At 45.8% G+C, this 288,358-nt stretch overlaps 5 protein-coding genes across 15 annotated transcripts in view; 2 read left to right on the forward strand and 3 right to left on the reverse strand.

Moving 5' to 3' along the window:
* Positions 1-17,290: 17,290 nt before the first annotated feature.
* On the reverse strand, positions 17,291-47,140 carry RARS1 (arginyl-tRNA synthetase 1). Its single transcript, XM_082724117.1, has 15 exons — positions 47,033-47,140; positions 45,391-45,525; positions 43,677-43,865; positions 42,007-42,115; positions 41,390-41,490; positions 40,697-40,818; positions 39,230-39,350; positions 37,182-37,311; positions 35,599-35,703; positions 32,141-32,319; positions 31,521-31,630; positions 25,641-25,746; positions 18,932-19,104; positions 18,547-18,794; positions 17,291-17,510 (listed from the first exon to the last, which is right to left on the reverse strand). Exons 1-15 carry the CDS (start codon positions 47,075-47,077, stop codon positions 17,401-17,403), a joined length of 1,983 nt encoding a protein of 660 aa, XP_082580243.1. The 5' UTR covers positions 47,078-47,140; the 3' UTR covers positions 17,291-17,400.
* On the forward strand, positions 23,338-25,099 carry LOC309861308 (heterogeneous nuclear ribonucleoprotein A1). Its single transcript, XM_082724121.1, has one exon. The coding sequence runs from the start codon at positions 23,403-23,405 to the stop codon at positions 24,363-24,365; it is 963 nt and encodes a 320-aa protein (XP_082580247.1). The 5' UTR covers positions 23,338-23,402; the 3' UTR covers positions 24,366-25,099.
* A 19,560-nt stretch (positions 47,141-66,700) lies between the features above and the next one.
* WWC1 (WW and C2 domain containing 1) lies at positions 66,701-218,253 on the reverse strand. 3 transcript variants are annotated; one of them, XM_082724115.1, is made up of 23 exons: positions 218,120-218,251; positions 146,363-146,472; positions 136,079-136,282; positions 124,843-124,919; positions 123,424-123,503; positions 118,304-118,433; positions 116,754-116,900; positions 115,494-115,567; positions 111,875-112,117; positions 106,234-106,323; positions 104,907-105,442; positions 101,748-101,856; positions 101,227-101,307; positions 100,492-100,578; positions 99,127-99,319; positions 89,782-89,934; positions 87,894-87,985; positions 81,384-81,510; positions 79,983-80,147; positions 74,429-74,521; positions 70,879-71,112; positions 68,706-68,827; positions 66,701-67,512 (listed from the first exon to the last, which is right to left on the reverse strand). In XM_082724115.1, exons 1-23 carry the CDS (start codon positions 218,236-218,238, stop codon positions 67,446-67,448), a joined length of 3,333 nt encoding a protein of 1,110 aa, XP_082580241.1. In that variant the 5' UTR covers positions 218,239-218,251; the 3' UTR covers positions 66,701-67,445. The 3 variants fall into 3 exon arrangements, with proteins under 3 accessions (XP_082580241.1, XP_082580240.1, XP_082580242.1); XM_082724114.1 differs by having other exon boundaries at positions 70,879-71,130; XM_082724116.1 differs by lacking the exon at positions 146,363-146,472 and having other exon boundaries at positions 70,879-71,130; positions 218,120-218,253.
* On the forward strand, positions 218,239-237,717 carry LOC309861311 (uncharacterized protein). The gene is made up of 4 exons (XM_082724122.1): positions 218,239-219,020; positions 220,311-220,464; positions 221,208-221,309; positions 236,847-237,717. The coding sequence occupies exon 1, from the start codon at positions 218,348-218,350 to the stop codon at positions 218,879-218,881; it is 534 nt and encodes a 177-aa protein (XP_082580248.1). The 5' UTR covers positions 218,239-218,347; the 3' UTR covers positions 218,882-219,020; positions 220,311-220,464; positions 221,208-221,309; positions 236,847-237,717.
* A 3,344-nt stretch (positions 237,718-241,061) lies between these two features.
* The window catches only part of TENM2 (teneurin transmembrane protein 2), a 1,882,184-nt gene continuing 1,834,887 nt past the window's right edge, over positions 241,062-288,358 (reverse strand). For all 9 annotated transcript variants that reach the window (XM_082724104.1, XM_082724103.1, XM_082724105.1 and 6 more), the window contains 4 exons: positions 258,066-258,362; positions 254,824-256,438; positions 244,879-245,009; positions 241,062-243,237 (listed from right to left, as the gene is read on the reverse strand). In XM_082724104.1, coding sequence (XP_082580230.1) covers positions 242,476-243,237; positions 244,879-245,009; positions 254,824-256,438; positions 258,066-258,362 — 2,805 coding nt within the window. In that variant the 3' untranslated portion in view covers positions 241,062-242,475. The remainder of the gene's footprint in view (positions 243,238-244,878; positions 245,010-254,823; positions 256,439-258,065; positions 258,363-288,358) is intronic.

Consider the following 288,358-nt stretch of genomic DNA (forward strand, 5'->3'; position numbering starts at 1 on the left):
TGCTTGAAATCTCCTAAGCATATAGGTATTTACTAAGCAAAATCATAAGAAAATATTTCTTCCTTTCTTTTCCAATCCCTACTCTTATTTCAGTCTCCTCAATTGGTGCTTCAGTCTTCTTAGATTTTTTCATTCAGTCAGGCAAGCCTGGTGACAGGAAACTCAACATCAGCCTAAAGGAATTGAAAGGATCATTTTTCCAAGAGAAAGGGGAAAGACTCTTGACAACGGTAAAGACTTAATTTGACCAAGTCTCACTGATTCAACCCTGATTTTAGAGTTCCTCAGAGAAGAAACTCTTTGGGTCGTTAATTTGTCAGGCATTGTACATTATTGCTCTAAATGCTTTTTAAAAAAAGTTTATTTATTTATTTTTAGTAACCTGTATACCCAACATGGGGCTCATGCCCAGGACTCTGAGACCAAGAGTCACACACTCTTCTGACTGAGCACCCCTACACATTATTTTTCTGACATCAATTTCTAAAACATTCTTAAGGGAAGAAATGTTCTGTCTGTGTTCCTGGTACTGAGCTAACAGTTTTATCTCTTACAGTCCTCAGAGGAACCTCGGGGAGAAGGTATTATTATCTCCATTGGACAGTTGGGAAAGCTCATAGTTGAAGAGAAGAAATAAGTTTCCTAAGCCAAGGTATATAACTTGTAAGTGGTAACTAACATTTGATGAATGTCTGCTCAGAGCTATCTCAATTATTAATACTGGTAGTAGTAGTACCAATTATCATTGTTGAACACTGTGCCTATAGTAACTATATGTACATAATTGTTAGCTCATATATAATATATAATATATAATTCTGCAATTCTGTCTAGGTGGGAAGAGTAAATAAGAATATACACATACACACACATCCTCATTTATCTTTCTCAACTAGACTCTGTATCCAGAGTCACACAGCTAATAATTGGTAGAACCAGGATTTAAAACCATCCATCCAATCTTATACATTCCACCCTTACCTGCAATGCTATCTGGCCACATCCCCACTGTGTTAGTCTATTTGAATTGCCATAACAAAATGCCACAGCCTGGGGGGCTTAAAAAACAGAAATTTCTTCTCTCATCATTCTCAACACTGAAAAGTGAGATCGAGATCCCAGAAGGGTTGGTTTCTGGTGCAAACTCTATCTTTGCCTTATAGGTGGCTGCCTTCTTTTGTGTCTTCATAAGGCCTTTCTTCTGTGCATGTGCAAGGGGGGAGAAAGAGAAATACTTCTGGTGTCTGTCTGTCTCTTCCTCTTCTTATAAGGACATCAGTCCTGTCAAAGTAGAACCCCCTTCATGTGACCTCATTTAACCTTAATTACCTCCTTAAAGGTCCTATCTTCAAGTACAATCACATTGAGGGTTAGGCTTCAGCATATGAATGGGTGTGGGAGGAAAAGGGAACAAAATTCAGTCCATAAACTCACCATCCTCAGAACCGATAAGCAAGATTAAGGTGAGGAGAGATTAAGCAATCAATAAGTGTTTGAACTGTGTAAAAATTCAGTCCATATTCTGTGAATTTCTTCAGAGCAAGGACATGTCCTTCTCTTGTATTTTACAGACTTAGGGTACAGTTTTTAGGCTGATTAAGTTTTCCAGTACTAACCCTGCATTACCAAACCTGTCAAATTCAATGCCCAGCATTGATGAAGGTACAAGGACATTGTTGCTGAGACTGTGACATGGGTACCCTCTCTCTGGAAATCGTTTGTTAATGTGTGCTGAATCCTGTAATATGAGTGTGCCCTTTGACGCAACAATTCCACTTCTTTGCTATTTATTAGGAGGTGATCATGGATATGTGCAAAAATTTAACTCCAGGAATCTTCACTGCAGTATTACCTGAAAAACGTAAGTTGAGAAATAAGCTCTATGCTCAACAATAAATAATATAAATTAGTCATTTATGTAGTATATACATAAAATTAAAAGGATTTCAGCTAATATTGATGTTTTGTAAGAATATGCAAAGCCATGGAACAATGACCATGACATATTAACTAAAAAAGGACTGGTTAAAATAGGACTCTATTCCATTATAAATGTAAACACGTGCAGATATTCAGACACAAAAAAGAATAAATGTAATAGGATTATTGATAACTTATGTTCTTCTTTTCTGGTTCATCCATAGTTTCTAAAATTAGTTTCGTTGCAAGAAAAAAAAACATTATTTTTTAAACGTGGGGCTTGAACTCACGACCCTGAGATCAAGAGCAGAGATGAAGATTCAGATGCTTAATCAACTGAGCCACCCAGGCACCCACCCCACAAACATTATTGTTTAAAAGAATAACTATAAAATTACCTCTGAATTGAATTTTAATTAAAACAATTTGAGTATCCATAGAAACAAAGAAAATTTAAGAAGGAAAATAATAAAAACTTTACATTCCAGCTTCAGAAAAATAAGCTGCATTTTTCTGTAATACACTAAGGGAGTGGTCTAGATCAGAAATACGTAAGGTTCATGTAGAATACAATGCTCAGACTCTGCTTTCCTAACCATAAGCCAATATTTATTTGGGGGAAAAAAAAACACCACTTTTTAAAATTAGGAGTTTCTTGAATAGTTGACTCAAACTCTCTATTGAATTTGCCCTTGAAATTCTCCAAATCTTTATACAAATCAAAGCAAGGAAAGTATGCTGGTCTAGAAGCTCCAGAGGTCAAAGTTAGCAAAGAGCCCTTACACAAACCCCATACCCTTTTATTTAAATAAACTATTTTTTAGAGAAGCTTTAGATTCACAGCAAATTTGAGTACAAAATACAGAATTCCCATATGATTCCAATCCTACACATGCACGGGCTCCCCCACGATCAACATCCTATGCCAGAGTAGTACATTGTTCCTATCAGTGAACCTACACTGATAAAGAATTATCAACCAAAGTCCATAGTTTATATTGGGGTTTATTCTTGGTGTTATATATTCTATGCGTTTTGTCAGACACAATTTATCTTCCTTAAAGAACTAATTTTATTAAAATTAGTTTCATAATTACAGCTAGTGTTTACTGGGGAGGGTGAAGCAGTGTTGAGAAAGCCAACTGGGATTGAGGGAAGATTGCATCATTGTCACCATTCCTTCTTACCTAGGGGAGGGGGCAAAGGTGGTGATCCCAGCAAAGCAGGGGTTTCCCTGAGGGTGGTCTAACACAGGCTCTACTCCCTCTACACACAGTCTGCAAAAGATATGTGGGATTTCTGGATTCCTCCTGTGTCGGGTGCCAAGAGAGGACACCCAGCCTGGCATTCTTTGTGGCATAGCACCCTCTCAGCTCCACTGAGGTCCCTACTGTGCATCTAAGCTCTATGTTCAGTTAAGAACTACCGGAGAATGGGGCCTGTCCTTCTCTTTCCTTTACAGAACACAGGGACCAATCCTGGATGGCCTTTGTTATGTCCCAAACCTCTTTTCCTTGCCAAACTAAACGACTCAAACTTTCTGAAAATCACGGTAATGCTTGTCTCTGGTTACTGTTTGCTGCCCCCCAGGTTAACTGTATAGACTATGTCCTATATATCTCTCTTCAAGCTGCTAGTCTCCAAAGATGCAAGCTCCTCCTGCTCCGTCCCACTTCACACCACTGTGCTGGAGGCTTTCTACTGCTTTCTAAAGTGAAGAATTCTTGTTCTGATCTATTTTGAAGAAAGTGGGTTGGGAGGAAGCCCTTCAGCCACACCCTAGACCTCAAAATTAGAGGCTTAAACTTTTTCAAGTAATTCAATTCACTATTTTAATATATTTATTCATATCTAATCTGGTTCTGGAAAGCATTTAAAGAAGTTTGAAAACATTCCTTTCAATAAGGAGGGGATTGCAATTAACAAGTCCACCCGGAGCTCTGGGATCTCCAGGTGATGAAGAGCAGATGCCACTGCGCCCATTTCAGAAATAAGAAAACTAAGGTTTTGTGAGCTTGGGTCTTTTGTCCAAGGTACACAGTAGAGCTGACAATAGACCAGTTTCTTGGCTTCTGGTCCCTGTTCTGGCCTCTGAGGGGTGTTACCCTGCCTCAGAAATGGACACATCTTTCCCAGGCTCAGCTGGACGGTGACCCAAGCCTGGAGGTTCAGTGGGACTTTGAGTAAAGGCTTCTTGCCCACAGAGCACATGGATAGGCAAGATTAGGTATGGTAGGCTGGTAAATGTCCCTAAAAGATAACAAGTTCTAATTCCTGGAACCTGTAATTTTACCATGTATGAAAAAAGGGGTCTCTGTACATACAGTTAAGGATCTTGAGGTGAGGAGACGGTCCTGAATTATCCAGGTAGGCTCTAAAGGCAGTCACAGGTTACTCCACAAGAGAAAGGCAATCGGAATTTTCACCAACAGAAGGAAAGATGATATGACAGAGGCAGAGACTGGAATGATGTGGCCACAAGTTAAGAAAAGCTGGAAGCCACCAGAAACTGCAAGGGGCAAGAAATAAATTTCCCCCAGAGCTTCTGGAGGAAGTGTGGCCCTGATAATACCTTGATTTTGTCCCAGTGATACTGATTTTGGACTTCTGGACTCCATAATGATGGAAGAATAAATCTCAATGATGTCAAAGTACCCAGTTAGTGGTAATTTATTACAACAGTGATTGGAAGTGTTATCCATTAGGATATGTTACAATTACAATCACTGTAAAAAAGGAACGTTTACTCCATAGGGCAGAAACTATGAGCTGGTGACCCGGCAGCATTCCCAATTCCCTTTTTATAAGCACTGCCTGCACATGCACACGTGTATGTGTATATGTGTGTAGGAATTTGAGGGCTGCACAGGTTCACGGAAGATAATATAGTCCAGAGGGACCTAACAAAATGACAGAAAATCATGTCACCAGCAAGATACAGCCCTCCTTATTCACGATTCGTATTTGTGAATCTACCATTTTGGTAACATTTATTTGTAACCCCAAAATCGATAGTTGATGAGTGAAGATTTTTTGCAATCATTCATGGACATTCACAGAGCAGTGAGAAGTTTGACTGATCCAATGAACACATTCCCAGCTGAATTACAAGGCAGTGTTCCGCCATCTTGTTTCAGCTATTGAACAATTGTCCTTTTTATGCCTACTTAGTGTCACACTTTCACATTTTTTGCTTTTTGTTGGTAATTTCACTGTTTAAAATGGCCCCCAGGCATAGTGCTGAGGTGTTTGTTCCTCAGTGCAAGAAAGTTGTGGTGCGCCTTACAGAAAGAACGGGTATTACATAAGCTTTTTCAAGCATGAGTTATACTGCTGTTGGCTGTGAATTCAATGTTGATGAATCAACTATATTAAATAATGTCTTACAACAGAAACACACATAAAACAAAGTTATGTATTGATCAGTTAATGAAAATGTGACCAGAGGCTCTAGGAAATCTAATCCTGTTATTTTTCAAGGAGTAATGGTTAAGTTTTCATGAATTAAATGCTCACAACAACTTTATAGAACATAACTACCACAAATAATAAGAAATGACTTCATAAAAATTTTACATTGTTATATATCAAATAACAGAACATTAAGATACACAAGGCAAAGTTTGACCAAATTAAAAGGAGAAATAGATGAATCTAAAAGCATAGTGGGGGGCACCTGGGTAGTGGATTAAAGCCTCTGCCTTTGGCTCAGGTCATAGTCCCAGGGTCGGGCTCTCTGCTCATCGGGGAGCCTGCTTCCTCCTCTTTCTCTCTGCCTGCCTCTCTGCCTATTTGTGATCTCTCTCTGTCAAATGAATAAATAAAATCTTCAAAAAAAAATAAATAAAAGCATAGTGGGAAACTTTAACAAACTTCTTTCAGCAACTGATAAAATATCAGATAAAAAAATAATCAGAACATAAAAGACTTTTAAATTGGGACAAAAATCACATAACACAATTCATCAATTTAACCACTTAAAAGCGTGCTATTTGTTGGTTTTTAATATATTCATAATGTTATACAACCATCACCACAACCTCATCCCAAAACATTATCATCTTAAAAAGAAACTCCATGTTTATTAAACAGCCATTTCTAATCCCCCCTTATTTTTAGCTCCTGCAGCCACTAATTCATTGTCTTTATGGATTTACCTATCCTGGACATTTCATTTAAATAGAATCGTACAATTTTGTCTGGCTTCCTTCACTTAGTGTGTTTTCAAGGCTTATCTATGTGGTAGTGTGTATCAGTACTTCACTGCCTTTTGCGGCTAGTACTTCATTGGATGGATTAACAACTTGGCTTATCCCTTCATCAGCGGGTGGGGGTTTGTCTTTTATGAATAATGCAATTAGCATTGCGTACAAATTCTTGAGTGAACATATGGTTTTGATTCACTTGGGTACACCTAGGACTGTTGTTGCTGGGTCAAACAGCAGCTCTATGCTTGACTATTCAAAAGCTGTTTTTCAGACTGTTTAACCAGACTGTTTCCCATAGCAGCTGCACATTCCCACCAGCTGTGTATAATGGTTCAGATTTCTCCACATCCTAATACTTCTACTTTTTTATTGCCAAACCAGTGGTTGTAAAATGTTGACACATTATGGTTTTGTATTTGCCTAAGGGCTAATGATGTTGAATATCTTTTCAAGTACTTATTGGTCATTATATATCTTCTTGGGAAAAATTTTTATTCAAGTTTTTTGTCCATCTTAAAATTGGGTTGTTTGTATTTTTGTTATTGAGTTCTTTATCCTGTAAGAGAGCATAGGAGATATATATTCTGGACAATACACTAATATTTGATTTGCAAATATTTTGTTCCATTATATTTCCAAAATATTATCTTTTGACTTTGATAGTGTCCCTTTGATGCACAGTGGTTTTTAATTTTGATGATATCCAAATTAGTTTTTCTTTTGTGGCTTTTGTGTTTGGTTGTCAGATTTAATAAACAGTTGCCTAATTCTAGGTCATGAAGATTTATACCTATATTTCCTTCCAAGTTTTTACTTTTAGCTCTTACATTTGACATTGAGTCTTTGATTCATTTTGTTAATTTTGGCATATGGTATGAGGTTGGGGTCTAAATTCACTCTTTTGCATGTGGATATCTAGTATTACAGCACCAATTGTTGAGAGGACTACTCTTCACTCAACTGAATAATCTTGGTAAACTGTTGAAAATCAACTGACAATAGGGATGCCTGGGTGGCTCAGTCAGTTAAGCATCAGGGCCCTGGGATCGAGTCCTGCATCAGGCTCCTTGCTCAGTGGGGAGCCTGCTTCTCCCTCTCCCCCGCAGCTCCCCCTGCTTGTGCTTGTTCTGTCAAATTAAAAAAAAAAAAAAAAACTTAAAAAAAAAAGAGAAGAAAATCAACTGACAATAGATTATGGGTTTATTTCTACTCCATTAATCCAGGTCTATCTTTAATGCCAGTTCCATACTTTTAAAAAATTAATTAATTAATCAATTAATTTTTAAAAATTAAAAAAAAATTTAAAATACTTAAAAACAGTATTCATTGTTTTTGCACCACACCCAGTGCTCCATGCAATCCGTGCCCTCTCCAATACCCACCACCTGGTTCCCCCAACCAGCACCCCCCGCCCCTTCAAAACCCTCAGATTGTTTTAGAGTCCATAGTCTCTCATGTTTCACCTCCCCTTCCAATTTCCCTCAACTCCCTTCTCCTCTCCATCTCCCCTTGTCCTCCATGTTATTTGTTATGCTCCACAAATAAGTGAAACCATATGATAATTGACTCTCTCTGCTTGACTTATTTCACTCAGCATAATCTCTTCCAGTCCCGTCCATGTTGCTACAAAAGTTGGGTATTCATCCTTTCTGATGGAGGCATAATACTCCATAGTGTATATGGACCACATCTTCCTTATCCACTCGTCCATTGAGGGGCATCTTGGTTCTTTCCACAGTTTGGCGACTGTGGCCATTGCTGCTATAAACATTGGGGTACAGATGGCCCTTCTTTTCACTACATCTGTATCTTTGGGGTAAATACCCAGTAGTGCAATTACAAGGTCATAGGGAAGCTCTATTTTTAATTTCTTGAGGAATCTCCACACTGTTCTCCAAAGTGGCTGCACCAACTTGCACTCCCATCAACAGTGTAAGAGGGTTCACCTTTCTCTACATCTCCTCCAACATATGTTGTTTCCTGTCTTGCTAATTTTGGCCATTCTAAGTGGTGTAAGGTGGTATCTCAATGTGGTTTTAATTTGACTCTCCCTGATTGCTAGTCATGATGAACATTTTTTCATGTGTCTGATAGCCATTTGTATGTCTTCATTGGAGAAGTGTCTGTTCATATCTTCTGCCCATTTTTTGATATGATTGTCTGTTTTGTGTGTGTTGAGTTTGAGAAGTTCTTTATAGATCCTGGATATCAACCTTTTGTCTGTACTGTCATTTGCAAATATTTTCTCCCATTCCGTGGGTTGCCTCTTTGTTTTGTTGACTGTTTACTTTGCTGTGCAGAAGCTTTTGATTTTGATGAACTCCCAACAGGACCCATCCATATGTTGTCTACAAGAGACCCATTTTGGACCTAAAGATACACCCAGACTGAAAGTGAAAGGATGGAGAAGCATCTTTCATGCCAGTGGGCCTCAAAAGAAGGCCGGGGTAGCGATTCTCATATCAGATAAATTAGATTTTAAGACTTTTTTTTTTTAATAGAGAGAGATCGCAAGTAGGCACAGAGGCAGGCAGAGAGAGAGGGGAAAGCAGGCTCCCCGCTGAGCAGAGAGCCCAATGCGGGGCTTGATCCCAGGACTCTGAGATCATGACCTGAGCCAAAGGCAGAGGCTTAAACCACTGAGCCACCCAGGCGTCCCGATAAATTAGATTTTAAACTAAAGACTGTAGTCAGAGATACAGAAGGACACTACATCATTCTTAAAGGGACTATCCACCAAGATGATCTAACAATTGTAAATATCTATGCCCCCAATATGGGAGCAGCCAATTACATAAGAAAACTGTTAATCAAGATAAAGAGTCATATTGATATGAATACATTAATAGTAGGAGATCTTAACATGCCTCTCTCGGAAATAGATCATCGAAGCAGAAAATCAATAAAGCAAGAGCATTGAATGACACATTGGACCAGATGGACCTCATATATATATACAGAACATTCCACCCTAAAACAACAGAATACTCATTCTTCCTAAGTGCACATGGAACCTTCTCAAGAATAGACCACATACTGGGTCACAAATCAGGACTCAATACCAAAAGACTTAGATTATTCCCAGCACATTCTCAGATCACAATGCTTTGAAACTGGAGCTCAAACACAAGGAAAAGTTCAGAAGGAACTCAAACACTTGGAAGCTAAAGACCACCTTGCTTAAGAATCCTTGGATCAACCAGGAGATCAAAGAAGAACTGAAGCAATTCATGAAAACCAATGAGAATGAAGACACTTCAGTCCAAAACCTATGGGATACAACAAAGGCGGTCCTAAGGGGGAAATACATAGCCATCCAAGCCTCCCTCAAAAAAATTGAAAAATCCAGAACAAACCAGCTATCTCTATACCTTAAAGAACTGGAGAATCAACAACAAATCAAACCAACTCCACACATAAGAAGGGAAATAATCAAGATTAGAGCTGAGATCAGTGAGGTAGAAACCAGAGATACAGTAGAATGTATCAATGAAACTAGAAGCTGGTTTTTTGAAAGAATCAATAAGATCAATAAACCATTGGCCACACTAATCCAAAAGAAAAGAGAGAAAGCCCAAATTAATAAAATTATGAATGAAAAGGGAGAGATCACAACTAACACCAAGGAAGTAGAAACAATCACCAGAAGTTATTATCAACAGTTATATGCCAATAAGCTAAGCAACTTAGATGAAATGGATGCATTCCTGGAAAACTATAAACTCCCAAAATTGAACCAGGAAAAAACTGACAACCTGAATAGACCAATATCTAGTAACAAGATTGAAGCAGTGATCAAAAACCTTCCAAAAAACAAGAGCCCAGGACCTGATGGATTCCCTGGGGAATTCTATCAAACTTTCAAAGAAGAAATAACACATATTCTCCTGAAGCTTTTTCAAAAAATTGAAGCAGAAGGAAAATTTCCAGACTTTTTCTATGAAGCCAGCATTACCATGATCCCCAATCCAGGCAAAGACCCTACCAAAAGGGAGAATTTCAGACCAATATCACTGATGAATATGGATGCTAAGATTCTCAACAAGATCCTAGCCAACAGGATCCAACAGCACATTAAAAAGATTATCCACCATGACCAGGTGGAATTCATTCCTAGGCTACAAGGATGGTTCAACATTCGCAAATCAATCAATGTGATAGAACAAATTAATAAGAGAAGAGAGAAGAACCACTAGGTCCTCTCAATTGATGCAGAAAAAGCATTTGACAAAATCCAGCATCCACTCCTGACTAAAACACTTCAAAGTATAGGGATAGAGGGAACATTCCTGAACTTCATAAAATCTATCTATGAAAGACCCACAGCAAATATCATCCTCAATGGGAAAAGGCTTGCAGCCTTCCATACTGTTTTGATTACTATCACTTTGAATTGTTTTGGAATTGGGAATTTTTAATTTTCTCATTTTGTTCTTTCTTTTCAAGATTTTTCTCTAATTGGGGTCTCCTGCAATTCCATATAAATTTTAGAATCAGTTTGTCAAGTTCTCCAGTCACCTGGGATTCTACTGAAAAGTTTAGGTAGAATCTGTAGTTTAATGTGGGGAGTATTTCCATTTAACAACATTAAGTCTTCCAGTCCATGAACACGGAATGTCATTCCATCATTTAGGTTTTCTTTAATTTCTTTCAACATGGTTCTGTAGTTTTTAGTGCACAAATCTTACACTCCCTTGGCTAAATGTATTTGTAAGTATTTTATTCCTTTTGATGCCATTATAAATGGAACTATTTTCTTAATTTCATTTTGTATTGTTCATTCCAAGTATGTAGAAATGCAAGTAGTATTTTTAAAATTACATCTGAAGTTGTGGCAGCCATCTTGCTATCCACTTGAGACTGAAGTCAGTGCTAAGAGATGGCAGAGAAGAGATAGGGAAACAACTAGGGCTCCAGATGATACCACAGAGTTAATGAGTCAACTCAGTTTGCAATCTCTACAAGTGGACTTTGTTTCCTCATTACTTAAGCCAGTTTGTTTCTTCAAGAAAAAAAACTTGATGTGGAAAACACTGCTGACCATCTGCCCAGTATTTCCCCCTTTATTTATTACTATGAGATATTATGAGAGAATCTCATGAGAAGTTCAATCCTCTCCTCCCCTGAGAGAGGGAAGGGCAATATACCCAGCTGAAAACTGCTTTCTCTTCAGATCTTTTCAGCTAGGAATGGCCATATGACCCATGCAGTAATTCCAGCAATTGAGAGACAAACATTTCAGAGTGGGGACACATGAAAAATCTTTTTAATGTGAATAGGTTTTTTCCCCCACCTTCTAAACTCTGTCATATTGGGGGTTATAGGTAATACTTGCTTAATTACAGAGTACATCTAGGTATAAATTGTATATAACTTCCAGAATTTGAAGTATGGCCTTGTTGCCACCATTTAGTTTCAGAATGTATACAGTTTACATAATTTGAGGTTGTTTTTCTTGAGTTTTGTTTTTGGTCACAAATTACTAGATAATAGTAAAACAGTCGCTGGTTAAGTAATGCACCATATTTATTTTCTATTTGCCTTTGACTCCCTTCACTCATATCTCCCACCCTCCACCGTATCTCTGGCAAACACCAATCTGTTCCCCATGAGAGTTTTTTCATTTTTTTAAAATTCCACATGTAAGGGAGATCATATGGTATTTTTTGTCTTTCTCTGACTTAACTTAGCATAATGCCCCTGAGATACCTCCTGGTTGTTGAAAATGGCAAGATTTCATTCCTTATAATTGAATTAATGTAACAATTTAGTATCAATAGCATACAAAATCTTTGCTATGTCTGCTCTTGTTGTTTTTGTCACGAATTACATCTTTATGCCCATAAACACAGATTTACAGTTACTGTTTTATGCAGCTATCTTTTAAATAAGGAAAAAATTACCAAAAAATACATTAATTCTGGGGACGCCTGGGTGGCTCAGTTGGTTAAGCGGCTGCCTTCGGCTCAGGTCATGATCCCAGCGTCCTGGGATCGAGTCCCGCATCGGGCTCCTTGCTTGGCAGGGAGCCTGCTTCTCCCTCTGCCTCTGCCTGCCTCTCTGTCTGCCTGTGCTCACTCGCTTGCTCTCCCTCTATGCCTGACAAGTAAATAAATAAAATATTTTAAAAAAATACATTAATTCTGCCTTTTATGCTTATCTATATAGTTACCTTTACTGGCATTCTTTCTTTGTGTGGATTTGCAATATTTTTTTTTAAAGATTGTATTTATTTATTTGTCAGAGAGAGAGCGAGAGCGAGCACAGGCAGACAGAATGGCAGGCAGAGTCAGAGGGAGAAGCAGGCTCCCTATGGAGCAAGGAGCCCGATGTGGGACTCAATCCCAGGACGCTGAGATCATGACCTGAGCTGAAGGCAGCTGCTTAACCAACTGAGCCACCCAGGCGTCCCTGGATTTGCAACATTATCTAGTGTCCTTTTATTTTAGTGTTTAGCATTTCTTGTAGGAAAGGTCTCCTTGTGACAAACTTTCAATTTCTGTTCATTAAGAATGTCGGTTTTGTCTTCATTGGGGGGCTATTTATTTATAGAAAATTTTAATTTCATTATGGTTAACATAGTATAGTATTAGTTTCAGGTGTACAATAGTGATTCAACAATTCCATACATTACCCAGTGCTCATCATAACAAGAGCACTCCTTAACCCTATCACCTATTTCACCCATTCCCCGCCCCCTTTAGTAACTAACTATCAGTTTGTTCTCTATAGTTGACTTGTTTCTTGGTTTGTGTTTTCCTTTTCCCTTGTATGTTTTGTTTCTTAAATTCCACGTAAGTGAAATCATACGGTATTTCTCTTTCTCTGACTTATTCTGTTTAACATTATATTCTCTAGGTCCATCCATGTTGTTGTAAATGGCAAGATTTCATTTGTTATGGCTAAATAATATTCCACTGTGTATCTTCATTTTTGAAGTAGTTTTTCCAGACATTGAAGTCATAGTTAACAGATTTTTTTCCTTTCACCTCTTTGAATATACCATTCCATTGTCTTCTGGTCCCCATGGATTCTATGGAGAAATTAGCTCTTATCCTGATAATCAATTGCACATGATGAGTAGTTTCTTTTGTTTTCAAAATTATCTTTGTCTTTCAACAGTTTGATCATGTGTCTAAGAATGGATCTGAATTTATTGAGCTTAGAGTTCATCAAGCTTCTTGTATGTGTAGATTTGTGTTTTTCATCAAATCTAGGAAGCTTTTGGGGATGCCTGGGTGGCTTAGTTGGTTAAGCATCTGCCTTTGGCTCAGGTAGTGATCCTTGGATTGAGTCTCATGGTGGGCTCTTTGCTTGGCAGGCAACCTGCTCCCTCTGTCTGCCACTCCCCCTGCTTGTGTGCTCTCTCACAAAAAAAATCTTTTTAAAAAATTTAGGAAGTTTTCAGCTATTATTTCTTGAACTTCTTTCTGCCTCTTTCTCTCCTCTGGGACTCCTATTATACACATGCTGATGTTTTTGATGATGTCCTACACATCTCTTACGCTCTGATCCCTCTTTAAAAAAAAAAAAAGTTACTTAGACTGGATAATTTCAGTTGGTTTATCTTTAGGTTCACTAGTTCTTCCTTCTATCTATTCAACTTTCCATTGGGCCCCTCTAGTGAATCTTTCATTCCAGTTATGCTTTTCAGCTCCATAATTCTACTTGACTTCTTATTCCTATCTCTTCATTCCTAGTCTCTTTTTGGAGAGATATTCTTATGGTTTCCTTCAACTCCTTAAATATATTTCAGGGGTGCCTGGGTGGCTCAGTGGGCTAAGCCTCTGCCTTCAGCTCAGGTCATGATCTCAGGGTCCTGAGATCAAGCCCCACACTGGGCTCTCTGCTCAGCGGGGAGCCTGCTTCCCCCACCTGCCCACTCTGCCTGCCTACTTGTGATCTATGTCAAATAAATATAAATAAATATAAATATTTATATATAAATATATATATAAAATAAGTATTTTATATATATATTTCAAATAGCTAATTAAGTCATTGTCCTGCATGTCCAATGTCAGGGTTTCCTGGGGAATAATTTCTATTATTTCCTTAGCTATGGGCTGTATTTTGTTTCTTTACATGCTCCTGTAACATTTTGGTTGTTGACTACTGGACATTTTAAATATTTGAATGTGGCAACTCTGTATAAATAAATCAGGTACTATCCTCCCCACCCCAGGGTTTGTTAGTGATGTTTGTTGTCATTGTTAACTTTTCCCCACTAATTGCTCTGTGCATGCTGGTACAACTTTCAACACTCAACCAGGAAGGTCATAATTCTGCCTCAGTATTTACTTCTTGCTTGCAGAGCCTTAAAAATCAGCTGCAGGTGGACCTTTTAAAGTTTTTGTTGAGTAGGTGCACAATCTTGGATATGAGCATGGCTTTCTAGATACCCAGTAGTATGTCAGCGCTTTTCTAAGTCCTTATTCATCAAAGCAGTCTCATTCCCCAGCCTCTTCCCAGGATCTTTGGTTATTCTATACCACCCCCCAAACTGTTATTCATTCCCCAGTCAGCAACAACTAATACATTTGCCCGTGAGTGTTTTTGATAAATGCCTCCTAGATAACTATTTCCGTACTGGAGAATTAGGAGTTAGGTAAGACAAAGGCAAATCCTTTGAAATTGTTCTCCAAGAAGCCACCAGATGGTTCAAAAGAAACAAGCACAATTTTTTTGCAAGTCAGTTCCATTAAACTCACTGTGGTACTGGTATACTCACAGGGGATGTGGCTGTTATCTTCAAGGCCACTGCTAAGCTAAGAAGAGGGGGAATGAGACCAGGCAAAGTTAAAATGCCACAAAGCTGTCTGCTCTTACCAAGATTCAGCTGTTTCTTCTTGATTACATTGCCCTGGTCTGTAAACTTTTAGTTAGTTTCCAGTTCTGAAAAAGTTGACTGTAACAATTTTTGCCAGCTTTTCATTCCTTTTATGGAAAGCACACTTATGAAGTTCCTCAATCCATTTTTGCAAACGTCGGGATATAAAAGACTTAAAGAACTATACAGGATAGTGTATCCAATAAACTGCAGACATCATATTCAGGTATATATGGCGCACTTGTAAAAACTGAACAACTCAGGGGCACCTGGGTGGCTCAGTTGTTAAGCATCTGCCTTCAGCTCAGGTCATGATCCCAGAGTCCTGGGATCGAGCCCCATATCAGGCTCTCTGCTCCGAGGGGAGCCTGCTTCTCCCTCTCCCCCACCCCGCCTGCCACTCCCCTGTTTGTGCTCTATCAAATAAATAAAGCTTAAAAAAAAAAAAAACAAAAAAAACTGAACAACTCCTAGGTTATAAAGCAAGCCTCAACAAATTTCAAATAATTGAAACAATGCATTTTGGAATAGAAATGTGTTTTCCAACAATGATGATTAAAATAGAACTCAATGACAAAAAGACAATTAGAACCTAGCAGCCAGTCAGTTACTAAAGGATGGTTATAGAGACCATGACAACATGGTTTTCTGGGGCTCTGGTCATATGCATGTCAGATCATCAGATGTCAGGGTTGAAATGCAGGAACATTAGACAGGTTCTAGTTTGATACCTCCCCTCCCCCTTCACCTTCCTAGGAGACAGAAAACCAAAACAAGGTCACACACAGAACTGTTGACTAAGAAATAGTTCTGTATCCCAGGACTTTCAACACAATGCTCTGACACAGAGCTGCCTCAAACCTTCCTTCATCCAAAGGTCTGGACTACCAATATTCACTTTCTCCCTCCAAAATCTCATACCCTTACTGGGAATTGTTTCCTGACAGTCTTCCCATTTTCTCCCAAAGACTAGCACCTTAAACATAGGCTAATTAGAACTCTATTATTTCCTAAGGACAACTTTCTGTTATTACCTATTACCTGATATTTATAATTTCTGATAAGACAATGTTTTAAAGATTAAATAAGCACAAAGTTACTTTATCAGGAAGCAGAAGACTGACTTGTCAGTATACGAACTAATTATGACCTTTGGTTAATTTTACATGCACCTCAGTCTTCCATTAGTTCCTCCTATATCTCACTGAATCCTGTTTTTCACCCATAAAACTCCTGGATCTCCTGACCAGTGGACTCAGTAGTAGATTCTCTCTTTGCAGTTACCAGGCTAAAAGGATAATTGTTTAGCTTCAATGTTTGCTATAGAGTAATGATCTTGTGTGAACATTTCAACCTTTTATATACCCATTTGTTTGTCAATTGTAGCTACTGTTATAATTCATTAAGATGATCTCTTAGGTTCCTTTGGGCTTGGAGATGCTTAAAAACAGCATGGTACAACACAGCTCATGTTTACATTTGTTTCCCAAGTATTGTTCTTTACATGAACTCTAATCTTATCTTTATATTGCCAAATTACATTAACTATTAACCCAACAATCACCCCCTTCCCCGACCACCTTCATTGTCAGCAGAAATCTTTACCTAGTCTTTCTGTAACTCCAGTTTCTTGGAGTGAAAAAACTCAACATGCCTAGGAGATGAATCTTGACTGATCTAAGCTAATAATGGCAATTCTGTGTTTTGTTTATTCAAGTTTTTCCAGCTTCCCTTGCAACTAAACTGGTACATGACCAATGACATGTGAAGAGTTAATCTATAGCTTCAGAAAGCTTCTGTAGCTTTCTGAAAAAGTTCCAGTCTGTTAATTTTCTTGACCTTCCCCTGAATCCAGGTTTGTTATATTCCCAATGCACCTTTTGCTAAAAAAGAAAGAGGTTAAATTGAGGAGTCAGACACACATAGATATGAATTTTGGTCTTCTATATGAGTACTCTAGGGCAAAATACTTACCTCTGTGAAGCCTCAGTTTTGTCACTTGCCAAACAGGGGTGAGTGTAACAAAAGAATAATGGAATGAGGACTATATGGGACAATGAAGACATGTGAAATTCCTGGGTCTATAGCAAAGCTCCATAAATGGGACTCCTTATCAAATTAAAATGAACAAGAACACATCCAACACAGCCTACCCAAAAAAACCTCTAACTGAAGTATACAATAAACCTTCTTACTCCATGACCCCACTACATAATTTTCGCTTAAATGGTCAGCAGAAATCAGCATATTAGTGAAAGTAATGTTTTTCTTTCCAGAGGCCTGGTTGTTAGAAGAATAAACAAAACAAAACAAAACAAAAAAACACATTACATAGATCGCTGACAAATTTCCTTTACTTATTTTTGTATCCGCATGATTGTAAAAAAGCAAATAGTGTTAAATGGCTATTTTTGGTAAAAACACACAGTGTTCAAAGAAGGATTACATTCTTTGGACAGGTTTTATTCCCAGGATATCAAACGCCTTGGCCATAACAGCAGCTACCGCTTCACAAAGCAGCATACGCCACATGTTTACCTTCAACACTTGTCCTGAGAAAATAAAAGAAGAATGGGATTAATGTGTCTTTTAAAAAATCATTACTGAAGAGTCTTTGTTACTTCTGTATTTTACTGAAAGATGAACAGCCTACTCCATCATGTTTTAGAGCTTTAACTAGAATTACCTCCATATTAAAAAATACAGATAGATAGGGGCGCCTGGGTGGCTCAGTGGGTTAAGCCTTGGTCTTAACCAAGATCTCAGAGTCCTGGGATCGAGCCCCACATTGGGCTCTCTGCTCAGCAGGGAGCCTGCTTCTCCTCCTCTCTCTGCCTGCCTCTCTGCCTACTTGTGATCTCTCTGTCAAATCAATAAATAAAATCTTAAAAAAAAAGATACAGATAGACAATCTAAAAAAGAAAGGTGTTCCTGTTCAAGACATCTGTTTCTAACTGATAAGGGGAAATAAGATCTGCAATGATTTATCTTTCTTTTTAAACTCTTCAAGACTTTTATCTTAGGCATCATGGTCTGATATAAACTATAAACCTTAATTCCAGGATAATAGTGACATTATTTTTTCATAATACAGTTTCAGTTCACAGGCATGACCCTCAAAAACACCTACTTGCTCTATAACAAATTATTCAGTCTACTTCAATAACTATGTAACCTTAAAGCCTAGATAAGAAAAGATACCAATTTTCTCCCAAGGGCAGTTTCCATTAACAAGAACTCCCAAAGACTCGTTCTGGGACCCTCAGTAATTCTGCTTCTGTTGGCAATGTCCTATTCCTAGTCCTCTTTCAACTGTTTTCTTTGGAGTCCTATGGTTCTATGCCATGTGCCTGAGGGTGGGAGAAACTACTCTGAGAATGAGAATTCCGTTTATGCTCTTATGAGATCTAGTTGAATTTTGTCTGTTATGTATGATATGGACTAGTATATAACTGTTTGTGAGGGAAAGCAGTGGGGGGTGGGGTGGGTTCCAGTAATAAAACAAATTGAAAACCATCTACACCCAATTCAAAGAAATGCCTTGCTGAAGCCCCACCCTCCAATATGACCACTGAATGAGACACTGACCAGTTTGCCGATCTTTTTCCACACAGTAACAGTTATCATAGAATTCTGTGAAAGTAGTTGCCAGCTCATAGATATAATCACAGAGAGTGTGGAGAAATAAGTCATCTAAAATCTTCTGAAGAATTTCAGGGAACCGTAAAATGCACCGCCCTAGTTTCCATTCCTTCTCATGGTCCAAAATGATCTTAGTCTCTTGAGCAGCCTTCTTGAGCATATCTTCATCAATATTGGCCAGACGTGCTATAGACCTAAGAAATCAGACAACAGCCATCAATTTCTATGGTCAGGCACATTCTTCACCACTTAAGAGACAACACAGTAAGAAATGACTGATATAGCAGGAAATCCTATCAACTAATTCAAAATAAAACAACAGTACAATTACCTGATTCTAGTGAAGGCATACAACAAGTAAGCAGCTGTGTTTCCTCTGTCATCCAGCATTTTGTCAAAGGAGAAGATGTAGTCATTCAACCGGTTATGAGAAAGATCTGCATATTTGATACAACCATAAGCAACAGATGTCTGAGCAGCCTTTAATTCCTCTACGGTTAAGACCTTTAGGGAAAAAACAAATACTTTATAGTTTACTGACCACTGCCTTTGTCCTGGTGTCTCAGACTCAAGACAGGGATTGGGAGCATCTAATGGTTTTCCTTTATCAGTAAACTAATAAATATTAACACTGAGGGAACATGGGCCAATGTACAAAGGGAAGAATAATGAAAATACAACTCATCAGCTCTGGATAACAAAGAATGTTTCTATGAGAAACCTGATCTATAAAATATGAAGTGTCGGCTTGAATACTTTCCTCAAAACATATTCAGTAGAGATGAAATAGAAAACACCAATTATCAGAGAAAGACAAATACCGTATGATTTTTCTCATGTGGGACTTAAGAAACAAAACAAATGAACAGATTAAAAAAACACAAAAAACAGACCCACATATATAGAGAACAACCTGGTGGTTACCAGAAGGGAGATGGGTTGGGGGGATGTGTGAAATAGGTGAAGGGGATTAAGAGTACACTTATCTCAATGAGCACTAAGTATGTACAGAATTGCTGAATCACTATACTCTACCTGCAACTAGTAACACTGTATGTTAATTACATTGGAACTTAAACAAAACATGGTGTCAGAAGTAGGAGAAAGAACTCATGCACTGTTTTGTCAATTTTGGCCATGTATTCTCAAGCACTATCAGGCCACAAGTGATTAAGGTGCTGTTCTGGACATGAGGGAGTAGCCTGTAGTATACCAACCCTTCTACTACCAAAGGCAGCTATTTAAAAGTTGGATAAATCATATGAAACAACTATATGAAGTCACTAGAGAACATCAACACAAGCTATGTTTGAGGGGCCATGTATAAGGGAAACACAGAAGTTGACTGAGTTCCACATTTATGTGACCTTTCCCCCTAGGACACTGTCCAAATCACTATGTGGTGGGCAAACATGGAACAAAAGCTGGGCAGAAAGAAGTGGTCTTACTGGATTAAGAGGACAGAGCTGAGTTTGGAGATGCCAAAGCAGTGAGGACAAAATCACTAAGTGGGAGCACAGAGGAGTGAAAAACCACCCAATGGCTGGCATTAACAAGGCAGGACTCCCCACAAATCCAGCAGGAAAGAGCAAGTGGGTGGCTGAGGAACTGACCAGATTTCAGCAGCTGTGTGAGGCTAGGGCATCCAGCAGGAGCAAGGGGAAGGGCACTAGTGAATACATTAGAAGGGTCCTATTTCATCAATAAGAACCTTACCCCAAGAGTAAAACTAAAATGTTTCATTCGGCCCTAAAAAAACCCAAGACCAAGACTGACAGAATTAAGATAGTGGCTGGTACACTATCTGCCAGAGGAAGATTGAAATGATTATTGGAAGATGACATTATAGAGAACTTTTATAATTTTTCATTCACAACACCTAGCATCTAGTTTAAAAAAAAAGGGCAGCTTAATAAAGCTAATAGATGTGACTGAAAATCAAGAGGGGGGGTTAGGTTGGGGGGAAGATGGACAAGAAAAGGAAACAAAAACAACAAAAGCAACTTTAAATTTGGAACTGCTTAGAATAAAGATATGAGGGGCACCTGCGTGGCTCAGTGGGTTAAAGCCTCTGCCTTTGACTCCGATGGAGCCCCACATCGGGCTCTCTGCTCAGCAGGGAGCCTGCCTCTCCCTCCTCCCAGATCCTGCCCTCTCTTGCTATTTCTCAAATAAATAAAATCTTAAAAAAAAAAAATGTGAGAGACATGGAGGACACATAGTCAAAAATTCCAATACAGTACTCAGCATTTTGGAAAGAACAGAATATGGCAAAGATACAATAATTTAACAGCTATGGCTGAGAATTTTTCTAAATGAATGAAAGGTTACAACCTACAGATTAAAGAAGCCCAGCTACTTCCCAAGCAGGATGAGTTCACCCCCACCCCCCACCCACAAAAACCTCAAACCACACTTTGGTCTTTCTTAGTCAAAGTACTAAAAGTCTAAGAAAAATAGTAAAAGTAGTATCAGAAAAAGTCACAGTATCTTCAAAGGAGAAACAATGAGACAAGTGATATTCAAAGAAAGTACAGAAGCTAGAAGACAATGGAACGCCACCTTTAAAATGCTGAAAGAACAACTACCAGGCTAGAATCCTATGCCTGATAAAAATACTGTTCAAAACTAAAGGCGACAAACCATGAAAGACTATGTATTCTGAAAAACAATCTGAGGGTTTTGGAGGGGTAGGGGGTGGGGGGTTGGGTGAGCCTGGTGATGCGTATTAAGGAGGGCATGTAATGCATGGAGCACTGGGTGTAGTACATAAACAATGAATTCTGGAACACTGAAAAGAAATTAAAAAAAAAAAATTAAAAAAAAAAACAATAAACAAAACCTAAAGGCACTACAAAGATGTTTTCAGAAAAACAAATGCCAACAGAATTTATCACCAGCAGACCTGCACAACAACCAAAAAAAGTACTAAATGGAGATCTTCAGACTGAAGGACAATAATCCCTAATGGAAGCAAAAATACTTCAGGAAGGAAGTGCATAGGAAAGGGTAAATACATACATAAATATAAATGAATATTGATGGTCTGCAACAAATAATGGTTAAAAGACTTGAAAAGATCCTTCATAAAAGAAAATATACAGCCAATTAAGCATTAAAAAATATAATCAACATCATGACTCATCAGGGAAATGCAATTTTTTGATAGAGCGAGCAAAAGAGCAAGCACGGATGTGTGCATATGAAGGGGAGGCGCAGAGGGAGAGAGAGAATCTTAATTAAGCAGGCTCCATGCTCTGCTCAGAGCCTGATCTCGTTTTCCTGAGATCATGACCTGAGCTGAAATCAAGAGTCAGAGGCTTAACCAACTGAGGCAGGCATCTATGCACCCTGAAAAACACAAATTTTAACCACAGTAAGATGCCACTGCCTTCACCAGAAGACTGACAAATCCAGTATTGGCAGACAGGGGCAACTGAAGTGGTCATATATTAGTGACAGGATTGCATAATGGTTATAGTACTCTCCTTGGGGGCATGTATTGCATGGAGCACTGGGTGTGGTGCATAAACAATGAATTTTGGAACACTGAAAAAAAAAATTAAAATAAAAACTAAAAAACAAAAAACTCCCCCCAAAACCCACAATACTCTCCATGGCAATTTTTAATAAAATTAAGCATAAGCCAACTCTAAACTTAAGTCCACCAATGATATTCCTAGATATATATCCCAAAGTGAAAGTGCATGTATCCATAAAAGGGCTATAATAATATTGAAATTAACATTTTATTAATATCAACCAAGAAATGGAAACAACTATAATGCCCATCAATAGAATGGATGAACAAAGTCTGGTATATTCATACAATAGAACACCATTCATAGCAATAAAAGGAAATGAACCTGATACATCTAGAAAACAGCACCATATTTTTTAAAAATATTTTTATTTATTTATTTGATAGAGAGAGATCACAAGTAGGCAGAGAGGCAGGCAGAGAGAGAGGGAGAAGCAGGCTCCCTGCTGAGCAGAGAGCCCGATGTGGGGCTCGATCCCAGGACCCTGAGATCATGACCCGAGCCGAAGGCAGAGGCTTAAACCACTGAGCCACCCAGGTGCCCCAACAGCACCATATTTTATGAAGTCCTAGAACAAATAAAAGTGACCCATGCTGACAGGAAGTTTTCTGGGGTGATGGCTGGAGTTACCAGGCATACATATGTGTAAGAGATAGATCATCATGTTTCACATTTTACTGTATGCAAGTTGGTCAAATAAATAAAAGAGCCAAAGCAGTTTTTACCATCACTCAGAATAAACAAATTGGTGTGATGACCAAAATTCCCAGCTTTCATCTGATTGTGCTAGATATGCCAAAGCCATGACTAAAAGGAAAAACTACTCAGGAGATACCAGCTGTGGAGGCTTGGCAACCACCTAGTAGAAGTAGAGAGAAAAGCTATTTTACATTTCATTTTGTTGGCAATGGAAAAGGAGCGGGGGGGGACAATGTAGTCTCATAGCCTGCTTTCATCCTCTCTAGATTGTCCGTGATCTATCTGAACCAAACAAAAGGGCTTTCCCTCAAAGGACCTTCTTTTGTGTTTGGCTCTTTCATGTCTGTGTTTCATCCTTCTCTATTTCTCTTTCTGTAATTGTACTGTTTATAGTAGTTATGTTCATTCCAAAATATCACTTGACTTACTGAAGAGTAAGAGACACAAGACCCTTTGAATCTCACTTTGACTTTCCTATCTTAAAAAATGTTTTCCTTGTCGCTTTCTGCCTGTGGACGCCGCCGAGTAAGCATCGTTAAAGTCTCCCCTCCCACCGCCGTCATGTCTAAGTCAGAGTCTCCCAAAGAGCCTGAACAGCTGCGGAAGCTCTTCATCGGAGGTCTGAGCTTTGAAACAACCGATGAGAGTCTGAGGAGCCATTTTGAGCAATGGGGAACACTTACGGACTGTGTGGTAATGAGAGATCCGAACACCAAGCGCTCCAGAGGCTTTGGGTTTGTCACCTATGCCACTGTGGAGGAGGTGGATGCAGCCATGAATGCAAGGCCACACAAGGTGGATGGAAGAGTTGTGGAACCAAAGAGGGCTGTCTCAAGAGAAGATTCTCAAAGACCTGGTGCCCACTTAACTGTGAAAAAGATTTTTGTTGGTGGCATTAAAGAAGACACTGAAGAACATCATCTAAGAGATTATTTCGAACAGTATGGGAAAATCGAAGTGATTGAGATCATGACTGACCGAGGCAGTGGCAAAAAGAGGGGTTTTGCTTTTGTAACATTTGATGACCATGATTCTGTAGACAAGATTGTCATTCAAAAATACCATACTGTGAATGGCCACAACTGTGAAGTAAGGAAAGCGCTCTCTAAGCAAGAGATGGCTAGTGCTTCATCCAGCCAAAGAGGTCGAAGTGGTTCTGGAAACTTTGGTGGTGGTCGTGGAGGTGGTTTTGGTGGGAATGACAACTTTGGTCGCGGAGGAAACTTCAGTGGTCGAGGTGGCTTTGGTGGCAGTCGAGGTGGTGGTGGATATGGTGGCAGTGGGGATGGCTATAACGGATTTGGTAATGATGGAAGCAACTTTGGAGGTGGTGGAAGCTATAATGATTTTGGCAATTACAACAATCAATCCTCAAATTTTGGACCCATGAAAGGAGGCAATTTTGGAGGCAGAAGCTCTGGCCCTTATGGTGGTGGAGGCCAATACTTCGCCAAACCACGAAACCAAGGTGGCTATGGTGGTTCCAGCAGCAGCAGCAGCTATGGCAGTGGCAGAAGGTTTTAATTACTGCCAGGAAACAAAGCTTAGCAGGAGAGGAGAGCCAGAGAAGTGACAGGGAAGCTACAGGTTACAACAGATTTGTGAACTCAGCCAAGCACAGTGGTGGCAGGGCCTAGCTGCTACAAAGAAGACATGTTTTAGACAATACTCATGTGTATGGGCAAAAAAACTCGAGGACTGTATTTGTGACTAATTGTATAACAGGTTATTTTAGTTTCTGTTCTGTGGAAAGTGTAAAGCATTCCAACAAAGGGTTTTAATGTAGATTTTTTTTTTTTTTGCACCCATGCTGTTGATTGCTAAATGTAATAGTCTGATCATGACGCTGAATAAATGTGTCTTTTTTTTAAATGTGCTGTGTAAAGTTAGTCTACTCTGAAGCCATCTTGGTATACTACCCCAACAGTGTGAAGTTAGAATTCCTTCAGGGTGATGCCAGGTTCCATTCGAAATTTATTTGCAACCTGCTTGGGCACAGAAGCCATTGTCTCCACAAACCTTGGTGTAGTTGAACTGACAGTTAATGTGTTGTGACCTGGAGTTCACCATTAAAAGGTCTCCCAAGCAAAGTCCTGGAGTTTATTTGGTTATTAATATGATTGTTGGCACATCCTATGCAATATATCTAAATTGAATTATGGTATCAGATAAAATTATAGATGGGATTAAAGCTTGTGTATCATCCTTTATCATGTGTAATCAATAAACGATTTAATATTCTCTTGAAAAAAAAAAAATGTTTTCCTTGTCAAATTTTCTTCACTTTGCTTTAATCACTCAAATTACACACAAATCTAACCACAGTCCTTTTTAAGGGTGCTATGAAAGCCCACTACATTGTTGCTACTCTGATGGCTGACCAATGGCCTTGGGTGGTAGGTGTTGACTGCCAGGACTACTACTTTCCAAGTGCTACCAGAAAAAGGATCTCAGTAGATGTAGCTCTTATGGTAAGCTGGAGAATCTAACCTCTTAAATAGAAATAGTTTTGAATCATTGGTTCAAAGTGGAAATAGGAAAATGCTAACAAGAAGCAGAAATACTATGCCACATTAACACAGGAGGAAACAGAGTCTTTTTAATAGCCATAAACTGTATTTTCAAACTAAATACTCAGTAAGGGAACAAACTTACTGTGGAATAATTTCTGAGCAATATAAGCTTGTCCTAAGTGGATTTGCTCCTCATAATATTCCCCAGTTCTCTTGATAAAAACAAAAATGAAAAAATCACAATACAACACACAGTACAAACTATGCAAATAAGGCTTTGGATTACCTTATCTCTTTCCTTCTCCTTCAATTTGTCCATGGATCGTTTTAGTCCTTCTTCTAGAAGGTCTATGAGGCGCACTGTTTCACCTGAACGCGTTTTAAACTTCTTCCTAAAAAAATTTCAGAGTCTCAATTATGTAGATTTTGAAACAGAACTTCTCACTTAGAAATCTTTGAAGATGAAGGTTTGACACTGCCTTGTTCCAGCTGGCAACCAGGTAAGATGCCAAAATAAAGAGTGGTACTTTGGGGAAGGGAGGGAAAAATGAAACAAGACGAAACCAGAGAGGGAGACAAACCATAGGAGACTCTTAATCTCAGGAAACAAACTGAGGGTTGCTCGAGTGGAGCGGGATGGGAGGGATGGGGTGGCTGGGTGATGGACATTGGGGAGGGTCTGTGCTATGGTGAGCACAGTGATGAATCACAGACCTGTACCCTTAAAACAAGTAATACATTATATGTTAATTTAAAAAATAATAATAATTTTAAAAAAGAGTGATACTTTAAAATTATCTTTCATCTATTGCCCTCAACTCAAAGCTTTCTAGTGTTAGGCTCCTAATAGCATTCTTTTTATGTTGACCTATAATACATTGCCCAAAAGGAAAACAAAGACATTTGTTAATTTGCTTGTTTTCATGAACAAAAAGCCTGGCTTATTTTGCCTTCTCTGAGAAGTTAATAAAATACATGTTTGCTCCTAGAATGGTTTAGGGACTATGCAAATTCCAAACTGGAATCTCCTTTGCATTTCTCTAGATAATAATCCCACCTGCTGACTGGCAACCAACTCTGGATGCACAATAGAAATCAACTTAAAAGCTTAAGAAAAGCAGGATGGGGGCACCTAGGTGGCTCAGTGGGTTGAGCCTCTGCCTTCAGCTTGGGTCATGATCCCAGGGTCCTGGGATTGAGCCCCACATGAGCTCTCTGCTGAGCGGGGAGTCTGCTTCCCCCTTTCTCTCTGCCTGCCTCTCTGCCTACTTGTGATCTCTCTCTCTGTCAAAAACATAAATAAAGTCTTTAAAAAAAAAAAGAAAAGAAAAAGAAAAAAGAAAAGCAGGATGCCAGGGCTCCATTCATACCCACTGAAATCAATCTGAGGATGCGGCAAAAGCACTGATAAGCACTGTCTTAGGCAACATTATCATTAAAACTATTTCACAGGGATTCCTTTCGCACATTGAGGTCCTTCATCCATTTTGAGTCTATTTTTGTGTGTGGTGTAAGGAAATGGTCCAGAATCTATAAAGAACTTAGCAAACTCAACACCCAAAGAACAAATAATCCAATCAAGAAATGGGCAGAGGACATGAACAGACATTTCTGCAAAGAAGACATCCAGATGGCCAACAGACACATGAAAAAGTGCTCCATATCACTCGGCATCAGGGAAATACAAATCAAAACCACAATGAGATATCACCTCACACCAGTCAGAATGGCTAAAATCAACAAGTCAGGAAATGACAGATGCTGGCGAGGATGTGGAGAAAGGGGAACCCTCCTACACTGTTGGTGGGAATGCAAGCTGGTGCAGCCACTCTGGAAAACAGCATGGAGGTTCCTCAGAATGTTGAAAATAGAACTGCCCTATGACCCAGCAATTGCACTATTGGGTATTTACCCTAAAGATACAAATGTAGTGATCCAAAGGGGCACATGCACCCGAATGTTTATAGCAGCAATGTCCACAATAGCCAAACTATGGAAAGAACCTAGATGTCCATCCACAGATGAATGGATCAAGAAGATGTGGTATATATACACAATGGAATACTATGCAGCCATCAAAAGAAATGAAATCTTGCCATTTGCGACAACATGGATGGAACTAGAGCGTATCATGCTTAGCGAAATAAGTCAAGCAGAGAAAGACAACTATCATATGATCTCCCTGATATGAGGAAGTGGTGATGCAACATGGAGGCTTAAGTGGGTAGGAGAAGAATAAATGAAACAAGATGGGATTGGGAGGGAGACAAACCATAAGTGACTCTTAATCTCACAAAACAAACTGAGGGTTGCTGGGGGGAGGGGGTTTGGGAGAAGGGGGTGGTATTATGGACATTGGGGAGGGTATGTGCTTTGGTGAGTGCTGTGAAGTGTGTAAACCTGGTGATTCACAGACCTGTACCCCTGGGGATAAAAATATATGTTTATAAAAAATAAAAAGTTAAAAAAAAAAAAAAAAAACTATTTCACAGGGGCGCCAGGGTTAAGCATCTGCCTTTAGCTCAGGTCATGATCCCGGGTTCTGGGATCAAGCCCCACACTGGGCTCCCTGCTCCCTACTGAGCAGGGAGCCTGCTTCTCCCTTCCACCCTGCTCATGCTCTTTCTCTCTCTCAATCTCTCTCAAATAAACAAAAAAAATTTTTTTTTAAAGATTTTATTTATTTATTTGACAGACAGAGATCACAAGTAGGCAGAGAGGCAGGCTGAGAGAGGAGGAAGCAGGCTCCCTGCAGAGCAGAGAGCCCGATGTAGGGCTCAATCCCAGGACCCTGAGACCATGACCTGAGCCGAAGGCAGAGGCTTAACCCACTGAGCCAGCCACCCAGGCGCTCCTCAAATAAACAAAATTTTAAAGTATTTCATAAACACTGGATTTTCCTGGGGCCCTGGCTGGCTCAGTTGGTAGAGCATATGATTCTTTTTTTTTAAAAAGGTTAATTTATTTATTATTTTTTTAGATTTTATTTATTTACTTAACAGGGGGAAAGAGAGAGAGCATGCACAAGCAGATGAAGTAGCAGACAGAGGGAGAGAGAGCAGCAGGATCCCCACAGAACAAGAAGCCTGATGCAGGGCTGGATCTCAGGACTCTGAGATCATGATCTGAGCTGAAGGCTTAACCCACTGAGCCACTCAGGTGCCCTCAGCATATGATTCTTGATTTTGGGGTCAGGTGAGCAGAGATTACTTTTTAAAAATTGGATTTTACCTATTAAACAGAAGTTTGCACAACAATGAGTTTATAACATTTTTTTTTAAGTTAAAAATTCTTTGGTGTGTCTGGCTAGCTCAGTCAGTAGTACAGTGTGTGACTCTTCATCTAAGGGTTGGGAATTCAAACCCCACACTGGGTACAGAGATTACTTAAAATTTTTTTAAAATTTTCAATGCAATAATGGTACAAATAAGCACGCTTTTCTATCCAACACAAAGCCTACCAAAATAATCAAGATACTTCCTATTAAAATAGTATTTTCAGAGTTACCTCAGGAAGGATCTTCTTGCCGTTTATCACAGAATTAAAATCCCTTTATTACCCATCCTCTGAATACATTAAATACTTCTGTGGCTTTCCTTATGATATCCCCTAAATAGTAGTGTTCGGCAACCTTCAAATCTTCCGCCTGATAAAATGTTACCCATCAAAAAGCTAGCCAAAATGCTAAGGGAGGTCTTCCCTTAATGTCTCTATAATAACTGGTCTCTTCTGTTAGTCCTTATCTGCACCTGTCTTGAATTTTTCTGCATTTTTGTGGGTTTATTCCTCAGCCCTGGTTCTAATACAAGGGATCCATATCTGAATACTGAAAGTTTTTTTTAAAAAGTACCTAACACCTATTTCAGAACCTAATATGTCAATAACTGCCCTGGTGTGTGGGGCCTGGCATGTATAGTTTAACAGTCTCTTCAGGAAATTGTTCCCTTTCATAAAATAAGTTCCTTCAAGAAGGTCATGTTCTATTATCTCTCTGTATACACTGGAGCACCCAGCCAATGCCATGCACAGGTGCTCAATAAACAGGGGTCAAAGGAATAAGAGGAAGATGACTAAAGGATTAACTACTGTAAAAACAAAACAAAACAAAACAAAACAAAAAAAAAAACAAACCACTTTAAAACAAAATTTAGGACATCTGGGCAGCTCAGTCAGTTAAGTATTTGACTCTTGATTTCAACTCAGGTTATGATCTCAAGGTTATGGGACAAAGCTCTGTTTCAGGTTCCACACTCAGTGGGGAGTCCGAGATGCTCTCCCTCTCCCCATGCCCTTCCCCGCACTCGTGCACTCTCTCTTCCTATATAGATAAATCTTTAAAAATAAATAAAACAAAATTTCACTAAGAAACAGCAGAATCTGACCATTTTAATGTACATATTTAAAATATGGTAAGCTGCCACTCGTTAGCTATCATTAAAATTCTTTTTCTTGAGCGCCTGGGTGGCTCAGTGGGTTAAGCCTCTGCTTTCAGCTCAGGTCATGATCTTAGGGTCCTGGGATCAAGCCCCACATCAGGCTCTCTGCTCGGCAGGGAGCCTGCTTCCTTCTCTCTCTCTCTGCCTGCCTCTCTGCCTTCTTGAGATCTCTGTCAAATAAATAAATAAATTCTTTTAAAAAAAAATTCATTTTCTTCTTTATGGTCTAGGATGCCACAACATGATGCTGAGTGCATAAATATGAAACAGCAAATAAAGGGAAAAAATCCCTTAGCATTATATGACCAACAAGTTAAATGCCAAGATATGAATACTAGTGATTAATATGGATATAAAAGTAAATCTGATAATTTCACCTAATTGTAAAAATAATCATCTAAACATTAGTCTAAAAAATGAACAGTTAAGAAACTAAGAAAATATAGGCCATACTCAACTCATTGGTTAGTTTTTAAGCACATTCTTTGGAGACCATGAATACCAAAATAAAGACTTTGTGTCTTTTCATTCTAAAAAGGTGCAACTCTATAGAGGAGTCCTATATTATAATATAGAAGTGTTTGATGTTGATTCCAATAAGGTCTGTGATGTCCACATAATCTGTATCTAAAATAATAATCTGACACACCTAGCCTGACTTTTACAATGCTTAATTAAGGCTTTTGTAACATTGGCTAAACAAGCATCTTGAGCAATTTCATGCAGTTGTGGTTTTTTTAGATTTTTTTTTTTTTTAATTTGACAGACAGAGATCACAAGTAGGCAGAGAGGCAGGCAGAGAGAGAGGAGGAAGCAGGCTCCCTGCTGAGCAGAGAGCCTGATGCCACCGGGCTCAATCCCAAAACCCTCAGATCAGGACCTGGGCCAAAGCAGAGGCTTTAACCCTCTGAGCCACCCAGGCGCCCCCTTCATGCAGTTTTTAAAACCATTACCACCTTTGTGTGATATTTGGGCTGTATCACTAACTCTAAAATGATTTTAAGAGACATGATAAGTAGCTAAGTGACCCTAAAACACAATCAAATGCAAGATGCTAAAAATTTTGTGCCTTTGAATTGATGAATACTATCTATCTATATATATTTGCTTGTATTTTTTTTTAAAGATTTTATTTATTTATTTGACAGACAGAGATCACAAGCAGGCAGAGAGAGAGGGGGAAGCAGGCTCCCCGCTGAGCAGAGAGCCCGACGCGGGGCTCGATCCCAGGTCCCTGGGATCATGACCCGAGCCGAAGGCAGAGGCCTTAACCCACTGAGCCAGCGAGGCACCCCTATATTTGCTTGTATTAACCTTTTAGTTCATGAACACGAAAAGAACATGGGGAGATGACTGGAAAATAGAAAAACTGGAAATATATTAATACGTAGGTCTCAGGGCACCTGGGTGGTTCAGTCAGTTAAATGACTGACCTTCGGCTCAGGTCATGATCTTGGGGTCCTGGGAGTGAGCCCTACACTGGGCTTCCTGTAAATCTGTTAAGTCTATTTTATTCAACTTTGTCCAAATCTCCCTAGAAGGCTACATTCTCTAGCAGTGATAAGATATAGGTATAAAAAGCCTCAGCTGGATTCACCACTACCACACATACAGACAATAGAAAATTGTACACGTTTTAATTCTAATATGGTATCAAATGAAATGTAGTCTCTTCCAAAGAAATCTGGGGGTCAGGTACATTACTAACACTCAAGACTCTCCAGACTTACTTGTCTTCTCCCAGCACCACACCAAATCCAGCATGAGACACTCGAGTTACTTTCGGGTCATACCAACCAGCCATCTGGGCAGCACCAAATACTGTCTGGAAGTGCACAGACTGCAAAGAAACAAATAGAAAGTGACGCACTCAGCTTTCTAATAACAAAAAAGTGACTTAAAACTCTGTGCTGAGGGATAAAGATTTGTAAAGTCCACTCACAAATCTTAGAAGGCAAGCATAATTGTAAAAACTCTTCTTTATACCCAAGAAGTAAGAGTGTAAATATGAGAGAGTAAGAGCAGAACTGTTGTACTTTCTAAGTCCAGAGGTTTTTAAAGTGGCTGAATTAAGAATAGCTTCCTGTGCAATAATCTCAATTGAATTTTAGGTCCACAACCACCTTTTCAGATAGGAAGGGTCACTGATTTTTATGGATATAAGCTGAAAAGCTGGAAAGTTCTAGAGTATGACCAAATCCAAACCCTGTTTTTCATCTTATGTTCCACTGCAGTTCTGAATTTTAGTCTTTGGGAAGACTTATAGTCTTCCAGTGCTAAATGTCATAAACCCCACCACAATGTCTCAGCTCCAAACAGATGATGTAAGAACATAAATCTACAAACTCACTTGTCCACTGTCCACCACATAGATAACCATATCTGCTTTTTCCTCAAATAGTCTTTGCTTAAGAGCAGCCAGGTCAGATGTATCATAGGTGTAACCTCCATCTGATTTTACTATGGTTAATGGTATAGAACATCCTGGGACAAAAACAATCTTTCTGCCATCATCCACTTGCACAAATCCTAGGAAAGAAATCTTTATTAATAATGTTAAAAGAACCCTAAAGGAATGTAAAAGATGGTGCCATTATAAGATATTTACTAAAGAGCTCAAGAAATCACATTTCCCCCCACATTATAACCTATTATGAGTTTTGGAAAATGGCTATTGTCAAGGTTGTATTGGCACCCACAATGTTCCCAGGACACAGCTGAAATATCCTGGTAGTTTTCTGGAGTCACACTATACTTGGCTCCAAATGCTTATAAAACACTTTACAGGGTGCCGGGTGGCTCAGTCAGTTGAGATTCTGACTCTTGGTTTCAGCTCATGTTATGATCTTGGGGTCTTAGGACTGTACCTTGCATTGGGTTCTGCACTCAGTGCAGAGTCTGCTTGTCCCTCTCCTTCTGCTCTCCCCTCTCTCTCATAAATAAAAATAAAATCTTAAAAACACCTTACTGGAGCCCACCTACTCAAAGACACAGAAATGGGAATCCATGCTCCGTTTTCAAGTTAGAGCCATATACTTTCTCTGGGGAAAAGATGCAATTTCTACGACTGCCTCCTGAAAGGAAGTGAAAACTGTACCAGGGTCCAGGAAACAAACATGGCAGGGCTTAGCATTTGGAATGATTAGTGGAAAGAAAAAATAAAGTCATGTTCATATATTCATGTTGAAAAAGGCAAAATTCTGGGGTACCAGGGTGGCTCAGTGGTTTAAGCCTCTGCCTTGGGCTCAGGTCATGATCTCAGGGTCCTGGGATTTAGCCCCACATCAGGCTCTCTGCTCAGCCTGCCTCTCTGCCTGCTTGTGATCTCTGTCTGTCAAATAAATAAATAAAAATCTTAAAAAAAAAAAAAAAAGAAAGAAAAAGGCAAAATTCTTTGATGCAGTAAGGGACAAGAAAGAACATGATGACAATAACAAAGCTATATTTGATTACTACTGTGTAGTAATTTCATTAAGTCTGAAATTCAACCTTCACAATAACTCTATGTAGCACATATACTATTAGTATTGATTTCTTACAGTTTAGGAATCTGAGGCTTGGTAAGGTAAAGGCAGTATAAGATTGTAGTTAAAAACAAGTTCTGAATGTGAAGAAAGGGGACCCTCTTGCACTGCTGGCAGGAATGTAACCTAGGGCAACCACGCTGGAGACTAGTACAGAGGTGCCTCAAAATGTTAAAAATACAGTGATTCTACAATCCAGCAACTGCATCATTAGGTATTTACCTAAAGAATAAAAAAACACAGATTCCAAGAAAAACATGCACTCAGATGTTTATGGCAGCATTATCAACAGCTCAACTATGGAGAGCCCAAACGTCTACTGAATGATAAATGGATAACAATGTGGCAAATAAACAGAATGGAATATTACTCAGCCATCAAAAAGAGTCAAATCTTGCCATGTGCAACAACACAGATGGACTAGAGGATATTATGCTAATGCTAAGTGAAATAAATCAGAGAAAGACAAATACCATATGATCTCGCTCATATGTAGAATTTTAAGAAACAAAACAAATGAACATATGGGAAGGGGGCAAGAAAAAAAGGAGAGTGGAAAATAGGCCATAAGAGACTCTTAACAACAGAAAACAAACTGAGGGCTGAGGGAGGGAAGGAGGTGGTGAACAGGCTAGATGGGTGATAGGTATTAAGGAGGGCACTTATGATAAGCACTGGGTGTTTTATGTAAGTGATGAATCACTCAACTATACTCCAGAAACCAAGAATGCACTGTGTTAACTACCAGAAATTAAAGAGAAAAAAAAAAAAGGCACTGAGGCTAGACTTCCTAGGTTTAATTCTGAGACTTATTAGCTACATTACCTTGGTAAGTTACTCAATTCTCTGTGCTTCCTTCTCGTCATTAAAAAAGTCCCTAAAATTTTACTGTCTTAAAAGTATAATCCCTAGGCCACAGATTGTGATTAATAAATATCAATTCCCATTCAAGGAACTAGGCTTTCTTGGAGATAACAAGTTAGCTGATTCTAGCTCTGAGGCAGGACATAAACAAAATAATCTTAGAATGTTGGGTACTTGAAAGCAAGCAAACTATCAAAGACTAGAGACTATAGGGGTCAAGAAAAAGACAAAAAACAAGAAACCCAATTTGAGGAGGCTACCTTTAGCCAAAAATGGGACAGTCAGAATTAAAAAGGCAAATGATTAAAAAATATGAAATATATTAAATGCTGTTTATAATAATGCTAAAAACAATTCAGTTGAATCTAGAAGATGCTAAGAAACTAACTTATTATTCTGAAATGGATGAATCATACATTTACACTGTTTGGTCTTTTTGAACTGTACTTCAGGATAACCCAAAATAATTATGTGGCAAAGTTTGGCACAGGAGAATTCAAAGTAACAAAGGAGGAACAACAGAACACTACCATTTTCCAACCTCCAATGAAGTAATGGATCAAAGTCATGATCATCAATAGCTGCTAAAAACAACAGAGAGGGTCTAACAGGAAAATCTGTGGACAGGAGACGCCTAGGTGGCTTAGTAAGTTAAGCTGCTGCCTTCAGGGTCCTGGGATCGAGTCCTGCATCAGAATCTTTGCTCGGTGGGGAGACTGCTTCTCTCTCTGCCTGCTTGTGCTCGCTCTCTCTCTTTCTCAGCCAAATAAATAAATAAAATCTTTAAAAAAAAAATCTGTGGACAGATCAGGCTGACACCTGAACCTACTAATCCATCTTAACATAAAGAAAGCCAACAAAACACTGACGACTGTTTGTAAATAAACAAAAGACAAAAATAGAAAACACAAACCATAATTTAAATCAAGCCTCTTCAGAAGACAGAGATGGAGGAAATGTTAAATAATACCATGTGGGAAGGGCGCCTGGGTGGCTCAGAGGGTTAAGCCGCTGCCTTCGGCTCAGGTCATGATTTCAGGTCTTGGGATCCAGTCCCACATCGGACTCTCTGCTCAGCAGGGGGCCTGCTTCCCTTCCTCTCTCTCTGCCTGCCTCTCTGCCTACTTGTGATCTCTCTCTGTCAAATAAATAAATAAAATCTTAAAAAAAAAAAAATACCATGTGGGAAATTCTCTAAGACAAATGGCCCAGCTTCTTCAATAACAAAAGGGAAAAGCAGGGAGTAAGGAGGGACTCTAAGGATTTATCTAATTTTTAAGATGTATATTAAATGTAATTTATGTCTAGATTTAAAAAAACCCTAACGATTAAAGATCATAATATTCTCTCCACTTTTACGTTTGAAAATTTCCATAATGAAAAGCTTAAAAAAGAAAAAAACAAAAAGTAGAATGCCTACCTTTATCTTCAAATTCCTTTACAATATCATTCATCCTGTCTTGATAGAAGGATTCCCCCCTCTCTACTAAAGAGATATCCAATGCGTCATAGATTTTATTGAACTCTAGGGAAAAAAGTCACCAAATTAAAAAAAAAAATGTGTAAGAATTTAAACAAATAGGAGACATGCATCTTACAGTAAATGAAATTTATTACTGGGGCACCTGGGTGACTCAGTTGGTTGAGTGACTGCCTTTGGCTCAGGTCATGATCCTGGAGTTCTGGGTTCAAGGACTACATCAGGCTCCCTGCTTAGTGCGGAGTCTGCTTCTCCCTCCGCCCTTCCCCCTCTTGTACTCTCTTTTTTTCTCAAATAAATAAATAAAATCTTAAAAAAGGATACATGTACAAAGACTTGTTTTTTAAAAAAAGATTTTTTTTTTTTTAAGATTTTATTTATTTATTTGACAGAGACAGACACTGTGAGAGAAGGCACACAAGCAGGAGGAGTGGAAGAGCGAGAAACAGGTTTCCTATTAAGCACGGAGCCCTATGTGGGGCTTGATCCCAGGACCCTGGGATCTTGACCTGAACAGAAGGCAGATGCTTAATGACTGAACCATCCAGGTGCCCAAGACATTTATTACTTAACTGCAACATTTTAGGGGCACCTGGGTGGCTCAGTCAGTTAAGTGTCTGCCTTCAGCTCAGGTCATAATCCCAGGGTCCTGTGATCAAGCCCCATACTGGGCTCCTTGCTCAGAGGGAATCCTGCTTCTCCCACTCCCTCTGCACCTCCCTCTGCTTGTGCTATCAAATAAAATCTTAAAAAAAAAAACCAAAAAAACAAAAAACCAATGCTGCAACATTTTAATTCATTTATTAAGTAAGCTTAAAATATGATGCACACTATATACATACTGCCATTTTGAAAATGTGAAAATACTGGAAGACACCCATCAAAATATTAACAGTCTGAGACTATATATTTTTTCCCTGTCCATTATGTTTTTTCTATAAGCAACAGGTGCTTCTTGTGTAACTTTAGAAATGTCACCCTTAAAAAAATGTAAATGAAAAGAAAAAATGAACAAGCTTCTCCCTCTCCCACTCCCCCTGCTTGTATTCCTTCTTTCTGCGTCTCTCTGTCAAATAAATTAAAAAACAAACAAACAAAAAAACCCTTAAAAAATAAAAGATCATGATTGAAAATCTGAAACTGTCTTATATCCTGCTATTTCTCTTCACTCTGGTCTGACACATTTCTAAACAAATTTATTCCAATGAGTATTATATCTTTGGTTGCTACTATGAATAGGATTTTCCCTCTTTCCTTTCCTAATTAAAAAAAATTGTTTTTGGAATTGAATTTTTCCTAATTAACTTTTCCTGGTTTCTAAGAAAGTTAAAATTTGCACTTGACTATCTTAATAAACTTTCTTAATACTTTTATCAGTGTCAGAAAGTATTTTTTAAAAAAAATCTATTTGCCCATCTTTCAAAGTTTAACATGTCACTAAAGGACAACTGAGTAAAGATCCAAGGAAACTGCACACAATGATATTTCTGGGATGAATAAATGAATTAAGCCTAGAAACTCACCTTGGCGGGAAACATCACAGATAAGCTTCCAACCTTTTGTAATATCTGGATTTTTACTTTGGAGCAGAACTACACACTGGTATGCCCGCTTCTTAAATTCCTCCTCAGTATCAAATCTCTTCTTGGATTCCTATGTTTGAGAAGGAAAAAGTAAGTAATGTTTATTAAGAAAGAGCCAGCGTTTTATTTCTAGATCAAGAATTTATTCATTTCTAAAACAAAAAGCAAACACACACACACAAAAACAAAAGTGAGGAAAGTGAAAATTTACAACACCAGTACAAAAAAGAGAACAGGTGCTTTATCACAATAGTCAACAATAGTTACGAATCAATGTGCCAAAGAATCCTATGACTTCTTCTGAAATCATTTTCTTTTTTTTTTTTCTTTTTTTTAAAGATTATTTATTTATTTATTTGTCAGAGAGAGAGAGAGAGTGAATGAGAGCAAGCACAGGCAGACAGAGTGGAAGGAAGAGTCAGAGGGAGAAGCAGGCTCCCTGCGGAGCAAGGAGCCCGATGTGGGACTCGATCCCAGGACGCTGGGATCATGACCTGAGCCGAAGGCAGCCGCTTAACCAACTGAGCCACCCAGGCGTCCCCTGAAATCATTTTATTGAAAATACAAATTTTCACCACAGTGCTACCTCCACTTTTCCAATGCACAAAAACCTTCTCCACTCCAATGGCTTAAGAGTATATAAAGAATAACTAACAGAAAGGGTTGAATTTTCTGTGCTTCATCTTCCATTCTAGATATGGTCCTGGATGGATAATTAATTTTTTGTAATTAAAAATAAAACAGCTTTCATTGGTTCTATCTATTCTGAAAATAACACATGCTTACTGCAAAAAAGGAAAAAATATATAGTTAATCCTACCCCAACCTAACCATGGATTACATTTTGCACATTAATTCTAGACATTTCTTTGCAAAAACATACCTATGTGTTTTAACAAATCTGGAATATATGGCTTTTCTTTTACTGCTTTTTAAATTTAGTAATGTATCATAAACCCTTTCTAGCAAACAGATCTACCTTATTATATTCAGAACACAGAACTCCAATAGATTATAACATTAGTTACATAATTGATAGCCCCACATTAGTCAACACATTGTTTTCAATTTTTTCATTAGAAAATACAAGACAGGGGCGCCTGGGTGGCTCAGTGGGTTAAGCCGCTGCCTTCGGCTCGGGTCATGATCTCAGGGTCCTGGGATCAAGTCCCACATCGGGCTCTCTGCTCGGCAGGGAGCCTGCTTCCTCCTCTCTCTCTCTGCCTGCCTCTCTGCCTACTTGTGATCTCTCTCTCTGTCAAATAAATAAATAAATAATCTTAAAAAAAAAAAAAAAGAAAATACAAGACAAACCCCCCAAAACAAGAAAAAAACCCACACAAATGTTTACTTTTTAATACTGTAATCCTATTCTTGGGAAGTTGTCCATCAAAAGGAAATAATTTTAAGAACAGAAAAACTTGTATGTACAAAGTTGTTTACTGAATGGATAAATGCACTCCAAAAATTTGAGGGGGGGACAAATAGGGATTAGTATGAACTTCAGTACACCAATCCAAAAAAACAATGTGCAGTCAAACCATACAGTAACATGAAAGTTGATAATGAAATATAACACAATACAAAAATTATATTATAATCACAAACCATGTAATAAAGATTTGTATATGGATGTCACATAGGGAAAGTTGACAGTGCTTAATTTAAAATATAGTACCTTTGTCTTTTAAAAACTATTCTTACACATAACATTTTCAACTCATATAAAAAAGAACATCAAAAAAAATTTTAAATACTAAAATCTTTTGATCAACAAACTCCTAAAAATTCACTTACTAATGGGTAACATGGTAGAGTTCAACTTTTAACATGCACTAATTAAAAATGCAAAAATGCTGTGTGAAAGGGCAGAGAGTTTAGTTTTAACCCCACGGTAGCTTCAAATACATTGTGAACTCCCTAAAGAAAACTAATAATTATTATGAATGGTAGACACACAAATACTGTAACAATAAACGGTTTCTAACCTTATAAAAGGCCTGAAGATCCCCAATTGGAGGTGAAACTGTTAGGTAATCTGGAAATTTATCTTGCAGGTGAGCGATGAGCATGCCAAACTGGGTCCCCCAGTCTCCTACATGGTTTAATCTAATGCCAATCAAAAGAAAAAACCATTTAAATGACAAACATGCTTAAATTAGACAAACTATATTCCATTATGAACCACTAACATTGAAGTGCCAGCACATCATGTTCAAATAACATCTTGTTTATTCAGCCATCTCCTCAACTGGTCTGCAAGCTCCAGGAGAGGCAAGGACAGCATCTGTACATTTAGAAATGTTTACCCACTGCAGTGCCTGGGTGGCTCAGTTAAGTATCTGCTCAGGTCATGATCCCAGAGTCCTGTGATTGAGTCTGACGTTGGCCAGCAGTCTGGTTCTCCCTCTGGCCCTCCCCCTGCTTGTGCTCGCTGTTCCTCTCTCTCTCACACACAAATAAATAAATTACATCTTAAAAAAAAAAATTTTTTTTAAATGTATACCCACTGACAGTCTGCACATAACAGGCCTCCAGGATTTGTAGTCAATGAAGTTCCTATCAGTGGACTGTGATTTGTTTATTGTATAGATAACTGAGACATAGGCAGGTAAACTAATGTTGATCATCACAACTTTATGAAAATTTTAACTTTCAACCAATTATCTTAGTGTGATTTAAAAACTAACATCAGTGGACAAAATTCTTCAAAATGTGTCAATCCAACCACTTTACACCCTTTACTGTTTTTAACTAATTTCAAACCATCAGATCATCTCTTAACTGGACTATTACAAGAGCTGTCTAACTTACAGTTCTGCCTTCTTTGCCTAGTTTCTTCACAGAAGCCAGACTAATCTTTAATCAGATTACACTGCTCCTCCTAATTAGGACTCTCCAATAGCTTCCCCTCACACTTAAGAATAAAACTCCAATTTCCTGCCATGACCTACAGGCCCAGCATAATCTCTTTCTTGCCTACCTTCCCCCTAATAGAATATAACCCCATGGATACAGGAAGCACTCAAAATGTACTTGTGGGGGTGCCTGGGTGGCTGAGTGGGTTAAAGCCTCTTCCTTTAGCTCAGGTCATGATCCCAGGGTCCTGGGATCGAGCCCCACATTGGGCTCTCTGCTCAGCAGTGAGCCTGCTTCCCCCTCTCACTTTCTACCTGCCTCTCTGCCTACTTGTGATCTCTGTCTGTCAAATAAATAAATAAAATATTAAAAAAAAAAAAAGTACTTGTGGAATGAATGGGGTAATTTTTCCTTGGTTGACCCACAGACAGTCTAAAAGGTATCAGTTCAGAGAAGCCCAGGACATAATTCATTTAAAAAGCCCACTGGGTGATCAGAAGCAGAACCATACTTACAAATCACTGATTAGTCAAAGATTCTTTCTCAAACAACTTTTTCCATTTTCTAAAGAAATTTCTAAAGGCAAGAGCACATACCTTAGCACATCATATCCTGCAAATTCAAAGAGGCGGCACATGCTCTCTCCTATGATAGTTGACCTGAGATGGCCTACATGCATTTCCTTAGCTATGTTGGGAGAGGAGAAGTCAACTACAACCTGAGACAGGAAGAGGAAAAAGTTTTTTAGACAATATTGTACTTTATTTAATGTGATGAATATAGGTACTAAGGCCAATTATGTCACAATATATAAATGTATCAAAGTAACATCTGGTAAATCTTAAATTTGCATGTTATGTTAATACCTTCAATTAAAAAAAGTTTTTAAAGAGGTGTAGACATTTTATTCTGCTAACATTCATTAATAACATTTAAAAATAAACTCAGACTTAGATAACAGGTTACAGTTGTAATTCAACTGTGTTAGATTTCTGGTGAATCTACTTGCCCATAAATTGAAAAAGAATCAAAATTGTTTATACAAACTTTATGTTTATGTTTCAGCCAAACCTCATAAATATCAGCAGACTGCTTCAAATGGCTTGTGGAATAAAGTGGAAAGAAAAGCCACATACAATCAAGACCCAGGCAAAAGGCTATTCCAGTTATATTCATAATCTCGAATATTAATAATTAAATCTCAATATAAAAAGTGACCAACGGTTCCCTCCCAGGCCTTGTCATACAGTTCTAAGGTGTTAATATATCATTGCAAACTGTGCATATACCTTTTTATTCTCACCAAGGGCAGGGAGTTTAACCCCATTCACCAGGAGATTGGTCAACTGTTGCGACACAAAGTCCTTTCTTAAGTGAACATTTATAAAACCTAATGAACAGTAAAAGAGAGAAAAGAAGTCAGATAGTTTCCGATTTTAGAAGACTGCTCACTTCCAGAGACTAAATTTCAATTATGCTGGCTCCAGAGTGCTGATATGGCTCTGGCAAAACAAAGACTCCAACACCACCTGAGGCCCTCTTGTTAACTTCTTCTTTCAGTATCTATTTCAAATATTACCACTCTCTTGAAGCTTCCTACTTAATCGTGGGCCCCTTCACTCTCAGTATATGATTTGTTGGTGGCCCTTTTAAAACAGACTTATCTGCAATTATCACCTTTTTGCTAAAGAAAAACTCAGTCACAGGGAGGTGAAATAACTCATCCACAATTAGGCAGCTCAGACTAGACTAAAACATCAGCTCTGTTAACTCTCAATCCAAGGTATTTCACCACCTTGTTTGGTATACCAGTTTAAACCTACACTTATATATTATATGGTTCTTTTTTATTTCAAAAAGGACCCAACATCAATACGACTACTTAAGAAGGGTAACGCTGTCATACCAGGGCCGGCAATTTCAACTTTTTCAATACACTCATTGTCTGGGAGGTGTTTGGTAATGTTTTCGGCAATTTCTCTTGGATTAACTTTCTGTTCCTTGGTTTTGAGGATCTATAACACAATGTAAAATGATTCATTACACAAGAGTCCAGCAAGTTACTCGAAAATACACAACTGATAAAGCATGAACTGCATCTGCCATTAAGACCCACCAAGAGGCAGAAGCAGAAGCAGAGAAGTCCAATGACCTTGTAGATGGACAGATTAGAGCAGCAAGCATCAACAGTGCCAAGAGGAATTCAAAATACAAAACAAAACAAAAAAAATCTATACATTATCTAGAACTCTTTTATGAAGATTTAAAATCTTTAGTTATGGGGCGCCTGGGTGGCTCAGATGGTTAAGCATCTGCCTTCAGCTCGGGTCATGATCTCCAGATCATGATCTCTAGATCCTTAGATTGAGCCCCAAGTCAGGCTCCCAGTTCAGCAGCGAGTCTGCTTCTTTCTCCCCCTCTCCATATGCTTGTGTTCTCTCTGCTACTCTCTCTCTCAAATGAATAAATAAAATCTTAAAAAAAAAAAACAACAAAAAAATAAAATCTTTAGTTATGATGCTGGTGAACAGGATATTCACATCTGGAATTTTCAAATCATCAAAGTGTGCAATATTCAGGCTTGGGTAACAAAAATAGTACCCTTATACCTTAACCAAAAACCTATTATACAATGCAGCTATTAAAACTCGAGAATTCTGGGGCACCTGGGTGGCTCAGTTGGTTGAGTGTTAGGCTTCACGCTCAGTGAGCACGGAGTCTGCTTGTCCCTCTCCCTCCCCTGGCTCCCTCTCTCTTGAATAATTAAATAAAAATCTAAAAATGTGGGAATGGGGGTGCCCGGGTGGCTCAGTGGGTTAAAGCCTCTGCCTTCGGCTCAGGTCATGATCCAAGGATCCTGGGATTGAGTCCTGCATCAGGCTCTCTGCTCAGCAGGGACCCGGCTTCCTCCTCTCTCTGCCTGCCTCGTGATCTTTGTCTGTCAAATAAATAAATAAAATCTAAAAAAAATGTGGGAATGTTGTTGGCTTAGCCAATTAAGAATCTGTCTTCTGCTCAGCCTCACAACAGGCTCCCTGCTCAGCAGGAAGCCTGTTTCTCCTTCTTCCACTCCCTCTGCTTGTGTTTCCTCTCTCGCTGTGTCTCTCTCTGTCAAATAAATAAAATCTTTAAAAAAAAATGTAACTCAAAATGGTTCTTATTTAAAAAAAGGAGCAGGTATTCCTCTAACAAAAAATGAAATACATAGGCCCACCTCAGATACCACAGTTGCATCACATATGTAATGGCAACACTGGGTGGTCAATGGCTAACCTGTAATCTCTCACTTTCCAATACTCATTAGTAACACCAAGCAATCCTGGACACAACAGGAGAGAAGTACTGAGAGTATCAACTACCACCCTTAAATACTGAAAATACATATAAAATATACACATAAAATTTGAATATTCAAACTTGTGTTTTAAAATTAAGAACATACTTCCCCCTTCCTTGAATTTTTCAGAACTGTGGAAAATAGTTTGCTACTATTTATGATGTAAAAAAAAAGTAATGATGATGATTAATGTTCAAGAAAATCAAATCACCAAGAATGCTTTAAAATAATACAATCACCTGAGAGATACCCATAGCACTATTACACTGATAGTCCCCAAACTTGGGCTGTTGACTTGGTGTCACTATCAGAGGAGGATTTTCCAAATCTGGATATGCAGCCTTAATGGCACAACCAAAGACTTCTTGCAGTCGGCTATTGATGTTAATCATATTTTTAGTTGGTCTGGTTCTTTCTGCTTGAAGACTCTAAGGAAAAAATGAAAATATCAACAAAATATTAAATATTCCCAAATTTTGAGAAACCTTTAAATGTCTTGAGAAAAATTAACATACATTGTGCAATGCTCATATCTGGGACAAACGTAATAGGACAGCCATCCAGTAAGTGGTTATAAGTCAGAGTGTGTGACGAAAGTGACCCAGCGAAAGAAGTAGAGTGAATGAATGGGTGTCCCACACAGTATTTTATTCATTTATGACTTGTTTTATGTTGTTTGTGCACCTTGTGTTTAGCTACTGTTTTTCAATAGGGCAAAGTATCTGTGAAAGAACCCATGAACCGCACCCCCCCCCCACGAAACTGACAGTATTCTGTGTATAATGTGTTAAGTGTACACATTAAAGCTATTATGCATTACGGAAACGTGTATTAGAATACACTGTACTTGGGGCACCTGGCTGGCTCAGTCAGTAGCACATGGGACTCTTGATCTTGGTTGTAAGTCTGAGCCCCATGCTGGTGTAGAGACTACTTAAAATCTTAAAATAATAACAAACTGTACTTATTTTCTGTGTTTTTCCTCATACCTTCTACCACACAAGAGACATCTAATAATACTTCTGAATTAAAATAATTACAATACTTGTGAATTAAAATAAATACAGAAATGAATACCAATGAGTGCAGAATAAATGAGGTAATCAGAAAAGTGAGGTATCTGGGGGAAGACTTCATGAAAAAGAAATGTTATTTTAAAAGACTCAAAGACAAAGTTATTTCAAACAGAAGAGATCCCAACAAGGTGATAAAAAGACTGCATGGGAGTGGGGTGGGCAGAGTCTGGATAAATGGAGTCAGCTTTGGAAAGAATTTAATGCCAGTGCAGCCTGGCTGAAAGTAGTCTACACACACTGCAGAACAATTATGGGGGTGAGGTCATCCTCCAGGATGTGTCATCAGAAGACTTGAAAGGCAGACCAAGACATTAAAACCTCCACTAAATCAAGCTCAGTTTTTTTAAAAAACTGATGAACACTGTTAGATTTTAAGGTTATTAAATAACAAATAAAGCACAAGATTTGTGGGGAAAAAATTCTGAACTACTAAGTGAAAAAAACCAAATATGACACCATAAAATATAAAATGATAAAATAACCAACTTAGGGAAGAGGACTGTGAGTATATTCTATAATATCTTCTTTTGAAAGAGGTAATTTACTTAAAATTCAAAAGTGGTCTTTTTAAAAAAGGGACTGGCATAAACTAGTAAAAGAAATGTCTCGACCTTATTTGAAGCCTACTTCACGCTGGTCAGATTATTTAGCATGATCAAACATTTCAAGGGGCCCTGGAAGGACAAGGCTATACCAACTTCTCCATTACTTGAACCAACAACTCAATCCTAAGTAGCCTAAGACAGGGGAAAAGATAGGGTTTCTTTCTTCATGTCTCCATGTTCCTGAGTATACTTTCTGAATCTTGGATAACACAAGTTTTGTAAAAGATACAGTAATTCAAATTACAGAAGGAAGAACAACCTGGCGTACTTACCTTTCGAAGGATATTCAGTCGATACTTTAATTTTAGATTTTCTTCTCGCAACTGCTCCAAATTTGGAGAAGCTTCTAAACAGCCACAATTTTTTAACCGATCAATTTCAGCAGTCAGAGACTTAATCTCTTTTTCCTAAGAAGGAAAAAGGCACTTTGTTCAGTCCATAGTCCACTTATGACTGATGACTTCTGTAATGGGAATGGTACCATAAACCTATTCTTTTCCTCTCTCCAACAGGGCATGGCAGAGGTGATGGGAACGAAGGAACTTCCCTTTGATAAGCCGTGATTTTTCCTCCTGGAGGCTTTTGATTACATCAGCATATTATTCTTTTGTATGAAAGAATTAAGTGTGTATGTTGCAGGAGAGGTATCAAGCACATAATGTATCCTGTTTCTCTGGTCTTAGTAAACCAGTCTGCTTCAGTGAGAGTACCAGCTAAGTTCAAAAGCGACCAGCCTGACACAACTACCAAATCTTAGAATTTGGGGCTGTTTTAAAAAGGAAATGCCTTTTGTCACATTGAATATACCTCAAGTGCCTTTTGCCCTTTCTTAGACAAAATGACTTCCCAATTTTCCCCTTACTTTCCATTGTCTCAGGTCCTAGACCAAGTATTTCACTCTAATATCGAAAACTAAAAACATGCCAATTCTTAAGAAAATAGTCTCCAACATAAAAAGAATTGCTAAGGAGGAGATTCCTCACTTGAAATTTGAGAACGTTTACAGCAGATAGTTACCGCAAGAACAGGCTGCCATAAATCAGCATATATATATACATATACATATATATATTTATATATATTCCACATACAGCGCTAAACCTTTTCCAGAAACTATCTCTATGATTCTTTACCACAACCCGATGAAGGTACTTATAGCCCCACCCTGACAAAGAATATATGGCTCCAAACCAAGAAGAACTTGCCATTTTACTTGACCCACTTGTTTGTCGTGATTGCTGGTTTAATATAAACCAGTTCCCTTGATACAAGTACTTAAACCACTTTCTTATTACTCCTCCCTACCTGAGCATAAAAGATAATGGAAATGTCCCATTTTCACTTGTATAAGCTGTGACTGTTCTTCCCCCAGGAATATGGACAGTGGGGGGCAAATGAACCACTGTGTGGGCTTGTTCCATTCCTCTTGCTCAGTATCAGTGGAGAGGACGGCTGAGCGGCGACCCAGGACCCAGGGCTCCTGCTCTTATCCCACCTCCCTCTCTGCCCGACCCCCGCATCCCGAGAGAGCACGTGTGTGTGCGAGGAAGGAGGACCACAGTGGAGAAAGCCTGTACTGAACACGCCAAGCTCCAGCGTACCGAAGACCCTGATCTGGGGGGCTCTAGGAGGGCGAGGACCTCTACAGCGGGCATGCTGGTTTGGAAGGCTGAAGATCACTGTCTCATGGGCCTTGTGAGGATGGGTTCTTCCCCTCCAACCCCGGAGGGGCATCCCTGGGAGGGTGTTCGCTTCCGAGGTAGCACAGGCCCGGATCTCTGGACAACGCTACCCGCGCCTGGGGGGACCAGGACGGTCCCTGGGCTCCCTGAAGCTGTCCCATTGCAGCTCGGGCGGGAGGCAGATCCTAGTCCTTCCTCTCCCAGGCTTTTCACTGGTCCCATGTGACCCTACCTGCTGCAACAGCCTCGCGGAGCACTGAGACACTAAACCTTCCATCCTCCCGTCAGCGACTCACACTTCAAGTGTCCGGAAGCGGAAACGAGCGGCCCCTTCCGGAAGCGGAAACTTTCCTTCCCGCGCCGCCCGCTCTTGTCAACTGTGTGCCGCCACCTCTGCTGCCACCTGGCGGGATCCCGGCGACACTGCGGAGAGAACCGCACCCCGGGGAAATGTTGCCCGCTCCCTTTGGACTCTAATGGTGGGGGAGGGGCAGAGAAAGTGAGGGGAATCGGCCAAGAGATGCCCTGTGCTTGGTCTAACCTGGACAAAGACACTTACCTAGCGCTTCTGTCTCTCAAGGGCTTCAGTCGGCCCCTCTGTGAAATGATCACACAATTAACAAAATTCATTCATTTACTCAACTGGCATTTACTGTGTATGTATACGTGGCAGACGCTCTTCTAGGCACTAGAACACGACCTCGAAACAAGACAGACAAGGGCCTCGCGAGATATGCTAGACAAAAGAAGTAAACACTCTCAGGTAGTTTTAATTGCCAGGCAAGTGTTGAAAGACCAAAGTCAAGTACATCTGAAGATTTAATCGGCTTTATTAAGTTATTCGTGAATGAGGCTGCTTCCCATCTTGCAGTTGGAGGGAAGATCTAAAGGGCTACAAAAAAGATAGGATTTATAGATAAGACAAAGAGTTAGTAAACCACAAGGATTATTTAGAGTGCGGACGCTTTTCTTGGGAGACAAAACGGCTTTAGGTTGATTATGTTATCTGCCTTGGTGGGGGGAGGATGGAGAGGGCCCAAGTGACAGATCGATATCAATCTGGTGTCAGATAATACCACTTAGGTATTACTGGTTCTGACCAGACAAAACTTGTTTTTTTACAATTTTTTTTTTTTAAGTAATCCCTACATCCAACTGAACTCAACAACCCTGACATCAAGAGTCACCTGTTCCTCTGGCAGAGCCAGCTAGGCATCCTTGACCAGAACATTTCTAACTGCCCAATTAAGACTACATCTCTGGGAGAAGCTGAAAGTGCAATTAGGTTAAGTATTAAGCTGGGCTTGGTGATTTGTCCTAAGTGATGCCATTTGGGCCCTGTGGTTTTCTTCTTAAAAATAATAAGGTAGAGTGACGGGTCGGGGAAGACCTCTCATCTGACTTAAAATTTTAAACACCTTACTTGGAATTTAAGTTCTGAGAGGACCGGGATGTGAATAGTCTTTTTTCACTCTTCCCTCTGGCCCCAGTGCTTAGAAGCGGTCTCTAAACGTTTTTGTTTCTGTGTCTTATAAAAGAATTTTAAAAATTTATACTCCAACAAAGATTTTTTTTTAAGTTGAAACCCCAAAACTCTTGTCACAACTTTTTATTTTTTAAGATTTTTATTTTTCTGAAAATTTTATTTATTTATTTAACACAGAGAGAGAGCACAAGCAGGCAGAGTGGCAGGCAGAAGGAGAATGAGAAGCAGGCTCCCTGCTGAGCAGGGAGCCAGATGACATGGGGCTCCTGGGATCATGACCTGAACTGAGGGCAGACACTCAACTGACTGAGCCACCCAGGCGCCCCTAAGATTTTATTTTATTTTTTAAAGATTTTATTTATTTATTTAATTTGTCAGAGAGGGAGAGAGAGCACACAAGCAGGCAGAGTGGCAGGCAGAGGCTGAGAGAGAAGCAGGCTCCCTGCCAAGCAAGGAGCCCAATGCGGGACTCGATCATAGGACCCTGTGATCATGACCTGAGCCGAAGGCAGCAGCTTAACCAACTGAGCCACCCAGGCGGCCCTAAGATTTTATTTTTTAAGTAATCTCTACACAACGTGGGTCTCAAACTCACAACCCTGAGATAAATAGTCGTATGCTCTACAGACTAAGCCAGCCAGGTGCTCCTGTCACAATTTTAAATAGTGGCAATGACCTATTTCCTGGCCTGTAAAGTTTTCCCAGCGAGATAAACACAACACCAGGCAAAGCGGGTGCAAGGCAGATTTATTAAAGGCACTCTCCGGTGAAGTTTCAAGGCTCAGGAGAAGGGGAGCCGGGAAAGTTGTGCCCGGAGGAGGTGGACACCCTTGGGCGAGGTTCCGTGACTCTGGAAAGCAGAGTGGCAGAAGTCGCGCCCAAGGCAGGGAGAAGGGGACTTTTAAGGGGCCTCGAGGGGAGTTCAGGGGTCTTTTGGCAAGTTTCCCTTATTTGGATATTTCACCTGCTTGTCGGGGTCCCATTGGGTCCACGGGAGCCCAGGGCAGGAGGGTTTTCAGATTCCTGCTTGGGTCCTTGTTTTCCTGTCCGAGCTCAGGTTTTGTTGTGGGGACTTTGCCATCTTAAGTAGCCCTTTCTTTCTGCCAGCCCAACATGGCCTAATGTTTCTTTCTTTCTTTTTTTTAAGATTTTATTTATTTGTCAGAGAGGGAGAGAGAGAGAGCGAGAGCACACAAGTAGGGGGAGCGGCTGGGAGAGAGTGAAGCAGCCTCCCCGCTGAGCAAGTAGCCCAATGTGGGACTCAATCCTGTCCTGAGCTGAAGGCAGATGTTTTAACTGACTGAGCCACCCAGGACTCCCTGCAAGATGTTTCTTGTGTAAGAATTTCTCAGTGTATTTTCATCAAAACTGTAGAGCTGCAACAAATGAACGAAAACCTGTAGAGCTGCATATTTAACCCATCTGGAATGTCACCATTTTAATTAATTGGCAAAGCCAGTTCTCCTTGTCAAATCAAATCATTCAAATCATATTTACTTATTTTTTAACTTAAAAGTATATCTTTATTTTTTATATTTTAAACCAAGTAGAAGTGAATATATGTTCCTGTGACACCTTCTTATTTCTAAATTCTTAGATAAAAAGATTGATGTAGAGAAGGAGGGATGAGTTGGTGGATGGATAAAGCGATGGACAGGTAGATCTCCACCTTCAAGATAAGGCAGGAAGTAAGGGCCGTCTTTTTACAAAGGATCTTTTGCTTGGTGCTCAAGGATTTGCTTTCAGGAGAAATTCATTCTTGGAGTGTACCTTATTCAGTTCCTGTTACACAGAGGGCAATGGGAGAGGTGTTGTCTCTTCTTGTGGACGGAGGAGTATAAAAAGTCGGGTAACTGCATTGCAGGCAAATCAATTTTAGGAAAAAGGATACAAAAATTCAAGATCCGTGGAGAGATTTCCCTAATGTATCCAGATCCACAAACCTCTAAGAATGTCTTCTTATACCTCAAGGTATACACACACACACACACACACACACACACTATATATATATATATATGTATACATATATGTATACATATATGTATATATGTATATTTATATATCTCCCAATTTGGAAGATGCTTTACCCAGAGTGGTGCTTCTCATAAGGATTTGCTCAAAAACTGTTTCCTACCTGAATGAATAGGAGGGTTCTAAGCAGAGAGGTATCCAAAGCAAATGACCTGAGGCAGGAGCTAAATTTATTTGCAAATAGAAAAGAGGGGGATTGGATATGACCCAAGTGGGGAAATTGGCAAAAGGGAAGCACATAGGAATTTATAAATCAGAGCAGGGTTTTTAAATTTTTTTCTAAGCACAATGGGAGCCATTAGAGGGTTTGGATGGGGGTAGTGGAGGGATATAATCTTTTGTTTTCCAAAAGGGGTGCTTTGGGATTAATTGTATTCCTCCCAAATTCATGTCTAAGTCCTAAACCCTAGTACCTCAGAATGTGACTGCATTACTGGGATGTCTATCCCGATCAAATGGGAGCCCCCAAATGTGGGGCAACCATCCGGTGGGGACTGGTGGTGCAGGCAGAGAAAGGATTCACCAAAGGCAGAACAAAGGAGAGAGAAGTTTATTGAATATGCAAGGGAGCTGCAGGCAGGACAGCAAAGGAGAGACTGGCTGCAACACAGTAGAGTGAACCGTTAGGGGTTTCTGAAGGTGGAAGATGAGGGGCGTCTGGGTGGCTCAGTCATGCATCTGCCTTTGGCTTGGGACCTGATCCCAGGGGATTGAGCTCCCCATCAGGCTCCCTGCTCAGTGGGAGGCCTGCTTCTCCCACCCCCCCTGCTTGTGTTCCCTCTCTCACTGTCTCTCTCTGTCAAATAAATAAATAAAATCTTAAAAAGAAATAAAGGGGGCAGATGAGGAGGTATGGGGATGTATGGAATTTTCCCTGTTTTGGTAAATGTGCCTGGTTGTAAGTAGCCCATTGGTCCATTAGGGTCTATGGATATTTTGAGGTGGGTTTGCCTGATGGGCCTATCTATCTATATTCAGCCAGGTGGGCCCTGTGGGGCCTATCGCCTTGATCAAGTTCCATTGCTCAAGCCTGTTGTTTAAAAGTGGTCTCTACTCTTACCTATCAATCTGTCACAGCCACTAACTCAGGAAACAAAAAGGGAAGGCCCGGGAGCACTGCCTTGGCCAATTCCTCAGTCCTAGAAACTCTTGAAGGAGGGGACAAATCAAAAGCACATTTCAGTTCTTGGTTGGGTTTGCCCAACTTGTTGCTGAGTAAAACTCAGGTAATCTCATTGCAAGAGAAGCCAGTAACTCAAGGGATGCCGGTTTGGAAAAGAGAAAGGGAGAAATTGATTTTGGGTGCTGGCATCCAGATGTGCAGGCTCCAGCCTTACCAACCAACCTTTCCACTTGCAAGATGAAGGCCTCGTGTTGGCAGGGAGAGGTTCAGGGGGTGTATGCAGGAGAGCAGGTAAGCAGCACGTGATCATGGGTGGGGGTTGGTATGTGTTCAGTGCCTGATCCTGGGCCAGGAAAGGGATGGAACGTGGTCTTTTAGTCATTCCCTTGCTATCAGAGCTTTTCTGGCCTGGTGGTTGGAATGTTCCGGTCATTATAAAACATCTTTGTCCATACCTCAAGAAAGTGTGATAAGAAATAAGCACGATGGGTTATAGTTGGAGCATGTGGTAAGCAGTCCTGTCTATTTCTGGTTTTAACTGTTGGGGATCTAAAGTTGAGCAAGAGGGCTAGCTGACAATTGTGTGTGTAGAGAAGGTCGTTGAAGAGGTAATTAAATTAGGGGCACCTGGGTGGCTCAGTCAGTTAAGTGTCTGCCTTTTGCTCAGGGGATGATCTCAGGGTCCTGGGATGGAGCCCCATGTCTGTCTCCCTGCTCAGCGGGGAGCCTTCTTCTCCCTCTCCCTCTGCTGCTACCTCCCTATCCCCCCACCCCCCAACGTGTGCTCTCTAACTTTATCTGTCAAATAAATGAAGTAAAATTTTTTTAAAAAAAGAGGTAATTAGGTTAAAATTAAGTCAAGAAGATAGGGCCTTATCTAATCTGATCTGTGTCCTTATAAAAGGAGATTAGGACACACACCCCCAACATCATGTGAAGACACAGGACGAAGAATGCCATTTACAAATCAAGGAAAAAAGGCTCAGAAATAATCGACCTTGCCTGCCAACAACACATCCATCTCAGAAATAAATTTCTGGTGTGTCAGCTCCTGGTCTGTACTACTTTGTTATGGCTGCCCTAGCAAACTAATACAGGAGGCTTTGGAAGTCCAATCTTTTCCTCCATGCCAGATTCTATGGGGACCGGGGATGATGCCTACAGGATCTTCTTGTGGCCAAGGCACAGTAACATTTCTGGATGCTGCTAAATTAAGGTGTAGTGTTTGTGAGCCTTGTTTTGTATAACAAAGGCTATAGAAAAGTGATGATAAGCTTTGCTATATAGCAAAGCAACTTGAGGCGTCCAATTAGATAAGATCATCTATGCATTTGAAAGCAAGAGCTTCCCCAGGTGCCTGGGTGGCTCAGTCGGTTAAGTGGCTGACTTCCGCTCAGGTCATGACCCTGCAGTTCTGGGATTGAATCCCACATCAGGCTTCCTGTTCTGTAAGGAGTCTGCTTCTCCCTCTACCCCTCCCTGCTTGTGCCCACTTGCTCTCTCTTTAATAAATAAATAAATAAATCTTTAAAAAAAAAAAAAAAGGAAAGAAAGCAAGAGTTCCCAAGCTAAACACAATGGGAACTAACTGCATGCAGAAGCCTCTTAAAGGTTCCAAATCTGCAAAATAGTTTTACTGAGAGATTCCTTGCAAAAGAAATGAAGAATTAAGGAGAGGAAAGTTACCTACAACCGAAGACTTTGAGACAGATACGTAAGACTGACATAACTCCTCTTGCTCCCCTCTGTCGTCCCATCGCCGAGTGCCCATTCAGTGCCCATTCTCATAATCCTCCGTCTGAATTGCCTTTCTACTCGGAAGAGACTTATGAAAACGGTTGCCTTTTAACATAAGATGACCTGAGGCTACAGGCAATCCTTTTCAGGCTTCTTTCTTTCACTCCTTGGTCACGGCCAAAAGAATTTCTTCAATCCAGGGAGAATCCTCAAAAGTTTTGGTAAATAGATTACCTCCTGAGCCCAGCAGAGAGAGAGAGAGGAAAATAAAAATTCATGTTGTCCTTTCCTTTTCAAATCCAAACTAATTGGTTATTGATCCTTTCTCTCTCAGGGATAGCTGTTGCCTTCTTGCTTATCTCATGTCACATCCTAAGGATTTGCCTTAGCTTTTTGCCTGCCTGGTACATGTAGGTTGTAGGTCCTTTCTCTCGCTATATTTGGGAGTGACTCTAGACCTGGTGAAGAGAGTATCTTTTGCACCCTCTTTAAGGACACCTCTTGGGTCCATTAAGTCATTTAATACTGCCAGAAATAGTTACTGTTTGTCCCAGCTGGATCCTGATGAGATATTTGCAAGAATTTAATGACTCTATGATCAGAAATCTGGCCAGTTTGGAAGGGGAGTTCTGAACTTGCTAGGAATTTCTTTAGGCATTCAGCTCTAAGCTAAATGTACCCAGAGGGAAAGAAAGGTATCATAACTGAGGTGAGTGGGGTGTCAGTCCTTGATATTATTTATGTGGCAACCCAATTCTTTGAGGCATTCGAAACAGCTGTCCTTATTTTACAAGTCTAGTCTTTGCAGGACCAGAGGTATGGTTCCAGAAGTAATTCCAAGTTCACCAATCCTTTTTTTTTTTTTTTAATACGCCATGTTCATTTTAATGACTACTTTGTAAGTTGGTAACTATTTGAACTATGGAGACTATTTCTGGATCAGTACATCCAAGCTTAGTTGCAGTAAACTCCTTAACACAACTCTTGGTATGTGATCACCAATCCTTTTTACTAATCCCCAAATTTCCCCTACTTATCTCAAATGACTTGTAGGTATTGTAAAAACTCTGGCCTTAAGTGAACAAAAGTCCTAGGAGGAGCTTGCTTTTCCCCCCAACCCCCACCCATGCCTTTAGATATAATTAGTGTACCCAGAGTCTTTTCCAGAACTCTTATCTAAACCATTTCTTAGCTATGCCAACTTCAGAGGGCGTAATTCCTATCAAAAGGAAAAAAAGGGGAGGTGGGGGAAAGAGGTCTTTTGGAACTTGACCTGTCAAGGACAAAAAACATACCTTTAAGTGTCTTTTCCACAAATACTTTACAGAATTTTAGCCATCTAGACAGGTAAACTTAACCAATTCCATCTGCCAGTAAACAAGCTTAACTCCAGTTTATAACTGGTACGTTTTGTATTATCAAATCTATTTTATGGCAGTAATTTAAAACCAGACTTGTGCCATCCTGATGTCCGTGTACCGCAGCAACAGTCTGCTCCTGAATCAGAGAAATGAAGATGGGTCAACAGTGGCTGCCTATGAAACAGTTGGGGTTATAGGGAATCCAAGACAGTCCTCCTGCTACCTGACAAACTCCATTTTTCAGTGTTTGCATTCCTTCACCTGTCACAGTACATTTAAGATGACTTGAATTATAAATAGATCTTGGCAGGGAGACTTCTATAAAAGTGCAAAAACAGAGAACCCACAATGTCTGATCTGCCAGGCCCATAATCCTGGAAAAACTATTTTTACTCCCAGAGGCCTCAGATCTCCTCCCTCTGGACCCTTTGAACATCTGTAGCCTGACTTCAGCTGTCACTTAGTATGCCTTATCAGTATGTTCTTGTATGGATGTTTTCTGGAAGGGTGGGAGCCTTTAGAGTGGCAAAAAAAACCCTGAGAGAACATGTTTCTCACTTGGGATATACCCTCCATCATCTTCAGGGATCAAGGCACCCCCTTCACTGGACAAATCATATGACCTTAATGAAAATCCTGCAGACTTCCTGAAATTAACACTGTTTTATCATCCTCAGTCACCAGGCAAGGTTGAGAGAACTAGGGGTGTTACCAAAACCATCACAGCCACCAACTCAGGAAATGAACAAGAAAACCCCAGTGCTGCTACCAGCTGCCTTATCCCAGGGAACCCTGAGAGGTCTGGACAAATCCAAAGCACAGCTCCCGGCTGCCTTTGCCTATGGGAGTTGCTGAGCAAACTCCCATAGACTCATTGCAAGAGAAGCCCATAACTCAAGAGATGAAGGTTTGTAAAAAGAAAGGGAGAAACTTATTTCAGGTGCTGGTAGCTGGGGAGGTAGCAAGTTCAAGCCTTAACAACTGACCTCTCTTGATAAGATGGACACCTACAGTTTCATGGCAAGAGGTTTGGGGGGGGGGCGTCGAAAAATGCAAGAAAGCCAGTGATGAGCATGTGATCATGGGTGGAGGTCCGTAGGTGTTAAGCCCGTGACAAGGGGAAGTATGTGGTCTTCTAGGCATTCCATTGCTATCAGGGCTTTTTTTCTGCTCTGGGGGTTGGAATGTTGCAGTCATTGTCAAAGCCTAACCAAAGTGCAATAAGGAGTAATTAATGTGGTCCAGTGTTGAGCAACAGGACTCACTCGAAATGGGATCCTCAAATGCAAAACTTCTAAACTTGCCAAAGCTACTGGACCTCCTGACTCAATGTATTGCTTTTGGTCTTGCTGACAATCTGAAGTTCCCCATTCTGGAAACATAAACTCATGTTGCATGAGAGTCACTGGCAGACCAATGTCTATTGGCATACAACCTTCTGCTGATCTCTTGTTGTCTCATGCTAGTATGACCAGCCACTGGAAGTCTCTAATGTCTTGTGCTCAAGCTCATCATCAACAGATTTAAGAAGGTTTCTTGGATCCCAATTCAAAGGATACTGTTGGTCATGAGAAGACTTTACTTATATTTGACATCAAACTTTTTTTGTATCAAAAACTATTTCTTTAAATTTAAATTCAATTAGTTAACTTAGAATGTATTATTGGTTTCAGAGGTTCGGATCTGTGACTCATCAGTCTTACATAATACCCACTGCTCATTACATCACATGCCCTTCTTAACGTCCATTGCCCAGTTACTCCATCCCTCCACCCACCCTCCCCTCCAGCAACCCTCACTTTGTTTCCTGAGATTAAGTCTCTTATGGTCTAGTTTCCTCTCTGGTTTCATCTCGTTTTATTTTTCCCTCTGTTGATTCTCTGTTTTGTTTCTTAAATTCCACAGATCAGTGAGATCATATGATAATTGTCTTTCTCTAATTGACTTATTTCGTTTAGCATAATACCCTCTAGTTCCATCCATGTCATTGCAAATGGCAAGATTTCAAGTTTTGATGGCTGCAAAATAGGGTGTGTGTGTGTGTGTGTGTGTGTGCGCGCGCGGCACACATCTTTATCCATTCATCAGGATTTTTCTTCTTTTTTAAGATTTTATTTATTTGACAGAAAGAGACACAGTGAGACAGGGAGCACAAGCAGGGGGAGTAGTGAGGGAGAAGCAGGCTTCCTGCCACCAAGCAGGGGCTTGGTCCCAGGACCGTGGGATCATGACCTGAGCCAAAGTCAGATGCTTAATGACTGAGCCACCCAGATGCCCCTCCATTCATCTGTCGATGGATATCTGGGCTCTTTCCGTAGCTTGGCTATTGTGGACACTGCTGCTATAAATATTGGGGTGCAGGTGCCCCTTCAGATCACTACATTTGTATCTTTGAGGTAAATACCCAGTAGTGCAATTGCTATTGACCTCAAATTTTCTGAGTAAGTTCTTTCCAACCTATTTGTTAACTCAGGCAAAAGACCCTAAAGGCAAAACACCCTGGGATGGGAACCCAAATTACCCCTCAAGCCATAGACTTCCCTGAGCCAGCAAGACTGCTTGTGATGGACTTGACCTTCACTGCTCACCTGCACACACTCACCAACCTTGGTTCTACACTTTCTTTTATAAACCTAGGAGTATTTTCAGCACCTTGGAGACAGTCTTTGAACATTCCTAGCCCACTGTCTTCTGGTGTTGGCTTCACTGAAATAAATCCTTTTCTTGTTTCACCACCCCATGTCTCTCTGCCTTTGGATTCTGTCAGCGGCAAGTGGCTGGACATGTTCTATTTGGGACCCCTGGAGCCAGGAGCTCTTGCACCACTGTGCCCCAGCTGCAGTCCTGGTCTTAAGCCTGGTGACTGGATATTCTGGAAACGTATAAGAGGAAGATGGCCCTGGAGCTGTGGAAGGCTCCTTACCAAGTGCTCTGATCACGGACGTTGCTGGAGACCTCCACATCAACTTGATGAGAAAGAGAAGTAGCTGACATCGAGCTTGACTGCTCCCAGTTCATACTAAGTGAACATGAACACTTTCTCCTTTTCTTTTCCTTTCCTCGACATTCCCTTAGGAAAATAATGCTCTCATCTGTTATTTCCCATGACATCGCTAAGGGTGGGGAGGGGGGTGGTGGTGGAGTGTGTAACCTGGGATTTAGAACAACCTTTCATTTCCAGCTAGAAGAAAATCTAACTGCCTCTAATTTTTCACAAGCAAAATAAGAGACCTCATTGGTTGATAGCCCCCTGCCCCGAATTTACACTGTGGAGTTACAAAGGACCTGGCAGGAGGCTGTCGGGATTCAGGATTTTGGCAGGTCCCTATTTCTCTGGTTAGGGATAAAGACAATGAGGCTTTCTTCCAAAAAATTAATTCTTGAAACCATTGCAGAATCTGCCACTAAAGCAATAGCTGCCTGATGAAGATTTTTAGCCTCTCTGGTCAGAGTTATTTTTGATAGGATAGCTCATGATTATGTTTTAGCTGAGCAAGGAGGTGTCTGTGCTGTGCCTAACACCACCTGCTGTATCTGGGTTAACACTTCTGGGAAAGCTGAAACTCAGTTACTTAAGATCACTTGGCTTAAACGGCTGACTCCTGCAACGGGGTCTTTGATTGGTTTGGGTCTTAGGGACCATGGCTCCAAAGTACGCTTCAAATATTAGGAACTATCATTCTTATAATCTTCCTGGTGCTTTATGCACTCTCAAAAGCTTTTTTTTTTTTTTTTTTAAGATTTATTTATTTGAAAGAGAGAAACACAGCGAGAGAGGGAACACAAGCAGGAGGAGTGGGAAAGGGAGAAGCAGGCTTCCCGCCAGCGAGCAGGGATCGTCCCAGGACCTTGGGATCATGACCTGAGTTGAGGGCAGAGATCTTAAGCAGGCTCCACTCCCAGCCAGCGCAGAGCCCAAGGCGGGCTCAATCTTCCAGAGACTGAAACATTGGAGACGCAACGAGAACGAGTGATTTAGACTATAAGCCTGGAGTTGTGATCTGAGTGTATCACAGGGTTAACCCAAAAATGTCGTGAGCAGTGGTTACCAGCAGTGGAGAAGAGAACCTGCAAGAGCTTCGGGGTTGGTAACAGGAATTCGCATTTAATGCCTTAAATTTTGTGCAAATCTCTCAGGCTGGGAGTCAAATCAAAGGGGGGAAAAGAAAACCACAGATCCTAGATGGTATCACTTAAGCCAAGTCACCAAGTCTAGACTGAACCCCTAATCTAACTGCAGTTTCAACCTCTCCTAGAAATGTAGTCTTAACGGGTGGGTCAGGAATTTTTTGGCCAGCATCAATGAGGTCATCTGCCACACGGAGCCTCTCTCTGCTCCAAAGGAGTAGGAGATAATGGGCACCATTGGACACCCTGCCTTCCCCCAAAGGGAAGGTGATCATGCGGAAACAATCCTTTTCTTTTGTTAGTAACTTCTTGCCCCACCCTCCTTCCCACAGAAACCTTGCCTTTTGCACAACTCCTCATAGCACACTGGTACTTGCTAGATAGGGTGCCACGGATTCATGAATCATTTAATAAACTTATTAGATCCTCAAATTTATGCAGTTGCATTCTGCTTAACAAAGTCAGTTATTTAAAGTGGCAACTAATAGATTAGCTAGGATTAATTGTAAATTCCAGATGAGGGTGACTTTCACATCTTATGTCCTTTGGTACCTGAGTTTTTGCTTTTTTACCGCGTGTGCTCCTTACTTACATGATAATAGAAAACAAATTCTTTTTTTTTATAAACTTTTTTTTAAAAGACTTTATTTATTTATTTCACAGAGAGATAGAGAGCACAAGCAAGCAGAGTGGCAGGCAGAGGGAGAGAGAAAAGCAGGCTCCCCACCAAGCAAGGAGCCCGATGTGGGACTCCATCCCAGGATCCTGGGATCATGACCAGAGCCAAAGGCAGCTGCCCATCCAACTGAGCCACCCAGGTCTCCCAGAAAACAAATTCTGAACTAAAAAAAAGCGGGTGCCACCCTCGCAAACTGAGACTCCAGAGGAGGGCAGGCCCCCCTTTCTTAGCCTGGTGGTCCTGAAAACTCCCTCACACAGAGTGACTTCTACAGAGAGGAGATGGGCCTCCCCATCCCATCTGAAAGCCTCCACATCCCCTCCCTGCGACTGGAGAGGTGGTCCTGCCTCTCCTTCCCGCTGAGCCGTCCTGTGTCTGGGTGCCGCCTCAGTTACAGGGGGGCAGCACTCTTGTCCCATGGAGTTGAAGAATGAATCCAGCAGATACAAAAGGGGGAAGTGACATGAAAGTTTATTAAGAGAAGGTGAGCACAGAAAGGAAAGAAAAAGCGCTCCAGAGTGAGCAGGGTCCTGCATGGGCTGCCACCGAGGGCTCTCACTGGCAGTCTTGGATTGAGAACTGACCGGGAAGCTTGTGGCCTTGAGATTCTTGGGCCATATTGGTTTATGCGTGGACTATCAGTGACATCCTTAATGGCTTACTTCTCTCAGGTCTGGCCATTTTCTGTGATTACAAAGTAGCTGCCAGCAAAATCTACTCCCTGACATCCTGGGCCAGCTGGCCTGGTTTGTTCCCTTATCTCTGGTTTTGTATACCTCAGCGCTTCTCCACATTTGGGATTTCTGTAAGCCCAGTCATACAGCCCCTGGGAATGAGTCTCGTCAGGGGAGATAGGGGCCTCCTATCTTTCCCTGCCTGTACCTTAACTCTTTTCTTCCTCAACACCAATGTTCTCACTCACGGAGGAGGAAGACAGAGAAAGTTGGGGTGGACTGGACAGTGGCAGTTTCCCCATAACTTCCCCCAGCTTGGAAAAGCACCCTCGGGACTCTTGAGGGTTAAAGGGAAGAGGTGGGCATAGCTTGGCCCCGGACATCCAACCCCCACTCCCTCCCCCCACTCCCTCCCCCCCACCCCTGAGCCCCGTGCCCCAGAACCAAGAGTTCCAGCCAGGGAGATACCCTGTTTCACCTGATAGGCCCTTGTGTGAGCCAGTTTGAGTTGGATCAGAGCTGAGGACCTACACAGACTCCCACACCTCCCCTCCTCCCTAAGTTACCTTAGCCCATTATAATACTAAGATCTCCTCCTCTGGGCAGAGTGTTCTGCCATTTCTTGAACATACAATGTATGTACTAGCATGCTGGCATGCTAGGTTTGTGCATATGAACCAGGGTGCTTATGCAAGTTCCCTTCCCTCAACCCCTAATACCCTGATTAAAAGCTTCCTGTACTAACTCCACGGGGAGACAGAGCTTTGAGTCTTATCTCCCTGCGTCCTTACATCACTAGGCCCCATGGCTCAGAACTGGGCACTGGGGACACAGATGAATTATCGTCTGTACTCACAAGGTGCTGACAATGTAGTATATTGGGAGAGAATCACATAAACTACCCCACCCCCCTTTTTTTAAAGTCTTATGTATTTACTTACTTATTTTAGAGGAAGAGAGGAGTGGGAGGAGGGGCAGAGAGAGAGAGAGAGAGAATGAATCTCAAGCAGATTCCCCATTGAGCAGGGAGCCCAACATGGGGCTTGATCCTAGGGCCCTGAGATGATGACCTGACCTGAAATGAAGAGTTGGCTGCCAAACTAATGGAGCCACCCTGATGCCCCTCACATCTTTAAGAAAAGGAAGGTGTGTGTGGGTTGTTGATGGTGGTGGTAGGGAGGCCTGTGTGATAGGTGTTAAGGGTTTCTAGAAGTGATATTTGGGCTGGGTATGGGATGAGCAAGGGCATTCCAGTAGAAAGGAATGTTGCTGGTGGGGAGAGGCAGGTGGCACCTGAACACAAGGCCAAGTTGAAGGATAGGACTCGGGAGTCAACATTCTCTCTAGCCTTCTGGGTCTGCACTTGGAGGGGAAGAGGACTGGGTTCTGGGGGACGGTGGAGGCAGGGTTAGGCACTATTTCTGAAGCCTTGTGACAGATCCAGAGCAGTCATCTGTGTTCTCTCTCCTGTAGTAATGGGAGATGATCCAGACATGGGGGCTGGCACCAACACAGAGGTTGGGACTTGAATGAGGAGGAGGGATAGCACTGCTGTGACTGTTTTTTGCTGCCTCTTGCAATTTTAACTAGATCAGTAATTTATTTATTTTTTTTTAAGATCAGTAATTCTTAACAATATGGATGCAGCAGGGTTTAGAATTTCTGGATGAGGGAGATGTATTAGAAAAAAGCACATGCCATATATTCCATATGGTGATTTTTATATTGGGAGGGGCACCATTGCTTTAATAATATAAATTAGAGCAGATATAAGCTTTTAAAAATAGGCAGAGTTACCAAGAACTCAGCTTATTGCTGGTAAGGCATGGCTTCTGAGCCTACTTTCCTTATCTGTGAAATGGGAGATCATGCAAGGTGACCCTTTAGACCTATTCTAAATATATTAACTCAGTCTTTCCCAAATGTGTTTCCATCATCAGTGTTTTTGCCATTTCTTTGTGCCACTATATTATGCTATCTTTTCTTTAAATGGATTCATTTTTTTAAAATATTTTATTTATTTCAGAGAGAGAGAAAGAGAGAGAGGGAGCACAAGTGCAGGAAAGGGGCAGAGGGAGAGGAAAAGCAGATTCCCTGTTGAGCAGGGAGCCTGACAATGCGGGGCTCCATCCCAGGACCCTGGGACCATGACTGGAGCAGAAGGCAGCCGCCCAACCAACTGAGCCATCCAGGTGCCCCTGTATTGATTCACTTTAACTTACATACTTATCCTCATCCAAAGCTGTAATATTTTCGAACACATGGGTTTGATATGCATGTTAAAATTATAGACAAAAATTAAGCTAGGTGCCATCTAACATTTTATCTGATGCTTCCTTTTGGGAAACAATGTATCAAGTCATTGTTATCAAGACAGCCTGTTGAGAGGGTCAAAAACCACTGGAAAATATTCATCCAGGTTTTTGTTACTTAGTAGGGCTCGAATTAGAACTTTGGTCTTAGCCTAATTTATTCACCAAACAATTGCTTGATGGTGGTCCACCTGTCAGGGACTGCTCTGGCCTTAGGGATTTAAATAGTGAACAAGACATGAATAACACCTGCCCTTACACCTCCAACAGCCTCATGGGCAGACGGCCAAAACAAAACAAAACAAAACAAAACAAAATCAAATAGGTAAATGCAAGTGGTAAAAAATACTGTCAAGTTTATGTCTCCTTGTTACTTCCAATTGGTTTTGCTCTGTACTAATGACTTACCATTGTCTTCTAAATAAACTTATTTAGTCCCAAGTGCCCTGGGGAGAAGAAGTCTTCCTGATGGTGTAGGACAGCTTTTAAATTTACTTTCCCAAATAAAATCTTTAAAAAAAGAAGGAAAGGGGCATCTGGGTGTCTCAGAGGGTTAAGTATCTACCTTCAGCTCAGGTCCTGGGATCGAGCCCCACATTGGGCTCCCTGCTCAGCAGGGAGTTTTCTTGTCCCTCTCTCTCTGCTCATGCTCTCTCTCTGTCAAATGAATAAATAAAACCTTAAAAAAATAAATTTACTTATTCCCGGAAGCATCCAGAATGTAATTAGAATATACTTCCCTGATAGAACATAACCACTTCCCTTGGGGCACCTGCGTGGTTCAATGGGTTAAAGCCTATGCCTTCAGCTCAGATCATGATCCCAGGGTCCTGAGATGGAGCCCCGCATGGGGCTCTCTGCTCTGCGGGGAGCCTGCTTCCTCCTTTCTTTCTGCCTGCCTCTCTGCCTACTTGTGATCTCTATCTGTCAAATAAATAAATAAAATCTTAAAAAAAAAAGTTCCAGTTAAAAAAAAAAAGTAAAGAACATAACAACTTCCCTACCATTCATTAACAACTTGCATCTATCTGTTCAGGACCTAAATGGATTATTTCTACAAATCCTCAGGCCACTTAGAGTAAGTAGCAAACATGCTGAGAAGAAATGTCTGAGAGGCAGTTTACAGCTTCATGTGGCGCTCTGATCGTGCACTTCAAAACCACAGGCCGTCCTTAATCTACAGATACATTCATAGGCATGTGAAAGGATGGAAGTACAAAGACCAATCAGACGCTGTAAAAGCAAGAGATTGGCTACAACATGACTGTCCACCAATTAATTTACGGTATACCGTTCAGTGGAATATTGCATCACTGCTAAAAAGAGTAAAGTTGTTTGGGGTGCCTGTGGGGCTCAGGACACGATCCTGGAGTCCCAGACTCGAGCCCCACACCTAGCTCCCTGCTCAGCGGAGCATCTGCTTCTCCCTCTGTCCCTCCTGCTGCTCGTGTTCGCTCTCTCTCAAATAAATAAAATCTTAAAAAAAAAAAAAAAGCATGAAGTTGTTTATAAGTATCTTCCTGAGCACAGTAAGGTACAGGACAGTACATTTAGTGTGCATTTTGAGGTGGATAAAGGATACACATATAAGGGTCCTGGTGCCTCCAGTGAGCGTCCTGAGAGCAGACAGCGGGTTTAATCCCAGTTCTACCCCTTACTCTCTGTATGATGTTGGGCAAGTCACTCCTCTGAGCCAGTTCCCTCAATGGAAGGATCCTAACAGTACCTACCTCATGGGCCTGGAGTGAGGAGGAGTTAAAAATAAGTCAACATTTAGAACAGTGCCTAGGCCCACAGTGAGGGGAAGGATGGGCTCCCGAGGCTCCCGAGAACCCTTTGCATTTTGTGTGGTATCTGCGTCTTAGCTCTTAACATAACACGACTCATTGTTCCAGGAGAGGAATGATTTCGGGGTAAATAACCTGACTTTTCCCTCAAACCAAGTAAACGTTGTGTGTGGGTGTTAACCATCCCAACCCCTTCTGCTTCTTTACTCCGTAGGGTGGCCTGAGCGTATCTGGGAGGGGAGGGCTGCCCTGAGCTGAATCAGAGGGGTGTCTACAACCCCACACCCCAAAGAACAGCCTTCTGCACTCTTGTTCCACCCCGACTCTTCCTCTGCCATGGTCAGGAATGACAAAGAGAGGAGTACATACAGCTCTGGAGAAGACATTTGATCTCATTCATTTGTTCCACAAATATTTACCGAGGACCCATTCTGCATTCGACTCAACGGAAAGCACAGCCATCAAGGTCCCTGCTCTGTGATCTCCCGTTTTTAAAGGGGAGAGACAGTAGAGGGGATGTGACCAGATGACTGCAGAGAACACTGTTCTGAACAAACTGGGTCGTTGTCTGAGAGAGGGACCTGTGGGAGGGTAAGCTGGATAGGGTGGCCCAGGGTCAGAGGGAGAGGTCTCTCTGAGGGGTGGAGGCTTGAACTGGGTTCGAAATACTGATAATCAGAGAGCTGTATGAAGACAGGTGAAGACGTGAAGGAAGAGTGGACTGGGCAGAATGAACCGGAATTGTAAAACACAGAATACAGAAAAGCAAGGTTGAGGTGGTTGGAGTCTGATTAGCAGGGGCACGGTTAACTGGACAAATCTTATTAGTCTTCTCGGATGTAGGAAGCACAAAGATCACCAATGCGTACATGGCAAAGGCTTTGTGGTCAAAGGTAACCCTTGGTTTTGTGAATGGGGCCGAGCTGATCGGTCTTTTCTCAGGCTAGGGTGTCCTAGTCACACCACCTTTCTCAGATCCTCCTGCAGAGAAACCACAGGCTTTCATGACCTCATTCTTCAAAACCAAACGTTCAGGGCGCCTGAGTGGCTCAGTGGGTTAAGCCGCTGCCTTCGGCTCGGGTCATGATCTCAGGGTCCTGAGATCGAGTCCCGCATCAGGCTCTCTGCTCCGTAGGGAGCCTGCTTCCCTCTCTCTCTCTGCCTGCCTCTTTGCCTACTGTGATCTCTCTCTGTCAAATAAATAAATAAAATCTTAAAAAAAAAACCAAACCAAACGTTCAAATTCCATTTAAAAAAAAAATAGATTTTATTTATTTACTTGAGAGAGAGAGAGAGAGAGAGTGAGAGAAAGAGCAAGGGGAATGGGAGAGGGAGAAGCAGACTCCCCACGGAGTAGGGAGCCCAATATGGGACTCGACCCTGCGACTCCAGGATCATGACCCAAGCCTAAGGTAGACGCCCAACTGACGGAGCCACCCAGACACCCCCCAAATTCCCTTTGAGTAGGGCCCACAAATGACCACAGTGCCATGAAACAGAAACCAGAGCTGACAACACAAAAGACATTTTGGAAGCAATAGACAGCGTTTGTGTCCTAGCTCTGGCCATTTGTTATCTGAGAGACCTAGAGCAGATCTTTCCACATTTCTGGAACTGTGTTTCCTGAAGATTCTGGAGAACACATGTGCAAGAATCTCAGTGAAATTTCTTTATCTATCCTTCAATTTCTCGCTGGGCAAGTGACAAGATGTATTTATTGCTGATGTGCCAGTGAACTGCTTAGAATTCAATGGCATGGCAGACAGAAGGCTGCCGGCAAATGCTCTGTCAGCTGAAGCAACACTGAGACACACTGCTCGGGTAGGAGGATTTGCTCCACACAGCCTTTTCCACACACGAGGAGGGCGTTAGGAGCTCTGCTTCCCGGAAGCTGATGCTGTGGGTGTCTGAGGGGCTGAGACTTGCCGGAAGAGAAGACGGCAGATAAAGGTGTAACTGAGTGAAAAAAAAATCCTACTGCATGACCTTCACGTTTTTATTAGCTCTCTCTGTTTAAAAGATTTTGTTTATTTATTTGAGACAGAGAGAGAGAGAGAGAGAGGCACAAACAGAGGGAGCAGCGGCAGGCAGAGGAAGAGGGAGAAGCAGACTCCCCACAGAGTAGGGGACCTGATATAGCGCTTAATCCCAGGACCCTGGGATCATGATCCCAGCCAAAGGGAGACGCTTAACCCATGGAGCCACCCAGGCGCCCTTTTATCAGCTCTCTTGTCCTGGTTCACCAGAGAGACTACGACTACAGAAAGGATAGAGGATTCAGACCTCTAGGTTTCCCACTTATATTTCCTTGTCTCTGAGGGACTGATCCCAGGAACATGAACCATGGCTACAGACAGCTTTGGGAAGAACAAATCCAGGTAAAGGCTGATTGCCCATCGTCTGCCACAGCCCCTGCTGGGCAGTGGTTTTAAACTCAGTGAGCAAATGCGTGGTGGTGCCTGCAAGAGAGAAACCGTCCCTCTGGAGACCGGCGGGGAGGAAATGGTGAGAGAGGAGCAGGAGACACTGAGTGAGACACAGATGAAGTGAGGGGTGGGGGAAAAAAGAGAGAGTGAAAATTCGTTCAGAAAGGCCACTTTATTGATGGAGAAGAAACTGAAAGGAGCTCTCCACAGCCCTCCCTCACTCACTTCAGTGGCTTCACGGGGCGTCTGAGACCGGCGTGGGCAGGCCTGTCGCCACACGGGCTGGGCCGAGGGGCCAGCTCCGTGCCGCCTGCCCACGTCAGGCGGCCACATACAAACACATCACAGCTCATGAAGACTTGCAAATGCACCTCAGAATTCCCCAAATGGTTCCAGACATTTTTTTTTATATTGTACAAAATATGGTAAGTAGGAAAGATCAGCTGTGCTGTTGACACCTGCGGGACGTCCTTTTAGGATTACCGCCCCTGAAACATTATTTTTTATTGCAGTGAAACCTCTAGAAGGTAGAGCTGTACAAAAAAAAAAAAAAACCCCAAAAACAAAAAATCTAAACAATTTTAAGAAGAGCAGCAACTTAACACTGCTTTAGTTCATTTAAATTTTCTTTCTCAAAAATACATTCCTAAATATACAAACTATACAATCTTGTCATTTTAATGCTGGTTTTCGTTTTTTTTTGTTTTTGTTTTTGTTTTTTTAATAATAATAGAACCCAAACTAAAAAAAAAAAAAAAAAGTCTTTTCGTCTTCCAACCGACGAGAGCGCTAGAGGGATTGTGACTCAGTACCTTCATATAACACCACATAAATAACTTTAGCCACAGTCTACGTTCACAGCGTGGTCAGTGGAACAAAGGAAATACTTTTCTGGCGACTAGACATCGTCTGCAGAGAGCGTTGGGATATTCATCCGAGGCTGCGTGAAAAATGCCATCTTCTCTCTGCAAAAGAGACCAGCCCTTCAGAGCAGGGTTTTCAACCTCATTTTATGGGTATTAAAAAAAGAAACAAAAAAAAAACTTTATTTATTTGACAGACAGAGATCACAAGCAGGCAGAGAGGCAGGCAGAGAGAGGAAGGGAAGCAGGCTCCCTGCTGAGCAGAAAGCCCTATGCGGGGGCTCGATCCTAGGACCCCGAGACCATGACCTGAGCTGAAGGCTGAGGCTTAACCCACTGAGCCACCCAGGCACCCCATCACTTTATGGATATCACAGGCAGGCTCTCTCTTAGTTGCAGGGGTTGTCCTGGGCATTGTAGGAGGTTTAGCAGCATCCCTGGCCTCCAGCCACTTGGTGCCAGTAGCAGCCACAACCCCCCCACCCCTCCCTGCCTTTCTTCCAGTTGTGACAACAAAAAAAGGTCCCCAGACACTGCTAAATGTCCCCGTGGTGCCCAGTCACCCATGGCTGAGAACCACTAGTTTAGGGACATTAGCAGGACCAGCCCTCTTCAGTTCAAATCACGGGCCTGAGTTTGAAAGGGCCCTCGGGCCACCTGCAGTGTTCATTTGTTTGTTTTAGATTCCCAATTGGTTAAATATTAAGAGGTGTCCAAATACAGTTAAACAAATGACAGTATATTTTAAATGTTTCTATTCCAGAAAGGCACATTTCCTTTTTTTTTTTTTTTTGGAGCACATATAAAACCACGAGTGCCTTATCTAGGAGGATATCATGAGTCTAAATGCAAGGGCCGCTGTGAATGGCAGGCCCCGGCCAAATGGCATTTGGGGCCCTCTTGAGATGTGCCTAGATCCAGGTGGGCAGAGGCAGAGTCAGGGAGGCCTGGCCAAAGCACCTGTCACCCCCAGGCTTATTTATCCTTCAGCCAATCCTCCGTAATTACCAGTGATGGGAACGATCAAAGGAAAGGCTGGAGCAGGTGGCTCACGGGTTCAACAAGAGGGTCTAACCAATTAGCTCAAGCTGTGTGGGGACTGATAAAGACAGCTGAGGGAGAGCACCACGTGCTCCCAGATCGCCAGGGGCGGTGTGGCAGAGGGCGCACATCTGTTACAGGGAGCGCTAGTGCTCTGTTGGTGGAGGGAGCACGAGCCGGGGCTGGCCAGACGGAGGCTGGGGAGGCTGCATGTGAAAGGGCAAGGTGGGCAGGCCGGGGGCCCACCTGCTTACCTGAAAGACTGCACTTCCGGGGGCTCCTTACAGCTCTGGCCTCGAAGCCTGTGCACATCCTTGGCGGCTGCCCGCATCATCTTGTCTGTCTGGAGCTCACCCTTGTGCTCTCCTCGGTCCATCTGTAGGGCAAAGCAAGTGGGGCTGTAAGGTAGTACAGAGTCCTCAGGGCCTCTAGAAAGGGGTCAGCCAATGACAACTTCCTAGCACGAATGAGGAGTCTACTGTAGACAAAAAGAGGATCACAGAATGGGCTCGCCCACTCCTTCCTGTTCAGAATGGTGAGGAGACACGATCCCACCGTCTGTCAGGGTGGACAGGTTTTTAGGGCCAGGGAACTGACTATCTGTGTGGTAAGGAGATAAGGGCTGCCTAATGAGGTGTGTGCTACCTTTCTAATCCTCAGGGCCACCTAAAAAGGTACATTTTATAATTACTTCTATATTATAGATGCAGAAATGGAGGCTCAGGCAGGTTAAGAAATTTCTTTAATTTCAAACCACTAAGAAGTGGCAGAAATCCAATTCCAATCATTCAGCTGCACTCAAGGGCTCTAGGGACACTGCACCCCTTCTTTCTAATGCAAACCCCTGTACGCACTTTTGAGAATAAACCACAAAGAGCCCTAAAATACCCATGTACCACATACTTGAAAACACTGCAATGAAGATGGAATTTTGGTAAATGAAGTCATGATTTTTTTTTTTAAAGATTTATTTATTTGAGAGATAGGAGAGAGAGAGAGAGAGAGAGAGAGAGAATCCCCAAGCAGGCTCCCCACTGAGCACGGGGCCCGATGTGGGTCTCAATCCCAGGACCCCGAGATCACACCCTGAGCTGAAATCAGCTGCTCCAGTGAAGCCATCATTTAAATGGTTCTTTAATGGGAGGTCACTCTCCTCTCTCTCTCTCTCTCAGTCAAATAAATAAATAAAATCTTAAAAAAAAAATAGGAGGTCACTCTCAGACAGTCATGGATATCCTATTCTTTTGCTATTTGAGAGGTCCGGTTTCCTCCCTTTCCTCTCTTCCTCCCTCCCTGCTTCCTTTCCTCTTTCTTTTCTTTTTCTTTCTTTCTCTTTGACTTTACCTATTATAAGGATATGGGATATAAGTAATAAAGTAGAAACAAATAAACATTTCTGGAACTCCTGAATTACCAGAGTCCATTTGAAGCCCCCAGGCGGGTCCAGACCTCAGGGGCCCACCAACACTTTCCTACACTAAGGCATTCTCACCTGCACCAAGAGCTGGGACTTCAGCTAGTGGCACTCCCAGCAACCCAGGCAGGTGCCCTCTGTAAGGTACTTTGTTTGGCTGCAGAGAAAACTAGCAAGGGTCATTCCTGCCCTGGGGGACAGTCCAGGAGTGGCAGAGATCTTATACGGGAGTTGAAAATGGCGCCTGTGTATTGACCCTGTGTTGCAGCTTTTTCAGGACGGGTTGGGACCTGTCAGCTCACAAGCCCTCTGGTGCCAACGTCAAATTTTTAAGGCTCTAAATATCCTATTGCTCTAAATATAGCTCAAAAATGTCAATTTTTTTTTTTTAAAGTCATTTAGAAACTGCCAGCTTTGCAGACCCCATAAAGTTGTACCCATCATCCGCTAGCCATAGATAAGATAAACCTCAGGGCCATCAAGGACTGGAAGCCGCCCTCTGGAGCTCTCTGACCCAGACAGTCCTGTGCTGCTGAGGACCAGGTCTAGACGCTACATGCTCCCCATCCCCTGCCCTCCTCTCCTCTAGGTGGCGGCCCAGAGCCATCGCCTTTGGGAGTTCTCCTGCTGGGAGGGACCTCCTCCAGGTGCAAACGTGTTATCTTTGGAGACAGTACTCTGTGCAACCGCTGAAGCAGACGCTGGGGCAGGTCAGTGCTCTGTATCTACTCTATCCAGGTGTGTGCCCCATCGCAGATTAGGTCCCCAGGAAGTGTGACTAATAGGCCTTGCACAGACATGGAAATACAGCAAGAGGGCCTGCAGCCAGGTCGAGAGTTAAAAAAGGGATGCCTGGATCCCTCTGCTGATAGGAATAAGAGGCCCTGGGAACACTCTTCGGTGTGCCCTGGGTTTGGAGGCCCTGTCTGAAGCTCTGGCCTCCCGTCTCTGCAGCCCGGGGCCGCCCCCAGGGCAGACCGGGCTGCCCCCTTTGCCTCTCGCGAGGCTCTCACCCGCTTCTCCAGCATCCTCAGCAGCAGGCGGAAGCGGTCATCCTCACGCAACCACTGCGGCAACTCCTTCTCCCCGTGGCTCTTGGCTTGTTCAAGCTGCTCCTTGAGCTCCTTCAGCACTGAGATCTCCTGAGTCAGCTGACTGTGCCACGTCCTGGTGGCCTGCAGGTCCAGCTCGAGGTCCAGCGACGTGCGGATCAGGCGCTCGGCGCGCAGGGATTTGACCGATGAAGGCTGCGGGGGAAGCGAGAGCTTTGACTGGTTATTAGAAGGCTGGATCCCATGAGCCCCAACAACCTGCCGCCTTAAACCTCAAATACCTCTCTATTGTTCATTCGAAGGCTTCTATTCCACAGAAATGGGGTTCGCCCTCCCCCAGAGCCTGCCTTGATTTCTCCCACGTCCACGGCTTATGTTTAGTGAGCATTTTTATGTCCCAAGCATGGGGTTGGTGGCAAAGCTGAGGCTGTAGCCCAGGCAGTTGGCCCCAGACCGCACCCACTCACTCCCCACACTGCCCGGTTTCCCGGCTCTCGGTGCCCTCAACGTTCACACTCAGTAAATGGGCTCTTGTCATAATCGTGCTCTGAAGTTGCCTCTCAGTACAGATCTGCCCTCCCTTGAGGGGTGACGTCATGTCTTCCTGACTTTATGTTCCCCTAATGGACATCTGTTGTTTCTGCTTATCTAGCACCCGCTCCCCTGGTCTGACAGTAACCACCACAGTGATCATCTTCTCTTGGGAATCCACTCCTCTGGTGGTTCTCAGGGGACTCCAGGGACAGGAATGTGACCCGAACCTGGACAGTCAGAACCTCAGTGACCGCTTCAGGGTGAGTTTGTTGTCTAAACCCAGCCAATAACCTGCAATTCTGGCACCTTTGCTGAGCAACTTGGAAAAAAAGAGTCTTTACACAGAGGTCAAGAAGCCAGCAAGATATAAATCTGGAAATAATCATGGCCATCTTTCCCACCATCTGGGGTGACCCTTTTTAAGAATTAAGCTATCTGCGGGGAGCAGGGCCATGAGATGGGGACTGAGGCTTGACAGTCTCAACAAAGGCTCAGTTCATGCCTGAAGGTAGTCCAGCATCCTGGGGTTTCCCATTTAATGAGCCAGTAAATTCCCTCTTGCATTTTCAAGCTATATTTGAGTTCTTCAGTTATCTGTACATAAACAATCCTGAGTAATACAACCACTTATTCTCCTTCTTGATCAAAAAATTCTGTAATGATTACAGAATAACTATATGATTGAGGGAGGCAGAATTCTCAGTTGGCCTGGAGTTTCCCACTCCCAACATACATGCTCGTAGAATGCCCTCCTCTTCAGTGTTGGGGGCAGGTGGTCTGTGAATATCATGGGATAGCATGCCCATGATTAAGTAATTCATCAGTTGACTCTGAGTTAAAAAGAGAGATGTTCCTGGGTCGGCCTGACCCAATACAATGAGCCCCGAAATGGTGAACTGGGCCCTTCTTGGAAACAGGTCTCCTGCTGGCCTTGAAGACACAATCTGTACTGTGGAAAGGACCACATGGCAAGGGCCCAAGAATGACCTCTGGGTCCTGTGAGCAGCCCCAAGCCTGAAGCTAGTAAGAAAACACAAGGCGAGGGAGTCTGCCAACTGAGGGAGGCTGGGAATGAATCCTTCCCTACTCACACTTACACAGGACGATGCAGTCAGTCAGCACCTAGATGTGAGGCTGCTGAGACCCTGAGCGGAGGCTCCAGCCAACCTAGGCCTGAACTCCTGACCTGTGGAAACTATGAGATACTGAATTTGTAGTATTTTAAGGTGCTAAGTTTGCTGTGACTTGTTATGCAGCAACAGAGAACAAACACAAGGGCTGATACAAGGATTTGGGACATGGTACAGAAAACACTACTGTGAGAGCTTCCCTGAGTCAAGGCAGCCAGCACACTTGTGGGACCATGAAGCAACTCAGCGCGGAAGTTCTGTAATGCCCTTCCAGGGAGAGCCCTGTCTAGTCTGTACTCGTAAGTGAGCACAGTCAGGAAATCCAGCTGAGGGATCTCTGCGACTCAAGTTCTCAGAGGAACAAGTGAAGGTGCTTTGTTCTGACTGACATCCACTCCCGGAAACTTGCCCGGACAGGCCGAAGCAGAGACTAAGCTCAGGCATGGAGTGGAAGAAGAACTTAGCGCCCAAGCACCCAGGCCCAGCCTCCGGACTGTCCTGTGTCTCAGATCACAGGGCGTGAAGGAAATGCAGGCTCAGATCCATCTGTCAAGGGCTCCCTCTATCAAGTCTTCCCCTTGGCTAAGAGGAAGAAGAGGGGAAGAAGGGTGAACTGTGAGGGCCTGTCTTGACAGGGAGTTGTAGCCAATGGAGGGGGGAGCAAGCAGGTGCTTCCAGAGGCATTTCTCCTGGAGCGGATCATGAAACAATTGTTCTAGAATCTTCCAAGGGGCTTATTATAATGCAGTTTCCAGGACCCCACCCCTACTGCCTGAATGAGACTGTCTGGGAGTGTGGCCTGAGAAATGTGCATTGTTAGTAACCTCCCCAGAAGACTCCCCGTGCTCTTGAGACTGCAGCACCAGCTACAGCAGATGGGGGTGGAAAAGGGGAACCCAGGCTGGCAGTGAGCCAGCCCCTACCATTGGAGGCCAGGTCCATATTCCTGGGCAGCCAGCCATGTGCACCCTCTTCTGGGTGGCTTCCTTTCTCCTGCGCTCTCTAGTTCCAGAGACTGGGGGGCACGGTGGTGACAGACAAAGGACCTACTCCTGGTTGGCAGGAGTCTGCTGTTGGCAGCCAGTCTGTGGGAGGTCTGTGGGAGGAGCCCTTCCCTGACTGGGGCCGCTGGCACTTTCTCCTTGCGCCTTCTTTTTGTTTTGCTCTCTCTACTTTCTGACATTCCAACTCCTGTTTCTTCGAGTTCTGCAAACTCCCCAGAACTGCCGGGAAGTCTGTCTATACTGACAGCCCAGAGTGGGAAGGGCCCGTGTGCATCTCTGCAGCTCTGACTTGCAACCAAGTGTGCATATCAGGAGTTAGTCCTTTGCCTAACACGGTCCCAGCCTGATCTCTGAGCCAAGACTCCATCAGGCAAGGGGAGATTTCTCTACAAAGGCAGCTTGTGGCCTCTTCCCAGTGCTTTTCCAGCTGGACTGAGAAGCCCGTTTGCACCTCCCCGCTTCTGGCTTGGAGGTGTCCAGCTTCTCTGCCAGCAGGGTGGGCTGTCAGAACATTTGCTCAGTCAGCTGCATGACGCGCTGGGCAGAGTCATGCAAGAGGCAGCTTCCACCAGCCTGGGACACCTTGGTTAGTTCTTTATGACTTTGATTTCTACTCTGGAAGACAAGGATAAGTATGCACACTCTGGACCTAACCTATTCAGCATCACAATGATGTGACATTTGCCCTCTGACACCTCCCTAGTGCCTACACATGCCCTGGGTTCATAAACACTGCCACGCTTGCAAAGGCAACCTTCTTCACACAGGGGCTGAGAAGAAACGGTCAGACACAGGGGCATGTGCTTGGGGAGATGACCAACAGCTCCGAGGGGACTGTCTTACCCGCTTCATCCGGACACTGCGCCGCTCCAGGGAGTTTCGAACAAAAGGTGGCTTCTTGGACAGCGTGGAGCTGTCGCTGTCACTTCGGTTCAGCTGCAGGAGAAAAGTCCTGGGAAGTTAATTAGAACTCGAGTACGTCTGGAAGGCACACTGTGGCCAGAAGGGTGGTGGGGTTGCCACGCAGTTGGCAGTGCTGTGGGGCTGTCACCACATAGACTGACTCCAGGATCTCATGGCCCCTGGACCTAGCACAGCAAGGCTGTTTGCATGGACTCTTCCCTGTCACCCACAGAGCCACTGGCAAGACACACGTGGCTGAAATGTCTAAGTCAAGATGGGCGGGCACAGACTCTGTGAACTCTCCCCTGCTCATGTCCTCTCCCCAGAGGGCCAACACTTACTCTCCGTGGCCGGTGATCACGCTTTTGTACCAAGAGTGCCCCTGACGGAGGAAGACAGGAGAGGGAGGCTGCAGCGACTGCACGTCCCAGGATACACAGCCCAGGGGTTTATTTCTCGAATCACATTTGCAGGGGTGGGTGGTGCAATGGCCACGGCCTGAGGCAACAGAGCCCTCCAGAGAAGTTCTTTGTGCCATTACTTTTGTGGTTACTGATAATTATTAGTAATAATGTTATTTTTCTGTATTATTAATAACTATATATAATTTATATATTTATGTATAAATAATTTATAATTAACATTAATTAGTAATATTAATAAATGTTATCAATCTGCAATGTTAATGGGCACAGGAACCCCAGGGATGTAACTGACAAAAGCTCCTGCAGGAGGCAGAATCTGGATCAGAATCAGGAAGAGAATAATAGAAATAATCATAAGGATTGTGTTGCGTGCTTTATGGACAGTACATCTAATCTTCACACAGTCCTAATGGAGAACATTGAGGCCCAGGGAGACTTAAGAATTTTTTTTTTTTACAAACCGCAAGGCTGGTGAGCATCAGAACAAGAGTTCCAAGTCTGGTCAGTCTGACTCGAGGCCAGGTCCTCTCCTAGCCCCCAGGATGCACGGAGGGCTCAGAGTTGAAACTACATACAGATGGAGGTGTGGACCATCTTGACTGGGATGGGTGTGTACAATGGCTCGATACTCATACCAGGAGGCGGCTTTATCCCACACTACTCCCATCCCAAGGCGACCCTCGCAGACTGTGCCATACCACCTAGCCATACCCATCAAAACCATTGATCCTGAGGTGGTAGCTGCTCACGGGTCAATGGTGATGTTAGAGAAGAGTGACGAAAGCCAGATTAGATCCTAAACTTATCTCTTCCTCGTGTAAAGATGTTTTGCTGCATTCACTCTCAGCCATGGTAGAGAATATTGTTGCTCTGTAATATTTCTATGTAATAACTAGGGAAACCAGCAATGAAGATGTGAAATATCTGACAGTCCGAGGCAGCTAGTTCAGGAAGGCGAGTCTTGGAAGAACTGTGTTCATCAGGTCAGTGTGAGCCGAGCATGTGACAGTACCGCGGAGAACTCTCCAAGTGTCAAATACACAGGGGCTGTGCAGAGCTGGAGGGAGTATAATTAAATACACTGTCCCTACACTCATGGACTTCAAGTTCAGCGGCTCGCCTGATCCAGGGAAACTAATCAAATGACACTGGCTGTGCTGAAGATCAAAGAAGGGAGAAGCCAGCAGAGGACACTTGGTATGCAAAAGTGTGACACCAGGCCAGCAGAATAGACAAGGCTTCAATAGACTGGGGGACAGCAAAGGAAGTCCTTCAGGCGGTGGCTCTGAGTAATAGGAAGACTGTGGGTTCTCCTAGCTTTGCACCTAATAAGCTGCGTGACCCAGAGCAAAGTGTTCTGACTTTCTGAGTCTCGATTTCCGCATCTGTGAAATGGGGTAAACACAATTTACCTTTGCAGGCTTGTTTCTGAGATCAGAGGACACAGAAAACATGTGCTTTTTTGTGGGAGAGGTTGCTGCTTAGCATCCCAGACCCCATCCCATGCATGGGGAAAGCCGCAGCTTAGGACTCAAGGTGGGAGACAAAGCCCACCCTACATGAAGGAGGCTGGCAGTGCCAGAGTGTGCCTTTCCTGGCCTCACTTGCAGCTACAGTAGGCACAGGACATGGCTTTGCCCATTGGACGCAACTGTCCCAGGCTCTGAATCACAACTTGGTTAGCTGTACCCAATGCTCTGTGACTCGGCCTCTCAGACTGGACAAGCCCACCTGCTTCTGTTGCACGAGCATGCCGTACCTGTACCTCAGGGAGGTAAGGAGAGGTGACAGCAGCAGGCAGAGTGGCTCTGGCCTCCGTAGGGCAGGAGCCTCTGGGGGAGAGATCAGTGTCAAATCCGGTGGCAGCAGTGGGACCAGCTGGGCCAAGTTCGGCAGCAGCTCTGGCTGTATCCTCACCTGACTGGCTGTGTGGGACATTTTGGCTGGGGTCTGGCCTGCCCTCTTCCCTTCTGATTTCTGAGGCTGGTTCTGCAGTTTTCCCACTCGTCCAGTGAATATGTGAGCTACTTGGTTTCTTTTCCAAAAGACTGTTTCCTGCAATAGCGTTCACAGTCTGTTTCTGTTGCTCCCATGAAGAACCTGACTGGCATAAGCCTTGATACAAGGAACTAGAGTGCCCTAAGTCCCAGACTGGGAAACATGGAGCTGTCTGTGTCCCAGAGGGGAGGCTGGGGCCCAGACCCCAATCCCAATATTTCCTGTTGAGAATTTGGTAATACTCATTTCGTGGATCCAAAATGGAGGGTTACATTGTTACCAGACTGTATGCCAACAGAGTTTTAGGGGAAATGATAGGAAGAAATTTAGGCTATTGTACCACTGGCTTCTTCCTGCAGCCTTCAGTAAGATTTTACAAGATGAGATAACCTTGGGAGGAAGTGGAACGGTCAGAAAGCGAAAGAGGAAAAATACAGGTATGCCTGCTTTCTGAAAGTTCGCGGGACGTCACTTTGCCTTTACAAAAGACCCACGTTAGGACCTGTTTTTGCTAGCTGAAAGGAATGTGAAGAGGATTTTCACTTTTATGAAAAAGAGAAAGAACAAGGCTCAGTGTTGGATTTGCAGCGAGCCCTTAGGGAGGCAGCAGCACCCTGAGGATGATGGCGCACCCCCCACTCTCCTTCCCCAAAACTACACTGAGCATGTCAGCAGCCAGCTCCCATTGCTCTCAACTGTGTCTGAGAGCATCTGTGTATTATCTTGATTTATGCTGTGCTATCTTTCAGTGAGATGTATCAGAAAGGTATCAGAAAAGCCTCTTTGAGGTTACTTTTTAGGTCTGGGGATGTTAAAAAATTTTCCATAAAAATTATGGTAACTGCTTCTTCACCTTTTGTCACTTTGGCTTTGCTGTGAGAAAGGCCCCTTTTGCCTGTTGCATGGAACACACGCCGCCTAGGGATTTCTTAATTTGCAGCCTTGCAGGGTTGGAAACTGGTCCGGATAATGAAACAGGGGAAGGGGCCCCTGTGGTGCTAGGTGTGTTACAGTTGCTTATTAAACAGCTTCAGAGATCCTGGTTATTTGAAGATGCCAATCCTGGGAAAGGGCCACTTAACATGAATCCATATAAACAGGGGACCAGGGATGCCTGGATGGCTCAGTCAGTTACGTGTCTGATCCTGGAATCTGGGGATTGAGTCCTACATTGGGCTCCTTGCTCAGCAGGGAGCCTGCTTCTTACTCTGCCTGCCCTGCCTGGCGCTCCCCCTGCTTGTGTGCTCTCTTTGACAAATAAATAAATAAAATCTTAAACAAACAAAACAAAACAGGGGACCAGAATCTTATAGTAAATATTGGGGGTGAAAAACTTCGTGTCTAGTTGGAAAGGGGAAATACTTTAACAAAGTTATATCTTCTACATTCCATTTGACAAAATTACAATTGCATTCTTTAATTCTGATGAAAAAGAATGAATCAAACATGAATTTCTTTCGGTGTGATTTTTCTGACAAGTGGTGTTCTTTACTTTATGTCTGAATTCCACTGCACAGTCATAAAGCCAGTAATTTTGCCCAAACCAGAGGATTTTATCCATTCATCCTAAGGGCTTTTCTAAATCCTTCAAATTATTCACACTTGCAACAGGAGTTGGATTTTTCTCTTCTTCAGCTGTGAGTGGCTTAACTGCTGGATTCTCCACATGTGATTCACGAATCCCCTGAGGTCAACATTCCCTTCAGGGACTTCAGGAAACTCTGTACCTTTCCCGGGATATAGCCACCGTGACATGTTTACAAGCTCAATTAGCTAAAGGCGGGACACAGAAGGTAGGGATTTACGTTATTTTGGGGAAAGACTAAGGGAATGTTTTTGTGGGAATAACTGGTGTACCTTGTAAACTGGTGACATGATCATATTATAAAAAAATTAGCTTCTCTACTCAATCTTAGAATTTTGGCAGTGGATACTGAATCCCCTCAATATCCCCTGTTCCTCCCAAATTACAGTGGACGGCTAAGTGTCAGGTTGACGACATAGGCTGGGTTGCATGGACTTCTCCTTCTCTGACAACTTACTGGAACATTAGACACAGAAGGTTCTGTCTTTGCTTCTAGTTAATGTTCGCTGGTTCTCCATGGTAGAGGGTAAGGAAGGATGTTGACCCAGGACTCAGGGGAAGTGTGCCTGTGTTATATCTGTGCCATCCCTGAGGAAGGCTGGGACCCTCTCAGACATGGGAAGGGCTCAAACCCTCCATTTATAGTGGAATGAGAGAAGGAGGCAGGCCTGGGAAGGGGTAGCCTAATGAGATGGATACACAGGGAAAGGGACGAGGGAGCATGAGCCTACTGCAGGACTTCTTAACTCCAGTGCAGCCTGTAGAGAAGGCTGGCAACCAAAGCAGGTAAAGAGGGCCAGGCGGCCAGAGTGAACTTGCCAGCCCATCCCCTCCAACCATCTAAGGGCAGATGTCCCCACTGCTTAGCTCCAGCCCCCTGCTGCTGTGAGAGAATGTGCAGCCCATGGGGACAGGCAGTTTTTCTTTTTCTTTTTTTTTTTTTTTTCAAGAGAAACTCAAATTTTATGTGAAATCTCATTTTTATTTTATTTTTAATTGCCTTCCCTGACTTTTCAATGTTAGCGACAGGTTCAATGAAATCCAACCAACCAACCTGCGGCTACGTAGTATGGACATGTTGCCTTTTTGCAACCTCAGACTGCATGCTAGGATCACCCTGCAAGTGGCGAAGGAATGCCCATTTGGGGACAGGGAGGGGTCAGTCTGATCTCAGCAAGTGGTTGTGTAGAAGGGAAAGGCAGGCTGTGAAGAAGGAGGGGAGAGCTGGTGGGAATGATAAAGGAAACACTGGCCTTGCACAGCTTACCAAGCTTTTCCCATACTTGCTCTAATTCAATCCCTGGGAACAATCCTTTGAAGTCGCTGTATTAACTCTGCATGCAGTAAGGTGTTAACTCGCCCGAGGACAGCTGACAAAGTAAGATGCATGAGGATTTGCACCCAGAACCACGTGAGGCCCCAGCCTCTCATGACTCCTCGGGAAGCAGGTGTCCTAGGAGAAGAGCAGTACCATGCATTTGCTTACCCGGCATACATACTGGCTTTGGGGTCCCGGGGAGAAGGTCTTAGAGCGGATGATGGTGCTCCCCCGCAGAAAGGGTCCTGGGGATGGTGCGCCCACCCGGCGGTCCTTGGGCCGCACCACTGTGGGAGAGGGGGCCGGGGTCTCTGTGTTGGTCTCTTTGTCCACCTGAAGAAGAAGTCAGATTTTTGAGGCTATTCGTATCCACAGTGTCTTGGCCACCGAGCTGAGGCTCTTGGAGCAGACTCCCCAGCTGCTCCCCAATCCCATCATCTGGCCTTTGACCCACAGATACAGCTGGGGGTTTTGTGCCAGGACAGCACCCGAGTGCTGGGCGGGCCTCTATTCCTTCATGTGGCTTGGAGCATATTCAGTCCCCAAACAAGCTCACTTGAGCAGTATGTGGACGGATGTCCTCGACTTCATGCCCTCAAGACGTCTATGCCAACCACATTTTGACAAAGCCACACCCAAGGCCTCCAGTGCTGCCGCCAAGAACCGCAGATGCTTCCCTGGAATTACGCAGGCAACCCGCAAATCTCAGTCTTTCAACCCGGGGAGCAGGTTTTCTACTGTCCCTTTACAGGGGGCACCAGCAACAGACAAGCAAACAAGAACACCTGAATGCAGAGCCCTGTTGGCCTACAGTGCCTTTGCGTAATTTTGAGAAAGGCACCCCTTCTGACTGCAGAGGCTGTAAAAAGACTACTCCGGGCGTGGAGCAGCTGGAAGGCTGCCCGAGATTCTTCTCAGCCCCTCTCGGCCAGGCACCTTTGTGCAGTGCGCAATCCGCAGCTCCACCCAGGTGCCCTGCTCGCCCACAACAGGTTGCTCTACTTCCTGGTGAGCAGAAGACAGAGAGCTCTCTGTGGAGATTGACTCTGGTTATTGTGATTAACCCTTGCACAGCAGGGAAGGAGGTGGTGAGGTGAACCTTACCGGACTCCTTTTTCCTACTGTACTTTGGGTAGATCCAAACAAAGAAACAAGAAACACATTCCTTTGAAACTTAACAATGTGTCAGTGAGGCTGGTATTATTGTATCCATTTTAGAGATGAGGAAATGAAGGCTGGAAGGGACGAAGTCACCTGCCTAAGCCTGCACAGCGAGAGAGTAGCAGAGCCAGCACCTGAACCCAGACCCAGCTGGCCACAAAGCTTGAGGTCAGCCCGGAGATATGGGAGGAGCAGAGGGCAGGACAGAGGAGGGGAGAGCCAGCCTCTCCTCCTTATGGTCACTGAGATGTCCTGCAGTACAGGCAGGGGTGCTGCTATACAACCTTCTGCAGGTCACCCCATTCCGAGGGCCCCCAAGGCTGGAGGCGCCTTTTTGGAATGCCTGGACTCAGGCACCGAGGGCTGTTTCCCCAAGACAGACCTTCCGGCCTCTCTGGTCCTGCCTACCTTTAATGCTGGGCCCTCGTCCCTATCAGGTGAAGCTTTCTCAGCGAAAACATCCTCTCCCTCTTCCTCCTCTTCCTCCTCCTCCTCCTCGGCCACCGCTTCGTTCTCGCTGGTCTCCTCATACCTCCTGTGATGACAAAGAGCTTTGGTTACCAGAGACCACTCTGATTTGCTCGCTTGCCTCTAAATGCACCTCGGGCAGGGCTTCCAAGCCTTTTCACAGCTGAGGACACATTTAAACAAACAAAAATTAGTGGGGTCTAACTGTTGTACAACACAATGCATTTTCATTGTATAGTTTCATTTGGCCAGCGTATTCCCAGCCGACGTATTCCCCCGTGTAACTACTGCCACACTCGATACAGAACATTCCCCGACCCTACATGGTTTCTTGTACCCTCTCCTACATAACCTTTCCTACCCCCAGCCCACCACTGATCAGCTTTCTGTCCCTGCAGGTTGAGTTTTCTAGCATTTTGTAAACATGCAATTAGACAGTATGTGTTCTTTTGTCTCTGGCTTCATTCTCTCCATCTAAAGTCTCTAAGATCCAACTACGTTGGTGACTGTATCGGCAGTTCACCCCTTTTCATTGTCGAGTGGCATTCTCAATGGCATGGATACATCACAATTCATTCAGCTATTCATCTGTCTGGTGAGGAACATTTGAAAGACTTCCATTTCTTGGCAATTATGAATAAAGCTTCTTTTCTTTAAAAAAAAAACTATTTATTTCAGAAAAAGAGAGAGAGAGTACATATAAGCATGAGGGGGAGGAGAGGCAGAGGGAGAGGCAGACACTCTGCTAAGCAGCGAGTCTGATGTGGGGCTTGATCCCAGGATCTAGGATCATGAACTGAGCTAAAGGTAGGCACTTTACTGACTGAGCCACCCCAGCACCCCACTCCTCTTTTTTTTTTCTTCAGATTTTTAAATTTATTTACTTGGGAAAGAGCTAGAGCACAGAGGCAGAGGGAGAGGCAGGCTCACCAGATGTGGGGCTTGATCCCAGGACTATAATGACCTGAGCCAAAGGCAGCCACTTAAATAATGGAGCCACCCAGGGGCCCCTATTTTTTTCTATATGGATATCTGATGGTGTTCTGGCACCATGTGCCAAAGAGTTTATTTTTGGTGATACTTTTCATGATTATTCTTTCCCTTCGGATGTCAGGGCTGGGAGGAGTTGTGACACGTAGACTGCATTTGTTAATTACTAATTTATCTTTAGTCCCATCTTCTCAAAGACATACATAATCACCAGTCTTCTTCTTCTTCTTTTTTTTTTTAAAGATTCTATTTATTTATTTGAGAGAGAGCATGAGCGAGGAGAAGGTCAGAAAGAGTAGCAGACTCCCCATGGAGCTGGGAGCCCGACACGGGACTCGATCTGGAGACTCCAGGATCATGACCCGAGCCGAAGGCAGTCGTCCAGCCAACTGAGCCACCCAGGCGTCCCCATAATCACCAGTCTTCTGATCGGCAGGAGAAGGAACTGGGCTGAAGGAACTCCAGCCCAAAGCAGAGAATCTGACATCCAGTTCGCTGGCTCAGTGAGACTGTGGATAAGCACAAAATCGCCTTTGGGATTTTCCCGATGAGGAGAAAAAATCTTGGATCTCCAGCCTCATGACTAAAACCTCCCCTGCCCTTAGATGGGGACCAGTGCTAATGGACACCCCTTGCTCTCCCTCCCTTGCCCCCACAGCTTCTTGATCTACTCATAAAAGGGCCATTAAATATGGGAACACACGCTGAGCACCTCCTTAAGAACCTGGCAGATGCCACATCACCCAGCTTTTACGGAAGGCTTAATAAGCACCAGGGGCCACGCTAAGGCCTTACAACAACACTGAAAGCAATTCCTGTCTCCATTTTACAGATTTCAAAGCCAGGATCAGTGAATTTCTAGGTCCCATCCAGTGTCACACACCACGAAGGGGGCAGCCAGGTTTTCCATCCAATCTGTCCAACCCCACTAAGTGCTTGACCACCAGGAAAGTCTTTTCTTTTTGACCGTGAACCTGATCTAAATATTTCCGGAAAGGAGAACCGAAAAATCTCAATTGTCATGAGAAACATGATTAAAGTCGACAACATCTTTTCACCCTTTAGAGTGGCCAAATATAGAGAAGGCATGGGAAACGGAGTATATGTCAGAGCAGCCAGTTTGCACAGTGAAGTCAGTGTAGCAGTATCCGCTGTAATAAAACATGGACGTATTTTTGATGAAGAGCTGTAGTTAGACTACATGTAGTATCAGAAAGGGTGTAGGGTTAAGGGTAGTCTTAATTACTGCTGGTGGGACCATCTTATTTGAGAACTATTGTGCAATGCCTATTAAAATGCAAAGCACACGTGCCCTGGTACCCCACAATACCATTTATCAACCTCTGCCCTAGACACACACACACACACACACACACACACACACAAGTTCCCAAGGAGGCAAACACAGGATTTTCACCCTAGTATTGTGTGTGATTACAGTCTCTTATATTTTCTAACACTCTTAGAGCTTCGTTTTGCTTGTGGATCTTAAGAAAGTCCAGGCTTGTGATTGTGGGCACTAAATAAAGCTAAACAAATACAAGGAGGGAGTAACTATGGCATCCTGGCCCTTGGGTGCTGAGAGAACAGAGCGGAAATTAGAACAGAGGGCCAGTCTTTGGGGGACCCCCACATAGGACTCTGCAGCGGAGCGGACACAACGGAGTTAGTTAACATTCCAGGCCAAAAGAAGCCTCCAGTCTTGGGGGGAGGAGGCCTGCAGATGGACTGACTCCAGCACAGCAGCTCTGGGATTCCCAGTCCTCTTTGTAAGTCAGTGTCTAGGGAAGTTTGAATGGCAGGGGTGGGGAGAGAGGGGGCCGAGAAGGGAGAGAGAACAGAAGGCAGTTGCTAGGGGATGGCTTGAAAAGTCTCACCACAAGCTTGGAATTTGGCAGAAACCACTGATCTTGTGCCAGGGTTTTGGAAGACAGGTCCTGGGCCTATTTCCGGCATCAGACCTTTGCACAGCCCAGCCCAGCCCAGCCCAGCCCAGCCCAGCGGTGTGCCACACAGAGAGAGAGAGAGGGAGGAAGAAGGAAAGGGGAGGGAGGAAGCATTGGAAAGGGAGAGGAGAGACAGCGAGAGAAAGGGACATAGGGAGGGAGAGAGAGGGAAAGAGAGAAACTGAGACCGTTTCGAGTGAGCCCTAAAACAAACAAATGAACATACGAAAATTCAGGAACCTTTCCCTACCCTTTAATCGCGTGGAGAAATAAGATGGTAAAAGAGAAGAGTAAAAGTGGGGTGAGGTGGTGAGACAAATCTAGCCCATGGCCAATTTTGGAAAGCCCAAGCTGTGAGTGGTTTTTATATTTTTAAATGACTGAAAAAAAAATCAAAAAGAGAATGATATTTCATGACATGTGCAAATGTATATGAAATTCAAATTTTGGCGTTCGCAAGTGAAGCTTCAATGGCAGAGACATGATGGTTGGTGCGTGTGCCACTGAGGACTCCTTTCATAGCACAACCACAGAGGTGGGTAGACACACCAGAATCCGCATGGCTCACGAAGCAGACATTTATTCTCTGGCCCTTTCCAGAAAACCTCTGCTGAACCCTGGAGTGAAAGGTATTAATGAAAGGCCCTTTCTGAGACCCAATGCATAACTAGGGGGAGGTAACAATAATACAGAAGAGCTCCTGAGTGTTTCCTATGGGACAAAGTCTGTGCTAAGAGCTTATCATGCATAATTCTATTCCGTCGGCAGAATATCCCAGAGTTGTGGCCACTCTTTAAATCTGTTATTTCCTGGAGGCAGAAACAGGTTTAGAGCCACGGTTGAAAGCTGCACATTTGGGTCACTCAGGGAGCTTTTAAAAATTCAGTGATGCGGGGCGCCTGGGTGGCTCAGTGGGTTAAGCCGCTGCCTTCGGCTCAGGTCATGATCTCAGGGTCCTGGGATCGAGTCCCGCATCGGGCTCTCTGATCAGAAGGGAGCCTGCTTCCTCCTCTCTCTCTCTGCCTGCCTCTCTGCCTACTTGTAATCTCTCTCTGTCAAATAAATAAATAAAATCTTTAAAAAAAAAAAAAATTCAGTGATGCTTGGCCTCACCCAGACCTAGGATCCCTCAGGAAGCTGACGGAGTCCGCAGCCCTCTGAGTTCAGAGCACGTGCACTGAAGCCTGACGATATTTCCTCCCAGAGGGCAAATTCACAGGCTCTGGTCACTTCTGAGGTGGAATTTGCCTTCTGCCTTCTGAGCTGGGAGTTAGCAGGCTCTCTTCTCATTTTCTGAGAGATCATTTCTACCATCGACCGAGTGTCCACTATGAACTTTGGGCTTCATCTTCATTACGGCGGCTTCCCCTTCAGCCCTACACAGCAAGCCCCCCGTAGCCGGTGTGACCGCCCAGCCCGCTTTTCCAGATGAGGCTCAGACGAGGTCACAGTGACTCGCCTGACAACAGCTGCCCTGTGGAGGGCAGTGGCCTGGAGGAAGCCCACTATGGACTCTGGAGAGTCGGTTATGCTCTGTTTCTAGATCTGGACGCTGGTTACATGGGTACTTTGGTTTCTGAAAATTCACGGAGCCGTACACTTAGGGGAACTTTTAGGTAAGTGTGTCATACCACGAGAAAAAGTTAAAAATGCTTTGTTAAAGGTGACCAAAGCATAATGAAGCTAAGGTTTGAATTTTGGTCTATACCATTGTTTGCTATGTGTCAGGAGACCTCTCTTTCGGGATCCAAGAGACTAAAGAGCCTCGAAGCACACAGACAGAAAGCTGTCTCCAGCTCTCCTCTGGATACCGAGAAGTCTCTCTGGCAACACATGTCTTTAATATTGCTGGAACACTGACTAATCTCCCTGTTTAGCAGTGAGAGAAGACCTCAGGCCCAGAGCCTTAGTGAGCAATATGTCTAGGCACGTTTTATTGATTACTGCTTGATTTTCATGACATTTAACTTTCTATTACCTTCTGAGGCAGACTTGTCTCATGGCCTACCCAGGATCCACTTCCACTGTCTTCCTTGGTAAGACAACCCTGATATTCATACCCAGCTTTACAGACCTCATTTCCCAGCCTCCCTTGCAGTTAGGTAGGCCAGATGGCTATGCGTGCCCAATGAGAATCAAGCAGAAATTGCTGGGTGGGACTCTGAGGAATGCTCCGTGGTTAAAAAGCATACAAGCACATCTTTTGTCTTTCCTCTTTTCTGATGCCTGTCTGATGGCTGGTGACTCAGCATCCATTTTGAGCTATAAAGCAGTCTCGGTGATGGCAGTCACCCAGTAAAAAGAGCAAAGTGGAAAAAAAAAAAAAAGAAAAAAGGGGCGCCTGGGTGGCTCAGTGGGTTAAGCCGCTGCCTTCGGCTCAGGTCATGATCTCAGGGTCCTGGGATCGAGTCCCACATCGGGCTCTCTGCTCAGCAGGGAGCCTGTTTCCTCCTCTCTCTCTGCCTGCCTCTCTGCCTACTTGTGATCTCTCTCTGTCAAATAAATAAATAAAATCTTTAAAAAAAAAAAAGAGCAAAGTGGAAGGAGAGGAGGAGCCTGGGTTCCCAGCAACACCATGGAGCTGACAGATGAGCCTGGGACTGCTTCCTCCCATTTTTCTTTGTAAGCAACAAAGAAATAAAAGATCTTAATTTAAGCCCATTATTTCTACTCTCTGTTTCTAGCAGTCAAATGCAATTGCTTATTGAAACATCTTCAATTTATGGCAGATTATACCTACTTCTGATATATAGTAATATAAGTCTATTTTTTACCAAAATAAATATAAGTGAGTAAATGCAGACACTAATATGTAAACTAGCACGAGTGAGTTATAGATCACAAAATGACCAATTGGGAAGAAATTTTATCAGGCTATATACAATTTATCTTGGAATAACACAAGTTATGTGCATGGGTCCACATATATATGGATTTTTTTGATAAATACACTACAGTGCTATATACATATCTTCTCTTCCTTATGAATTTCTTAACATTTTTTTCCTAGGGGCACCAGGGTGGTTCAGTTGGTTAAGTATCTACCTTTGGCTCAGGTCATGATCTCCCTTTGCCTACAGCTCCCCCTACTTGTGCTCAATGATTCTCTCTCTCTCAAATAAATAAAATTTTTAAAAAATTAAAAAAAAAAATTTCTAGCTTACGCTATTGTAACAATACAGTATCATCCATATAACATACAAAGGATGGATTAATGCACTGTTGAGGTTACTGGAAAGACTTCTGGCCAACAGCAGACTGTTAGTGAAGTTTTGGGGGAATCAAAAGTTCTATGTGGATTTTTGACTGTGCCGTGGCTTGGGGCCCCTAGCCCTTGCACTGTTCAAGGGTCAGTTGTACTGCCTTATTGCCTGTAGAGAACCTGTGAGGAGAGAGGTTCTCCATTTTTGCAAAGGGGAACACTTTTCTTGGTTGCCCTGGGGTTTGGGAATCTCATTACTGTATCCAGGTCCACACCAGATCAGTTCTGGAAGCCCAGGGGAATGCTCCTTACCAGCCGTCTTCCAGGGTCTGCGTGCTGCTCCTTCCCTCCTGCCTCTTCTCCAGCTCCACTGCTGTCTGTTCCAACAGAGCAGACACGGCATCCTGTGGAGACAAAGGCCCAGGCCTTCATGTGCATGCCACTGGAGCCACCTCACGGGGCAAGAATCGGAGTTCAGAGTGTGACCCTCCCCTTGGATGGAGAATAAAACTGAAGAGCAGAGTGGGTGAGCATACTGCCCCACAGTCACTTATAAACTGTAAGCACAGCGCTCAGTTCACCTAACTGGCAGTTCTCCTGAGAATAACCCCTGTCCGCTTGGACAGACTTTTGGAAGACAGTCAAGTTTAGTAGTTGAGTGAGGCAGAATTATAGGTCTCTGGCTATAAAGAGATTGTAGTGTAGCCGGGAAGACCATCACATGAACTGTCAATAACAAAATAACGTGATATGTAAGAACAAAGGAGCAATGGCAAAGTCAGCTTGGTGCATTCAGGGAAGACTTCCTGGAGGAAGATCATCCATACTGAATGGTGTCTACAGTGAGGAAGTCTGTGTGACTTGAGGAAACTAACCTCTCTGAGACTCTGTTTCTTCTACAGTAGTTTCTAATAACTACCACAAAGGGCTGTTATGATGATTAATTGAGAATATGTCCATAAGGCATATAGAAGAGTACTGAGCACATAATTAGCATTCAGTAAATGGCAGCTCATAGTAGAGCAAAAACTGCTCTTGTAGTTTTCTAAGCCCATAGTTAATCAGCAAATACCTTTGGTCGTGTGGGCCAGAGCCTGAAAACCCCCTGAAATTTTCTTTTGGGGAAGAGGGAACAGAAATCAGTTGAAGGCCTGGTATACGTCATGCACTGATAAACAGCTTCTGTGTAGCATCTTATTTAATCTTTACAACTATTCTGATAGGTAGAGCTTACAATTATTCCCTTGAGAAATGGGAACAAGAAAATGAATGTGTCTAAGGTTGACGTGACTCACCAAAGGACATGCTCTAGAAAGCAGAGGATATTTTCAAGACCTTTGCCAGTTCACGGACTCCTTTTTAGAGTGAGGGAGACCTAGCTTTGTTGCTTATTGGATGTATGTCCTTAGGTAACCTTTCTGAGCCTTGGTAATGGCACATAATAAACACAGAGGGAAGTGCAGAAAATGAGGAGGATGAAAAAGGAGGTGGGGGGGGGAGGAAAGAGATTTAATCCTTACCCTTATCCTTAACTGGATGACCTAGCCCATCCCCTCCACTGAAATTCTGGGCAATGACTATCCAGAGTAACCAAGTACAGACTGTTCTTTACATGTGCTTCTTCAAACCTTCCTAATAACCTTTTCAGACTCAGATTAGACATAAAAAAACAAAACAAAACAAAACAAAACAACCCACAGAGGCTCAGGGAAGTGAAATGATTGATCTGTCACCCAACTAACAATCACCCAGTTCTCTGACTGTCCTTCCTGTGACTTTCTGTTGCCTCTTAGAGCAAGCCTCCACTACGGACCACGATGCAGGGAGTGGTTTCTCAAGAAGGGTTAATGTTTTATTTTACACAGGTTTCTCCTTCCTACTCCACTTCACTAAAAAAAAAACAAAAAAACAAAACATAAATTAAGGTTTTCATCAGCCAAGTTCTATTATGTCAAGCCAAGTACAAAAGGGGAGAGCACAGATGTGGAAGATGTGCAAATGGGAGCTCCCTGCCCCTTAGCACAGTAGCTTGTCCTCCTCTCCTTCTCTGTTCCAATATCCTCAGCTGCTTCCCCCACCTCTGACGCCCGCCCTCCTCCAGTTCTGGGAGAGGCTTTTCCATCCATCCATCCATCCATCCATCCATCCATCCAGGTGCTGCAGACATAGGAGGGTGGGGCCAACCCAGGACCCAGCTCACCGTGCTTTCAGGCCCTGGGGTGGAGACCTTGGCTCCCACTGGTTTGGGTTCCCTGCTCTGTTTCTTCAAGTATTTGTAGCTCAGGAGGTTGTACCAGCGAGTCGACCTCTCCCCAGACCGACAGACCTCAGCCAGGCTGATCTGGGCGCCTCCCTGTTGAGGATGGGAAAAGGCAAGAGGATAAGCCAGGGCTTGACAAGGTATTCTGGGGGAATTCGGCTCCTGAGGGAAGTAGGAAAAACACCCCCAGAGGGGATGGGAACTTCTGGGAAGAGGAAAGGATGAGTTCTGAATCATTTTCTACAACTCACTCATTTACTAACTTACTCATTCATTGGTTTACTCATTCACCAAATCCTTATTGAACACCCACTGCATGTATTTTTTTGTTAATTATGATAAAAAACATAAAATTTACCACCTCCTGTCCCCCAGTTTTACTAAAATATAACTGACATGTAACATTGTACTAGTTTAAGTTGTACAACATAAAGATTTGGGAGGTGCCCGGTTGGCTCAGTTGGTAGAGCATGTGGCTCTTGATCTCAGGGTCGTGAGTTCAAGCCTCAGGTGGGATGCAGTTTACTTAAAAAAATAAAGATTTGGTAGAGTATGTTTTGTGAAGTGATTACCACAACAAGTTCAGTTAACATGCATCACCTCATGGTTATATATTTTTTTCTTACATGAGAGCTTTAAGATCTATCCCAACAACTTTCAAATAATACAGTGTTGCTAATTAGTCCCCACCCTGTACACCAATGGCCACAACTTACTTATCTTATAACTAGATGTTTGTACCTTTTGAATACCTTTCCCCATGTCCACTACCCACCCTCCACCCCCCATTTCTGGCAATGATCAATCTGTTTCTATGAGTTTGGTTTTTCAGATTTCACATGTAAGTGAGATCACACAGTCTTTGTTCTTCTCTCTCTGGCTTATTGCTCTTAATACGTTATCAAGGTCCATCCATGTTGTCATGTAAAATTTGCCCTCTTACTGTTAAGTGGATAGTTCAATAGTGTTGATATTTACATTATGCAATGGATCTCTAGTACATTTTCATCCTGCAAATCGGAAACTCTATACTCATTAAGCAACTTCTTTTTCTCCTTTTTCTCTTCCCCCGGTCCCGAGTAAACACCACTTTCTGTTTCTATGAATTTGACTATTTCAGATACCTCATATAAGTGGAATCACTCACTGATTTGTCTTTCTGTGACTGGCTTTTTTCATTTACCATAATGTTCTCAAGGTTTATTTGTGTTGTAGCATGGGACAGGATTTTTTCCTTTTTAAGGCTGAATAATGTTCCATTACACACAGAGATCACTTTTTTTTGAGACAGAGTGTGTGTGAGAGCCAGGTTGGGGGGGGTGGGAACAGAGGGCGATGGAGAGAATCCTAACTAGGTTCTGCGCCCAGCACGGGGACCGACGTGGGGCTCAATCTCATGACCCTGAGACTGTGACCAGAGCCAAAATCAAGAGTCAGGACTCTTAACTGACTGAGCCACCCCAGTGCCCCAGAGACCACAATTTTTAATCCATTTATCTACGGACACATATTCGGGTTGCTTCTGTCTCTTGACTATCATGAATAATATTGCTATGAACACAGTGTGCAAGTATCTTTTCAAGACCTTGTTTATGGGGGCGCCTGGATGGGTCTTTGCCTTCAGCTCAGATCATGGTCTCGGGATCCTGGAATCGAGCCTCACATACGCTCTCTGCTCAGTGGGGAACCTGCTTCCCCTTCTCTCTCTGCCTGCCTCTCTGCCTACTTGTGATCTCTGTCAAATAAATTAATAAAATCTTAAGAAAAAAAGACCTTGTGTATAGACCCAGATATGAGATTGTTAGATCACAATGCAATTCCATTTTTAATTTTTTGAGGAACCGCCCACACTTTTCCATAGCAGCCCTAACGACTTAGACCCGATCAACAGTGCACAAGTCTTTTCTTTTTTCTCACATCCTTGCAAACATCTGCTGTCTCTTGTCCCTCTGATAATAAACATTCCAAGAAGGATGAGGCGCTTTCTCACTGTGATTTTGATTTGCATGTCCCTGGTGATTAGTGATGGTGATCATCTTTTTATGTACCTGTTGGCCTTCTGTGTCTTCTTCGGAAAAATGATGATTTAAATCTTCTGCACGTTTTTAACTTGGATTGTTTGCTTTTTTACTGTAGAGTCGTACAAGTGCTTTGTACATTTTAGATATTAACCCTTTATCAGACACATGACTTGCGGACACTTTCTCCTATTTGGTAGATTGCCTTTTCATTTTGTTGACGATTTCCTGTGCTGTGCAGATGCTTTTTTTAGTTTGATATAGTCCCACTTGTTTATTTATTTATTTATTTATTTATTTTTAAAGATTTTTTTCATTTATTTGACAGAGATCACAAGTAGGCAGAGAGGCAGGCAGAGAGAGAGGAGGAAGCAGGTTCCCTGCTGAGCAGAGAGCCGGATGCGGGGCTCGATCCCAGGACCCTGATCTCATGACCCGAGCCCAAGGCAGAGGCTTTAACCCACTGAGCCACCCAGGCGCCCCCCACTTGTTTATTTTTGCTTTTGTTGCCTGACTCCTTTTTGAAGTCAGATCCAAAAACTCATCACTAAGACCAGTGTAGAAGATTTTGAACAACTCAGAGCTCCAGCAACAGGAGACTGCAGAAATAAACCATAATATACCTACCCGATGGGCTATTATATAGCTATATACAAAAAAATGAGGAAAATCTCTAGGTGCTGATGTGGAGAGACTTCCAGGCTGTACTTTTTTTTTTTTTTTTAAGATTTTATTTATTTATTTGAGAGAGAGAGAGAGAATGAGAGAGCGAGAGCATGAGAGGAGAGAGGTCATTGGGAGAAGCAGACTCCCTTCAGAGTTGGAAGGCCGATGCGGGACTCCAGGATCATGACCTGAGTGGAAGGCAGTTGCCCAATGAACTGAGCCACCCAGGGGCCCTCCAGGCTGTACTGTTAAGGTGGGGGGAAAAACCCACCCAGAACAGCGCAGAATGGAATATGCCGTACACTACATTTTGTTTAAGAAATGGAAAGGTGGGGCACCTGGGTGGCTCAGTTTGTTAAGCGACTGCCTTTAGCTAAGCTGGAGTCCCAGGATCGAGTCCCACATATAGCTCCCGGCTCAGCAGGGGGTGTGCGTCTCCCTCTGACCTTCCTCTATCTCGTGCTTCCTCTCATTCTCTCTCAAATTAAAAAAAAAAAAAAATGGAAAAAGGGATGAGAATACATATATTCTCTTTCTATATATACATACATTTTGCCCATTTTTGAGGTGCAAGGTGAATATATGTGCAAAAAGAAATGCTGGAAACATAAAGAAAACACTAATCAAAGCGCTTAGCCATCTAGGATGGGGGGGGGCTGGGTGCAAGGGTCAGGGGGAACATGATTTCTCTTCAGTTAATCTTTCTGTATAGTTTTTCTTTGAATTGTGTAAACGGATGTCTTAAGATGGAGTGAAATGACACTGTATCAACCTAATTGAATGTAACCTCCCAGGGAGAGGATTTATTTCCAATGACACACATCCTGTGGCAAAAATGATAAAATAATTCTCACCACTCCTCAGAGGCCTTATTGTTTCAACATGCCCTCTTTCAAAGAGCCCTGACCAGGTCCGGGTTTGGCTGACTCACCATCCCCAAAACAGCGGCTGTGCCAATGGGGTAGCAGAAAAGCCCACGAACCAGTTTGTGAAGTTGGCCAGTAGCCAAGCGGTGGCTCGAGTGGCCCCTGAGATGAGGAGGGGCCTCTCCAACCCACCTGGGATCCTTTCCCTCAGTTCTTCCTTGTCAGGATGGACCAGGCATGGTACGGACTGTGCAAACCCAACGTGTGGCTCACGGCTAATTTCTACAACAGTGGTCAGTGGGGAAAACAAGGCTAATTTCTACAACGGTGGTGAGTAAGTGAGGAAAACAAGGTAAATAACTCCTACCCGCAGGACTAGGGTCAGTTCAGGCATTAAATGGCTGCTGCATTTTAGGCACCTGTAAAACGTTTACATATACACAAATGTGAGTGTATTACGCATTTATTCATTTAATAAATATCCTCTGAGCACTTCGCAGCAGACTTACACAGGAATATGGAAGACAAAGTTCTGCCCCCAGGGGGCTCAAAGACAGACAAAAGCATCAGACATTATGGTTCAGAACATGCCAGGTCATGTTCAAGGGGTAGGAGGGAATGAAAATAATGACAGCTTTGAGGTGTGACACTGCCATCATCAGATCACTAGTAATTCTAACAAGATACACCATGTATTTTGGGCTGGCTCATAGGTGAGAATATGGTCTACTTTGGTAAATGATTCACTTTGAAGGCATTCATTTATTTATTCAACACACACACACACACACACACACACACACACAAAGTAGCCTCTACGTGCCAGACACTGTTTTGGGTGCTGGGGCTACCGGAAGATTTAAGGCAGATAAAAATCTCTGCCCTCACGAGCTCACATTCCAGTCTGGGGGAATCAGATAAACAAATTGAAAGTAAATACTAGCTTGTATTTCATGGGACTCTAAGATGCCATTAATTATACAATATACTATTTCATGCACTCTAAGAAAGAAAAATAGTTGTCAATTAAACTATGACCCGTCATCTAGTATAAAGTGCATCTTGATTTTAGAGATTCATTAAAATGTGAAAATCACGTATGCCCTAAAATCTGTGATATAAACAAAGGGGGAACGTGCCACAGAGAAAAAGAATACAGAGAGAGGGGAGCAGGGGCGGATAAGAGGTGGGTAAAGGGACGCTGATTTTAAATAGGGTGGAAGGAAGACCTCACTGAGAAGGTGACTTTTGGGTCAAGCCCAGAAGGAGGCAGGGGAGTGAGCCTTGCCCATCAGTATCTGGGAGAAGAGAATGCCGGTCAGAGGGGACAGCAAGTGCAAAGGCCTAGAGCGGGGAGCACGCTGATGTATTCAAGGGGCACGAGGAGGCTGGAAGAGTCATCCTGGGATGAAATCTGGGACAGTAATGGGGCAAATCCCCGAGGGCTTTAGGGGGCAGGCAAGGAGCCCAGGAGTTGACTCTAGGTGGGGACAGACGCTACCCTAAGGTTTTAGGTTAAAGGAGTCTCATGCACTGATTTGCAATTTAATAGGCTCCCTCTGGCTTCCATGTTAAGAGATGAAGGGAAGCAAGGACCGACACAGGGAGACCTGTAGAGCCGGCTGTAGGATCCAGGTGACAGATGGCAGTGGGGTAGTGGGCAGTGGTAAATGGCTGGGATCTTTTTTTTTTGGCAGAGGATTTTTAGTTTTGTTATTTTTAAACTTTATTACTTAGAGCTGTTTTAGGTTCACAGAAAAAAAACTGAGTGGAAAGTACAAAGAGTTTCCATACACCTTCTGTCCCCCAACACACACAACCTCCCCCACTATCAACATCTAACGGCTGGGATCTTTTGAAGATGGAGCTGCCAGAAGTTTCTAAAGGACCGGATGTGGGGTGGAGAGGAAGAAAGGGGTCAAAGATGACCCTGTGGTCCCCAGCCTGGGCAGTGGAAGGACAGGGTTGCTGTCATCTGGGACAATGAAGACCCAAAAGGAAAGATCAGGGGTGTGCTTGCAGACAAGTTCATCTGAGATGCTTCCTGGACAGGCAAGAGAAGATGTGGAACAGAGAGTGGGAGTGTAAGGCAGCTGCGCGTGCAGAGGCCCCGGCTGGAGCCAGACATCTGGCATGGTGGTGGACGCCAGAGAACGAGGCTCTCAGTCACTGGGGCAGGGATGCGAATGGAAAAGGAAGAAGGGCGAGACCTGAGCCCTGGTGCCCTGCGACACAGCAGTTGGGGAACCGAGAAGAATCAGCGGAGACAGAGAAGCCAGTGATGAGGGGACGACGCTGAGAGTGAGGTGTCCTGGAGGCCAAGTCAGGGCAAAGGATGCCGAGGAAGACTCGCCGAGCAGAGCGACTGAAAAAACACAGCTGACCGGCCCAGGGAGAGGAGGCCAGAGCCGTGGCCCCCGATGACCTCACTGAGCACACTTCTAATGGCATGGTGAGGACGGGATCCCATGTGAGCTGGTTTCTAGAGAGAACACGAACACCCTTTCCACATTTTACTCTAAAGGAAAAAAACAAGGTAGTGGCTGGAGGGAGAAATGGGTAAAAAGCTTCTCTCTCTCTCTCTCTCCCTTTTCCTTTTTTCTTTTTTTGCTTTTTGGGTTTCTTTTTAAGCACTGGGGCATTCCCAGCATGTTGGTATACGGACAGGCCAGATCCAGGGGAGGAAGGACTGGAGAGAGGACAGAGCCCGAGTCACCAGTGCCATGGTGTCCCTGAGAGAAGCTGCTTCAGACGGGGCGTGGGGGAGGGCCGAGGTGAGAGCCAGGAGAAACGGCAAGAACGAGTGAGGCAAGGGCCTCAGCAAGGGGAGCCTGACCTGGAGAAGCTGCTGCTGGAAATGTGAGGACAGAGGAGAGGGTAGGAACTTGCCCCTGGGACAAGGGGAAGGCAATGGGCTGAGGGAGAGGCAGTATCGGCGCTGAGTAGCATGAGGGCTCATGACCCTAATGAGGTTTATGACCTCAATTTTATTTTTTTAAAAGATTTATTTATTTATTTGAGAGAAAGGGAGAGCATGGGCACACATGCACACTTGTGTTGGGGGGGAGGGGCAGAAGAGGGACTCTCCGGCAGACTCCATGCTGAGCGTGGAGCCTGACACAGGGCTCCTGGGGCTCTCGACCTCATCATGACCCATGAGATGACCTGCACCGAAACCAAGAGCTGGATGTTTAACTGACTGAGCCACCCAGGCACCCCTATGACTACTATTTTATTTCATTTTTTTTTTTTAAGATTTTTATTTATTTATTTGAAGACTGAGATCACAAGTAGGCAGAAAGGGAGGCAGAGAGAGGGGGAAGCAGGCTCCCTGCTGAGCAGACAGCCTGATGCAGGGCCCGATCCCGGGACCCTGGGATCATGACTGGAGCTGAAGGCAGAGGCTTTAACCCACTGAGCCACCCAGGTGCCCCTCATTTTATTTTTTATTAACAAATAATGTCTGATTTGTTTTAGGGGTGCAGGTCTGGGATTCATGTCTTACACAATTCACAGTGCTCACCACAGCACATACCCTCCCCAGTGTCCATTATACGACTACCATTTTAAAATCAGACCCCACAGCTTGACTGTGTTTCCCTCCAAGTGCAGGGGTGAAGAAGAATTCACTTTGACAGGGCGGGGGTTTTCCCCAGTGGGGAAGGCAAGGTGAAACGGGGCAAGGGAGCCTCTTTGTTGTAATGGTTACCTATGGGATAGGAGTGGGGCCTGGGAAATGGGCTTTCTTAACAGAACCTGTGCCAAGTGGCACTGAGCTTAGCAGCTGGGAGTGGATGACCAGGGCGTGAACCACCAGGGCCCAGCTGGAGAGCCTGTGACCCCTGTTATGCCATACTCGAGCATTTGGTAGAACTGTTACCTGAGATATTGGGGAAGGCAGGCCTCGTATTCATCCTAACTCATAACTCAGGTCTGGGGGCCGGGGGGACACAGGAACCCCCTGAGAGGCAGGACAGTACAATGCCTGTATGGGAGGAAGCTGCAAAGGAAACAGGCTTCTCCACCAACTTGACGGATGGCCTGGGCAGGCTACTTAGCAGTCTGGGACCTTGAATTATTTTTATTTTTATTATTTTTTAAAGATTTTATTTATTTATTTGACAGAGCGAGAGAGAGAGAGAGAGAGAGAGAGTATGTGTGTGTGTGTATAAGCAGAGAGGAGAGGCAGATTCCCCACTGAACAGAGAGCCTAATGCGGGGCTCTATCCCAGGACCCTAGGATCATGACCTGAGCTGAAGGCAGACGCTTAACCCATTGAACTACCCGGGCACCCCAGGGGGCCTTGATCCCTTGTCTGTCACATGGAGGCAATTCTGACATCTCTTCCTCAGGCTGCTGGGAGCGTTGAGTGCAATGCTGCCCACAGAGTTCTTTTACAGTCCTAGACATGGACGCTGCTCAGGATGGGGACCACTGCTGAAGGCTGGCTGACAAGGCAGCTCCAAACAGATCAGAGATTCCCCACACCCAGCCCTGTAGGGAGACCGCGTGGGAGCACACAGCCTTTCTCCTCGTCCCACGTCCTCGCCTGCTCCTCTAACCACCAAAACACAGCAGCCTGACACTCCACAACCCCACAGGAAACAGGAAAGCAGGTTTCCCATTGGCCACAGACAGAGACAAGCCACAGTGGGATGAGCGCTTTGGCTGCTGCCATGACAACCAGCAATGGCCAGACTTCAATTAGGAAGGAGGAATAAAAGACATCCAATTAGGAGAAGAGAATAGGATTCTCTTCTTATTGAGGAATTCCCAGGGCTGAGGAAGTGCTTCAGCAGAAGAGACTGGCTTTAGAAAAGCTTTCTGCTCTAACATCCAGTGCCTCCCCTGCTCGCCAGTCTCAATCGCTGTCTGAGCTGTGGGCTCCGGTGGGTCTGACATGAGTGGGCGGCGCGAGGGGACCTGCTGTAGGTTCTAACCGCTTCAGCCACTGGGTGACCCTGCAAAGTTCTGTGACCTCGCTGTTCCTCAGTTTCCTCACTGACGTAACAGTACCTGTTCCATAAGATTGCAGTAAGGGTAGAGAAAGCACACGTAGGGAGCTTAGTTCAGCACCCGCCACAGCAGGTCCCTTCAATCTAGGGATGTTATCGCATTATTGCCAATAACAGTATCAGCAACATAGATGGCGATGATATTGTTCTGTACCTCAGCTGCGGAGGGGCAGGAGTGGGAAATGAGAGCCAGCAAGCATCTAGTCTGCACAGACACATCACTGTTTTACTTGCTGTGGGAAGCAGCAGCCATCGGCAGTGCTTGGGAACTTAATAAAAATGCAGAAACTCCTGCTGTCCCCGCCTGCCCCCAGTCTTGCGGAATCAGAATCTGCATTTTTAACCAGAGCCCCAGGTAACCTGTGTGCACATTCAAGTTCCAGAAACTCTGCTTTAATCCTCCTTTAATCCTCAGAGAGCCCTCTGTGAGGTAGGCAGTGTTAGCTGGATTTTGTAGATACGAGACAGAGAATTAAGAGTCGTAGGCAACACAGCTTCATGCACAAGGGACGCGGCTTCAGTTGCAGGGCTCAGAAAGGAGCTTCCCACTACCTCGTCCCCTGCTCCCTGTGAGTGTGAGAACGCTGTTCGCCGTCTCAGAGTTCCCTGCCTGGAACCCAGGATGAGCTTGTGTTTTCTCTAAGCCTCCTCCCTAAACTGCAAGGTGCACCCATCCCCAGAAAGACAGAAGGCCAGAGACAGACAGACAGAGCCCTCACCAGGCACTCCTCCAGATGGCTCCTGTCGGTGGTACAGACATCGACTCTTAAGGTCTTCTGGTGAAGGGCTGGATAGGACATGGACACCCAGAACATTTCATTGAACACGAGGGTGTCTGAGGCGTCCAGGGGCCGGGTCCGGAACAGGCAGGTGGTGCTTTCGGAGCAGGGAAGGATAGCTACGCGAATGTTCCTAGAGGGAGACAGAGGAGAGCCCAGTTCAGTCAGGCTCTGGGCTGATGTGTTGGGCTAAACGGTTGCTGCAAATCCCTCAGCAAACAGCAGCACGGAGTCCAAGTTCTCAAGGGGTTGTGCAGGTATTCGTAAGGGAAGCAGAAAGGGCCCCCAGATAACACATCACTCTTCCTTCTTCTGAATCCCCCAATCCCCAGAACCTCAAAGTGGCTGGAGCCTGAGGCCAACAGTGTGCAAACTTCTGTGCACAAAAGAATCCGCGAGTCCGCTTGCTGACACTCGGGAAGCCTTACACAACCGCCGGTAGGAAGGCAAAGTGCTACAGCCTCGCAGAGGGGACAATTACAGAGGCGCTGACCCCGTGACCCATTCAGCCGGCATCTGGATACTCTCCCACAGATACCCCTGCACAAGAACCAATGAGAGACGGAGCAGGTCATTCATTCTGGCTCTGTAAGAGCGGAAGACTGAAAACGACTCTGCTGTCCCATCTTGTCGTCCTTCTGTTTGGCCGGCTTTCCTCCCGCCTTTCCCCTTCCCACACATCACAGCCTCAGATGCTGGCTGGGTGCAGACGACGGAAATAGGAGCTCCTGTTGCTGTCCCAACGCGCACCGTCTAGTCAAAGGAGAAACATGTAGGCAGAGGAAATGCAATGAAATGGAGAGCCGGTGGGCCGTGGGAAGAGCCCACAGGCAAACAGGGCAGTGTTCGCTACATCATGCCCTGTAAGGTAAGAGCCATCACACCCTTCCGACAGCAGCGCAGCGTTGGGCCCTGACTCCTGAGAATGGCATCTCCTTCTCCTTCTGTGTGGGATACTTGGGCTTAGAGCAGACAAAAGGGGCCATGACCACCTTCTTCATAAGGCTTCGAGTTCACAAGGGCAAGGATGTGCTCAGCACCCCATTCTTGGGCCGGCCCATGGCAGGGGCTCACAGCGTACGTGGGAAGGAACTAAAGCCGTGGAGAGTGCTTCCCTTTACAGTTAGTGAGTTCACCTTCACGCCTGAATCCACACTCATGGTACGGACGTGTGGCATGATGACGGTCATACGTATTAAACACACACGCAGCCCACTGTCGGAGCAGGACAGAGCAGGAGAGCACCCCCAGGGAAAGCCACAGAGGCTGAGAAGGTGACAGACACTGTGTCAGCGATATACTCACACTTTCTGGTCCTGCTGCAGCGGCAGAGCAGAGAGGTTACTGAGCTGGATGATTAATATTGCAAATTGCTTATTCTTCTCATCATACCTGAAATGGAAAGGGGCATATGGAGCTTCTAGGAGTGACACATTTCTCTCTCCCTTAAGGATCACCGATGTGGCTGCTGGCTGCTCGGGGGGCTGTGGTGAGCTCAGGGGCAGAAGGCCCAGGCTTTGCTGCCATGCAGGAGTGTAGGTACAGAGCTGTCCGTCTCAACGTTTAAAGAGAAGCCAGAAGATTGGGCTATCTGAAATTTCTTGATATTTAAATGTTGGCCATTAATTTCTACTGAAAATAATATCGAGGTCATCCTACATTGAGAGAAACCCACAAGAATAACAAATCTGGGCTGCAACTCCCAGAGGGTGGAAACCTCAATGGGATGGTAAGACAAAAACCACAGCAGCAGTGACGGAACAGACCAACATGCTAGAGGTCTCAGTCAGGGTCTGGTGTTGCCATCGGCCAGCTCCGTGGGTTGGGGCAAGTTGCAAGGTCTTCAAGACCTTATTTTTAAACTCTTTTGTAAAATGTGGAGCTGAGAAGGAGGGAGAGGGTTGGCCCCCTTTAGCTGGGAGCCCACAGCTCCTGGCAAGTCCTGCTGGTTCTGCCTTCCTCCCCGGGGCAGCCGTGAAGGTCAAGGCTGGGAGGATGTTGCCCACCACCCCCACTGCATTCGTCTTCCCAGTCACTTACTTCAGGGCAATCTGAACCCGGGTTGTACCCACTGCTTCTGATTCATCACTGTCAAAAGCAGCGGCTTCTGAAGCACCCAATCTGGAAGGCAACGTAGGGAAGAAGAGGGTCAGGCTTCCCTGCAGTAACCTAGGGCCAAAGCCATTTTCTAGACACGGGGTTCTCTCGGGCAGGGTGTGTCTGGGTCCTCAAAGAGGGAAGTCTGGGTCAGCTCAGACTCCCTGCAGACCCTTCCTTCCCACAGCTGCTCAGGATTCCTCTCTGGAAGGGGCTGTCCTTTCTCTAGTACTCGCCCCCTTAGCTATACGCTCCTTCGTGGCAATCACGGGACCAGCACTCCCGCAAATGTGACGTGCCCCCAGCCCCAGGAGGAGCAGTGCTGTGTACACCTTCAACACAACCGAAACAGGGCTCCCGGCGGGGAAGGTGGGGTCACCTGGCCATGCCCTCCCACATACCAGAGGGGGCCCGGGCTCTGCATTCTCAGACTTCCCAAAGAAAGCCAAGACTCAGGGACCCACCTCTGCACGGAAGCCTCATACACACCACTGTCCCCGGCCACGGATTCATCTGACACAGCAGCTGAGACACAGGCCACTTTCAGGCTGCACCCCTGGGCTGTATTCATAGCTGGAGGAGGAAGGGGGAAAAAGGAAGGATGGCATGGCAGGGCTCAGAAACCAGGACACTGTCTTTGCAACATATACTTTTGATCTACTCTCTGTCCTAAGGTGGTCCTGCCAATACCACCTCTGAACTCAACAGCAAGGTCCTGCCTTGCCTTGGGGTGTACGTTTCTGTCGTTTAACATCCCAGACTTGGAAGCCCAAGTGCCTGGGTGCACATCTCAGCTCCACCACGTACTGCTTCGCAACGCTGAGACATGGCCAGAAAGTCTGTGATTCCTTCTCTGTAAAACGGGAAAAGTAACACCTACCCTATGAGGCTGCTGGGAGGACCCAATGGGACATTCTAGAGAAGTCCTCAGTACAGAGCCTGATGCAGGAAAGCACTCGACGAAATTCAGTACCACTATCCTTACTGCAACACTCATTCCCACCACTGTGCTGATGCCTTCTAGATCCATCCCTACGCCTCTGGGCCCTTGGGAGGGGCAAGAGGAAAACAAGGGAGGATTTTACCACTTGGCTTATTCCATCCCATTCCTCAGTCTGCTCCTTAGCCCCCTGGCCTTGACAGAGGCCCTCAAAAGTCTCCGACCCAGGGCTCCAACCAGGCACTTGGCCCATGCTGCACATTCCTTCTTCCCCTAAGTCGCAAGCGCCGATGGTGAGCCAGGCCCCCTGCCAGGCTCTGAGCTACCAAGAGGGACAGGACACTTCCTGAGCTCCATGCAGTGGGGAAAACTGGGTTCAGGCCCTTCAACCCCACAGCCAGCATTCGGAGTGCCTGCTGGGTACCAGGCACCGGGGCAGCCTGGAGAAGAGACCGGCCCAGGCTGAGCGAAGGGATGGGGACAGTGAGCCTGGGGGAAGCCAAGAGACCATCTGGGTGCAGCTTTCCCAGCCCGCGCGTCCCACGCCTGCTGTGGCCAGCGGAGACTTCCCGCCTTTAGACCCACGCATCTCCACCCTCCACTAAGCCACTTAAGGAGATTAATTTGTCTGCTGACTGAACAGCGGCACTAATCGCATAACCTGCTTAGTGTCAGAGCTCAGCCTGGCATCGCTCACCGCGGGGATGGCGTTTGGAGATGGCGCGAAGGAAAACCCCGTCCTGAGACATGTGCGGTCCTGGGCCCACAAGTCCCAAGGACACTCAGGGAGAAGGGGGGTCGCTCCGGCACCTTGCTGGGCCCCTTACTTGGCATGTCGCCCGCCTCTGACAGACTGTCAGGAGCTTCGGGAGCCTCCTTAGAGGTTCCGCCCGCACCCGCTCCTCTCCAGGGGGCAGTTTTCTGAAGTTGGCCACCTGCTGTCGTAGGAAGCCTATTTTTATTTTTGTTTGAGAGCACTCAGCAAGACTCCCTTCCTGATGAGGGAGCCCCGGGGATCTCTCGGCTCCTCTTCTAAGGAAATGGCTGGCACTCACCCAGCGGAGCCTTTAATTAACCAGGAAATCTCCTCTTCCCCCCACCTTGCTCCCACTGGCCCTTGCACTCAGATGGGTAATTCTGGGCATCGCAGCAGTCATCCTGCCTAGTCCTGGCGTCTTAAGGCTGAGATGGGTCTAGCGTCTCCCACCTGGCCTCATGAGGAGCCAGGAGGAGGAGCCCTGCGCATACAAAGCCCGCACGTCTTAGTGTGGATCTGGGCAGGTGGTCCTGGTGCCAGTCCAATTCCATCACTTCCTAGCCATGACACTGACCTCACTGGGCCCCACTTCCTTTGTAAATGAGGATAAAAATTGCACCCGTCTCACAGAGTTATTATGAGGCTTAAGTGAGTAAATACATAACAGTGACCGTATGCTGTATACCTGCATTTATACCTGCACTGGGCTCAGTTTTGACCTTCACACCAGATGGGCATGGTGGGGCCAGTAAGCACCAGAGTGTCTCAGGAGCAAACATACAGAGCCGCCTCACATCAAGAGAGGAGTGCCATGATCAAGAGGTTGGGTGCTCAGGCAGGAAAACCCAAGTTTCAATCCCTTCTTTCCCCACCTGTTGGCTAGGGGATACCACCTTTCTGAACCCGCTTCCTCATCTGTGAAATGGGCATGATAGAAATAACCTATTTCACTGTATAAAGCACATTGCCCATCACATAATATACCCCAATAAATGCTAACTATTATAATTTAATATGTAGTTGCTGCAAAAAAAAAAAAAAAAAAAAAAAAAAAAAGAAGAATTTCTCTCCTGACAAATCTTAGCTATATTGTCAGCATTTCTGTCTTGAAGATTCCAACTTGAATCTCAATTCATGGCAAAATGTTCTTTCCGACCCCATGCAGAATGGGAGCCAGATCATATCATTCCCCAATTCAAGCGATCATATAGGTCCCTGCCGCTATTAGGATAAAATCCTAACTCTCTAGCATGGCCCGCTGGGCCTCAAATGACCCAGACTCTGCCTGATTCTCTGGATGGCTGGCGACCTCTAAACGCTGGCCTCAGAGGTTTTGCTCCTGCTTTTCCCAAGGCTGGCTCCTTCTCACTCTTCAACTCAAATGTCCCCGTCCTTTAATGTCGCCCAGTCTGAATGTGCAGACCCACCCCAACCAGAATGGCCCCACCACATCCCATTTATTTTCCTTCTAGGGCTTTCATTGGTCTGACAGACCAATCTGACTTTCTGTGCCTTCATTTCACATGAACTTCCTGGGGACAGGGACCTTGAGCTTGCCTGCCCTTAACGCTGTATTCTTGTGACTAATCCTGTGCCTGGCACATGGCCTATCTGTTGAATGAATGAAGGAACCTGTGTACAACCATGAGCACAAGACCTGGCATTTAGTTTTAACAGATACTTAATATCTGTTGAGAGAAGGAGTCCACCACGGAAAACCCCCTTAGCCCAGGACCCAGAACACAGTAAGCTCCTAAAAAGTGCCTACTGAATGACTAAATCAATTGATAGAGATGTGAAGGCTGGGCACACAGAAAGCAGTCAGTGAATGACCACAATTATCACTGGGATCTGTGCTCAGGCCTGAATGCAGGTCCTACCCTCCTCCCTCCCTGTGGTCCCCCTTCTGGATATGATGCTCTCTACCTTGGCCCAGTGGTTTGCCTTCCGTTTCTGGTTCGTCCAGCTGGTACCTCTCCCGGGTGCTGCTGCCGAGGCTCAGTTCACAGAGAGTGGTACTCAGCTCTGGGTCTTCAAACTCCAGAGGGCTCAGGAAAGCGTCTCCAGTCAGGAGGGGGTCAGCAATGAGAGGGGAGCAGGGCGGGGACGGAGAGGAGAGGGAGGAGCGGGGGGACAGGGAGGTCATGGACTTCGGGGTGCCAGACAGGGAGCGCAGGGCCTGCAGGCGGCTGCCCCCCTCCGCCTTCTGGGTCTTGGCCACCTCGTCCTCATGGATGGTGGTGATGCAGCCTGAGGGCCGGAAGCCCGTGGCCCCCTCCAGGATCAGAAACTCCACCTTGCTCTGCAGCTCTGAGTCCAGTGGCTCGAAGGGGTCATAGTAGAGGTCAGTGAAGCTGGCTGAGGTGGAGGAGTCCAGGCTGGAGGCGGCCAGGGAGCCCCGGCTGGATGTGAGGGACCCAGGGCTGCTGCCTGAGGACAGGGACTGCATGCTGCTTGAGAGGCTGGGGGCAGGGAGAAAAGAGAAGGTGAGTAACGCAGAACCGAGTGGGCCATCTGGAACCTCCTTCCTGGCTCGGAAGAGCACTACAGCCACTTACATCACCATTTTTGTTAGACCCTCTTGACAGTCTCAGGGGAGACCCTGCACCCCCATTTCACTAAAGAGGACACCCTCAGAAGCCCACATAATCAGAAAGTGCCAGAGCCGGGATTCAGACCCAAGTCAGCTGCCTTAGAGGTCCACCTTTTCTTGTCTCCCAAGCCTCCACTGGCCCTAGTCCATTTTCACACTTTTTCCCTGTATGAATCCATCCCTATTTCTTGATAGTTTTCCTCAGATAAACTCGGTCATTACTCATCCATATGTTTATCTTAAAAAAAAAACTTTCTATCCTAAGTGTGATTGGAAAAGCAGCATCACTTACTGCAAATAGAAGGCAAGCATTACACATCTCTGATGGAACAAAATGTTATTAAATCCCAGCGATGCGCTGCTGCCCACCAAGGCCCAGGCCTGAGGCCCGTGTTCCGTGTGTCGGGAAAGCGGGTGGGCAGGTATTTGAGACGTCAGTGAGACACACAATGAGGGCCTGCTCCTTGGTGCTGGCAGAAGGACTGAGGGCGCCACAGTCCAGAGAGCTGGAGGACCCAGCCCCTGGCCACGCCGGGCCCAACCCAAGCCCACCAGCCTGACCAGCTGCCTGCGGTGCTTTGAAATGCCCACACTCAAGCCGTGGAGCACACTGGAAGGGCAGAGCCCAGCCGTGCGGCCACACTCACGCCTGCCACTCACCTTTTCAGCTGGGAGTGCAGCGCTGCGACTTGTCGGGTGGCTTCCTCCAGCTCTCTCACCAGCTGGTTCCTCTTACTGTTCAATTTTAACCTGAAGGGATAGAGGGCATGAGTGGGGAGCCCCAGGAGATCCGCCTCTGTCTGCCTGAACGAGGAATCGTAGGCAGGTACTTGCGGAGATGTACACAGACCCACAGTCATTTACACAAGAATCTTCTGGAAGCATTTTACCACGTTTTTGGAGACAGGGCCTCCACATACGACCCTCTAGTCATGGCTATACTCATCACCTACTACATGCCAGGGGCTGTGCTAGGAAACGTCTAACGCAGCCTTAATCCATCTGCACAATAATCCTGCACAGCAAAAATGGCTTTACCACTTCACGTATGAGGAAACTGAGGCTCTTAGAGTTAAATAATTAACTTCAATCTAGAGAATTAGTAGCAGAGTTAGAATTCTGCCCAATCATCCCTCCCTCTCTTTCTCCCCCTTCCTTCCCATCCATTGGCCCCTAGCCACCCGCCAATATCTGCTGAGTACCTGCCTCATACCAGAAACTGTCGTTGGCACTAGGGATAAAGATGTTGTTGGCACTAGGGATAAAGATGTGAGCGACATGGAACTAGTTTCTACTCTTATGGAGCTTACATTCTGCTGAGTATTAAGAGAATACTCAGATCTCTAGTAGATACTAGAGGTTAGCACGCTGTGTGTCAAGGTTTATGAGGAAAAAGTATAGAATGGCAGAAAAGAACGCAGGAGAGACCCAATTGAGACTGGCAGGTGGGCCTTTTTGAGCAGATGACTGTGTGGCTGGGCCTGTTGGTAGATCTATGCTCTCCTCCGCTCCCTGGGCCCACAGCCAGACGCCTTCACAGCTTCCAGGGCAGCTGGGTGGGTGGAACGTGGGACAGTGTTTCAGACAACAGGATGTGAATGAGGAAGGCGCATCAGGCTGACGTGGTAAAGTTGGTGGATCTTCCCCCCAGCCGCCCGGAGGGCTCTAAGAAGGGAGGTGGGACGAGCTTGGGTCCTGACGGTCCTGAAAGACCAAACACATGGAAGCCTGCCTGTCAGCCACGCATATTTGACTGGACGCTATGCAGGCAAGACCCAAGCTTCTGCTGCATTAAACCATGGAGATTTGGGGGTTGTTTCTTGCAGCAGTTGACCTGCTGACTAGTAGAGACATTTAAGCTGATAGGAAGGATGGACAGGAGGTGGTCAGGAAGAGTGCAGGGGAAAGAACATTCCAAGCAGGGAATCACAGCAGGGAACTCTTTCATGTTAAGGTCACCATGGCTGCCGTGAGGAAAAGGGGTAGGAGGCTGTGGATGGGAGGCAGGGACAAGACGTTGGGGTGGCTACGATGGTGTGATTGAGAAGGCGTGGGTCAGGGTGACACTGGAGTGGACAGAGAAAGGTCACGGGCTGGATGAGGGGAAAGGCTGAGGGAGTTAAGAGGAAGACTGTGAGGTACCTGCCACTAGCAACTGAACAGATCTGAGATGGCTCCTGCGGAGATGGGAAGGTGAGGCATGGGGCAGCCCAGGGGAAGAGAAGAGTTCTCTTATGGGTGTGTGGGCACAAACGCCAAACAGCTGGGCTGTTGTGAAGGTGGGGAGCCCCCAACACATGGGTCACCACGCAGAAGAAAGGACCGTCTGTTATGGATTAGACTATGTCCCCCTGCCCCAGAATTCATATCCTGAGGTCTTAATGACCCACTCCCTCAAAATGGGATTGTATTTGGAGAAAAGAATTTCAAGGACTTAAGGTTAAAATGAGGTCATATTGATGGGTCCTAATCCAACACGACCCAAGTTCTTATAAAAGGAGATTAGGACACAGACTCTGCATACAGAGCAGACCAAGCGAAGACATAGCAGACGTTCGTGTGTGGATGACCGTCATCAAGCTAAGGAGAGAAACTTCCAGAGAAACAATTCTGGCAGCACTTCGGTCTTGGACTTCAGGCTCCGGAACTGTGAGAGAATACATTTCTTCTATTGAAGTCCCTGGTTTTATGGCACTCTAGTTTGACAGCCCTGACAAACGAATGCACCACCATAGGGTAAAATATAATGGGGGAAAAGGAAGGGGCCAGCACTAAGCTCTGAGTATCTACAGCACCACATGGTTGAACAGATTGGCAATAGCAGGCAACGGAGCCCGAGAGAGTGGGCCCAGAGAGCCCAGAGAAGGGGCAGGTGAGTGTGGTGCAGTGTCCTGGATGGAACATGGGAGCAAAGATCTGCACGGAGGAATGGCTGAAAGCAGGTACGAAAGACCTCCCTGGAAGCAAAATCCTTGCTTTTAGAAGAACCTGATGGATCCAGGCCCACCTCTCAGCCCCCAGCCACTCCTGAAATCCCACATGGAGGGCAGCTTGGGTGGGCTCTAGGGAGGGTGCTGGCCTCTGGAACAGCCCCCTCCAACCACTGGAGTGAGCCCCGCCCAAGGTCCCAGCATCTGACTGAGGAGGGGCTCCATCAGGCAAGGTTGTGCCCTCACAAACTCAGGGCATGGGCTGCCCTCAAGGAGCCACTATTTAGGGTTCTCAGTGTGTGGTCCGCCAACCTCCTAGAGTGGAAAGGGAGGTGTTCTAATTAAATGCTCCTTCTTGGGTCCTACTTTGATCAACTGAATCAGAAGGTCTGGGGCAGGGCCCATGCATCTGCATCTCTGAGGGCTCGCAGGTGGTTTTGGGCACACGGAGCTGCTGCACCAGTGTGTCCTGCTCTTCCAGTCTCTTCCCAAGCTCCCGCAGTATTTGCTGCAAGGGCCACTTTCTCCCAGGGGAGGGAGGCGAAATTCCTTCTCTCTGCTGAAAGATCTGTCTGCTCTATGTCCCACAGACAGACGTGTTCCACTGTGGGGCTCATATCCCCTTAAGCCCCTTGCTAGAAGGACTGACTGACCCAGTCCAGGCTAGGGCCTGGGAGAAAGAGTTCCTTCTCATGGAAAAACCTAACCACACCGGAACCTCCACCAACACACCGAGACCTGCAACACAGGCTCTGCAATGAAGACCAGAACTTGCTCTGCACAACTCAGCAAGGTGGTGAGGGACTTGGCCTGGGTCTCGGCCGCTTCGATCCCTGGTGCTGTTCTTCCAGAGTCCCGCCTGGGGCTGGCGGGGCAGGCGGCGGGCCAGCAGATGGAGCCCACTGTGCACAAAACCCTTGACCCAACAGAACGAAGAGGGCTGTGGAATATCCTGACTCTCCTTCAGAGCAGAGGCCTGAAAGGCTGTGGGGTTGCAGGGCCAATAAACAGCTGGGGTTCACCATTTCCACCTTCCTTTTCCTGTTCTTTGGGAGAAATGTCACGGAGATGTGTTCTGAGAAACAATACAGGTTCCATTGGAGCCCCGCCAGGATGCTAAGGGGACCGGGAATTGGGGGCCCTCAACTTCCTGAATGTGGGGGAGTAGCCACCTGGAGCAATACACAGGTGCCGGGCCCTCCTCCGGGGGCGCTAGGCTTGGCGGGCCGTATGGCACTTGCGTGTGATGCCTAGCACATGCTGGGAAGCCACGAATGCACCCAGCATGGAAGTAGGAAGAGGATCCAGAAGGTGGAGGTGGAACCCCCACAAGCTGTAGCTCCGTACCTGGGGTCCTGGCTCACAATCAAGGGCTTGGGCTGCATCTCAGACTGGGGAACTGGTCCCTGGGGACAGGCCAAGGGTGTCCGCGCTCTACCCAGCCCCCTGTGTGTGATGCAGAGCAGCTCTCAGAAGTGGTGCTGGGGGGCTCACGGAAAGGCAGCGTGGAAGCAGGGGGGTAGGACGTGGGGTGCTGAGATGTCTGTGACTGAGGTCTGGCAGGCCTGTGGGGTGCTTCCTGGATGAGTCTATTCCTGTCCTCAAAGGCCCCTGGAGTGGAGCAGCTGATGTGTGAGGGTGAGGAGTCTGACTCTCCCAGCCTGAGAGAGAGAGAGAGAGAGAGAGAGAAAGACAGGAGAGAGGAACAGGAAAAACAATGGGAGAGAAAGAGACCTAGAGAGAGAACCCCAGAGTCCGGGGCATGAACGCAGACAAACACGGGAGCAGAGCGAACGGCTGTAGACGTGGACAAACGACGGCCGGGCCGGCGTCTCCTCTCTCTTCTGTCGCGGCCACCAGCACTGCGCTCTGACGTGCCTACTTCTACGAGGCCGCGCAGAGGCCGCTCACCTCGATCCATCTGGCCCCCTGCGAGGTGCAGCTGGGGCTCATGCAGGGCTAGGGTAGGAGCGAGAGTCAGGGGCTGTTGAGCTCAGAAGCCTCCCTTGAAGGTATCTCAGGGCCCGTCACGAGGGGACACAGAGAGCGTGCACCCCGGCACCTAAGGCGCCTGGCCTGCTTCCATGGGGGTGCAGGCCGCTTCACCTGCTTTATCAACCGGGCTTCTGCCTCTCAACTCCCTTGCTCATCCCTGTCCCTAGACACACACACACACACACACACACACACACACACACACACACACACATTTGAAAATCACCTCCTTCACTTCGAAGTTCCTAAAGGGCAGGGACTTTGCTCAAAGTCTGCTGCCAAAACAAGTGAAAATAACCAGGATAGATTTTAAAGGCACTGGGACAGGGACTGCCACTTAATAGTTTCTGAATTCTCCAAACTGCCTTACACAGAGAATACACGCATCATAATGTTTTGCAAATAAATGAACCAACGATGGGCCAATGGACAGAATGAATGAATGAATAAGACCTAAGGACTGCAGGGCCTACTCTCCACACAGGGCTGTGCTCTGTGCATTGTGGGTGTGGAGCCTGGGGGGACTCTGAAGGAAATAAAGTCTGTTATCCAGAGAACACAGATCAGTGGCTTTTGAGCTAAAACACACTCAAAGATGAAGATGATTTGGCCTTCACAATATTTTTAAAAGTTACTGGACTAGTTGCCAGGGGTTAAAAGTTAAAAATGCAAACAACTCTTTTCTTGAAGTATGGGGACCTCTGGCCACCCAAGGCCCGAATTCCCACCTGCTGGAGGTGGGAGTCAGCACCCACTTGAGGCAAGTGGGGTCTACGCACGCCAGCCTGACCCAGTCTGCCTCCAGGAAGGCCTCCAGCATTGATACTGCCTGCCTGGCCCCTAGAAACATCTCACTTTGCATCCCCATCTAAACTAGTGTTTTGCAAAGTGCAAAGTGCAACCCCTCAGCCTGAGGTAACATCAGCTTGGTGGGTCATGACCGTCACGAGAAGAAACGCAATGTAAGAGAGACAGTCTCAGAGGCTACAACGCAGAGAAAGAGTACGCACGATTTTGTGAAACTTCTGCATCACGGAGTCACACGTCACAAAGTTGCCTAGTGACTGGTCTCCCTTACATAGGGTTATGCGGCTGACCTTAGTCATAACATAACTTCTGAAAACCCGTACCTGAGCAGACATTTCGGTACTGGGATTCCCTGTGCGAACTCCCAGGGAGCTGGCCTTCTAGACAGTGAATCATTTTCCCCAACTGGCTACTTTGGAGAGCTGTGGGATCTCTACACTGGGCGTTCCTAGGCCAGAGCCCTAGTGTCCCAGGTGGCCTCCCTCGCCCCTCCCCCTGCCTGGGCTGGAGGACAGACTGGCAGCGAGGGCAGGGTCCCATGCCCGCTCCTGGCCCCAGCCCAGCGGTACCTCTCCGTCAGGGCCTTGCTCTGCGTGTCCCGAGCTGCCTGAAGATCCTTCTCCAGCCGCTTCCGGGCCATCTCCAGTTGCTCTACCTCCCCCTGGGTCCACTTTCGGGGGCTGACGAAGCGCATCTCCTTCAGCAGCTCCTCCTTCTCGTTGATGAGGATCAGCCGGTCCCTTTCCGAGTCCAGCACTCCTGGCCAGGCCTCGCTGTCAAGCTTGGCCAGTTGGATCTTCAGGTTGGCGATCCTGTGGGCGGAGAGGCGAGCGTGACGGGTGTGCCCCAGGGCACTGCGGGAGCAGGGTCACAGGCTGTGTTTCCAAGGTTATGTACACGGAGCCGTGACAGCCTCCGAGCCATCTCTGGTGGTGACTGTCTTCACTGGACCAGCGTGTCCTCTCAAGGAACCTATTTTTATCTAGCAAACACATGTGGTGCCTCCCCTGTGCCAAAAATGAGTAGGCTCTGCAGGGGTGAGGAGGAGATGTCAATAAGGCAATGTACTTGCCCTGAGGGACACGAGCCTGGTAGTACAGAGAGCAGAGAGCTGGATTCATCACCAGGCGATAGGCTCCTACCGCCAGCTATGGGACCTTGGGCAAGTCGCTTCGTGTCTCTGAGGGAAATAACGAAAACTCCTTTGTCATATGGCTGTGGTGGGAGGCTTTAGACATACACTAGGAACTGGCAAAGCCCGGTGTTTGGCACGGAGTGAGCACTCAAATGAATGCATCTGCTGCTGCCGTTTTATTACCTGGTTTGACAACTTACTAGGTGTATAATGTTGGGCGAACTCCCTGAGCCTTGCTCTGAAAATGAGCCACTAATGTATCCAGAGGAGCTGGCACAGGACAGGTGCTCAGCCACCGGCCGTGGGGAGCCCACTGCTATGACAGTGCATTCTGCAGTTGCTCACTGGGTGTTCCCAGTCCAGAGACTGGGGTCAGAGGCCTTGAGCCGGAGAGTCTTAGATCATTGGTAATGTGAGTTTCCAGCACACGGCCTGGTATACCGCAGGCACTTATGAACGTTAAAAGGAAGGAGTTGGGAGCTCTATCCCTTAACCTCTTTGAGATGCAGTCTCCTCACTGCAGGTGAGGTCAGTACTGTCAGTGGGGTCAGGTGGGTTATGAGAACCGAATGAAAACTCACCACCCAGAGCTCTTTATATGTTGCCAAGTGCTGGACAGAAATAAAGTTATCTTTGGACCAAAATGAGATTCACAATGTAACTAAGATGAGTGCTACAAAGATCTCAAAGAGATCCTGACCTAATCCTTTTGGATTCAGCCTTTGCAAAGGCTTTCGGCATCACACTGTTGCCCCACCCAAACCCTACAGTGTGGATAAGACCTGGCAGCGAGGCTGTGGGACAGAGGGCCATAGGGGACCTGGCTCACCGAAGCCTGCATGGCATAAACACGGCTGGGACTTGATGTGTGCCCAGGCCTCTGGACTCTCAGTTCGATCTTACCTGCAGATGTGTGGCCCAACCTCTCATTTATAGAAACGTTGCTGGGGACAAAATCTCCACACCGTGTCGTGAAAATTCCAGGCAGACACACACATCTGGGTTTGCTCATTCCCAGCCAAGTGCCTCAGAGGAATTCTTGGAATTGATTAATTTATATGCCACATTCACAAAGAGAGTAATCTGGGACAACTTTGTAGTTTTTGCCTCTCTGAGGATGGAGTGGTCTGGGCAGGTCTGGCAGGGGCTCCACTAGGGATGGTACGCTGAAGGGGTGATGGATGCTTCATGCTTACATGTACTTTCTAGTGGAGCTTTCCCTTGTGCTCCTTAACCTTTGGGCCACCCACCTTTTTGTGGATCTGATGAAAAGCACTAGACTCGCTCTGCAGAAATGCACACATGACAAAACTTAGTGTGCAGACTTTTCATTACAGCCACCTGCCATCCCTTCTTCAAGCCCTGCAGCCTCTGCTTTCCAACCAGTGGGCCGCTCTGTCCTTGACATTTAAACTACCTCTGGGTGAAAAGGGGGTTTGAAACTGGGTAATGGCACATGAGCCAGGAAGCTCTGCGATTAGAAGTTTAATGGTTCAACCCCAGAGGGAAGACTGCAGTGCTTGGGTCTCTCCAGAACTGATCCTCTAAGATAGGCATTACTGTAGGCTAGAATGGATCCAGGGTTCAGAGTGGTCCCCTTCAGAGGGGACAAGGGGCTGTCCAAATGCAGAAGTCTTACTGTTTTGCTGGGCCTCTAGGGGGAGCTGAAATAATGCACAGTGTGTTTTCTCTACCTGACTAGGATCCAATTTCTCTTCCTCTGTTAACAATACTCCACATTTTCTTTGGGAAGTCACTCCTCCCATACTTAAGCCATTTGGTTCCCACAAAGCTGATCTCAATCCCCTTCCCAGAGTTAAGCACATGACCCATGCCTGGACCTTCAGAGAATTCTAATTCCTCCAACTCTGCAACAATGATTGGTTCACCAGGAAAAGCCAGGGAGCCTCAAACTCAAAACCCAACGAATCTCTGAGGTTGCTACCCTGATAGTATATAACTCTAGAATTACTGGGGGTCACCTTTACATTTTGTTAGGGAAGTCTGTCAACACAAAGGCAAGCAGGGTGGACAGGGGAGAAACTAAGTCTACATAACATGATTTGAATCCCTAGATCCAGCTGTGCCTGAAGGTGGTTTATCCTACAACTTTGGAATTCAATAAGCCAACAAATTCCCTTTTCCGCTTCTTCTAGTTTCTGTAGGATTTCTGTCACTGCTGCGAAGGGTTCTACTGCTCACACAGAGTTGGCAGAGGGGCAGAGATGGGTGCTCCCATACTCTGTGTGGCCTGGTGTCAAATGTCCGTGGGCCATGTAGCATGTGGATGTGATGTGCCTGGCTTCAATCACCCCCACACTCTGTGGGTTCCTTCCCAGGAAGGTTGGCTCCGTGCTTAAGAAGATTGCAGACTGGGAGCCAGATTCTTCAGAGTTCAGAATCTGACTCCATCATCTTGAGAAGTCCTACAACATCTTAGACCTTACCTTTCTCTTCTCTACCATGGAGATAATACAAACCACGCTATAAGGTTGTTCTTAAAATTCAGTGAGATGATACACATAAAGATGCTTTACTAGAATACCTGGGGTGCCTAACGGATGCTCCAAAAATAACACCTTTGCTTACAGTCTTAATTTTATTTGTGGCGGTGGATCCCAACTGGGGTCTACACTGTTTGTGAGCACAGCTGGCTCCTCGCTGGGCAGGAGACACTATAGTGCTCAGGATCCAGGGTCTGTTTTAGGATCCCTAAAACCTCCACTGTGCTCCTTCAAACTAGGCTACTCAGGATCACTGGAAAACCCTGATTACAGAAACCAAGCCGAGTAAGTGGAAAGAGAACAAGGCTCTGAGGTTTCACAGATCTGGGTTCAAAGCACAGTGCCACTTTTTACCTAGTTAAGTGTCTCTGGCTCGGTCATTTCTTCTCTGAGCTTCAGAGAGGGTTAAAATATAAAGATCGTAATCCTTATCATCCTGATCGTGGAGGATTAAAGAGGAGGAGGTGTGTGAAGAGTCAGGCAAGGAGCAGACACTGTGCAATGGTGGTTGTCATCACTGGAGCCATCCCGTCCCCAGCCCCTAATTACCTTCTCTTAGCCTCTTCGTATCGAAGGCGCAATCTGACCTTCTCTGCCAACTGATTGTTGCTGCTCGTGGCAAACTGGGGGAAAGAACAAAGTCGGGAATTATAGGGCCATTGTGGCCGGTGCGGAGTTGGATTTCAAGAGCTCATGAGAGACTTGACAGCTTGCGTGGGAAGTAACTAAGAATAGCCCCCAATTACTGAGTTGGCTGTGTGATAGCAGGGAAGCTAGTCAGGCAGACACTTTCCTTCCTACAGGCTGTGGGAAGACCCCCAAATTCAGACATCTATCACGTCCAGTAGAGAAGCCGAGCGCCTAGAATATCATCTTGCAGCCCCGAATGGCTTGGAGCCCATTCAAGCCCCAGCAGCATGGAGGACAGCTGGTCAGAAGGAAACAGGGGCAACCAATATACAAGAAAGATATCCTGGGCAAGATGGGGAGGGGCCCAGCTGAAAACTCAGGGAGGCTGCAGGCAGGACTGAAACACTCAGTGACTGAGAAGAAGGTCCTGGAACTGGCAGGGAGGCCTACAGTGGCTTGGAGCTGAACACCTGGGCAGCATGGAGAGGGAGGGCAGAGCCCACTGGCCGCATCATTCTGTCAAGAATGGCAGGAAGCTCCAGGGCTCACCCAAGCAGACATGGACAGAGCTTCTCCTCCCAAATGGGGACACAGCACAAGTAACCAGAGAAGAACAGCATTTAGCCACGAGGCTGGGAGGTGGGTCTGTGCGATGTCACCTGCTCTAGGAAAACAACAGTTTTCCTAACGATCCAGATGGCCGTGGGTCAGTCCTGCTCTAAAACTTCCATGGAGTAAATCCAGAAGGCACTCACACTATTTACTCCTGTGACCAGCCCGAGCTTTCGAAGAGAGCTGTCTGAAAGCCGCATGTAATGTTTCGGGACAAACAGAGGGAAGATATCACCTGCTTTATAGCTGGTGAAAGAAAAACAGAATGGTGATACAAATCTGTAAAAAGGGAGCCCGAGACCCTGGTCCTTCAGACCTGTTTTCTGTGCAACATCTGGAGATGCAAGCACATGGACAGGCAACAACCAGGACCATGGAATCGGCACTGGTTTTTCCTCACACTGTCACCTCATGTTATCCTGGGACCAAGAGGTCTGCAAGAGAAGAGAGCTCCAGGAGGCTGAGTTAACAGCCAGGCCCACAGAGAGACACCAGTCCACACCTCAGGTGAGAAACAACAAGGTGGTGGCCCTCTACAGCCGCCTCCTGGACGCACGGCCTACTCACACTTCCCGAGATGTCCGTCTGGGAGCTCACATCCAGGTACTGTTTCGGCAGCGGGAAACCCGAACTTTCCAGAGAGCTGCTGCTGGACCACAGGTCCGAGTGGGACCCTTTCTCTGTGCGGAAGCCATCCTTCAGCATGGCGAGGCTCTAAAGAGGGAGGGCAGGGTTAGCAACACAACTGCCCGGGAGGGAGCTCTGGTCTGTCCCCCTCCATGTGCTCTCCTCCCTGCCTTGCGTCATTCAGTAGGAAGCCACGCTCGTTCTGGGAAGGTAAGTAAAGAGCTAGCAGCAAGGGGGTAGTTGCTCAGTGCCGGGGCTTTTCCCTGGGAGAGACCGGTATGGACCGCGGCTCTGGAGCCACATGGCCTGACCTGGAATCCCTGCACTGCTACCTCCCAACTGGGTGACCTGAGCTAGTTGATGAAGCACTCTGTGCCTCAGTTTCCTCTTCTGAAAAACAGGAAGAATCACAGGTCCGAGGTCATGGTACTATCATACTGACTTAAAGAGGTGACCAGGCTAAGGTACAGGTAGTACAGCTGATTCTTACTACCTGTCAGCTTTACCACCAGCTTACTGAATCCTGACATCGGTCGTTTGAGAAATGACTGAAGAGTAGCCCCATTTTATTGATAAGGGAGTTTTTCCACAGAAAGGCTGGCAAATGACAGAGGACGATGTGGCCTGGTCTGTCTGACGGAAGACTCAGCACTCTTAATTGCTAATTACAATAGGAACACGGCTCCCTGTCAACCAGGGCCTGGATGTTTTCATTGGGCTGCTGCCCTGGGCAAGAGCTTCAAGATCGTTCTCTGTCAGAGACCGTAAAGCTCCCTTCACGAAAAGGATAAAGCTTCATGTAAAGCTTCCTTCACGATAAAGGAGCCTGACTCCTAATCTGCCAATGGGAACACAAACACACCCAGTATCTCAGAGGTCAGGGTGGCTCCTGTGAGGGGAGGTGGAGTGTCCAGGGATTAAAAGAACAGGCTTCTGAGTCCAGGTTCAAATCCTGGCTCTACCCCTGACTCTGAGCTGTCCCGTTCGTTGTTAGCTGTGAGAAGGGGTGAACTAGGGCTAGTGTAAGAGACGAGTGAGGCACAAAGCGTGCAAAGTGCCCAGCATATGAAATCACACTGACTCTCATTTGTTCAGTCCTCAGCACAGACAACAGGTGATGAAATACTTAGGAAGATGTTACATTTTGATGTTGGGGCTATCGACGTCGAAACCACCTCCCCATCTGGTCCTTTGAGAAGGAAGCCAGGTGGCCAGAGTGAGTGGCGAGAACATGACCTTTGGACCGAAGCAGCGAGCTGCTGTTGCAACTCTGCCAGCTCTGTGACCTTACACAAGTCACCTAATGCTTCTGAACCTCCTTTCCCTACTCTATGAGACTGGAAGGGCAAGAAAACGAGAGGTGAGAACTCAGCGACTGTGCAGCATGCAGAAACACCGTGAGTCCTGGCAAGGAGAGGCGCTCGGGAGAAATCGACGTGGGACCCCCCACCCCCACCCCACCCCGCCGCTGATCCCTGGAACTCTCGTACCTTAATGAGATCTTGCTTTTCTTTTTCTCCACAAGTGATGGCCTTTTTGATGGCTTTTGTTTCTCTCAAGACGGCCTGAGCTTCATCCAATTTGTAGCTGCCCTGAGCATCAGACATTTTCTTATCGATTCTAGGAAACAGTCAATGGGGAAGGTCAAACAAAGACAGGGTGAGGGATGGAGTCTGAGTCTCCCCAGGGCAAAAGCAGACGATGGACTTCAGTCCTGTGAGAAGGCTCCTCTCTGTCTTGCACACCCGTCCTCCCCAGGTCCTGCCTGTGGGATGAGGCACAGCAGGTGCCTGTGAAATGTCTCATGGTGTGAGGCTTCTGTACCACCCTTGAAATCAAGCACCAGCTCTTACAGGAAGTTTTCCCTGATGACCTCCCTGTCTCTTCCAGGCTGGGCTAGGAATTCCCATCACACTGTGTGTAGCTATGACACTGCAACCCTTACGCTGTGTTCTACTTAGTGCTAGACATGGTGGTATCCTTGACTGATCACTGGGACGGGGTGGGACTGAATAAACTCAGTATCTGGCATAGAACATTCCTTTGACTTGGGGTCTCTCAACCTCAACATCTTGACATTTGAGGAGGACGATTCTCTGTGGTGGGGGGCTGTCCTGTGCATTGTTGGATATTTAGAAGCCTCCCTGATCCTGCCCATGAGATGCCAGCAGCATCCTGACCCCGAGCTGGGATGACCAAAAACACCTCCATACTCTGCCCAGTGCCCCTTGGGGTCGAGGAGCAAGATCATCCCCAGCTGAGACCCACTGGCTTTAATAAGCATTTGCGAGTCAACAGGCACAATAAAGGAAAGCTGTGAATGATGAAAAACTCCCAGCCCTGCGACTCAGCAGCATGACCTTGGGCATGGCCCTCAATGCACGGAGGCTTGGCTTGCTCCTCTGAAAACACCTGGAAAAGGTCACCTGCCCAGCTCATGTTCACGAAAATGTTAGGAATGTCAAACAGGATAAAGGATGGATAGTCAGGTGGTGGACTAGGGTGTATGGACCAAACCAGCTTATCGAGGCACTCCATCCAGGTTCATTTTGGTGGTGGAAAAGAGTAAAAAAAAAAAAAAAAAAATTAAGGGTCTTGATGTCGCTTTCTGAAGATCAGACCAAACCACAGATAGTGGAGGTCTGGGCCCCCTGGGGAAGGAGGCTGTGGTGTGGAAGAGCTTCTGAGGAAAAAGATGATTTTTACTGCTTCACACTTTCCCCAAAGGCTAGGCCTGAGGTTCAGTCCCCAGTGGAGAAAAGGAAGTCTTACAGTCTTGAGGGAACACCACGAACCCATTATTTCAGGATGAGAAACCGCTCACAGGCATTCCTCTCTGGTTTCCTGCTAGAGGCCAAACTGTCCTGGGCTAAAAATAACCTGAGTGGGGAATCACTGATGGTGGCGGGAGCAGGTTTTCCTCCGGGTCTGTCTGTGTCTCAAGCAGGAGAGAGGGAGAGAACCCGGGTCTCAGCACGGCCCTCCCCCTGCCCGTCCGTTATGTCAGCCTCCGTGGAGAGAAAACAAAGCCCCATTTATGTGTCCCCACTAAAAATAGCCTGTCTATTCCTTTCGAGGACTTGGGCCTGAGCAAGCCTGCCAGGTTGGCTAAGACTGGTCTCAGATTTAGTTTGAAAAATTAGTCTAAAGGGAGCTTTCTGTAGCAGAGGCCTGCCTGAGATGCTCTGTGGAGAGGAGGGACCCCCAGGACCGGAGGTGGCCGTGCCCTGAGTCGGGGGTGGGGGAGGGGTGCAGGAGAGATGCCATTTGCTCCAGCGGGGCTGGGGGCTCCGGGGAGGGGGCTGTGCCCTGCAGTCCTCTGCCAGCAGGATGAGGAAGGCTCTGAATCCTCAGCAGGATGAGACAGAAGCGGTTTGTCTGCTGTGCCCTGGACTCCTCAAACAGCCTCTACCTGATTTCTCTCAGGGGCCTTAGCAACCCAGGCTCTGGAATTTGGCTCCAGAGAGGAGCTCCAAGAGGGAACACTCTTAGGATTGGGGGGGGGGGAACAAAGGGTCTCCATTATGTGCTCAGTGAATGAATCTCTCTCTCTCTTTTTTTATTTAAGGGAAAGAAAAGTTGTGTGTTTGCAGGGGAGGGGAGGGTGTAGTGGGCTGCGTGTGTTTTAGAATTTCCAAATCACGCAGCTGTCCAGAGAGTCACACACCCGCTAGCCACAGCACAGCCACAGAGAAGCAGGGCAAAGGCTCTGACAGCTGCCAACTCCTTTTGGTCTTGTCCAGGCAACTCTCACCTGGGCAAGGAGGCTCTGGGGACATGGGGAAAGACGCCGCATGGCCCTCCTCCCCAACAGAGGACATACCAAGTCTCTCAATGCTTTCCTATTTACAAGGGCTCAAGGCAGCTGATGGACCCAAGTACTGAGCTTTCATCTCGACTTTCCTTTTTAGTCGCCATAGAGGTGTCCTTCAATTCTCACCAGCCTTTCCCTTTTTTAAAACTGGGATTGCTGACCATGAACATGGTCAAGACAGCTGGATGAGTTTCGCCTTCTCTCGTGCTCCGTGAAGGGAAGAGGCTGAGAGGTAGACGGGACGAGATCACCTCCCACCACTAGCCTCTGAAAAAGACCCCAAAGCACATGGAAAAAGGCCTCATGTTTTCTGGGTGCAGGAGGGGGTTATTAAGGATGAAGCCAGAAAGGAAGGTATTAGCACATAAGTGGCAAAACATAACAGTCCTGGGTTCTAATTCTGCCCTGCTGCTTACTGGTGGGGTGGGGGTAGGGTGGCGGGCTAAGGTCTATGTTCAACCTCATCAGTGCCCTCATCTCTAAAACAAGGCAGAACAAAAACTTCTCTTAAAGGGGAAGAGACAGTGAATTGAGGTGACTGATGCATAGTGTTTGCCCAGCATAGCCTTTAGCCTGGGGCTAACAGAGTTCCTCCCCAAATCGAAGCCAGCAAGTAGTTGGAGGTCATCCCCCCACATCCCTTGCTGACCCTACACTCACTGCCAGGCACTGTCACACGTTTCTGTTTCATCTTCATAATCACTTACTTTTCAGATAAAGAAACCAAAGCTCAAGGGGGTTAAGTCATTTTTGCAAGGTCCCAGGGAACTGGGATTTGAACCCAGGCCATTGGCCTCTTGAAGCTACATTCTTAACCCTCTCTGCCAAGGTGCGCAAGAAAGCAGATGCCTTCTCTCACGCTGAACACGGAGCCAGCTTCGGGTAAGGGGTGTGGGCGGTCAGGGCTGCCATGCATCTTATCTGGGCCTGATATCAAACATCAGTTGGGTGGAGGGAGGAGGCAAAAAAGGAGGCTTGTCTTTGGGGTTTCAGCGTCAGCTTACCAAAGAACAAGAATTTTCAATGCTGCTACAGGGTGACAAAGTGGTAAAACAGGTTTGTGGTGGCTCAGAGAATAATGGGAAATGTTCTAACCAGAAGCTTCTGAGGATTGCAGGAAGGTGGGGGAGGACCCCTGCGGTAGGATGACATGGGAGTGACTAACCTTTAAACTATGTGTTCAGAATCTGGAGGGCTCATGAGGCTATTTGCTTTATAGGTCACAAACAGGACTTTCCTAAGCTCATATTTCTGCTCTTGCTGACTGTCAGTGGCATATGGACATAGATGTATATTAATAACGTATGTATCTATATTAGCACACATATATAAAACTGTATTTTATAATAATTTATAGTACAAAAATGTATTATTACAATCTATGCTTTCTTAGACCTTGTGTGTGGGGAAGTTCATGGTAGCTCCCCCGCCAGGCCGTGAGGGCTTGGGGGATAGGAAGATGGGAATAAGAACCAACCAAACCCTGAGAGTGGTCACAGTTCCTTTGATTCACAGAGCCTGAAGGCAGGCATCCCAAGGTTTGGAGCTGCGGTCACAGAGTGGTGGGGGTGGATCTGAGATTCAGAGGATGAGGAAAAGGTACAGGCAGAGAGAGGGAGAAAAGGCAAGTGACTAGAGAAGCAGTTGTGTGTAGGGATGTGGCCTCCCTGGGAATCTAAGTGAGATGTCCCTTACAATGGAGAAACGGACTGCATGCCTGCATTGGGGCTTCCAATAGGCCCCCAGACACCCTGCAATGACTGTACACCGAGTCTACTAGACGCACTGAAAATGACTCAACACACAAGTATTGGCTGCCTGTGTGACTCTTCACAAGAAGAAGCTAATGCTTACTGAGCACCTACTATGGGACTCGGTTTCCTACAAGAACATTCCTTACAGAGTAGCAATGAGGATGAAATGAGGTCACCCAGGAAAAAACACTGAAAGTGCTTCCTGGCAGAGAAACTGCTCAGCAAATCTTAGCTAGTGTAATAATGATAATAGGAATCAATGCACCTGCTCTAAGGAAACAACAGAGCTCTTTGCTGGTGGCAAGTCAGCTTCTCAACATTCCATTTGGTCAAAGTTACCCTGGAAACTCCGTAAGTTGCCCGCAGAGTATAGTGAGCGTGGCGCTGGGCACGCTCGTCTGGTGATCTGTGTGTTATGGAAGAGAGCCTTGTTCCTTCAGCGGGGCACATGAGCTGCTCGTCTTTAGGGGCCAGGGGAAAGAAGACTGTGTTTTGTTTGTGTGTGTACCAGATCCTACTGGATCTTCCGGAGGAGATGAGACAGGTGACCAGAAATGCCTAGCAAACTTGTTTCTGTGACTGCCTGGTAAAACTCAAGGAAACGGAACAGACTTTAGTGGCTTCAGGAATTCAGAGGACAATGAGAACTCTGGTTTGAAAGGATTTCCCTTGGAGCGCCTGGGTGGCTCAGGGAGTTAAGCGTCTGCCTTCGGCTCAGGTCATGATTCCAGGGTCCTGTGACGGAGCCTGCATTAGGCTTCCTGCTTGATGGGAGTCTGCTTCTCCCTCTGCCCCTCCCCCTATTCATGCTTGCATGCTCTCTCTCTGAAATAAAATCTTCCAAAAAAAAAAAAAAAAAAAAAAGAAATGATTCCCCTTTTCTCTTTTCTCTTCCCACACATCAACCCTGGGAGACAGTATCTTCGGTAAATACCAGCGGACAGCTGGAATCGAATGATTAGAGTGGCCTTACAGAGAGACAGACAGGGGCAGCCAGGGGAGGATGGGACCTTCCCACACTCTGCAGATACAGTGGACTTACTTCTTCAGGGTCTGAAAGCCACGCTCTTTGAACTGCAGCTCTTGCTGGAGGTGAACCATCTCTCTCTTGAGCTTGTTGACCTGGATGGCAGCAGACCACAGATGGGGCCAGATCAGAGGTTGATATGGAACCGCAGGCTGCCTTCTCCTCCAAGGGGATCCCAGAGCCCCCCACAGCCCCTACATAATGCTTCAGGTTGATATCCCTTGGGCCCCATGGTCCTAACACCTTCCCCTCACTGATGTTGCCTTGGTCTCTGCAGCTGCTCATGCAGTCAGCAGCCCAGCCTGGCTATCCTGCAGGTCATCCTGGGTCAGCCCTCACTTGAGGGAAACAGGAGATGGACAGTGCTCCCTGACCTGAGATAGAGCTTAGCCTTCTTACTGCCTAGCCGGGTGACCTCTGTCAAGCCACCTTGCCTCTCTGAGCCTCCCTTTCCCATTCAGACAGATGAGAAACATGGTCACTCGTAGGGCTGTGCATTACTTAGAACAGGTAATGGGTATAGGGGTGCTGGGCATGGAGGCAAGAGGCAAGACACAGCCCATGGAGCCAGACTGGACCAGCAGGAATGCTTTGTTTGGCTTGTAGTTATTAAATAAAAATGTTAACTGCTAATAATGAAATATTGAGAGATTTCCTAAAACAAGCCTAAGTATAGTAGTTTTCTAAAACTAGAAGGTCTGCTGACTCTGAGCCCTCATTCCAGCATGGCCCCAGTGGGACATGGGCTGCAGCTCAACTACACCTTTAGGCAGGGCCCAGCTCTCTCGGTCACTCACTTCCCACCAGTCCCTCCTGCTTCACCCCAAACCCACTGCCCCCTTTCACGTTTTCTTGCAGGCGTGTGAATTTGGAGAACCTACTCGAAGTGTAACTGAACCACTGTTCAAAATACTGGCTTTCCCTTGAGCAAGCCCCTTAACTGCTGTGCTTTCGTTCCACATCAGGACAATGGGGATCCTATTAATCCGCAAGAAGTCAGGAAGTCATTATGGTGAAGCAGTTAAATAAGACAATGGAGAGCATGCAACAACTAGAAAGACAGCACATGATGTGAAGCCCTGTGGAGGCAGCCTGAGTCCTTGTGACTCCGGGCGAGCTCCTCAGCTCCCCTCAGCTTGTGTGTGCTCATCACTAAAGTGCAGACGCGGACAATAGCTGCTTCATGGGCTTGCTTTGAGAACACGAGACATATAGCCCTGAGCCCTGTGCCGGGATGCAGTGAAATGGCAGCTGTGGTTACCAGCACAATTACTGGGACAACTGCCGCCCCTACTATCATTTGGGATCCTGGCGGTCGGCACGGGCCACCACTGCCTGGTGGAAGCACCTGCTCTGGTCTTGTGGGCAGATGGGCAAGGGGCCTGGGGCTGCCTCCATGACCCCCCCTCCGCAGTACGGGCAAAGGGGACCTACCCGGGATTTCGCGGTGGCAATCTCAGCCTTCAGGATCTCAGGGTCATACTTGGAGATGGATGATGAACCCGATACCACTGCAACGAGAAAGAGAAGAAAAAAGTTCTGTAGAAGAAACACATTTTGGTAAAGATGGCTTGTTTGGCCATCTACATAAACCCAGAAAATAATGACTACAAGTGAACTACCTAAATGTCCAACAAAGGGGGCAATGTGCTACATAAACAGGGTGCGTGCATAAACGAGGACAACACAACTTGACGTGATTTAAAATCATGGCGCATGCTGGTTAAGCGTCTGCCTTCAGCTCAGGTCATGATCTCAGGGTCCTGGGATCCAGCCCTGTGTCGGGCACACTGTGCAGCAGGAATTCTGCTTCTCCCTCCGTCCTTCCCCCCCTCCCTTCACTCTCTTTCTCAAAACAATAAGTAAAATCTTTAAACAAGTAAGATAAAATGATGGTGCAGAGAAATCCCAAGCAAGGGAAAATGTTCAAAGACGTGCCGTTACCTGAAAACAATAGTGTACAAAAAAAGCAATAAAGAGTTACTTAAATTTGGAAAATATACAGTTGACACATACATACACAGATGCATCTAAAAAAAAAAGCACAGAAAGAAATATACCAAAAAGATAATAATGATATCTAGAGATGTAGATGATGAATAATATTTTCATTTTTGTATTTTTATTTTCTACATTTTCTAAGATGAACATACTTTTACAATCAGAAAAAATTACTAAAGATATTTTTTATCATACTTTGCAATATTAATATACATTTTTAAGGGAAAATAAATTACTCATTCCCCTTTTAAGGGAAAATAAATTACTCCCATCACCCCAATACAATAATCTTTTCTCACAAGTTATTTTCCACTGCTTATCGACAATTCCTTGTTTCCTTTTTTTTTTTTTTTTTAAGATTTTAAATTTTATTTATTTGAGACAGAGAGAGAGAGAACATGAGCAGGGGGAGATGGGCAGAAAGAGGAAGAGTGGGTAATAGGCTCCCTGCCGAGCAGGGAGCCCAACGTGGAACTCGATCCCAGGACCCTTGGATCATGACCTGAGCCAAAGCCAGGCACTTAACTGACTGAGCCACCCAGGCGCCCTGCTTATCCACAGTTCTATTACGTCGTTGTATTCTTGCTGCATTTTTAAAATGTTAAAATAGTATTTAGGTCTTGAAAAGACATCTTAAGACTTACAAAAATGAGCACAAGAGTAAAATATATTTTAAGTAAGAGAAATGAGACAAAGGAAAAACAAGAATGAGGAAGCACATCCATGGGTGTGAGGTTAGTTAGGGCTCAGGCAAACAGGGAAGGTCCCATTTCCTCACCAGATGCCACAGCCTGACTCTGAGCTTCCGAACTGGTGTTGTGAAGAGGGAAAGGGGCCCGATGGAAGATTCATGGTGCCCTTAATGTAAACACAACCTCACTGTTCAGGACAAGGACAGGCATTCTTGGTATGGAGGCTGGGGAAGTTTCTCCCGTGGGGCCTTAAACCCACCATACTTGCAATTCCATCCTCCCCCACCCTTTTCCCCACTCCCCACTGTTACCGCAACAGTGTAGCAACAGTGTACACCCAGCGAGATCACCTGCTAGGACCTAGCATTTTCTGAGGATAGGTGGCAATGTCCAGGGTCCAGAGGTGTAAGTGACAGTTGCGAAGGGCATACTGCTCTTTGGATCTGGTTAAAAATACTGGAACGGATCTTCCGATCACATGGCGGGAAAGTTAAAATGTAACACTGAAAAGTTCAGCAGAGGGGAAATAAGAATGTTCTGCCTAATAACAGAAAAGATGTTTTGCACCAAAGGCAGTGTTACATTCCTGCCCAGTTTACAATGAGGAAGAGGAGGAGGTGGGGGCTGGGTTTTCCTATAAGAGATGGGTGGCAGGAACACCTGGGTTGAGTGGGGGAAACCTTGCGGTCCTCCTTGTGAGCGTGGAACAGAGATGTTAGATGCAGATTCTTGTTTCCAGCTGGAAGCATTCATTTCCTGGTGGCTGCTGGAGTTAGGGGTTTCAGGGTGGGACTTGGCTGGATACAGAGCTGGAGGCTGATTTAAGCCACATTTCCCAGACAGGCACTTTTCAACAAAATGTTAAGGTCATTGATATTTGTTACCCCCTGATCAATTGTAAAAACACAGTGGAGAGAGTCACTGATGAGGAAGATGGGGCGAGCTCAAGAAGGAGGGTGTCTGTTCTGTGAGCGGCCCATCCTGCCTCCGCTGTCCTCTGCTGACACCCTCTGCTGTCCTGAGGTGCTGCTGGACTGGGGTCGACAGACACTCCAGGGAACGGTAAAGGTGAACATGGAAGCAGCCTGGGGACCCAGGAAAAATTGCGAGACCTTACCCCACCAGAGAGAGCATGGCTGTGGGGACCGGCAAGTCACCCAGCGCTGATTTGCAGAACATGGAGTGGTCCTGGGGCATACTCAAAAATCCTGGAGGGACGGGAACCCAAAAAAGAAGAGACTCCCACCAACTGGGCCACTGGGGCGCTTGGATTTCTCTGATCTGGAGCACCACTGCTAAGTGTACCCCAAAGCGGCTGAATGGGATGTGGCTTGATACTATTTTTTAAGTAAACATTTTATCTTACTAAAAAATACACGAGGAAAGGTGCACAAGTCATGTGTGCAGCTGGATTAATTTTCACCAAAGAAACACACTTGAGCTCTTTCTACCCATGGGTCCTGCCCCTATGCTTTCATAAAACCACCTTTTTGCACTGGGAGCAAAGGAAAAAAAAAAGGTGAACAGATTCACCTTACCAGCACTGTAATCAAGAAACAAATCTTTAACCTCCCTCCCTTTGGACCTCTGTCCCTTCACTACTCCTCTAGCCAAGGAATCTTATATTCAAACTGGACAGTAAAGGCTGACTTTAACTGCCCACCTTTTTATCATTTTTAATTGTTAAGCTTTTATTCAAGTTATATACAAACACCAATTTAACAGTCCCACACAGTACAAGGTTTTGCTCTAAAAGAACATTCCATAGGTACCTATCCTATATCTCATTCCTCAAAAGGGAGTCATTTCAATATGTTCAATTCATTTCTTGGTTATCAAAAAGCAGCGGGGTGCCTGGGTGGCTCAATGGGTTAAAGCCTCTGCCTTCGGCTCAGGTCATGCATGATCTCAGGGTCCTGGGATCCAGCCCTGCATAGGGCTCTCTGCTCAGTGGGGAGCCTGCTTCCCCTTCTCTCTCTGCCTGCCTCTCTGCCTACTTGTGATCTCTGTCAAATAAATAAATAAAATCTTAAAAAAAAAAAAAAAGCAGCATGGTGTTTTTGGTTTAGGCATTATTTACTTACTTCTCTCTCTGGAGGCCAGGGATTTAGCTTCCCTCCCTTCTGCAGCCCTGTCCCAGCACCCGTGCCCCCTTCCCCGGCCCCCGTCCTCACAGACAGCAGGCTCGGTAAAAGCCATCTTCAATGTTTGTATTACTTTTACTCTGTAAACACTCCTTGGGCCAAAGGCATGCAGCTGACTTTGCTTACTTTTCCTTTCCAGCAGATTTTTTGGGGTTTATTTTTCCTAGAGTTAATAATTGTCATTTTTATGCTTGCTCACTTTCTACAAACTTCTCACAGATTCCACCTCACGCTCTGCCAGTTATCTGAGCCTCCCCTCCCAGGGTCTGCGCGGCCGGTCAGCTTCCCGCCCGGTCCCACTTTTGGCACTGCATGGCCTGGGCACGTGAGCTGGTCATTCTCTCTGCCCCACAGGCGCCCTGAGATATCCTCCTCACCTTGCTCCTCTTTCCTAAATACCATGTCTCCCCCTCCTACTAGCTCTTTCAGTAGAACACCAGCAGCTGTCCAAGAAAAGAAGGCCACAAGGGGAAGAAACTTTTGAAATCGTGCCTGTCTAAAAATATCTTTGTTCTACCCTACAGTTGATTAAAGGTAGTTTTGCTGGATATAGAATTCTAGGTCGGAAGTGATTTTCCTTAAAAATTTGAAGGCATGGCTCCATTGTCTTCTAGGTTTCCAGTGTTACTGTTGAGCTATTCCGAGTTTCGGTAATTTTTGTGTGACCTGGTTTTTCTCTCTGAAAGCTTTCAGGATCTCAGATGGCTCCATGTTTGAAGTTTCACCATGGGTATGTCTTGGTGTGAGCTGACTTTCATGCTTTGTGCTCACTGAGAGCCCTTTCAACCTAAAAACTCTCCTCCATCTGTTCCAGGAAATTTTTCTGAAATTATTTTACCCGACGCTCCTTCTCCTCTGTTTCCTCTGCTCTCTCTGGAACTTTTATTACTCTGATAGATTTCCTGGCCTGGTGCTCTATTTTTCTCTCTCTCTCTCATTTTCCATCTCGTTCTATTTTTGCTCTGCTTTTTAGAAGATTTCTTCAGTCTTACCTTCCAGTCTTCCTACGGATTTTAAAATTCTGCTATTATATTTTAATTTCTAAAGGCTCTTTTGTGTTGTCCGAGTGTTCCTTCCTGTAAAATGTAGCACCTTCTTCTTGTTTCATGGGCATGTAGCTTCCCTTGAGGTTTTCTTCTTCATGTGGACTCCCTGGTCCCTCCAAGCACCTCCCCACCCATATCACTTGTTTTCTTTCTTTCTTTCTTTCTTTTTTTTTTTTTTGTATTGAATCACATTTATTTTTTCCCCCAGAGGGTAATGGCTATGATTTATTTTATAATTTTTTATTATGTTATATTGTCATCATATAGTACATCATTAGTTTTTTTTTTTTTTAAGATTTTATTTATTTATTTGACAGAGAGAGAGGGAAGCAGGCTCCCCATTGAGCAGAGAGCCTGATGCGGGGCTCAATCCCAGGACCCTGAGACCATGACCTGAGCCGAAGGCAGAGGCTTAACCCACTGAGCCACCCAGGTGCCCCATTAGTGCATCATTAGTTTTTGATGTAGTGTTCCATGGTTCAGTGTTCACGTATAACACCCAGTCCTCCATGCAATATGTGCCCTCCTTAATACCTAAACCAGGCTCACCCATTCCTTCCTCCCCTCTAAAACCCTGTTTGATTCCCAGAGTCCACAGTCTCTCATGGTTCATCTCCCACTCCAATTTCCACCCTCTCTTCATTTTTCCCTTCCTTCTCCTAATGTTCTCCATGCTATTCCTTATGTTCCACAAGTAAGTGAAACCATATGATAACTGTCTTTTTCTGCTTGACTTATTTCATTAAGCATAATCTCCTCCAGTTCCATCCATGTTGATGCAAAGGTTGGGTATTCATCCTTTCTGATGGCTGAGTAATCCATTTTGTACACAGACCCCATCTTCTTTATCCATTTGTCTGCTAAAGGGCATCTTGGCTTCTTCCACAGTTTGACGACTGTGGCTGTTGTTGCTATGAACACTGTTTTTCATCTACTTTTCTGCCAGAGGCTTTCCTCAGATTTGTAAAATCTTAGCTGTCTGCTCACATTTAAGAATGGGACCTCAAAACCAGAACAAGGTGGAGTTTGTTTACCATGGGTTACGTGGTACATGCTTTGGCTAGATTGTTTCTTTCTTCCTTTTTTTTTTTTTTTAAGATTTTATTTATTTGACAGAAAGACAGATGACAAATAGGCAGAGAGGCAGGCAGAAAAGAGAGAGGGAAGCAGCCTTCCTGCTGAGCAGAGAGCCCAATGTGGGACTCGATCCCAGGATCCTGGGATCACAACCTGAGCCAAAGGCAGAGGCTTTAACCCACTGAGCCACCCAGGTGCCCCAGACGGGATTGTTTTATCCAGAACGTCTTCCCATCTCTTCTATCTGGTCAGATTCCTCAGCTTCTGCTCCTGTCCAGCCTAGGCAGGAAGAGCTTGGCACCATTCTGGGGAACGAAGTGGTGCATGTAAGCTGAGGTCTTAAATCCTGTGTGTCCATGTTCATATCTCACTTTTCATTGTGGTTCACCCCAGCTTTGAACTTGCCTTATATCCCATAGTCCAGAGAATATTTATTCTTTTGGGGGAAAAAACCCCCAAAACAAAAAAAACCTCTCCAGTCTTTCACCAGGCTGGGGATGGGCGGAGCCAATTTGGGGAGGAGATCTGGTAGTCCTTCTCATAAAACAGCTTTCATCCAATTGTCTTTATTTCAGGCCTTCCTCTCCCCACAGCTTTTGCCAGTGATCTGCATGGACCAGAGTGCTGGTTTTCCTTGTGACTGGCCCGTATTCTCTTTTCTTGGTTCTATCAGACAGGCTATCACCTGCTCATTTAATTCCCAGCTTCCACATCTTGTTGTTGCTCTTTTTTCTCCAGGTCTCTCTCTTTGTACATGTAGTCTTCAAAAAAAATCTCTTATTTGATACTTCCTTTGTTTCAGGAGTGAGTGAGATTAGGTAGCTGGTTAAAATGGCATTTCTAACTGCTAGGTTCCCAATGATTTCTTTTTCACATGGGAGACCAAGGCCTAGAGAGAAGAAGGAATGTGATGAGGTCCCAAAGAACCCAGCTTTCCTGAGTTCCCATCTTTCAGAGGACAGGAAGACCCAAATGTAACATAAGAACCTTAGAATTTGACTGGTTGATTTGCATTAAGAGAAGTGGTTTTGAGGTCAGATACTCCTGGGTATGAAGGCTAGCTCTGCCACTTTTTACTGTTGTGACCTTGGAGCAGCTCCATCCCCTGTCTGGGCCTCAGTTTTCTGATGTGTAAAATGGGAATGACAGTATTTTGAAGGATTGTTCAGAGAGGGAAGGTTACTTTAGATAACATATGTGGAATGCCCATCATATTGTCCTGCAGGAATATAATAGGTACACATTAAATGTTAGTGTTCTTCTCCTTCTCTGTGGAGCTAGAGACTGCATGAGAGTTGACAACAAAGTCTCCGTTCCCAGGGCAGGGGCCCACCCATGGCCAGGCCCCACTGCAGCCAAGGCCAGGTGGCAAGACTCTCACAAGCCTGGGCAGGACATCTGAGTTAGAAGCAAGGCATGTGATCTCACCAGTTCAGCAACATGGTGCAGAGTTTGACTTGGAAGGCAGACCTGGCTTATAAAGCCCAAAGAAAGTCATGAGACTTTAACTAGGATGCTTAGGCTGGAGACACCCCAACTCCTGGCTGGTTTGGATCTCAGATCTAGTTACCTGAGATGACCCTAGTCACTTCCTATGGAAGTTCTTTTTTTTTTTTTTTTTAAAGATTTTATTTATTTATTTGAGAGAGAGACAGTGAGAGAGAGCATGAGCGAGGAGAAGGTCAGAGGGAGAAGCAGACTCCCAATGGAGCTGAGAGCCCGATGTGGGACTCGATCCCGGGATTCCGGGATCACGACCTGAGCCAAAGGCAGTCGTCCAACCAACTGAGCCACCCAGGCATCCCTCCTTTAACATTCAAATCAGTGGTGCCTTTGCACTTGGTGGAGCTCTTGGGAGCATCCAAGAGTCAAATGATAGGACTATATCATTATGTCCTACCACTGATCATGTATTTATTCTTATTGGCTAAAATAAGAACAAATAGGTCTATTAAAATTTTTCATCATTTCAATGCCAATGAACTAATAATTATCAAATAATTATTATTTATTGAGAGCTTAAGAATATGACAAGTACTATTCAAAGTACTTTATATCTGTTAATAAATTTAAGCCCCATAACACCTCAATGAAGGTGATACCATTATTATGTCAATTTTATAGATGAAGAATTTGAGGCAGAGCAAAGTGACATAACTTGGACAAGGTTACATGGCTGGTGAGTTGCATATCCTGGATTTGAGCCCAGGCAGTCCGGCTCCAGAGTCCACATTCTCAAAATATTATGTGAAGTGTTTCCTGCTAAGAAGAATATTGAGCCATTAACATGTTCTAAAGGTATTGTTTTACCTATACCATTGGTTTTTGGCTAAGGTATTTCTGCACCCCCCTAGAATACATTTGGCAATGTCTGGAGATATCTTTGGTTGTTCCAGCCTGGGGTGGAGGGCTACTACCAGCATCTAGTGGGTAGAGACCAGATGTGCTGCTAAACATCCCACAATACACGGGACAGCCCCTACAATAAAGATTTATCTGGTCCCAAATGTAGGCAGTACTGAGGCTGAGAAACTCTGACATGGGCCCAGGAGACGAGGGGACTATTAACATTCCATATTTAAACAGAAGGAATCTCAAGTGTAAAGAGATGTGAAGCATGTTCCCCAAGAGGACAGAGTAGCCGTGGAATGGACATTTGAACCCAGGCCCTTTGACTTCAGAGTCCAGTAACTTCCTTTTCCCACCGCAGGTTTCTCTGTGGGAATGCATTTTTCCCATTTGGCTCTTTTCCCCACCTTGAACTTTTATTTTGAAAACTATATGTACGGAGAATTTGAAAGAATAATATAATTATGTCCTCCTTTACCTAGAGGTCCACCAATTTTTAACATTTTCCCACATTTGTTCTACCCATCCCTCAGTCCACTCCAATTCTTTCAGTAGGTCACCTGGTTTGTAGCAAGCCCTCAACAAATGAATGATGATTAAAAATGGTGACCCAAAATGAAAGTTTACCCTATTCAAATCTGCCCATGTGTCATCGGCAGCTACTGATCAGCTCCCTTACACTGACGGCACCATTGTTTCTTTTCGTTCCTGCTTTTTTGAAATGAAGCTGCAAACAGGATGCTCTGTGCATGTCTTTGGAACAAGGACATTCTCCTACACAGTCGCAACATGATGATTGCACTGAAGACAACCTTCTAAATGCCCGAGAACGTCTTCTATGGCTGCTTCTCACCCCCTACCCCAATCCAGGGTCTAATCAGTCTGCAGACATTTAATTTGGTTTATGCGTCCATAGCTTTTTTTTTGTTTCAAGTCTAGAATAATTTCCCCTTTTTCTGGTTTTTCAGGGTTTTTTTTTTTTTTTTTTACCCCTAAAGAGTCCAGGCCGATTATCCTGTAGGGTAGTCCATATTATAGGTCTGTCTGGCTGCGTCCTGATGATTTGATTGGTGGCTAGCGTTTTTGTCAAGAACCCTCCATGCCGTTCTTACTGCTTCGTATCAGACAGTGCGAGGTACCAGCTCGTCTCCTGATGGTGAGGCTAATTTTACACATGTGTAAGGCAGTGGCTGCAGCTCTCTCCCGTGCGAAAATAACAGTTTACTCTCTCAAATTACGAAGTGGTTTGTGGGGGGATCATTTGGGTCCATGTAAAAAGCATCCTGTCCCCTAGAAAAACTAGGAAGTTTTGCTTTTATACACACTTGTCACTTTTCAGACTATAGGACTTCAGAGAGAAAAAAATGACCCTACCTCTTCAAACCCGAGTTTTACTGGGGACAACAGTATCTCCCTGCTAGGGCTGTGGCAAAGGTAATGCTACAGACTGAATTCTGTCCTCTGCCCCCGTAATCCATATGTTGAAGCCCCAACCCCCAATGGGACAGTGTTTAAAGATGGGCCTTTGGGAGAGGATTCGGTTTAGATGAGGTCACCAGGGTGGGGCTTTCCTGATGGGTTAGTGACTGTACAAGAAGAGACACGAGACAGCATGCTGTCTCTGTCTCTCTGCTAGGTGATGACACAGTGAGAAGACAGCCATCTGCCACCAGAACCAGACCATGCTGACACCCTGATCTTGGACACCAAGTCTCCAGAACTATGGGTAAAAACACTTCTGTTGTTTAAGCCACCTAGTCGATGAGATTTTGTCACGGCCGCCTGAGCTGCCTAAAACAGATTAAGTGCTCAAATGCTCAGGATAGTCTCTCGGATATTACTTGACCTTGAAAAAGCTAATGTGTATAATGAAGTTCTCTTCTACAATCCGAGATGCTGGGGGTTTGCTCGGGTCACCAAGGAAAAGGGCAGGGCTGGGACAGGGAGGAACTTGGGCAGGTTTTGTTCCCCCTGGGTGCACTGAACTTCTCAGAGTGTAGACTTCACACAGGAGAAGTGTCCAGCGACCCAGCTAAGCCATGGCCATCCTACCAGCATGGCCTAATGTAAGGCCCTTACTTGGCCCATAGTAAGAATGCTGGAGGGACAGAGGGGATGGGCTTACAACTTACTGCTGCCTCTCTCCAGCTCTAAGACCCTGCGCGTGTCCCGGACCCCTCTAACCTGTGCTTGCCCACAGGGCTGCAGTGAGGATTCAGTGAAACAGCAAGTTCAGCCCCACATGTATCCAGCACTCAATAAACGTGGGGAAGGAATGGTTATTAGAAATAGTGGTAAGAGACAAAAAACTCCAACACAGAGCAAGAGGTGAATGGGCTCCCGTACAGATACTGATCTGGCAGAGCCCTGGGAATGAAGGACGGGGACCCCGCATGCCCGTTCTTCTGGAGATACCAGCATAAGCCCAAGACACAGGAGCCCCACCCCGACAGAGTGAATACGCCCGCGGAGGTAACACAGACGTGTAAGCAGACGTCTCGTGACACACGCTATGAAGGGAATAAACAGAGAGCCATTGCAGAGGCTAACGGGGGGGAAGGGAGTCTATGGAGGCAGTTGTCAGAAGTGAGCCTCTCAGAGCTGACAGGAAGAAGGAGACCAGCAGGGTGAAACTGGAAGGGTTAGAGGGAGCCAGCTGTGCAAATGGACAGACGGAAGAGCATTTTAGGCAGGGGTGCAGCAAGAGCAAAGGCCCTGAGGCGGAAAGATGCAGGGCAGGCTGGGGGAGCCGAGTGGGGGGCTCTGGAGCCTCATGAATGAGCCCGAGGTGCAGGGAATGGCTGCGAGAGTTGAGGTGGGCGTGGCGGGCAGGGGCCTGATCACTAAGGGCAGTGTAGGCCATGGAAGGAATGACAGGAAGCCACTGAAGGTTTTTTTTTAAATTGTGCTAAAATATGACAGAACATAAAATTCACCACTTTAAGCATTTTTAAATGTCCCGTTCAGGGGCATTACGTACATTTATACAGCTGTGCAACCATCACCACTATCCATCTCCAGAACTTTTTTATCTGCCCCACTTGAAACTCCATCCATTAAGGATGAACTCCCTACTCCCCACACCCCTTTCGGTGAGGAGCTCTGTCTCCCAACGAGCAGTTGGTACAGCTGGAGATAATTGCAGACAGATGAAAGCAATGGAATGACAACGGCTCATGAATCACTGAAAGGCACAAGCAGGAGCAGGAAATGCATCGGCGGTGGGAGAGGACAGTGGTTTGCAGCAGAAGCAGAGATGGAAGGAGACAGGAAGCACTGGGAGGCAAGCCAGGCTGGACGGAGCACAGCCCAGAGCTCCGGGCAGGGGTGCTGGCGGGGCGTGGGTGGGGGAGGTACTCACAGCTGACCTGGGAGCCCAGCTTGTGCTCCCAGACGGCATGTAGCTGCTGGTACTCCTGCTGCGCGAGCTCCAGGCGCTGCTGCTTCACCTGGTAGATCTCCTTCTGCGCGCTCAAGGCCTCCTGGGCCACCACCAGGTAATCCTTCAGCATGTGCTCCTGCTCCCGCCGCCATTGTACCCGGGGGTCCTCGATCTGGGTGGTTTCTGGAACAGACCCCAAACACCCAAATCAGCACCTCACAAATGTCTTGCTGGCTCGGTGGCCTGTGGAATCCACTCCCAGAAATCAAAAAAACACAGTAAGTAGAAATCACAAAAGAAAGCAGATGGGTTAAACTTACCTATTAAACAACAGTGACTCTCCACTTGGATTAAACAAGCAAACACAAAATAAACCAGAATCAATTTCCATACCCAAAGTCAAGCCATCTCAGAACAGCCAAGAGAAGGACAGTGCGAGATACCAGCTTGTCTCCTGATGGTGAGGCTAATTTTACACCTGTGTAAACAGGTTTGAGTTCTAATCTAGATAGAGGCTGAAGGACATTAGAGAAGCTTAAGGTCAACTGTTCTGGTGGAGTAAAGAAAAATAAATAATATCTTAGAGACTGTGGAAAAAATAGGGACCTCATTCCCTGCTGGAAATGTAAATTAGAATGAACTTAGAAGAGGACTGACTATGCAAATTAAGAGCTTTAAAATGTGAACACCCTTAGATCAATAATTCCCCCATAGTAATTTACTATTAAATATAATAAAGGAGTCAGGTAAAGATGCACTTGTACCAAATCAGGATAATAATGATAATAATAATGAGAATAATAACTAGCACTTATTTTACATTAATTGAATGCCAAGCACTGTTCTAACTACTTTATATCTCTTTACCCCCACTGGCCTTACACCAACCCTAAAGAGCAGATTCTGTTATGACCCCTGCTACTCAAAAGAGAAAATCTAGACACAGGTCAAATAACTTGCTCAAGGTCACATGGAAAAGAACTGGCCAAATAGGTCTGCTGTATTTTACATAATTCACTGCCACAGCCACTAAAGTGTCTTCGAAGAAATATGGATGAAGTGGAAAGGAGCCTCTGACAGGCGAGTGGAAGTGCAGGAGGTAAACTGCATAGAGAATTTCATGATTATTCAAATAATACATCCATTGTCAAAAAGATTAGGAGAAAACTTAGTATGTTGTCGAGAGTAGAGATGTCTTCGTAGTAGGATTTTTTTCTTCATTCTTTAAAAAAAAAAAATGATGTATAGAGTAAGTAGGTACAGCGATCATTTGGAAAAAAAAGTCAAAACCCCAAAAGATAGACATTTTTAAAAAGGGACAGCTGGCAGCCGAGCAGACACGAAAGAGGTCACATCAATGTCAAAGAATCAGTGCCCATCACCTGCCAACCCTCCAGAGAGCTCCCAGTGGTGGGTGGGGCTTGGAGGGGCTGACACTCTGGAAACGGTACCATTAGGACCATGTGGTGAATCCAGCCAGTACACACACAGGTGTTGCTTAACCCTAAGTGTTTCACTAACTGTGAGCTGGTAACTAGTATGTAAAAATGGGGAGACCAACACATTAGAATCCTAGTGTCTGGTTTCTCAGAAGATCCAGCCACGCTGAGGCCACAGTTGGCCGCAGACCCGGGCCGTCCATCAGTCTCCTGGTCTGCTTCATTCATTTGTGTCATGAATCTGACTCCTGGGGTATTTGAGTTTATGCCACCTTTTGCAGGCCCTGCAGCTCTCATTTCTCCTGAGCAGGACCAAATGAGCATTTCCAATGAAAGCAAGAAGGGATAGGGAGAATGATTTCAGAAGCAGCAGGACCGGGGTGCCTGGGGCGGGGGTTGGGGGGGGCATGGGCGGGCAGGGCTCAGTCAGTTAAACACCTGACTCTTGATTTCAGCTCAGGTCTGATCTTTGGTTGTAAGATGGAGCCCCGCATTGGGCTCTGTGATCAGTTCGAGTTTGCTTGCGGTTGTCTCTCTCCCTCTCCGTCTGCCCCTCCCCATTGCTTGCATGCTCTCTCTCTCCCTCAAATAAATACATAAATAAAATCTTAAAAAAAAAAAAAAAGCAGCAGAGTCAAGTTTTCATTCCTGCCAATAAATACTGTGTTACAATGAGCAGGCTGCTTAACCTCTCCGAATCTACTCCTATAATTACTAAAGAGACTAATGGGCCCTGCCTCCCTGCTTCCTAGGAAGCCGTACAGTTCTTCTGCCCAGGTAAAGTAAATAAACAGTGGTTGAGAGTAAAGCTCAAACTATTTTCTGGGACCAGTTTTTTTTTTTTTTTTTAAGAGCATGCTGGTATTTTTTCTAAAGATTTTATCTACTCACTTGACAGACCCAGATCACAAGTAGGCAGAGAGGCAGGCAGAGAGAGAGGAAGAGAAGCAGGCTCTCTGCTCAGCAGAGAGCCTGATGGGGGGCTCGATCCCAGGACCCTGAGATGATGACCTGAGCTGAAGGCAGAGGCTTTAACCCACTGAGCCACCCAGGCGCCCCGTGGGACCAGTTTTTAAACTGTCCACAAATAGCAATAGCTCTTCCTCCTCCCTTTTTCTGGGAAAGAAAACCAGGTCTGAAGGTTGCTGGCAGGAGCCACAAGATTGCTTCTCCTAAGAAAAGCTTTGCAACCTTTCCACCAAGAACGGAGGAGGAACATCTGCAAGAAAAGATTAAGAAGGGAAGTATTTATAAAGCTGGGCCCTGGGGTGCCTGGGTGGCTCAGTCAGTTAAGCATCTGACTTTGGTTCAGATCATGATCCCGGAGTCTCAGGATCAAGCCCCACATCGGTTCTCTGCTCAGTGGGGAGAATGCTTCTCCCTCTCCCTCTGCCTGCCACTCTGCCTACTTGCCCTCTCTCTCTGTGTCAATTAAAGAAATAAAATCTTAAAAAAAAAAAAAAAAAGCTGAGCCCCGTGTCCCATCAGTAGATGTGGACTCCCTCAGATTCAGTGGCTGCTGAGTGCCCCTTGAGCACTAGCCTCAGATCTCTAGCTGAGAAAAGACACAGAAAAGAAACAGCTGGTCTCGGCCAGGCTGGAGATGTCTTCTATTGTAACTTTTAAAAATCTATATATATATTTTTAAAAATTTTATATATTTATCAGAGAGAGAGGGCGAGAGAGCAAGCACAGGCAGACAGAATGGCAGGCAGAGGCAGAGGGAGAAGCAGGCTCCCTGCCAAGCAAGGAGCCCGATGCGGGACTAGATCCCAGGACGCTGGGATCATGACCTGAGCCGAAGGCAGCTGCTTAACCAACTGAGCCACCCAGGCATCCCTAAAAATCTACATTTTTGAGGAAAAATAAACACAAAAAAGGAAAATCTCACAATTCTACCACTGCAAATTTATCAAGTAGGAAGTGAGAGTTTCCATGTCTCTGATCCTGCTCCTGGGAGGTAACTGCTGCTAGGAGTCTCACACACTAGGAGACACTGTCTTCTGATGATACATAAATTGGTTTATACATGTGTGTCCATATGCAATAATTTATTTTTAGTGCAACATGGCCCCATGTCCCGTCTGCTAGTCTGTAATCTGCAAATGATATATCATGTTCATCTTTCTTTGTAGGTACAGATGTAACAGCTTTTTTGTTATTTATTGTTTTAATTTTATTGCTGCTTTTATTTATTTTTAATTTTTTTTTTTTTAATCTACTTCGACCATTTAAATAGTTGTATAGCATTCTACGGTATGGCATTAGGCTTGACTTCTGGTATGTGTTAGTGGTTTCCCAGACCACTATTGGGAAAACATTTGGATTGTTTTCAGTTCTTTTGCTACCACAATCAATACTGTAGTGACAATTGTTAAAAACATGATTTTATGAACTTGTGTGATAATTCTGCAGGATATATTTCTTATTAGAGGGAAGATACAACCAAATTACCTTCCAAAATGTTTTATTGATTTTTATTCTCATGAACAGCCTATGAAAGTGCCTCTTCCCCCAGATTCTCAGCAAAACTGCTTAAAAAAAAAAAAAAGTTCATACTTCATCCAGTAATTTTGGGGTCTTGACAGTGTAGTAGACTCAGCCGAGGAGCTACAAAAACCAAAAACACAAAAAAGCCAGAAGTCTGCCCCAGAACACTTACATGGGAATTTCTCGGAGTGGGAGCCAGGCACTGAGAGTTGGAAAAGCTTCCCCAGGGGACTCTGAAACGCAGACATGCCTGAGAAGCCCTGACGGCGACATGAGAATCATTCCACGATATATTAACACTTCTTTTTCTTTTTTAAAGATTTTATTTATTAATTTGACAGAGAGAAATCACAAGTAGACAGAGAGGCAGCCAGAGAGAGAGAGAGAGGGAAGCAAGCTCCCTGCTGAGCAGAGAGCCCCATGCGGGACTCGATCCCAGGACCCTGAGATCATGACCTGAGCCAAAGGCAGCGGCTTAACCCACTGAGCCACCCAGGCGCCCCTATATTAACACTCCTGATGCCCAGGTTTTAGATCAGAATCTCTGCAGGGTGGGAATGAGTCAACGGCAATTTGCAAAGCTTGTCCAATAATTCCAATGTGTCACCAAACGTGACAACTACTCTCTAAGAGGTGCCAACACAGATGGGCTGAGTGGTCACTGAGGCTGGCAGGCAAGGCTGGCTGGTGTGATGCTGAGTTCCAGCGCGGACCACCCACCAGAGCGCTCGCTGTAACGCTGGGCCCTGGACAAACAGCTAGGGGCCCCCCCGGATGAACCCTCCCTCCAGTGCCTGCCCTGTGGCTGAGGCTCTACTCCTTGGAATACGAACAAACAGGACAACCTCCGCTGAAGGCTGGCTTGGCTACCATTTTTGGTGGCCCAGGATCTCTTGCAGCAGAAACCAACACAGATAGATGAATGCACACACAGACAAACAACACACAACCCCACATCCGAATACTGGTTTCAGCCTGGCTGCACACTGGGATTACCCCCAGAGACTTCCATTTAATTGGTCTGCAGTAAGAAGAGGGCATCAGTACACTGCTTCAATCGACTTTACTAAGCCATCATTTAAATACAATGAAGTGCAGGCTTTTGAAGCGTATATAGTTCACTATGTTTTGACAAACATATAACATTATAAACATTATAAACCACTGCTTGAATCAATGTGTAAAACATTCCCTTTGCCCTAACAATCCCTGTACTCTTTTTCCCAGTAGCCCCCCACCCCCTCCTCCCTCCGCTTCTGCCTGTTTATAACTTGGTATCAATGGACCCCGTACAGCGTGTTCTCCCTGGGCCTTGCTTCTCATGCTCAGTCTAAGGCTTTTGAGACTCATTTATGATTTGTTTGGAGTTTTTTTTTTTTTTGTTGAAGATTTTATTTTATTTATTTTTTGACAGAGAGAGAGACAGTGAGAAAGGGAACACAAGCAGGGGGAATGGGAGAGGGAGAAGCTGGCATCATGCCAAGCAGGGAACCTGATGTGGGGCTCTGAGGACCCTGGGATCATGACCCAAGCCAAGGGCAGATGCATAACAACTGAGCCACCCAGGTGCTCCTCATTTATGTTGTTTTTATCGCTGACCTGTTTCTTGGTATTGCTGAATAAATTTTTTTTTAAGATTTTATTTATTTGAGAGAGAGAGACAGAGCAACGGAGAGCACAAGCAGGGAGGAGAGGGAGAGGCAGGCTTCCTGCTGAGCTGGGAGCCCTGATGTGGGGCTCGATCCCAAAATCCTGAGATCATGACCTGAAGGCAGATGCTTAACCGTCTGAGCCACCCAGGAGCCTCACTGAATAATATTCTATTGTGTGAACTTATCATAATTCACTTTTTGATAAACTTTTGTTTCTAGTTTAGGATTTTATTTATTTATTTATTTATTTATTCTTTTAAAAAAAAAAAAGATTTTACTTATTTATTTATTTATTTATTTAAGAGGAAGAGAGAGATCACAAGCAGGCAGGCAGCGTGGGGGAGAAGCAGGCTCTCCAATGAGCAGAGAGCCCGATGTGGGGCTCGAACCCTGAACCCCGGGATCATGATCTGAGCTGAAGGCAGAGGCCCAACCCTCTGAGCCACCCAGGCCTCCCTCTAATTTTGGATTTTTAAAAATAGATTTATTTATTTGAGAGAGAGTGAAGGAAAGCACACACACGAGCAGGAGGGGGCAGAAGGAGAGGGAGAAAAAGAATTCTCAAGTAGACACCCCACTGAACATGGGGCCTGATGCTCAGGGCTTGATGCAGGACTTGATCTCAGAGCCCTGAGTTCATGACCTAAGCCAAAATCAAGGGGCAGATGCTTAAATGACTGAGCCACCCAGGCACCCCTCTAGTTGTGGATTATTATGAATAGCTTTAATGAACATGCATGCACAAGTCTTTATATGGGCATCTGTTTGCATCTCTCCCAGGTAAAACTATCCAGCAGTAGAATTACTGGTTTGTATGGCAAGCATATACTGAATAAGAAACTGGCAAGTTAGTCCCCACAATGTTGGTTCTGATCGACATTCTCACCCTTAATGTATTAGAGTTCCAGTTCCTCCACATCCTCACCAGCAACTGGCACTGTTCATCTTTTTCATTCTAGCCATTCCAGTGGGTATGAGTGGTACCTCCCTGCAGTCTTTAATTTGCGTTGCCCTAAGGACTGATGCTGAAAGCATACTTTTATGTGTTTATTGGCCATTTGTATGTCTTTAGTGAAGTGTCTTTTAAAAATCTCTTGCTTGTATTTTTAATTGGGTTGCTGGGCTTCTTACTATTGAGCTGTAAGATGTAAGAGTTCTTTATATATTCTTGATATGGGTCCTGTGTCAGATGTCAGTGTTGTAAATATCTTTTCCTTATCTGTGGCTTGCCTTTCCAGTTTCTTAACGGTGTCTTTTAACAATGCAGGTTTAAATTCGATGAAGCTCCATTTATAGTTAGTGTTTTTTGGGTCTTGTCCAAAAAAAAAAAATCTTTGCTTACCTTCAAATCTTGAAAATTTTTCTCCTATGCTCTCCTAGCTCTCCCTTTTATGTTTGGGTCTATGGTCAATTTGAGTTTATGTTTATGTATGGTGTGAGGTAGGGACAGAAGTGCAGGTGTACTTTTTTCCATGTGGGCCAGCTGTCCCAGCAACTGTTGAAAAAACTGTCCTTTAGAACACCAGGCTTTTCAAAAGTGCCCAGGGGGTTCTATGGTATTGTGTTAAAAGCTGTTAACAGCTGTTAATCCTAAATTAGTCCTGAATTAGTCTTACTCTGAGGGGGTCCTCCCAGGCCCAGCCTCTTCCACTCATACTCCCCTTCCCTAAGCCCATCAAACCCAAACAGATACCTTTACACTCCGGCAGGATCTTTCACATCACCTTGTCTAGCTGCTTTTCAGTTTTCCTTTTTATTAAAGCCATACATAGACACAGTTTAATCACTCAGCAGGTTACAAAGTTGGCTACATAAAACAGCATTCCCCATTCTCTTTCTCCCCAAAAGGCAGCTACTGCCAACAAACATTTAGCCGACTGAGTGAAACCATCATTGAGAACCCCTTCTCTGTCCTCTCTCATGCTCCCAACCTCAACCTGCAAACACATTCCACACGTTCTCCACACTCCCGAACTCTGCATTCCACCCCCGACCTCCTCCACACACCACACACCCACCCACGTGGCTAACACTACTGTATTCTCCAAGGGCTTTAAAAATCCTCTTAAAAACAGCTGAACATCTGGAGAATGCCCAACCTTGTTACTATGCAAATGAAAAGTAGGGAAGTAACAGTTTCAACCTATGAAGAATTTATCAAATAATAAAGAAATGAAAATAACCCCATACTGATCAAGGTATGAGGAAAACAGTACCCTTGCTGCCGGTGGCAATACAGACTGCTACAGTTTTCTGGAAATACTTATCAACCTAGGAATATGGACCAGAAGTCTCAAAAAATTTTCATGACCTTTCACTTAGTGACCCTGTATTTGGAAACAGAAAGGAAATTATCACAAAGGAGAGAAGCAGTATGAATAAGGATTCTCCCTTTGGTTTTATTTATTTATAACAAATAAATGGAAATAACACAAAAGGCGAGCAATGAGGGCAATTATGGTGCATTTGTTTTATGTGTTAACATGTATCACTCCATCTATTTGATGCATTAAAAATGACAAATAAGGGCCCCCTGCATGGTACAGTCCATTGAGTTTCAGCTAAGAGCAAGAATCATTGCCATTCTGCAACTCGTCATGTATCCCAAGTTGTGAGAACAGTGCCTGGAACATGACAGGTGGTCAGTGAATATTTGCTGACTGAATGAATGTTGGATAGTAGATTTAACTTGTTCCATTCTATTGGGTCTATAACTCAAGAAGGTAATTTCTGTCCATGAACAATACACACATGGAGGACTGGTCCAAGTCCACGGCTCTGAACGCCTGGGCCTCCTGGAGGGTCACAGTCACACCACTTCCACCCCTGGCTCCTTCTGCAGAGGTGGTGTCCTCCCTCCAAGGAGAACACGTTCAAAGCAAAAGGCACCTGCTAGCCTGAGAGCTGGTAAAACTCTCAGGCAGAATTCTTCTTATGGTGGCCCCCATTTACTCACCTGCCCATACACCCCGTTTCGGCCCTCATCCTCTCAAGAATAAATTCTGCTGGTGCCTGCTACTCCTTCCTCCCTCCTAGTTCTCCTGCAACTCCCAGAAGCACTGTAAAATCCCGCTCTCGCCATCAGATTTTAACGAGGGGGATGAACTCAGCAATTAGACAGAAGGAAAGAACTGGTTAGGGTCCCTATACATCAGTGTTTAACCCAGCATACTGTGCAGCCCTCCAAACATTAACCTCATTCCCCGCACACACTCAATTAGGCATATTTACTTCTCATTATCCAGCATGCAATCATGAGTGCTAATAAAAACCTCTGCTACCCCCCCAAAAGCAATTAATGCCATTAGCTGTCCCTCAGAAACTCTTCAATGAAGTCGGCTCATTCATTCACTCAGTCATGAATTCATGCACGTATGCCCTTTGCTATTTAACAAAGGTCAAGTGCACACCTACTATGTGCCTTACCAAACACAGGCCTGGGAATGGAGCAATGAATGAGACACTGCCTTGCTTTATAACAGGCAAACAGTCATACCGCCAAGTGATGAGCGGCACAATAGAGCCTGGCCGGGTGCTAGTGGAAACCTGAGGAGGAACTGAATGGGGAGGCACAACTTGCCTCCCTGGTACCAGTTCAAATCCCAGCTGTACCGCATTTTCGCTCTTAGTGTTAAGCAGCCAGTTACGACTTCTAAGTTCTGTCTAAGATGGGGATATTCCTCCTAACACCCCACAGGGGAGCTGGGAGGATGAAACGAGATGACGCCTGTCTGGTGCCTCGCTGAACACAAGGCACAGGATGTATGTTCAGTGACCAGGGGCTATTAGTATTTCCTACCCTATTCTCAGCCTTCAGGCTTGGCCAGGCACATCCCATTTCAGCCCACTTTCCTCTGGCCTGAAAGGACAAAGGGAATCCTACACTTCAGAAGTTGAGAGTGAGACAGGCCTCGGACAAATGGGGCAGCAGATCTCAGAGGACACGATGAAGCCCAAATACACAACAACTCTCCCTGGCTGGGGGGGACCATGACCTGAGTTCCTCTACCTGTCAGCCAATATGCCTGTTCCTTTCTTGTCCCTTTCTCAATCTATCCCTCCAGCACAGTCCCAGAGACAGAGACCCTAGGAATGTGCACTCTGGATCAGGATACTTGGATCACGGGCACAAAGTGAGGATGGGCTGACCAGTATGATGGGCCGGAGACACACACTGATGCCTATCCACTACAGAGACAGGCATGCGCATGCTGCTAGGGACATGCTGGGGTTCTGGTTCCAAAATGGCCTGGTAATGACAATGACACATCTGCCTCACATGGGAAAAAAAAAAAATGTAGGCACCAAAAATGGAGATATATTAAAAAAAGAAAATAACAAAAGAATAGATGCATGTACACACAAACATACAATTGGAACATTTCCGGAACGATACACAAGAAATTATTAGCAGTGGCTGCTTCTGCAAAACTGGGGAGCTGGGTTGCAAGGGGGGAGAGTTTTAGATTCTATTTAAAACCCTTCTAAATGGTTATTTTGTACAAGCATACATTATCTATCTATATCCACATCGACATCTCTATCTAACTCCACATAAAACAAAACACAATCTGGCTTTAAGAGCCTTTGCCGGCAGCTCTTTCAGACTCGGGGAGGGGGGTGGGTGTAGAGGTAGAGGGATGGGGTGCAGGAAGGGGAAGGGAGGCTGGCCAGGCACTTACTGGTATTGTGGTCTATGAAGTAATCTCCAACCTGCGGGTCATACGCCTCTTCCCATCCTAGCGGCAACTCATCACTAATGCAGTCAGCAAAGGTGAGCGGTTTGGTGTACCTGGCAAGGGAGAGGAGAAACAGACTCCATCAGCCCACCGTCCCCAAGACCTTGCAACTCCTTGCTTCTGTCAGCCTCCCTGTTCCTCTGGGCTGGCCCGACAGAGCCACAGACTTCGCCCTGGCCCCGGCTCTGCTGTCCCCATGATCCCTGTTGTCCCAGGAAGGTGACTGGATTAGATCACCCAGTAGCGAGGTGGGGAATCTGCATTCTGGTCCCAGCTTTGCCACGAATTTGGAAATGATTTGACCAAGTCATCTTCCTTCTTTGGGCCTCTGTTGCTGGATCTCTGGGGGGTTTGAGGAAAAGGGTTCAAATGTCAAGTCTTGTTTCTGGACTCAGACTCTAGCCCTCTCTAGCTCCTTCATCTGCAACTCACCTGCCCACCCCACCCCCATTCTTCATTCGGGGTCTATCCCATGTTTGTCACGCCCACTAGTCCTCTGGAAAGCTGGCTTACAGCAGCATCTAGAATAGCAGATGTCCTATCCCTATGAATTTGGCCAAAAGAAGTATTTATTTTCCTCCTGAGCAGGTCCCCAAATGCCTACACCCACCACTGTCCTTCCCTAAACAATCCAGACCAAACCGATCTTTTTAGTAATAACCACCCTCTAAGACCCCATTTTGGTGGGCAGTGGTGGTAATTACCCACTTGGTGGCTAAGTGAGAAGACAAATCATCCAACCAAATGAATTAAGGGCTGTGAAGCCTGGAAAAGAGCACAAGCCATCAGTCAAACATTTCAGCCAGTGGGTCTGAGCAGCCCCTCCGGAAAGCCTTTGGTTTCTCCCATTGCGGACTCTGCTTAAAATACACATTCAGATGTTCTTCCTCTCCTGTGTGTTCCCACCCCTTCCCAATCCTGGAAGACCAGAAGGCTCTGTTTCATCACTCTTTGGATAGAGTGGCAAGCTGAGGTACAATAGGAGAGGAAGAGAAAGAACTGGATGGGGTCTCAGAGTTCTGATGAAGACCTTCCCTCCAGGCCTCGGGAAACTACCCTCTCTCTTATGCTGTGCAATCTCCTTTTCTATACTCACTCCAAGTCAGACTTAAAGAAAAATATATGAGGGGAGAAAGAAACACTGAAAGGGCCCCTGCGGACAGGACGTGGTAAGTTCATGTGCCATCATATATCCAAGTCAGGCAGGCTGCAAAAAGTACCTCCTGACTGAATAAATGAGAATCCAAAAGCTTCCGTTAGTTAGTCAGTAATTCACTGTTGTATTGTGGGAGTCGATGACGATGAAGCCAGAGGGATCTAGGATATGCAACAGACTCTGCTCCATAGAGGAAGGATTCAGTGAGCATCCCTTAGGGTGGTGTGTGGGTTTGGCAACTTAATCTCTTTGAGCTTCAGTTTTTTATTTTTAATTTTTTTTTAGAGAGGTTGGGGGGATGGGGCAGAGGGAAAGGGAGAGAGAGAACCTCAAGCAGGCTCCATGCTGAGTGCAGAGCCTGATGCGGGGCTTGATCTTATGACCCTGAGCTCATGCATAAGCCAAAATCTAGAGTTGAATGCCTAACTGACTGAGCCATCCAGGTGCCCCATGCCCCCCTTTCTTTTTTAAAGATTTATTTATTTGGGGGAGAGAGAAGAGAGAGAGAGAGAATGTGACTGAGGTCAGGGGAGAGGGGCAGAGGGAGAGAAAGAGAAGCAGACTCCCTGCTGAGTGTAGAGCCCCAGGCACGGTTTGATCTCATGACCATGACCTGAGCTAAAATCAAGAGTCAGACACTTAACCAAAGGAGCCACCCAGGTGCCCCTGAGTCTCAGTATCTTTATCTGAGAAGTGGGGATAATAGTAGCAACTGTCCAGATTGTTGGTTAGGTTAAAGAATGTCGTGTTTTAGGAACATGTAGCACAGATCCTGGTAGGAATGAGTGCTCAGAAAACACTACTGTTATCTCCATTTCCCGGAAGGGGAGACTGAGGCTGAAAAAGACAAAATAACATTCTCCAAGTCAGTGACAAGTCTGGGACTTCAAATCGGTCTCCAGTGCTCCTGTTGTGAGCTACAGGGTTCTCTCGAAAGCTGACATTCTCCGTGTACCTCCCGAGTCCTGTGGAAAATCATAAGCCACTGTAGAATCAAAGGGGGGAAAATGGAGAAGACACACAGGGGATGAGGACCTCCCTCCACAAAGAAGGCTCTTCATTCAGGCACACCTGTGTCAGTTTGGATAAAGTTCCTGCAAAGCTGTCTTCAGCCCACGCCACCATCCCCCATGCCCTGCACAGACTTCAGAAACTAAAGGCCACGTGCCACAGTGCCTCCCCATCCTCAAACTTCACCAGGTGGTTTGTTTCCTCTTCCTTATGGAGAATGAAGATCAGTGACCACCAGGAATCTAATCTCCTCCAACATCATTTTATACAGCAAATCTCTGAGAGTCTCTGAAAACTCCACCCACGGGCATACCCTTCCACAGGGAGTCACTGTATTACTGAGGACAGAAAGATCTGGGAGGGAGGAGGAATGCACCAGTCAGACCTTCCTTTCTGGCTCATTCCTCTCCCCGCTCTCTGCCCTGAAATCTCTGCCTGCCAGCCCGGCTGCACACATATGAATTCTCTCTCTCTCTCTTTTAAAAGATTTTATTTATTTCTTTGGCAGAGAGAGCACAAGCAGTGGGAGCAGCCAAGGGAGAGGGAGAAGCAGGGCTTCTACCCGCTAAACAGATAGACCAATGCAGGGCTCAATCCCAGGGATCACGACCTGAGCTGAAGGCAGGTGCTTAACTGACTGAGCCACACAGGCATACCCACAGAAATATGAATCTTATTACATATACTGTCTGTAATCCAGAAAACCAAGAAGATATGCCCCTTCTGACAGATCCTCTGGATCAGCACCTTTCATAATTCTTCCCTGGGGATCAATTAAGTGGTTTCATCCAATGGTGCATCTAAGCAAGAGATCCCTGGGTCCCCCACAACAGGTGCTCAATAAATATTTGCGGAATGGGTGACTATGATAATGAATATGTAGGAATGACAAATAATGATGTATTGTTCTATATGTTGCTAATATGGGAGGATGATCTCATATATTATGAGAAAAACAACACCGTTGGAAGAGAAAATCTACAGGATATTGTTATTGTATATTTTGCCTACAAATCTGTGTGTGTGTGTGTGTGTGTGTGTGTGTAGAAGAGAAACTGGGTGCTTGCTTCAGCAGCACATAAAGAAGGGAAACTGGAAAGATGTACATTAAAATGTCATCTTGGTACATGGTTTCTAATGTAATTGTTTTTACTAATTTCTCTGTAATGTTCATATATCAGTATAATTAAAATATTTAATAATGGCTAAATGTAGGCCTAGAAAGCAAGTTATATATATCATGTTCTCTCTCTCCGGGTAGCAGGCACTCTTACTCCATTTTACAAATGAGAAAATGTGCCCAGTACCACACAGTTAGTAAACCCCAGAAGCATCACCTAAAGCCCACCTACTTGATTCCCAAACCAGAGCTTTGCGAACATGAATGAACAAGACCGAGTGAGTCTCACAGCAACCTGGAGCACAGAGTAAGCTCCAGATACAAGTAATGACAGAGGCCAGTCTGCAGGCAAAGGGCCCTGGAGCTTTCGCACATTTGCACCTTTGGTCATCAGTGTCTTGGTACAAAGATGTTCAATACACTTGGATCATGCAGAGCTGCTTGACGAAAAGAAAATCAAATGTTTCAAAGTCACCCAAGTCACCAATGCCACTAATTCACTGAACTCTCTCAGTGGGGAGGGGGACTGGAGATGGGCAGGTCTGAAACACCAAAATGCATCACTTTTCCAGAAAACCCTGAATTCCGCTGATGGTTCCGGCCTTCGACACGGGGAAGTCAGAAGTGAGATGAACATCAGCTACAAGGTTCAGTAATGTGACTGTCTTGAGACCACCCCACTGAGATGCCAACTTCCACATGCAGTGAACACAGACAGCGTGCCCATCGGGGTAGAGAAGAGTGAGTCAAGAGGACCCGGCGTTGGAAGGAGCGGGCCCGAGGAGGAGGGGGGCTCTGGTTTGATATTCAGGGTTCCCCTCTGATGCAACCTTGGGGGAAAAGCCAGAGGGCTGAGAGCCTAGCTCCCAGAGCGCTTCCATGGGAAAGAGAAAACGCTTCTATGGGAAGACTATGCAACTTACAAGAAATCTGGACAGCAAGATTCTCTCTGGAACAAATGCCAAGAGGGAGATGAATTATTCAGTGTGCAGCAATGTGTCATTCAGAGAATCAGGATGAAGAGAAGTGATTTTAGTTGCACAAAGATTTAAACACACACACACACACACACACACACACACATATATGCACGTGCAGACATTCACTCTTCCTGCCAGAGAGAACCGTCTGTTTAAACCAGTGCCCTCTGGGAAACGGTGGGTGCTTCTCTGGCCTACAATGTTTCCCCTTGGGCAAGTGCCAAGAATGTGGGCTGGGAAGAGATGTCCGCTTTCAGATGCGGCCCGGACTTGGGGGCTTGCCTGGAACTCCCAGCCCCCACCCTCCAGTGAAGCGATTCACCCCATTTCAAGCTTTGGAGTGGTCTCCAGCCCCCCTGTCCTGGGCTACCGAAAACCCCAATCATGAGATCAAAATGGCCCAAATGCTGGAGGGACAAGAGGGAGGGAAGGAAGAGTGCCAAGAGAAAACTAGTTCTGCCTCTTCTTAATTACAAATCTCTGAAGGAACACAAACATTCCTGAATGTTTCACAATAGGCCCTCCTGGAGAAGTGGCCCGGATGTGTCACCTTGGAGACAGGTAGGCTCTGCCAGGAGCACCCTATGGGGAGCACAGTACAGGGACCTCACCGGCCCACCTGTCCAGGAACACAGGCTCCCTGCCCTCCTGCCATGGCGTCATGTGACAGGGGCTCCCAGATCGCTAGGGCCAGTATTCGGTATTCAGATGCTGCATCCTTTCTGAGCAAGGCAGCTCAGAGAAGGAACGGAAGACCTCTTGCCAAGTCTAACACTGGGTGGTGATTCCCTGGGGACTGAGGAACGAGTAACCTATCTTTCATGTTCCTACTGCTTCCCCAGCGATCCGAATGCTTCCCACAGCAACCTCTTTATCGCTGTCCAGCAGGATGCTGGCCCCGGGAGTGAGCTCTCTTCGAAGGACAGCTGGGCGGGATCACTTTCTAAAGGGCCCTCCAGGCTGCAAGCCAAGAACTGTCCAAACTTTCAGCTGAACCTCTCCTCCCGCCCAGGCACAAGAAGCCCGGGGCGGCAGGCTTCTCCGCCTGGGGGTGTTTCCCATGCATAGTTCCCATAGCTTCCATTGCACAACTCCGACCCCCGCAGCCTCACCTCCAGGCTGCTGCAGAACAGGGCCGCATGTCCCCTTCACCTTTGGCATGCTGAAGGCTGGGGTGGGCATTGAGAAAGTGCCATATTGGAAGTCCTCCCTTCCTTTAAGTCAGACCCGTCCAAACACCTTTATTCAGACATCTCTCACAACTGAGGGCGTGGGGGGCGGGTGTGTGGAAAAAACAACCATCTCAGAGTTTGTGAGGAGGACTGGGCACACTGAACCCGGCTGAAACTTCATCGACGCCAACGGCAGAAGTGAACCAGACGGACAGGGACCTGCCCTGACATTCTGGTCGGGAGACACACCCCAACCAGGAAGCAAGCTGCCAAAGTCCCTCATGGCAGAGATTTATGCTGTGCAGAAAAATGTCACAGGGGTGGTGGGATCAAGGGTCATGGGGGAGAGGAGAGGAAGGGAGGGAGTGTCAGAGGAAGCCTCTTGCAGAAGGCGATCATTGAGCAGAGACCCCATGGGGGGAAGCAATGGCAAGGGCTAGTTGGGGTGGGATGATGCTGGTGAGTTTGAGGGGGAAAAAGCCACCTAACACTTCTTTCTGTTGTAAGTGATGGGGTGGAGGCACAGGGACGCAGAGGACCGGCTTCTTTTGTAAGTGCCACCTCTAAACTAGGCTGCAGAAGCAGACGTAGAGAAGCTCCCTGCCTCACCCTCTGCTTTCCTTCTCTCCCCGCCACTTCCGGTAGTCCTCCAAGCAACAACCATTTACTGCAGGGACACCACAGGGTCCCACACTAGACACCAGGGGGACTCTGACATTTGAATAAGCCTTATTTCTGCCTTCAAGAGCAGTGGGTCTGGCCAGGGAGCAAGGTTCACTCTTAAAACAGGCAGTGAGCCATCACCACGGCATTTGGTGACTGTGTATGAGGTGGCCATGCTAACTGGGGCTGTAGACCACAGGCAATTAATTAGAGGATGTAGGGATGGTTGATAGGCTGCTAGGTCAGCCGTTCAGACGTGAAAAGGCCCAGGAGTTGGAAGACCGGAGAGAGTTAGGCAACAGGATAGTCAGGAAAGGCTGGAGGAGGAAGGAGCCCAGGCAGGAAGAAGAAGATGGTGGTCAGCTTCACAGTTGCTGAGGACGCAGACTAGCTATTACCCACAAAGGCTCAGGATCCCACGCTGTACCTCTTCCACAACCAGGGGCATGTTACATAACCTCTTTAGGAGGAGTGTCCTTCTCTGTGAAACTTGAAGTCCCGATCTCATAGGGTGTGGTGGGGATTAAAGGAGATAACCCACATAGAGTGCTCCGCGCAGAACCTGGCGCGGAAGGAGCCCTGAGTAGATGCGGGTTGTTAACGGGATCTGTAGGGAGGACTTGTGTTCTGTGCACCATGAGAATCATGCCCGTCTTCCGTCTCAGGGATCAGACATGTCCGTGACCCTCGGTAGCAGCACCCTTCACCCCAACAGGCTCTAGAGTCAGCCCCCTGCAACCCCATGCAGTCACTTACTCTTTGGCCTTGGGCATGAACCCTAACCTGCCCCAATTTGCTTCTTTGTCCGAAAAGTGGGGATGTTCAAATCAGCTGTGCTGAGCCCATGGCACACGGGGCTCAACCAACATTAGCTGGTATTATGAGCTGGGTTTTCTATCCTTATTTCCATGATGGGGAAACGGAGGCAAAATAAGTGTCCAGGTTAAGCACCAATACACGCCGCACTGTACTCCAGGGGCTGGCACTGAGTACACACTCCCTTTTTGGAAATTAAACCAGGAGTTGGGAAATGGCAGCCGGAGTGGGTTTGGCTCTCATAATGTGCTCTCTGGAGGAGGTGTTTACACTAGGGCCTTCTAAACTCTCGTTCTTAAGAGAACACTTCCCTCCCTCCCTCCACTCTCAAAACACCGATCTCAATATCCTGGCGTTTTTACCCCCAGACGTCTCTGCTTCCCTACTTTGGTGGGGCTGGATTATCTGGAGGCTTTCTTGGCCTGGTCACTCCCACTCCTGGAATTCTTTTATGGGGAAAAGAAGAGGAGGGAGCAAACCAGAGGGAAGGTTCCAGACTGTTCTCCATGCTTCCCTCTCCTTTTTAGGCTGCCCCTTTCCCACACACACAGGTGGCTCACGCCCCTCCTAAATCTTGTCTTTACTCTGCCCTCACTGAGTTCTTGGGCCAGGCCCCTCCTCTGCTTCCATTCCCAGGTCTCTGTGTCTATCCATTCCACAACTTCTTCCAGCTCATGGACAGGGGTGAATCCATGCTGCTACCCCTCTGCATATCACTTGCTGGGATTTAAGGTTACTGTGCTGAGAACCAGATTGTGCACTAGAGTAGGCACGGCCAACTGACAAGCGGAAGGCCAAATTCAGCCCACATTCTGCAATAGCCTGTTTGCCTATTACATCTCTGTGTTTTGTTTTGTTTTTAAGATTTTATTTATTTATTTGACAGACAGAGATCACAAGTAGATAGAGAGGCAGGCAGAGAGAGAGAAGAGGAAGGAAGCTCCCCGCCAAGCAGAGAGCCCGATGTGGGGCTCGATCCCAGGGCCCTGAGATCATGACCTGAGCTGAAGGCAGAGGCTTTAACCCACTGAGCCAGCCAGGTGCTCCGACAGCGCTGTGTTTAAAAGGAGGGGCGCCTGGGTGGCTCAGTGGGTTAAAGCCTCTGCCTTCGGCTCAGGTCATGATCCCAGGACCCTGGGATCGAGCCCTGCATCGGGCTGTCTGCTCCGCGGAGAGCCTGCTTCCTCCTCTCTCTCTCTCTGCCTGCCTCTCTGCCTACTTATGATCTCTATCTGTCAAATAAATAAATAAAAAAAAAATTAAAAAAAAAATAAATAAAAGGAGAATTAGCATGCCTATGGTGAGCCACACTCCTGTTGCACACAGTACCCTTGCTCTATAACATGTTACTCTAACTTCTGTCTTACCTAAAGGCAGCATAGAGTAGTAGTTAAGAACACAGGGTTCTGGAGCTAGACTCCTGGGTTTGCATCCAGGCTCTGCCATTTTCGAGCTGTGCGACCTTGGGCAAGTCATTTAAACTCTCTGTAGCTCCGTTTTCAAATTTGAAAAACAGGGAAAAAGACACATTTATTAAATACTTACCGCATGCCAAGAACTTTTCCAAGCACTTTGTGGATATTAACTTACTTGACCCTAGTAACAACCCTTTTAGGTAGGTACTTTTTAGACCTGCTTCACAGTGTTGTTTGAGAACTGAATGAGGTAATGCACAAAACAGAACTTCAGAATATATGCTGTCCAAATGAGGCCTCTGGTGCGGAGGTATTAAGAAATGATAAAACTGAGCAGGGGATTTGGAATCTGACAAATGAATGCCCTTGTTCTTCTGTTAAGAAGACTCGGGCACAGAGAGAGAAGACTTGCTCAGAGCCATGCAAGAATCCAGTGACAGGGCTGAGAATAAAGTCTGGAATCAACTCCAGGCCTGTATCACACTCATGACACCAAGAGATCAAGCCAACCCAGTGCAGAGTTTGGCTCTATAGGAAACACAGTGAGTATCTGAACATCCTGCAAGATAGAGGTACTGATAGTATTTTCTGGGCTAACTGCCCTTATGATACTGAAAGGAGAATGACCATTGGACAAGAACCTGAATGAAACTATGAAGTTCCCACTCATGAAGCGACAAGGCTGAGAGAAGGGCCCTTCCTTTGGCCCATTTCCTCTTCGGAGGGTAATCTCCTGAAAGCCCAACACCCCAACAGAACAGGGCACCTGGTATGCATGTTTGTCCTGCATCCAGCTCCGCCCCACCTTCATCCTCATTCCTGAATTGAGAGTTAGGCTAAGGCAGTTCTGTGCCCTATAAAAGGGCCAGTTTCATCCTTCTTAGCTGTGTAATCTTAGTCCATTCTTTCCCCAGCTCTGAGCCCGAGTTTCCTCATAGGTATAAAGCAGTCAAGAAAATCTGCCTTGCAGGGTTCTTGCAGAGACTAGATGAATTAGTACATGGGAATGACTCAATATAGCACTTGGCATATAATGCTGGGTACAAATACAGAGCTCCCTTCTGTAGTCAGGATCTTGAGAACATTCAACTCCCAGTTTTTACTCCTTCCAGTCCCAGGAGCTAGGTTGCCAAGGGGTCTTCCCAGGTGCCGAGCTGTCCAGGAACCCCCAGCTCCAAGAGCAGAGGATTCCCCTCCCTGGAATCTGACCATTTCTCTATTCCTTGAGCTCTGACCTTCATCCTAATTATGCAGGCCTGAGGAGCTGGTCCTCCTAGAAGGAACTGGCCATGAAGGCTACTTTGGGATCCTTCCATGACAGCACAGCTTAGAGCACTGGAAGGGGAGTGAAAAGATCTGGGTTTGAATATTGATGTTGTCATTAGAATAGCCATGCTTGTGGGCTTCCTACCCTCTCTGGGCTTCCCATCTCTAAAACAAGGGAGCTGGAATATGGTATCTCTAAGGCCCCCTTTACAGTTTTAGCCTTTATTAATCTACTGTTGGGCTACCCATCGCAAAGGTCAAGAGCATGGGAAGGTTGCAATGAAACAATAATGAGAATGTCTTTTGCTGAAAGCCAATTAAGTATGAGGCACTGGACCATATACTCTATGTAAGAGGAATCATTTCCTTTATCTCCACAACTTTTCTGTGTGTCATGTACTGCCACCTTCATTTAACCAACAGAGAAACCAATACTGTTCAGCATTGGTTATGGTATGTTACAGTAAGAACAGTAATAATAATAATAATAATAATAATAAACAATGCTAGACTTTGTTGAGGTTGTACAAAGTAGCAGGCACGACTCAGGCTCCCTTCCACAGACTATCTTCCAGTTATCTTAAGCAGCACATTTAAAAATATTGTTTAACATCCCTGAAGTGGGGCTGTGTGTCACCATGCTTACTGACATCTTACAACACTGTCAGCCAGCCTGCAATCCTGATGGAGATTTCCCTTCCTGTGTACAGACATCAAAGGTGTCCTGGCTTGGGATGAAATCCTAAAGACAACAGTGGAGCACTTTTAACCCCTAGGAGCCAAATGGTTGTGGGGAAGGGTTGAGGAGGCAGTGAACTGACCTGTTTAGCAACATTCCCCAAGCAGGAGTGCAAAGTAAGTAGGCTAACTCTACCTGATTGCCACGCTGGCTGCTGGCTTCTGCTGGCTTTGGAGCCCAGCACCAAAGACTTTGAATTCCCCTGTGGGTCCTTTTACCAAGGCTATATCACCAACACTTTGAGGGCAACAAGGACGCTATTCAAAGCACAGACACCAATAATCCTGGGTTAAAAAGTAACTCCTAAGAATTGGATTCATGAAACTAATATAACACCGTATGTTAACCATACTGCAATTTAAATAAAATAAATGTTTATTAAAAAAGGAACTGGATTCTGAATAGGAAGATGTTTTAGGAACACTGGAGCTTTATTTTGTTTATCTAGTTGGGTTTTTTCCTTTTTGTAATGTATAAAAGCAGTATGTGAGTTAAAAGAAATCTAAGTTCACAGATACACATATGTATGTCGAAACTCATCCAGTTACACTTGTTAAATATATACAATGTAGTGTGTTTTAATAATCAATTTCTCAATAAAAACTGTCAAGAAAAAAAAAACCCATATTTGATGTACCAGAATCTTAATTTGCTTAAAGTAATCTTATAAGTACTCTTATCAGCTCCATTTTCCAGATGTGCAAACTGAGGCATAAAGAGGGGACCTGACACACCCAGGAACACTTGGCCAGTTGAGAGGTAAATCCAACTGGCCTCAATTCCCAGCTCTGCCACTGAGTGACTGTGGGTGGCCAATTCCCTCTCCCATTCTGGGCCACTATTTCCCCATCCCCATCATGAAAAGATGACATAGTGATTGCTAGAGGACTTTTCAGTACTGAGTTTCTGAGATTGTCTCCAGTACTTGTCCAAGGTCACATGGCCATGATGGAGGGGATCCTCCCAGCCACCCAGATTTCCTGACCTGCCCCCTGTTTCCCACGCCCATATTCATTTATTCTATGAGAACCCTTCCTGGAATCTCCTTATTGTACACAGCAGTGGTTCTCAACCTTGAACTGCATCAGAATCCTCTGGAGGACTTGAGAATTCACAGACAGCCAGAACTCATCCCCATACTTTCTGATTCAATAGGTTTCTGATTCTGGGTGGGGCTGAGAATTTGCTTTTGTAACAAGCTCCCTGGGGATGCTGATATTGCTGGTCCTGGCACCATGCCTAGGGCCCACTGGTGTATAATAGCATCCCCAACCTCATAACTGCAGGGACTCTAAAAAGTGGTAGCCAACCCTGTGTTCAAGAAATGCCTCTCCTTCTCTATCAAAGCTTTCAGCCTCCCCATCCTACTCTGCAGGTCCTGTCATGGTGACTCAGCCTCTCCCTGAGCACAGCCCTATAGGTAGGCTGTATCAGCCCCTTGCTAGTGTTTGCTGAGCTCCTGTCCAGAACAGTGTCTTGTCTGAGGTCCCACAGCCAGTGAGCACAGAGCCAGCTTTTGGATCTGATCTAGAAACTCAGGTTCTCAACCACTTAGCTGCTGTATATGTAGAAGGCCCTCAGTGAGGATCATTTTCTTTCTGGTTCATTTCACATTAAACAGCCCCCTTCCCTTTGCATCCATTTGCAGACGGAAGGTCAAGCAGGGTTGGGGCCTGGGGCAGGGGCAGGGGCAGGGGCAGTCAACAGTCCCTGGACTACAGACTCTACAGGACCTTGGTCCTGCAGGTGCAGGACTAGACCACAAAGCCCAGTGGCACCATCTCTCCAATCATCAGGGGTCTTCTGGTGTCATCTGTGTCTTCAGATAGACACCTGTCAACTTGGGCTGTAACTCACACAACCTCCATCAGGCCAGGCCCTGTGTATCTTGCTACCTCTTGCTGCTGCCATATGCATTTATCAGGGGCTCCAAACACCTGGCTTCCAATTCGCCCTCTTCTCCAGGCCTTTCCACCAGAACCACTGGAAGAAGCCTTTTCAAAGCTGGGCCACACATTTCACACTAGAGGTGACCTGCCAAAGCCCTGGAAGGACAGGACACTGTCCTCCCTCACTCCCCTCCGACCACCACTATGGGCACCAGGGTCAGGGTGGTTTCCTGGGTTGCCTAGGTGGGCAACCCAGGCAGGTAAGGGCCTTCCTGATATCTTTCCTTGACACTGCAACTGGCTGCTCTAGGGAAGCACGAGTCAGCACAATCCGGTTGCGTCCTAGAATCTGAAATGCTGCAGACACCCAAGTGTTCACGAATTGCATCACAGGGCGCAGACTGATCTAGTCCAGAAGCTCACCTTGTCTGCCCCTCTCACTGCTACTTCCTTATTTTCCAAGATCACCGAGCCCTAAAGTACCTGACTACAAAGGATCTCTGCACAGGAGTTGAAAAGGGAATGGCTTTCACCTCTGAGAAATAGGACTTTCTTTAAGGGCCTATTTTCCTCCCATCGTTTCTTTTTAAAGAAGAAAATAAATAGAATGTGTCATTCCCTGAAGGGAAAGCCCCACCTGCAAGTCAACATTAAACACCGAAGTGTGCTGCGCTGAAGACAGCCGAATTAAAGTCAGCAGTGAAACAAGTAAGCAATTAAAACAGCTATTTCAGGAAGCCCTGGAAAGCAGCAGATACAATATGAATTATTCATTCATTCTGCCAGGATGACTTCTGGGCATTGTCTTCTGTGCTCTGTTCTCTTACTCTTGTGCATGCCGCCATTCATGCACAGAGAAGGGACACAACACCCCGGCCCTGGGACACGGGTGCCTGCATGCACGCGCGCACACACACCCTGCAAGGAGGCCAGGTGGGCACTCCAGATGGTGAGCCACACGGAAAAGAAACCCACAGGTTGGCAGGCGCCTTCAGCTGCAGTGCCAGGGGAGAAGGTATGACTAGCCAACTGGCCCAAGAGAATTGTGGAGGGAGAAAGGGAGAGGGAGAGAGGTATCACGGAAGATTACCTGCACGGTGCAGAAGAGACTATGTAGAGTGTTTTTAATATCCCACAAACTTCCTACCTGCTCTGGGATTGATCTAGGAGCTTGAGAGGCAAGGGGAGGGATCTGGGACATCAGCTGATCTCCACACTGGGCCTGCCTGAGCTCTGGACATCAAAGGGTGCGTCCAGCAGAATTGGTGGAAGGGCCCCATCTGGATTCTGAAGTCATCAGGCCTCCTAGCCGCCTGACTGTGGGAGAAGCTCTGCTACATATCTTATATCCATCCAGGTGACCTCGGTCAAGACCCCTTCCCTCCTCGGGTCTCTGCTTCCCCATCAATGAAGCAAGGAGGGTGGACTCCATCTCAACCAATTCTTCCAGATCCGACATTTCATGGTGCCATTTTGTCATGAAAATCTAGAGTGTGAAGGATGCCTCCCATACTCCTCTGTAGGGACCCAATGTCAAAACCCTCAGAGAATAATAATACCAGCACACGTGCTGTTCCTTACATGTATGCCATGGCATTAAGTTCTCACAGCAAGCCATGTAAGCAGCTCCTATGTTCATCCCCTAGCATAAACCAGTGGAGCCTTCGAGAATGATACTGAGTTGCCCAAGGTTGCTCAGCTGATAAGAGGCAGATTAAGGATTTGAATTTAGATCTTAGCAACTATTCAAAAACTGAGTAGAAATTGCTGACTACACCATTGGGTGGCCAGAAGAGGGGACTTTTTAAATACCATGGAATTTAAAACTACTTCCTAGAAGTTTAAACCAAAAAGTCAGGGAAGAAGGGAAAACCGGGGGTAGGGGGGGAATATTTTTATCCCCAGCTACAAACTGGACATTAGGAGTTTTATGGGAATATGGTGAGTAAGGCTGTGGGAGACAAGGAGGGAAAGAATTGCTCTAGATAAACTGAAAGAGATGCTCATCTTAGAGCCCCAGGAGCAGAAGTCAAGGCTGATGACTGACGAAACAGGAGTCAGAGAAGCACCCGATTCCTTAAAAACTTCATCACTTGTCTCACTGCTATTTTCAACCTACCCAGGTGGAAAGTTTCATACACAAAGATGTTCAATGCAGCATCATTTATCATATTAAAAAAAATGGGCACAGGGGCACCTGGGTGGCTCAGTGGGTTAAAACCTCTGCCTTCAGCTCAGGTCATGATCCCAGGGTCCTGGGATGGAGCCCCACATTGGGTTTTCTGCTCAGCAGGGAGCCTGCTTCCCCCCATGCCTCTCTGCCTCTTTGTGATCTCTGTCTGTCAAATAAAGAAATAAATATTTTTTTAAAAAATGGACATAGCCTCAAAATCAATAGGGACTAGGCAAACTATATAGGGACTGAATGGTTGGTAATAACCATTTGATGCAACTGTTTGAAATGTACACTCACGAAGCCTTTCGATGAGAGCAAAGAGTGCTTGTATTACAGAATTTAAAAAGAAATAAAACAGCAGGATATAAAACTGTGTGTGCAGCACAATCTTACCTGCCTGCAAGAAAAAGGGAAAAGGACTACAAGGAAAAAGGCCAAAATGTTGACCGTGTTTGCCTTTCAGCGGAGCGGGTAATGTTCAAGGATTCCCACCCCCCCGCCCAAATACACACTGCTTTTATAACCAGAAAAAAAGGCAGAAAAAAAATACTAAAAATACCAAGTACATTTTCAACACAACTTCAGTTCTCCTATTTAGAACCTCTTACTACCCCTTCATTAAAAAACAAAAAACAAAACAAAAAAACCCCCACCATTCCAAATGAACCCTAATTTTCTTCTTAGGGGAGAAATGCAAAGTATAGAAAAATATTAACACATTGAAAGAAAACAAGCCTCAACATTCGTTACATGATCCTTGCTGAGAAGTGGAGCCACAATGCCCAGTGGAGGCTGGAGAGAGCCCCACAAGGCCCTGGGCCGGCTGCCAGGACAGGAACGTACCCAGCCCTCCTGGGTCCCCACTCCAGAGCAGACCCCGAAGGGACCTGGGAAGCTGTCTAGGGGCTGATGTGAAAGGCCCTGGGGGGACCTGACAATTATTTCTAGATCCTCCCCACAAAGGCTCTAGATAGACAAACAGAAAAATCCCAAACCATTGTCCATCACCCAAATTACAACCAGTTAGGTTTCGCTGGAGGAGTGCTAGTGGAGCGTGGTAACCAGGGGGCAGCTTGGAATACGTTGTGTCAGACAGAATGTGGATGGGGATCAGACCAGCCTGTGACAACACAAACTGTGGTAAGAAGACTTGACAGAATCCTGGGCTGTAGGAGCTGTTAAAACAACTCTGACCCATTCACATCCATGATCCCCTCAGCCCTGACAAGGTTCTGGCTCAGAAAAATGGCAGCCTCCTGCTGCTGCGGCTGCGGCCATGGCTTCAAGGCCACCCCATGCATACTCCACGCTCTTTCACGTGCTCCATGCCTCTCTCTTTGCTGTTCCTGCTGCCCAGAACATCTTTCCCTGGGCACCTGCTGATCTAAAGCCGGGGTTGAAGAGTTCTTTCTTTACCATCTGCGTCTGCCACCTCCACGAGTTTTAAGAGGGCCTGAGCAGCGTCCTACAGAGCACTGCCACCTCAGCACCTCACAGGAGGGAGCGCCGAGGGAGATGCTCACTGAATGAACACACGACCTCACGAAAGAACACATGAAGACGGAAATATTTCACTGGAATTCCCAGCAGGGTTCACAGCGAGGGCTTCTACCTTCCAAGTTTTGCTTGACCTAACAAAGGGAAAGTTGTAAATGAAGAAATCCTTCAGGGTCCTCAAAGTGCTTCCGCATGCTTGACCTTATGTGATTTGCAAATAACCATCAGGACGACGGCATTCTCACCATCACCATGGCCCCCCCATTTTACAGGGCACTCTGAGACTTTCCGAGACTGACAGGGCTCCCGGGGCCCCGGTTTGTGTCAGAGCTGGACACAGGCCACCTGAGCCCTGGCTCACTGCTGGTTTCCCTCCACCACGAACTCTTTCAATAGGTCTCCCTCCTCATTCCCAGCTGGTAACCGGAGAAGTGTGGCAGCAGCCAGCTCTCCTTCCCTAGGAACTGCGTATCCCACTGGGTCCCCACGGAAGCCTCCGGCCCCTCCTCCTGTTCCATTCTCATGAGTACCATCAGCACATGCAGAAGGGAATCTCTCTCTGGCACAGGCATTCTGTGACCCTTGGACAGTCCTGAGGGAAGGAGTTGACACCCTAGGGCAGGAAGGATCCTTGTGCATTGTCTGTGGGTTTCTGTTACTAGGGAGCCACGGCTCCATCAGCACAGATGATCCCCAGACCAGGGCAGGGCGCGGGCCAGCGTCTCCCGAGCCCAGCTGACACAGAGGACCCTCGCCTGACACTGATGTACTACTACTGCTCCCATTTCACAGACAGCAACAGGGGAGCCCACCTAGGTCAGGGGAAGCACACCAGGCCTTTGAGAGCACAGAGCGCTGGGTTCCCCTCTGCAGGCCCCATGCAGCAAGCACCCCAGCACGGAACAAGGGCTCAACAGGGTGGGCCCCTGTGCTTCCTTCTACTTCCCATCTCTGTATTTGCTTATTGATGGGCTGACTGTCTTGTCTTTCCCACGGAAATAGAACTGACCTGCCCAGCTCACTGTTGCTGTCTTACTACAACACAGCATAGGGGTAGCTCCTATCTGTTAAATGAATGGAAACACAGGACTTGTGAGTGTCCTCTCTTTTCCACGGGGAAACGTTTTGAGTTGGTAGGGGCTTTGGGGGGTTTTTCCCCCCTTTCGTTCCCTCCCGAGGTATAGTCACTGAGCCCAACACTTACAAAGCCAGCACCAGCCTCCTGCAGAGTCCCAGAGGCACAAAACACACAGCCCACTCCAGGGCCTGTTACAGGCTTACCCTTGAACTCAATGCCCTCCATAAACCCCAAAGCAAACCAGAAACTCCCCAAAGAACAGGACCTGGGAACACTCCTTGTGAAGATTTTGAACTGACAGAACCAAAATAGGTCCACAGAGGAGAAACTCGCCAATGGAGGAGACTCTGTGGGCACCCAACACCTCCCTCTGCAGATGGGCAGAGGTCAGACCCTGTACCTGGGTTCAGAGTGAACACTCAAGTGTCCTGGGAACTTCAGGAATATTTATTTTGTACAAAGGACACTGCTAGTGCTTGGTTCAGCCTGGACCCAAAAAATGTAGAATGGAGGACAGAAAGGATAATTTTTTAAAAAGTAAGCTAAAATATGGGGTGCCTGGGTGGCTCAGTCGTTTAACATCTGCCTTCAGCTCAGGTCACAACCCTAGGACCCTGAGATCAAGCCCTGCATTGGGCTCCCTGTTTAGCAGGAAGCCTGCTTCTCCCTCTCCCCCTGCTTGTGTTCCCTCTCTTGCTGTGTCTCTCTCTGTCAAGTGAATGAATAAAATCTTTTAAAAATTAAAAAAAAAGTAAGCTCAAATATATTTCAGAAATTTATTCGAATGCTTGAAATTTTCAGTTTCCCTAGAGAACCCAGAAACCAATGAGAAAGACTTAACAATTAAACCTCTATCTGCTCAAGGGCATCAATCCTGAAAAACATTCATTTTTGAAAGAGCCTAAGCTAATGATCAAATATCTTTTGCACAGCTACTATCCGCCTAGTGCCAAATTCTACATAAACTTAAAATCCCTGGAAATAAACATATTCATTCACACATGATAATCTGTATATGGAGGAATGAAAACAATGAAGACATTGTTCAAAAGGAAACTTTCATGAGAGGTGCCACAGGATTCCCAAAAAGGAGAGATCCCTGTATGCTGGGCTATTTCTAGGAGGCTCCCGAAAGGAAGCAGGAAGTGGCCTGGGTCTCTAAGGGCAGTGATTGTTCAACCAAATAAATAACATTATATGTGTCCATCCTTCACAACCATGTACACGTCCAGGAGAGGAAACTAGGCCTTGAGAGGGGCTGTGATTGGCCAGTGGCACACACAGCTATGAAGGAACAGCCAGCCAGACCTAGGTGCAAAGGCAAAGGCGGTCCAGCTCTCCTGGAGACTTAAGGAGGGGAAGGGCAACAACCCTCCTTCTTTGGGGTGGGAGATGAGAAAAACCTGGGCAACTGTCAAAGCTGGCTGGTGCCAGAAGCAGGGCCGTCCTCTGTTTGTACATTAGTAGCTTCTTGTCCGTTTACTTGAGAAGTTGACATGCAAAGGGCAAGAACTGCCTCAGGGTCTGGAAGAACAGCAAGGGACGGGAATAAAATTCTGGAAGGAAGAGACAGACTGGTCATGGTGTAGCTCTAAGGAGGCTTGGGGGTTGGGGAGGGGGGGAGGTAAGTGCCTCGTCTTAGGGAAGATAGGAGGAGGTGAGCAAATCTGCGGAAGTGAGTCTGGAAGGCCCGGGGGCCACAGGCAACATGGCAGGGGCTGTTCCCGGTCCCCTAGTAGGACCCAAAATAGAGAGAAGGGTTTCCAAGTGGGGAGAGAAGCCTGTTAGCGAAGTGGAAGGAACAGCTGGGCTTTGGAGCACATAGGTCTGGTTTCAAATCTAGGTTCAGTCCCCTCCCAGCTGAGTAACTTCAACTCATTAGGTAATCATGGCAGCGACAGTCCTCATTTCCAAATGATTACTATTTGACAAGCATTGACTTAAGAGTTACGCATGCTAACCCAGTGTAATCCTCACAGCAATCCCATGAGAAGATTCTGCTTTGTATAATTAAGGATTGTTATCTGCATTTTAGATGGAAACTGAGGCCTGGAGAGGCTAAGCCAAGTCGCTCAGGGCCCTACAAATGGCAAGTGGCAGAGCCCGGACTTGAGCCTAGGCAAGCAGTTTCTGCATTCTCGTAACCACCCAGCACCACCCGGCAATTAGTAAAACAGGGAATACAGATGCTCACCCTGTGCAAAGTTATTTTGACAGTCAGAAAAGACAAGAGTGGAAGGCCCTGGCACCAAGCTGGGAACTCAATGACACTAGAGCAATCAAGGGACAAGCCCAAAGCACGGCCGAGGCCACTCAGGCACAGGAAATAGCTGTGGAGGGCCTACTGTGCGGTTCTGGCTTTGTCAGTGTTACTGATCACCTGGCATGGGCATCCCATTTTTCAGATGATGACACTCGGGCTCGAGGAGGTTACCCTGCTTGAAGTCACAGAGCTGGGAGACAATGAGGACAGGAAGCCCACAATGTTTCAATTACTGGTTACATACACTCAGTAAGTGTGCATGGGACATATTTTCCAAAATTGTATCTGTTTGTGTTTACTGAGCTCGCCCCATGCCAGGTTGTGTGCAAAGCACTCTCTGGGCCCTGGCTCCTCTTACACTCCCACCGTCCTTGAGGTGGGTACTCAAGATGACTGCCCGGTCTCCGGGAAGAGGGTCCTATGGCTGGGAAGGAGCAGCTCTGGGGTCTGCATCCCCATCGGCTGCTTCTCCTATCCCAGCTGCCACTCCAGGACCACAGGGCAGAGAATGTGGAGCAAGCCAGGATCGAGAGCATGCAGGGAAGGGGCAGGTCACTGCGTAGACATCCTGGTCTCGGTGCTGAATGGACAGTCCACTAATCAACACTGTCAGGATCCAAGTATAAATGCGACACCTGAGTGGACAGAAACAGCACTGCCACAGGCAGGCCCCGGAAGCTCCTCCCCTCCCATCAAGGCCCTGCCACCGTCACAGGTTGCCCAGGGAGCACTCTCTTCCGGTCTTCCAGCGCATGTCCTCTGGACCCTCCTTCCCTCACGTCCTCCTTGACAGCACTTTCATTCGTGTTCTGCGGCTTCTCTCACCTACTAGAACGGAAGTTGCTTCGAGGCAAGGTGTTGTGTTGGATTCACTTGTGAACGTCATCAGTAATTTACATACCCCGGGTGTGCACTACACTTTTGGGTGGCACACAGGACAATAGCACCAGCACACATTCAAGGCAGGAGCAGGCACTGGCTCTCCCAGGGAGAAAATGGATACCCTTTTCAATTCCCTTCCAGCTTTTCAGATTCCACTGAGAACAGAGTCTCAGTCTGGTGACACCGAGTCTTTAATCTCCAACATCTGCCGGGCTCCCTTTTCATAAAGCAACCTCAGCCCCCAGGCTCACAGCCTCCCTGTCAGCTAGCAGCTAGGGATTGAGAACATCATTTTGCTTCATGGCTTTTGCCAACAACTGGGAAGAGGGTGCCCCAACGACTGAAGTTTGGAAAACTCTTAAACCCACTGTCTGCAAGGCCTTAGGTGTTAAGGAGTACTTATTGAACAAAAAGCTGAGTAATCCAATGAGGAGAATGAGTACATGATTGTGATAAGTCCGGCTCTCCTCCATCCCCACCCTGCCATCACCAAATCCCATTCATCGCTGCGTGGAGAAAAAGAGAACCTTGCTTAAAGGTAGAGGCCCAGGGTATGTGGAGAAGTTAGTCCACAAGAGGAGCTCTCCACTTCTGTCCAGGTGCCCACCTGGCCCATGTGGGCAGCCTGCTGGACTGGCCCTGGGGACGAGCAGGGGAAGGTATGAAGGACAGCTGCTGGGACTTTGACACCAAACAATCATTTCTACCTCTTTGGGTGAGCACGCTGTCAGTTCTCCAGGGCAATCATCTCTAGGATTCTTGGCCCCTGTGCTTTCTTTGGAAGGTGATTTCACCCCAGCTCTGGAGATGGACACTTGATGCGGGCTGACCGACCCCCACTCCATGCCTCTGAACCCTCAGCCCCAGGTCAGGGGCAAACAAGTGATCCAGTATGGGCCAGTGACAGATGACCCCCAGGGCTTCTGTCCTGAGCCACGAAGGAAAGAGACCTCTTTCTGCACGTGTCCTGAATCCTCAAAGCCCATTGTATGAAAACTGAATGAAACCAACATAGCAACAGTGGGAGTCAGGAGATGAGAGAAGCTATGTCCAATAAGATCACTGAGGGAACAGCAACTTCTGGACTTTTCCAGTGAGTGGTCCCTGGTTTCTGGTATTCAAGGTTCATGGAACCCTGAAGGAATAACCTGGAGGTAGAAGATGAAGCAGGTGTTTTAAGCAGCAGAAGTGGAGAGTGGATCACCACCTTTTCTGCTCAGTTGAGTACTGCTTTGAGGAAATCAAGGTTACTAGGAGACCTTGTACCTGTGCCTTCTGCAACTTACTGGTTACAAGGTTGGGGCTGTTGTAACTGCTGGTCCAGACCACCTCTTCTCAAAGCAGGAGGGTTTGGAAGACCCTGGCCCAGTGGGCCAGAAGCAGTCAAGCCTACTCCCAGCCCTATGCTGCTCTCTGTCTGCCAGCAGAAGCAAACTGGGAGCCAGTTTAACAAGGAGAAGGAAGAACAGCATTCTTTGAGGACCTACTATGTGCCCTATAGGAGACCATGCTGTAAGTCCCAGCTGGGAGTAGCCACTTGCCGACTGCGTGAACTCGAGCCAGTCCTGTGATGGGTGGGCAGTAAACAGAAGAGGGCTGGTGATGTCTGCCTGCAGGGTTGTCCTGAAGGCAAGGCTGCCTGGCCATGACCAGGCCCTGCAGAGAGGGACAGGAGACAGAAAGCTTTGAGGAGGAAGAGAAAAAGGGGTCTCCTGAGCCTAGACACAGAAGACATTTAAAACAAAAACCTCCCTACAGTCATAAGCTGGGGACTGCTATATGGGAAAGGAGATTTCAGGAGGCTTGCTCAGAAATGTGTATGCATGAGGAGAAGTGGAGAGGTCTGTTAACAACTGAGGTGCCCCTCTGTGGCTGGGGGACCCTACAAGTCCCTGTGACACAATCACGGTGTCTCAGTACTGAGGACTTTGAAATAATTATGTCCATCCATCTCATTGTGGAGATGGGGACACTGAGGTCCAGGGAGGGGAAGTGACGTGGCCAGGGTCACTCAGTGGCAGAGTTGGAAGGAGAATCCAGCTTGCTCCTCCATTAAAGCACTCTAGAACCTTGGGCATGCCAGCTAACCTCATCATGCCTCAGTTTTCTCCTCTGTAAAGTGGGGCTAACAGTAGCCCCCACCTCACAGGGCTCCTGGGTGGGTGGGGCGGTTACAGAATATGTGTGTATGACACCAGGTATCGTGTCTGGCATATGAAAAGCAGTCGAGTCCTGTTAGCTATTGTCATTCCCGGACTACTCGGGAACTTTTCCACCAGGAGAGAAACCTCTTTCTTCCCACCTCGCCAAGAACCCAGACTATGGTCCGGGGACTGGCCACCCCACCCCAAACCAAATTCCTGCTAGGCCAGCCACATTCAGGAACAGCCTTCTTAAGGTGCTCTCCTGGGCTGATCATTTCTATCTTTCTTTGTGTTTCTCAGGCAGACCCTAACCAGCCTACTCCTCATTCCCCTGCGGCCCCAGCTTTCCGGAGGGAGCCTTTGTATTTCCTCTTTGGAGAAGCCCTTGTTTGTGATGGCCATCACTCCCGGCTGGCAAGTCAGTGGAGCTCCCCTCTGGCCCATCCAACACCGAGGTGGGATAAAGGCAGGCCTGTGTTCACGGCCAAGCTCCCACCCCACCCCGGAACTTGTTGAGAGGTGTGTTTCACGAAAGGGACAATGATGTGTAGCCCTTCCCTCTGCCAGCAGCGCCAGCAGCTCTTCCCATCCGGCCGTGGATTAAAGGAGCCTGGGTAAGTGCCCAGGCGGAATAAAGCCTGCAAACATCCTGGGGACGTGCCCCTCCTTGGCAGTAAGACAGGAGAGAGGGTGAGGGTAATAGCTTGGGTCTCCCTGAGCTGCACCCTACTGCAACTTCTGCGCAGGCACACGTGTGAGACACACACACTGCAGTCACATCCCCGGAGCTCAGGGCCAGCTCTGCCGCTTGACAGCTGTGTGCCCTGCTTACATCGCTTCATGTCTCCATGTAGCGTCCCACACCTGCCAAATAGGGCTGACAGTAACATTCACCTCATGGGGTAGAGGGGCCCCGCCATGCCAGGTGTTTGCATGGTGCTTAGACAGAGTAGGTGCTCGGTACTCTATACTCAGTGGTCTTGATCATGGCAGGTATGTCAAGTAATTAAATTACCATCACAGGAACGATACTCCTCCTACCTTCCAGACCAGGTTAGATCCCAGCTTCGCTTCGAATCACTTAACAGTCTGACCCTGTGGACAACGACCTTGACCAAAGGCAAGCATCAGCATTGCTCAGGTCACTGCGGTTTCCCCAGGGATCAGTGCCCAGAACAACGCTTATGATGATAATGAACCTATAGGGGTTTGGGTTTTTTGGTCTGACTTTGCCTGACAAGGACCCTATAAAAACACCTCCATCAGATTTCAGCCAGGCTAGGAAATGAAACCGATCCACATACGGCTTCCTCTTCATCTTGTTCAGCCCCCTCGCCTTGATTTCAGGGTGTATGTGGGAAAACGAGGCCGGTGTCCAGATTGGACCATGGACTGAGAGAATGGCAAACATGGGGTTCTCGTTCTACCTTGGTGGGGGAACCACAAACAGGTCCCAAGAGAAAGAGCAAGATCTGCACAAGACGTCTTCCTCAACACCAGTAGCTCAACAGAAGGTGCAGGGGGATCCTGGAGCAGCCCCTGGGATCTGCGGCATAGAAATCCAAACTCCCTCTCCTGGCAAGGCAAGGGTGAGCCCCAGGGAAGGAAGACTGGAATCCCGGAGGGAGCCCTTCCAACACAGTGGACTAGAAAACAGTCCCCACAGACGTGCTTCACGCCGGGGGTCTGTCTTAGAGTGGGGGTGGCCTAGACCAGTTACATCAAGAATTCCCGGCATCCCAGGCACCAGGAAACAGCGTTCACTCCACTGCTCCAAAGTCACTGCAGCTGACCTGGGGAGACCCCAGCCTTGACCTCTGAAGAGAACTTTTGTCACTCAGGGGCCAGTCCAGTGGGTTAAGGGCTCTTGCCAATGCCTGGGGGTGATTTCTGAGGACCCTATCAGGAAAGGAAGAAGGAACCTCGAGTAACAATCCCACTGTCACAGATTCAGAATGATTTTCTTAGGATCAGGAAACCATGGCTGCCTAAGACAGGAGCTACAGGTACATTTCTGGCTCTGCTCAGCCCCCTCTGCCCTTCCTTCATGGTCCCTGAAACGCCGAAGAGACCCTAAGAACATCTGTCCACGCCCCAATGTCAGAGAGAAAGCAGGTGGGGGACCGACAGACACACAGCGCCTGACTTTACCACAAGGCTCCCACTCAGATCATTGGACAAGGCCCGAAACATCCACTGTCTCATTAAAAAATAAGGCATGTCTGGCAATCATTTCTAAACCACCACCAATTTATGGAACAATCTCACTCAAAGAGCATTCCAAACCTGGGCCCTGGGAGGTCCTCACCTTTTACTTTTTAACTAATTCTAAGTAGTCACACAAGTTTCTCAACAACAGCTCAGCTGAATTCCTTTGCTTACAGCAAAACAGGAGGTGTTCCAGCGCATTCTGCATGCATTTACTCTCTCAACAAGCATTCAGGCGTGCCTGCTAAGTGCAAGGTGTGTGCTCTTTCAAGTAATTTTGCATCTCCAAAATACAGATTCCTAGCCTAACTCCAGATCTGCTGACACGAATCTGTTAAGAATCTGCCCTTCCCATATCATTTTTCTTTTTGCGGCTTCCATCAGACACAAGGCACCTAATTAATTTCAGGGAGCCCCAAGCTCCAAACAGCTGGAGAGCAAGGGCTGGGGCATCCCAGGCCACAGCTCTTGAAGGTGCCTTCCTCTCTTGGCCATCTGGTTCTGTTATGAGATGGGATCTGTCATTTCTCCTTGACAAGGTGGTATAGGGCGGAGCCTTGCACACCACATAAAGTCCTTGGATGCTGGCCATACTCTTGTTCCAGACTACTGCAGTCTCATTTATTTTAGACCTTGGATTTGGAGGTAGAGTGTCACTGCCATTGTGAACAGCAGCTCCACAGAAAAACTGCGCCACAGATAAGCAAGGTTCTAATGAAAACTATGAACAACACTTGGCAATAATAGTAATTAATACTTGCTGAGGATATAAGAAGTTCCAGAACTAAAGCAAGCTCTTCACAGCAACAATCTTATTTAATCCTCAGAAGAACCTCATGAGTTAGTGATTAACACTGTCCCCTTCAAAAAGGTGGGAACACCTGAGACTCCGATAACTTAATTATCTTGTCAAGGGTCACACAGATTGTACAAGTAGATACTGGGATAGAAACCCAAGCGTCCTGACTTCAGAGCCCACACTCTCGGTCATGGGAAACTCGATAACTGGATATTTATTATGTTGATCCCTGTACTTAGAAGATCATGAGCAGAAGCAAGAGTCATCACAATCTGAAAATCTAACCCAGGAACCAAACACTTAAAAAAATCAGTGCTACTCAAATATTATTCTCCACTTAACCTCGGTGTCCACCCCAGCCCAGGCCATTAACATTTTAAGTCAACATCCTCATGGGTTGGCTGGATGTCTCAGTGATTGACAAAGCAGTGCAAGGAAAATGCACATCAACTGAAAGGAAAATAGCTAATATTCTAAGTGATGCAAGGTGAAAGCATCCTCAAACCAGGCCCAAAGAGTGGCAGAGTTCCTCAGTTAACAAGTGAGGAGATCCACTGGGATGAAGAAGAGACAAGAGGCCGTTCAAGAGAGAAGAACGTCAGTGACAACAGGAATTAAATGAGGCCCTTGGGAACCGCTGAAGCTCTCTCCAATATTTTGCAAAAATGACCTTATGAGTCTGCTGAGAAAGTCAAACGAGAAGAGAAAGCTCTTATTGCTATTGTTAATTGTGCCCAAATAATTATGCAAAAGGGAAATCAACACTTTGTTCATACTAAGCATTACGGCATAGTTGCAACTATAACTTTTGTTAAATATAACATAAAATACACTTACTTGTCATGACTTTCAGTTCTGTTTTCCAAAGTGAAGTCCTAATAAAATGCCCCCTCCCCCAATATTTACTGTAAATGTCTGGCCTCTGTTTTAAGTGATTCCTCTTCTAAATGAACCCTTTCCTTGGAACAGGAATCCCTTGCACTGCTTTGTCAAGCCTCCCTCCACCCTCCTCCTGCTGTGGGAGCAGGGAGACAAGCTGCTAAGGCTTGAGCAGTAATACCATCGTCGCAGAGACGTAGAGAGGTTCTCCCCGCTCACAGTATGTTCCCATCTACTGCTTCATCAGGTGACTTCAAGAACCCCAGGAGCTAAGGCAACTGTGTACCGTTATCCCTCACATGTATCTCCACTTTGTCATTTGCAGAGCTCTTGTCACTTCTAGAATCTCACCCTGACCCACAGAACAATTCTACAAGGCAAAAGTAACACCCCCACGTTACAGTCGAGGAAGCAGATTGAGATCCGAAGAAATAAATGCCCAAGGTGCCACGACTTATTGGTAGAAGCTTTAGGCCTGGCAGCCGAGTTTTAACAGCTTGTCTTTTCCCATGGGATACTGGACTCTCTCAAGCTTAGAAGGACACATGAAAATTCTTCAGGCAAGGGGCGCCTGGGTGGCTCAGTGGGTTAAGCCTCCGCCTTTGGCTCAAGTCATGATCTTGGGGTCCTGGGATTGAGCCCCACATCGGGCTCTCTGCTCAACCAGGAGCCTGCTTCCTCCTCTCTCTTTGCCTGCCTCTTGTCCTATTTGTGATCTCTCTCTCTTTGTCAAATAAATAAACAAAATATTTTAAAAATCAAATCAAATCAAAAGAAAATTCTGCAGGCAAGCTAGTGAACATTTTTTCAGGCCCATAAAGTTTCTTCAGAAACAATCTGCAAGGCTGCCTTAAAACACCCAAACACATCTTCTTTCCATTCACAGAAAGGGTCTGAGGTCTTTGAGTCCCAGAGTGATCATTAATACATTTCCACTGTCCTCTCCTGACTGTTGCAGGTGGAAAATAAGGATGAGAGGAGCTCTAGTTCAAATGCTCAGCACAGAGAGGACCTGCGAGCCTCTGCTGGAGTCTGCAGCTCGATGGCGTCTTGTCAGCTCCGCTTGGCCGTGGCGGTGCACTCTCATCCCGACAGAACCAAGGGAGAAGCACACGGGTTACCAAGAAAAGCCATCAGTGGAGGACTGGGTCGGGGTGCTGGGAGGAACCTCTGAGAGGTCCAAACCCTAAGGACTAGGAAGAAACACCCGGAAGCAAGAGTTCAGCTTCTGAGGTGTAAGTTGGCAACATCTTTGCAACCAGGTCTTTGTGCTGCTGCTGACAAACAGCATGGGGTGGTGAAGCCGGGATGTTCTAGAATCGGGCCGATCTGAACCCTGTGACCTGGGGCAAGCTACTTCCTGTCTAGGAGGCTCGGTTTTCCTCATCCATACAGTGGGGATTTATCACTTACACCCGTTGTGAAAAGTATGCAAGAGAATGTAGACACACCATTAGCCTAGAGTCTGCTTCATAGTAAACACTCAAAACACAGGCTATTACAGATAAATCTTGTGCAAGGCTCGTGACTGCACTCAAGACGTGTTAGGTCCTTCCATCCCACGAAGGTACTTCTGTGTCCCCTAGTTGCTGGCAGCCCAGTTGTTCCTTGCAGGGTATAAACAGAAATGAGTTGCTTTACTTTGGAACTGAAAACGCCCTTTGCTCCCCACTTGGCGCCCAGACACAGGTAGCTGGCAGTGGGCATGAGGCTAAGCCCCCTGGGTCAGGGTGGGAATGCTCAGGAGCCCCCACCACAGTGTCCCCATGCAGGCACGACGTGATCTGTTCGCTGTGCTCTCCTCTCCTCAGGAATCTCCGTGGGCTCCTGTCACTTACAGGCTTCCTGGACTAGATCGAGGCTCTTCCTCATCTATGCTTTGGGAGTTCTCTGCTTTTCCACAAAACCTCTCGTCCATGCAGCACGGTCCCGTCCCTGGGTCCTGTCTCACTTCAATGTCTCGGCATGTGAGGTCTTCCATGACCCCTTGGGTCACCTCCAAACACATGGGTTCCTGCCCTTTCAAGAGCTATAAAACCTCAGGACCTTCATCAGGTCTCAGAGATCTCCCTCTGCTTGAACCCCATCAGCTTGACCCCAACCCCACATCTCTTTCCTCTGCTTAAAACTTGTGTGCACACTTCAACGGCTGAACTGTGAGCTCTTGGTTGTGGGGGAGGGGCGGGCTTTGCCATCTATGTCTGCGATTCACCCACAGCACCTAACACTGTGACCCAGACCCAGCTGAAGGCCTGCCCCATACCTGCCCAGGTGCCGAGGACCTCACTGTGCTACGAGACTCTCCCCTCCATGGTTCCTCCCCTGTTTCAGCTCCGTCAGCCCCTGGAACCTACAACCCCGATCTGTGTTTTCCCTCTCCCTTCCTCTGCTCCGCACAATTCAGATAGAACCAGGTGCACTGGACTCGAGCTGCGTCTAACCTTCCCCACCTCTGAAAGTCTCTCAGTGGGTTCCCTATCCCTCCCCGCTGAGACAACCCCCTGTAGAGGGCCAGTCCCAGGGTCTGAGGAAGCACTTGGAACCAGTGCCTGCATGGCCAGGACTGTAAGACAGGCTGCACACTCAGCTCCAGATCCTGCTGCCCACTGGCACCAGGCAGGGAGCAGCAGCGCCTAAACGTGTGGGATGCTCCTAATTAGCTCACGACACCCACTCCCAACCCACCTGGGGAAGTGGCAGGCTCAAATGCTAGCAAGAGATGACAAGGGCTTTCTCCTGCAGACCTTGCGTGAATGACCAGGTCCTCTGCACGGCTCACTTAAGAAAGGGTCAGAGGAGGACCTGGCTGGCCAAACCCCTGGCAGAAGTGCATCTGTGGATTGGTACCTTACTGTCCCTCAAATCCACTATTCATCGGCCAATGACACCCGTGCCTTTCTGAAGAGGAATGGATATTCTTTTCCCTATTTGAAAGGCCTGTTACCTGGAGGGAAGAAGATAAAAACCACCACCCCAGGTTCAGATCTGAAGCATACCAACCTTTTGAGGTTTCGGATGAGAGGTGGGGACTGAAATCTGCACAAGTGCCTGTCCCCCACCCCGCGCCCCCCACGACTGAGACATCGGTATCATCTGACAGCAAGACAGATCCCTGCCTGGTGCTTGGGCTGGAGAGGTTTTCCTCAGTCAGCACTGTGCCTAGGACCTGTGATCTATGGAGCCCTGTGCCTACTAACTGCTGGGTTAATGCCTGACCTCTGAAGGATTCATACACCCCTGGCCCCACCCTGGAAGGCTTGCATGCATCCGAGGCCGCTCTCCCCTTCCATCTCTGGTTAGCATCTCTGCATCTTGCAGACATAGTCTGAGCACCTCTCCCGAAGGCAAATCCCAGGACCCACCAACCCCCCTGCCAGCACCTCATCTATCTCCCTGCTGTGACAGCTGTCACACTAGCTGTTGTGTGAGTCTTTGTTTTGTTGAAGATTTTATTCATTTATTTGACAGAGAGAATGAGAGAGTACAAGCAGGGAGACTAGTAGAGGGAGAGGGAGAAGCAGACTCCTCACAGAGCAAGGAGCCCTAGGCAGGACTTGATCCCAGGACCCTGGGATCATGACCTGAGCCAAAGGCATATGCTTAATGGACGGAGACACCCAAGCGCCCCTTGTGTGAGTCTTTGATTATTTACAGCGTGTCTCCCAGTCAGCTTCATAAGGGCAGGGACGTGTCGGCTTTGCCCTCCTGGTCTCTGGCTCCACGCACAGTAGCTGCTGCCTAGAACACTCTCAGGAGGGCACAGTCTCTGGAACCAGACAGCCTGAGTTCTGAGGGCTCTGTCACACGCTAGCCGTGAGATACAGGCAAGTGACGTAACCATTCTGTGCCTCGCTTTCCTTCTTGCAAAATAAGGGTAAGAACGGTACCTACCAGATACCCAAGAAAACGTAAACTGAGACACACACTAAAGGTCTGTAAGTGAATTTCATGCCAGTATTATTCAAAATGGCCCAAAGTAGAAATCACCCAAATATCCAAGAACTGATGGATGGCCCAGCAAACTGCGGTGTGTTCATTCAGTGGAATATTATTTGGCAATAGAAAGGTATGAAGTGCTGAAACCAGGCTACTGCATGGGGGAACCTTGAAAACATAATGTTAAGGCAAAGAAGCCAGACACAAAAAGCCACATATTACATGGCTCCATTTATGTGAAAGACCCAGAATCCATAAAGCTATGGAGACAGAAAGTAGATTAGTGGTTATGCAGGGCTGGGGGGGAGGAGTGGGAGGAGATTGAGGGGGCTTATGGCTAAGGGGTACAGGGTATCCTTTGGGGTGCTGAAAATGTTCTAAGAGTGATTGTGGTGATGGCTGCAAAACTTCAAATATACTAAAAGCCATGTAATCTTGTGTTTTACATGGTTACTTACAGGCTATGTGAATTAGATCTCAACAAAGTTGCTGAAAACAATCGTAGTACCTATCTCACAGTATTAAAGTAGAGATTAAATGAAATGTATCGCTTGTGAAAGTGTTTATCTAAACTAACTATGTAATAATGAATATTCACTAAACCTTGCTTATACACTGTGAGCTCTGCTAATAAGCCCTTTACAAAGAGAATCTTGTTTCAGTGGCATAACCTGGTGAGGTAGGTACTTACCCATTTTATAGATGAGGAAGTTGAGGAACACAGAGCACAAGTAACTAACCTACAGTGACATAACAGGCAAGTGGCAGACACAAACAAAACCCATACACTGAACCGTCACATACAGAGAGAACAGCATTCCCCAAACCCGGGGGCCCCTGGACTTGAAGTGGGAACCGGTTGGCAAGCACAGACCAACAACATGCTCCTTCACATTAAATGAGAGTGCCCCTGACAGGCCCACGACCTGTCAGCTGGATTCTCTCCTCCTAAGCAACTAGTGGGGGGGGGGGGCAGCTCCCTCCTCCCCTCCCCCAAGTCCTGGGCCCTCCACCCCAATCCCTCAGCTCTTCAGAGCCCAGCTGGTACAGTTCTGCTTCTCTCCTCTCAAAGCCCCTTCCTTCACATAACTCTCCCACAGGTGGCGGAGCACGGCTCCCCGGGAGCCAGGATTGGCTTCTTTAGCACCTCTCAACATTTTGAACACAGGAAAAAAGTCCCTTTCAATTCACAGTTTTAAAATCTTTTTTTAAAATAAAGGAGATCCTATCATATCCCTGTTAAAGGCTTTCCAGTGGCTTCTCACTGTGTTTAGAACAAAGCCCACGCTCTTGCCCAGGCCTAAGTCTGACTCTCCAGCCTCCTCCAGCTCTGATCATTTTCCCCACAGCTCACTCTACTCCAGCCGCCCGAGCACACTCAGACCCATGCCAGGAATGCACTCCCTCTCTCTCTGCATGGCTAGCTCCTGGGCTTTCAGATCCCAGTTTAACTGTCACCTTCCCAAAAAGGTCTCATCTGACTGAACCATCTTAATTAGGTCCCTCTTGCTTAATCTTCATCACGGCACCATTTCACTTCCTTCATTTTATTTCCTGAAGACACACGGCAATTTTATGTTTGTTTCTTTGTTTAGTCATATCATCTCTATTCCCTATACCCCCTGCAGTGCACACTGGGCGACAAGATCGACACAAGCAGCGGACCGCGTCGGTCTTGTTCATCACCAGGCCTATATGGTGGGTGCTCACCATGGCTTTCCAGGCGTCTCCACCTTGGCCTTCACCATGAGCCCTTGTTGATGTTTTGGGCCGGATGATTCTTTGTTGCAGGGGAACTGTCCTATGCATCACAGGGTGTTTAGTCACATCCCTCGTCTCTAACAATCAGATGCACCCTGTCTCCCAGTTTTGACAACAAAAACGTCTCTGGACATTGCCAAATGTTCTCTGTGCTGGGGGCGGATGGGGGAGGAGGTGTCAAAATCTTCCCCAATTAAGAATCACTGATCTATCTGTTGAAAGACTGAGTAAGTCAAAAGTAAGGAAAAGAGAATTCATCCATCAGTGCCATACATAGTTTGAGAGTGGGGGGTCTGCACACCGGGCAGGGCTGTTTGCCACCACGTAGACCTCCCAGCTCAGTGCCTATTTCTAACGATGGTCATAGTACATTAGAAATGATGAATGCTTTGCAATCGAGATTATTAACAATGACTGATAATTTATGGAGCATGTACACCAATCCCCCAGTTTAATACTAGAGTCTGGGCAACATCGCCTCCTCGACACCCAAAGAAACAAAAGCAGGGCGGGGGGGGTGCCTGGGTGGCTCAGCTGTTAAGCATCTGCTTTCGGCTCAGGTCATGATCCTAGGGTTCTGGGATGGAGTCCCACGTTGGGCTCCCTGCTCAGCGTGAAGCCTGCTTCTCCCTCTCCCACTTCCTTTGCTTGTATTTCTCTCTCTCTGTCAAATAAATACATAAAATCTTAAAAAAAAAAAAAAAAAGCAGGTTAGGTAGATAGGACAGGTTGGGTGACTTGCCCATGGGCACAAGCTTCAAGGTGAAGGTGCAGCGATTTCAACCCACTCAGGTTAATGCCTTGCAATAACTACTAATTTATATGGATTTCCTAGCAAGTCAGAACACCAACCACACAATGAACTTTATATCTATGCCCTATAGTTAAGCCAGTTTCTAAACACACTGGAGGTGTATTCTGGGACATATGCTCAATATATTTGGCTTGGAATCCCAAGGAGATGTTAAACCAGAAGGTATTGCTTTTTAAAATGAGAATGGGCCCTGGCTCTTCTATTAACTCCCAAATTACAGAAGCAGAGACAGCAGACTACACTGGAAAGGCCTTTGAAAGTTGCCTACAGCTGAGATTCTTAGACTAGGTTCTGTTTGAGAATATATGGGATATAGGAGACCCCCATATCCAGGCAGGCTGGTGACATTGGGAAAGGGAGGGCTTCACATGCCAGGGTTCAAGGTAAGATTTCACTTGAAAAGGCTCCATTGCTTAAAAAAAGAAAATAATTTGGAAACGCCTGACATTGTCCACTGCCCTCATTTTACAGATGAGGAAACCGGGGACCAGAGAGGAAAAGTGACTCTAAGCCACACAAACCTGTCTGCTGAAGGTACAGAAAAGCAAGGACTTTGCAGGTGGCTGAAACCGTGTTTGAATCCTGCTTCTGCCATTTAACTAAGTTCTGTAAGCCTAAGCCTCCGTTTAGTTATTTGAAGAAATGAGAGTTATCCTATCTCCCTTATCAAGTTTTGTAAACAAAAGAGCTAATGAAGTGGCAGGAAGACTGTGCTATGTTCAGGTGCTGGTTGTCAAGGCAACCCGGAGCCAGCCCAGTGGTCAGAACAGGGGGTAGGAAGCCTCGAGATGGAACTACGTTCAAATCCTGGCATTTCCTCCCCCAGCTACGTGACTGGGCAGATCGTTTCAATTCCCAAGCCCTGATTCCTCATCTGCTTAAGCGGCTGACTTCTTTGCTTACAGGTGTGGCGAGGCCCCCATCATGGGACACAGGAAAGAGGCTTATCCCAATGTCTGGGACATAAGAGATGCTCAGTGAGCACCTGCTTCCTTCTGACTTCTGTGGCACCTTGTTTGGGGTTACGGCTGCAGGAACCGTTCCCGATAGTGCCCTGGGAGCATGCGCCAGGGAACCTCACCTCCTCTGCACTTGCAATGCCCAGGAATCTTGGGAGCCGCACCAGCACCAGCAGGAAGGAGGTCGGGGTGATGAGTGGAGCGTGACTTAGAAGCCCCCACCTCACAGCTCCCTCAGAAAGAATGCTCTGCATGACTGCACCTTTTATCTTGATTTTTTTGAGAGGGGGTAAAAAATAAAGGCAAGAACTTCAAGGTCAGGTTCATTTCCCTGCAGGCTCCTCCTGGGCCCAAGTAAAATTTCAAGAATGCAGCCTCTGGGCCCAGTTTACATTCCCACCCTCTCTGGTATCCAGGATACCAGAGAGACCTGTCGCATTCCATCCCACCAATCAGCCTCCTCAGTCCCATCCTGCTGGGGGCAGGGCCCGCTGCGGGTTCTTGGGAGAAGCATCACAGCCTTGTTAGCAGAAGGGTCATCCATCCATTCATTTGTGTAACATAGATGTTCAGAGCTTACTGGAGCCAGGCACAGGGGATACAGTTTTATGGAAAACAGACCAAATCCCTGGTCCTGGGGAGCTTTCAGGGCAGTGAAGAAGACAGCCCGAAATAAGGAGAGCAGTGCTATGAAGCGGCCGCACACAGAGGCACAAGACTGTGTACAGGGGGTCTGACCTACTCAGCAATGTTAGAGGAGGCTTCCAGTTGAGCTCAGGGCTGAAGGGTGAGTAGGTGTAAACAAGTGGAGAGAGGAGGGAAGAACATTCCACGTAGAGGGACGAGCGTTTGCAAAGGCTCTGTAATGCCTCTGCAGACCTATCACCAGAGTATGGAAGGTGGAGGGTGGGGGACAGGATGGGGCTTGAGAAGCAAAATCAGGGTTGTACTTGGGTGAACGTTCCAGGGGCCCTGTTAGAGCATCAGAATGTTTCATGTAAGGGGATGGCATGGATCAGGCTGCCTAAGAACTTTGGAATAAGATCATCTTGGAGACTGGAATGGGAGGGGAGGGTAAGATGAAAAGACAGGACACAAGTTAGGGAATTTTAGGAGCATGTCCAAGTCCCCAGAATGATAGACCTGGGCAACTGGGCTGAACGGTAGGGGGACGGGGAGGGGGGGCGGGGAATATGATGCAGGTGGAGGTTGATTTGGCTGTCTTCTTTCCAGATGTCCGCCTCCTTCTGGAAGGCCCTGGCAGCCACCCCAGCACTGAGCTCAGTGTTTCTGGACTGACATTGCCTCAGAGGAGCCTCTCTGTGTTGCAGAGGTGCAGTCTACCATTAGTAACCTGATAAAATGCCACCTGCCCTCACACCAAGATTGCTATAAGGAGGGGCGCCTGGGTGGCTCAGTCATTCAGCCTCTGCCTTCAGCTCAGGTCATGATCCCAGGGTCCTGAGATTGAGCTCCACATCAGGCTCTCTGCTCAGCGGGGAACCCGCTTCTCCCTCTCCCACTCCCCCTGCTTCTGTTTCCCCTCTCACTGTGTCTCTGTCAAATAAATAAATAAAATCTTAAAAAAAAAAAAAAAAGATCACTACACGGAGAAGCCATCTTTCCCGTGGTGAGGCTCACATCACCACTGCCACATTATCAGACTTAGAGGCTCTGAAGCGATGGTCAAGGATTGTAATGACATATGCATTTTTCAGGCACCTCTGCTGCAAAATGGACACCCCCTCCAGTTCTAGAAGGAGGGGGGTCCTTTAGATGTTTGACATTATACCCAAGAGACATGCTCGAAAACACGAGGAAAGAAGGGAGACAGGGAGGGAAGAGGGCAGGAACATAGCTAAATGGCTGGTGAGTAGTTTCTTTGAACACCCAAGAGCCTCATGGAGTTCTTGGTCTCCATGTTGGAGATGCTGGCTGCCTTTCGGCCTGGGGAGAGGGATAACCAAACCTGGCTACATCTGGGGTCCCACTCTTGAGATCTTGAACTCAGGAGGCCCAAGACAGGGTTGATACTAAAGGTTTCTTCACTTCTTTAAAGGAAAAAAAAATTAGAGAAAATAACAATGAAAAAGAAAAACGAGAAACACAAAAGCTCCACAAACACAGGCAACAAAAACCTTTTCCCTCCTCACGCACAGACATGAGCCCCTCAAGGAAGACGAAAGTTAAGGTTTCCTGTGTGTCCTTCCAGAAACATCTTCCCAGTCATACCAGCATGGGTCTGTACCCAGCACACGCACACACACGTGTGTGTACATGTAGGCTGATCGTACATGCTCATACTCCACAAAACTGAGAACGCAAGCCTCAGTGACATAACCGTGTTCTTACTTATGAAACGAAGAAAGAAAAACATGCCAATAAACTATAGACCCGTGCTTTCTTTACCTTAGAATATTTACTTTACATATACTGAAAAAGCTTTCACTTGGACTTATGTAGACATGTAATTACACAGCTCCTTTCCATATATGGAAAAAAAAGAGAAGCAAAATAAATGAGCTCAGGTTTTGATAAGACGGAACCCCTTCTCAGCGTTGCGTCATAGACACCTGTGCGCTGCTCACACTGGCGCTCTTTGTGCCGCCAGGCGCTGGGGCAGCACCTGCTCTGATAACGTCTCTGTGGTTTCCTTCCAAGCTCCTGAAAACTACTTTGAGTTCGGATCCTGGTCTCTACCTGATTTTACCCAAAGATGCCAAAGAAAGGTTTTCTGATGAAAGAACAAAGGTGTGTCCACAGTCGTCCTTAAGCGATCTGTGGCCAGAGCTCAGCGGGAGGGACAGAAGCACCGGCTGCGTTAGCGAGAACACAAGCGTCTGAGTGGGTTGTGGGCAAGGACCCGGGCCAAAAGCATTTCTGAGATGAACAGATTTGAAAGAGCAAAGCAAAGGGGACCTCAAGGAATGAGTACCTGTGGAAGTGGAGGTATGTCTTAGTTTCTTTATCCCAGGGTCCCCTCCCACCAGATGACCTCCCTCCAGCACATTCCATATATATATGTGGGCTCTGTAGGGGTCACAGTAATGGTTACTGAACACTACGCTGAGCACACACAATCTCAAGTCAACCTCACAACTGAGAAGGTACCAACTGTTAGCTCCATTTTATTGATAGGAAAACGGAGTCTTAGAGATGGTGAATGCCTTTCCTCAAGTTACACAACACATAAGTAGTCTCTTTGCACAGAATTCCTCAGTTTTTCAAGAGTTCCTTCCAAGGGGGTATTTCTTGGGCAGCAAATTGAAACCCAGAAGTCTTTTTAGTGGCAAGCGCAGGTCCCCAGGTCAATCCCCAAGACCCTCCTGTTCATGTCCGTGGATGTGGTGAAGGGAACCCAGGTTGGCAGGGTGGGGAGCGGGGGTGGCAGGTGAGTGGAGACTTCTTTCAGGAATCATGGGAGGAACTCAGAGTTTTACTAAAACCACAATATTTAATGAATGTTGCTTTACATCGTTTTACTTTCCCCTTTGTTTATCTCTCTACCCTTTTCTTTTCTTTTCTCTTTCTTTCTTTCTTTCTTTATTTATTAGATATTTTATTTATTTATTTGTCAGAGAGCGAGCGAGCACAAGCGACAGAATGGAAGGCAGAGTCAGAGGGAGAAGCAGGCTCCCTGCGGAGCAAGGAGCCCGATGTGGGACTTGATCCCAGGATGCTGGGATCATGACCTGAGCCGAAGGCAGCTGCTTAACCAACTGAGCCACCCAGGCGTCCCTTCTTTTTATTTAAAGATTTTATTTATTTATTTGAGAGAGAGACAGTGAGAGAGAACATGAGCGAGGAGGTCAGAGGGAGAAGCAGACTCCCCATGGAGCTGGGAGCCCGATGTGGGACTCGATCCCAGGACTCCAGGATCATGACCTGAGCTGAAGGCAGTCGTCCAACCAACTGAGCCACCCAGGCGCCCTCTCTACCCTTTCCTTAATTATTGTTTTGGCCTGTTCCTCCCACTTTCATTCACTGACAGCCCCCCTCCCCCAACACCCCAACAGGGGTGGAAGCAAGGCAGGTCTTCCTAAACTCTCCTCTCTTCCACTGGGCCATGGGCACAAGGTCCAGGAATTCCTACAATGTAGCAAAAAGGCAGTCTACTAATTCTAGGTTCATTAGCATGGCTCATTAATTATCAATGCGCCCCTCCTCAGCCACCCTTCTCCCCAAAACACCCAAAACAGCAGATTAAGTTTTAACTTTTGCTGGCAGAACACCTGCTTCTGAAATTCCTCCTCCCTCCACCTCCTAGGATTTACAACAGAAAAGTAAACATTTACACTGGTTAAGATTTACCAAAAGGAAGTGTGGCCTGGAATGAGTCCTTTGAAGTTCTGTCTCAAAAGAAGAAGGAGCCCTTTTTAAATATGGAAAATAAGAAACCTCAAAGCCTTCTAAGTGATATTGGACTTGGGCTTAGGGATAACTGGGCCTTCTCAATTTTTCACTTGGGCCTTAATGCCAGCATACGTTATCCTAAGTATAACTCCAAACTACAGGTCTCTGTGCTCCAGGGTAAATGAGGTTATCAGTCCATAATGCAATCAAGTGGCTTCCTGGAAACTCTAGGGTAGAACATTCTTCCCGAGATACTACTAAGGGGGTAGGAAAGGGTACCCTGAGAGGGGAGCCAAAGGGCAAGGCCGATTTTACGAGCAGGAAAGATCCTGAGGCACACCTGTTCGTCCAGACAGAGGGGATTTTCTCAATGAGGCATGTCTGTTTTACTGGAGGTGGGAGAAATGGGAGCAGCCAGCCCAGGATTCATGTTGGTGAAGCAGACCGAGTATCAGATGCCCCAGGCAAAGAGTCACCAGACAGTGAGGTCATGCAGATACCTTTGGGGAAAAGGAAATGAGACAATTCCCCATCCATACCCCAAGATTGCTGGTGTAGACCAGTGGAAATGCTGGAATCAGAAAAGTAGGGATGGCTGCACCTAGATGTTTGCACCCAATCAGAACCTTCTGTTTTAGTGATAGCACCCAAGATGCAACCAACCAAGAATCCTGAGCACCCGGGGCAAGTCCCAGGCGGTGGCTGGGTACACCAAGTGAAGGCAGAGTAGATGAAGCAAGGTTTCCTCAGGAAACAGGACCATTAATAACTGACTTTGTCCTGGGTACCTGATGGCTGCTTTACCCAATGAGCTCAATAGTCTTCAGCGCAGCCCAACCATGCACGTGTTCTTATCCCCACATGCGGATGAGATCGCTGAAGCTGAGCTCACTTGGTCAAGGTTGCAAGCGGTGCCTAAGCCCACACCCTTCCCATTGTACTACACAGCCTTCAAGTAGAAGATAGGTGTTAAATGCTGACTGTATGATACGCTAGAAGAAGCAGGGACCCTGGATTCCTCCACGGTGGGAGGCCCGGCTCAGCTCTTAGCTGAGTGACCTGAGCAAGTCCTTCAGTCCTCTGCAGGTGCTTCTGCCCCCACTGCTGTCCTCCTCGGCCCCAGCACTTCCGTGGGTTGTGCACTGGAGGAAGGAGTCCACACCCGCCCCGCTTTGCTTCGACTTCCGGGCTGATCCAGCCAAGCGTTGAGAAGTTTTGTCAGCAGGAATGCAACATACTCTGACAAGGCTTTTTTCTTGCTCCTGGATTCCCTATAAAGAAAGAAGCATGCTCCGTCCAACGTGAGCTTGTATTATCATCATCTATCCTTCCAGAGTTGGGAAAGGAGCCAATCTGATGCTATAGTATGTCATTTGACACTTGGGCTTTTGTTAGGGACCATCGACAAGCACTGGCCTTTCATCGTTCTTCAATCAAATACAGCCCCAGCAAGGCCTCATCTTTACTTGGAGAGAGAGAAAGAGAGAGAGAGACACATCCAGAGACCCTGAGCATTTAATCTTGCTGCCTCCAGCTTCCTGGGGTCTCACAAAGCCATAATGTCACCCAGAGCAACACCCTGGCTCTGATTCTGAATTTGACCTAAGGACCAATTACAAACCTATTTCTCTGCACTCGAAAGCTCCATTTCCCAACTTGTCAACTGGGAAAGAAAGGCTTTATCAGGGGCACCTGGGTAGCTCAGTGGTTTAGGCTGCTGCCTTTGGCTCGGGTCATGATCTCAGGGTCCTGGGATTGAGCCCCGCATCGGGCTCCCTGCTCCGCGGGAGGCCTGCTTCCCTCTCTCTCTCTCTCTCTCTGCCTGCTTGTGATCTCTGTCTGTCAAATAAATAAATAAAATCTAAAAAAAAAAAAAAAAAAGAAAAAGAAAGGCTTTATCACATAAGGTTGCCAGTGGAGAGCTCATGAGACCCCAGAAGGTAAAACTCTTTTAAAACCGTCTAGCATTAACTTTGTGCTGGGCCCTTTAACACACCATTTGAATGAGTCAATACTAGACACGCATGTCAGAAACAAATACAAAAATATAGGACACGGGGTGAACAAATGAACCAATGGATAAACGCAGAAGTGGAAGGAAGGAGAAGAGGAGGGAGAGGAAGAAGAACCTAGGAAGGCCGGTGGGGCCCTGAGTCAAGCTCAGAAATTGGGGATATTGGAGAACCATGACAAGTTTCCAAGAAGAAGAGCAATTTACTCTGGAAAGCCCGATGGAAGGAAATTCCAACAGGACTTGCAACACGCGTAGCTGGAAAATCATCTTGGGAGTCTGGCTACTCTGTTAGCCAGGGGCGATTAAGGTGGCCAATGCCAGAAATGAGACCTTAACTCAGTGGGTCACCACGGGGACACAAAGGACAAAGGATTGGCAGAGGAGTGGGGCAGACTTTAAAAGACCTCAACCACTGAAAAAAATCTTGACAGCTGTTCCCTCAAAAATGCAAATTTATAAGGATAAACAATTTCAGAGGCATGTTTTTGTCACGTCAGTGTCCCGAACCACTAACTTCAATCCCCACATCCACCTCATCACCTCGAAACAAAACAGAACAGGAAGGAAACACTGCTATACCCTCATGGTCACTGGAGCATTATTTGCAAGAGCCGAAAGGCAGAAGCAACGCTGGTGTCCACCAAAAGATAGAGAAACAAGAGGTGGTGTATCCTTACCATGGAATATTATTCTGCCTTTAAAAAGGACATTCTGGGGCCGCCTGGGTGGCTCAGTGGGTTAAGGCCTCTGCCTTTGGCTCAGGTCGTGATCCCGGGGTCCTGGAATCGAGCCCCACATCGGGCTCCCTGCCGAGCAGAGAGCCCTCCTCCTCTCTCTCTGCCTGCCTCTCTGCCTCCTTGTGATCTCTGTCTGTCAAATAAATAAAATCTTTAAAAAAAAAAAAAGGACATTCCGACATGAGCTGCGATGTGGGTGAACCTAGAGGACATGACGCTAACTGAAATAAGCCAGTCCCAGAAAGACAAGTGCCGTATAATTGCGCTTACATGAAATACCTATAGGAGTCAAATTCCTAGAAAGTAGAATGGTGGTTGCCGGGGCTGAGGGAGAGGCGGATGAGGAGTTAGAGTTAAATGGGGACAGCGTTTGGGTCTTGCAAGAAGAGAAGAGTTCTGGAGATCAATGAGGGTAATGGGTGCACGGCAATGTGAATGCGCTTGACACTACGGAACTGGACGCTTAAAAATGCTTAGGATCGTCCATTTTGTTAGATGGATTTAATAAGAATTTTTTAAAAGTTTGGAAAGGAAGGAAGCAAGTAAGCAAGCAAGCAATCATTGAGGGAATTGTCAGAAAATGGGACAGCACGAAAACAATGCAGGTCTTTGCCAACCAGGCACACCCCAGCCGAGAACCTGCTCCTCCCCCCTCATCCAGGCAACTTTTCCTCACTGCTTTAAGATTCCCGTAACCCCTTCCCCCTGTCCTACCAGATGCTGACACAGCCCCTTGCTGCATCGGAATGGCAGGAGTCCGCCTCAGGATGGACGTGGCCACCTTATCCTGTGTCCTGGGACACCTAGAGTTCCCAGTGACCAACACTGACCATGACCATCACTCCAAGACCCCAGCTGCCTCCAGCCTCAGGAACTACACCCCCATGAGCTGGCTGGCATTTCACGTGAGAGCGGCAGATTCCAGAAAATGCTCTGTAGCAAGAAGAGGTGGACTGCCTTGTGGGAGCTCCATATAAGGGCTCCTGTCACAGAGCCCCAGGGCCTGCCTTCTGAGAGGCACAGGAAGGACACCACTGCTCACAACGATGAGCACAGAATGAGGCCATGGAGTCCAGCTTGCTTCTGCCCACCTCTGTCCTCATCACGGACTCAAGAAAATCAGGCCTAGAATGAGGAAGCCTTCCCCTTGCAAAAAGCTGGAAAACCAGCTCCACTGGATCCAGTCCCTCACTCATGTAGTTTGAACTCTGCTATTAGGTGTACACACATTCAGGATCTTTTTGAGGAACTGATCCATTATAAACAAGACCTCTGACTCTGTATCTGGTAATACTCTTGTTTTTGGTAAATTTTGTGTTTTGGTATTACAGCCATTCATTTTCTATTGATTGGTATTTTCCCATCCTTGTTCATCCTTTTACTTTTAGCCTAGCTGTGTATTTATATTTAAAAGGAATCTCTTGGGGCGCCTGGGTGGCTCAGTGGGTTAAGCCGCTGCCTTCGGCTCAGGTCATGATCTCAGGGTCCTGGGATCGAGTCCCACATCGGGCTCTCTGCTCAGCGGGGAGCCTGCTTCTCTCTCTCTCTCTCTCTCTCTCTCTCTGCCAGCCTCTCTACCTACCTGTGATCTCTCTCTGTCAAATAAATAAATAAAATCTTAAAAAAAAAAAAAAAGAATCTCTCAGAGGCAGTTTATACATTTTTGCCTTTTCCCTCCCCAACCCGACAGTATCTACTTTTTTTTTTTTTTTAAGATTTTATTTATTTATTTGATAGAGATCACAAGGAGTCAGAGAGGCAGGCAGGGAGAGAGAGGAAGCAGGCTCCCCGCTGAGCAGAGAGCCCGATTAGAGGCTTGATCCCAAGACCCTGGGATCATGACCTGAGCTGAAGGCAGAGGCTTAACCCACTGAGTCACCCAGGTGCCCCCAGTATCTACCTTTTAACTAGACTGTTAATCCATTTACTCTTAATAAATTATTAATATATATGGATTAGAGTCTACAAACTTGCCAGTTGTTTTCTATTTGTCTTGTCTGTTCCTTTTTTCCTACTCTAGAGAAATCATCCACAATACACTATTATGTTTGCTTTAAACAATTATCTTTTAAAGAAATGAAGAAAAACGTTGAAGTCATTTATATTTCCGGGGCTCTTAATTTCCCATGGAGATCCAAGTGTCCATCTGATATCCTTTTCTTTCAGCCTGAAAAATTTTTTTTTTTTTTTAAGATTTTATTTATTTATTTGAGAGAGAGACAGTGAGAGAGAGCATGAGAGGCGAGAAGGTCAGAGGGAGAAGCAGACTCCCCATGGAGCTGGGAGCCAGATGCGGGACTCGATCCTGGGACTCCCGGACCGTGACCTGAGCCGAAAGCAGTTGCTTAACCAACTGAGCCACCCAGGCGCCCTGAAAAATTTCTTTTGACATTTCTTTTTGTGTAAGTCTGCTGGTGAGAATTTCTCTCAGCTTTTATCTGAAAATATCTTGATTTGACCCTCATGTTTAAAGGACTTTTTCCATTGGATATAGCATTGTAGAGTGACGGTCCCCCAACCCCCTGGCTTAGCACTGTGGAGATATAATTCAATTTGGGGGGCTTTGTTTCTGATGAGAAGACAGTAACAGGGCTCATTGTTCTCCTGTTATATTGTGCATATTTATTTGCTACCTGATTTTAAGGGTTTTCTCTTTTTTTAAAGATTTTATTTATTTATTTGACAGACGGAGATCACAAGTAGGCAGAGAGGCAAGCAGAGACGGGGGAAAGCACCCCGCTGAGCAGAGAGCCCCATGCAGGGCTCGATCCCAGGACCCTGAGATCATGACCCAAGCCGAAGGCAGAGGCTTAACCCACTGAGCCACCAGGTGCCCCAGGGGTTTCTCTTTTGTCTTTAGTTTCCAGCAATTTGATTATGATGTGTCTAGGTGGGATTCTTCCCACGATTCTCCTGTGTGGGGGACTGACCTTCAACGGTCTGTGGGTTAATTTTCATTGACCATGGAACTTTTCTGTCATTACGTCTTCCAATATATTTACTTCCTCAACTTCTGTCTCACTCTCTTTCCTTTGAAGAATCCAAATACACATTTCTTAAGACTGCTGAATGTCCCACAGATTGCTGAGTTTCTGACCTCCTCTCTCTCCGCTGCTCTCTCTGGGCCCCGTTTGCATAGTGTCTATTGCCCTGACTTCATGTTCAGTGCCCCCGTTTTCCTACAACATCCAATCTACCATTCGATCCCCCTCCTGGATTTTTCACTTCAACTACTATAGTTTTCATCCAGAATTTTTTTTGGTTCCATTTCTCTACTGGTGTATTCTCCTTTGAATCCTAAACATACCTACGCTACGTTAAGGTCATTTTTCTGCTAATTCCGTCATCTGCCATCTCTGAGTTTGTCTCTGCTGTCTTTCCTCCTATGTTTAAGTACCTTTTCTAGTCTGTGCTGCACATGGGGGAGAATGAGCTGCTGAGAATCTGGATTTTGTGTTCTTTCTTTAAAAACTTTTGTTGTGGGGCGCCTGGGTGGCTCAGTTGGTTAAGCCTCTGCCTTCGGCTCGGGTCATGATCTCAAGGTCCTGGGATCGAGCCCCGCATCGGGCTCTCTGCTCAGCAGGGAGCCTGCTTCCCCTCCTCTCTGTCTGCCTCTCTGCCTACGTGTGATCTCTGTCAAATAAATAAATAAAATCTTTTAAAAAACAAAACAAAAAAAACTTTTGTTGTGGGGCGCCTGGTTGGCTCAGTCGGTTACAAGTCATCTTTCAGCCTGGGTCGTGATCTCGGGGTCCTGGGATCCAGGACCTGCTCAGCGGGAAGCCTGCTTCTCTCTCTCCTCCCTGTTTGTGCTCTTTCAAAAAAAAAAATAAAATAAAATCTTTAAAAAAAAAAAAGTCTTGTCATGATGGCAGTTAATTTATTGGCAGATTAACTTTATTCCCTTGAGCCTTTTTAAGCTTTGTTGGAGCCATGTGAGTATAATGATTGGAGAAACATGCTAAGAATGGTGGAGCAGAGATGCTGAAGGAACCTGGGTCCCCGGTAACCATGTGCAGCTACTGCTCCAACCCTGACTGGCCTGTCTTGGGATTTTTTTTTTTAATATGATAAAGAAGTAAAGTTAAATCTTGAAGTTAAGGGGCACCTGGATGGCTCAGTCGTTAAGAGTCTGCCTTTGGGGGCACCTGAGTGGCTCAGTGGGTTAAGCCTCTGCCTTTGGCTCAGGTCATGATCCCAGGGTCCTGGGATCAGGCTCCGTATTGGGCTCCTTGCTCAGTGGGGAGCTGCTTCCCCCTCTCCCTCTGCTGCTCTGTCTCCTTGTGCTCTCTCACGAGAAAGAGCAAATAAATGAATAAAAGCTTAAAAAAAAAATCTTGAAGCTAAACCACTGTTTTTTATACATTCTGACTTGTGCTGCCAGCAGCTAAACTGCTGAAAGTGCTGAATACCTACTAAGTAGACCAGACCAGGGGGTAGGTACTGGGGATAAAGTAATTAACCAATTAGATGGGGTTCCTGACCTGTAGCTTATCGTCTGGAGCAGAGGATGGCAAACTACGGCCTGCAGGCCAAACGCATGCCGCGCCTGCTTCTGTAAACATAGTTTTCAGTGGGACAAGCCATGCCTATTTGTCTCCATATTATCTATGACAGCCTTTGCGCTCTAAATTTGAGTGGCTAGGACAGGTGGTATCATCCACAAAACCTAAAATATTTACCATCTAGATCTTCATAGAAAGAGGTTACTGACTCATGATTAGGGTGGCAGTTCTCAAACCCGCTGGTCTTAGGTCCCCTTCACTATCTTAAAACCTGAGGACACCAAAGAGGTTCTGTTTATGTGTGTTTTCTTTATCAATATTTACCATACTAGGAATCAAAACAAAAAATTTGAAAATATTTATTAATTTCTTTGAAAATAAAAACAGTAATCCCATCGCATGTTAACACACACGGTTATAATTACATATAATTTTATATTTATAAATTTAATATAAATTTTAAAACATTTTACTGTATAACAGATTTATAATTTAAGTGCTTTTATACTTAAATGTTTTTCTAAGTTCCCTCCAAAAAAATTGGTGAGAAGAACCACATTACTTTATATTTTTGCAAAACTTTAATGTATGGTTTAACAGACAGCTGAGTCCTAAGAGATGTATTTGCATCAGCCTGTTGCAAAACCACATGTCATGTAGCCTCTAGAAACTCCACAGTCTTCTCATGATAGACACAACATAAAAAAGGCAAATGACTTCTTAGTATTATCATGACGTTTTGACTTTGCAGACCCCCTCCGAGAATCTCCAGGACCGCCAGGGACCACACTTTGAGAATGGCTGTCTAGAAGAGTCCTAGGCTGACATTAAACAGAAAACACATGAGATCTAATTAGCTAATTATCATCGAACAACTGATTTAAAGGAAAAGAATACTGCTCTACGAGCGTATGTAAACACCAAACCTGGCCCCATCTGGGGAGTCAGGGAATGATTTCTTGAGGAAATGATGTTTCAAGCTGGGCTTGGAAAAGATGGTTAACCAGGTGAAGGCAGGAGAAGGGAAGCTCTCCCTTCCTTCAGTGAGTTTGCTCCTCTTGTTTGGCTAAGGAAATTGGGTTAGGCTTTAGGGAAGGATCAGGAATGAGGATGACTTTGCCAGGACATCTTCCCCTGAGGGTACCAAGTCAGAGATGTGCTCTGGGAAGCAGAGGGAAAGCTGTAACCCCAGGCTTCTCCTGGCATGCCTGGAATTTACCTCAGGGAAAGCAAACCCTGATCTCTCTGGAACGAGGCTAATGCTCTACAGATGGGGCACTATATGGAGGCTCAGACACTGAGACACAGGGGACACAGGCAATGCAGGCCTGGGAACAGTTACCCAGGCCCTATGGTCATACGGGTAGCAACACAAACCTTAGCTGTCTTCCTTTAAGGCATTAGGAGCTATTCCTCCTCCAGATGGTTACTTGCTGTAAAGCCTACTGGTTGAGGAACCACAGCAGCTTCCTTTCCACTAGACGGCCAGGCCCAGTCCCACTTAAGTCCCTACCAATTACCAGCTCTGCAAACACTCACTCTCCAAACCAGATTCTGTCAGGTTTCAGGACGGTATCAAAGGCTGCCACGGTTCTTCTTCCCCCTGACGTGCCCACCCTTGGGATGTGAAAAGCCACCAGATTCTAGCCACCATCTCACCTCAAACACCCCTACTTGAAAAAGAGTTGGCAGAGAAGAAAACTATCCCTGGCTGATGGAAGGCAGCAGATTCAACTCTGTCCACTAAGAGTAATGACGCAAAGCCGTCGGCCCATCCAAAGCAAGTATTCTACAAGACATAACGGGATTAATGCCCTGAGTCTTCCCAGTAGGCTTGTGAGATCTGTTTTCATGCGCTCCCATTTCACATATGAGAAACTGAAGCACAGAGAAGTCTTGCAGTGGACCCAGGTAACAAAAGTCAGTAAGGAGTGGGACTCGCAATAAACCCAGGCAGTGTGGCTTCTAGGACTCAACTCCTTGAACATATATTTTACTGCCTCTCTCTATTTGAAAGGACATGATGATTTTTTATTTTTCTTAAAAGATTATATTTATTTGAGAGAGAGAAAGAGAGAGCATGAGAAGGGGGAGAGTCAGAGTGAGAAGCAGACCCCCCACTAGCCTGATGCGGGGCCTTGATCCCAGACTCTGGGATCATGACCTGAGCTGAAGGCAGACGCTTAACCAGCTGAGCCACACAGGTGCCCTGAGGAGTTAGATTTTTTAAGAATATCTGTGTAGATGCTCCACACTGCTTATTATCAGGGGAACGCAAATCCAAACCACGGGATGCTATTTCACACTCATTCGGATGGCTACTATACACCTACTCAGAAAATCACAAATGTGTTGGTGAAGGGGCGGGGAAAAGGGAAGGTCTGCACCCTGCTGCTGTGGGTTTAAATGGTACAGCTACTGTGGAAAAGAGTGCAGGGACTCCTCAAAAAATTCGAAGTGGAATTGCCATATGATCCAGAAATTCCACTTCTGGGAATAAAGCCAAAAGATTTAAAGGCAAGTACGGGAACAGATATTTGTACACCTGTGTCTGGAGCTTCGCTATTCATGACAGTCTAATGGGGAGGGCAACCCTGGCCCGTGAATGGGAAGTGATAAACAAAACATGGCATCTACATACAATGGAATACTAGTCAGCCTCAAAGAAGGAAAGAATTCTGCCTCATGGGACACCATGGATGAACCTGGAGGGCGTCACGCTGAATGAAATAGACCAGTCACAAGAAGACAAATACCGTGGGAGTCCATTCATATGAAGTCGCCCGAGCAGTCAAACTGGTAGAAACAGCAAGTAGAATGGTGGCCACTGTGGGCTACAGAGAGGCAAACGAGGAGCAGAGAGTTTAATGAGGCACAGTTTGGGGCGCCTGAGGGGACTCAGTGGGTTAAGCATCCTCCTTCAGCTCAGGTCATGATCCCAGGGTCCTGGGATGGAGCCCCGCATCAGGCTCTCTGCTCTGCAGGGATGCCTGTTCTCCCTCTCCCTCTAATTGTGTTTCCTCTCTTGTTGTGTCAGTCTTGCTGTGTTAAAAAAAAACTAAATAAAATCTTAAAATTAAAAAAAAAAAAAAGAGGAGTTTCAGTTTTACAAGATGGGAAGAGTTCTAGAGATGGACAGTGGTAATAGTCGCATAGCAGAGTGAATGTGCTTAACACCACAGAACTGGATGCTTACTATGGTTCACATGGTAAATCTTATGTATATTTTACCCAATCAAAAATACATTTTTTTTTTAAGAATTTATTTATTTGACAGAGAAGGGGAAGGGGCAGAGGAATAAGCAGACTCTCCACTGAGCAGGGAGCCTGACATGGGGCTTGATCCTGGGACTCCAGGATCACAACCTGAGCCAAAGGCAGATACTAAATCAACCGAGCCACCCAGGCACCCCCAAAATACATGATTTAAAAAGTAAACTAATGTTTCAAAAGGTAAACTAAAAAGTAATATATCTCCGAATGTTTATTATGATAATTACAGTAGAAATGACCCTAAATAATTTTTTTAAGTGGGCAGGGGGGCACAACGACTTTTCTGAACTTCTGGAACTGAAAGGACCCTTGCAAACAGATTAAATGCTACGGCCTTTCCCTGGTTCACATGCCAAGCCAAAAGAGGTGATTAGCAGGCTTACACTACTGGTTTCTAATCAGAAAGTTAAAAAAAAAAAAAAATCCTTTGTCAAAGAGAACAGGAACAAAGGGCCAGCAGGCCCAGGGGTTATATAATGAAAGCTAAATCATGCTGTGTAGAAAGGGCTCTCCATCTCCTCATGGCCGTGTCCTCTTAACACCAAGATCTTCGAGCCGTCGGAAGGCTATGGTACCATTCTGATAACACATCATTCAGTGAGGCCTGGCCACTCACAAAGGCGGGCAGCACCCCTGCATGCAAGTTGGACGTTTAGGACACAAATTCCAGGAGTCATTAGCAATTGCATCTCAATGGTTCCCATACACTTGCCTCTCCTTCCCACGCAATCCTGCTTCTGTCTGTCTCTCTCTCCACTGAGTAAGGACACCGGGAATACTGGAGAACAAGACTCTTTCTGAAAAGACCTCTGTGTTCAATTTTCCAAACAGCTAAGACTCTAAGAGGGCAGGGGCCAAAGAGGGAACTAGGAGAGGAGGCTGTGGCACGGAGAGGGCCTGGGTGTGAGAGCTGACGGGGGATCACGTGCCCCGTGGGTCATCACGACCCCACCCCCTCCACAGTCTCCGTCCATGCTGCCCACCAACTGCTGGGCAACACCTCCTGTCCTCACTGCCCTGCAGAGCAGGGTCTGTGGGATCTGGCTGGCCGTGGACTTTAAGGAAGGAGGCAGGAACTTCCTCCAGCGCCTGGATTCCAGTCGCTGCACCCTGGAGAGTGCAAGAGCTTAACTAATTCTCAAATCAGGACACATACACAAAACCCTCTGAGAAGCGGTGGAGAACTCAAAGAGTGTTAGCAATGTTACATCAGCGCGAGCAAACAACCTCCAGGAGACCATGCGGCAGTGATGAGCAATGAGCCCTGGATGGAAACCCAACCTCGCGCCAACTTGCTGTGTGACGCTGATTAAGTTCCCTGTATCCCTGCTCTCTCTGGGCCTCAGCAGCCTCATCCGGAAGGTGAGGACAAGCGAAATAGTGAATGCATGTACAATGGCTTGGTTCACGGTGACTGTCACAACCTCTAGGAAGTTTCATCAGCATCCAGAGGGATTTTTGAACTTTATTATCTTTGAATATAAAATCCTGACCAAATAATGCACAGCATTGCCTTCCTCCTAGAAACAAATTGAGTGTAATCTGGGGAGATGAGAAAAGAAAGGGAATAGATTGAGAAATAATATCCTTATAAAAAATACACAAAAGAAACTCAGTAATTAACTACAATCTTCTAATACCTGATTCCCTCATGACATTATAGCAAACACCTGAAGATTCTGACACACCCCACATCAACAAGAACTGGACGCTTCCCTTTTACCAACTCAACTCAAGCCGCATTTGCTGAGGGCCTGCTGCATGCTGAGCCCTCAGCGGCTCAGCCCTGCCCCTCCAATTCAGCCACTCCTTTCTCTTCAAAGAACCAAGGAAGGTTCTGGCCCCACTTTGGATTGAGAGCAGACTGCCCTTACCCTGCCCTCATGCATCAAGAGGTCAGCTGTCTCCTGTGCTGAGGTCCCCTGAGGTCACAGCAGTCTAGGCTAACCCCAGAGTCCCTCCAGGTGCCCCCACCTCCCTGCCCGTGCCATGCACACAGATAAGCAGGCAAGCTCAGAGGAGGGACCCTGGACTCCTAAAGCAGGTTTTGTGGTAATTCAGTGAAGAGTAAGGAACTGCAGCTTGTTTTTCAGAGATGGGTGATAGGCAGCATTCTTCGACCCAGACAGCTGGCTCTCCCTTCACTGATGCAACGAAGACAGGCCATGGGATTCCCGCTGGGTCAACAGTTACCAGTTTGGCAAACAGCAACACGGAGCCTTACCCAGAAAACCACAGTAGCAAACGCTGAGAAACTCGGGGGGAAAGGACTCATGGGAGTTCCATGGTGCCAAAGCTCTATTTTTTAATGCCTCATGACAAGGCGAAGGCTTGCACATTCTAGCGGCCCTGGGTGTGGGGTTGGACCGGGGCTGGCACACCATCCTTGAGTCTTTTTCTCCACATCAGGAGACTTCCTGAGTGGCAGACAGAGAGCTCAGCTCCCACAGGAGACACCTCCGCCCCATACAGGGGGGCGGTGTCCCCAGACCCTCAGAGCCCTGGGAGCTCTCTGGTCCAACACTGGCTCTCTGGGTCCAAAACCCAGAGACTTAGGACTTCAGACTGACCAAAAGAGTCAGGATGTGACAGATTCTCACCAGGAAGCATCTATCATCATCATCCTTTATTCCGGGACTTTCCTGTCACCTCTCAGGTGACTTTGGGAGTATCCATCCACTTGTTTACTGGTACAGTTGTGTGCAAGAGGCAGTGCTGGGCCCAGGCGGCTGATAGGACACTACCCCATTCAGTGGAGAACATGGACTTGAAAAGGAGGATGGCTCTTGGTGGATGCATGGGGGGAAAGGTGCACAGCAGCTGCCCTTACTCAAGCTGGGACAAAGCAGGCTCCCTCAAGAGGAGGTCTTTAAGCCGGAGGAGGGGAGATGGGCAGCAGGGCTCAGAGGGAGAATCAGCAGGCAGGGCACACACTCGGTTCATGGAAAGCAAGGAGAGCGCTTCCTGGCACGGGGAGGAGAGGGTTTCAAGCTTAAGGCGTGTTAGAATTGTCTGGGAGGCATATTTAAGATTAGATTCCAATAAATCAAATCCAATAAAGATGCAGCATCCTGGAAGCCCCCGCTGAGGTTCGGATTCAGTGTATTTCAGGTGGGGGCCCAGGAATCTGTTCTGTGGGCTCCTTGGGGGAGTCAAAGGCAGGAGGTCTATGGACCACACTCTGAGAAACCCTGCTTTGAAGGAGCGGGAAAAACAACAAAAAAAAGCCACTTGTGGCTTTGATGGAATATTGGTTTATTTTCCTGGAATGTTCCCAAAAGGACTTTGGACAGCTCACTAGTGACTCGTTCTTCAGTCCTTTTACACAGACAGACATGACCAACGTCAAACAAACCGAAAGCGAACCCCAGCAGGGTGTGAGGAACTCCACTCACGTGGACGGCTGTCACTGTGTTCCATGGAATGACGGTGGGCCTTATCTCAGGAAGGTGTCGGGGCAAGGTCCACACTTTAGCCAAAAGGCTGTCCACAGGTGAACCAGGGCCCAGCGAGCAGTGACAGGTAAGCCTTCTGGAATCTGGCCACACCTCCTTGCCAACCTCGTGTCGGGAAAGGCAAGGCAGTCTACGGACGTCTTACAGACCTCTATTGCCCGTGACTGGCTCCCTGCCCCTCCATCCTGGGTGCTCCATTGGGAGTCTGGTCTCTGTTACCCCAGGACCACCCCCTAAAGGCTCCTCCTGGCTTGGACCCGGGGCTGCAGGTGAGGACTCTGGCTCCACCAGCCACTGTGGCTCCCCCACTCAGGCCATCGGCACTGTTTCTGCTGGCACCCTCATGGCACTATTTTTCCCTACCCGGAGCTAGTCCAGTCATTTATTTCACTGGCTCAAGCCCCTGCCTGGGAAGCTTATGGGGGGACCTTCCCAAGGACTCCCTGTCTTGCTCTTGCTACTGTTCCCTGAGGGCTGGAACCCTGCCTTTGTGATCTCTGCCCACTGCCTGCTGGGCCACCTCCATATTAAGTGTTAGAGTCAGAGGCACTACCCTCCTAAGACTTTCCACCTTCCAACAGCCCCATGTCCCCAAGGGCCATGTTCTGCCACCCTGGGGACTTCCCACACAGCCCCCTTCTGCTCTGGCCCAGCCGTTGAATACGCTAGTCTCCCGACCTGCCTTTTCTTGTCAGGGTGACCTCCTTTGAACTGACCTTCATACCCATCCAGCTTCATTCCCTTATTCCATGTGGAGCTCTGGGAGCGGGCTGAGAAACTCTTTTCCCCTGATGCTGTTTAGGACTGACTGTAATAATCCAATGTTTACTGATATTACAAATACGTGGTGTGCTCAACATCAGAGCTTAGTAAGAAGCAGTCAGCCACAGAACAAAAACAAAAATTAAAACAAACAGAAAAACCAGGGCTGTGAAGTAGTAAGCCCTACTGAATGGTCTAGCTAGTGCTACTCGAACATCAACATGCTTAAGGACCACCGGGATCTTGCTAAAATGCAGTCTCTGCCGCTTGCTTCGGCAGCACATACATTAAAATCGGAACGATCCAGAGATTAGCATGGCCTCTGTGCAAGGCAGATACACACATTTGTGAAGCATTCCATATGAAAAACAAAAAGCCAAAACCAGTTTCTGATTCAGTGGGCCTGGGGTGGAGTCAGATCCTGCGTTCTTTTTTTTTTTTTTTTAAAGATTTTATTTATTTATTTGACAGAGAGAAAGACCACAAGTAGGCAGAGAGGCAGGCAGAGAGAGGGGGAAGCAGGCTCCCTGCTGAGCAGAGAGCCGAATGTGGGGCTCCATCCTAGGACCCTGAGATCATGACCTGAGCCGAAGGCAGAGGCTGAACCCAAGAGCCACCCAGGCGCCTGAGATCCTGCAGTCTTAACAAGCGGGATCCCAGGCAGTGCTGCTGTGCTGGTCCACAGCCCACACTTCCAGCAGCGAGAGGGTAGGGGTCACACTAATGAGGGGGAGTCTGCCACACGGGGACGAGGCCAGAGCAGGGCTCTGAATCGAGCATGTGGGGAGGAGGCCAGAGGAGGGCTCTGAATCGAGCATGCGCTCAGATACAGGAACCACTGAGTCCTACTCACTGCCACAGAATCAGAACAATCGACTCAGAAGTTCTGAGAAAGGATGATCTAGGGATGGCCAACTGCCCACAGACTCTCTGGGCAGGCAGCTGCTGTGGTTGGTACCACAGGATCCCTGAGTCTGGTTTCCAGTACCAGGTGAGCCCAATTCAAGGTCAGCTCTGTAATTTTCCAAATCAGCACTAAATTTTTGGCCACTGAGGTAACTGTGGTTAACAGCTGGGCTGGAGGGTTATGAGACAGGCTGGGGCCATGGTGGGGATAAGGGTCCCCTAGAGCTCTGATAATGTCTAAGCTGTTAGCATTTGTGAGTCCTTAAGTCTGAGCCCTGCTGTCTGCTAGGTGCCTTGCGTGGAAGCATTCATGCTGCAGTTCTCCCAAGAACCCTTTGGGATGGGTGCTCATTTAAGAGCGGACGCTCTGGAGCCAGAAGCCTGAGACTGAATCCCAGCCTGGCCACCTTCTAGCCGTGTGACCTTGGGCAACTAACTTAGGTCCTCCATGCCCCCACTTCCTCCTCTGTAGATGGGAAGAGTTAGAGCACTTCCCTTAGACAGTTGGTTGAGTAAATATAAGACATTTAGTGCAGCACTGAGCACTCAATAAAATCTGGGCTATTCTTTTAGCCTTATTTGTAAGAAGCAAGGACACGGGGGCTCGAAGAGATTAAGCAGCTTGCCCAAGTTTACACGGCAAGTTAGAGGCAGAACTGACTGTGAATTCATGAACACATTTTAGATCTGCTGTTTGCAGGTGTCGGGAGGTAGCAGAAACCTCTGGTGGCCTCCAGCTGCAGTCCCACTTGCCCAGCAGTGCGAGCCTCTATTCCCTTCCTTAGATTCCTGTGAAATCTAAGCTCACAGCAGCTTCTTCCTCCCAGAGCCATCTGATATGGGTTTTCCCTGCTTTGGACTAGAAGAGACTGGACTTAAAGTAGATCCTTTCCAGGCGGGAGCCGGGCGGGAGATGGTGGATGAGGGAAGGCCTCGTGGAGCAGGCAGCATCCCTGTGGCCTGGGAGGGATGTGGGGCTCCCACGGATACCGCTGTGGCTGGGAACCGGGCCCACACTGGGAGAACGGCATAAAAGCTCTGCCTGTTTCGGGACTGCCACTGACCCAGGTGGACCACACACAGAGGACTGATCAAGAGAGCGTACGAACCACAGCAATGGTGACTGGCACCTACACGCTGCGGGGCACTCTGCAAAGTATTTAAATAGTTTAACAGAAGCTTATTAAAACTGGACGTAGCGTAGTTATGTAAGAACACGTTTTGTTTCTTATACACACATATACGGACAAACATGGACGTATTTAGTGGCAAAGAGACATGATGACCAACTTAAGAGTAATAACCAACTTAAAAAAAAAGTAATAACCAGCTTTTTCTTTAAAGCAGGCTCTGTGCCCAGCATGGAGCCCAACGTTGGGCTCAAGATCTGAGCTGAAATCAGGAGTTGGGAGCTTATTAACCAACTGAACCACCCAGGTACTCCTATAACCAACTTACTCTTAAATGGTTTATATACGTCATGGTTTCACATAATTACATATGTCTGTATACATAGGCACACATATCTAGACTCACATACTCACACACAAAATGAGAGACTATAAGCTACACGGGCAACACGTAAAAATCGGTAAATCTGGGTAAAGGGTATATGGAAATTTCTTATATTTTTGTAATTTCCCTGTCAGTTTAAAATTATATGCCAACATGTAAAAGATACCAAAAGGTGCATGGGAAAGGTTTTTTGTAAAAAATATCTTTAAAAATAGGAGGAGGTCAATACTACTACTACCCTCATCTTATTAATGAGGAAAGCGGGGCAAAGCATTAGAGACATAGAAAATGAGGCAGGCCCAGCTTTGAGGAGCTTTGATGGTCAGGCTAAGAAGGTTGTACCTCCGCAAACTTGGGGGTGGGGTGACCAGAGTGTGAGAGGGGCAGTCAGCACTGGATTATGCAAGACCGATCTGAAAGCAGGCCACAGCTTGGCCAGAAGGGAGAGGCCTCTAGTTTGGCCTCTATTTTCAAACAAGCCTCAGTAGGAATAAACAGAAAAGGAAGCAGGTGTCAGAGCCTGTAAAAGAAAGGGTGGCAGAACTTGGCAGCCAGACAGGGGCAAGGAGGGATTCAGAGGATGGTGGCCTGTGTGTAGTGGGGGAACTGGGCCCACGGGTACAGGGGGGAGGAATACCTACGTTTTGCTGCACACTTTTTGGATCTTTAGAAGTTGAACCAGGCATGTTTAGTCATTATAGGGGGATCTTCTCATGGGAAGGACTGGATTCAGGTTTAATTCTGTAGTTGAGTACAGTGTGTGTCTGGACCCAGAAATGATGTCCAGCAGGAAACTAGTAATGGGCCCTTCAGGTTTCGCTGGAGAGGAGGTAGCAGGAAGTATGGGGTCACAGGACACTACCAGGGAAGAGCAATAGGAGGTGAGACTGCAAAATGCTCTCCCTGTCCTGGAACAGAATGACCGCCAATAGAAGAGGGTCAACACCATCCATTACCAGAGGCCCGTCCACTGCTGGAGGGAATGTAAGCTGGTGCAGGCACTAGGAGCAACAGTATGGGGGCACCTGGGGGGGCTCAGCTGCTTAAGCATCTGCCTGAGGCTCAGGTCATGATCCCAGGGTCCTGGGATCAAGACCCACATCAGCCTCCTTGCTCTGCAGGTAGCCTGCTTCTCCCTCTGCTGCTCCCCCTGCTGGTGTGCTCATGCTCGATCACTCTCTCTTTGTATCAAATAAATAAAATCTTTTTTTTTTTTTTTAGATTTTATTTATTTATTTGACAGAGAGGTCACAAGTAGGCAGAGAGGCAGGCAGAGAAGGGGGGGAAGCAGGCTCCCCACTGAGCAGAGAGTCTGATGTGGGCCTCGATTCCAGGACTCTTAAGATCATGACCTGAGCCAAAGGCAGAGGCTTATTAACCCACTGAGCCACCCAGGCACCCTCAAATAAATAAAATCTTGAAAAATCAAAAAACAGTATGTGGGTTCCTCAAAAAATGAAAAACAAAACTACCATATGACCTAGCAAATCTCACTTCTGGGTAACACTGAAGGAAATGAAAACACTGATTCAAAAATATATTTGCACCCCATACTCACGGAGGGCTCATTTACAACAGTCGAGATAATGGAAACAGCCTAAGTGGCCACTGATGAATGAATGGGTAAAGGGAATGTGGTATATATATATAATGGAATAGACCTACCATGAAGAAGAATGAAATCTTTTATGTTAACATGGATGGACCTTGAGGGCATTATGCTAAGTGAAATAAGATAGAGAAAGACAAATACGATATGATCTCATATGTGGGATCCAAAAATAAGACAAAACAAGCTCACAGATAGAGAACAGGCTGGTGGCTGCCAGAGGCAGGAGGTGTGGTGGGCAAAACGAGTGAAAGGGGACAAAAGGTACAAACATCCAGTTAACAAAATAAATAAGTCCTGGAGATGTGTAAGCCTGGAGATGGGATATACAGCATGGTGACCATAGTTCACAACACTGCACTGCATACTTGAAAACTGCTAACAGCAGACAGTACAAGGTCTTGTCACAAAAGAAAAAAATACTCTAGGTATTGAGGGATATTAACTGGACTTACTGTGATGATCATTTTGCAATATATACAAATACTGAATCATTAGCTGTACACCTAAAACTAAACTTACAAGTCAATTACATCTCTACAAAATAAACAAAAATTAAACAAAGACACCAGGAAAGGAGGAGGGTCCGCCGTGTTGTCAGGTGGTACAGGGAAGTCAGAGCTCACCGTGGGGCTCCTGTGACCTTTCTGGAACTGCGGTCAGAGGAGGAGTTGGGAGGAGGAGGAGGATGTCCAGTGTTGGAGCATGAGTGGGGGCTGCGGAGCCAGTGGCTATGGAATTCCTCTGTGTTCTTCAGAGGGAGGGGCGTGGGGTGGGAGCACAAAAGGCTGAACATTTATTCTTGGAGAGGGAATGCCAGAGCACACTGGAGAAGAATGCACAGAGATCTGGAAGAAGGAAGAGATTTCCTCGACAGGAGGCCCAAGAAGCAGGCCAGGTTGGGGCAGAGGCCAAAGGGATTCTAGTCCTGGTTGGGTTCAGGGGCTCTCAAACTTAAGAGGGCATCAAAATCACTTGAGGGTGCCTTTCACACACACATGGGGGCTGGGTCCACATAATCCATGGGTTCTGATTATGCTGACGGGGGCTGGGCCTGGAAATAAGCATTTGAGCCACTCCGGCAGTTCAGATGTATGCAGTCAGCAGATGATGCCGGACTCAGGGGAAATGTGGCTCCTTGGCCCAAGGAGAGAAGAAACCCTGTTGGTGGCCACTACAGGGAGGACCACAATCTACTCACCGGAATTAAGAAGCCCTGTATGAAGAGGGAGACGAGTGATCATTACAAATGCATCTTATCTAAAGTTCACAGCAAACCCAGTTTTTCAAATCCTGGAACTTTACAACTTTATGCCTTGACCTCTGGTGTCATTCACAAGGACTTATTTTCTAATACAGCATCTTTTTCATTTTCATGATCTGTAATTATGTTTATGTTTTTATTATTTGGCTGTTAAGTTCCACGAGGGGCGACGTTAGCCTTTATTCACTATGGGATTCCGTTCCTAGTACAGTTCCCACCAGGAACCAAATACACAAAGGTAATGACATTCTTTTGTTTCAGTTCTAACCAAGTGCAATAGAATTGGAAGGTAGTTCATGCCCAGTTAGAGCCACTTCGGGCCTGAGATGCCCCAAATGACTTCTAGGGACCCCAAAACAAACATCCTAAGGATGTTCTAGTTGGCAAGCAAGAGTGCTGCAGACCAAGCCCATACGCTGGGCAGACACCAAGAGTCCAAGAGGAACTTGATTCTTGCTAAGTCTTTGGTGCCAAAGTAGTAAGAGATGGAGACTTCTTGAACACAGCCCATAAGGAGGGTAAAGCGGAGATGCTGATCACCGCCATGGACGGAGAAATTTGGTTTAGGACGTTCATCCCTGGGGGGTAGATTTTGAAAAAAACCTACTGTACTCTGAAAAACAGCTCACTCACCCTGCTTCCTGAAAAGGGACATCTGCTAGAACAGGAGTAGAGCAAACACGAAAGCCTGGCCTCTCCAAACAGACCCCGAGCAACTGGAAAAAGTGGTCAGTGCAGGAATCACCATACTGAAAGGGGCTCTGGTCTGAATGACCAGGATGAAGTCAGTGTTGCTCTCCCCGACAGCCTTGCCTGACCTATGTGATCGTGAAGAACATGCATTTTGGGGTGGGCAGACTGAATCTGAATCCCAGTTCTGCTACTTACTAGCTTACAATCGTGGGCAAGTTTTCAACCCCCTATGCATCACTTTCCCCATCAGCAGAATGGAGATGGTATCGTTCTTACTTCACTGGGCTGCTAGGAGAATTACATTGGATAATGCATTCAAAGCCCACAGCCCAGATCTTGGCACAGTCTAAGGTCTTAATAAATGTTAGCTATTATTAGTTCTTACCCACAGGCTATGATCTATATGGTGACAATGTCTGCACGCCCCACTCTCTTGGAGTTTCAAGGACACAGATGTGTGCATGAAATCCAGACGGGGTTCTGCTGAGGTCAGACAGAAGCAGCACTGGGGGCCCAACCCCCAAGACTGCAACTCCGCAGTAGCTTAGACCAATTTGTTCAAAAGCATTACTGCTGCAATGGGAATTTAGAGATTTTCACATTAAAGTAAAGATGAGCTTAAATCTCTCTGATCCTTAACACTCCAGGAAAGAAATCACAAGGCAGGTACAGCAAGGTGACTGAAATCCCCCAAAGATCTACTTCTCCCCTACCACAACTGCTTTTTAAATATTTCCTAGATCATCTCAATTTTTCTATATAGAACTGTAGAAATCTTTATTTTTAAAACCTTCTAGGAGGTACTTTCATATAATCTCACTGAAACCTTGCAAGTGTTTATAAGACCATTATCTACCTACAGTCACGGTTCTCCAATCTGGCTCTACCCTGGAAGTCCCGTGCCCAGGCCATACCGCAGTCCAATTAAACCAGAATGTCTGGGAGTGGGCCAGACATGGGTATTTTTAGCACTCTCCTCCTGTGAGACCAATGTGCAGTTGAACCTGAGAATCACTGACTGATCCTTTTGTCCCCCAGGTCCAAACACAACCTCCTATCCTCTGTTGCAGAAAGGGGACCAAAGGTTATTACTCCCCCACGGTAGAGCAATGGAGGCTATGGCTCACGGAAGGCAAATGACTTGTTGCTCTGACCAGAAGCAGAATCTAAAACTCCCAACTTGGGAGCATTCATTCCCTGACTCGTGCATTCCTACTGTGTGCCAGCCACCAGGCTACCCAACCACCCCGAATGGAGAACACGCAGGGAGGGGGCCACGCTGTTCTACTACAGTGTAAGGTGCCATGGGGCCCAGGCAAAGCACATGGGGAGGGCCTTTCTAACCTTCATTTGTGAGCTGAAGCTCGATGTGGGATGTCAAGCAACGGTCGGGTCTGGTGAAAGTGTGAATGAGGGTCTATCTTACACAATACAAGTCTGAGGATGATACTAAAATAGTCATAAGCCAATGAAGACCATTTCAACTGGCCCCACCTGCCAGTGCTCAGAGAGTTCTTTAAATCTGATCAGTTTCAGGGTACCTGGGTGGCTCAGTGGGTTAAGCTGCTGCCTTCGGCTCAGGTCATGATCTCAGGGTCCTGGGATCGAGTCCCACATCAGGCTCTCTGCTCAGCAGGGAGCCTGCTTCCCTCTCTCTCTCTCTCTGCCTGCCTCTCTGCCTACTTGTGATCTCTGTCTGTCAAATAAATAAATAAAATCTTTAAAAAAAAAAATCTGGTCAGTTTCTCCCTGTGATCACTAACAAAATATCTTAGGTCATTCTGGCTGCAAACATTTGGCCAGTTGATCTGAGACTGAGGGGCAGTAGAGTCAAGTTTTGGATCCAGTAGGTGGAATGTGAGTATCTGCATTTCTCTTTTTTGCTTTTTTTTTTCTTTTTAAGATTTTCTTTCTTTATGACAGAGAGAGAGCGAGCGAGTAAGCAAGAGAGCACAGGCAAGGGGAGCTGCAGAGGAGGAGAAGCAGACTCCCTGCTGAACAGGGAGCCCAATGTGGGGCTTCATCCCAGGACCCTGGGAGCCTGACCTGAGCCTAAGGCAGACACTTAACCGACTGAACCACCCAGGTGTCCCAAGAATCTGTTTCTATCTTTCTTTCCTTTTTTTTTTGGAGAATCTGTGTTTCTAATGGGTTCCCAGGAAAAGCTGATATGCTAGTCTGGGACCACATTTTGAGAACTTGGGCTGGGTGACCAGTAAGGAAGCTAAAAAAAATACCCAGGGTCTCCAATGCAGCTGGCAAATGTTTGTTGTATGTTAGCGATGGAAATAAAGCACTCAGGCTCCTTTTGAAACTCCTTGAGCTGTTAAGATACCTTTCAGTAGTCCCTTCTAGCAAAAGTCATTGTTTACTGGACTATGTTTATCGCTGAAGTATGATCAGTTCTCCCAGAGAAACAGGAAGAATATGGTTTATGCCCAAGAACTCTGGTACTCAAAATATATGAATTGAGCAGTAATTATATAGTGACCGATAAAGCTATAAAATGTACTAAGGAGGGGCATCTGGGTGGCTTAGCTTGTTAAATGTCTGCCTTTGGCTCATAATCTCAGAGTCCCACATCAGGCTCCCTGCTCAGGGGGGAGCCTGCTTCTCCCTCTCCCTCTTCCCCTCCTCTCTGCTTGTGCTCTGTCTCTCAAATGAATAAACAAAATTTATTTTAAAAAACATTTTATTTATTCATTTGAGAGACAGAGAGAGCACAAGCAGGGGAGAGGCAGAGGGAGAAACAGCCTCCTTGCTAAGCTGGGAACCTCCCGTGGGGCTCGATCCCAGGACCTGGAGATCATGACCTGAGCCAAAAGCAGATGCTCAACCACCTGAGCCACCCTGGTGCCCAAATAAATAAAATTTTAATAATAATAATAATAATAATAATAATAATAAAATGTACCAAGGAGGCCTTACTTGCTGCTTGTAGAACTACCCAGAGAATAGTTATAGTTATTTAAGTTTAGAACTTAAATATAATGAGACACCTCTAATTTGGTTTTGGGCAACCCTATGAGGTACACTCTAACGTATTCTCATTTGCCCGTGAAGACATGGAGACTCACGAAGGTTTAAGTAGCGTAACCAAGCTCATAGAACTAGCCACTGACAAGGCTGGGATATAAAATCCAAACTGTGGTCAAGGGGACCAAGAATGGACATTGGCTCCCTCGAAATTGTGAGGATTCAGCGAGAATCCAGAGAGGGACTTGCCTCTTCCACACACCTCCCCTGTACTCCCTAGAGCTGAGGTCAGATGGGGATAGGAGGGTCTGAAAGTTCCACGGGGTGAAGGCGCCCGGCAACCCTCTCTCTCGGCAGAGCAGCTGGGCATGGATGTCCTGGCTCAGCGCCAATGAGAGACAGAGAGGAGGGTTCCCTCTGATCCTCTCCTGAGTACCCAGACAGACATCCTATACATTCCGATGTAAAGAGCGGTCCCTCTGGCTTCCAGAATCCCTTCACACTTCCTGCTTCCCTGTGCTTTCTTTCACAACGGAGGGGGGACCCCTACAGATTTTGCCACCGCTGGGCTTCAGGATAGCCAAAGAACTAGGACAAGGGTACGCTCATGCCATCACAGCCGTGCAGGGACAGCGCTTGCTCCCGAAACCACTTTCTCTCGCTCTCTTGGCCTAAGAATGAGGACCAGGTATCCTCAGCCGCTTTCCTCGGTTTCCCTGTCTGTGAAACAGGAATAATACAGTCCTCTTCCAGGCTACTGTGAGGATTCAATGAATCGACTGCCAGGAGCGGTGCAGGGCAAGGACCAGCAGCAACACCTGGGGACAGGTTCAACACGCAAATTTCCAGGCCCCACAGCACCCCTACGGACACAAACCAGGCACCGGTGGCAGGGAGTAGGAGTGGGATTTAACAAGCCCTCCGGCTGGTTCTGATGCTTCCCCAAGTTTGGCAACCTCTGCTCTAAAGTGTAAGCTCCACGAGGACAGGATTTCTGTTGGTCCTGTCACTCCCAAGTCCCCAGTGCTGGAATAACGTCTGGCATATTACAGACACCCTACCCACTCCCAGGCACTCAATAAATATTTTTGAATGATTAAATGAGTCCAGTTGAAACAGGGGAGGAAGGAAAACCAAGGTCCAGAGAGCCTGGCATTTCTAACTCTATCTGCATAGCTTGATGACTCTCTTACTCATTTGTAGTAAATATTACAAGTCGCAGACGGACCGTTGTGTCTCACCCCTGCATTCCCAATTCCTAGCGCAGTGCCCAGTTCATCCTGACAGGCTCTTGGCAACACCCTGCCGAAGGCACAAATGTCTCCCAGGTCCAAATCTTAAGTTCACACCACAAACGCCAACAGGGGCAGCAGATGGGTCTGTCCCTCTACCTTCCCAAGATGGGTAAAAGAATTTCGGAGAACACCAAGCCCCCCAGCTGTAATGTAACTTATCTGTTTCACTGTTTGCCCTTCTCCCTCACCCAAGGGTGCACCCTGCTGCCACAGGGACTTTGCTCTGATCTCAGCCCTGGCGACGGAGCCTGAAGCCCAGTAGGCACTCAATAAATACCTGCTGGATGAGTGGCCAGCCCCGGCTGGGTGGGTCGTGATAAGTACCAAGGCCCTTCTGTACCACCACCACACTAAAATCAGCAGCTTGGGTCCTCAAACGGCTCTCCAGCAGTTCCGGAGGCGGGGGGTGGAGGGGAAGGAAGGACTTCTGGAGTGAGGAGACATGGTATCAAGGAGTCACAGATGAATTCCAGATACCTCCAGTTTCTGCAGCAGCCTTTTCAGTTCTGCCTTGACAACCGCGATTCATTACCCTTGCTTCACACTCAGCTCCGGTGCCAGCTCGCCCGCAAGAGTCACTCCGCTCCAGAAATTCCAAAGAAGGGCTTGTCTCCGATAAGACTGGGGGTGGGGTGGGGGGTAGACTTTATTGACTTATTTATCTAACGAGTGCTGCCAAGGTGGTTTGCAAGCTCTGATGTCAACGTGGCCCAGAATGAGCCCTGGCCTACCAGAAGACACTGGAGTTGCCAAGGAAGGAATGATCATTCCACTTCCCCTACAGATGTATAGGAGGGCAAATGCGCCTCACCAGGAACAGGTGCCATCAGAAAGACTGATATGCACTCGGCACTGGGCTAAGACTTGCCGAGTCTGGTGTCATGTCATCCTTGGGTGTAGGGAGGTCCTACTCTGAGGAAAAGAAAATAATTTGAGGTCACTGACTATGTGTAACGAGAGAGCCAGAACTTGGTCTGGTGCCCTGCGAAGATCTTTATGAAGACATTATCAATTGCAGGGAATAGTGTGGAATTGTCGGACCCGTATTTGGCTGCAAGCACACAATCGTGTTTCTCCACAGCGAACACTACACTAATAGGTGTGTTTCTGTTGATTCCTCTGTCGTTAAAAAGTTCCTTTTCCTTATGCTTCCCTCTCTCTCTTCCCTTCCTCTCTCTGAATTTACTGAGAGTGCCGTCATGCCAAGAGGAAGGCTTTGAAATCAGATGGACCTCGATTCAGATTCCAACTCTGCCTTTCTACCTGCCTGACCTTGAGCTTGTCATTTGCCCATTCTTAGTCCCAGTTTCCCTATTTGCAAAATGCCAGGAATCTACAATGAGCAACAGAGCTTGCCGCACGGCAGGTACTGGATAGAGACGATTACATCGAACTATTATTATCTTCATTATCGCCAACGTTAAAACCAGTTACTGTTTGCCTTGTTAGCAGTAAAAAGACAAGCCATGCACTTGGGAGGAAATTCCTGGAATACGAAGTGAAATGCTTACAGAGCCCTAACTATCTAAGAAAAGCCACAACAGATGCAAGATCAGAAGGCTGTCCCAAGGTCACCTCATCCTAGAAGCCACCTGATGCCTGTATCTTGATATTTCATCCTTCCAAGTCAGGCACCAGTCAGTGGATCGGAAGGGCTGCCCCAGTGACCAATCAAACAAGCAACCGCCACTGGGCGGGGAGAAAGCCAGCGTGGGGACAGCTGGGCTGCTACAGAACCAGGCCCAGCAACAGCAGGCAGCCGGCTGGGGAAAGTCAGCAGCTGCCGTTGGCCTGGTGTCCCGGCTGCCAGAGAGTGATGAATGGAGCAGGGGAAGAAAAAAGGCAACAAAGGTGTCCCTAATCTTGATGCAGCTTCATTTTTTTTTTTTTTTTTTTTTTTCTGGCTGACCATTGAGCGAGAACTTAAGCCTGGGTCCTTTTTCTTTGGCAGACATTTGAAACTGAAAGATCCCATTTCTTCCCAACGGTGAGATGTCATGGGTAGAAGCATTGAGGAGGCAACTGCGGGGGGGCGGGGAAGGGGGGAGGACTGGAGAATGTGACCCACCACACTTGTCCATTTTTCCACTCCTCCCCACTCTCTCGACTCCACCGGCCCCCCCCCTCATCCAGCATCTTTAGAAAATGTTCTGTGTGCTCCCAACATGGCAACAGTGAACGCCTGTCCCCGCCTCGATCTCCCCCCATTATTTTGGCAAGAGGTTTTCTGCTCAGGAGCTGGAGGCTTAATGGCCTGCTGGTGAAGGTTAAATAACAAAACACCACTGTATCCAGTTTCTAAGTTTTCTCTTCTTTTATCTCACTCTGAAACAGGGATTCAAGGCAGCCCGAGAAGCTTGTCAGCAGCAAGCAGAGCTTCTCGCTGTTCTGTGGCAGGGTTTGCTACCGACTGGCCCTGCCCGTGCTGGAAGACACAGGCCATGTGAATTTTTCACACACACTCAGCCCAGAATCAGCCCTCAGCCCTGCCCAAGTGGAAGCCCCAGGAGATGTCAGCCCAGCCATTTCTCCAAAAGAAGTGGATTTTTCTTGTCCAGAGCCCCCCTCTGGGTGCTGGGGGTTGCAGGTCCTCACTGCCTGGAGGAGAGAGAGAGAGATGGCCCGAGAGAGCTCCTGACAGTCAGCATGGACAGCCAACTGCCCCTCACTTGGCAAACCCTGGAAATGCCAACATAACTTGACTAAGGCTTCTTCCAGTTCAGGAAGGTCTGCAGCAACATGCTCGCCACCTTCCAACTCAGACGTATTTGAGCACTGTTCTCTCCTTATGTGCACCTGAGCTTGGTGTTACAACCCTCCCAGTAACTAAGGCAACCTGATTCTCTTCTCTTCAAAAGAGCAGTGTTTCACAGCTACCTGGGACCCCGGGGGATTGGAGAATCAGGTCAGTTTGGCTAGGCAAAAAGCCGGGGCGGGGGGAGGGGGTGATGACAGAGAGTAGCTGCCTTGGCTACTAATTCCCTGGCCACTGGGAACATTTACCCAAGCAACTTGGAAATGACTTTGAGCTCTCGACACACACTGTATCCTTTAGAACTTCTTTGCCTCTGTTTCTGTGCTCTCTTTCCCAGAGCTCTGGTTAGCTGGCTGCTTCCAGAAGGTGGGGTTTTTGCCCAACAGCCTCCTGATCTGCTGAGGATCTCACAGGCACTGATCAAGCGTCCTCGGCAACAATATCTCCCTGAGAGGCACAGCAGGTCGGCTTCAGCGCAGGAATACATGAAAACTCCCAAGCCCACCTTATTGACGGGTTATCTGGAACAGCTAGGAGTTCCAGATAGGAATGTGGACTCAAGAGTCCCACTACCTGGGCTCCAATTCAAGGTGCATCACCTACTGGTGACCTTGAGCAACTTGCTTTACCTTTCTAAGTCTCAGTGTCCTCCTCTGAACACGAAAATAATTACAGTACTTACTTCACAAGGTTGGCGAAAGGATGAAATGAGATCCTAACAGGAAAGGCTCAGCCCAGTGAGTACCACAGAGTAAATTCAGTGTCACAGTATTCCCAGGACACGATTCACAAACGGTTGGGATGGTATGAAAGGAAACTGCCGGTCTACACAGTCAGAAAGGATTATGGAAAATAACTCAGCCACAAGCCTAAAATATTCCCGAATTATTACAATGGGTGAGGAGAAACTGGATCTGATTTTTAGGGAAAAGTTTATATAAAAGAAAGAGGGAAGGAGACCATTCCTAGTGATTCAAGGTGTGACCTTGGGCAAGTCACTTGTCTCTGAGTCTTCGTCTCATCAGTGAAACAAGAGGGAAGAGTTACATGACCGGAAAGGTCCATCCCAGCTGCAAACTGCTACAGAGCAGGGCAGAGACTCAGTCCCCATTTGATTTAAGTGTTCCACAGGCACTTCCAAGTAAAAGCCAGAAGGACTGGCATTCCCAAGCGCCTCCTGGGTATCGGGCTCTGTGCTAACTGCTCTACCTGACTTAGCTTATTTAACTACCCTTGACAACTATGTGTACCTCCCTATTGTAGAGAAGACAAAAGCCAAGGTTTGCAACTTGCCAAGGTCACTTGGGTAGCAAGTAGGACATCCGAGATGCCACCATTCAAAAGCTCACCCTCTTTCTACTGTCCACACTTGCTCTCTGGTTAACTGTGGCTGGGCCACACCAGAATGGTTACAGGTAAGTGAAGTCAGGCCTGTCCCCACTCCATTCCCCAAGGCCAAATTCTTTAGGCAGTGGAGGCCAGGCGGTGGAGCAGGGCAGAGCAGAGGTCAGATGTGTGGGTTCTGGCATCAGTGCACTCAGCAATCATATCTCGCCTCCAAAATTGTTGGCTTTCACCAAACTCAGCCCCCCTGAGCCTCAGGCACCTCAGAGATCATAGTACCTATTCCCAGGCTTGTCAGAGGGAGTAAAGGAAATCGCCCATATAAAGCTCTCTTTATAAAGCCCATATAAATTGGTGAGCAATTTCTAGGTTAATCTATGGCAGGAGTATGAACCTGGGGTCCAAGAGCCCCCTGAAATTATGTGCCAAAACTGAATTTGCACTTTCCTTCCAGAAGCATCTTTAGCCTTTATCGGATTCTCATAAGGATCTGTGGCTAGAAGGAGGTTAAGCTCTTTGGATGGTAGCCCAACTTCCTATAGTAGAAGTAATTTCTGAAAGAACTGGATTAGCACATGTTCCCCCAATCATGAGAGAAGTTGTGGAGTCCTCTTAACATGGCCTCTTAGCCATGTGGGCCTCCAGAACAGATCACACAGCCCCGGAAACTGTGCCCACAGATCTCCTGGGTGGTTCCTCGAAGAAGGGTCTGAACGTACACCACCAAATGAGCAGGAATCAGGCTTCAGGAACCTTCTCTGGCAAGGCCAGTTCAAACAATCCATTCTTCCTCGGAGAACAATCAGCATATTTGTTTTTGCATACCACTAAGTTAAATACACAAGGAACGCTGGCCCTTTGTTGGGAGCTCCCAGAAGCACCCAGAGTTACTCCGCTGAAGGAACACTGCTCCAAGGGGCTGTGCTCTGAGGCCAGAGCACCTGATTCTCCAGGCCGGCCTCGCTTCAGGAGGAGCGTGTGGTGCTGTGGGAGCCTTTGGCCCAGTAGGCAGGGCCCAAGCTGCCCCCTGGACTCTCTCCGGTTGTTGGGACAACCGTCCTCAGGAATTTCGGCCTCCCAGTCCTGCCCTGGGTGAGAAGGGAAGAGAGCTGGCAAGGCTGGCTGCCTGGCTGCTCTTCCAACCCGCTGGTGAAAGGGGAAGCGGAAAACTGGATTCCCTACCCCCAGCAGCCTCCATGGCGGACAGCACAGAAAACAGCTCAGCCCCAGAGGGAGGAATGTGCCAAGACATTCTTCAGGGTTGGTAACCCGAGACGCTATTTTGTTCTTCGTGGCTAAGAAATCACTTTTCTGACTGAAGGCCTGTTTGACTGACTTCTTTTAAATTCAAGGGAATGGGTGGGCATCCCCTTAATTCAGGTAAGGAAAAAGCCAAGACAAATGCTAACACACACACACACACACACACACACACACACACACGTACATAAGCTTCAGGAGTAGAACTTTATTTTTTATGTGATCGTTTGTTTAAGAGCATTAATTAGATGCAGAGATGTAAACACCTTGGTAGATTTTTATCTCCCCTACCCCACCACCCCAAGGTGTCTGGCTCTTTTTGACTTGGTCATTTTTTTTCCTCTTCCTTGTTACAATTCCCCCTCTCCTTCTGCCATGGGGTCGGGAGGGGTAAGGGGAGGCCGAGGAGTCTGAAATCACATCTGAGACCTGGCAGGGTCCTGTGAACACCTCTCATCAACCATCTTCTCTCACCAATGGAGCACATACTTGTACCTCAGAGAGGTCAAGTGATTTACCCGAGGCCACACAGGTAAGACTGTAAGACAGAAATCCCAAACGGGGTGTGCAGGAGAGAAATCCCAGACAGCCATACGTGGACGCCCTCCACTTAGCCCTTTCCCCAAATTTTCAGTTAGCCCACCTTAACAGTGACCCCAGGATTGTGCTAGGAACACCTCAGCACCCCAAACTTCGGCACCCCCTAACTAACCTAGTGTGGGTAGGATGACCAGGAAGTACAAAGATGCATTAAAACCAATGACTTGCAAGGTGAAAGTGAGTGGCTCAGTTAAATGCTACTATGTTTTTAATTCCTCTCCAATGCTTGCCAGTCTGTCTAAAAACAAAGGCTGGGAATAGGGTACCTGAGTGGTTCAGTCCGTTAAGCATCTGCCTTCAGCTCAGGTCATGATTTCAGGGTCCTGGGATCAAGTCCCCTGTTGAGCTCCCTGCCCAGTGGGAAGCCAGTTCCTGCCTCTCCTCCCTGCTTGTACTCGCTCTCACTACCTCTGTCTCTCTCAAATAAATAAAATCTTATATATTAAAAAAAAAAAAAAAGCCCACAAAGGTTGGGCATACCTATTGCTGGGATATGGGCAAGCTACAGTACAGACCTAACATATAATGGCGCTGGGTTGTTATTTTACTCCTCCTCTACTATTTCTTTCAGGATCCTTTCTATTTATGCCAACAGATATTACTAGTTTCCCATTTGTAGAAGTGGTTAAAAATTTTTCAAATCGAGTTGACTTAAAGTCACACAATACAAGTTCATTTAGTACAACATCAAGGTGGTGGTTCACATGATACTAAAATTTAAAAAATAATGCTCTAGCCAAGTCAGTTTTCCATTCGCCCTTGTCTAGGGATGAAAAATTACTGCTGTTTGAGAAGCTTTCTGTGGCCCCAGAGAAGTCCCTAGATTCGTGACGTAGGGTAAGTTAGCAGCGCTCGATGTGGGGCTGTCCTCCAACGTCCAGCCACTGACAGCACACCAGCCTCAGTGAGCTGCTGGGACCAAAACCAGGTCTGTTCTATAAGGAACAAGGGGCTACCCCGTTCACCAACAGGGCAACAGCATCCCTGGTATAGAGGACCCTGAGTGGGGCAGGGAAAAGTGAGTCAGGATAAATTTGGAGGTCAGAATGTCAAGAGCTGGTAAAGAGTCTGGCATATGGGGAGTGATGGAAAGATCAAGATTTTCAAGTAAATCACACCTCAGGGCCTCAAATTTTTTCTTAGGTTTGAAAATAAGAACTGGGCGCTGATTATCTATGCCCCTTCCAACTTTCAGAATTCTTCTATTAGTCCTTCCATTCCAAGCAAACAATTAATCTGACAAACAGGGAACCTGGGGCTCAGAGGTTAAAGCAGCTTGCTCATGGGATGCTTCCTTTAGCAAAAAAAATTTCTCTTCCAAGGCCACCTGGCTGGCTCAGTTGGTAGAGCCCACGAATCCCAATCTTGGGCTAGTGAGTTCAAGGCCCACACTGGGCATAAAGCTTTCTTTTCTTGATTTCTCTTCCAGGTTACATTAATGAGACATCCCGTGTGGTACTGAGAATAAAGCACATAAATGTTAAATGAATGAACTTAAAGTGCTCACAGAAACTACTTGGAATCTCAACTCAAATTTTCTTTCTGCCTCTTTTTTTAAAGCCTCACCTTGCTACACACCCCATCTTGGACTTCTGGGACCTCAATCCCAACCCCGCCAGATGAAGGGTCCAAAAAATTCACCTCTATGGCTTTACAGGCACCTGATACCCAAGGTCGCGATGACGAGGTGAAAATTCCACATTCCTAAGACAGTAGGACCACAAACCAAGACAATAAGGACAAGGCAATCTCAGAAGGTGGTCCTCTCCACCCCTACCCCCAGGGGGCACCCCAGGATATGCATGGGGATGGTATGTGTAAAGAAATGCCAAGCAATCAAAACCGGGAGAAAGTCTGGAAGCTAAGAACCACACCAGTCATCTCATCTCAGACTCCACCTGTCTCAGCACGCGCGCGCGCGCGCGCACACACACACACACACACACACACACATCCCGTGCTACAGTCAGTTTGGTGCCCACCAAGGTCACGACGCGCTGGTACACGGCTGAGGAGCTCTGGCCCCTCAGGAAGAAAGGGAGGAGAACGAGGTGATGGGCTGGGCTTTGCGGGAGGCCTCTCACCTCCATCTGCATCCTAAGAGCTTCCAAGTTGCTGTAAGATTCCTGGAGAACCAATCTTCCCCATCAGCCCTCCCCCGCTCCTTCCTTTCCTTCCCACTCCCGGCCTCCAGGCCCCCTGGCTGCTCCTGCGCTCTTCTCAGAACCTCCCAGGCACCTGTCAAAAACCACACTCCGGCCTGCCTTCCCCTCTGCCTAGTGTCCTTCTTCCTCCAGCAGTTTCCCCCTGGATCCTGGGTCCCAACTACCCCCTCCTAACCAGATGCTTCCCCATCTCCCCCCATCTGCCCGGGAAAGACTCCCCCGGAAGCCCCAGAATCACTCGGCTAGGTTGCTTCCCCCGCCCCCGCCCGACCTCTTCCTAAAGGGGGCGGAGGGGGCGGGGCTAGAGCTTAAGGTCAAAACTCCGTGCAGGTGCCGGCTGGGGCCTAAGCCCTCCAAGCGGGTGGCGATGGGACTGCGTGGGCCAACCCACTGGCCGTCCTCTCCTCCCAGCAGCCCACCCCAGCAGGAGCAGCGCCCCAGACGGCGGGGGGTTGGGGAGGGGGCGGCAAACTAAAGACAGCGCAAGAGGCTCACAGAGTTCCCTTGCACCCCCGGCCCAGTCCCGGCTGGTGGTCCCCGGGGCAGGAGGGGGCCCAGGCCGGAACGCGAGGTGTGCGGGCTCCCCGGGGTCCTACCTGTCCCGCGGATCGATCCAGCTGGTGGTGCGGCTCGTGTGATCTATGTAGTAGACCTTGCCGTCGAAGTCGCGCGCCTCCTCCCAGCCCTCCGGCAGGGGCAGCTCCGGCCGGGGCATCTTCCCGAGCGCGGCCCGCGCTCCCCCATGCAGCTCCCGGTCGCCGCGGGGGCCCCCGGCTCAGCGGCTCCGGCCGGCCGTACTCAGCCCGGGCGGCCGCCGAGGCACCATGATGGGGGTGGGGTGGCGCCCGCGGACTGGGGGCCCTAGTGGGGGCCGGCCGCGGTGGCGCCGCGGTCCATGCGGCCCTGAGGCTCCGACCCGGCGCTGCCCGCTGCTCCCGCCACCGGCCTCTCACGCTGCCATGTGCGCCCGCAGCGGCGCGGTGCGGGCCCGGGGACGCGCCCGGCCGGCGGGACAGAGCGAGCCGAGCGCAGCTGCCGCCTGCCCTCCTCCGCCGCGCTGCGCGCTGCGCCCTCCACGCCGCCGCCTGCAACCACCGCCTCCTCCTCTTCCTCCCCCTTGGCCGGGCGCCGTCGCCACTCTCCGCTGCGGCGTTCTGCGCTCTCTCGCTTTGCGACTTCTGCCTCCGCCAGGTGCGGCTCGGGCGGTGCAGGTAACCGCGCTGCCCCGGAAACAGGAGGCGGAGCGCTGGGCGCCTGGGTTCCCAGGTCCCCTCCCCGCGCCCAGCGCTGCGAGGGCGGGTCCTAGGACCCAAGACGCGCCCCCTCGTGGGACAGTCCGAACCGCCGGCCGCCCCTAGGCCGCCCCTGCCAGGGGAAAGGGAGACCACCCCTTACCTGGATCCCCGACGCGGACTGGATCCCCAGGTGACTGGAGCAAGAACCGCTACGCCCCTGCTTCCCAACGCTCCTGGCTCTGCACCTCGCTTCTAAGTACAGGTGGCCCCAAATCTTACAACTCCCCACTTCTCTTTTATGTAGAATCACGAGTCAGGCAAGAAGTGGTTAAATGGAAACATTCTTGCGATTCAGGGAACATAAGTTTTCCTGGATCTCTGATCCCTTCCCCCAACACACGCACCATCTGTCTCCCTCTCATTCCATTCTTCTCCCCATGTTGTTTCACCATCCCCCACCCCCACCCCCGTGTTTGCTAATGTAGCTGGCTCTCCTCTGGGTCCCTAAAATTAGGAGTGCATACTATGAATCCCCTCCCCCCGGGACGACTTCCAAGGGGTGTCAGGGGAAGCATTTTGTAAAGTAATAGGAATGATGGACTTGTTAAATAGCCCGTCCCAGGCTGTGGGCTCCAGCTTCACAAGCGGTTCTGTCCTGTGATACTTTGAGATAGGTATGTTATGGATTTGGGGGAAGAAGAAACAAAGCAAAATCACATTTTGAAAAAAATTAGAAGAAATTTTAAAATCAGATAGCGTTTCTTGAGAAATTAAAAATATGTAATTAAATATAAAAAGTTGGCATGACTATAGCTAGCTCGTCTGTGTTTCCTGAATGTGTGTTTAACCACTTTTGCCCTGGGTATGTGGCAGGAACCTGGCTGGGAGGAATGGAGCCCAGTGCAGTGTATCCTCTTGTCTGAGACCCTCAGTCTCCCAGAGGAGCCAGCATCCTGTGCTGTATGGGCCAAAGTGTGCTGAGCAAGGGAAGGAATCCCATGTTTGTGGGCTCATTTTCTCTTAATAGATAAGACCCACTAAGGCAGTTCCTTACCTCCAAATGCCTTCTGCAAAGTCAGTTACTTCCCTGAGGCCTGACCTAGGGCTTCGTCTTTAGCCCTTCCTACCCACCTTCATTCCACAGATGCCATGCACGGGAGTTCAGAATCATGGGCTCAGACTGGCTCACAACACCCAAAAGTAGGAGTTCCCCACCCTTTTAAGGAGGATTCCCATAGCCTTCATCATGTCCTCTGCTTGGGCCAAGCTTTCACAATATAAAATCCTATTATAGATTAGAGTAATAGCTCAAAAGCAAAGCCAGCATGGTGTTGGGTGCTTTACACACATGATCTTATATAATCCTCAAGGAAACCCTCTGGAGTAGGGCACACTTATACCCATTTTACTGATGAGAAAACTGAGACTCTAAGATGCTATATTATTGGCAAGGGATATAGAACCAGTAAGTAGACTCAGGTCTACTTGATTTCGGCACTTAACCACTAACCTATACTTTCTTTTCTTTTCTTTTTTTTAAATTATGCTGCAGTTCCCATACCTACCGTAATCTGGATCTGGAACACTGTGGATGGTGATGAATGCTTGTCTCTTTTGATGCTTGCTTCATAAGTATTCTGCTAAGAAGCAGGAGCTCTGGAAACTGTTTGGGGGCCACATCTGCCCTGTTTTCTCCCAGTGTTACCGTGAGTAACTTGCTTAACCAAAGTCTCAAGTCTTAGGTCTGAAAACCATCCCATAGATTACACAGGGCTTGTTTTAATGGCTCCAGGAGATGAGAAATATAGAAGGCTTGGCACTCAGTGGTAAGCCATCACCTCGGGGGCCTCATTGTGGTACATTAGGAGTGCCAAGCCTGGCAGCAAGCATGCCCCTATGAAATTGGAATCAATGAAGTCTTTTCTGTTCCAAAACACAAACCTGTGGTGTCCTTTGCCTTCTTGAAAATTGGGCGTGGTTGCTTGTGACAATCCTCCCAACTGCTGATTTCCTTTTTGTCGTCTCTTGCAACCCAACCTTCTCACTGGTTGGTGTTTGTTGTGAAGGGAAACATGTTGGAGACTGTTAAATTCAGCTTGCTTTTTAAGCCCAGGTGCCCAAGCCCTGGGATTTTCCCTTTTTCTTTGGGCTTTGAGACGTGAGCAGGGGAGCAGGAAAGAGAGACCATAATAGAAAGTAACTCCTTAAAGCCTTCATCTGCTTTTGAGTCCTGACTACCTCCATCAAACCCGCCCCCAACAAAAGAATCCTAGGTTATCTCCCAGAAGCGGCAAGCAGGGTGAGGTAATAAAACAGATGACTGCTTGCCCCATGTGATGGCGGGTGAATCATCCCCAGGCATTCTCCAAGGCTGAGGACAAACGTGAAAGGGATTAAAGGTAAAACCAGCTCAGCCACGAGATAGGGCGAGCTGGACATTATTCTACAGGTGACTGAACTGCAGGAATGTGAACTGAAGACAAGAAGCCCAGCCTCTCCCGGCCTTCCTGTTGGGGCCGCCGTGTCTTGCTGCCCATGAGCTGAGCTGGAGGTATGGCCGGTACTGGAGCTAAGCAGAAGTGACCAAAGGACAAGCCTTTCCTCATTCGCTTTCACCTCCAGGGGGCCCATAGGAAATACCTGAGCCTGGCACAGGTCGCCTTGTTTTTGTTTTTGTTTTTAAGATTTTATTTATTTAGTTGACAGACAGAGATCACAAATAGGCAGAGAAGCAGGCAGAGAGAGAGGAGGAAGCAGGCTCCCCGCTGAGCAGAGAGCCTGACACGGGGCTCAATCCCAGGACCCTAAAGATCATGACCCGAGCCGAAGGCAGAGGCTTAACCCACTGAGCCACCCAGGTGCCCCTTGCCTTGTTTTTTTTTTTTACAAGAGACGCCCACTTAAATCCTTTCCCCCACTGTATGAGCAAAGAAGAAAGGCCAGTTTGCACACATGTGTTTCAAACATTTCAGAGTGGCAAGGTAACATTTCATGAAGATGTCAAGGAGGAGAAATTAAGCTTTAAAAAAAAAAAAAGGAACAGACATATTAGCAATAGAGTAGTTTCTTGTTCGAGTCTACATTCTTCAAGGAAAATGGAGGCTGTGAAGACTTCTGCTGAGATTTTTCTTCCGACTCCATGCACGTACCTCCCTACCCCATGCTGTCCCTCCCACACATCTCAGACAAGGCACACAGTTCCGTTTCCATGATTGAGTCCAGAATGTCCTTTTTCTATAGCCATGCATTATTTGAGGTTCATAACTGGGCCCATGGACTGTTCTTTTCAATGATGGGAAAACATGCCCTAAGCCAGAGAAAATTAGGATAGAAGAAACCTTAGCATTATGAGAGGCAAAACAGAAGAGATGGCTTTTTAATCTACTTCTGGGTCCTCAGTGCTTAATACGGTGCATGAAAATAAACTGATATAAGTCTGGCACAGCCTCCTCACTTTACAGGTAGGTGGAGTGTCTATGACTAATGACTCATTGCCCTGGCTCTTACTAGTCCCATTTTATGGATGTGTAAACTGAGACTCCAAGAAGTGAAGTGAATTTCTTACAGTGACATAGTAAATAATAGAGCCAAGATTCCCACTCAGCTCCTTCCAGTAAGTAGGTTTTAGCTTCTAAATTCACAGCGATATGGGCTCTAGAGTGCCAGTGAAGGAGGAACTTCAAGACAGAGGAATATCCAGATTATTTGGAACTCCTGCTTTCGTTTGGATTGCTTATCTGCTTGGCGTAGTTGGAGGTGGGAGGGGGCATGCTGCGGTCATAGCTGAGTTTACAATGAGAGGACAGGGTTGAGGTGGGGGTTCTGACTTCTAAAGCTGAATAGAGACCAACATGATTCTTGACCTCCACTAGTGCCATGGATGAGACCCATCTGGGGAGTTAGGTATCAGGGGGTTCAATAGGCTAAGCTTTCTCCATGGAACGAGGAGCACTTTTCTCCCTAGGCTGCTTGCCTCTCTCCCCCCACCCCCGGACTTACCCCCCAACCTTGTTTGTTCATTTATTAACTGAACTGGATTTCTTCTTGACAGGGGGCTACCACAGGGCTGGTAGGAGAGGCTTTGATTCTCCCATGCAAGAGTCTTCTGGGTACTGGGGGCTGGGAACTGTTGAGTCTTTCACCCGGGGATGAGGAAATGAATTATGAACCGAAGGAGGAGGTGGAGAAGAAATCTCACTTTCAGGGGTAGGGTGGGGATGTGGAGAGGAGAAAGAAAGTAAGTGTGAGCAGAGGGAGGGAGTTCCTGCTGAGGGGTGCTTTCCGCTACCCCCACCCCAGCAGCAGCAGAGGAGCCCTGGTGGGAAATGGGTGGGGGTGCCAGTGCCATACCCAGCGGGCTGGCTGAAAGGAGCCTCGGGTATTTATAGAGCTTGCATCACCATGGTACCCAGGCTCTGAAATAAAACTCCGGCCCAACTGCTTAGAGACGGGTGTAATGAAGGGCTCTTTACCTGTCCAGTGCTTGCCGTTTGATGCCTCATTCTCCGAATTTTAGATGAGCAATCTCTGTGAATTTAGTAAGACACTAGCAAGAAGAGTGTAAGGTTGGGGCGCAAACCCAGATAAATTGCCTCAGCAGGGGGGCTGGGTGGTGCAGTGGGAAATACATTGGTGTGGGTGGGGATGAAGAAGCCCGTGCATGAAACTTTGCATCTTGGTCAGTGTGTGACTTTCGGCATGAGACTCTGCCTCCTTAAGCCTCAGTTTCCCCGTTTGTAAAATGAGAGCAACAATACCCACCTCACTGTCAACATGTGACAACTAAATGAGATGCTGTAGATGAAGTGCAGGCTCAGCCCCCTGGAACATGGGGTGGGGGTGGGGATCTCTGTGTATCAGATCATGGGGGAAGCCCTCAGGACACAGGGCTTTGATCCCATGGACCTTAAGTTTAGCAGTCGTGAGCTACACTATACAAGTCAGCAAATGAAATATTTGCACATTGTGGTCAATAACAAGGTGGGGGGAATGGTGCAATGATAAAATTTAATAGTGCGGGGATTGGTAGAAAATCTACTTTTGGCAGGGACAGAGGAGAAAGCCCTTCTGAAGAAGTGACATTTATGCAGAAAGCTGAGGTAGCCAGCAATGGGAAGAGGCAAGGAATGTGCATTCCAGGCTATGGGAGCAGCAGGAAGAAAGACCCTGAAGATTTAGTGTGTTCAACACACCAAGAAAATCTGTTTCCATTCCACTAAAAACCACAGGAGGTTGTTTCCACAAGGTAAATCCAAGCTAGGAGGTGGTCACCCTGAAATCATGCAAGTTTCTCTGACCTCATGGCTTCCCACACTGCCATTGTCACCTGATCCAGGCTGAACAGAGAGACCTATCTCTCCAGCCCTGGTTACTCAGCTACCATAAGTAGTAGCCATCAAAGGTCTGAGACAGCCTAGTAAAGCTTGGATACTTTGTTTACTGGGTCTTTAGTTTTCAGAAGCTGAATTTTGGGGGTATCTGGATGGCTCAGTCAGGTTAAGTGGCTGCCTTTGGCTCAGGTGGTGATCCCAGGGTCCTGGGATGGAGTCTTGTGTCAGGATCCCTACTCAGCAGGGAATCTGCTTGTCTCTCTCCCTTTGACTCTCCTCCCTGCTTGTGCTCTCTCTGTCTCAAATAAATAAAATCTTAAAAAAAACAAAAACAAACAAACAAACAAAAAACCCACCAAAACTTAATTGTGTGTCTTGGCATGGATTTCTTTGGGTTTATCTTGTTTGGGGTTCACTAAGCTTCTTGAATTTTCAGTTTGATGATTCCTGTCAAAGACGGGAACTTTTCAGCCATTATTTCTGATTCTTTTTACAGTCTCACCTTTTCTCCTCTCTTTCCGGGACTCCCATCTTTTATTATATTTCCTCAGTTCCCTGGGGCTCTGTTCTCTCCCCACACCTCACCAGTCTATTTTCTCTCTGTTGTTCAGATTAGGCCATGCCTATTGTTCTCTTTTCCACATCACTGATTCTTTCCTCTGTCCCCTTCTTTCTCTTCTTGAACCCAGCCTCTGAACATTTAATTTTAATTTTTTTTTTTTTTTTTTTTTAGGATTTTATTTGAGAAAGAGAGAGAGAATATAAGCAGGAGGAGTGGCAGAGGAAGAAGGAGAAGTGGGCTCCCTGATGAGCTGGGAGCCTGATGTGGGGCCTGATGCAGAGTTTGATCCTAGGACCCTGGGACCTTGACCCAAACCCAGGGCACTTAACTGACTGAGCCACCCAGACACTCCCATTTTAATCGCTAAAATTTTCATTTCAAACCTTTCCATTTGGTTCTCCTTTATTTCTTTGCTGAGGCTTTCTGTTTCTTTCATTTTGTGTCAACTGTATTTATCATTACTCATTGAAGCATTTTTTATTGTGATGCTTTAAAATTTTTGTCAGAAATTCTAATTTTAGTGCTGGCATCTATTGATTGTCTTTTTTTTTCCATTCAGCTTGAAATGTCCCTAGTTCTTGGTATGATGAGTGATATGTATTTATTTAATTTTTAAGTGGGCTCAATGACTAGTTTAGGGCTTGAAGTCACGACCCTGAGATTGAGAGTCACATGCTTTACTGACTAGGCTAGCCAGGCACCCTGATGAGTAATTTTTCTATTATACTGGGCATTTTTCTATTATACTCTGAGACTTGTATCTCATGTAAACTGGTTTTTGCTGGCTTTCTCTGATACCGTTCCAGCCGGGGTGGGGAATGGTCGCAGGTGGTGGGGAGATATGACATCCTATTACTGCTGGGTAGAGGTGGAAGTCCAAATTCCCACTTGGTCTTATTGACACCAGGGGGATACACTTTGGCCTCTCTGGCACAATCCTAGGAGGTTATTGGGGTTCCTCATGAAAGCCTCTTAAACATGGTTGTTTGGGATTACTTCTTGGCCTTTGTTAGTATGACTGAAAGTAGGGCCACAGTTTTTCTCTGTGGCTAGAGAAAGATGTTAAAAAAAAAAAAAAAAGCTACAGTAAGATGGCTGTTGTCTAAAAGATTTCTGTGTGCTAGTCTGCCCCTTTTCTGGTCTTCCGGCTAACTTTTGTTGAACATTTTTTATCTGGACCAATTGACATTTCTGAGCTTTTGGTTTCTCTAGCACTCAATCTGGGATGTGTGAGACAAAAAGAAAATCCAGGGAACTCATATGTCATTCCTCAGGTCCTGAGGTCCCTAACCATCTGCCTCCTTTTCTGCACTTTGGGTCTTCTTACCTTTGTTTTCTGTATAGTGTCCAAAGATCTTGGTTTTACTTAGTCTAAAGAAAAGGGAAAAGTTTGCCTTTTTTATTTTTTTTATAATTTTATTTTTTTATAAACATATAATGTATTATTAGCCCCAGGGGTACAGGTCTGTGAATCGCCAGGTTTACACACTTCACAGCACTCCATAGCGCATACCCTTCCCAATGTCCATAACCCCACCACCCTCTCCCTACTTCCCTCCCCCCGGCCACCCTCAGTTTGTTTTGTGTCATTAAAAGTCTCTTATGGTTTGTCTCCCTCCTGATTTCATCCTGTTTCATTTATTCTTTTCCTACCCCCCAAACCCCCAACGTTGCATCTCCACTTCCTCATATCAGAGAGATCATATGATAGTTGTCTTTCTCTGATTGACTTATTTTGCTAAGCATAATACCTTCGAGTTCCATCCACATCGTCGCAAATGGTAAGATTTCATTTCTTTTGATGGCTGCATAGTATCCCATTGTATATATATACACCACTTCTTCTTTATCCATTCATCTTTTGAAGGACATCTAGGTTCTTTCCATTGTTTGGTTATTGTGGACATTGCTGCTATAAACATTCGGGTGCAGGTGCCCCTTCGGATCACTACGTTTGTATCCTTAGGGTAAATACCCAGTAGGGCAATTGCTGGATCATAGGGTAGCTCTATTTTCAACTTTTTGAGGAACCTCCATGCTATTTTCCAGAGTGGCTGCACCAGCTTGCATTCCCACCAACAGTGTAGGAGGGTTCTCCTTTCTCTGCATCCTCACCAGGATCTGTCATTTCCTGACTTGTTAATTTTAGCCATTCTGACTGGTGTGAGGTGGTATCTCATTGTGGTTTTGATTTGTATTTCCCTGATGCCGAATGATGTGGAGAACTTTTTCCGTGTGTCTATTGGCCATCTGGATGTCTTCTTTGCAGAAATATCTGTTCATGTCCTCTGCCCATTTCTTGATTGGATTATTTGTTCTTTGGGTATTGAGTTTGCTAAGCTCTTTATAGATTTTGGACACTAGCCCTTTATCTGATATGTCATTTGCAAATATCTTCTCCTATTCTGTTGGTTGTCTTTTGATTTTGTTAACTGTTTCCTTTGGTGTGCAAAAGCTTTTGATCTTGATGAAGTCCCAGTAGTTCATTTTTGCCCTTGCTTCCCTTGCCTTTGGCAATATTCCTAGGAAGAAGTTGCTGTGGCTGAGGTTGAAGAGGTTGATGACTGTGTTCTCCTCAAGGATTTTGATGGATTTCTTTCTCACATTGAGGTCCTTCATCCACTTTGAGTCTGTTTTCATGTGTGGTGTAAGGAAATGGTCCAATTTCATTTTCCTGCGTGTAGCTGTCCAATCTCACCATTTGTTGAAGAGGCTGTTTTTTTCCATTCGACTTTCTTTCCTGCTTTGTCGAAGATTAGTTGACCATAGAGTTGAGGATCTATTTCTGGGCTCTCTATTCTGTTCCATTGATCTATGTGTCTGTTTTGTACCAGTACCATGCTGTCTTGATGATGACAGCTTTGTAATAGAGCTTGAAGTCTGAAATTGTGATGCCACCAACTTTGACTTTCTTTTTCAATATTCCTCTAGTTCGATATAATTTTTAGGATTAATTGTTCCATTTCTTTGAAAAACATGGATGGGATTTTGATAGGGATTGCATTGAATGTGTAGATTGCTTTAGGTAGCATAGACATTTTCACAATATTTGTTCTGCTAATCCATGAGCATGGAACATTTTTCCATTTCTTTGTGTCTTCCTCAATTTCTTTCATGAGTACTTTATAGTTTTCTATATTCTATTTTTCTGGAAGCAGAAGTTGATGGATTACTGCGAGCCAAGAAAATTCAATGTGTCTAATTCACCCCTTTTCCTCAAGTTTGTTTTTCCTCCTCTGTTCCTCCTCCCAGTTCCTCCTCCTCTCTTTTACGTCCCTATCTCCATTCATGTTGCTTACAGTCATCTAAGTAGGAAGCTGAGGATTCTGCATTCATGGCCTTCCATACTTTCTTCTTCTTCTTCTTCTTTTTTTTTTTTTTTTTTTTTGACCTAAGCCCTGGCTCAGGCCCTTTTGTGTGATTCTTGTTATTTGAATAGTGTTCTTAACTGATCTCATGACTTGGATTCTCACCAATCTTTGCCCTTCCAGAATACTTCCTAGTCTTTGCAAAGTGAGTGTCCACGGGTACATTCTTTAGAATTAAACTGAATATAAGCAAATACATTTGGAAAATGTTGGCTTTAACAAAGAGACTTCCTCACTGTAGGACTCCTCAAGACTTTCAGTGTACCTATATATCCACAGTGAAAAGTCAAGAAAATGGTATAGAATTGCCCAATCTTATTTGACTAAAATATTGTTTTTCTTCATGAGGCATCTCTGGGATACAGTAATCTATAGCAGAGGTTGGCAAATGTTTTCTATACAGAACCAGATAATAAATATTTTCGGCTTTGCAAGCCATATGGTCTCTGTTGAAACTACTCACCTCTTCTATTATAGCAGGAAGCAGCCATGGACTATGTGTAAACAAGTGGCTGTGTGCCAAAAAAACTTTATTTACAAAACAGACCTCTGGCCCACAGGCTTTAGTTTACCCAACCCTGTTCTAAAACATTTTTTAATTACAAAGAGCTCAGTATCATCCTAGACTTATCTCTTTTTTTAATTCCCTGTGTACATTCTACCTTCAAGAGCCTTGGATCCTGTCTCGGAAGTATGTATCTGTTGCTGTCTCCATCTGCACTTGTTCTGCTTTTTCTTTCTTCCTTTCTTTCTTTCTCTCTCTCTTTTTTTAAGTAGGCTCTATGCTGGGTGTGACACCCAATGTGGGGCTCAAACTCACAACCCTGAGATCAAGGCCTGAGTTTCGATCAAGAGTTGGGTGCTTAGCCAACTGAGCCACCTGGGCGCCCCACCACTTGTGCTACTTTGGATGCAGGCCACCATTGCCAGCACTGAATACAGCCTTCAGGTGGCCTTTCTCTGCCCACTTATCTGATCCTTCTGTGGAATGTGCCAGAACACCTTCTGTTAACCCCTCAGTGGCTTTTCACTGGTCTTAAGAGAAAGTCCCAGCAACTTAGCGTGTATTGTAGGGCCCAGCCTGGGCTGCCCCAGTGCATGCTTCCAGTCTTGGTTCCATGCCTCCTGTCCTTACACTGTGGGACTGAGCTTGCGTATGTGGCTCACACACGCGTGCTCTTCAGCTATTTCTCAGAATACTCTTCCTTTGTCTTCAGCTGCAAGATTCACCTTCAGCTGGCAGCTTAGATGTGCCTTCCTTCCTCACTGTCCAAGGTTGGGTTATATGTCCCTCTATTTACTTTATCCTTTAGAGATCTAGCCTCATTCTTTTCTTTCTGTCTCCTCTCCCCAACCCTTTCTTCTAGCTGGACCATAAACCCTGTGAGGACAGGGTTTTAGTTCCCCCACCCCATTCCCAGTGCCTAAAATAGGCCCGGCACACACTGACCCCAGCATGTGCTAGAAGACATACCTGATCAGGACCTAAGACTCCCTGACACCACTTTTTAACCATTCTTCCTCCTTGTAGGGAGCAGATGGCATTAATCTGTTGGAAGAATTAGGAGCCCATATGCCCCTGTAAGAAATAATTTGCCCATCTGTGGTGAGGAATGAGAATGCAGCATCCAAGGGTCCTTATGGAAGGTTTTTCTTTTTAGTTTGAGTCTGAAGGTTCTTTCTCAAAAGCCTTTATTTGAGAGCTCTTTGGTTTTCTTTACAGAGTTCTATATCATCAAATCATGAGGAAGAAGCCAAATGCAATGATACATGAGTGTATCCTGGAGTAATTAAAAAAAAAAAAAAGCTACAGAGGGCATCCTTGGGACAATTGGGTAAATGTGAGCATGGACTATATTTTAGACAATATTACATCAACATTAAGTACCTCATGAGTGGTCACAGTACTGTAGTTCTGTAGAAGGATAACCCTTGTTTTCCGGAGGCAGAGATGGGACCATGAAGGGAGGAGTGTTGTGATGTCTATAACTTACATTCAAACTGTTTGGCAACCATTTGAGCAGTTCAGAGGGAGGGAAGGAGGGAGAATGCAAGTATGGCAAAAATGTTCATAAGTAAACAATAATATCGAAGGTACAGGGGTTTATATTTTCTTCAACTCTCCTGTCACTTAGCACAGCACCTGGCATGGAATACACCCAATAAATGTTGGCTGAACTGCAAGAACAGCTACTGGGTGGCCTAAAAGTGTGCCCTGCGTTGCTTAAGATGATCTCTTGCCTTCCTATCTATGGACTTCTGATATTGGACCTTGAGCAGCTTTGTAACTGAGAACCAGCCAACAGTTCTCTCTCTCCTGCTGAGCCAACTGGTCTGAGCTCCAAATGTATTTCATATAAATTAACATTTTTTATAGTAAGTCTTTATAAAGGACAACAAACAAAGATAGGGAAGAGATTTGCCCATTATATTCCAAATTAGAGAAAAGAAATATGGGTTTAGATGTGACTGTGGGTCACAATTTCTGACCCAGAGTAAGGATAGAGACCCTTTCCAGATCATCTCCTTGGCCAGCTCCCTGGATGTCCCTTTAAGAGCTCAGCAGCAGGTGCCATGCAGCCCCTCTGATGTCTACCTTCTGATCCAGCTCAGGGACTGAAATTGCTTGGAAGGCTGAAGACTTGCACCTGCATGGAATTAGCAGGGGTCAGTGGGCAAGTGAAACCCCTTCTCTGGCCTCAGTCACTTGGTGTCTTCTGTTCCAGTTCATGGTGATCAAACATAAGGTCCAGCCCAGAAAGGGAAACCCATACATTTGGCAGCCCTTTAGGCAAGGGGATAGGCCTTCAGAGATTGGCCTGCCTTGTGATATGGCCACGGCCAGAGGATGGGATGAGAGCAGGCAGATGATGCTTCACTTCCAAAGTGGCTCAGCTCTGTAACCAGGGGCTTCTCTGGGGGACAACAATGAGGCAATAATAGTGGCAATTGTGGCCATTGACTGAGCGTTACCCCGTTCCAGGTGCTGATGGCGCTTCCCATATCCAGTACTCATTCTGGCCTCAACATTTAAGTAAGCCAGGATTCAGACCCAGGCCTGCCTGCCACAAAAATGGAGTGGTGTACATGAGCAATGCCCACCCAGGGAATGTCGAAGGGTCCCGTGGCACGTGGGATCTTGGTAAAGTTCTAGGTGAATGGTGACTGGTGCAGCTGCTACTGTGAGGGCGCGTGAAGAAGAAACTCCTCCCTCCACAGGTTCTCGGGCTTTGGGCTTCGCTCCAGCACCTCAGGAGAGAAACTCATTTCCAATCAGCAGGTTAATAAGTAACATGGTTGCCCCTAGGAGGGCCAAGGGTCAGCGCTATCAGTGAGCACCTCGGTTGGGCAGGGGGATTAGTGAGGGGGGTGGGAGGCAAATTCTCTCTCCCCTTGGAACCACCGGCCGCGTGGACACAGCCCTTGGCCTGGAGGGTGCTCAGCAGAGCCCTCCTGCTAGCAGGGACGCCAGGAGTACCCGCTTCCAGGTGGTGGGGAAGCTCTCCATCTGTGTGTGCATCCTGTATTGGAAGATGGAGCTAGGGCTCGCATCACAAATGGGCCTTCCGAGCCAGGAAGCTGGCAACCAGTAAGTCGGGCAAGGCCTTCGAGGAATGAATGAATGAATGTGTTTTGTGAACATCGGAGGGTCATGCACAAGTGAGTGACCGTGCTAGAGGCTAGGATTTGGCCAGGACCAGGAGCAGATCCCAAGCCTCATTCTTCAGCTTCACCTCTTGCACTGAAGGTGAGCGGGGCGACTTTGTCCCATTTCCCGGCTCCGCTTGGCTCAAGAACCCACACCTGGAATGCAGGCTGTGTGTTTTGTGCCTGGAGGGAGGGAGAGGGTGCGTCTCTGCGAGCTCTGATCTCTGTGTAGCCAATAGAGCAGGTGGCTGTGGCTGCAGAGGTCCTCTTGTGTTGCTAAATCCAACAAACAGGTGACATTCTTTTGTCCCCTTGCTGTGCCCTTCAAGAGAGATGCTGGCTTGGGAAACAAACAGTAACCCATGTGCACACACTTATTTCATCATGCTTCTCCCTCTACTCCCCCACCCTCCCATCACGAAGCGCTTAAAACTAGCCCCTGCAAAACACGCCATGTTGCACCTCTCCAGAGAGGCCAGAACAGGTTGGGGGTGTCTTAGATTGAGGGCCCCTGGGAAAGATTCCGGGCTGGAGATTGCGTGCAGGTTGTTTCCTAGAGAGTGTGCCAGGAACACCTAGGAGGGAGTGAGATCCCAGGACTGGGCACCAGGGTCAGGCAGAGGTGAAAGTCAAGCTGTGAATGGCCCAGTGGGGATGACCTCAGCCAATCCCCTTTCCAGCTCTGGAGCTGGGATAGCTCTTCACGGCTGGGGGCGGGGCGGCGGCGGTGGTGGTGGTGTCACAGGGCGGGGCACAGCCAGCCTTTGTAGCCCCTGTATTGTCCTGATGCTGTGATGACCCCGCCCCCCCCCAGGGCATGCAACCTCCCTTCAGAGAGGGCAGGGGTGGGGGTGTTTTGAAGTGTCCGCAGGCCGCATTCCAGGGCCTGGGGGGGTTGGGGGTGGGGTGGGAGGGAGGAATGAATGCCTGGGTCCCCAACAGAGGGATCTGTGCCCACTGCAGGGGGGTGGTCCCAACTGTGGCCCAAACAATGTCATTGTGAGGTGGTTAGACACACGCTTAAAATTTGGAGGAATGTACAAGACTTTCTCTTGCCGCTTCTGCCAAAGTTATTTTTAATTTTATAATGGTGCCAGGCCTGAGCTCCTGACCTTTGAGTTTCAAAGTGCCCACATCCTTGAAGTCAACCGAAAAGTTTTTTTTCAGAACTGTAGTTGACACAATGTTCTATTCGTTTCTGGTGTACATCTGAGAAAGCTTTTACCCGAGGATCTCCTTTTTCTCCTCTTTACCAAGGCACCTTGGACAATTTTGTTCTCTTTTGTTACCCCTCCCCACCACACCCCCCCCCATCCTGGAAATGGACTGCTTTCCACGGTGCGGATATCCCCACAATGTCTCATTTCAAGCCACCAGGGGGATGTCACTGAACACAGGGCTGGGAAGAGACCCACATCACAGTCTTGTGAGCAGTCCCTGCGCCTCCCAAGTTCAGGCTGTGTGGTAGGTACCTCAGGGAGAGGCAGGGTTTGAGGCCCGGAGGCAGGGCGGTGAGGCGTGCGTGTGGTTGGTAGGGAAGGGCTGTCCTGCCTTCTCTCTGTTCTTAGGAAATCCTCCCGGATCCATTGCAGGGGCTGTGTGGCCAGCAGCACAGGGGCAGAACGGGAAGGAGGAAATAAAACAGGACCCCGTCATCTCCAGTCCAAGCATTGTCCCCCAGGTGCCCCGGAAAGGTGCTCTCACGTGCAATGCTCTGACCCTCGTCATGGTCACAGTCACGCTCAGGCGTCTGCTTCTGGCTGCAGACAGAGCCTGCTGCGGCTCTGTCTCAGGAACGCTCAGGGCCTCTGCCTTCTTCTGAGCAGGGGCACCTCCTTTGGAAAGACTGACTGGTGGCAGGTCGTGGTGGAGGGGAGGGTCTGGGAGGGGAGAAGGAGAGCCACCAGTTTAGACTAGGCTCACGAACTCAGCTACCAAGTAACTCAGGGCAGAGCTTTCATCGAGTTCCAGAACCCCTGGCTTGGAGGTTGTTCCTGGGATGAATGTAGCAAGTACTGGTAGATGTCTCTTCAGGGAGAATTAGCCTGCGTAACCAGAGAGCAGAGGCTTGTTCTCTCCAAAGGCTGGGGGTCTGGAGTCAGGAAAGAGTGAGGGCAGAGGGAGTAGAGGGAGAGTGAGCTAGTGCAGTGATTCTCAACTGAGGGCGATTTCCACCCCCCTCCAAAAGACACCTGGCCACGTCTGGAGACATTCTGGGTTGTCGCAGCCAAGCAGGGAGCTGCTACTGGCACCTAGTGGGTAGAAGCCAGAACTGCTGCTAAACACCCCACATTGCACAAGCCCCACACCAGCCCACATCCCAGGGCCACCAGGCTCCAAATGTAACTGATGCCCAGATTGAGGAAACCTGCACGTGAACTGGTCTGATGGGCAGAACCTCTCCTTACGGAACATGGCTGACACTGAGGAGAAATCATGCTCCCCTTGTGCTGAAGGAGGGAGGGAGAAAGTGAAGAAGTGGGGGACATCCAGCCTCCTATACACAGTTCAGCCCAGGGAGAGGCTCTCCAGACTGGTGTTGGAAAGAGGCTTCCTGTCTTCCAGGGAAAGGGAAAGGCCCATGGTAGGTGGGCAAGAACCTGGATGTGAAGCCATAAGGGGCTGGATGAATTTTTCGCTCTTCAGATTTAATCTCTATGTTCCCAGTGCACTACTTACACTCATGTCCATGGCCTCCCTCCCAAATCCTCACCATGCTCAGTGTAGTTCTTTACCCAGCACTTCCATGTTGTATCGCTATTATTTGCTTGTGTTCCTCACTAGATCCTGAGTGGCTGTGTTTTATTCATCCTTGTATTCCCAGCACCTGGCTTTGCCAGCTAAACACCCAAGATGTGTCTGGCACTAATCATTAATAGAATGGGCAGATGTGTAATTTTAGTTTCTGTCTGGACAGTTGTCTTCCTTGGGGGACCACCCTTTCCCTCTCTTTATGGCCCTAATGGGATTGGGGCTCATTCAAGTTCTCTGTGAATTAGAGGGAGAGCCTCACTGCCATTTTCATGGACACTACAGGGATGGAGGTGAGAAGATGCCAGTAGTCATCTTTCCCACATGTGGAGAAAGCCCACCTGGGAATAAAACACACCCCAAAGGAAGCAGAACTGGAGGTGGAGCAAAGACCTCTTTTGAGTCCCTGGATCCCACCATGTCTGAAGCCACCTTCTCTTTGAACTTCCTAGTTTTTGCTTTGAGTTGGGGTTCTGTCACTTCACATCTCTAGTTTCCAGATTAATCTAGTCACGCCACCTGGGGGCAGAGCCAGGCAGTGGTCATGGTCTCCAACTCTAGCTCATGAGGTTGATTGACAGACACCGGGCAGACTTGTTCTGGCTAGGAGCCCTGTCTTTGAATAAAATCTGCCTGTATTTGTCTGAGATGACGGTGAAAATAAGGGGCTGTGGGAGGAGTGGCCTGGAAGTGGAACCAACTCGTGGTAGATTGGGAATAGGAGGAGCTCCAGCCCCCTGGGAGGGGCCTGTCTTAATGGTGTAGTCTCTGGTCACTGCCTCTCTCCAAGCTTCTCACAGGTCTCTCAGGGGGTGGCGAAGTTCAAATACCATCCATTTGTGCAAAAGGGCTTTTGAATGCATCAATGCAAGGAGATCGCTTTCACTGCCACTGGAATTGGTTCAGTGGGAGAAGGAGACCAGGGTGGGGAGCTATTGAAAAAATACAGAGGAGCAAGGGGGAGGGGGAGGATGAAGGGGATGGTTTATGTAGGTGGCCCCCTCATGTAACACTAAAGACGGGGATGGGGGGATGGGCCAGAGGAGATTCCATTCTGTTCTCACCAGGCCTGGGGACCCTGGAGCCCTGGCGAGGGCTGTGGAGCTGACTTAGGTGCTGGGGGATCACCTCCCATCACCCTTACCCTTGTAACTGAGACCCCAGAGAAAGGACCCAAGTCAAGCATTCCTAGCTCCTCTCTGGGAGGATGGCCACCGGGAAAGTCATTCCTGGAGGGTCACGGGCCTCCCATCCTTAGGGCCTGCTAGAAGAGCAAGGCCCTTTTGCTTTATGTGGCTTATGGGGTAGGAGGATGGAGGAGGCCCTGGATACTTGACTCCTTCCCAGGTCAGGCTTCAGGACTGGGATGTGTATGCAGTTAGTCTTAGGGGGAGGGGGCCTATCTTCAGTCCTCACAGGCTGAGAATAGTAGTCACTGGTGGTCGGTCAGTAGCCATCCCCACGTGCTAGGAACTAGATTGGGTGTTCATCACAACAATCCTGAGAGATGGTATTGCCCCCATTTTACAGGGGAGGAAACTGAGTCTTCAGAAGTAGTTAAGAGCCCAGGCTTAGCTAGAAAGGAGAGCAGTGGACTTTAAAGTGGAGTTTGTTTTTTTGTTTCTGGCTCTAAAGACCATAATTCAAAAATGTTCCGTTATTTTCCTTTAATAGTAGCTTACCATTCAGTATGCACTTAAGTGCAAGGCATGACAGAGGGCTTTGCATGTGAAACAGCCTGGACCAGCCGGGCGCCGCTCTCAGAAGATTTTATAGGGACGGCCGCCATCTAGTGGCCAGACTTCGAGCCCAGCATTTACCAGCATTTACGAAGTGATCAGGGGAAGGTGGGGCTTTGGGAACCAGGTGCAGTCAGTGAGGAAGAGACTAGACGGAAGGGGGGACTTGGGTGTGGGTGTGGTAGACCAGAACTCTCCTGGAAAGTCCCACCTTGGGCCCCTCAGAGGATTCCTGAAGGTAAGCCTCAGCTAGACTTCCACTTGAACCCTTCTCCTGAGGTGCTGTGTCCTTTTACCGGAGTCAGGCGGGGAGCAGGGACATTGGTATATCTGAGGCTCCCCCTGCAGAGCGGCCCCGGGTTTCAGCCCTTGGAGTTCTACCTTGTACACCCCCTGCCCCCATCTGTGAGAGAGTTCTCCAACCTTGTCCTCATTTCTGGAATAGTGTCCTGAGGAGACCTCCCTCTGCCCTCGCCCTCTCACCCCAGTTCAGGCCCTCGGCTGGGCGGGTACAGTCGGGCTGTGGCCATCTCCCAGCCTCTGCTGTGTTGGCCTCCCCCTTTTCTCCCCACTTTACTGATCGAAGGATTTCCTAGTTGTGGAGGACCCCACATCGGCCCCCTCATGGCCTGCAGGACAACGTCCAGTTTCCTGGCCTGATTTTCATTCCTGCCTCATTCTCTCCGACAGGCCCCATCCCAGGCCACGCATCTCCTGTTGGGCTCTGACCCACGTGCTTCTTAGTCCTGGCTGAACATTCTAACCACCTGGGGGAGCTTCGAAGCCTACACTTGCCCAGAACCCAGGACGTGGAGCTCATGGATGGGATTAGAAAGCCCCCAGGTGATTCTAATACGTAGCGGGGGGAGTGGTGGTGGTGCTCAGGCGTAGCCATGGTTCCAGCCTTTCTGAACTTCTCCCCAGTGGATCTGCGCATGTGTCCATCCTCCCACGTGCAGCACACACTGTCTTCCCCTCCACAAAGCCTTCTTCCAGCTTTTCTAACTGGCGTTCTCTCCCCTGGGAAGGCTCAGCACAAATGCTCTTGGAGAGAACTTGCAGTCCTCTCCTCTGGGCTTCCTATTTGTGCATCACTTCTATGGACCCTTGAACCTGCTGGGTCCCATTGCTCGGCTTGTTCTCCTCACACCTTGGACTGTGAGCTCTTGACCGTGATGGTCTGGTATGCCCAGTTTCTGACAGGGCCAGGGACAAAACTGTGCTTGGTGATGGAAGGTTGATGGATGTCCCAATGAGTGTCCTGCTCAGAGAGCCAGTCTTCATGTAGCTGAGACCTTCACCCTTCCAAATGCTGGCCTTTCTGAAGAGCCCTGGAGGCTGTGAGGCAGGGTTTCACACGGGGTGTACATGTTCACGCTCCCCAGGCCTGGGAGAGGGGAGGGGGCCACGCGGAGTGGGATTTGAGGGAAGGGTTTTCTCCCTCCTCCCAACCCCTGCATAAAAATCTCTCCTATATGGTGGAAGGCTCAGTCCTTAGTTTCCATGCTTTGAAAACCCGTGCTTGAAGCAAAGATTTAAAAATAAAACCACCTTTTCCTGAGGACTCAGCTTACATCAGTGATACATGCAATATTCCATTTAATCATCATTGCCGTCTTGTGTTCACCTGTCCTTATGGGCCGGTGAGGAAACAGAGGCTCTTGGATATTGATTTATATACCAGAGACTGCTTGGGCTCACCGATACCCCGTCTCCTCCTCCTCTGAGGATCGTAGATGATATTTTTCTGGTCTCCTTTGCAGTCCATGGATATAGGAGGGTGGAGGCAGGGGGCTCGGCCCTTCAACAGGTTGTGGTCCATTAAAAATAAAATAGTCACGGGGCACCTGGGTGGCTCAGTGGGTTAAAGCCTCTGCCTTCAGCTCAGGTCGTGGTGGTCTCAGGGTCCTGGGATCAAGCCCCGCATTGGGTTCTCTGCTTGGCGGGGAGCCTGCTTCCTCCTCTCTCTCTGCCTGCCTCTCTGCCTACTTGTGATCTCTGTCTGTCCAGTGAATAAATAAAATCTTAAAAAATAAAATTAAAAAAAAATAAAATAGTCATTCACAGGGTCTTGGATCTTTCTCCCTCAGCTCAGTGGAGAGGATGTTAAAGATTCTGAGGATCTGGAAGAGCAAGCCGCAGGATGAAAGGAGGCCGGGGCTCTGAGGGACGGCGTCAGCCGTTTCCATCACTGACCCACAGCAGACGGCTGTGTGAGTAAGAACTCAAGGATTCTGTGTTAACTTATGTTGGGTTTATCTCTTGCAGCAGCTACTGCTATGGACCCCACTGATCCATATAACCATCTCCAGCTCCCACGTTCAGGGAGGGGTCCAGTGAGAATTTGTTTCCAGGCAGGCTGACTTCAGAGTGCACAACTCTATCCCCTGCACTGCCTTTCCAGAATTCAGTAACAAGGGGCAGATACCTTGAGAGAGGTCAGGCATTCCGTCCTGTCATTCTGAGACTAGCCTGAGGACAGGCAGGAGCAGATTCTTACCCAAGGCTGTCTCCCCCTCCCATGTTATGGGTATGTGTGTATTATGAGGGGTTGGACTGGGCTGGATGTAGTAGGAAACTCATGAATAATTCAGAGATGGTTGGCATACAAGAAGAGAGTTTCAGGCTCTTGTGCATTTTTTTTTTTTTAAAGATTTTACTCATTTATCCGACAGACAGAGATCACAAGTAGGTAGAAGGCAGGCAGAGAGAGAGGGGAGGAAGCAGGCTCCCCGCTGAGCAGAGAGCCCGATGCGGGGCTCGATCCCAGGACCCCGAGATCATGACCCGAGCCGAAGGCAGCAGCCCAACCCACTGAGCCACCCAGGTGCCCCCTCTTGTGCATTTCTGGTGACATGGGATTTCCCGAGTGCCATACTATGTGTCCGTAGTCTACCTTCCACCTACGGGTCTGGTTGGGGCAGAGGAGCTCCGGGTTGAGGGAGCTCCCCACTGGTTTCTTGCTTGTGATGAATTCTGTCGTGGATGGTCCCACTGGCTGCTTCTCCCCAGGGAGACACAACGCAGTTGTTAACCCCTTTGTCACACCCACCGAACCAAGGTTCAGGCTGGTGCTGTGACCAGTGGGAGGCTGGTCTGTGAGTGCAGATGCAGGTGGTCCTGACGCCCATGGGATTAAACAAGGCAGGTGGCAGAGCACACAGGAGGAGCAGTCTCCTGCCTCCCTGATGAGGGGAAATGGACCAGACTCACTTGGCGAAGATGTTCATATGTGCTTCTGAGAGGGAAGTTGTCTGAGACATTTTTGTCCTCCTGTTTGCTTTACTAAATCATAGCTTTTGCTCTGTTGCTGATGCTAACAGGGCCCATGAGACCTGACACCTGGTGTAAAGCAGGCTAACCCGGCCTTTCTCCCCCCATCCTCCCACCTGGGGAAGCGACCCCTGGCCTGGCTGCCTGACTGGGAAGCCGGCATCAGCTCTCGGAGCGCTGGAGGGGGTCTCAGTGCTGTGCTAACTAGACTTCCTGGGGAGTGTCTGAAATCAGCCATGACTGGGCTTGAATCTGACTCCACCACTTACCAGCTCCGAGGTGGGGGGTGGGGGTATAACTAGTTTCAGTCTCCTCACCCAAAAAGTGAATGCAATCTACCCCCTCAATTCACTTCTACTCCCTGCTGTAGTCCCAAATGCCTTCATCTCAGGCCAGGGGGCACCAGCCTTCTCTGTCGTCTCATGAAGATGACCACATCTGCTCCCCAACCTGTTCTCCACACTATATCTAAAGCATTGGTTTATGAGATTAAAACAGACTCCCTCTTGTTTTTAATTAAAAACAACAACAACAGCAAAAAAGAAAAAAAAAAAAACAAAAACCACCCCAGTCTTTAATCTGTGCATCTTCTGATTCCTGCCAAGCTCTTCTGTGTTCTTGCCTGGCTCACCACTGGCCCTTTGCATAGGTCAGTGCCCTGAGTCCAGAATGCATTCCTTTCTCTTCATCTGGTCAATGCTTACTTTCAGATTGCAGCAACTTCTGGGCCATTCTTACTCTAGGTTACCTTTCCAGTTTTGTGTTTCCATGACTTTATACATCTTTATTTAAAAAACATTTTAATTTTCAGTTAAAAATTTTTTTTTCCATAGCTTTATACACCCTCTTGGTGCTTAACATCCCATCATTTTCATTACTTAGGGTAATGCTTTGATTATCATTTTTCTGCAAGAGGTGAGGACCCACGTGGATGTCTACCCGCCTTCTTTAGCCCCTGAGCACAGGACCTGGCATGGGATAAACTCTCCATAGGATGCTGCCGAATGAATGAAAGATGAGGACTATATGAAAATATTGTGTGCAGAGTACTTAGCACTCTTCTTGGCATTAGTAGGCATCAACAGATACTAGCTGTTGTTGATAGTATTATTCTGTGGGCTTGATGGAAATAAAAAAAAAAAAACAACTTGTCTAAATCATAAGTGTTCTTCTTACTTGGGTTGCCCCCACTGTGCCAGTTTGGGGATTAATGAATCTGGAAGAAAATACAGACACACACAGATACACACATGCCTCCCAGCGTGGCAAGAGTGTTTGTCCTCACTTCCTGCCAGCATTTCCCACAAGGAGAACGTGGCCTCGGGGAGAAGCGTGGCTGTCCCTTTAGGGCTGGAGGGACCCATCCATGGGTGGTTGGGTGTGAGGTTCCACCAGACCCGGGTCCAGACCTTCCTCTCACCCCTGTTCCACAGAGAGAGGCTGCAGGCGTAGGCAGAGATCACTCTAGCATTCAGAGCAGTTTGGGGAGCACTGTGCACCTCTAACACCGTCTCCTCCCTGAGTCCAAAATACCAGCTCACCCTGTGCGTGGCAGCAGCCACCCTTTCCTCTGGTAGCCTCTACCTTTTCCTCACCCCCCCAAGCATTCGTCACAGAAGACCAGTGTCCACAGGAGTTTTAGAGACTTTATTTATGTATAAACAATTTAAACACTTTGCCATAAATTATCTTTGCCTGTCCCTAGTCTTTGCTTAGCAGCAAATTAAAATTAATATAAAAACTCGATGAACAATTCATACATGTATATTACAAAAAAGTTCCTGTACCAAAGTTCTTATTAGACTTTTTTTTTGTTTTTTCTGATTTTTTTGTTTGTTTTTGTGTTTTTTTTTTTTTAATTTTTTTATTTTTCTCTCTTCGTGGTGACTGTCATGTGATTGTCTCAGTTTCTGGACCAAACAAACACACTAAGAATTTTAAATCTGAAACAGTGATTGTGCCTTGAGGCTTATGTATGTACAGGGTGATCAGAAGTGGTGCCCGTTAGCAAAAGAGTGTCACAACACCACACCTCTACCGCAACTGATACCCACGAACTACGGAATCTATACAGACTACACCCTGTAACTGCGTATTACTGTCCACAATGGAATCTTCAAAGACAAAAGAGTATGAGATTTATCTGGAGTGATTATAGCCACCATTTTGAATTAAATTGTACACTCTGCGCTCAAATAAATTAGCTCGGGTCCCACTAAGTTGGGACCTGAGAGTTAAGTGCTGAACGGTATTATTTCGCTTTGATTTTTTGATATTAATTTCCTTTTTTGTGTATGTGTTTTTAGTTTTTTTTTAATTTTCTTTAAAAATTATTTCCAGTGTTCACTCTTTCACTTTTATTTCCCCCCCCCTCCCCGGTCGCTACACACAAATCACCCCCAAAGTCGTGTTTTAAATGCACCTGTATTTGTTTAAACGAAAATGTCTGTAGGATTTGTCCGACAAGCAGTCTGACTGGGTTTCCTCAGCTGGTCTGTGACGCCGGCCCTGCTGGAGATCTCTGCGTCGCTCACGTGTGGATGAGTGAGGTAATAGAGTATGAGGCCTTCTTGTCTTCACGTCTTTGTGTTTCCGTCAATGTGTATGTTTTGCTTTTTGTTCTTTGTGTTCTTATTTTGTTGTGTTTTCCTGTTCTTTTGTTCCTTTTAGACATTTTGCGTCTTTTTCCTTTTTTTTTTTTTTTTTCCTGTTGTTGCTATTGTTTCTTTCTCTATGTAGACCCAGAACAAGTGGGCCATATTTTAGGGGAACTTGGAACATTTTGTGTGTGTGTGTGTGTGTGTTCATTCATTCGTTTGTTTTGTTTTCCTCAGGATTTTCAGCCAGGCTTTAGTCTACTTCAGGATGTGGGACTTCTTGCTTGGACAGTAGCATTTGAACTCAAAAAATGTGAGCCTTCTTGCCACTTGGTATCCTAAAGCAGCCCGGCCTCAGTGCCCCTGTTAGGTCTTCATCTCCTTAGGAGAGGAGATAACAGTTACTCCTGCTGAGCCATCCAGACAAGGAATGGCAGCAGATTATTTTGTTACCTCTTTCCCATCTCATTCTGTCTTAAAAACTGGATGTTGCTGCTACTGTCTGCAAGCTCTGGGTATTGCTCCACGGGAAGCACGTAATATCCCTCATAACCTTGCACGCGTCCCGTGCTCAGAAGCTGCTGCTTCTCGCCCTCAGTCCATAGGCGGCTCCCCTCTCTCCCGTCCCTGGCTTTCTGCTGCTCCTTGGCCCAGGCGGTGCCCAGAGCCCTCTGCCTCGCCTGGTCCAGGACGCGGGCCTTCTCTTCATCCAGGGTGTCGGGGGTGAGGCCGTAGCGGATGCTGAGCAGCAGCGTGGAGCACTGGAACTCAATGTTGGTGAACCTTCGCGTCCTGCCGTTGACCAGCAGCGTGGGCTGCGACACGGTCACGTTCACCCCGCTCTCCAGCACCTTGCGACCGATCGTGGTGCCCAGCGTGACCAGGTCGCCGTCGGCCGAGCCGATCTTCACGAAGTAGTGGGTGTCCTTGCCCTCGATGCTGTAGTGCATCTTGTCCAGGTAGTAGGCATTGTTGAGCACGGAAGCCACCTTGCGGCTGTCCTCGCTGGCGATGCTGGACACGCCGGTGCTCACCTGCCCTTCTTTGATGGCGAACATGATGCCCTTGCCGATGATGGGTGTGGTGGTGGCAAACCAGTGGCCTGCTTTCTCTCGGATGTTGGCGTGGAGCTTTTTGGAGATGACCTGCCCTTCCAGAGCCATGAAGGCCTGATTATGCCTCTCTGTTGTCTGCTGGACGCCTGTAATGAGCTGTGGGCAGAAGGAAACACAGAAGGCTGAGATGATGGTCTGGGCAGCTCTTTGCATAGGCCGAGAAGCTCATTGAAAAAGGGTCAGTAAGGGAAATGCTTGGACTCCCTGCAAGAACTAGTCTTCCATCTGTAATGATATGAGTTCATATAGTCCTATCTTTTGAAGCTAGCCCAGGCTGGCTGGTTCCCAGTGCTCTGATGGTGTGGCCTGTCCGCCTTGTAACTGTGACCAACTAAAAAGACGGTGCAGAGGTTGGCCACCTTGCTGACATCTGTATCCAGGCCTATACACTTGCCATGTCTCTCTGTTATTGGAGAAGAGAGAGTGGCTCTGCTCTCAGATGGTTTGGCAGCTGCCTTGCACACTTCAGACCCGGGAATATCCTGACCTGAAGGGCAGGGGGTTCCTTTGAGAAGCTATGAGCCCTGCTGCTGTGACCTAGATTGTTTTCAAGGCCAGTGCCCTGGGTGTTCATTAACTTCCTTGAGTTAAGGCCTTGCTACGCAAAGCACAGCTAGCAGCAGGGGAATTGTGGGGACCTGCCTTGTTAGAAAAGCAGAATCTCAGGACTCACTCTAGACCTACTGAGTCCGAAGCTGCGTCTTAACAGGACACACCCTGCGTGGTTTGTATGCTATTGTTTGAGAAGCACTGGACTAAGAGGTTCTGGCATTGTGGGCCAGAGGGAATATCCCCAGGCTTTAGTCATTTGCTTTGGATCTTCGCCCTGGTTCTGCAGAGGGACGACATCGCCATTATCTCCTTGGCCTTGAGCTCTCTACTCACAAATTACAACTCATCTCAATTGGTGGTTGGGGGACAGACTGGGATAATGGAAGGGGCTGTGTTTGGGAGGTAACGGCACTTAGATAAATGAGAGAAATGATGGCTATTCATCCACTGAGTGGTCCCCACAGGGCAGAACTGAGAGAACGTTGTTCTCAATTACCCACCAGCTCCTCCTCATCTCTCTCGAGTTACACAGTGTGGATGGTTATTCAGAGCATCTGAGACCTTTCAGACTTTTACGTGGCCGGGTGTTGTCCTATAACAGGAGTTATCTGAACACCGATGCCCACGCCTCCTGTCTGACCGGGCTGAAGGTCTCAGCAGCACCCAAATGGAAAGTGACCCCCTCTTGGTCATCGCTGAAAGACCTGAGCACAAATTATGTTCTATTCTAAAAACTTAATCTGTATACATTTGGGCCATAAAGCATTGAGGTTTTATGTCAGGCATAAAAATGTTCTTTAATGGGATAGATACTGCAAACCACAGTTATATGACATCCCATAAAAGCCAAAAGGGTTATGATCTTATAGGCAGTGCAGATGGTGGGTTGCTGCTAGATTTCTCTGTGCTGTTGTTAATCAAGGAGAGACTCAAGGGTATATACTGAACAGATAATGATACCACAATTAAGGTAATAATTGAGGTTGGGCAGAAATATGTGCTGTGCCAGACAGGTCACAGCACTGACATTCGCTTTCCTGGGAAGTCACAATGTTTCATGCACCTTTTTATACCCAGCTCCGATGTTTGCCTCCTCTACTGACATGCCCTTGGCTCCTGTGCAGTTCTGTTTACAAAAGGGAATGAGGACAATCATTCAGATTCTTGGCAGTAACCTCCGCTTACCTGTCCATTCTCACTGGCTTGACTCTCTGACAATTCATAGGGAGGAGGCACGAAATACATTTTGGCTCTTGGGAAGCCAGGAATTATGTTGCTAAGCTGAAATCCAAACATCACAAGCCAGCTTTTCACATCTATGGTGGAAACAAAAATAAAGATTTATGAATCATGATGGATGGAAAGCAGTTGAGTATCTTAGAGAGAGAACAAAACAAAATGAGTGGTTGGGTGTGGAGTCCAGCAAGGGAGAAAGGTGAGAGCTTGTGAGGGTCTCCTGGTCCAGACCCAGAACCACTTTACGTGGTGGATCCTGGGAAGGATGTTCTTCCAACCTTGGTCACTTGAGTTACCGTGTGGTGACTGAGGGGGCCAGTGCTGGATGGAGTAAGATCTAGTTTCGACTCCTCTTACTGTGTGACCTTGAGTAAGTTCCTACCTCTCTCTAAGCTTGGGGTTCCTCATATGTGAATTGGGATGATAGCTGTACCAATGTTGTTGGGTTGTTGTGAAAGTGGAGGAGAAATCCTTGTCACCAGGCCTGGCACATAGATTGCTCAATAGATAGGAATGCCTTCATTTGGGGGCATCTATTATAGGCCAGTTGATGTGTTTGGAAGCTAGAGGTACAATGATCAACTAGAGGGTAAGGGGTGATTATGAACACTGTGCAGACATTGGCAGGGGTGGGGGACTGCACTGCAGCTGGCTCATTGTGGAGAGGGGGTTCCAAAAGTATGTGGAAGGCACAAATTCTTTTAGCATCTGAGACCCTTTTCACAGATGCCCACTCTTCAAAGAGAGGCTAGAGAGTGCTCTTGTGTGTTTAGAGTAAGACTTCCCTTCCCCTGCTAGGGTCATGGCTGAGTCCCTTGCTTTGGGAATTATACCTCTTTCCCCACAGGTCCTGCTCTCCGAGTAAGACTGCAGCTCCCAGGCTGCCTTGCTTCCTTCCACAGTGATCAGCAGAGAGCCCTGGACATCCATCCCTTGCAGCACTCACAGCCCCACCCATGCCATCTGCCCACAGTCCAGCACGAATCCCCTTTTTAGGCTCCTTATCCCTGTTTATAATGGGCGCCCAAACATTGTGTCCTGTATCTTCCCACCTCTTTTCCTACCATTGCTGGGCCTGGAGATACAAGTGCTCCTTGTTGCAGTCATTACTGATTCCCAGGCTACTCACCTGCATTTCTTGGTGCTTTTCTGCTTCATTTTCCTTCTCTCCACCTCTCTCCCTAAATTCATTCATAGTGATTCCATTATACAAGCACTTGACTCCTCTAATGTCCTGGCCTCTTTATTCCTTTCATGACCAGCCCCAACCCTTGATCATCCTCTGGACCCTGTCATCACCAGTAATTCTGATCCTCCATTATCTTAATTTCTTACACATCAGCCTCTGACCACCACGTGAACTCTTTGTGATTTACTCCTTTTTGTAACCTGACACCCACGCTCCTTGATCCTTTCCTTTCCTCCCTAGGATTTTCAATCCATCCTAAACTTCTTGATGCTATTCATCAGCATCCTTGTCTCTTTTCTTACCTAGCACACATCCATGGCCAATCATGACACTCATTCCTTATATATATTCTCAGTTCCTGGGTCCCTTTCTTGCTTTAGCACACTTGCTTGGTGAAATCACAATTTTGGTTAAATCCACGCGTTCGCCTATTTCTTATTTGTACCTGTGCAGCTGAATGTGGCTGGAGAAACAAATGTAACTACACTGACTGGTGTCACTTTAAATTCCTGACCGTGAACCCCAGCTGTGCCTTCCTACTGCCTGACTTTACTCCCTTCCTTCATCAGTCATTCTCCTATTCTGCGGGGGGATGTTACATCTTCTCCTCTCCGCTAAAACCATCAACATCTGCTTTCCCTTCTCACTAGAGCAGCTGACCTTGTTTTCTTTTCCGAAAACACCCAGGGCAGTCAGAGGGGAATTCCCCTAAACTCTCATCATCACATTTACTGGCCTTCCAGCATCTGTATCCATATTTCCTGCCTTCTTCTTGTTACTCTAGTGGAGCTGCTGAAGTCAACTCTCCCTGTGTGCAGTGGGTACTGTCTTCTGTTGTGCCCGCAAGGACATCACTCCAGCAACTCTCTCTCTCCCCCATGGCATTGCATTACTCCTCTTTTCAACAGATCAACCTGGTCAGCATAAAGACATGTTACCAAATGCCCACTTTAAAAGAAATTCTTTTCTTGTCCCTTCTTCTCCCATTTGCTACCATCCATTTCTCTCACCCTCCTTGACAAAAATGTCTCAGGATCAAAATAATTCTCTGTACTACTTGTCTCCCATTCTCCTTTGAATCAGGCTTTGTCTCTAAATACTCCACTGAAGCTACTCTTGTCAAGGTTGTGAATGACCACCATGTTGCTAAGCCTGACATTAATATGGGTCCTCATCTTTTTTTGACTTATCAGAAGTACTTGACAAAAGCTCCTGCTTTTATTTTTTTCTTGGCTCTCTGGACAATATAGTCACTTGTTAGTCTTCCTCCTACCTTGGTGGCCATTCCTTTTCCTATTTTGGTTCCTCCTCATCTGCCTCCTGATCTCTTCAATGTTGGAATGCCCATGACTCAGTCTGTGAACCTCTCTACTCTCTATGTACTCTCACAAACATGGGGCTCTGACCCACCCTTAGGACCAGTATGTACCATCAACATACTGTTGCTGACTCCAAAATTTATATCTCCATTCTGGACCTCTCTGTGAATTCCAAACTACTATATCTAATTATATTTCAAACTTTTGTCCAACACTGGACTCCTGATCTTCCTCCCTAAACCTGTCCCATCCATAGACTTTTCCATCCCACATAATGGCTACTCCATCCTTTCAGCCACCATCCTTGTTCCCTTTCTTTTCCTTACTCCCCATATCTAAATCCATTGGCAAATGCTTTATTTTTTTAAATTGAGGTAAAATTCACATAACACAAAATTCATCATTTTAACCATTTTAAAGTGCACAATTCAGTGGCTTCTAGTACATTTACAGTGTTGTACAACCATCATTGCTATTTAATTCCAGAACATTTTCATCACCCCCAAAGAGGTCTTATCCCTACTGGCAGTCATTCTGCATTCTCCTTTCTCCTCAGTCCCTGATAACCACTAAACTGCTTTCCATCTCTGTGGGTTTGCCTATTCTGGACATTTCTTATAAATGCAGTCATACAATTGTGGCCTTCGGTGTCTGGTCTCTTTCATTTAGCATAATGTATTCAAGGCTCATCCGTATTGTAGCACATAGCAATAGAGTTCATTTCTTTTCATGGCCAAATAGTATTCCATTGTTTGGTTATACCACATTTTGTTTATCCATTCATCAGTTAATGGGTATCTGGGTTGTATGCATGTATGTATGTATTTATTTACTATTATGAATAATGCTTCTATGAATATTTGTGTACAGATTTTGTTTGAAAGCCTGTTTTCAGTTCTCTTGCTTATATACATACCTAGCTGTGAAATTGCTGGGTCATATGGTTCAATCCTTTACTACTACTTTTAAGATTGATCCTGAATTTGTGTCCACTTGTCATCACTTTGCCATCTTGATCCTGGCCCATTGTCCCTCACCTTGACTTCTAACTGGCTCCCTGCTTCCACCTTTCTGCCCACATACCTTATCGGGCCAGAATGAGTTTTTAAACCTGGAGAAGACCATGCCATTCCTCTGTTCACAACACCTGGGGAACCCCCATTTTTCTCAGTGAAGAAGCCAGAGTCTTCCGACTGGTCCATAAGGACACTCGCCTGTTACTATCTGACCTCATGTTCTCTCCCTTGCTCCCACAGCTCCAGCTTTGATGCTATTTCTTGAACATGCCAGGCACACACTCATCTTAGGCCTTTGCACTGACAAGCACCTCTGCCCAGAGTCTACTTCCCTAAAAGTATTTTTTGGCTCTCTCTCCTCTTTCAAGTCTTGTTCAGATAAGGCCTCTTGGATAAGGCAAACCCAACCACCACATTTAAAATCCGCTCCCCCTCTCCACCTCCAGCAATCCCAAGTCTCCTTATTTTGTTCATCCTCCAGCCCCTGCCCCCAAAGCAATCCCATTCTAACATGCTGTATCATTTGTGTGTTTATTGTTTACTGTCTGCCTCCCTCACTGAGAATGTGAGTTTCATTAGGAAAGGGAGTTAAAATTTTTGTTTTATCCGCTGCTGTTCTCCCAGATCCTCTGATAATGCTTGGCACAAAATAGGTGCCAGATAGTATACATGGAACGAGTGAATGAAAGAACACCGAATATATGTGGCGAAAGCCTTTCTGAGTAGTGTAACAAGAGGAACTAATGGTGCCCGAGAGAAGGCTTCTGAAGGGGTAAAGCAAGGTATAACCACCTCCTGCACTGGGACTGTTGGGAGGAGTTTAATGTTGACTTTGCTTCTAAACATGGAGGCATAAAAGAACCTTCTGATGGGAGGGAATCTGGGATCCACATTCCACCCATCGCTGTTGGCCACAGACCGGTTCCTTGAATAATTTGGACTATGACTAATATGTGTAGTTACCATGGAAGGGTCATTTAAGAATACAAGTTTGCAACTGCCTTTTGTCTGCATCTAGCATGGCTCTAATCCAGCAATGGTCACATATTTACAGAGCACCTGTTCTGTGCAAGGTGGCTGCTGGCTGCTGTACAGGATGGATCTCCCAACTGTGGACATTCACGGTCACTCATCTCGATTGATTTGCCATCTCCAGGTGTCTCCTGTAGTAGTATTGACTTAATGATTAAAAAAGATAAATTTGCCTGTTTCACTTAAGTCCATTAAAAAAAAAGAAACTTCATATTACTACCATAAATGGGAGAGCAGACTCCCTTGATGCAAACAGAAAACAACTGTAAAATTAAAACAAAGAAAACATAGCAATGCGATGAAATTAGAGCATGATTTTTGTTACCTGCTACTGAGGAGTCTCAGACCTACTCTCTTTGTTAAAAGGGGAGATTGGAAGTGTTAATGGGGTGTGAAGCACATACCAGCATTAGGTGGTGACTTTCTCCTGGACTGAGTTGGAAGAATAAAAAGAGCACTAAAGAGGCAAACTTTCCCCATTTGTGTTTCCATGTTATCTAATACCTTATCTGTAGACTATCTCTAATCATTCCACCTTTCATCAGGGATATGTAGGATATATGCGGAATCCCAAGAAAGGCAAGAGAGGTCTTGCCTCCAAAGACTATCCCCATCCTGATCTTTTCATTGCTGGGATCCCTCCCTAGTAATTGGGAGGTGATGCTGAGAACCCACTGCTTTGAGACTGGACGTTTTAATGGCTGCTTCCATGAAGGCCAATAGCACATGTCTTCTACCTTCTTTTCTTTTCCTTAAAGTTTCTAACATGGCTTAGTTTCTGAGTCTAAACCTATCCTGAAATGTTTATTCAAGTAGCTCAGCTCTTCCACTCTGCAGAGAACACTCTGGCACCACACAAATACCCCTCTTCCTTTTTGAGGTAATTAATGTTACCTAGTGACAGGCTCCCTACACAGTCTGTAGAGAGGGAGCCTTTGGGGCAGGAGCTGATGAGGGGGCCCCTCCTAATGGCTCATTACTATTCGACTCTCATGTTCTTCAGGGCATGTGATGATGTTGTGGCCACCAAGCATACCCTCCGTCTCCAGAAATGCTGTCAGAAAAGTATCTTAGGTGTTAAGTGTAGATCTAAGACCGGGGTTAATGTGAGAAGGAGGTTGTGACTTCCTCCTTACTCAGGGAAATTCAACTCCAGAAAATCCCACTATGCTCACATGGGCCTGGAGTTTGTAAACCCCAAAGACCTGCCAGGGAGCAGGGGTGGGAAGAAAATACAAGTCATTGCAGATGATTTCTAGGACGATTGCTTAACTCACGTTTGTCTGGGGTGTCAGGTTTGCCAAAGAAGTGCCACTTGGGCCAGAATTTGGATCAATTTCAGGATGGGTCTTGGTGGGGGGGTTCTCCAGATGTATTGTTTCCTCAGACAACAACACAGAGGTGGTATCTCCACTCTTCATCTATGAACTCCTCATGTCCAAGTCCATGGCTGCTTATAAGTAACAAATGCGTCCCTACCATTCATTAGCCTTAGCACTGCGCTAGGCACCTTACGCAGCAGGCTGCATTTACTTTTTACAGCCCCATGGCGTGAACATTATGATTACCACCATTTTGGCGGGAAAGAAATGAAGCCTCAGAAAGTTTGAGATATCATCCAAGTGACACAGCAAGTGATTAGCAATGCCAACACTTGGGTCTTGAGATGGACTCAGGTTCTAACATCAGGAGGAACGGGCTTGAATTACAGACCAGGCTTGGGGGTGGGAATGGGTCTCCCATTTGTCGGGGACTGAGGAGTTTCCTGCCATGCCAGAACTGGAAAAGACTGAGGCCCTGGAAGTTGTCAGAGGAGGGAGTCTGTCTCCCAGTCTGTTTTTCTACATCCTTTCCTCTAATATCTGGTTATCACAGATGTATCAATTGTCAATATATCACCTTAAAAAACACTGGTTGGGAATGTTTCTAGCAGCAATGTCCACAATAGCTAAACCATGGAAAGAACCAGATGTCCATCAACAGATCAATGGATAAAGAAGATGTGGTGTATATACACAATGGAATACTATGCAGCCATCAAAAGAAATGAAATCTTGCCATTTGTGATGACGGGTATGGAACTAGAGGGTATTATGCTTAGCGAACTAAGTCAATCAGAGAAAGACAACTATCATATGATCTCCCTGATATGAGGAAGTGGAGATGCAACGTGGGAAGTTTGGGGGGGGGGTAGGAAAAGTATAAATGAAACAAGATGGGATTGGGAGGGAGACAAACCATAAAAGACTCTTACTGTTACAAAACAAACTGAGGGTTGCCAGGGAGAGGGGGGTAGGGAGAGGGTGGTGGGGTTATAGATATTGGGGAGGGTATGTGCTATGGTGAGTGCTGTCAAGTGTATAAACTTGGCGATTCACAGACCTGTACCCCTGGGGCTAATAATACATTATATGTTTATTAAAAAAAAAATACCGGTTAGGCAAGGTGCTGCTGTGGAGGCTGTGAGTGGGAAAGGAAACCCTTCTGGCCCTTCTTCACCCTGTCCTGGTGGCTACAGCTCTGCTCGAACCCCGGGGGGCCTCTGAGCTCAGGGGGACTCTATGCTGTTTTCCTTTGTGCTTGCAGTTTCAGGAGGAAGCAGAACATCCTCCAGCCTCAGCAGCTGCCTCCTGCATTCAGAAAGCTCTGTTTCCAAAACATCAATGATTTTTTTTTGAGCACCAGCGAGAGAAGGTTCTGTTCTCTGCGTTCCTCCCGACTACATCTTAATTACTTCTTCTGCTTAAATTGTGAGCGGCAAGTTCAACCACTCTGCTCGTCTCCTAAGTGGCAAATTAAGACTAATTTAGATGGGGTTTACAGATTAGCCAACATTCAAACAGTAGAGAATGTTTTGGTGTTCTCTGCTAGGATCCTCTCTCCGGGGGGCAGCTCATCTTGAATGGGCAGCAGGTGTGGGCTTGTGCCTGGTCTGACACTCTGCTCTGCCTGGCCCCTCCTTTCCCCAGCTTTGACTGCTCACATCAGCTCTGTGCACGTGCTTCTCTAACATTACCTTTTATTTTAGATGCTTTCGCATGGTTTCTGGATTCAATTTTGTTGGGCTTAGTTCAACTTGATTTGATTCCCATTTATTGAGTCTCTGTGAAGCTCTGAATGAGGAGAGTCATATTGCTATTCAGAAAATTCTGATAATTTCTTTTTTTCCTTTGCAGGAGAACTAGGGAAGTCGTTGAGGGGATTTGTGAGTTTGACTGCTCTGTGAATGATTTTGTTTGGACCTTGGCAGATCTAGTGTCCATTCCAAGGGCTTTCTTTTTATTTGACTCTGGCTGACTCATCCCTAAGTTATCTAATGCCAAGCTGTGTTTTGGGAAGCACATTCTGGAGAAGGAGGGAATTCTTCTCCCAAGGCTAAGATAGGCATGGTCTGCCTTCCCATTCACACTGCTTCCTACACCTAGAACACTCTTCCTCTCCCTTCTCCACTTCATAAAGGTCTCTGCTCAAAAGCCACCTCCTCAGAAAGTCCTCTGTGAGCACCCTAAATATGGGAGATGCTTCCCATCATGATCTGTCTAACCCCAATCCCATTTTATCTACATAGCACGTATTGTTACCTGAAACTATGTATGTACCTATGTGTGTGTATGTTTTCCTGAGAGGTCCTTTAATTTGAAAGTGCAGTCAACTGGGAGATAAAAGTCATGCTAAGCCATGGGAATGAGAGACCATGGCAGAGTACCATGGGCAGGGCCTCTTGATGAGGTATGGTGGGGAGAACAGGAGGGAACTAGCTTGGTCATAGCTCCTGGGCTTAAAACGTTCCAGTTGCTATGGTTGTAGGGGGATGCTGGGTTCATCTTCAAAGGCTCTGGAATGTAAGGATGAGGTATGCTTGGCCACAAGTTGATCTTTAAGGTCATCCTTCTGTACCCTGGGACATTGAGGGCAGCCCTGTGCTTGGCTAGCTGCTTCTTCCTTTCTTGAGGGTGTACAAGTGAGTTCTGGTCACCTGAGCGTAGGGTCCCTTTGAGTTTGATGTCTCCTTGGCTCATGACCAAGAGCTGTGAGGTTCTTGGACCCTGGGGGGGGGGCTTGGAGTTGGGGTCCCTACTGTTGCTCCTCAACAATGCATGGACAGACAGGGTGACTCTGGCTTCCTTGCCAAAAGTTGGTCTCTCCGTCCATCCATCCATCCATCCATCCATCCTGATTTCCTTATTTCCCCGAGGATAAGGACTTTCTTTATCTTGCTGTCCACTGCATCTCTCAGACTCAGTATATATTAGATATTATGAAAATATTTGTCAAATAGGTGAATGGATGGATAGATGGATGGAGATATATGGATGGTATAAGAGATAGGGACCCTTATTTTACCAATTTCTCATTTATCATGAGGCAGGAGATTATTTGCCCTCCTTGGCCCCTCAATCCATACCCTTCTCCAAGCTTCCCATGTCCTTTTAACTCATAGTCTTTCTTTAGCCTTGAGCTCATTTCTGCCAACCAAGATTCCCTTCAATCTTTAGGCCCAGTTTGACACGGGACACTTCTGTACTATGTCACAAATTCCAAACTTAAAGTCATCCACACACACACATGCACAGGCACACACACATACACAGCCCCCTTTGAGAGAAGGGTGTTTGTCTTATTCATCATTTCTATCCCCAGAATCTAGCCTAATGTCACTCTATAAATGTTTACTGAATAGACAACTGAACAGACAAACCTAATTCGGCTCTGTGTTATCATTGGCTCTTTGTATCTTGCCAGCCTGCTTGTGAGGTAGGGAACTGGGTCTTAGTCATGTCATACCTATACTAACTCAATGCTTCATTTGTAATGATAATGGTAATAGCATGAGCAGATACTCTTTTGTAAGCACCCACTGTCTAAGTGCTAGGCACTAAGCTTTACCTACGTAAGTTCATTTACTTCTCACAATCACTCTGTGGGTTGGTTTTATTAGTACCTTTCCACAGAAAAGGAAGCTACAGCTCAGAGAGATTAGAAGCCTAGCCCAAAGTCTTTTGGCTTATAAGTAGGAGAGAGAATCTGACACCAGAGTCCCATTATTTCCCCCTTCATGAGGCTGCTTTCCTCTCTTGGGGTAGGGAGGGCTCTTATAAAAGTTATTTCAACTAAATGGGCTTGAAAATGGCTAGGACATCTTCAAGCAGATCTGAAGACTGCTCTGTACTGCTGTTATCCAACTGTTCTAGAGCCTGTTCTAGACAGACCAGTGTTTATAGGTCTCCAGGATTGCCCTATCATTAGAAGTAAGACCTTCTTTTGAAGTTCCCAACAGTCTGGCAGGACAACCACCCCACAGGGAGTCGCTGACCAACTGAGATGGTAGTGTCCTCACCTGTCACGTAGTTCTTCAAATCCAGCTCATTGCTGAGAGGATTGTTGCTCTTGAACATATACAGGTTAAAGGGGGCTGGCTCCTTGCCCACATTTTTCCACATAGTATAGTCTGGAGAGGTCCATCGTCCTGCTAGCACATCATAATCACGCTGAGTGAAATGGACCAGCTTGGTCAGGGGATCATAGAGTCCGCCATGGAAGCCAATGACCATCTGGAAGTCAGGGTTGGAGTCATAATAAATCTCCCCATAGGCCGTATACTGCAGTTGTTTGATCATGAGACCGTTGATGCTGAACACAGCCAGAGGAGTGCCTGTGTTATCTGAGGCAACATAGTACTCCTCTCCACTGCTGCTCTCCATGGCAAAGAGGTGACCCTGGAGGTCATAGTAGAGTGAGGTTATCTCTGAATTGGAATGATTATAGACATGGGTGATGCGGGTGGGGTTGTGGAGGTCAGAGTAGAAATATTGCAGGTGATGGCCCAGGTTGGTCTTGTAGGAAGCCCGCCGCCCCACACCATCATAGCGGTACTGAACACTCCACCCACTGGCCTTGTTGTAGGCTCTTGTTAGGAGGCCCTTGGAGTTATACTCAAAGATGTCAGCCCCTCGTTGGCACAGATAGCCATCATCATCAATTTTGTACTGTACATCACCAAGTCTGGTTATCCGATCCCGGAGATCATAGCGCAAGGGCATAAGGCGTATACTATTTCCTGGGTTCAGCAAGTGGAGGTTCCCATTGAGGTCATAGCTGTAGCGCCAGGTTGGGCGGTCATTGACCGCTACACTCTGGAGCTGCCCATCCCCGTCATAGTCATAGGTGTATTTAGTGGTATTAGCATAAGGCCCCAGTTTCAGCTCCCTCTTAATCACCCTTCCCATACTGTCATATTGCACTGTCATCCAGTACATGAGGGACCGAAACATCTCATATTGGACTTCCTTGATCCGCCCGTGGGTGTCAAAGTGTTTGCTGAGTGTCATTACAGCGGTGGTGATGATCTGGTTAATATCATAATAAATGACTCCGAACTTGCCGAAGTGTTCCACCTTGCCAGAGATCTCATCATAGCGGTAGAGGTCCACAGGAAGGGGAGTCTCACTTATGACGGGCTTGATGCTTGCAATCCGGAAGCTGTTGTCATGATAGGTGTAGTCAAACCTGGCATTGACCATGCCTTCCTCAGAGAACCTGTAGATCTGCTTGTCCACAAGTGGGCCTATCTTCCGGTACCTGATTGTGCAGGAAAAACCCCCACTTTGAAGACTGACCATTTTTAAAACACCGGTGGTCTCATCATATCCGAAAGTGACAGCAGTACTGTCATAGACAATCTCTGATAACTTGGAGAGTTTCCCATACTTGTAGAATACCTGGCGCCCGGTGCCCAAAAAGGACGTCTTGAGGATGCGGCCATCATCACTGTAGTCAAAAATGACTGATGCGTTGCTTTCAGGGGGATTATAAATGTTGCGGATGTAGCCAATGGAGGTATGGGTGGACATGCTGTGTCGGGCAACACTGGGCATGGTGACGGCATGGAGACGGTCAGAGGAGTCATACTCAAATATGTACTGACGCTGACTCTGAAGCAGGAGGACCATAGACTGGAGGAAGGAAAAAGGGAAGAAATGCATGAGTCAGTTCTTTAAGACCAAGCACTCAAATAGCCAGAATCTATTCCTTTTCCCAAAATGGCAATTCAAAAATCATGAAGGGTAGGGAAGTTTAGACCCGAGATTATGAGTAGATTGATTTCACTGGGCAAGCTAATTCTGATGGACTATGGTGGCTACTTGGACCAGTGCTTCCCGAACTTTAATGTGCATGTGAAACACCCAGGGATCTTGTTAAAAAGCAGATTCTGATTTAGTAGTTTGGTGGGAGGATGAAGGATGAAGGGGGAGGTGGCCTGAGAATCTCCTTTTGTAACAAGCTTCTGGTTGGTCCTGATGTTGCTGGGACCATACGTTAAGTAGAGAGGGCTTGAAGGACTGAGGTAAAGAGGCATGGAGTTTGCCTCTCGGGCTTGATAACAAGAAATCCCAAGATTGTTTAGAAATGACTGCCACTGGCCCAGTACAGGACACCTATACTATGTTTTGGCCACCCCTGATTACATCTTAAGAGAAAGCGTATCTTTCGCTTAGAAACTACTGAAAAGATGAATCCAGAATCATCAATTTTGGGGGCCAAAAATGGTCTCAAACCTGAGGCAATTGGGAGATTTTTGCCTCCCCTGGTCAACCATTCTAGTATTTTATGGCATAATGAGAATAGGATTCAGGGATGACCAAAGGGACATCAGCCCCACTCTTACAGAGGAGGTCACTACTCTGTCTGCAAGTAACTGTTGTAATGGAGAGGAAGAAAGGAAGAACTGGAGCTGGAACCTGTGTCGTGGTGCATATAGGGGAGAGGCCCAAGCTGAGCAAATACCTGTCTAATGACTTAGAGGACCAGGACAGCCTTCAAAAGTCTTGACTTGTGCCCCAAAGCGACCTCTGTTCACTGCTGCTCTAACCTGACCCTTTCTAACCTGAATTTGGCACTTTCAGACACAGGGAATTATGTAGAAAGAATCCATTGGCCACTTCGACCAACAGGCCATGTAGGAGGATGTTGCTTCCTATGCTTGAGTTTTAGGCAAAATTCCCTACCTGGATGACTTAATTTCAGGCAAGGCAGAAATGAATCATTGCATTTCCGATACATAAATAATGATTAGTTGTGATGCCAGTGGGATGATTCTGTCTGCTGTCTGCTTCAACAACACTTTCTTTTTTTTTAAATTTTTATTTATTTGTCAGAGAGAGAGCAAGTGAGAGCGAGCACAGGCAGACAGAGTGGCAGGCAGAGTCAGAGGGAGAAGCAGGCTCCCCGCTGAGCAAGGAGCCCAGGACGCTGGGATCATGACCTGAGCCGAAGGCAGCTGCTTAACCAACTGAGCCACCCAGGCATCCCTCTTTTTTTTTTTTTTTTAATAAAATCAGACAATCCATTCTTTTTGCCATTACCAAGTGTCTAACACTTTTTTCCCCTCCTTTTAATGGTAATAGAGATGAGCTATGAAACTTTCCTCCCTCCCAGTGAGGATGGGAGCACGAAGGGAGACCTTGTAGAGTCAGAGGAAAGATGTTAAATGTCTTGTGGCAGAGCATATCAGGTCAGCTTAAAAAGAGTGGTGTGAATAAGGGAAAGCCCCATCCCAGTGAGGACAGCACGTTCACCTACCTTGTCAAGATAGGAGTAGCTCCACACTTTTCCATCAGCAAACATGCGGGACACAATTCGGCCTTGCTTGTCGATGTCTGTCCTCTCACTCATGGCCCCACGCTGAAGGCCAGCCAGGCGCCCGTTGAAGAAGTATGAGACATTGACTGCTGCCAGCCCACTGCTAGGGAGCCAGAGAAACGGGCGGCCCACCTGGTCATAAATAATCCTCAGGGTGAACTTCCGGTGATCATCATAGATCTTTTCTGTCCGAATATTCCGGTCATAGTCAATGGACAAGAGATTTCTTCCATGGACCTAGGAAAACACAAGGGCTTGGTTTGAGAGCTATCACCTGGGTATGTTAGCTTCTATGGAGGATATGGCTGACATGGCCAGGGAACAGGTGTTCACTGGAGGAAGAACTAACCTTGAAGTTATTTTGAGTAGTGTTTTCTAAACTTCTTGAAAGGGGTAATATTTGTAAGGTGCGCTAAGATACAGAAATGAGGCTGCTTATGGTCAGAGATGACTAAGGTCAGGACTAAGGTCAGAGATGACTAAGGCAGTCAGGCATGGCTTCCATGAGCAGTTACATAGACCATGCACTGCCCAATTATAAGGCGTGTCATCCGGTCATAGAAAGTGTGAACAGTGAAAATCGTGCACTGTACAAATTAGTCATATACAGTAGCCCTGGACACTGGGGTTCTGAATGCCCTGCTCAGCCTCCTTGGAGGGCAAAATAATTTGTATATTTGAACACTTTCAACCCCTCTCTGGCACATCACTGGCTGAGTAGTTACTGAGCTTTAAGAGTAGGTGCCAAGGGGCACCTGGGTGGCTCAGTGGGTTAAGCCTCTGCCTTCGGCTCAGGTCATGATCCCAGGGGCCTGGGATTGAGTCCCGCATTGGGCTCTCTGCTCAGCAGGGGGCCTGCTTCTCCTCATCTCTCTGTCTGTCTGTCTCTCTGCCTATTTGTGATCTTTCTCTCTGTCAAATAAATAAATAAAATCTTAAAAAAAAAAAAAAGAGTAGGTGCCAAGATTTTTTTAAGGTACCCAGGAGGGTGGGGATGATGACTGAGAAATCTGTATTTTGCAAAGATCTGGGAATAGGAAAGCTTATTGCTATGTGAACTTCTTCACTTCTGTCTAGAGAAAAATTTTGCCACTGTCAAGGATGCAAGACATCAGTGGGGAGACCTCAACAGCGCTAGGGAATTCCAACAAAGGAACTGATTTACTCAGATTTGAAAGAAAAAGTGGAACACATCTCAACATAATTTAATATTTATTTAGAAGCTGATCTGATCAGAGAAGAGAGCCTGTCCCAGAAGGCGGAGCTGGGTGACTAGACTCTGGTTAGGGGCAAAGGAGAGGGACTCTTGAGATTTGGCTAGTCCTGAGTGGATAGCTGGAAGTGAATAAAATGAGGCCGACTGAGCCTGGGCTCTTTCAGGATAATAGACTGCAAATCCAGATGTCCCTGGGGTGACCACTGAAGGCAAGGAAAGATGTAAACAGGCAGAAGGAAGAGAAGTGAGAGAGATCTGGTATCTCCTTATCTTATCTAATAATTCAATAGCATCTAATAATAACAGTGATGATGGTGGTGATGATGGTGGTGATAATAACTTTAACACATGTTGGGGTTAGTGTACATAGGCATTGTGTTAGGCAGTTTGCATCTCTGTCTGAGCTGGAGTTTGACAAATAAGGAAACTGAATCCGAAGCAGAGAGGTTATGTACTTGCCCAAGGTCACATAACAATGAAGTGGTGGGGTTGGTCTGGAACTTCGGTCTTCCCACTTGAGCCAGGTAACCACTTAGACATTTAACCGGCTTTACTGATTCCTGCATTATATATGCATTGAGTGCCCTGACTTGTCAAATGACGAAGGAACTGTGAAGCACTGCCACAGCCCCTGGGGGCCCCATATTATAGCTTGATGGGGAGACACGGAATAATTCTGATACCACAGACATCTGTATTCCAGGGAGCAGCATTGTACCCAGGTAAAGAACTACATTTCACAGCTTTTGACAGAGACAAAGGTGGCTAATGTGCCGTAAGTGCTGGCTGTCAGCTGGGTCTCCTGGGAACCTTGAAGGAAACTGACTGCACTGAGAAATAGGCACCCATCGGATCTTTCACTTTCCTCCTTTTCCTGGGTAGAAGGTGGCTGTGATCCTGGAACTCCAGCATTCACCTTGTAAATATGGGGTGACTTAGAGGATGCAAGCCTCAAAGATGATGGCTCATCCAGAGAAAGTCAAGATCCTTGTTGACCTACAAGGATGAATGGCTTCTCTCTAGACTCCTTTTAGGTCATAACAAATAATAAAGCCACATCTTATTTAAGCCATTGTTATTTTTAATCTCTGGTTTTAGGAGTTGAAACTAATCTAAACTGATATAAGGCCCTCATGCGTTGACAGGTACTGTGCTAGGTACTTTACACGCCTTATTCCATTTTAATTCTCACAACACAGGCAGAAATTATTTTACATATGGGCAGTTGAGCTAACAGGGGGTCATAAATCTAGACAAGTGGTAGAGGCTGGATTTGAACCCAGGACTACTTGATTCCTCAAAATATTGCTATTTCCATGGAGTCATCTCAGAGAGAAGGGGATAAATCACTCGAGAGAGAACATTTCAGAAAGAAAAGGCATCAAAAGATGGAGATAGGATAAAGGTGGTGCGTTCTTGGGATTACAGGGGACCCAACTTCAAATGGAAGATTCATGTAATCAAACAGGCAGCCAGGGGAAGAACAGTCAAGAAAGCAAAGGGGGAATGGAAGGATTTTTAGAAAACAGGTCCAGGGGTACCTCGGTGGCTTAGTCAGTTAAGCCTCTGCCTTTGGCTCAGGTCATGATCCCAGGGTCCTGGGACTGAATCCTGCATCAGGCTCCTTGCTCAGCAGGAAGCCTGCTTCTCCCACTGCCTGCTGCTCCCCCTGCTTGCGCGCGCTCTCTCTCTCTCTGACAAATGAATAAATAAAATCTTAAAAAAAAAAAAAAAACCCAAACAGGTCCAAAAGTTAATGCTGTCAGAATTATTGAGGATCTTGAGCCCAGATTAGAGTCACCATATTTAAAGCAAACCACAAGCTGGGGTCAGAATGATCACTTCCTCTGGAAATAGAAGTTTGGCCATGTTGGGTTGCTTCATTTGGGACAAATGCAGGAGGCCATCAAGACTATTAATCCTGTGAGTCTGAAAATTTCAGTTCAGGCCTTGCCAACATTTTATTAGGCAGAATGAATAATGTGGTAACAATGGAGAAGGATTTTCAGGGTTTCTTGAGCGGGCTGCTGATGACTCCTTACCATGCTTACGTATTTCCTATCTCCTTGGTCATCTTTCTATCCCCCTTCCCTTTCCTTACTAATTTCTCTCTTTGCTTCTCATTGTTAATATCAGACAGCTCCTTGTGCATTTATTATTTATTGAGCATTAAATCTCTGCTGGTATCGGGCTTGGTGCCTACTCTGGAATGCAGGGATGAACAACACCAACAAAGCAGTGTGTCCTGAGAATTTATGATGGGCTTAGTGTGTTCTCAGAGCTACCCTTGTTTTATCTTATTTAATCCTCACAACACTCCCAGGCAAGCACCATTATCCCCACTTTACACACAAGGTACAGACAGATTTAAGTGCCCTGTTCAAGTTTATACAAATATTAAGTGCTAGAGCCAGGATCCGAGACCAGAACTCAGTGTCTCCCCGCTAGGCTGTACCCGCTGCTCTCTACCGGGCATGTGGTTGTACACCACCTGGGATGCTCTCTCAGAGCACTGCTGCGGGGCTGATTCCACAGCTGCTGAATCAGCCCCCTAGGGAATAGGGGCTGGGTGATTCTGATGTATACTCTTGGTTAAAATACAGTTGGAGTGATAGAAATCTCTATTTTCAGTTACCTGAGAGAGGCTCACAGGCAAATCATATATATAACCATATATATAATCATGTGCATATCTATCTGTGTATATATATGAATATTTACTGTATATGTAACCATGGGAAAGAACATGCAAATCATATATATAAACATGAGCATCCTTATAACAGTTATATTCATAGGTAAGCGTGCTAAGATTATGGAAGAAACTGAATTGTGGGCAAAACCAGAAGAGGGGTCCCCAACCTCTGACTACTAACATTTGGGTTTACTGCTACTATGTAGAGTTGACAAGGCCTCTGACCCCTGGCCTGGGTGTACCAACTGTAAGGTAGTAGTAAGTGCTAATCATTAGCCATTGATAATTTAAGGTGGGATTTTATTCCTCATTTTACCACATCCCTGGGAAAGGGATTTTGTTATAGTATTGGTTCAAATTAACATAGTCCCCCCAACTTTCTTGAGATATAGTTGATACACATCAATGTATAGATTTAAATTATACAGCATAAAAGACTTATGGGTGTAATGAAATGAAATCCTTAAGAAGTTTAGTTAACTAAACTATATGAGATGACTACCTGTCATCTCATATAGATGGTTTTTTTTTCTTTTAAAAAAATTTTCACTTTGTGATGAGAACTATTAGGATTTTATTCTCTTAATGACTTTTCTATATAACATACAGCAGTGCTAACTACAATCACCCATAAGTATATCCCTGGTACTTATTTATTTTATAACTGGAAATACGTACATTTTGACCACTTTCTTCCAATTCCCTTTCCACCTGGCCTCTACCTCGGGTAACTACAAATCTGATCTCCTTCTCTCTGAGTTTTCATTTGTACTTATTTTTTAAGATTCCACACATAAATGAGATCATACAGTATTTGTCTTTTTCTGACTTATTTCACTTAGTGTAATGTTGTCAAGAGTCATTCATATCATTGCAAATGGCAGGATTTTCTCATTTTTTTATGACTGAATAATATTCCATTATAAATACATAAACAGCTTTTTATCCCTTCATCTGTTGAGGAGCACACAGGTCATTTCCATGTCTTGGCTATTGTAAATAATGCTGCAGTGGACGTGGGAGGGCAGATAGATCTTTGACAGACTCTTTATTTCTTTTCGATATATTCGCAGAAGTAGAATTGCTGGATTTTGTATTATCCGTTTTTAAAAATTTGAGGGTCCTCCGCACTTTTTCCACAGTGCCTGCACCAATTTACAGTCTTACCAACAGTGCACAAGAGTCCTCTTTTCTTCACATCCTTGCTGGCATTTACTCTTGTCTTTTTGATGGCCATCCTAACACGCGTGAGGTGTTACTGTGGTTTTGATTTGCAATGCCCTCACCATTAGTGATGCTGAGCATCTTCTCATGTATCTTTTAGCTATTCATATGCCAAAATGGTCCTTTGTCCATTTTTATTATGTATGTATGTATGTATTCATTCATTCATTCTAGTAATCTCTATGCCCATATGGGGCTCCAGCTGATGGCACTGAGATAAAAAAATCACATCCTCTACCAACTGAGTCAGCCGGGGGCTTCCCTTTACCTGTTTTTAATTTGCATTATTTTTTTATTTTAATTTTTTAATTAACATATAATGTATTATTAGCCCCAGAGGGACAGGTCTGTGAATCGCCAGATTTACACTTCACAGCACTCACCATAGCTCATACCTTCCCCAATGTCCATAACCCCACCACCCTCTCTCTCTCCCCTCCCCCGCCCCAACCCTCAGTTTGCTTTGTGAGATTAAGAGGCTCAGATGGTTTGTCTCCCTCTCTCATCTTGTTTGATTTATTCCTTTCCTATCTCCCAAACCCCCCACATTGCCTCTCAACTTCCTCATAACAGGGAGATCATATGATAATTGTCTTTCTCTGATTGACTTATTTCCCTAAGTATAATTCCATCCACGTTGTCACAAATGGCAAGATTTCATTTCTTTTGATGGCAATTTGCATTATTTTAATGTTACCATTGAGTTGTATGAGTTCTTTTGTTTTTTGTTTTTAAAGATATTTATTTATTTATTTGAGAGAGAGAGAGAGAACCAGTAAGAGAAGGCACAAGCAGGGACAGAGGGAGAAACAGACTCTCCACCGAGCAGGGAGCCCGATGAGGGGTTCGATCCCAGTACCCTGGCAACATGACCCAAGTCAAAGGCAGCTGCTTAACCAACTGAGCCACGCAGGTGCCCCTATGTTTTTTTAAAAAATATATTTTGGGTATTAACCCCTTATTTACATGTAACTTGCAAATATTTTCTCCCATTCTGTAGGTTATCTTTTCTCTTTGTTCATTGTTTCTTTTGCTGTGTAGAAGCTTTTTGGTTGATTTTGTCCCATTTGTTAATTTTGATTTTGTTTCTTGTGCTTTAGGTGTCATAAAAAAAAAAAAATAATTGCCAAGACCTGTGTCCGAGAGATTTTTTCCTATTTTCTTCTGGGAATTTTATGGTTTTAGGTCTTATATTTAAGCCTTTAGTCCATTTTGAGTTAATCTATGTGAGTAGTGTAAGGTATGGGACCACTATCGTTATTTTACAAGTGAATGTCCAATTTTCCCATCACCATTTATTGAAGAGACTATCTTTTCTCCATTGAATATTCTTGGCTCCCTTGTCAAATAGTATTTGGCTATATATCCTTGGGTTTATTTCTGGGCTCTCAATTCTGTTCCATTGGTGTAATTTTTTTTTTTTTTTCTTGAGAGCATTTATACCATGTTCTTAGAGACAAATGGTTCAGTACAAATGTATTTGTCCATTTTTATACCACTACCATATTGTTTTAATTACTATAGCTTTATAGTATAGCTTGAAATCAGGACATATGATGCCTCTTGATTTTCTTTCTCAGGATTACTTTAGCTACTCAGGGTCTTTTGTGGTTTAATATGAACTTTAGGATTTTTTCCAACTTTTATAAAAAGTGCCATTGAAATCTTGAGAAAGATTGCATTGGATCTAAACATGACTTTTGGGAGCACTTGGGTAGCTCAGTCCCTTAAGCATCTGACTTTTGCTCAGGTCATGATCTCAAGGTCCTGAGACAGAGCACTGTTTGGGGGTCTCTGCTCAGTGGGTAGTCTGCTTGTCCCTCTCCCTCTGGCCCTCTCTCCACTTGTGCTCTCTCTCAAATAAATTAAATCTTAAAAAACCTTCAAACCCCATGGCTTTTGGTAGTATTGACATTTCATCAATATTAATTTTTCTAATTCATGAACACAGGATACCTATTCATTTGTGTCTTTGATTTCTTTCATCAATGTCTTACAGTTTTCAAGAAGAAATCGTTCACCTCCTTAGTTAAAATTTATTCCTGGGGGCGCCTGGGTGGCTCAGTGGGTTAAAGCCTCTGCCTTTGGCTCAGGTTATGATCCCAGGGTCCTGGGATCGAGCCCCGCATTGGGCTCTCTGCTCAGTGGGGAGCCTGCTTCCTCCTCTCTCTCTGCCTGTCTCTCTACCTACTTGTGATCTCTGTCAAATAAATAAATAAAATATTAAAAAAAAATTATTCCTGAATATTTTATTGTTTCTGACACTATTGTAAATGGGACATTTATTTTAAGAAAATTCAGCATAAATGTATAGAAAGGCTATAGATTTTTGTACATTAATTTTTCATATTGCAACTTACTGAGTTAATTTGAGATCTCAGGGTTCTTTTGGTGGAATCTTTAGGATTTTCTCTATATAAAATCATGTCATCTCCAAATAAAGACCATTTTACTTCTTCCTAAGTTTGATGCCTTTTATTTATCTTTCTTGCCTGATTGCTGGGTCTAGGACTTTTAGTACCATGTTAAACAGGAGTAGTAAGAGTAAGCGTCCTTGTCTTGATATCAGAGAAAAAACTTCCAATCTTTCACCATTGAGTATGATGTTAACTGTGGGCTTGTCATAAGTGGCTTTTATTATATTGAGGTACATTCCTTTTATACACTTTTTGTTGAGTTTTTTTTTTAAATAAGATTTTATTTATTTGACAGAGAGAGACACAGCAAGAGAGGGAACAAAAGAAGGGGGAATGGGAGAGGGAGAAGCAGGCTTCCCGCTGAGCAGTGGGCCTGTTGTGGGGCTCCACCCCAGGACCCCAGGATCATGACCTGAGCCAAAGGCATAGGCCTAACGACTGAGCCACCCAGGCGCCCTGAGCATTTTTTTAAAATTGTGAATGGATATTTACTTTTTTCAAATGTTTTCCTGCATCTATTGAGATGATCATATGATTTAAAAAATTCTGTTAATGTGATGTATTACATTGCTTGATTTATGTATGTTGAACTACCATTGTATCCCTGAATACATCCCACTTGGTGGTCCTGGTGAATGATTGTTTTAATGTGCTTGCTGCTAAATTCAATTTATTAGTATTTTATTGAGAATTTTTGCATCTGTTTTCATCAGGGATACTGGCCTGTGATTTTCTTTTCTGGTAGTTCCACCCCCACCCCCGGTTTTGGTATCTGATTTACTTAGGGTAATGCTGGCCTCATAAAATGAGTTTGGGAGTATTTCCTCCTCTTAATTTTTAGAAGAGTTTGAGAAGGATTGCTGTTAATTCTTTTTTAAATGTTTGGCAAAAATCATTAGTGAAGGCTTTGTGTCTGATCTTTTCTTCTTTGGGAGATTTTTGATTACTGATTCAGTCTTCTTTTAATCTCCCTCAAGATTGTTTTGTTTCTCTTGCCTAAGAATTTGTCCGTTTCTGTAGATTGTCCAGTTGGTTCGTGTATAGTTTCTATTATTTTATTATTATTATTTTTAAAGATTTTATTCATTTATTTGACAGAGACGTTGAGAGTGGGAACATAGCAGGGTGAGTGAGAGAGGGAGAAGCAGGCTTCCCACAGAGTAGGGAGCCTGATGGGGGCTTGATCCCAGAACCCTGGGATCATGACCTGACCTGAGCCAAAAGGCAGATGCTTAACGACTGAGCCACCCAGGCACCCCTCATAGTAGCCTTTTAACGAGCCTCTGTTTCTTTTTTTTTTTTTTTAAATTTTAAGATTTTATTTATTTGAGAGAGAGAGAGAATGAGAGATAGAGAGCATGAGAGGAGAGAGGTCAGCGGGAGAAGCAGACTCCCTGCAGAGCCGGAAGCCCAATGTGGGACTTGATCCTGGGACTCCAGGATCATGACCAGAGCCGAAGGCAGTCGCTTAACCGACTGAGCCACCCAGGCACCCAAGCCTCTGTATTTCTGTAGTATCAGTTATAATGTCTTCTTTTTCATTTATAATTTTGTTGGTTTGGTTGATTTAGTTCAGGGTTTCCCTTGACTGATCTTGTTTCCCTTGACTGATCTAATTCAGGGTTTGTCAGTTTTAAAAAAATCACGTCAAAGAAACTATTCTTAGTTTGATTAATCTTTTCTATTGTTTGGCTATTCTCTATTTATCTCCACTTTTCATTATTTCCTTCCTTCTAGTAACTTTGGGTTCAGGATGTCCTTTTCCTAGTCTTTAAGGTATAGAGTTAAGTTGCATATTTGGAGCCTTTCTTCATTTTAAACTTTTTTTTTTAATTTTTTGTCTCTTTTAACTTATTTCTCCCACTCTTTATAACCTGCCTTTGGCAACACCGATCCATTCTCTGTAATATGAGTTTTTTTTTTTTTCTATATTCTAGGTATAAGAGAGATCATATGGTATTTGTCTTTCTTTGACGTTTTTCTGAGGAACTTCCATACTGTTCTCCATAGTGGCTGCACCAATTTATATTCCCACCAACAGTGCACAAGTGTTCCCTTTTATCTACATCCTTGCCAATACTTAATATTTTTGTCTTTTTGATAATAGTCAATCTGACAGCTATGAGGTGATATCTCATTGGTTTCACTTGCCTTTCTCTGATGATTAATGATGTTGAGCATCTTTTCAAGCCCCTTGGCCTTCTTGTATGTCTCTTTGAGAAAATATCTATTTGAGTTCTCTGTCCATTTTTAAATCAGGTTATTTGCTTTTTGATATTAAGTTATATAAACTTTTTATATTTTGGATACTAATCCTTTATCAGATGTATGATTTGCAAATACATTCTCCCATTTGGTAGGTTGCATTTTCATTTTGTTAATAGTTTCCTTTGCTGTACAAAGGATTTTTGTTTTGGGGACACCTGACTGGCTCAGTCAGTAGAACATGTGACTCAGTCAGTAGAATATGTGACTCTCGATCTTGGTATTGTGGTTTTAGCCTCAACTGGGTGTAAAGATTATTTAAAAAAATAAAATCTTAAAAAAAAGATTTTTATTTTGATGTCCCAGTAGTATATTTTTGCTTTTGTTTCCCTTGCCTGAGGGGACATATCCATGAATATGTTGCTAAGGCTGATGTCTGAGAAAATACTGCCTATGTTTTCTTTGAGGAGTTTTGGGATTTGGGGTTCTAATCCACTCTGAATTTTTTGGTATATGATATAAGATAGTGATCTAGTTTCATTCTTTTGCATATAGCTGTCCAGTTTCTCCAGCATCATTTATTGAAGAGATGGTCTTTTCAATGGTCTTATTGACCAGATGGTCTTATTTATGTTCTTGCCTCCTTTGTTGTAGATTAATTGGCCATATATGGTGGGGTTTTCGCTAAGCTTTCTGTTCTATTCTATTGATCTCTGTGTCTGCTTTTGTGCCAGTACCATACCGTTTTGATTACCTGAGCTTTGTAGCATATCTTGAAATCAAGCAGCGTGATATATCCAGATTTGTTCTTCCTCAAGATTGTTTTGTTTTTTCAAGGTCTTTTGTGATTCCATATAGATTTTAGGATTCTTTGTTCTAGTTCTGTGAAAAATGTCATTGGTAGCTTGACTGGGATTGCACTGAATGTGTAGATTTCATTGGGTAGTATGGACTTATTTAACAATATTAATCCTTCCAATCCATGAGCACAGAATGTCTTTTCATTTATTTGTGTTATTTTCAATTTTTTCATCAATCTTAGTTTTCAGAGTATAGGTTTTTCACCTCCTTGGTTAAATCTTTTTTCTAGATATTTTGTTTTTTCTTAAAATGACTGAAGTTTATTTCTTATTGAGGCTATGTCCAGGAGACTGTCCAAGGTAGCTGTCCTTTCAGGATGCTTTTAATATTATGGCACTTTTGTGTTGAGACAAACTTCCCTGACATCTCTTTCACTTCATTTAAAAAATTTATTGATTTTTAATTTTTAAAATATTTATTTATTTGACACAGAGAGGGAGACCACAAGTAGGCAGAGAGGCAGGCAGAGGGAGAGGGGGAAGCAGGCTCCCTGCTGAGCAGAGAGCCCGATGCGGGGCTTGATCCCAGGACCCTGAGACCATGACCTGAGCCAAAGGCAGAGGCTTAACCCACTGAGCCACCCAGGTGCCCCTATTTATTTTTAATTTTTATTATTGAAGTACAGTTAACATACAATATTAGTTTAGGTGTACAGAATAGTGATCCAACAATTCTAGACATTATTCAGTGATCATCATGATAAATGTAGTCACCATCTGTCACCATACAATGTTATTACAATATTATTGATTATATTCCATATGCTATAATTTTCATCTTATGACTTACTTTACAACTGGAAGTTTGTACCTTTCAATCCCCTTCATCTGTTTTGCCCTTACCCTCAACTCCCTCCCATCTGGCAACCACTGGTTTGTTCTCTATTTATGAATCTGTTTCTGTTTGATTGGTTGGTTGGTTTTTCTGATTCCATATACAAGTGAAATTATGTGGTATCTGTTTTTCTGTGTATGCTTTATTTCACTTAGCATAATGCCCTCCAGATCCATCCATGTTGTTGCAGGTGGCATGATCTCATTCTTTTTTATGGTTCAGTAATATTCCATCATATATATATACACACACACTCATATACACACACAAATATACATTCCAATATATATATTTCATTATACAGATGTGATTGATATCTACATATGATATTGATATGTGTATATCAATCACATCTTCTTTATCCATTCATCTACTGATAGACACTTGGATTGCTTCCATATCTTCGCTATTGTAAATAATGCTACAATAAATATAGGGTCACATGTATCTTCTTTAATTAGTATTTCTGTTTTCTTGGGCTAAATATCCAGTAGTGGAATTACTGGATCACATGGTATTTTTATTTTTAAAATTTTGAGGAACCACCATACTGTTTTGCACAGTGGTTGCACCAATTTTCATTTCTACCAAGAGTGCATAAGAATTTCCGTTTCTCCACATCCTTGCCAACACTTGCTATTTCTTAGCTTTTTGATATGAGTTATTCTGACTGGTGATATCTCATTGTAGTTTTGATTTGCATTTCTCTGATTATTAGTAATGTTGAGCATCCTTTCATGTGTTTGTTGGCCATCTGTGTGTCTTCTTTGGAAAAATGTCATTTTAAGTCTTCTGCCCATTTTTAAATTGGCTTATTTGGGCTTTTTTTGGTGTTGAATTGTATAAGTTCTTTATATATTTTGGGTATTAATGCCTTATTGGACATATCCTTAGCAAATATCTTCTCCTATTCAGTATGTTGCCTTTTTGCTTTGTTGATGGTTTTCTTTGCCGTGTAAAAGATTTTATTTTGGTGTGGTGCCAATAGTTTATTTTTGCTTTTGTTTGCCTTGTCTAAGGAGACCTATCATACATATGAGGCTAAGGCTGTTGTCCAAAAGATTACAATATGTCTATTTTTTTTTTCCAGATTTCAGATGTAGGTCTTTCATTCATTTGGAGTTTCTTTTTGTGTATGTGTAAGAGAGTGATCTAGCTTCCTTATTTTGTATGTAGCTGTCCAGTTTCCCCAACACCATTTATTGAAGAGACTGTCTTTTCCTTATTGTATATTCTTACCTCCTGTGTCATCGATTAATGGCCTATATAAATGTGGCCTATATTTCTGGGCTCTCTATCTTGTTCCATTGATCTATGTGTGTATTTTTGTGTCAGTACCATACTGTTTTGATCACTATAGGTTTGTATTATATCTTGAAATCAGGGAGTGTGATACTTCCAATTTTGTTGTTCTTTTTCAAGGTTGCTCTGGCTATTTGGGGTCTTGTGGTTCCACACTAATTTTAGGTTTGTTCTATTTCTGTGAAAAATGCTACTGGTATTTTGATAGGAATTGCTTTAAATCTATAGATTTCTTTAGGTAGTATGGACACTTTGATAATGCTAGTCCTTTCAATCCATGAGCATGGTATATCTTTACATTTGTTTGGGTCATCTCCAATTTCTTTTATCAGTGTTTTATAATTTTCAGAGTATAGGTCTTTCACTTCCTTGGTTAAATTAATTCCTAGAAATTTTATTCTTTTTGATGCAATTGTAAATGGGATTATTAATTTCTCTCTGATACCTTGTTATTAGCATAGAGAAATGCAACTGATTTCTGCATGTTAATTTTGTATCCTGTGACTTTATTGAATTCATTTATTCTAAGTTTTTTGGTGGAGTTTTTAGGGGTTTTTATGTATAGTATCATGACATCAGCAAATAGTGACTGTTTTATCTCTTCCTTTCCAATTTGCATTTTCTTTCTCTTGCCTAACAGCTCTGGCTAAGACTTCCAATGCTATTTTGAATAAAAATGGAAAAAGCAGCATTTTCTTGTTCCTCCATTTTGAAGAAAAGTGGTTTTTCACCATTGAGTGTGATGCTAGCTGGGGGTTTGTCCTAGATGACCTTTATTATGTGGAGGTACATTCCTTCTATACCTATTTTGTTGAGAGTTTCTGTCATAAATGGATGTTGACTTTTGTTCAAATGCTTTTTCTGAATCTATTGAGATGATCATTTTTATCCTTCATATTGTTAATGTGGTGTATCACATTGCTTGATTTGAATTTTTTTAAAAAAGATTTTATTTATTTATTTTACAGAGAGAGACACAGTGAGAGAGGGGACATAAGCAGGGGGAATGGGAGAGGGAGAAGCAGGCTTCCTGCCAAGAAGGGAGCCTGATGAGGGGCATGATCCCAGGACCCTTGGATCGTGACCCGAGCCAAAGGCAGATACTTAACGACTAAGCTACCCAGGCGCCCCTGATTTGAATATTTTTAACCCATCCGTATATCCCTGGAATAAATTCTACCTGATTGTGGTTTATGATCCTTTTAATGTATTGTTTAAATTAGTTTGGTGATATTTTGTTGAGGTATTTTGCATCTACGTTAATCAGAGGCTGTTTTTTGTTTTGTTTTGTGTTTTTTGGTGTCTTTTTTCTGGTTTTGGTATCAAGGTAAGATTAGCCTTATAAATTGAGTTTGGAAGAACTCCTTCCCTTTCAATTTTCTGGAATAGTTTTAGAAGGATAGGTACTAACTCTTCTTCTTCTTCTTTTTTTTAAGATTATTTATTTGACAGAGAGATCACAAGTAGGCAGAGAGGCAGGCAGAGAGAGAGGGGGAAGTGGGCTCCCCACTGAATAGAGAACCTGATGTGGGGCTCGATCCCAGAACCCTGAGACCATGACCTGAGCCAAAGGCAGAGGCTTAACCCACTGAGCCACCTAGGAGCCCCGGTACTAACTCTTCTTTGAATGTTTGGTGAATTCACCTTTAAAATTATCTGGTCCTGGACTTTTGTTTTGTTGTAACTTATGGATTCAGTTTCATCATTTGTAATCTGTCTATTCAGATTTTCTATTTGTTCACAATTCAGTCTTGGAAGGATGTGTGTTTCTAGGAACTCACCCATTTCTTCTAGGTTGTCCTAGAAGTTATAATTGTTAACAGTAATCTCTTACTATTCTTTGCATTTCTCTGCATTTCTCTTTCATTTCCTTTTTTATTTGGGCCTTCTTTTTTCCTAATGAGGCTGGATAAAGATTTATTGATTTTGTTTGTCTTTTCAAAGAACAATATCTTAGTTTCATTGATATTTTGTTATTATTTTTTTTAAGTTTCTATTTCATTCTACTCTGATCTTTATTATTTTCTTCCTTCTATATTACCTTTGGGTTTCTCCCCCCCCCTTTGGGTCTTTTAGGTTTAAAATTAGATTATTTATTTGGAATTTTTCTTGTTCCTTGAGGTAGGCCTGTATTGCTATGAACTTCTCTCATAGGATTACTTTTGCTGAATCTCATGGATTTTGGGTAATTGTGTTTCCATTTTTATTTTTCTCAAGGTATTTTTAATTTCCTTCTTTCAGTGACCTACTGGTTATGTAATAACATGTTGTTTAGTCTCCAAGTGTTGGTGTTTTTCCCCCCGGTTTTCTCCTTGTAAATGATTTCTAGTTTCATATCATTGTAGTTGGAAAATATGATTGATATGATTTCAGTGTTTTTGAATGTATTGAGACTTGTTTTGTGGCCCAACTTGTGATTTATCTTGGATAATATTCCATGTCCACTTGAAAAATAATGTGTATTCTGTATTTTTGGATGAAATGTTCTATATATATCTATTAAGTTCATCTGGCCTAATATGTCGGTTAGGACCAATGTTTCCTTATTAATTTTCTTCTTTTTTAAAGACTTTATTTATTTATTAAAGAGATGGAGAGAGAGAACGAGTAGGCAGAACAGCAGGCAGAGGGAGAGGGAGAAGCAGGCTCTCTGCTGATTGGGAAACCTGATGCGGAGCTTGATCCCAGGACCCTGGGATCATGACCTGAGCCGAAGGCAGCTGCTTAGGTGCCCCTTCTTATTAATTTTCTGTCTGAATAATCTCTCCATTGATATAAATGGGGTATTAAAGTCCCCTACTATCACTACTGCCAATTTCTCCTTTTATGTCTATTAATTTTTGCTTTACATAATAAGGTGCTCATATTTTGGCTGTATAAATATTTGTGAATATTAAAATTTTTTTTTGATTCTTGAATTGTGTATCATTACATCATACTTTTTTTTTCTCTTTTGTTACAATAATGTTTTAAAATCTATTTTGTCTGATGGAAGTACTACTCTACCAGTTTTCTTTTTGTTTCCATCTACACTAAATATCTTTTTCCATCCCTTCACTTTCAGTCTGTATTTGTCTTTAGGTCTGAACTAGTCTCTTGTAGGCAGCATGTAGGTGGGGTTTTTTTTTTTTAAATTTTATTTATTTATTTGACAGAGAGAAATTACAAGTACACTGAGAGGCAGGCAGAGAGAGAGAGAAGGAAGCAGGCTCCCTGCTGAGCAGAGCTCCCTGAGATCATGACCTGAGCCGAAGGCAGCGGCTTAACCCACTGAGCCACCCAGGCGCCCCTGTAGGTGGGGTTTTATGGCTTTTTTATTTTTTAATCCATTCAGCCACCCTGTGTATTTTAATTGGAACATTTAGTCCATTCACATTTAAAGTAACTATCAATAAATATTTACTTATCACCATTTTGTTAGTTGTTATTTTTGTAGTTCTTCCTCTCTTGGTCTCTTCCTCTGTGGTTTGATTATTTTTTTTAGTGTTATGTTTGGGTTCCTTTCTCTTTATTTATTTATTTATTTTGTCTATGTATTTTATGTTTTTGGTTTGTGGTTACCATGATGTTCATTTATATTTGCATATATATATATATGTATATATATATGGCATATTTACATAGATGCATAGCATAGTTACACACATATGTTTCTTTTAAGCCAATAGTTTTTTAAGTCTGAACACATTTTAAAAGCACATTTTTATGCCTTCTCTCACATTTTATATTTTGATGTCTTATTTTACATATTTTAATTTTGTGTATCTCTTAACTACTTAATAATACTTTTGTCTTTTAACCTTCATTCTGACTTTTTAAAAAAAGATTTTATTTATTTGACAGAGATCACAAGAAGGCAGAGAGGCAGGCAGAGAGGGTTGGGGGGGGGGAAGCAGGCTCTCTGCTGAGCAGAGAACCTGAGGGGGGCTTGATCCCAGAAGCCTGCCATCAGGACCTGAACTGAAGGCAGAGGCTTTAACCCACTGAGCCACTCAGGCACCCCTCATTTTGACTTTTTAAGTAGCTGATTTACTGCTTCTACTATATATTTGCCTTTACTAGTGAGATCTTTTTCTTTCATATTTTTTCTTATTTCTAGTTATGGTCTTTTCTTTTTGGCTTAAAGAAGACCCTTTAACATTTCTTTTAAGGCTGTTTAGTAGTGATGAACTTTGTAAGTTTTTGCTTTGCTGGAAACACTTTATATCTCCTTCAGTTCTGAATGATAACCTTGCTGGGTAGAGTATTCTTGCTTGCAAGTTTTTCCCTTTTATTTCTATTTATTTATTTTTTTTAAAAGATTTTATTTATTTATTTGACAGAGAGAGATCACAAGTAGGCAGAGACGCAGGCAGAGAGAGAGAGAGAGGAGGAAGCAGGCTCCCTGCTAAGCAGAGAGCCCAATGCGGGACTCGATCCCAGGACCCTGAGATCATGACCTGAGCCGAAGGCAGCGGCTTAACACACTGAGCCACCCAGGTGCCCAGTTTTTCCCTTTTAGCACTTTAAATATATCTTATCAATTTGTTCTGGCCTGCAAAGTTTCTGCTGACAATTTTTCTTTGGCGGCCTTTAAGATTTTCTCCTTATCTTTAACTTTTGCTATTTTAATTATAATGTCTTTGTGTGGATCTCTTTGGGTTTGTCTTGTTTGGGACTTTATATTCTACTTGTGTCTGGATGTAGCCTGCCCCACCCCGCCCCGTGCAAGGTTAGGGAAGGTTTTAGCCATCATTTCTTCAAATAAATTTTCTGCCCCTTTCTCTCTTTTCCTTCTGGGAACCCCATGTAAATATCAGTATGCTTGATGTTGTTCTAGAGGTCCTCTAAACTATTCTCATTTTTTTGAAATTCTTTTTCCTATTTGCTTTTCTGTTGTCTTTCAGGTTGCTGATCTGTTCTATATTATCTAATCTGCTGCTGATGTCCTCTAGTGTATTTTTCAGTTCAGTTATTGCATTCTCCAGCTCTGTGACTTCTGTCTGGCACTTCCTTACATTTTCTTAATTCTTGGTTGAAATTATCACTGTATCCCACCATTTTTCTTCTCAGTGAGCGCCGTTATGACCATTACTTTGAACTCCTTATCAAGTAAATTACTTATTTCTCTTTCATTAGCTTCTCCTCCCCCTACCGAGGTTTTATCTTGTTCTTCTTCTTCTTTTTTTAAAATTTAAATTCAATTAGCCAACATATTCTTGTTTTTTTGTTTAAAACATAGTCCTCTGTCTCATTTTGTTTGACTTTGCTTTCCTTTTATAAATTAGGTGGAATAGCCATCTGTCCTAAGAGTGGCCTGATGTAGAAATATCCCCTGCATAAACTGTGTGTGCCTGGTAGGATGACTGGAGCTGGAGTGGCTGCAGATCAGGGAGTCCTGGAGTGCTCTGTGCCAGGGGTATCCTGCCAGGACAGTTGAGCTGAACCAGGCATGGGCGATGGGTAGGGTCTTAGCATGCTTGGTTCTGGAGCTGCCCTTGTAGGAGGACTGTTGGAATGGGAGTTGGCATGGGCCAGGGGTTCACACAGTATGTTACATCAGTGCATGGATCTCTCACCACCTTGATTAAATTTATTCCTAATGATTTCATTAGGAACCTTTATCTAAAAAGGTTTTATTTATTTATTTGAGAGAGAGAGGGAGAGATTGAGAGAACTAGTGGGAGGAGGAACAGAGGGAGAAGCTGACTCCCTGTGGAATAAGGTTACCAATGCAGGACTCAATCCCAGGACCCTGGGATCATGACCTGAGTCAAAGGCAGATGCTTAAGTGACTGAGCCACCCAAGCACCCTAATTTTATTCTTTTTGATGTAATTATAAATGGGATTATATTTTTAATTTCTGATAGTTCATTAGCATATGGAAACAAAAAAATTTTTGTGTAGTGACTTTTGTATTCTGCAACATTTCTGAATTTGTTTATTCTAACAGTTTTCTGATGGAGTTTTTAGGGCTTACTTGCTTTCTTTTTTCCTCCCTCTCCCTTTTTCCTTCCCTTCCTGCCTCCCTTCCTAAGATTTTACCTATTTATTTGCCAGAGAGAGAGAAAGAGAGATAGTACAAGCAGGGGGAGTGGCAGGCAAAGGGACAAGCAGGCTCCCTGCTGAGCAAAGATCCCAATGTAGGACTCGATCCCAGGACCCTGGGATCATGACCTGAGCCAAAGGCAGATGCTTTACCTAATAAGCCACCCAGAAATTCCTAGGGTTTTCTATATATAATTTTATGTCATCTGCAGAGAGCAGCAGTTTTACTTCTTTTTCAACTTGGATGTCTTTTATTTCTTTTTCTTGCCTACCTACTCTGACTAGGGTTTCCAGTACTATGTTGATTAAGAGAGGTGCGAATGGGCATCTTTGTCTTATTCCTAATCTTGAAGGAAAAGCTTTTAGCTTTTCACCATTGAGTTGGGGTTAACTGTGGGCTTTTCATGAATAGCCTTTATTGTATCGATCCCAGGACCCTGAGATCATGACCTGAGCCAAAGCCAGAAGCTTAACAAACTGAGCCACCAATGTGCCCTCAATCTTGAATTTTCTAAGACTTGTTTGTGGCCTAACATATGGTCCATTCCATTCCCCCCGCCAAAAAATGTTCCATGTGCACTTGAGAAGAATGTGTATTCTGCTCTTGTTGGATAGAAGGTTTTGTATATGTTTGTTAGGTCCATTTAGTAAATAATGTTATTCAAATCTATTGTTTCCTTTTTGCTTCTGTCTTCGATGGTTGTTGAGAGTGGGATATTAGAATCCCCAACTATTATTGTATTGCTTTTTATTTCTCCCTTTAGTTCTATAAACTAGGTGTTCCAGTGTTGAGTAAATATTTATAATTGTTATGTCTTCTTTATGGATTGACTTATTACTATATAATAATACCATTTTTAGTTTAAAGTCTATTTTGTCTGATAGAAGTATAGGTACTCCTGCATTGTTGTTGTTGTTGTTATTGCTATATGCGTGAAATCTTTTTTCCATCTCTTCAATCTCAATGTGTATGTGTCTTTAAGCCTAAAGTGAGTCTTCTATAGGCAGGATACTACTGAATTTTGGTTTTTATCCATTCTGCCATTATATAACTTTCCATTGGAGAATTTAATGTGTTTATATTTAAAGTAATTATTTCTAAGTAAGGACTTTCCTTTTTTTTTTTTTTTTTAAAGATTTTTATTTATTTATTTGTCAGAGAGAGAGTGAGTGAGAGCGAGCACAGGCAGACAGAGTGGAAGGAAGAGTCAGAGGGAGAAGCAGGCTCCCTGCAGAGCAAGGAGCCCGATGTGGGACTCGATCCCAGGACGCTGGGATCATGACCTGAGCCGAAGGCAGCTGCTTAACCAACTGAGCCACCCAGGCGTCCCAGGACTTTCCTTTTAAAATACTGTTTTCTAGAGGCACCTGGGTGGCTCAGTGGGTTAAAGCCTCTGCCTTTGGCTCAGGTCATGATCCCAGGGTCCTGCATGGAGCCCTGCATTGGGGGGGGGGGAGGTGTCTCTGCTCAGCAGGAAGGCTGCTTCCTCTTCTCTCTCTGCCTGCCTCTCTGCCTACTTATGATCTCTGTCTGTCAAATAAATAAATAAAATCTTTAAAATAAAATAAAATAAAAATAAAATACTGTTTTCTAGCTGTTTGTAGATCTATTGTTTCTTATATGCTTCTTTGTTTCTTTAATGTCTTTTGGTATGCTTAGAGTTCTTTAATATGTTCTTTTGTATATTTACTACAGGTATTTCTCTGTGGTTACCATAATTTACATAAATTATCTTCAAACTATTATACTATATTTTAAACTGATATTAACTTGATTTTAATAGAATTACTAAACTTAACACTTTTACCTCCTCTCTCAAATTTCAGGTTATTGATATTATAGTTTACGTATTTTTATATTATGTAATTCATAATAGATTATTGTAGTTATTGTCATTTTTATTTACTACTTTTTTTTAATCTTTTAGAGTTGTGATTTCCACACCACCATTAACATATTATAGAATCTAACATTTACCATTAAAAGGAGTTTTATGCTTTCCTTTTTTTTTTTTTTAATTTTATTTTTAAATAATCTTACACCTAACAGGGGGCTTGAGCATAGAACTTCAAAATCAAGAGTTGCATGCTCTGTCCACTCAGCCAGCCAGGCTCCCATCTCTTTTTAGTTTCTTTTATAATGTTAATTAGCATCCTTTTATTTCCTTTTTAAGAACTCCCTTTAGCATTTCTCATAAGACAGGTATAGTGATGATGAACTTCCTCTGCTTTTGTTTGTTCAGGAAAGTCTGTATTTCCTTGAGTGGAATGTCTTTTTTCTTCCTGCTCTCAAAATTGTCTTAAAAAAATTTTTTTTTTTTTTTTTTTTTTTTTGAGTAATCTCTACACCTAACATGGGGCTTGAACTCATGTCCCCAAGATCAAGAGTTGCAGGCTATACCGACTGAGCCAGACAGGCACCCCCGTGTCTTTGACTTTTGACAATTATAATGTGTTTCAGTGTTGTCCTATTCAAGGTAATGCATTTGAGAGCCTTTGGGCCTCATGGGTGTCCATTTCTCTCCCCAGGTTGGAGAAGTTTTCAGTCATTATTGCTTTAACCCTTTTCTCTTTGTCTTCTTCTTCTGGAATTCCCCTAATAGAGATATTATTTCTTCTGAATATGTTCCATAAGTTCTGTAGGCTTTCTCCACTGTTTTTCATTCCTTTTTCTTTTTATTCCTCTGACTAGGTGATTTCAAATGTCCTATCTTCCAGGTTATTGATTCTTCTGCAGGGTCAAGTATAGTTTTGAAGCACTCTACTGAATTTTATTTATTTATTTATTTATTTATTTATTTATTTTTTAAAGATTTTATTTATTTGAGAGAGAATGAGTGAGAGAGAGCATGAGCGAGGAGAAGGTCAGAGGGAGAAGCAGACTCCCCAAGGAGCTGGGAGCCGGATGCAGGACTCGATCCTGGAAGTCCGGGATCATAACCTGAGCCCAAGGCAGTCGCTCAACCAACTGAGCCACCCAGGTGCCCTCTACTGAATTTTTTAGTCACTGTATTTTTTAGGTCTAGGGTTTTTTTTTTTTTTATTTTTTTAAATGGTTTCTACTTCTTTGTTGAACTTCTCATTTTGTTCATGCATTATTTTCCTAATTTTGTTCAGTTGTCTGTCTGGGTGCTCTTGTAGTTCTCTAAACTTCAAGAGGACTATTCTTAATTCTTTGGCAGTTAATACATACCCATTTCTTTAAGGTCAGTATTGAAACTTCATTAGTTTCCTTTGGGGGTGTCATATTTACCTGATTTATTGTGATCCTCAATTCCTTACATTTGTATCTATACATTTGGGTAAGCAGTTTCTTCAAGACTTTAAAAGATTTGCTTTGGTAGAGACAGTTCTTCCCCAGTCAGCCCAGTCTGGGTTTCTGGATGTGCCTGCTGATAACGTCCTTAGGTCCTTAGGCAAGTGTGTCTTGCTTGCTTCAGGGTCAATTTTTGGACAAGGCAACTGCCTGAGCTTTGAGGTCAGTGGTGAGGGAGTGTGCTGCTGGTTGACAAAAGTTGAAGCAGCGTACTGGCTTGGGTCTTTGCCCAGCTGAGGCTATAGGATGAGCTCAGTGGTTTCTCAGTTCTCTGGTCAGGCTTACTACACTTTTGGGACTGGGTACTATATTCAGCCCTAGATGGAGCTATGAATTCAGCTTCTCTGCTCCGGAAGGGCAGCATGATGGGATCTAGGTCCTTTACAGCCTGCTTGGAGACTCCTTAACAGGGAAGAGTTTTCACTGAATTCTCTGTCTGGGTGGGCCCATTCTTTTTGTTTTGTAGGTGGGGAAAACCAGGGACTATGCCTTCTCTTCAAGTGCTGCTGTGAGGAGGGCTCTGCAGCTCCCCTTGGGCTCTGGTTAGGTGCCTTGGTAAGGCTATAGATTAGTTTCCTTGGTGCTGCAGAACTTGTTCCAGAGCTTGTAAGGTTCTCTGTGGTTTTGACTCAAACCGACCCTTGCTCCAAGTTTCAAGGCTGAGTACAGCCACTGGCTTTGCTCCATAGGCTATCAGCTTGTGTCCCTGCCTCTAGGTATGCAGCAAGGCTTGACCTTGCTGAGGTATGTAACCTCCAGGCATTCCCACCAGCCCTTCTGGCCAGTCAGGGTGGGGAGTCACACTCAGTAGTGGGTGTGGCTTTGATTCGGCTCCTTTGCCTGGGTAGGTGGGAGGGCCTGCTCTGAGAACTTACAGAATTTGCTGCATGGGCTTTCTGGTCAGCAATGGCCAGGAGCTGTACTAAACAGGGAGTGGAGCTGTGAACCAACTCCTGTGTGGGCATAGCAGGGGAACACTCCCTGTCTGGTACTGGTTTCGCTTTGGGAGTGATCAGCTCTGTCCTCCTCTCACCTTGTCATTACTGGGGTATTCAGCTTTCAAGTGTTCCCACCAGCCCTTCTAGTCAGATAGGGCTGGGAGCCACACCTAGAGCACATGGGGTTATGATTCAGTTCTGTTGCCTGGGCAAGGGCTCCAGGGCCAGTGAAAATCCTCATGTGAGGCCCTGAATCCGGCAGATTTGCTTCCTGCTGAAATTCCGTGGTAGGACTGCACCAACAACTCGGTTCTGCAGATAGGTGCTGGTTGAGAGTAGTCTCTGGGCTCTGTGTGTAGGAACTGGGTCTACCAAGATCTGTGTGCTGGCTGTTGCAAGCTTTGCCTTCCTTCTTTATCATAGTTTCCTCGGGGTCAAACTCTGGGGTAAGACCAGAGTAGGGGCTTTCACAAAGTAACCCACAATGCTGTATGTGTGTGTGTGCGTGGGTGGGGGCGCTGGATGTCCCCTCTGGACTCTCATCCCCCTATGCAGGACCTACCTAAACACTCCAGGGAGACCTCTTTGTGTGCTATGACACTGGCTTGGGGCAACGTGGTCAGTGTGTAGCTGTTGCTCTTAGACTTCTATTCCACTCTGTCCTGGTCTCTGTGGCCTCACCCCCATGTTCTAGGATTGTCTCAGTGGTGTCTTGTCCATCAATAATTGTTATTCTTGTGATGGGGGACAAAGTCCGGAATGACTGAGGTTGCCATATTGGTCATGTCACTCTGAGTCAACTTTTGAAATGTACAATTCGTATAAAAATGCCCGATCCCTCTAATAATCAAAAATGATAAACTTACTGGCAGCTGAAAGTTCAGGTCTGTTGTGTAGCCTAATCAAGTGTCTTTAGTTATGAGCATGCCATTTGTGAAAAGGAGGTGCCTTGGCTGGGGGCCGTGGGGCGTTGGAGGGTTGGACAAGCATGCTCAGTCCTTCATGGGCATCTGCCCCCACTTGAGAGTGTTCAGGAGCTTTAATTTAGCCACACTGTTCTCTTATTCTGAATTAAATTACCCATCTAACAATATTTAAATTAACCTTGAGGCTTCCTGGAGAACATAAAAGTTATTTTGAATTATTTTCACTGCCAGGATCAGCACAATTCCCTTCCCAGCCAGCTTGGTAGGTATTCAGTGATAAAGAAACCAATTTTTAAATTAATACAATTTTGTGTTTGTAAGGAAGCCATTATTTTTAATTATCGGGCATTTTCCTCAGCCTGGCTTCCCCAGTTAATAAAACTCAGCTATTTAGCATGGTTTTTATTTTTGCAGAGGGCAGACTTTGGGAAGTAGTTTTCCCTGTGGAATCTCCCCCCAGAATGTTTTGATCTCACCAAGTACATGCCTGTCACAAGGAGGCTCGTAAAAAACCCTGAGAAAAGGAAACGCTGTCGTCAAAATGGCCCTGCTGGGCCCATAACCAGTGACTCTAACTTAGCTCGAGGGGCAATGACGGGAGCTGGTGATTCGAGAAACATGAAGGAGGAAATTAACACTGGGCTGGATCCCCTCCAGGAAAAGGCATTGTAGCACAGCAGGAGAGGTTTCAGCTAGACTTACGGAGGAACACTTTGCCTGTCATGTTTTGAGTGTGGGAAATCCCAAAAAGGTGAGTGAGGGAAGGCATGAGATTTTCCACGGCTGGAGACATTTAAAAGCTGAATTCCTGCTTTAGCGAGTTTAGGTAGTCACCTACCCAGAGGAAAAGTCAGGCCTAGAGGACATCTTCATTTCCTTTCTGGGTCAGTCCTCTGGGATTTCTAAAGCCGCTCCCCCCTGTTGCCATGCAAGAAGACTCAATGCTACATTGGGATCAGTGCTTGTGCAGACAAAACAACTTGCTATAAATTTAATATTAGCTTAAATAATGCATAATTAGAAGGGTAAGCCTCCGCAAACATATTAAATAATGTATTCTCTAAGCAAACATTATTTTTTGGATGACTTGCTGTTTTGGATGATGGTGAGGTAGAGAGGTGGAAAGACCTAAGGTTTTTTTTGTTTTTTTTTTTTTAAAGAATTTTATTTATTTGACAGAGAGAGATCACAAGTAGGCAGAGAGGCAGGCAGAGAGAGAGGAGGAAGCAGACTCCCCACTGAGCAGAGAGCCCGATGTGGGGCTCGATCCCAGGACCCTAGGATCATGACCTGAGCCGAAGGCAGAGGCTTTAACCCACTGAGCCACCCAGGCACCCCCAGGAAAGACCTAAGTTTGAGCTGCAGTTTTGACTCTTCAGTTTTGACACTGATTAGTTTTATCACTGCAAAGCTGTCTTTCACCTTTAATGCCTCAGTTTCCATCTGTAATGGCCTGTGAGCCTTTGATGGGTAGGGACCTTATGTTTCTTAGTGTCCATTGTTATTTTTGAAAGTCATTGTTACTCAGCACACATTTGTGAATAAGGGGGTTGAATGGGGCCCAGTATAAGAACCATGGCAACTCTCATGATCTAAGGTTCTAATGTGGAAAACTGGGAAGAGAAAATGGGACTAGGACATCTGTGATCTCCAAATAACTAAACGGCTTCATTCCAAAGAACAATTAGAGTCATTCTGGGAGGCTCCCAAAACCTGGAATTAATAGAAGTTAGAGAGAGTGGATTTTCATGATGTCAACTTAAAATCCCATTTATTAATTCACTAAATATTTACTGAGCACCTACGGTATGCTTATTACTGGGATCGGCATTCAAGATAGAGCAAGACATTTATGGTCCTTGCTCTTATGGAACTTACAGGTCAGAGGAGCCAACCATGAAAACATTATGCTGTAATGAGAGCAAACACAAAAAACTATGGGAAGGAGGAAGGACACTTAGAACTGGGCTCACAAGGACCACTTCCTAGAAGAAGTTCTGTGTCAGTGGGAGCTTGAAGGATGACTAAGACTTTACAGGTGAGGGCAAGGAAAGGGTTGGGGAGAATATCCCAGTTGGGAAGTCAACAAGTGAAAGCTTGTATAGTAAGCAAAGGCCCCTCACAGGCAGAGAACTTCATTTCAGGTGCTGTGGGAATATTCTAGTAGAGGTCGGTGGGCTGGTAGAGAAGAGAGGCATCTGGTATGTAGGCTCAGCCTGGATGACCTGAATAGGTTTTGTACTTGTCCCCTCTCAATCTGAACTTTCCAGAATCCCAGCATGTCGGGTATCTCCTAGCCTCTAAGAAGGAAGATAGTCTAGTCTGCAGATAAATGGTCCTTTTCATTCACCAATGTGTCCATCTGGGGAGGACTTGTATATTTCTAAGATCCTTACCAAGGTCACTAAGGGCCTGTCTCTTTGACCTTGCCTCCAGCTGGTTTGCTCCAGTCACACTAGCTCTCCTTCCGCTCAGGGTATACACAACAGTCTTGTCTGCTTCAGGGCATTTGCACATGCTGATCCACTAGAATAGGAGGCTGCCTCCCATCCCATGCCTGGAAAGTTCCTACTCTTCAGTTCTCAGCTCAGCTATCTTTCTCTTAGAGTGGCCTAACCTATATCAGATATTCCCCCTTACCTGCACCCTGTATTTTTCTCTGTAGCACCCATTACAATTTCTTTCTATTATTTGATCAGTTATTTGATTATTATCTGTTTCCCTTTGCTATGACAGGAGGGTCTTTCCACTTTTCCACCACACAGTCCAAAATAGCAAGTCAGCCAAAAGTAATACTTGTGTGGGGAATACATTGTTTAATGTTTGCAAAGGCTTGCCCTTCTAATTCTATATTATTTAAGCTGATATTAAATTTATCACAAGTCCTGTCTGCACAAGCACTGCTCACAGTGTAACATTGAGTCTTGTCCATTTCCTTCACCTGTATACACTGAGTGCCTCCTACACTGCCGACACATAGATGTTTGAAATATGAAATATCAGTGCAGATTGAGAGCACTGCAGCAGGAAGGGACTGATAAAGCCCAGGCTTTCTTGGTAACTGTGGCTATTAGCAGAGCTACTTCAGCGGGCTCCATGTACAACTGAGTGCATGTGTGTGTTTGCACGCACAGCTGCCTCCCACCTCGCTCCTGGGTCACTGTCATTTGCCACAAAGGTCAAACTAACACAAGCCAGTGGGTAACTGCAATGTCTTATTAATCATACGGAAACCCTAACAAAATTGCTCCCACCTCTTCTTGGGAAGGACACTAATACCAATATCATGATGAAAAATGATCTTGGAAATGATTTTTCTTTTGTTCTGCTACCTATACATGTAGTTGCTTTTTGCTTCTGCTATCTCTATGTAAATCGTAATCAGGAGGCAACATCTTAGAGGGTGGATGTCTGCTTCCTTTTCAGAGAGAATCATGCACTGAATCCATTTCAGGGAAGAGCAGGAGTTTTAAATCTCAGAAGAGGTTGGTTTCTGTTCTCCTCTTGCTGGTGGGGAAGGTTGGGGGTTGGGGGGAATGATACATGAACAGAGCTTCAGGACCAGAAGTCTGCCTTATGATTAGGCTCTGGAGGGATGGAGGGTGTAGAATATATCTGGTGTGTGTGCACGCGCATGTGTGTGTGTGTGTGTGTGTGTGATTTAACCTATTCCTTCCTTCTTTGGGTGCAGCACTCCCTTTCTGTAAGGTTTCCCTGTTTAGGTGGTTTTACTGAGATGTCCAACACAAGATACATGTGTCCACATGTGACCTTGACCTTGTACTGGCCAATCATAGACCTGCATCTGTACCAGGTCGGTCTCCTGGGGTTGTGTGTGTGTGTGTGTGTGTGTGTGTGTGTTTTTTTTAGTATAAGTGGTGTGGGAGATCCTTTCTTCTGCATTCACTAAGCTAAGCTGATGTCAGCCTGAAGTCACCTTTGGCCATCTCTGCCTGACTCCCGTGTGACGAGGTCACCGGTCTACTGTGGGAGAAAATTAGTTCAAGTGCCAAGAGAAATAATGTTGGGGGATGGAAGGGGACCACAAAAATGGGAGAAAAAGAGGTGTCAGCCTGATGACATCATTTGGGCTTGTGGGGGCCCAATTAGGCAAGACAATGAATGCCCTTTCTTATTATGCGAGTCTGAGTGGGCTTCCTGTGTTTTGCAATGGGAAGATTCCTGACAGATACTAGGAAAATGGGATTGTGAACTCATGCCTGCTTTGGTGAGATTGGGGGGTGGTGTGGAATTCACACACACATGCACCTTCTAGGGAGGACCCTTAAAGGGGCATGGATATCCCCTTGTCCCTCCTCACCTGTTGTCTGAGTGCCTATCACATGGCACTTGTCATCAGGGACACGGCGGTGCAGTGCTCACGTAGCTTACAGGGGCCCTGATGAACCGTTTTGTGTGTTTGAAAAGCCAGGGAGAACAGAGAAAGGAGTGGAGTAGAAAATCTTTCAAATGAGATTCCTTGAGACAACCTTGGGAGACATGATGAAAATGAGTCTCACGTTGAGTTTGTGCTGGAAAGAACGGACTAACACACTAAATTTTGCCAAAGCATCATAAAACTTCTGGTAGAAGGTTCTTTGTTGGTCTATCCGTCCACCATCTGACATTTTACTCGCCTATATGGAAAGGCTGCTGACGTGTTCCTCACCCAAGAGATGTCCCTGACTAGGTTGCTGGAAGAAGGACTACCTGGGTGGCTTAGAATTTCACTGGGGTCTATCATGGTAGCTTCATTGGGATTTTTGGTTTCTTCTGAATTCTAGGGAAGCTTAGCCTTGCTCCTCACATCACTCAAATGGCCAGACTCCTAGAAGCTTGATGGCACCTGGGAGAGGTAAGTCAGCTTGCTTCAGTGCTTGATCTCCTCCGTTGCTGCACCACAAGTTCTCTACAAACTCCCTGCTTTTCATGAAAGAGCAACGTTTTTTCCCCTATATTAAGAAGCAGGGCTGGGTCTGCCGGAATGTCACACGTCTGTCTTGGGGTTCAGTCCCCAGTTTCTCTCCTTCACAGAGGCTAGACACTCAGTTTCCTAGTCCATAGGATTGTGGGGAGGGAGCCTAAAAAGGAGAGCCAGATACAGCAACCCTGCTCCTTATCAAATCCTGTTAATTGTGTATGCTAAGTATCTCTCAGATCCCTCCCTCCCCCGACTTTCTCTCTTTACTGTTAGTGATTTAGTTCTTTGTTTGGATTACTGCAATTGCTTTGTTCTGTCCCTCTCCTCCTATCTTGTCTCCTTCTAATCTATCTTCCTCCACACCTGAGGAAACGCGAGAGTCTTTCTAAGACTACACATCCCAACACATCACTCTGCTAATTAAAACCTGGAACAGTTCCCCACAGTCCTCTGGATAAATGTCATCCTAGCAAAATATTCCTTTCCATGTGTTGCCTCTGGCCGATGCATTCTTTTTCTGTACCATAGTGTTGCAAGTTCCCTTTCCCTCTGGCGCACCTGACTTAAGGTTTCCTGAAATGCTCTTCCCCTTTTTGACCTCTCTGTTGCGTCACAGGGAACATTTCTGATCTGATCACCCCCTCCCCATATCTTTGCCAGGCTAATTCCTACCACTCTTCAGTCCCGAAGCTCTTCCTGATCAAGATGGCAGAGACCCTGCTATGTGTTCACCAACTCTTTCCTTTTATTTTTCCTTAGGCTCTCACAAAGACGACATTTCCTAGGCTGTCTTGTGATTCAGGTGAAGTGATGCAGGCCATGCCCAGCTCTGCTCATTCAGCCCCTTGTCCTTCCAGAGCAACCCAAGAGGTCATTTGCCTACTGTGGCGGGATCACAGGACAGCAACACAGCGAGTCCCCACGAGGCCGAGCTGCTTGCCTTCTCTGCACTGTGATTGGAAAGCTCCTGAGATTGTAGGACTTATTTGTTATCTGGCCTCAGTCCATCCTCTCCTGACACAACCAACTACTGCTTTCCTTGTGACATTGCCTCTGTTACAGCTTACACCACACGATTCACATTGCTTTCTCCACTGGAATGCAAACTTCTTGCTGGCAAGGATTTAGTTTTCTTTCTCTCTCTCTAGTCTACTCACTCCATAGTGCTTGGCATAGAGTTGGCACTTAGCAAACGTGTTTTTAAAAAAATGTATAGTATTGGTTTAATTTGCAGCCCACATACAGAGGAGACTTAAAGCAAAGAGAAAATGTAAAAAAAACGAATTAGTTATACACAGGAAAACGATGACCGTTGTAAAACACAGCATTCTCCTCAGAGTCCATTCTAGT

Source organism: Mustela nivalis (assembly GCF_964662115.1).
Source record: "Mustela nivalis genome assembly, chromosome: 3".
In the NCBI taxonomy this organism is placed as follows: domain Eukaryota; kingdom Metazoa; phylum Chordata; class Mammalia; order Carnivora; family Mustelidae; genus Mustela; species Mustela nivalis.

Bases quoted from the DNA above. Each gene is read 5' to 3' on its own strand.
- WWC1 (XM_082724114.1), bottom strand. From the start codon at position 218,238: ATGCCCCGGCCGGAGCTGCCCCTGCCGGAGGGCTGGGAGGAGGCGCGC. The intron at 101,857-104,906 runs GTAGAGAGCATC...TTCCTCCTCCAG, and splicing joins AGGCAAACCACTGGGCCAAG to CTATGAATACAGCCCAGGGG. The intron at 81,511-87,893 runs GTAAGGAGCATT...TTGTCATCACAG, and splicing joins CAGACCCTGGAAGACGGCTG to GAGGTATGAGGAGACCAGCG.
- LOC309861308 (XM_082724121.1), top strand. From the start codon at position 23,403: ATGTCTAAGTCAGAGTCTCCCAAAGAGCCTGAACAGCTGCGGAAGCTC.
- RARS1 (XM_082724117.1), bottom strand. From the start codon at position 47,077: ATGGAAGGTTTAGTGTCTCAGTGCTCCGCGAGGCTGTTGCAGCAG. The intron at 35,704-37,181 runs GTGAGTTTCTAG...TTTTTTCCCTAG, and splicing joins CTGTGATGTTTCCCGCCAAG to AGTTCAATAAAATCTATGAC. The intron at 25,747-31,520 runs GTAAGTCTGGAG...AAATTTTTTTAG, and splicing joins GTGGTGCTGGGAGAAGACAA to GAAGAAGTTTAAAACGCGTT.
- LOC309861311 (XM_082724122.1), top strand. From the start codon at position 218,348: ATGATGGGGGTGGGGTGGCGCCCGCGGACTGGGGGCCCTAGTGGGGGC.